This window comes from Typopeltis vanoorti, chromosome 10 (assembly GCF_054136105.1).
Source record: "Typopeltis vanoorti isolate ZY-2024b chromosome 10, IOZ_Tvanoo_1.0, whole genome shotgun sequence".
Classification (NCBI taxonomy): Eukaryota; Metazoa; Arthropoda; class Arachnida; order Uropygi; family Thelyphonidae; genus Typopeltis; species Typopeltis vanoorti.
The window spans coordinates 16,817,698-17,084,478 of record NC_143558.1 but is presented as its reverse complement, the minus strand read 5'-3'; the positions used below and the strand labels follow the sequence as shown (position 1 = coordinate 17,084,478).

Genomic DNA, 266,781 nt, shown 5'->3' with positions numbered 1-266,781 from the left:
TTTTTAAACAAATATTTCATGATCTAAACATGAAATATTTGCACACAATCATCTGTGTTAATTTATCTTATATAAGAAAAACATTTTTTAATCATCAAACTATAATAAGAATAAAATCCTTTGTAATCTCACATATGGAATAGTCCGCATTCTTTATAACGAAATAAATTTCTTTTGTTTGCGATAGAAGTTTTTATGACAAACAATCTATGGGTCAAAGCTGTATAACTGAGAGGAGACCTCCACATAGCCTTTAAAGGAATGCGGAGAACCGACCAGAGATTCTGACCTAATGTCCAATCCTCACCTTCTCGTGGTGCACCCTGTTGGGTATCTACTTGGATACTGAACGAACGAGGATGGGCTGGAAATTTGCGATTTAGCCGACCAATTTGTATTCTTATTGGTTAAACCAAAATAAAAAATGATGGTACAACATGACAAAATTTCATGCCGGGTGGGGCTTCGCCCGGTTAAACAAGGCCCACGTTGTTTTCGCCAGGAAACCAGGGTGAACAGCAAAAAGTCAGCTACTGGAACAAATCTGAAAACAAACCCCAACTCAACATCACCAGAGTTAAAGATCGGTACTATCAACGTAAGAAGCCTGAATGGCAAAGAAATGGAGCTAGCTGAGGAATTAGATAAGTACCAGATCGACATAATAGGGGCGACTGAAACAAAAAAGATCAAAACTGGTAAGATCTTTCTGAGCAATAAATACAAAATGTTATTATTTAAATTAAGGGGATATTAAATCTCACATAGTTTTAAAACCGAATAAGAAACTCAAAGATTGGAATCAGAGAGTTTCTTGCCTAATATAGTAAACTATAAAGTATCGGCGACCACTGGCGTTAGCAAATGCAAGTGATCCTAGCACGTAGTGCAATACCGGAAGTCTCGCAGCAAAGTCGGTAAATTCTGATCGCTATTCTTAGGTATTTTTAATGTAAAAACACATTTCCTAGGAAATGTATGCTGTTATTACATTATGGTAGGGAGGTCACTACACAGACCGGAGTTTCTTATACGGTTTTAAAACTATGTGGGATTTAATATCCCCTTAATTTAAATAATGTTTTCATTGCCGAAATGAAGCTTATTAGCTCTTTATACTTAAGTAACTTAATGGTTACACCTGTTTGGAAACTCGCATCGCAGAGTATATAAGTTCTTTTCGCTATACACTTCGGTATTATGACCTAATACACTTCGGTATTAGGTCATTCTCACTGATGAAGCCTCAAAAAAGGCTGAAATCGGTCTGGGTAGTGACCTCCCTACCATAATGTAATAACAGCATACATTTCCAAGGAAATGTGTTTTTACATTATGGAAACTACCTAAGAATAGCGATCAGAATTTACCGACTTTGCTGCGAGACTTCCGGTATTGCACTACGTGCTAGGGTCACTTGCATTTGCTAACGCCAATGGTCGCCGATACTTTATAGTTTACTATATTCGGCAAGAAAGTCTCTGATTCCAATCTTTGAGTTTCTTATTCGGTTTTAAAACTATGTGGGATTTAATATCCCTTTAATTTAAATAATGTTTTCATTGCCGAAATGAAACTTATTAGCTCTTTATACTTAAGTAACAAAATGTTATATTCAGGCAATGACAATCAAGGAAAAGAAGGAGTAGCCATAGTATTCAACACAAAATGCGAGGCTAATCTTCATGGATAGCAGGCAATCTCAAGTAGAGTAATGTGGGCAAATATGAGAATGGGGAACTGGACAATGAGACTGATTTGTGCCTATGGTCCCATAGAAGGTTTTACTAAGGTAGAAGTGGAGGAATTTTTTGAGGCTTTAGAAAAAGCAACTGACACAGTGAAAAAGGAAAAGTTGGTCCTTGTTGGGGATCTAAATAGTAGAGTAGGAAATGATTGTGAGACATACAAAAATATTTTGGGAAAATTTGGAGAAAAGAGCAAAGCTAATAATAATGGCAAATATCTGTTGGATTTCTGCTCAGGACATGGACTGGTTACTACTAACACCATGCTCCAACATAAAAATGTGCACAAATTCACATGGAGAGAAGAGGCAAAGAATAAGAAAAGTCTCATTGACTATGTTATTGTTGATAGTGATGTTTTCTCCCTGGTGCAGGACACCAGAGTGTACAGAGGATTTGAAATTGGAAGTGGTCACTATTTGGTCTTGAGCAGGATAAAATTGAATTTCATATTGAAAAGAATAACATGTAAGAAAGTTTTAAAGCGAATAAAAGTTGAGCAGCTCTCAGATGTGAACTGTAGACTAAAATACACAAAAATTATTGAAGAAAAAATGAAAGAGTTTGAGAACAGGAATAAAACCTTGGAGATTCAGTGACAAATTCTGAAGAAAACATTGATTGATTCTGCCAGAGAGGCATGTGGTGAGGTTGTCTGTAAGGATAAAAAAATCAGAACTCCCTGGTGGACACAGAAAGTTAAAGAGGCAGTGAAGGAAAAGAAGAAAGGATATGAAAAGTTCCTGTCAAATAAGTCAGCTTGTGCTCTTAGAGAATATAGACAAATGTAAGAATGCTAAATACTGTGTAAAACTAGCTAAACAAGAGTCATGGGAGGACTTTGGCAAGAATATAGAAAATAAATATCAAGATGGTGGCAAAATATTCGGGAGGTTGTTGAAGAAGCTAAAGAATGGAGAAAAGAGTACTGTAAAAGGAATTAGAGATGATAAAGGTGACATGAAAACGGGAGAAAAAGATAACATTGAAGTATTATTATTATTATTATTATTCCTGATACCTCCAAGGAGTCCGAAGACTCATCGCGGGAGGACATCTTCAACTGTCTCTACACCTTATTTCTACTACGAATCAACTCCATCTACCGCCCACCTCCAACACCACCACAACTAGTAATTTTTGTCTGTAAATTGCGTGTGTTCTGAAGGGCCGATTTGTATGTATGCGGGATGAAAAACCCGAGTTTCCGGGAGAAAAAACCCTGCTACCTCCGTATGAGATCGGCTAACTCACCATCGATTGAAATCGACCAGATAAAGATTCCTCCCGTCGCGACGAGAATCGAACTTAGGCCTATTCCAATCGAAGGGCGCAATGTACCGTCGTTCTTCCAATTGCGCTACGGAGGCGCTTATTATGGAGTAATTACTTTGGAAAACTGCTAAATGAAACAAGCAGTGATGACAGCACAGTGATAAAAACACTGACCAGGCATGCAGTCAGGAATACATATCCATACTTGAAGTAGAAAAAGCCATCAAAGGCTTGAAATGTGGGAAGGCAGTAGGAGTAGATGATATTCTACCACATGCCTCTTGGACAGAGGGACGAATTCCAGATGTTTGGAATAAAGCTCTCATAGTACCCATATATAAAAAGGGAAACAAAACTGAATGTGAGAATTACAGAGGTATTTCCCTACTGAGTGTTCCTGGCAAGATCTATGCAAGTATACTTGAGAAACGGTTGAGAAGAATTGTGGAAGAAAAGCTTGGTGAAGAACAAACTGGATTCAGGCCAAATAGAGACTGTCAGGATCAGATCTTCACTTTACGACAAACAGTCGAGAAAGCATTGGAATATAACAAAGATCTGTATTTAAGTTTTGTCGATTTGGAAAAAGCATATGACAAGGTGCCAAGGGAGAAGCTATTCAATACGCTGCAGTTATATGGTGCCAATGGGGCATTATATCAAGCAATACTTAGTCTTTATTTGAGTTGTAAGTCCGCAGTTAGAATTGAAGTACAGGAAGATGGTTTAATGTTAAATCTGGTGTGAGACAAGGATGTACATTATCCCCTCTGTTATTCATTATCTATATGGATCACATTATGAAGGAAAGTGGTATTTAACATGATATCAAAATTGGAGATGTTAATGTCAGCTCTTTGCTTTATTCAGACGATGTTATACTTCTAAATAAATCTGCTACAAGTCTGCAAGATTCTCTGACTAAATTGAATAGCTGTTGTAATAGATATGATATGAAGGTCAGCAATAAAAAGACAAAGACAATGAAAATAGGCAGAATCATTGAACATGTCAACTGTGTTGTGAATGGAGAACCTGAGGAACAAGTAAAACATTTCAGCTACTTAGGCACGATTTTTAGTGAAAATGGTAAATTTAATATAGAAATAGAGAATCAGCAAAGCTGGTATGGTGGGAAATCAATTGAATAAATTCATATGGAATAAGAGAGAAATTAGTCGGAACACTAAATTAGTTGTATACAAGGCAGTGTTCAAACCAGTTTTAACTTATGGATCTGAGAGCTGGGTCAGAAATAAAACACTTGACCAAAGACTAGAGACCACAGATATGAGAGTCCTGAGAAAGATTATAGGCGTGAACAGATGGCATCAATGGCAATATCATATTAAAAACGAGGATATTAGGAAAGAACTTGACATTGTCAGCATCCAGGAATGTGTTAGCAGAGCTAATCTCAGGTGGTATGGTCACTTAAACAGAATGGGCGAGGAAAGATTAGCAAAACAAGTGTTCTCTGCCAGGTTGGCAGCAAAAAGACCCAGAGGAAGACCAAGATATAGGTGGATTGATACGGTACAAAGTGCTTTAGACGATAGAATATAAGATCTGATAATGTTGGAGTTTTGACAAGTAACAGACTGATTTGGATAAAAATTGTAGATAGGAAATTAATAATGATGTAATTTTTTTCATGTAATACTATCATATCCTGTACACCCCTTGAGGGTACATGTCAGGAATTTGATGATGATGATGACAATCTATAAATTATAAATGAATATTATCTAAACACAATAATATTGAAATACATTATATTTCTCTTTTGTTTTTATACTTCAAGTGATAATCAACGGTACCAATCGAGGGTGGCATTATTTTATAGTCCTATTTATTTATATGCGATTACCAAAAGTGAATTCTTATTTGTAAAATGGTAGTAACAGTAACTATAATATTTTATTTCATAAAATCACTTTGTTAGGTTATCGTATGAGTTTTTCGGTTAATATATTTCAAAAAATTAATTTTTTTTTTTAATTTTTTTAAAAAAATAAAAAAGTAAACAAGAAGAACAAGGAGGCTCACATATTTGAGAAAAATTTATGTGGTTAAAAACTCAATACAGCTGCCATCTTCATCGACGCAGAGAAGGCGTTTGACAAAGTATGGCATCAAGGCATTCTCTACAAACTGATAAAATTTAACTTGCCAGTCAAGTTAATAAAAATAATACATTCTTACCTGAAAGACAGATATATGCAGGTCAGAGTCGGCGAAACGGTTTCCACCAGACGCAGGATCTCGGCTGGCGTACCTCAGCGATCTCCTCTGGCACCTCTCCTGTTCTCAATCTATGTAGCGGACATTCCCTCTGAACCCCAAAACAACTTTCACTGCATTATATGCAGATGATACTGCACTGAGATGGCAAGATCACTGAGCCCAAAACTGGCAACTAAAAGGCTCCAAACCAGCATACACATTTTAGAAAAGGGAATGGCAGACTGGAGGATCCAAGTTAACCCCCAGAAACGCTCAACTATATTGTTACAGCTATATATACAGCTATACAGCTCTTAGCAGAGCTGTACCCTATGATGAACAGACAAAGCAAACTGGACACGCAAACAAAATTAACAATTTATAAGATGGTAATTCGACCGGTCATCACTTACTCATTCCCAGCATGGAGCCACACCGCAAATTCAAACATTCTAAAACTTCAGAGATTTCAGAATAAGTGCCTGAGGGTGATTATGGATGCCCCTTGGTTTATAAGAAACACCCAGATCCATAGAGAAGTTAATATCCCTTATATCTCTTCCCTTCTCCTAGGGAAGAGATATAAGGGATATTAACTTCTTCCAAACCTGTTAATCAAGGAAGCCTCGGAATATAATGAAGCAGAAAGATTCAAATATAAAAGACCAAAGTCTATCTGAAGTTCAGCTGAACACAGCTAACTTCACTGCCCTCAATGGGCAAGCATATAGCTCAGAAACACTCCATTCAAAGTTCTTTCATTACAAGACAAAGGGGAATATGAAAAGCAATTTTGCTTCACCCATCTAGCCAGAAATGTTAATGTTAATGTGTATTTGTTTGGATAAAATATTAAAATTATGGTAAAAATTAAAAAAAAAAATTAAACATGAAAAAATAATATTTATTATCGATAAAATTATAGTTCGGTATAATTCAAAATTACTTCAAAATAAAATTCATTCTTTTAATTTTAATTAAAGGAATGGACATTACAATTAAATCCTTTAATTGTAATGTCCAAATATTTAAAGAGACGGAGTAAACACGATAAGCACTACGAACACTCTACTACTGGCGCAAACTGCATATAAACAACAGTGGAACTGCGCAACGGACAGTGCCGCATTACGCTAGTAGCTCGCATCTCACTATGAATTGCATATGTTTGCGCGCGTAGCAAATACAGTACTAGCAATATGACACTGTGGCAAACACAGTGCTGCTAGCGTCCTTCGCCCTCCTAAGTGCCACAAGATGGATTTTTATTATTTTTTTTTATACAAAATAAGAGAATTGTATAGGATTGTTGATAATAAAATTAAATATTACAAGCAAATATAAATAAATTAATAAATATATTTATATATCGAGAAAAATTGGGGTTGCTGCAGTTCCGCAGTGATTATGCACGAGCAGCCCATGATCATAAACATATTATTTCTCTAATGTGCTTATCTTTACCCTTCAAAGGAAGTTGATAACACTGTTTTAGCTCTAACTTTTTAGTAGGCAACTACTTACCAGCTTTAATGATTCTATAGTTCAGTGAATTTCTGGATCATGATAGATGAAATACCTAATTTCTAATTCTCACCAGTGTATTTTTGTATGTATTATGAATGAGTGTCTTATGGTCAATTGTGCAGGGTTAAGAGACTAAACCGCTGATTTTCTTCGGGATAAATTATACTTTTCTGCGTGCCTGATCGATTAACTCTTGATTCGGGTGGAATTGTATAGAAAAAGTTATAATCTGTGACTTCAATGTGTTTTCTTCTCTAGGCTTAGCATTATGGAAGTTACCAATACAGCTGGTCGATCTTGTTAGCAAATGAATCTTGGTCAATTGCCAGGTTACAATTGAATTTTATAGTTCTAATCGTTACTATAAAACTCGTTATCGGTTTTGGTTTGTTTTATGTCATAAATAATCATTAATAATTAGTAATGCTCATTTTTCGTCGTAAAATAGAACTATCTTTTTCGGTGATATAATTTTTCATTTTTGAAGCTCTTATCATTGGATATATTTTTAGCGTTTGCTATTTGATATAAAAGCAAAAATCAGTAACCTCAATTTTAGACAATTGTCAATTTTAGTTTATGTACAAGTTTTTATTTTTAAATTATGGCAATATACATAACAAAAAATACTCTCGTTTTCCCCCCTTATTATTTGTTTATTTAAATTTTGTAGATAATATAAAAGTCTATAAGAGAATAAAATGCGTTAGTAAATTTGTTTTTATTTATATAGAGAGAATTACATAATATTCTATTGTTCATTTCTATTGCAGTTCAGCATATTTATTCTGCTAATGCCTTCTTAGCAGAGGCATATCTTGGATGGTAGGGCAGGGGGGGGAGGCGAAACGAAGCAAGCGTATCAAGATCTAGGAAAATAGCCTTTCACGAATAAAAGAAATGTGTAAGCATTATGTAGCCTTTTTTTTAATGAAGTAAAATTTCGATTTTTTAATTAATTAATTATTTTTTGTTTTATTTTTACTGTGATTCAGAGAGTGGCAAAACTGAATCAGGTACCACTTGAGGGATTAAAAGAAAAGCAAAATTATTTAATAAATTCACAAGCATATCCATAAAATGTGTGTACTATGAAAATAACAATTCGCGGAGAAAGAGAGGGGGCGGAGTTCCATTATTATGCAATGCTTCCATTATATAAATGACAGTTTCCACAAAATTAAAGAGAAAAAAATCGCGGTTCAAACTTAATCTAATCCAGTTTTCATCAATCCTTGATTTATTAGCAGATTATATATGGAAAATAGAGATAGATTATCTGGTATATTACGTGAATCAACACCTTTAATAGGACGCAGAGAGTCTACTTTGTAATCTGTATGAAACTGATTTACTAATTGGTTCCAGAGTAGTTATGTGCTCTAACAAATGACACTCCTATGAAATTAAATTAATACGCTATTTTCAAAACTACATAAAAAAATATGATAAGCTTAAAAAAAATATTCAAAACAGATTTTCATGTTAGAATAATCCCGTCATCAAGTAAATGGTTAAGTGCAGTGACGTAGCTAACCTTTTAGCGCAAGTGGCAAATTCTTAGCTATGCACCTTTTATAGAGTGACAATTTCTATAATTGGTAAAATATTCTGTCACTAGCGCCATTGGCAACTGTCGTGATGCCAAAGCGTTCTATACTCATGTGGTTTGGTTTTAAATTATGGAATAGAGTGCTGTAAATGGGAAAGAGATGCGAAATAATATTTCAATAATAACTTCAATTATTATGCAATATATTAGAAGAGTTTAAAAAAAAAAATCAGCTAACGCCTTTTTATTCCCGTATATACGGGAGTAGGCGAGGCCATTTAGCCCTATCTAACTTTTGGAGACTGAGTGGGCAGTTCAATCTCCACTGGTACCCAATCAGAGACAGATGGCCCAAGGCTATCACTAATTAAGCAGTACGCAGTGAAGAGAGACGGCTCAAATGTGCCGCCATCTCGTGGTCTCTAACCCTAACATTTAATGTATTTAATGTCTGAAATAATGTGGGTTCTACGGTCGATTTTCTTGAGTTTACAGGACGAAAAACCCGAGTTTCCGGGAGGAAAAACCTGCTTGCCCGTGCCAGAGATCGACTAACTCAGGAACCGGTCGAAAAAAGGCTTAGAAAAATTTCCTCTAGTCGCCGACTAGACTCGAAACCAAGACTTCCTTCGTGCGGCCTAGCGCGGTGGTGTGCAAACGCCACATCCACTGAGCTACACAAGCTCTATTTGTTAATTTACAAGTTTAGTACAGGGGAGGCGATAATTATGCATTATCATTACCATCATCGCCATCACTATTAGAGACCTCCAGGGAGTTAAGAACTCATCGAGGGAAGCCATACACCATCCACATCGGCGGTCATACATTTTCTTATCTTATAATTAACGCTAGATGCACTGAACTGACACCATTTCAATGTGCAAACTATTCTACTCACTCACTCAATCGCTGCTCTGTAAGAGAAAAATCAAGCCCACCCCTAGAAAGTTCTTAACTACACATAAACATAACTTCCATGGATGGTCCCCGTTCCATGTAGGAAAACTATTATCAACTAGATATTGGTAATAATAAAACTATTATTACCAATATCTTATAACATTCTATTCAGAAGGTAGCCGACCTCTATCTCATATCACCTCTCTCCTCTCTTTCTTCTGTTTTGCAGTGCACGCACACACACACACACACACACACACACACACACACACACACACACACACACACACACACACACACACACACACACACACACACACATCGTCCTGATAATCTACAATCCAGAATCCAGATTTCATCTTTGTAACTCCTCACTATAGCATTCACAGAAAATTTTTATCCCATCGGAATGCAGGAATCTACATAGATGCACACAGCAATCTTTGCGATCGTATCAGAGCCTTTTAAGGAGGCAAAATGATTTCTTCATTCTTATACATTATGCATTGCTTGGAAAGAAATCAACGGACCACCTGCTACTGTGACCGCAGCAATTCTACGGATATACCTTCTACGTGCGATATCGATCACTGGAAATTTTTGACCCATTCTTCTTTTAGCCATGCAATGAGGTCCTGGATTGTTACGGACGGACGTCCCTTGATATCGCTTGGTGCTCCAGTTCATCCCACAGATATTCAATAGGGTGGAGATCAGGGCCCTGTGGAGGCCATTCAAGCTCGGTGACGTTCATAAGCCAGCCTGGCTGTCCGAGTGGTTAGCTTGTGTCCGCCAGTCACAAGTCAAAGAACCAGTCAAAAGGCTGCAGGTTCGAATCCAGCCGTGAGCATGGACGTTTGTGATTGTTTCTGGAAGTTGTGGTCGGTGATAGATGGCGTTGGTGTAGTTGAGGTCTGTTGGTGAATTGAATGGTGGAGACGGAGAGTTGTAGAAGAGGCGCCCATCCTCGATGAGGTCTTTGGCTCCTTGGAGGTCTCAAATAATAATAATAATATCCACAAACCACGCAGTTACAGAGCAGCCTTATGGCATGGTGCATTGTCTTGATGAAAGAGACAATGGTCGCTTTCATAGAAATGCCACAAAATACGAAGAACTACATTGTCCAGAATGTTCAGATACCTGTTGGAGTTCAATGTTCGTGGCACACACAAACAGTGGTCAGCCAAAACAGGATGATACCATCATACCGCCACCTCTGAATTTTATAATTGGGGTTGACACTCTGGTAAGGGATGTTCACCAGGCATCCGCCACACCCAAACCCGTTCATCTGCTCGGTAGAGAGTTTAGAGTGATTTCTAGCTCTGTAACACAGCTTTCCAAACTTCAACGTCCCACTGAACATGTCATTTGCATCACTGAAGGCGACGCTACATGTGAGGGCTTGCATATTACAGTCCTACCATGAAAACAAATATTGTGAGCCTCGGTGCTGAATGTTTTTGTGCAGATTCGTCTTCCAGTCGATGCCTGTATTCCGCGTTTCATGTACCTCCCTACGAATGGCAGTTTTTCCATATTATTCATAGCACCCGACATTCACGTTCGGTGAGTGTAGTTGGTCGTCCACTGCAGATAGCAGTTGACTCCCTGCTCTTCCATCTCAGTATGGTATCATTGATTGTTGACCTCGGATGACCAGATTTGCAAAATAGATAGGCATTCAACATGGCATCCTATCAAAACGGTTGTTTCAAATTCTGTCAGTTTCCTTCTCTCAGTCATTTCAACTGGACACAGCTGCATTGTCTTGGGAGTATCATATTCCTCTAATTTACAAACATCTTGCCACGTAACGTGATGCGTTAAATGGCACGATGCACCCTGCCCATGGATATGTCCGTTTACTTCTTTCCAAGCAATGTATATATCTACCCTAATGGTTCCCTGTCCTTCCTGGACGTGAAACTGACCGTTCTTCTGAAAAACTTAAAATTTCGATGTACAGAAAACCTACACACACCAATAGATATCTCCATAGTCAGCAGTGATGTAGCTAGAGCTGCGGTCCCTGAGTTTGCCCCCCCTCTCAATACACACCAAAAATACTACAAAAGGTCAAAACGACGTATAGGGAAATAAATTAAAACACTATTTAAGTTAAGAGATATTATATCCCATATTGTTTCTTAGCCGAATAAGAAACTCAAAGAGTTTCATGCCGAAAACAGAAACTATATAAAGTTCGGCGATTCCAAGCGTAAGCAAATACCTGGATAGTGCAGCACCTGGCCCTTGAAGGTAATGCAAGCAGAGGAACTTAAATAAGTTCATGTCGCCGAATTGAAGCCTTTGGCTCTTCATTATAATTAAAACACTATGTTTATTTTTGAAGTAAAACTTTAATTGTAAATGTATTTTTAAATGTATTTTTAAATTTAATTTTAAATGTAATTTAAAATGTATTTTTCTTGCTTTTCTGTTAGCAAAATCGTCGATGATATTGGCGAAGTCTATTTCATAGTAATGTTGGTAATTCTTAATCAAATTTTATTTAGAAAAACTCCTCTCACAACTAGCAACACTTACAGAAATTGCGAGGAAAATTCGCAGTAGTATTGCAATATTTTGAACTGACTTCTCGAGACTGTATTTTACAATTAACTGCAAAAGCTCAAAAAGGTTCAAAGTGCCGCCCGGGGAGGACTTCCCCCTCTGCACCCCCCTAGCTACGCCACTGATAGTCTCATCATTTGCCCCCTCAGAAACTTAAAATTATTTCTAATTTGGGACACAGAGCTCGCTCTCTTCTTGACGACCCAGATGTATTTCTTAAAGAAATCAATTTTCTTAGATCTACTTTCAGACTGAATGGTTATTCTCAAAAAATTAATAAAAAATTCCTTTTTAATCCTCCTAATTGCCATACTAAACAAATGAATAATGTTAAAAGCAATATATCTATACCATACATAAGCTCAGTTTCTCAACAATTATCCAAGGTTCTCAAAAAATATAACATTAGAACTTTATTTAATCCACTTCCTAAGATCCGCTCTCTAGTGAGCCGTCCAAAGCCTAGCCATCACAATCTAAATTATCCCACAATATACAAGATATGGTGTGACTGCGACATTCTTTACTTATCTGAACGGATAAGTCTATAGAATTGCGTATGGAGGAGCACAGAAGGAACATTACTTACAAGAGAACACGTGCCAGTGCTTTATCCGGCCATATCCTTTTTTTGGCCGATTCGGATGATGAAAACCATAGTCATACAATCCTTTGGGATAGATCTAACAACATTTTCCGTTGCCATGACGAATTGGAGAGAAAAATTGCATATTATATATATATATATATATAAATTGTATATATATATATGTGTGTGTGTGTGATTATATGTTTGTCCAAAATATCCGTTATTTTGGACAAACTAACAAATCTGTTGAGCAACGTATAGAAGAGCATAAATGAGACATCTCTTACAAAAGATCACATGCAACTGCGTTATCCAGTCATGTTCTTTTTTCAAATAATCCTAATCATGATCAACAAAGCCACTCCGTTTGCTGGGATAGATCAGAAAATATTTTTCGCTGTGATGATGAGTTTGAGAGAAAAATTATAGAATCAAGGGAAATCCTTCTGAATCCTGTCCACTTAAACAACAATTTGAGTTATAACATCCCAGATAGCCATGCTGCAGTTATTCAATATTGGCGTTCACGTGAGCCTGCATGCACACTTGCAATAAACAATGGCACGCCTGTTAGAACAACTTGAAAAAATACAACGTTTTTTAGGTATCAATTATGTTTGGCGATTTTTTACCTGTATTTTCAAGTTTTTAGCTACTTCAATGTTTATTACTGTTCTATTCCTTTAAGAATACCTGATGAAGGCTATTATAAGCCGAAACTAGTTGTATTATTCTTATTAAATCTTCATAAGTAATCTCGGTTTTTAAGTCATTAAATCTACTTTTAAAAAAAAAAAAAAATATATATATATATATATATATATATATGTTAAAGATACCAAGCTATTTTAAATCTGGTTTTACTCCATTTTCCAAGTAAGCAAACAGACAAATAAGTCAAGTTTGCACCTGCACGTAATGTAAGTCTACCTGATCCTGCAGGTAGTGCAAGACCAAGGTAACTCATGGTAAAAGTAGAATAAGCTCTGATCACTAATCTTAATATTTACCCATAATGCAAAGCACATCTCCTGGAGGAGATGTATGATGCTTTGTATTAAAGGTAAGGGGCCACTACCCAGACCGGTTTCGACCTTTATTGAGGTCTCATCAGTGGGAGCCAGGCTAGAAATACCAAGATTTTAGTAATACAGAGCTTATAAGTATTATACCAGAACAAGTTACCATAAGGTGTTTTAACCTTATTAAATAAAAATCTCAGGAGGAGATATAAATGTAGAAAGTATTTTACCTTGGGTATAATAAATGTTAACGTGCAGGCGCAAACTTGACTTATTTGTCTGTTTGCTTACTTGGGAAATGGAGTAAAACCAGGTTTTAAAATAGCTTGGTATCTTTAACATTTGGTCTTGCACTACCTGCAGGGTCAGCTAGACTTACATTACTTGCAGGCGCAAACTTGACTTATTTGTCTGTTTGCTTACTTGGGAAATAGTTTAAAATAGCTTGGTATTTTAAACCATTTTGATATTTAAAACCAGGTTTAAAATAGCTTGGTATCTTTAACATTTATTATACCCAAGGTAAAATACTTTCTACACACACACACACACACACACACACACATATATATATATATATATATATATAAATTTCTGGTCAAAACGTGATCCACCTTAATCCCCCCCCCCCTACATACCCCACAAATTTACTTCTGCTAGTATTAGGTTCATAACTATGCAAAATTTCATGTTCCTGTTCCTTTCTACTATATACACTGGATGGAAGAGGACTGCACCCTGTAGTGGGTGAAATATACGTGCTGATTATCACATATATTATATATATGTGTGTGTTTGTGTGTGATAATCAGCATTATATATATATATATAATAATAAATTATTACTATATATATTGGAGTAAAACCAGGAAGAGGACTGCACCCTGCAGTGGGTGAAATATACATGCTGATTATCACATATATTATATATATGTGTGTGTTTGTGTGTGATAATCATCATTATATATATATATATATATATATATATATATATATATATATATATATATATATATTCATTTTTTAAATTAACTGACTTAAACCCGAGAATTATAACACAATGACATTTATTTGAAAAAAACGCAACATGTTTCGTCAAAAATGACTTCTTCAGGCGATAAGAACATAGAAAGACAATAAAAGACACTTAAATTAACATTGACACACTCTAAAGCTATACAACTATAAAGCCATAATATTCGACTGTAAATTACAGTTATGAGCTTGAACTACAGTCCGAGTTAAAGTTCTATTGTTGTACACCTGTGCGTGTGTGGAATCACGCGATCTCCAGTATCTAATAGTAGAGTTGAAAGAGTCTGCCAAATTATAGCTAAGATTATTATTCAAATGAAAAGGGTCTAAGGTGATTTCCCTTGACTCTACAATGCGGCGCTCTATTTCATCATGGCTGATGTGTAGGTTTGAAGTCAATGTCCAATCTATTTCATGTTGGTGGCCTTCGTTGTTCGTGTTTATTGAAAGCAGGACATGGCCCGACAGAGCAGTAGCTCTGGTTCTCTTATAGGCAATGTCTCTCTGATGCTCTTCGAGACGTAGTAAGATAGATTTTTCTGTCTGTCCATAGTAAGGCTTTCCGCATTCACAAGTAATCTTGTATACACCTGGGAATTATATATATATATATATATAATAATAAATTATTACTATATATATTCGAGTAAAACCAGGTTTAAAATAGCTTGGTATCTTTAACATATTATATATACATATATACATACATACATACATATATATATATATATATATATATATATATATATATATATATATATATATATATATATATATATATATATATATATATATATATATATATATATATATATATATATATATATATATATATATATATATATATATATATATATAGATATATATCAGCTAAAAAAAAAAATATATATATATATATATATATATATATATATATATAGATATAGATATATATCAGCTAAAAAAAAATATATATATATATATATATATAATAAATCTGCTAATGTCATTTATTTCTCATAGGAGACAATAGGGAGTAAATCTCCACGACTATTAGTTATGAAGAGATAACTGACCTGGGACCATCTGTAATTTTAAACAGCAGTTGGTGACGACAAGCAAATAAGTATCCTCATTTCACCATCCCTTCCCTTAACGGCATATATTATTGTCTATATTTATATACACGTATATAAAAGTATAAAATTATATCGCTGAGATCATATGATTGCAATTAAAATCCTAAGACGAAACTATAAAATCATAAAAACCAAAAGTTTGCATATATTATTATTATTATTATTATTATTATTATTATTATTATTATTATTATTATTATTATTATTATTATTTTAACGGTGTCTCCATGGAGTCAAAAGACTCATCGCAGGAGACCCGACATTGACACACTAACCATTATTTACACAATACCTGTCATACCTCTCCTTAAATTCATTCACCGTTGAAGCATTCACAACCAGTTCTGGCAAAGCATTCCACCCATTCACAACCCTCAAAGTAAAAAATCTAGTCCTAACACCCTTGTTAACCACACTCTTACACAATCTCCGGGGATGGCCCCTCGTTCTCTCACATCCTGCATTGGTCTTAAGAATATCATCAGTATCAATCCTGTAAAATCCCTTTAACAATTTAAATACCTCTATCATATCTCCTCTCCTACGTCTATCAGCTAGTTTTTGGAGCCCACAGATCATCAATCTATCCTCATAGGGAACATCCCACAGACCTGCAACAATCTTTGTAACCCGCCTCTGAATCCTCTCTACCACTTCCGCATCACCAAGAAATCCTGGCGACCAGATCTGTGCACAATAGTCCAAATGAGGCCTTATTAATGCCTTATAGAGTGGAATAATAACTTCCCTATCCCTGCTTGATAGTGTGTTCCTCAACAACTATGTAATTTGATGTGATGTTTTGGCAATCTTAGCAATATGCCCTTTAAACGTAAGTTCTCTGTCCACAATAACTCCCAAGTCTCTTGTCTCATCAACTTCCTGCAGTTCAGTTCCGTTAATATAGTAAACAGCATGCGATGTCATCCTCCCGAAGTGCATCACCTTACAGTTAGCCACGTTGAACTGACAGCCATTTACTTCAGTACATAGCGTCAGCCTATTTAAGTCATCCTGTAAAATATCCACATCATTTGAATTGATTATCGCTCTTCCCAATTTTGCATCATCAGCAAACAAGTGGATATTTCCATTCAAGGTATTTCCAATATCATTGATGTACAAATTAAACAATAGAGGACCAAGAACTGAGCCCTGAGGTACACCACTAGTCACTTGCCTTTTCCTGGACTCAGCTCTTCCGTAAACCACTCTTTGATATCTGTCCGCCAGCCATCCTTTAATCCAAATCACCATCTTCGGATCCAAACCCATTTGCTCTAATTTATGTAACAGAGTTCCATGTGGAATCCTGTCAAAAGCCTTTGCAAAGTCAAGCAGTATCACTGAGTAAGGATTTCCTTTATCCAACTCCACTGTTACTTTATTATAGAACGTAAGCAAATTACTTAGGCAAGACCTACCTTTCACAAAACCATGTTGCCCCGTATAAAGTATCATATTGCTGTCCACCCAGTCCTGAATTCTAATTTTAACTAATTTCTCCAAAATCTTAACCACCACTCCAGATATATTGATTGGTCTATAATTTGCAACATCAGTCTTAGAGCCTCCCTTGTGCAATGGAACTATTTTCCCCTCTTTCCACTCTATTGGCACTTTACCAGAACTGAGGCTTAAATTAAACATCCTGGTTAGAGGAGTTGCTAATTCTCTTGCACATTCTCGTAACACATGGGCCGATATGCCATCTAACCCAATGGCAGTGTTAGCATTAAGGTTCTTTAATATATTAAGCACCTCAATTTCATCTATCTCTATACTCTCATCAGTCAAAGGCACATCTGACACTGCACTATCACTACGAAGATGGTACACTTTTGCGAAATGATCACTAAGCAACTCAATTATTTGATTAGCTTCAGTAATTTCCTTACCATCAACACTTTTTAAAGTAATCATTCCATGGATATTCTTCCTTTTACTAGCCACATAGCGAAAGAACTCTTTGGGATTTCTTTTGGATTCATCAGCTAGCTTCCTCTCATAATTAGCTTTGGCTTTCCTCACCATACAGGTTACTCTCTTTGCCTGTACCTTATATTGCTCATTGGAACGTTTATCACCTTTTTCTTTATATGTCTTCCACAACCTTTTCTTTATCTGCAACTCTTGTTTAATAGTATTAGTCATCCATTTTACTCCTACTTGATTTGTCCTTCTGACTCTGGGAATACAGTCTGATACAGCTTTCTTCAAATACTCCTTGAGAATCTCCCACGCACCATCAACATCTCTCCCCTTGAATTTCTCATGCCATAATACAGCTGAAAGCTGACTTCTCAGCTTGCCATATTCACCAGCCTTGTAATTCCACATATACCTATTCTTAATAGAATATTCAGTACGTCTTTCAATCTCCCAGGTCAAGACCACATGATCGCTTTCCCCAAGTGGAGACATTGTAACTAAATTACTTATTGATATGTTCTCCGATGTTATGACCAGATCTCACACTCTAGAATCTCTTGTCCCTTTCATCACATGCTGTCTCAGGTAATTATCTCTTAACAATTGTATAAACTCCATGTCCTTTGTTCCTTGTGACCATTCCTTCCCTCAATCTATGTCCCCAAAGTTAAAATCCCCCATAATAATTACTTGACCTTTACTCATCGTGCTAATTTGCCAATACATGCTATCTACATTCTCCCTTATTCCCCTTGGATTATAGCAACAACCAATTACATATTTCGCCTTGTTAATCTCTATCTCACACCAAACAGCCTCTAATGAACTGCCCTCTACATACCTGTCACAGTGAGGTACTTCTATCTTTTTTGGTTTTAATGTTTCGTCTACCATTAATAAAACCCCTCCCCCCATTCTGTCATCTCTGTCCTGCCTGAAAATACTGTACCCCTTACATTCAATCCCAATAACTATATCATTCTTGGTTAACCAAGTTTCGCTAATTCCTATAATTTTTGGCCATGTTGTACTAAGTAATGACAAAAATTCTTCATACTTATTCCTAATACTTCGAGCATTGGTATACATAAACTGCAATACTCCCTTCCTCCCATAATATCCTTGTGTGCGAATTACCCCACTCTGTCTACTGTTAACATTCTGCGAACAATTAATCCCAGTTTCACAGCGATTAATGACCTTAGTACTATTTACAGATAACTCTATCACCTGCCTCCCTAGCAAATCCCATTTCCCTGTTTATAACCCTTTACTCTGTCCTTTATCAATAAATGTTCTAAATGCCAAGCTCCTAATCCATTTAAGTGCAAACCATCTCTCTTAAAATACTCCTTCCTTTTATCAAACTCATCCCAGACATTCATAAAATGAATATTCAGTTTCATTTCTTTGCAAAACCTTTTACACAATCTGGACACCATTCCATTTACTATAATTGCTCTTCTATTCATTTCATCACAATCAAATCGTGGTAGCACACTCATGATCTTTCCACTCTCACTCTTTGCATTCATTGCAATCATTAAATTCTTCAAATCCCGTCTTACAGAAAATCTTTCGCTACGTAGATCATTCGTTCCTATAACTGCAATAATCTCACTCACTCTATCTTTCTGCAATTTCACAGCACTAGTTATATCCTTAATCTTTGACCCTGGATAACACGCTTTAATTACTCTACCATCCTTCACACCCTTAATTATAGAATTCCCATACAGCACAACATCTTTTTTGCTTCTTCTTAACTTGACATCGTTTACTCCCACTGATGCTTGTTTTTGTTCCTGAACCTCTCTCACATTCTTTAGTATATCACTCAGCAATATGTGTGTATCTATTTCTGCACTATTTATTCCATGCACATATTCACTTCTGTCATTCTCATACTTTGTCATTCTTAATCCCCCCATACTTCCTATTCCATAAAAAATATTAGAACATATTGGAATTCTAAAGGACAGATTATACAATTTGATCTGATCAAAATTATGAAATATATTACAGTCATTTAAAAATGTCCGTTCATTTGTTTCAGGAGAACTTGCACAACACAGTCTACTCCACATGCTTCTATCCAATACATTGGGATATGGCTGTATAAAACATGTATGTTCCCTATGTGACTGATGGTAGCTAACTGCGAAGTCTTGATGATCACTTAAACTTATATTTGCTAAATTGTCTTAATACATTAAATTGGACTGTATAATGCACATAGAATTTCTTTGAAATCGCTTTTGTTACTCGTAGAAATATATATATATATATATATATATATATATATATATATATATATATCAGCTAACGCCTTTTTATTCCCATATATAGGGAGTAGGCGAGGCCGTTTTAGTCCTATTTAACTTTTTGGAGACTGAGTGGGCAGTTTAATCTTCACTTGTACCCAAACGGAGTTAGCTGGCCCAAGAAATATCACTAATTAAGCGGCACGCAATGAAGAGGGCCGGTTTAATAAGTGCCGCCATTTCGTGGTCCCTAGCCCTCGTATATAATGGGTTCTACCGCGATTTTGTTAAGTTTCCGGGAGAAAAACGCGCTTAGCAACTAACTGGGGAACCGGTCGAATAAACGGCTTAAAAAAATTGCTTCTAGTCGCTGACTAGATTCGAAACCAAGATGTCTTCTTTCGTGCGGTCAAGGGCCCTGGCTTGCAAACGCCACATCCATTGAGTTACACAGGCTCGTTTGTAACTTGTAGTTGAAATGATTAAACAAGGTAAATAACATTTATTTCATATAAAGAAATTAATAGGCAGGATATATTACCTAGAAAATCAAAGACTAATAGTCACTATATCGCTGCTTAATATTACTACTTCTGCATCATGAATCATTAAGATGGGAGGCAATTGTAGTTTATTCAATAGGTTATCGCGATTCTTTCAATAATACATAATCGAAGCAAGACATGAAGGTCGGCGGCTCTCCCAATTTTGGGCCTCTTCAAAATATTTAAAATCAGTTTGATTAGCTTCGTTGAGAGTGGAATGTTTGTTAGAATACTAATGTACTCGCATAAACATTACTGTATGTTTTTAATCGAAAGGAAGGTGGTATTGTTATCTTAGAACACGATCTCCTCCGCCTTTAAATAAGTAGTGTGGTAATTTGACTACAAATGACAATATACAGCCTACACTAAATATGTTTCTCCACTAGCATATCCCAATGCTATCAAACCACTTGCGATTTGGTCAATGAGTGCTTCCGTTGGGCATTCGAGTCTGTGAATCGAGGAACCATCGCAAACGTTTTTTTTTTAAATTTTAAACAGGTCATTAACCGGTCTCGAAAATCATATTTATCTGGACACAAAAATATGATTTTCTTATTCTACACATAGCATATTTCGGTCGGAAAATGCAGTAACCAGATATGATACACTGGCCAAGAGTTGATACGGCTATATTAGGTTAATTCGAGCTAAATCCGTTATGTATGGCCCAAAATATATGCTTATGATATATTAGGAAGTTTCCCCTTACTAGTACACAGCTCAATGAAGAAGTCATGCCACAGCCTGCATCAGACTCTATTCAAGCACTCTAGTTTACACTTCAGTATATATTAGAGTCAGTAATTTTAGCTCAACAAAAATCATCACAAATACTACCACACGAATACTACTATATGGTTTAGTCTATATGAAAAGGCATTATTCATTTGGCATTATTCCTAAGTTCATCTTGTGCATCACAAGAGGAGTAGACATAAAGTTTCCAATGAATATCTTGTTAAAGTCTGTATAAAGCTTTTCTGTGACTACAATGTATGAGCTACCGAGGTAAAGTGGATATTAAGAATATGATATTAAGCTTATGATATATTAGGAAGTTTCCCCTTACTAGTACACAGCTCAATGAAGAAGTCATGCCACAGCCTGCATCAGACTCTATTCAAGCACTCTAGTTTACACTTCAGTATATATTAGAGTCAGTAATTTTAGCTCAACAAAAATCATCACAAATACTACCACACGAATACTACTATATGGTTTAGTCTATATGAAAAGGCATTATTCATTTGGCATTATTCCTAAGTTCATCTTGTGCATCACAAGAGGAGTAGACATAAAGTTTCCAATGAATATCTTGTTAAAGTCTGTATAAAGCTTTTCTGTGACTACAATGTATGAGCTACCGAGGTAAAGTGGATATTAAGTCCAGCATTTTTCAAAGCTGAATGGTTGTAGAAACTGTGAAAGTTTCATAAGTTGACCCGAGAGCTTATGTGAATACAATCCTCGGGCATCCCCGAGTTCCTTTAGTTGGACTACTTAGAAGACATGAGGACTGCCCAAGCGTCCATATATTTGCCTTTTATTAGTCGAGTTGATAAAGGTTTTACTGGCCTGCAAGCTGTATTTCATTTGAACTGGTTGGTTCTCTTCACAGACCACTAAATAAGTAAAGGGTCTGCTCCAAAAACAAAGGGATCCCTCTCTATGTTCACTGGGCATCAGCAGATGTCGTTTGGTCATCCGATGCTCGGTGATGTGCCACATCAGGCCTCCCCATATAGTCCTGTTGTTTGCTTTTCTGGCGGCCTCAACTCTCTGAAGATTAGCCACTCCACACACACCATCCATCCATCTCATTGATGGTCTACCCTTTCCTCTTTTTTCCAGGAACTTTTACCTTCTATTACTGTTCTGAGAAGTCTTTCTTCCATCCTGTCTGTGTCCAAAATATTTTAACTTTCTTTTGTCAATATCCTTAAGGAGCCTTAAAGTTCTACTGATCTTTTCTAACACCCAATCATTTGTACACCTTTCAGTATATGATATCCTCAACAGCCTTCTGCAACACCACATCTCAAAAGCAGATATCCGTTTCTTATCTGACTTTTTTAGGTTCCAAGTCTCGCATCCATAAGTCGCTGTTGGAAAAAACAACTGCATCCAAAATCCTCAACTTTGTTCCCATGGAGATAGAGCGATCCTTCCAGATTTTAGACAGGTCTCTGACTGTTGTTTTAGTTATTCCTAATCTTTTTCTGACATCTTCTGAACAGCAATTCTTCACATTAATAATGGATCTCAGGTACTCAAACTTGCTGACTACCTCAATTCTTTCTACATTAAGGTACATTTGTTTCTCAAGAGCTTCTTTGTTTGTTTTTCCTTTAAGAACCATTATCTTTGTATTGCTAGAATTGAGCTGAAGTCCTCTGTTATTACTGATCTGGTTAATTTTGTCAAGAATTAGTCCTACTTCTTCCATGTCATTACTGTACATCAGATCATTAGATCAAGAGATCCCCCTGATCACTCTAAACTCAACGAGTAACTCGAACGATCAAGTAACTCAGTAGTGGTTCTACTCAGTGCCAGGCTCACCCTACCACCGAGAAGAACCCCTCATATTCCAGGGAAAAGCATTCACTGACACTGCCCTAATGGAGGCCACCCCAGAAATGGCCAATCTCCGGATGATCAAAAACACACTCCTATTCAATGGAAATTGAATACGAGTGTGGTTAGCAAGTAGGCGAAGACGATTTTTTGCTGGCAGAGTGGTGAATGAGAACTGCCAGAATAAGTTGTGTGATTTGTCGCCGAATGATTTCAAGGCTAAATATTACCGCTATTGATAATTAATGTTTTTGAAATGGATCTGCCCCAATGAGACTATGGAGTCCATGGAGGTGCACATATGTAATAATAATTGTTGTATTCTTCTTCTTCTAAGTGGACAAACAATATTTGGCATGGAATCTATACACATTTTGAAAATTACCAAAACTTCACAAAATACTAGCTTTCGGTACGAGTTGAGTAGGATTGCGCTGCTAAAAGACATGAACTCTGCTCAAGCACCCCAATGTTTTCCTTAATTAGTAGTTTATATTAACGGCTTCACTATTTCGACAGCAGTTTCCGATCATTCTTATACAGTATTTGTATTGTTTGTTGTTGTCATGATCCATCGAGTCGTTTGCGACCCCATGAACATACACTCTCCATTCCGATCTGTCCCTGACCATGTCTTTCAAAATCTCGAAGCGCACTCCAGTTTTTAACTCCATCCACCTATCTAATTCTTGGTCTTCCTCTTCTCCTGCTTCCATCAACTTTAGCAAGCATCATCATCTTCTCCAGACTGTCATTTGCTCGCATAACATGTCCAAAGCATGACAATTTTTGCTTAATAATCATAGCTTCAAGGGAGCAATCTGGCTTTATTCTGTCTATCACTGATTTATTGGTTTGCTTTACAGTTCATGGTATTCTTAGTAAGCGTCTCCAAACCTATAATTCAAATGCATCTATCTTCGTTCTTTCATTCTTTCTCAGGGTCCAACTTTTACATCCATACAGTACCGCAGGGAATACCATTGCTTTCACGATTCTGATTTTTGTTGCGAGGCTAATATCTTGATTTTTAAAGATCTTGCTTAAATTTGTTATTGCTTTCTTTCCGAGTAATAATCTTCTTCTAAATTCTTCAGTACAATAACCATCTTTATCAATTCGAGATCCTAGGAACAAAAAATTGTTAACTGCTTCGATTTTCTCCCCATCTACTTCAAAATCATTAAGTTCAATGTTGCCATAACTTTTGTCTTTTTGAGGTTAAGTTTAAGACCATATTTAGCACTTTCTTCTTTAACCTTCATAATAATAATAAAAATAAAAAAAAATCATCTAACGCCTATTTGTTCCCGTATAGGAAGTAAGCGAGGCCGTTTAGCCTATCTAACGTTTGGAGACTGAGTGGGCAGTTCAGTCTCCACTGGTAGTCAATCAGAGAGATAGCTGGCCCAAGGCTATCACTGATTCATCGGTTTGCAGTGAAGAAGGCGGCAAGCTAGTACCGCCATCTCGTGGTCCCTAACCCTAACACAATATTTTTAATGTCTGAAAATATGGGTTCGGCGGTCGATTTTCTTGAGTTTACGAAACGAAAAACCCGAGTTTCCGGGAGAAAAAACCCGCCAGCTCTTGCCAGAGATCGACTAACTCAGGAACCGGTCGAAAAAAGCTTAGAAAAATTTCCTCTAGTCGGTGACTAGATTTGAACCACCAAATCCTTTCTTCATTCGGTCAAGCACCGTGGAGTGCAAACGCCACTTCTACTGAGCTACAAAGGCTGTCATAATAAGTTTCTTCAAATATTCTTTGCATTCTGCTAGCAAGGTGGTATCATCTACATACCTCAAATTATTAATATTTTTTCCCACTAATTTTAATTCCAACTGAAGACTTCTCCAGCCCTGCCATTCTTAAAATGTGTTCGCTGTACAAGTTAAACAGGTACGGAGATAAAATACATCCTTGTCGCACCCCTTTACCTATTGTGAAATACTCAGTTTCTCCAATATCTGTTGGGACAATAGTTTCTTCTTCATAATAAAGATTCCTCAGAAGGATAATGATATGCTCTGGGACTCCCATTGTTCTTAACACATTTCACAGTTTCACATGATCTGCAGAGTCAAAAGCCTTGCTATAGTGAAGGAAACAAAGGTAGACATTCTTTTGATATTCCTGTGCTCTTTCTGTTATCCATCTCACATTGGCGATTTGATCTCTTGTTGCTCTGCCTTTTCGAAATCCTGCCTGTTCATCTGGCATTTCTCTCTTCATGAATGGTTCCAGTCTTTTCTGAATGATCTTAAGTAAGACTTTACTTGCATGAGAAATCAGTGCTATATCTCTGTAATTTTCGCATTCTCTTGCATCGCCTTTCTTCAAGAAAGGCATATAAACTGATTTTTTTCCATTCCCTAGGCCATGTAGTTGTGTTCCAAATTCTCTGACATAGATCTGTTAAAATTTTAACTGCCTCTTCTCCCAGGGCTTTGAGCAGCTCAATTGGTATTCCATCTCCTTCTGGTGCTTTCTTACTGGATATATGTTGCAGTGCCCACCTCACTTCGCTCTCCAGTGGTATTGGCTCCTGTGTATAATCCTACTCTTCAAATTTCTCAGTAATTTTGGAGTCCTTTCTGTAAAGGGCTTCTGTATAATCCTTTCCATCTTTCTTTGACGTATGCAGCTTCTGTAAGATATCCTTTGTGTTTACTTTTCAATACTGTAATCTTGGCACTAAACTTCCCTGTTAGTTCTCTGATCTTTTTGAAAAGATCACTTGTTTTTTCCTTTCTTGTTTTGGTCTTACTATCCAGCACCATATCGTACTTTCTAATTTTTGGCATATTCATGGAATGTTCTTGGCAAGTTAGTTACAGAGGTGGTTTGCCATTGCCTTTCTCTGGAATATTTTTCAACTTTCCAGTCTAGATCCGCACTGTTCTGTGAAAACGTGGGAACCTCTTGAAGGATGTGACTCTTTGCTCTGTAATAGAGATGTATTGCGCATATCTTTACCCTGGAATAATTCCCTCTAAAGAAAATTATCCCTTACCCCTTAGTATTTGTATTAGTTCAATACAAATAGGAGCTGGTGATAGGGACTTATTTTCGTAACTTCTAGATTACTTCTGAAACTTTTGCATGGTTTCAAAAGCAGGCGAGCTTTGGTGAAGATTAATAATATTAATTATTCTTTCTTTTAAGTTGCATAATATATGATTTGAGACAGGTTTATAGGCATGTTAATTTGACATACACTGACGTCTACGCTAATATGCTAGATTCTGTGTTAGTGGTGCACTACTCCTAAACAAATACAATTAATATGGGTTCTAGAGTATATCTGATTAACTGTGTGTTTGCGCCCAGATCGTATGAGAAAGTCAAAAGAGTGAACTGAAAGTTTTGGATACCTGATTTGTGTTGATGATGACAATTCAGTGCATAACGTATATACGAGTACATATATTTAAAACTAGGAATGAAGTGATTATGTCAAACATGGTGTAGAAGAGGTGTAACATATATTCATTTGTTTTGATGTCTAGGTCGGGCGTGGATTTTTCAGTATTAAAATATAAGTAGAAAGGTGAGTCACTAGTAATTATTTTGGTATTTGGATTAAATTGATGATTGATCAAGAGGGTGTACTGTTTACATACCTGAGATCTTGAATTGATCACATGCAACTTGCCGTTTTGTGCATCACTATGTAACTATATTTCGTACTATTCGATTACTTTTTTCATTTATATTTAATTCAATATACATGTGAAATAATAGCTTACGATTTTTTTTTTTTATTCTGTAATTTTATTTTAATAAGTCGGACTGTTTTCACTATCTCAGGATTAGGATGGCGTATATCGGGACCTTACTTCACACTGTTACCATGTCGTTTTAAATTCTTGAGCACCTTAATGAATTTTCAGTCTCATAATTGACAAAATGAACTTAGTAAATACTATTATTTGAATACTTTCTTTAGACTTAATCCCAACTGATATGCGATTAACGTTAACGTGCCTTATGAAGGTAATATGATGTTGCGGATATGGTTTCATTCATTGGTATGCCGAAGGAATTGAAAAAGATAATTCCCATTTCTTGCTATACATACATACATAGTCATTTTATAGTCACCATATGTAATACCTTTTTTCCCCTAATGCATGTTCCTTCTCTGGGGTTTCCTGTCATCAAATTAGTTGTTGGAATTTTCAAATAACGATATTCACCAATATGCGATATTCATCTAAAACGGTGAATATTTTCATTATTCGGTAAAGAAGAATTTGGAAACTGAAACTTATTTCATATTTGATTTTACCCGAACTAAATTGCCTTGAACATTTTTTTTTTTTTTTTTTGTGATCATTAGATGAGTGTGAAAAAAATTATGGAATTAAATTATTTTAAGATGAGACAATATACTTTCTGTGATAACTTGGTGTACTCTGTAAACGTTTGTATTAATTGTATAATGTAAAAGTATGAATTTCCCTCAGAGGGAAATTTAATGTCCTATAGAAGGAATTTGTTGTATTCTTCTTTAGCTAGCTGAACCTCTAAGGTTCACCTAACTGAACCTTAGAGGTTTAGCATGTACCAACTTCTTTCATTCCAGTTTTGGATTCCCATCTTAGCTAAGTCATTTTGGATATTATTCTCCCACTGCATCCACAGTCTACCTCTGGGTAGACTGTGCATGCAGTGGGAGAATAATATCCAAAATTGCTTTCCATCAGGCATTCATCTTAAATGCTTGTTTAGCAATTCTCTCCTCACCCATTCTTTCCACATGTCCAAGCTATCTCAATCTGCTTGCTGTATGTTAGTTTTCTGGGTATGCTCTGGTTAAATATTTTAGGTAGATCCTTGTGTATCATTTTGTTGTTATTAGTATTATTATGTGACACCTCCAAGGAGTCTGAGGACTCATCATTATTTGTATCTCATTTAATGAAAATGTTATTAATCATTATTTGTTGTTTTTTTTATGTTTCATCCCTATATTTTTAAGGAATACTCAGAGTACAAGATTCACATTTGAAAAGTTTTTTTAGTAATTTATAATTCTATTATAATTTTATAATAGATAACAAGATCTTAGAATAGGTGAATTCATTTAACTACCTGGGATGTATGATCACATATGAAAATGAAAAAGATATAAACGTAAAAATTGCAAATATTTAAAAATAACAGATGTAATTATAACTCTATATTTAAACCAAACCTAGTTCAAAAGCAAATCAGACTAAAAGTATACAATACATTAGCCCTACCAGTCTTAATGTATGGAAGTGAAATCTGGACAATAAAACAAAAAGACAAGCAAAGATTAATAACAGCAGATATGAAGTTTATTAGAAAAACTGCAAAGTGTACCCTATTTGATCACAAAAGAAATGAAGAAATTATGAAAGTATTAAACCAAGAACCAGTAATAGAAAAAATTGAAAAATTTAAACATAAATGGATGGAACACATTCAAAGAATGAAAACAGAAAGATTACCAAAACAAGCCTTAAAGTACAAGCCATTAGGGAAAAAAAAGAAAACCAAGAAGTCCTCTTAAATGATTCAACAATGACTTCTAAGGCTGGAACATGCCATGCTAGGCCTAAATCCTTGATACACATGATGATGATTTTAGTAATTGGTGTGAGATAGAGGTGACGTATTTAGTTGGGTGTTGCTATAGACCTGATAGTATGGAGGACAAGCAGAAGGAAATATATATAGGCAAATTAGCCTGGCTAGAAAGAAAGAAGTGATCGTTATGGGTGACTTTAATTATGCTAATATAGACTGGATTCAAGAGACTGCATCTGGGGGAAAAGAAAATTAATTTCTGGAATATTTTGAGAGATAATTACCTTAAGCAATACATAATAGAGGATACACGAGGATCAAGGGTATTGTATTTGATCATCTCATCAGATGAAGTTATTATAAATAGGGTGTCAAATCTTCCACGAGTTGGTGAGAGCGACCATGAGGTGATCACCTGCAGGGTAACCAGTCATTTGAGGATGTCTGTTAGAAAGTTATATATGTGGAATTATAAGGCTGGTAATTATGAAAAGCTCAGGAAACAGCTTGTGACAATAAATTGGAAAAAGGAACTGGATGGAAAGGATATCATTGCTGCCCGGGCTTTACTCAAGAACTATTTGGTGTAGACAATATCAAAATGTATTCCACAAAAGGGTAAATAGAGCAGGCGTGAAAGAGGGTATTATGGAAGAAGCACAAGATAGTGGTTATAACAATCAGTTGCATGAGAAGTATAAAGAGCAGGTGAGGAAGGTGACTCTCTTGATAAGTGCATAGCAAAAGTGCAGTATGAGCAGCAGTTAGCTAATGCAGCTAAAAAAAAATCCTAGGGAATTTTTTTGATATGTAGTCAGTAGAAAAAAAGAATAATTATGGAAGGATGCGATTGATTGGTGAAAATGGAGGAATGATAACTGCTGCAGAGGATATAGTTGAGGTATTTAATGAGCAATTTATACAGATATTTCATTCTTATGAATGTGACATCATGCAGAAGTTAAATGCAGTAGGAAAAGAGGAGACAGCGGAGCTGTTAGTAAGTGAGCAGGAGGTATATGAGGAATTGAATAAACTTGATGCTATTTCACCATGTGTTTTGAGGGAATGTTCTGGGGAGTTAACAATAGCTTTTACATATCTTTTTAACATGAATCTTGCATGGGCCCAAGTTCCAAAGGAGTGGAAAGAGTGGCCTATAATTCAAAGACTAGGACTTTGAATTATAGGCCAGTCTGTGAGTTTTGAGTTGTGGTTAAAGTGCTAGAGAGGTTAGTTAGGACCAAGATTCACAATTGGGTTGACAACAGAAAAATACTCTTTGGTTGCCAGCATAGGCTTGTTAAAGGAAGATTGTGTTGTAGCAATCTTCTGATTTTATCCAGCACCTTTTCTGGGTTGTTATCAAGTTCACATTTGGAAATATTCATACAATTTAGTAAATGCATTGGCGATGCTTCCTCGATGTTGCAGATTTTGGAGATGGGGAAGACTTTTATGCCATTGCTAAACTTGATTGGTCTTGTGTGGCCAGTCTTGAGGCAAGAGATCATAGTAGTGGCACAACAATTAAACTTGCAATTGATGCTAGCTCCTGGTTTTTCTGCTGAATACCAGTGGTGAGTCATGTCCTGGAGAATCGTTCTTTTTTGTTTTCTTTTTGAGGGGTTTTAAAAAGATGAAAAGATTGAAATCTGTGGTATCACTGGCTGCTGCAACCATTTTTGCTACTTCATCTGCAGTTTCATTTCCCTTTAATCCCACATGGGATGGGATCCATTGGAAAATTATTTTGGAAACCTTATGTAGTTTATGTTTTTTACTATGTCTCTAAGTATTCCTTGATGGCTAGTGTAGCAGTTCTTAATAGCTTGAAGGACTGCTAAGGAATCTGTGAAAAATATAAACTCCTTTGGATTTTGTTTATCCAAATGCTGCAGTACTGTGTTAATGGCTATTAATTATGCATGATATGAGTTGCATCCAACACTGTTAGTTGTTTTTAGTTCTATATTTTGAGAGCCATAAATAAGTATGCCACTCCCAAAATTTCCCTTTTGATTTTCAGAGCCATCTGTGTAGATCTTTATTGAGTCAGGTCCATATTCCATTATTTTTGAAAGAGCTAATGATCTGAAGATGTCTGAGTTTTTTAGGCTTTTTTTCTCATGTTTCCCTATTTCAAAGTTGATAACTATATTTTTCATGGCTTGATTTGGAGGAAATGCTGGATAGTTGGCTATTTTATTTGGACAATCCAAGGGAATTTTATTTTCCATGATTTCATGCATTGTTGATTTTTCTTTATTCTGTTTGTTGGCTGTTAATTTTTAAAAAGTTCACTTGTTCTATGATGTGCAAGGTTGGCTCTTTTTTCTACAAATTTAGTAAGATTTTCTTGCCACCTAATTTTTAAAGGAACAAGGTTGGATTCGAATTCTGCTATTTTTCTAGGAGTTGTATTCCTTAGTCAACATATGATTCTAGCTGCATTTTTCTGAATTTTTATAAGCTTGTCTAAACTGGTTTGTGATGTTTGCATCCAGATAAGTGAAGCATATTCCATGTTATAGTCTAATACTATAATATAATATAATATTACAGTATTAGGCTATAAAACTATCATAGAACTCATGTTCATTTTCACATAAAATTTAAGATAACAAGATTACTTTGATCTACAAAGCTACCTTGTTATTCACTTTTGCCAGTGGGAAGTTCATTACACAAGCCCACAACACAAGATGGCCTTACTAAATAAATAAACTTATGCAGATAGTTAGTTTAAGACATCAGATTTTGTGTGCGTGTATGTGTTAAACCTGTTATATTAGTGGATCATGGGTGGGATAAGGGTTATGTAATCTGGAAACTCTGCTCTCATTTGGAATTTTAAAGCCATTTATCATATTACAAACATAGTGTGTTGGTAAACATTACCAAGTGTAAAGAAGAATACAAAATTTTAGAACTCTGAAACTTATTTCATGTTTTTGATATTGCCTGAATTAAAAGTCTTAGACATTTTTTTTAAATAAAAGGGTGATTTAGTCATCACTATTCACAGTCCTAAATTATTTTGGCTTAAAAGTTGCTTGAATATTTGAAAACATCCAAGATTTTGTGATTAATACATTTTATATAAGGCCTATGTAACTCAGCTGAAGTGGTGCTTGCATCCTTTTCTCTAGACCACTTGTAGATAGACTTAAGTTCAAGTCTAGTCATTGACTGGAGGAACTTTTTCTAAGCCTTTCTTCATCTGGTTTCTGAGTTAGTCAATCTCTGGCACTGGCAAGAGGATTTTTTCCTCCTGAAAACTCTGGTTTATCATCCTGTAAACTCAAGAAAATCAGTGGTAGAACGAAAATTGTTTCAGACCATAACATATCCTGTTAGGGTTAGGTACCAAGAGATGGCAGCACTTGTTTGCTTGTCTCGTCATTGGTTGCCACTTATAATTAATGATAGTCATGGGCCAGCTATCTCTGATTGGAAACTGGTGGAGATTGAACTGCCCACTCAGTCTCCAAAAGCTAGATAGATTAAAAGGCCTTCCCTACTTCCATGATGAGGCTAAGGACTCCTTGGAGCTGCCCATAATAATAATAATAATAATAATAAAATATGGGCAGCTCCAAGGAGTCCTTAGCCTCATCAAGGAAGGATCAACATCATGTCAAGAACAACTATTCAACATTCACACAGTATCTATCATACTTCTCCTTGAACTCATTTACAGTCATGGCACCCACAACAGACTCTGGCAGCTTATTCCAATCATTTACCACTCTTCAAGTAAAAAACCTAGCTCTAACACCCTTGCTAACCACACTCTTACCAAGCTTCCATGGATAGCCCCTAGTCCTCCCACTACCAGGCCTATTCTCAAATATATCTTCTGAATTAATCGTATAGAAACCCTTCAGTAATTTGAATGTCTCAATCATATCACCCCTTTTCGCCTATCAACCAATTTCTGCAGCCCACAAATCTTCAACCTGTTCTCATAAGGTTCATTCCATAGTCCTGCTATTATCTTGGTCACTTGTCTATGGATCCTCTCCACCTCCTCCCCATCGAGAAGAAACCCTGGTGCCCATATCTGGGCACAGTAGTCTAGATGGGGGTCTTATCAAGGCTCGATACAGAGGAACAATAACCTGTTTATCTCTGCTCGTTATAAAGTGTTTTTCAGCAGCCAAGTGATTTGATGAGCTGATTTTGCCACTTTTGCGATGTGTTCCCTAAACTTCAACTCCCTATCCACCAACAACACTCCCAAATCCCTGTGATATACTGCTGCTAATCTTTTCACCACAAAATGCAAAACCTTACATTTTTCCACATTAAATTGACATCTATTCTCCTTAGCCCAGTCCTCCAAACTATCCAAATCATCCTGCAAAATTTTGACATCATGAGCATTCACTATTGCTCTACCTAACTTTGCATCATCCGCAAACAGATGCACAGTTCCTCTCAGATCCTTTCCTATATTGTTAATGAACAGATTAAACAGTAGCGGTCCAAGAACAGAACCCTGCGGCACACTGCTAGTCACAGGCCGTCTTTTGGACTCTACTCCTTAATAAACCACTCTCTGATATCTCTCCATCAACCACTCTCCTATCCATCTCACCAACCCTATATCCATTCTCATATGCTGATTACTTATTAGAATTCCATGTGGTATCCTATCAAAGCCTTTAACAAGGCGGTTACCCTTATCCAGTTCAGCCGTCACTGTGTTATAGAACGTGAGCAAGTTACTGATGCATGATCCACCCTTCACAAAACCATGCTGTCCCCCCATAGAGTATCCCATTTTCATCTATTCAATCTTGTATTTTCCTGTTGACTATTTTCTCCACGACCTTGACAACAATTCCTGCTATGCTGATCGGCCGGTAATTTTCAACAGCAGTCTTGGAACCTCCTTTATGCAGTGGAACTATTTTTTCCTCTTTCCACCCCCTTGGGACTAACCCAGACCCGAGACTCAAATTAAACAAAATGGTCAAAGGCACTGACAATTCTTTAGCCGCTTCTTGTACGACATGAGCTGGTATACCATCTAATCCCGCAGATGAATTGACATTCAGGTTTTGTAATAGACTATTCACCTCCACTTCATTCACCACAATTCCCGTATAAGCTGTTTGTTCTTCCATTTCTGCAATGTCATCACATGGATGATATACTCTTGCAAAGTGCTCACTCAGTAATTCTACTATATCAACTCATTCGGTTACCTCCCTACCATCGGCATTCTTTAAAATCAATCTGCCGTATTCATTTTTTCTTTTACTTGCAACATATTGAAAAAACTGTTTGAGATTCTCTTTAGCCTGCATGACTAATGTTCTTTCATAATCCACTTTTGCTTTTCTTACCACGCTTGTTACCCTTCTGGCCTGAGCTTTATACCGTTCATGTGCCTGCAGGTCACCTTTTTTCTTAAATTCTCTCCACAGTTGTTTCTTTTTTCAGCTCAAGCTTAATGGTGTTATTCATCCATTTAATCCCTACTTGATTTATTATTCGAACTCTAGGTATACAGTCAGCCATTGCCTCCTGCAAAAACTTCTTAACCGCCTCCCATGCACTATCAACATCCAGCCCTTGCAGTTTTACATGCCATGGCACTGAACCAATCAAACTCCTAAGCTTGTCATACTTTCCAGCCCAATAATTCCACATGTACCCTTTCTTTTTTGTATATTCCACACCTTTAGCCACCTCCCAAATCAAGACCCTATGATCACTCTCACCAATTGGTGGTAATGTGGTCATATTAGTTACAGCCAAATCCTCAGATGCAATTGCTAGGTCAAGCACTCTCTTCCCCCTAGTATTTTCCATTACATGCTGTCGCAGATAGTTATCCCTTAATAACCGCATAAAATCCAATTCCTTCCTCCTGTGTGTCCTCTCCTCGCTCCAATCAATGCGACCATAGTTGAAATCTCCCATAATAATCACCCTCCTTCCACTCATTTCTTCTATTTGCTTGTGCATACTGTCACCACCATCTTTTCCATCACCTGGTCTATAGCAGCACCCAATTGTATATTTTGTTCTGCTAGCCCCAATCTCACACCAGATGGCCTCAAATGTGCTCTTTTCTCTATCCTGCAATTCAACTTCTATTTTCCTTAGCTGCAGCTCATCAGCTATCATCAACATACTCCTCCCCCCATTTTATTCTTCCTGTCATTCCTGAACACACTACATCCATTACATTCAATCCCACTAGCTATATCATCTTCGGTCAGCCATGTTTCACTAATGCCAATAACCTGTGGTCTGGAAGTGCCAACCAAGTCCAATAATTCTTCCTTCTTGTTCCTAATACTCCTAGCATAACTGTACATGAATTGCAGACCCCCGTTAGCCCCATCCCTACCTTGATGCCTTATACTAACTATCCTATTCTGATTTGTTGTCCTTATTCACTCAGGCATATTATACTCATTCAGACACTCAACTGCCTCCCTAAGGTCTGCATATCTACTCCCCCCCCCTAATAAATCTAGTTTTCCTGATTCTGCACATCCACTTCATTCAACAACAATTTTGTATATTTTGTATATGGTTCAAGTATCCCGAGAGCAAATGAATGAAACATTAATTTATAGCATACTGCTATTATTTATTCTAGTATTAAACAATAAATTAAATGATAACCACAGTAATTAACTTTAATGAAATGAGAGTACAGATATTTCGTACTGAAAATAACAGTACATCATCAGTTTGTAGAAACAAGCAAATCAAAGGAATGGAAATATAAGGTACTTACAGCAGTCAGTGGTTTATCAATTAAAAACTGTTACCACATGCTAGAAATTAATATTCATAAATAATATTATTAAAATTATTAAAACTATTTTTGATTACATAAGATAATATAGTTTTTAAAAGCTATATTAACTATATAGGCATTTGACAGGGTGCCACATGATAAGCTGATATTTAAGTTGCAACACATGGGTCTGGATGTCAGATTGGTCAACTGGATTCAGGATTGGCTGTCTGATAGGTATCAGAGAGTTGTGTATGATGGAGCAGTTTCAAAGAGACAGAAGGTTACAAGTGAGGTCCCACAGGGCTCAGTACTAGCACCTATGTTGTTTAACCTTTATATCAATGACATTGCAACGGGATATGCAGTTGTTTGCAGATGATGCGAAGCTGGGAAGGATTATTAGTAATAGTGCAGATGTGGTAGCCCTGCAAGAGGATTTGAATAAGCTAGATAGATGGGCAAATAAATGGAGGTGTCAGTTTAATGCAGCGAAATGTAAGGTCTTGAGGTTTGGGAAACATCTGGGATGCTGCATACTCTATGGGAGGAGTTATACTGGAGGAAGTTGGGGAGACAAGAGATCTGGGGTTGATGATTGATTGAAACCTGAAGTTTAGGGGACATATTGCAAAGGTGGTGAAGGTAACACAGAGGATTGCTGCAATAATGAGAAGGACACTGACCTGCAGAGATAAGAGGGTTATCATTCTGTTGTATAAGTCTCTGATCAGACCACACTTGGATTATTGTTCTCAGATTTCGTTCCCAGGATTTGAAGGGGATAAATTAACAGTGGAAAAGATACAAAGATGGTCTCAAGACTGTACAAGGATAGTTATGAGAATCAGCTGAGGGAATGTGGACTGCAGAGTTTGGCAGATAGAAGAAGGAGAGGTGATATGATTGAGATTTTTAAACTGTTGAAAGGTGGTTAGCTTTTAAACTGTTGAAAGGGTTGACACTGAGGAGTTCTTTCACTTGGTTGAACAGCGGGAAGGAGTGATGACAAGAGGCCATCCCTGGAAGTTATGAAAGGAAACTGTGAGCAAGAGGGTGAGGAGTGGTTTCTTTGCATGGAGGGTGGTTGAGCCGTGGAATGCATTGCCTGATAGAGTGGTGAGGGCGAGAATGGTCAATGAGTTTAAGGAGTGGTATGATAGACTTTGTGTTTCTTAGGGGGAACCTCCCCTCGATGAGTCTTGACAGACTTTGTTCTTAGGAAGGACCTCCCATGATGAGTCTTTTGACTCCATGGAGGCCTGAATAATAATAATAATAATATTATTATTATTATTCAGGGCTCCAATAATAATAATATAATAATAATAATAATAATATTATTATTATTATTATTATTATTCAGGCCTCCATGGAGTCAAAAGACTCATCGTGGGAGGTCCTTCCTAAGAGCATAAAGTCTGTCAAGACTCATCGAGGGGAGGTACCCCTAAGAAACACAAAGTCTATCATACCACTCCTTAAACTCGTTGACCATTCTCACCCTCACCACTCTATCAGGCAATGCATTCCACAGCTCAACCACCCCTCTTGCTCACAGTTTCCTTTCGTAACTTCCAGGGATGGCCTCTTGTCATCACTCCTTCCCACTGTTCAACCAAGTGAAAGAACTCTCCAGTGTCAACCCTGTAACCACCTTTCAACAGTTTAAAAGTCTCAATCATATCATCTCTCCTTCTTCTATCTGCCAAACTCTGCAGTCCACATTCCCTCAGCTGATTCTCATAACTATCCTTGTACAGTCCTGAGACCATCTTTGTCATCTGTCTTTTCCACAGTTAATTTATCCCCTTCAAATCCTGGGGACCAAATCTGAGAACAATAATCCAAGTGTGGTCTGATCAGAGACTTATACAACGGAATGATAACCTTCTTATCTCTGCAGGTCAGTGTCCTTCTCATAATTGCAGCAATCCTCTGTGTTACCTTAACCACCTTTGCAATATGTCCCCTAAACTTCAGGTTTCTATCAATCATCAACCCCAGATCTCTCGTCTCCCCAACTTCCTCCAGTATAACTCCTCCCATAGAGTATGCAGCATCCCATCGATGTTTCCCAAACCTCAAGACCTTACATTTTGCTGCATTAAAACTGACACCCCCATTCATTTGCCCATCTATCTAGCTTATTCAAATCCTCTTGCAGGGCTACCACATCTGCACTATTACTAATAATCCTTCCCAGCTTCTCATCATCTGCAAACAACTGAATATCCCCTTGCAATCCACTTGCAATGTCATTGATATAAAGGTTAAACAATATAGGTGCTAGTACTGAGCCCTGTGGGACCTCACTTGTAACCTTCTGTCTCCTTGAAACTGCTCCATCATACACAACTCTCTGATACCTATCAGACAGCCAATCCTGAATCCAGTTGACCAATCTGACATCCAGACCCATGTGTTGCAACTTAAATATCAGCTTATCATGTGGCACCCTGTCAAATGCCTTTGCTAAGTCTAAGAAAATTGCAGTATATGCCTTTCCCTCATCTAATGTTCTTGTAACTTTATTATAAAATGCTAGCATATTGCTAAAACAAGAGTGCCCTTTCACAAATCCATGTTGACTCTCACAGATAACATTACCCTCATCTGCCCAGTGCTGTATATGGTCCCTCACTACTTTCTCCAAGATCTTAACAACTACTGATGACACACAGACTGGTCTATAATTAGACACTTGCAGTCTGTTACCACCCTTATGCAATGGCACTATCTTACCTTCCTTCCATTCCCTGGGCACGTTTGCCGAAGCCAGACTTTCATTGAAAAGCCAGGTTAAAGGCACTGTCAGTTCCCTAGCACATTCTCTCAAAACTCGTGGTGAAATACCATCCAGTCCCAAAGCTTTATTGACATCCAGAGTTCTCAGTATCTGAAACACACTCTCCTCCTGTACCTCTAAACCTTGAACCTGCCCTATCCCTCTAGCATTAAAACTGACTCCTCCAGGATGAAATACTCCAATGAAGTGGTTATTGAACAATTCCACTATGTCCTCTGCATCAGTCACTCTATTCCCATTTTTATCCCACAATATCATCTTCCACAGTCATTTCTCCTCCTACTGGCCACGTAGCTAAAAAATTCCCTAGGATTTTCTTTGGATCTTAGGGCCATTCTCCTCTCATATTCCAGTTTCGCTTTCCTTACCACACTAGTCACTCTTCTGGCCTGTGTCTTATATTCTTCACGCATCCTCTCTTCACCTGTCTCCTTATCTCTTCCATAGCCTCTTTTTCACATGCAATTCCTGTTTAATATTGTTTGTCATCCACTTTACTCCAAATTGTGTCCTCTTCTTCACTCGTGGTATACAACTTACCATTGCTGCTAACAAATATTCTTTCACAGTTTCCCACGCGCTAACGATATCCCGGCCTTCCAATTACTCCCTCCATGAAACTTCCCGAAGTTGACGTCTAAGACTGTTATATTCACCTGCATTATAATTCCACATAAGTTCCCGTCCCCTTGATACTCCTGCATGTCTATTCATTTTCCAAGTCAAAACCATATGGTCACTCTCTCCAACTGGTGGGAGAGATGTCATCTCAGTTATTATCAACTCTTCTGATGCTATAACCAAATCTAAAACTCTTGAACCTCTTGTTCCCTCTGTTACATGTTCCCTGAGACATTTGTTCCTCAAGAATTCTAGAAATTCCATTCCACTATTGCTACATGCATCTTCCTCTCTCCAATTTATACTACTGTAGTTAAAATCTCCCATAACAATCATTCTTCTTGCACTTGCCAAACTTAGCTGTCTAAACATCTCCTGGTCCCCATCCTCCGTGCTCCTGGGTCTGTAGCAACACCCCACTAAATATCCTGTCTTGCCTACCTCTACCTCACACCATATGCTCTCAAAATCATTTGTCTCACTTCCTTCCAAAGCCTCCACTCTTAGAGGACATAGGTCATCACTTATCATAAGCAGTACCCCACCACCACCACGCTTTCCCCTCTTATCCTGATGAAAAATGCTATACCCAGCAACTTCTATTCCTGTTATTATATCCCCTTCTGTCAACCACGTCTCAGTGATCCCAATAATTTTTGGCCAGGCTGATGTTATCTGCACGACCAATTCCTCTCCCTTATTCCGGATACTCCTGGCATTAGTATAAAGCATATAAAGCATATATTAAAAACTTGTTTCTACACACTAATGATGTACTGTTATTTTCAGTACGAAATATCTGTACTTTCATTCATTACAGTTAATTACTGTGGTTATCATGTAATTTATTGTTTATAGTCATGCCACAGGTACCTTTAAAGATTAGACTTATTCTAGTATTATTTTCAGGCTCTGGAAATTTCCATAGTCACACATTTCATTCTAGTCCTATTTAATCTTATTTAAAAGGTGCAATTTTTCACTGCAGTCTTCTTAATGCACTTCTAATCCCTAGTCCATTCATCCATGGACTAAAATGTAATAGGTTTCCAACCTTTAGTAGCCCCCCCCCCATTATAAAAGTCTTCTTTCTGTAATACTTTCTCAGTTAACTTTTATTGCTATTGTGATTATCTGCATATTCTAGGAATTTTTGCCTCTTATTGCTTTAAAAGGCCAGATGAAATGGTTTTCAGGTGTATTTGATGTAGGTATGCATCAGAATGTAATTGATTTATTAAAATTTAAAATTATACTAAATTGTAAAAAAAAATATTTTGAAATATGTATTCTGGAGTACCTGAAAAATATGCTGAAAAAAAGTTTCTGGTGGAAGTTTGGTACTAATAAAATCTTATTAAAATTAGTTTTATATGAATATTTTAAGAGAAAATGTTAAAATTTGGTAAACTGAATTAGTGGAAACTTTTTTTTTTTTATGGTATTTGCGTGCTTAAAAGCATTCTCAATTTTGTGGGTTAAACAGTCATCTGTTATCAGTACTAAAAATAACTCATTTCAGTAGTCATACTCCCATAGGGAAGTTGGCCTAATCTCCCCTTTATTAAAGTCTGACTGGTCTGTGTGTTCGTGTGTGTGCATGCTCACTGCTTGTGTGCTTGAAGTCCATTAGGAAAATCGTTTCTTTGATAGCTTAGATCAGATATCCAGATATTTCTCCTTGACTTAACTTCATAATTCTGCTAATGATAGTAACATATTTAGCTAAAATCTGCTGTGAAATAACTTAAGATCTGTTTAATCTTCATCTAATAATAGTCCTTTTTCCTGTATGAAATTTTATGGTAAATATTTATACCACCATTAAGTTAAATGGCATAAAAAGTGTGCTTTTTATCTATTGCCAGTTTTTAAATTTTTGCTTCAACTCGTTGGGGAAGAGATAAATACTGGAATCCTTAGTTTTGTATTCATTTTTTGAATTTGTTACTGTTATATTGAATATAGTTTGTCACCCAGGAGTAATGAATTAATTTCTTTTTAGATTCTTTTTTTTTTCATTCAATATTACTATTAAATATCTCTATAATTTTATTAACATAATATTAGCAAACCTTCCATAACTCTCACCTAAAACAATCATCTCAGAAAGTTTGAGTGGACAGCACCAAAAATTTCATTCTTTAATGTGCAAGCAGAAGCTATGTATTTTTTTTTTTTTTTTTACTTTGCTGAATTTTGACATAAGAAGTAATAGTTTTGTCATAATTTCTTGGCATGCACTGGATACTATAACAGCTCAACACTATTAAGGGTTTATTGCTAATTACCATTGGAATTGCATCCCATTTAACAGCATGATCTGTGTCAGTGATTCTCAATGTGTATTTATTACTAAAAAGACATTCAGCAATGTCACTTTGACACTCTGGTCTTTGAATCATTACATTTCAGCTATCCTGGCAATCTATTTTGGAAGGCTCCATAGAATCTTGTCAAAAATTGACAAATTTTATTCATCATATTGCCTTAAGTATTTCTTTCCTTGCAGGTTATATGCTTGTTTTCTCTAATTCACAGTTGAACTTCTAAAACCTTTTTCTTACTTTGCATCATTATTTAAAGTACTTGATTTAGCTCATAAAGAAATGTTTATTTTACCTTTTCCACAAAACAGTATTTTTCTTTAATGTTATCACAGGACTTTCATTATGTCGAGTCTAAAACAGACTCCATCTTGTCTTTGATTTCTTTGTAAAGTGTCACTTGATTTCAAATTTCTATCCCCTTCTTCAGTATTGTTCCACTAATATGTTTTCCATTCATGGATCTAAAAGTTCCAACTCTACACTTAACTGAGTTAAACTGATATCTCTACATGGTAAATGCTTGGCAAAATCCAGAAAAATTACAGTATATGTGTTCCCATTGTCAACTATTTTATTTTGTTATAAAATTTGACCAGATTATTATTATTATAATATGGGCACCCTCCATGCAGTCCGAAGACTCATCACAGGAGATCCACACTATTATACCTCTCCTTGACCCATTAACAGAAAAAGTGCTCACAGCCGACTCTTGCAACCCATTCCACTCATTCACAACTCTCTAAGCAAAAAATCTAGTCCTCACATCCCTACTAACCACACCTTTATTCAACTTCCAGAGATGATCCCTTGTTCTGGTCTCTCTAGCCAAATGCTGAAACATTTCCCCTTCATCTATCCTATAAAACCCTTTAAGCAACCTAAATGTTTCTATCATATCCCATCTTTATCTCCTATCAACAAACTTCTGCAATCCACACACCCCTCAGTCTATCCTCATAAGGAAAATTCCACAGACCACTTACCATCTTGGTCACTCACTTCTGAATCCTCTTCACTGTTTCCTCATCCCCAAGAAATCCAGGGGACCAGACTTGGGCACAGTAATCCAGATATGGGCATATCAAGGCCTTATAAAGAAGAATAACAACTTCCTTATCTCTACATGCTAATGTGTTCTTCGGCCAAGTAATCTTATGGGCTACCTTAGTAATATGTCCTCTAAACTTTAACTCCCTGTCTACCACTACCCCTATATCTCTAGCTTCATCTATTTCTTGGAGTGCATTTCTATCAATGTGATACACGGCTTGTAATCTATTTATCCCAGAATGCATAACTTTACATTTCTCGACATTAACTTTTGCCCATACTGACAGCCTGTTTAAATCATCCTGCAAGCTCTCCACATTGCCTTGATTAACTATTACTTTACCTAATTTCGCATCATCAGCAAACAACTGAATATTTCCTTTCAGATTATTTCCTATATCATTTATGTACAAATTAATTCTTCACTTATCTTTTGATAAATGTATAATGCTCATCTTAGTAGTCAAGACCAGATCTCTCTTCTCAGATTGACTCTTACTCCTGGCCATTCCTGGCATAATCACATAATCTCTACAGGGTTTTTATCTTCCAGAAAACATGACATCCTTTTTCACTCAGGACATTACTATTTTTTTTTTTTTTTCAAAGTAAGTAGCTGGACAGATCACAAATCCACCCAACCTTTGAATACTGCTTTCACATTTGGAGTTATCACCTCTGTCATAACAGTTTCATCACTTGGATGATATTACCCTTGCAAAATGATTACTCAGTAGCTCAACAATTTCATTTGCTTCTGTTACTTCTCTACCATTTGCACTCATTAAAGTTTTCCTTCCATAGTCATTCTTCCTCCTACTTGCTACATAACGAAAAAACTCTTTGGGATTTCATTTTGCCTGTTCAGCTAATTTTTTTCTCATAATCATATTTTGCCTTTCTTACCTGATCCTTGTACAGGCAAGAAAGGCAAGTTAGCTGGTCATCTTGCTCCTTATATACCCTCCACAACATTTTATTATTATTATTTATTTATTTATTTATTGCAGCTCATGCTTAGTGATACTACTTATCCATCTAATTCCTACCCAATCCCAATTTACCCTTCTGACCTTGGATATAAAGTGTGATATTACTTCCTCTAGATATCCTTTGACTATATCCCCATACACTGTGAACATCCTTCCCTTGCAATTCTGTCATCTAGCTATTATCATTCTCCTCAGTTTGCCTCTATCATAGAAGGGCAGTAGACTCACAAATTTCATCCTGTCACTCTTCTTTTTTGCTTCCTAGGACGATTCTTTGACATCCTCCCTCATGCAATATTTCTCACCTCTCAGGTGGTTGGTTCCACCTCAAACAATTAATTCTTTCACCTTCCCTTTCTGCATTCTGATAGCATTACTAATGTTATTAATTTTTGCACCAGAGAAACAAGATTTTGTAGCACTTGCATGAAGAACTTACCTTATTATAGAATGACTGTAAATAATTATTTGCTTACACTCATTCTCTTGATTATTATAAATTTAGTTTAATCCTTTATCCAAGTTTAAGCAAACAAAGTTTGCAAATATCTTCAGTTGTCCTGAAAATATCTTCAGGACGACTGAAGTAAGGGTCCTGGAGATATTTCAGGCATAAACTTTGTTTGCTTACACTTGGATAAAGGATTAAACTAAATTTATTATAGTCTAACCAAGTGCAAAATAAGCTTCCAATCTCTTGATTATTCTTACAATTTTTTTTTTGGCTTTGAACCTCTTGCTTTTTTCTGTTCTCAATTTGACTAATCTCTTGCTGTTTCTATATCCTTTCAATCTCATGCTTTGCCCTGTGAAAGACTACATGCAAGCGGGCAATTTCTTTATTCAGATCTACATTCTCCTGAATTTCTGCCCCCACACTTTTAGTATTATCACCGATATTTACATTTTCCAGTCTTGTATCAATGCTCTCTGCTCTACTATCATGTGATTTGCTCTCTCAGCATTCACTTTCAAAGCATTTATTATTATTATTATTATTCGTGACACCTCCAAGGAGTCCAAAGACTCATTGCGGAAGGACACCTACTATACAACACTTCGTCTCCACTACTACACCGAACCTCTACTACCAATCACCTACATCAACGCCATCTACTGCCCACAACCACCACCACAGTTAGTATTTTTGTCTGTAAATTGCATGTGTTCTAAAGGGCCGATTTGTCTGTATGTGGGATGAAAAACCCTGCTACCTCCGTATGAGATCGGCAACCTCACCTTCAATTGAAAAAGTCCATATAAAGATTCCTCCCATCATGACGAGAATTGAACTTAGGCCTTTTCTAATCAAAGGGCGCAACGTGCCATTGTTCTTCCAATTGCGCTACAGAGGCAATTTTTGTAGAAGTTTGATTGCAACACCTGATTTGTTTTCTAACATTACACTAGCTCCATCAGAACAAAATGCAATGAAATGATTTTTTATATAGTTATCAGAAAATCCATATGAATTTAAAGTAGCAATTATAGTAGCATGTATATATTTCGTGGTGGTATATTTCCTAGTTCTACAAGATTATTAAACAAGAGGCTTACAAATTTGAGAAAAATTTTACAAAGGGTTTGCACGAGCCCCTTATAGCTCACCACTGGTTATAGTGAATGGTATGATCTATTTGAGGCACGTATTCTAGCTTGTATTTCTGCACTAATGTTATTATCTCGAGTAATCAGTGTTCCAAGATATTGAAGGAAGTAGCACTTTTAAATTTCATGTTATCAGCGGTAAACTTGTCATTTCTACCCTTGATTGTGATTTCTGCATACTTTTAAATATTTATTGTTATCCTAGTTGATTTGAAATCTAGTTTTTCAGCAGTTTTGAGTTTTCTGAATATTATTCTAATGTCGTCAGCATTTTCTCCAGCTAGGCCTATATCATTACTATTATGCTAATATTACCCTTATCTTTTACAGTTTCTTGAAATACATTTTTCTAGAACTAAGTTAAAAAGGATGACTGAAAGAGTTCAGATTTGATTCTATTAGCCAGTACCATGCTTGCTGTCAATGGTGCAAATTTTTGATTAAACATATTATGAGGTATTCCCAGTTCATCTAATACACCCAAAAGCCTTCTCTATGAATGCTATTATATGCTTTTCTAAAATCTATAAATAAAATATGGACCTGCTGATTATATTCCCATTTTTTTTTCCCAAGTATTTGTCTTAGTGTAAAAATCTAGTTTAAGCTTATTGTTTAAGGAAATTAACAATGTATTTGTTAATAAATATAATTATTTACTTATTTTCCTATATTTCTCTGACATTAAATTGGCATCATTAGGGATTAATATGCTTGTATTAGACATATGCACACAGGCACACTTCAGTAACAAAGATGAAAAAAATGGAGAGATACAGGAAGACCTCAAGTCCTATAATTACGCTACACCACCTATTGGTTTCAGTCGGGTGTTCTTGGTTGTTGGGCTGGCTGACTGCAGATGAGGGTTTCTCATATGTGAGGGGTGTCTGATACAACCATATTTATTTAGGTTGGGATAGTTAGTAAGAGCTGCAGTTGATTTGAGGAAAAGCCTCTCAAATGTGAAGTTGCTTTGGAAAATTCGGAATTTGTATGCTTTTATGTGCATGCATGTGTCTAATATAAGTGTATTAATCCCTGATGAGTCTGATTTGGCTTTGGCAAAATACAGGATAATAAGTAAATAATTTTATTTATTAACAAATACGTTGTCATTTCCTTAAACAATATATGATAATGGAAAAATCTAGTTTACTGTCGACCTTTTTCTTCAGCATGAGCATCTTTTTTGCCAGCAAAGGTTGCTCGATTGGTAGAGCCTCTGCTACTAATGGCTCATGCAAAAAAGTTAAGCAAGTTTGAGCACGGTTAGTAGTTGCAAGTGGATCAATTGTTCGATGCTGTTGGCACACTCTCCCTCGATGAGTCTTTGGACTCTCTAGAGATCTCACATAATAATATTAATAAATTTTGTAGCCTGCTGACAGGAACAATATCTCTCTGTAATTTTCACATTCATATTTGTTTCCCTTTTTAAAATGTACTGGGATGATTAGTGATTCTTTCCATTCTGAAGGTATCTCTTCTTTTTTCCATATTAAATTTACCAATTTATGTACTGGTAAATTTGATATGGGTATATCCAGCTAGTGGAAGTTTAAATATTTCTAGGTGACATATATGATAAGTATTCTATTAAAAGTTTCAGCAGGTGGTTCATCACATTTTAGGAGTTTTTTAAAAGTACTCTCTCTCTCTCTCCACCTGTTTGCTGTTTCATCTCTAGCATCTAGTGTTTGTCCATTGCTATTGTTGATTATTGTTGTTTTCATAGGTGGACCTGTTTTTTGGTTTCTAATTTTATGGGAAAAATTTCTGGAGTTATTTAGCATGTTTCTGGATTTTTTTAAATATTTTTTTTCAATCTCTTCATATAAAAATTTTCTTTTCTGTTTGATTATTTTATCAAGGCTTCCTTGCTGCTCTCTTTGTATCTCTGAGCAGCATTCTTTTTCTTTACTGCCAATTCACATTCTTGATTAAACTATTTTTTATACTATATTTTACTTTGAATTCCAATTGCGTTTTATGCTATCCTTGTGATGATTCTAGATTTTTCAATATTTTCATTCTCCTCTGGCTTCTTCCTCATTGATGTTTTATCTAGTAGAGCTACTACTGCCATATGTACTTTAAATATTTAATAAACATTTCATTAGGGTGCTTCATGCTGGTGAATGTGATATCATAACAATGAGTCCAAGAGCTCCTTGGAGGCATCACATAATAATAAACTTAAGTGAGGATCAAATAACGAAAGAGGAACTTGTAGTGAGATTAAGTAGGCAGTTCTGGTGGAGGGCATTATTGCAGAGTGTAATACGTAATCTTGATAAAGTTAATATAGTGATAGTGCTTTATTACATTCCTATGTTTTTTTAAAGAGACATTCCAGAGAGTGATGCTTGACATTCTTGTTTACCAATAGAGTGTTGCAATAAGGAAGTTCCTAAAAGGGTAGAACTAAGATAAAATTGTTTATTGGAGAAAATTCTGACAAGACTAAGATTAGTAATTTGGCATGTAGAAACAAAATTTATTTCACTGTGTGAAGCCTTGAACAAGCTGTATTTGGATCTGCATAGCCATGTTATGAGAAGCAAACTGATAACTAGGCTTAGTATGGTCAAGGCCTCATTCAGTGAAATAACTTTTGTTTCTGCATGCCAAATTACTGGCTGGTAATTTGAAACCTCACTCTCTTGATCACTTTTTTGTAGATGAACAATTTTACTCTAGTTATATACTTTTTTCAGAAACTTCCTTATTGCTAAATTCTTGTGTTCACCAAGCATGTTAAGCATCAACTTCCTGGAATATGTCCTTAAAACATCCTGTATAGTAATGTCATCAAGTCCTGTCACTATTAACTCTATCAAGTTTACATATTTTCTCATATTCCTCTTAACTCTGTAATAATGTCTTCATCCAGGACTGCCTGCTTAGCGCTGCTATTCTTGGCCAAGTGGATAATGGTTCTACTTTCTGGCCAATAGGACATGTGTTCAAATTCCATTGTGATGATGGATGTTATGAATGTCATTTGGTGGAAGATGAAGTTTGTTGTCAGACATTTTATTTCAGTAACTACTCTAGGCCTGAAGTGGCTTGAAAAAAAAATCCATGTGTGTTCTGTAGAATAGATTTTCTGAATTATCTCATGTTAGTTTACCTATAGTATACTAATCCATTGTAAGGTTGCAGCTTTTCATAAATGGAATTCATTAAAAAAAAAAAAAAAAGTTGGTGAGGGTTTGTACCAGATTAAATGATAAAAATCATTACCAAGGCATCAATAAATAACCAAGTCAAGGATACTGTCAATTGCCTAACACTCCTTAAAACATGTGGCAAATTGATCCACTATGAAAAATATTTTTCATAGTGGAGAGGTGCAAGCAAGAAAGTGAGGAGCAGATTTTTTTTTTGCTCATAGAGAAATAATTGACTGGAATGTGTGTTGCCTGAGATTATGGTGAGTTCGGACACAAAAACGAGTAAGGTATGGTTTGAAGATCATTGTGAAGACTGCAGGGGAAGCTTCTGACTCTGGGGGTGTAGTAGTGATAAAGATAATTTATCAGAGTTTGTTAAATTTATTTCACAGTAGCACTATGAAATGCTTAACAGCTCTCTTCTCCAAGTTCTATTTAACCACTGTGAAAGGGAATTTAGAAAGGAGGAGATCTGGAGAATTAGAAGTGAATGAACTTGTGATATTCAGAATGTTGAATAATTTAGATGTCATTAAGTGTGTAGAATTGGATGGAATTTTAAACTTGTGGCAAACATCAATTTGCCACATGTTTTAAGTAGTGTTAGACAATTGACAGTATTCTTGGCTTTGTTATTTATTGATGCCTTGAAACAGTATTAATTGAGTGAAAGTAAAAAATCATGTGACTGTATGATTTTTAGTGGAACTAGAGTGGAACGCAAGCAGACATATTGATTCATAGACCAATTTGCATTTCTCGAGTTATGATTAACCTCCCAAACAGCTAGGACATCTTAGATGTCCAGCTAAATCTGTATATGATTCAGCCCACTTGTTGAAAGAACATGGATAAGAAGTGCAATTTGCCGTAATGCTGTTTAGAAGGTGTGATAAACCCTCATGCCGAAGAGAACACTTAATTGGATTATTTCATGTTCATAGTTACGTCTCAGTTGCCTATAACAAGAAACGCAGTTCCTTGTTCTATCCTTGGTAACTGGATCTTAGTTATATTAGATAGACTAGAAATATAGAAATTATTTATATTTTTGTTTTCTCTTTTTATTGTACAATACAATTTTAATGCCTGGACAAAATAAAGATCCTTGAATAATTTCTTCACTTAAATATTGCCTTATCTTGGAGAACCAATTTCATTTTTAATTTTTTTGTGCTAATTTTTTTCTAATCACTTACTCGACAAAACATTTTCTTGGTTCTCGAAGAAATTAATTCATGATAATTATTTGAAATATTATTTAAAAAAAAGAAAAGAAAACCGGCTGCCGACGTTCCAGATTATATTATTATTTTTTTTGTTCAAAATCATTGAAATCGAATAATACTTCACAGATTTCCTTTAGGATGTACTTGATTCGCTATTAAGAGGCGTAATAATTGAGAGTTTAACGAAATCGTACCAGCCGGGTGCGAACATAAAGGATGTCAGCGAATCTATTCGACTGCAAAAACAGAGGGTGAAAGAGATGATAATAGTGGCAGGAACGAATGATTTGAAAGAGGACAAAATGGAAATGATAGAGGATGTGAGGGAGTTGTTTGAGGTAGCAAAAGAGAAGAGTGAGAGAGTTAGGATGGTGAGTATCTTACCGCGGTATGACAGCGAAGTGTTTAGAAGGAGGGCCATAATTGCCAATGACTTTATGCGTGGGTTATGCATGGAGAGTGGTGTGGAATTTGTGGATGTGTGGAATGAGTTCGATGGGCGAAAGGACTTATATAAGATGGATGGGTTACATTTGAATGGAGTTGGTGTACGGAGACTTGAAAGAGTGTTGATGAATGATGTGGAAGTGGATGTACAGACTCAGGGAAACTAGATTTATTAAGGGGGGGAGTAGATATGCAGACTTTAGGGGGGGCAGTTAAGTGTATGAATGAGTATTATGCCCGGGCGAGTACGACGGACAACAAATCAGAATGGGATAATTAGTATAAGGAATCAAAGTAGGGATGGGACAAATGGGCTTCTGCGATTCATGTACACTAATGCCAGGAGTATTAGGAACAAGAAGGAAGAGTTTTTGGCCATGGTTGGCACTTCCAGGCCACAGGTTGTCGGTATTAGTGAAACATGGCTCACAGAAGATGATAAAGCTAGTGGGATTGAATGCGATGGGTATAGCGTGTTCAGGAGTGACAGGGTGAATAAAAAGGGGGGATGAGTGTTATTGATGATAGCTTATGAGCTTCAGCCAAGGAGTATAGAAGTTGAACTGCAGGATGGGGAAAAAAGCACATTTGAGGCTGTTTGGTGTGAGATACAATCTAGCAGAACAAAATATACAATTGGGTGCTGCTATAGACCGGGTGATGGAGTGGATGGTGGGAATAGTATGCATAAGCAAATAGAAGAAATGAATGGAAGGAGGGTAATTATTATGGGTGATTTCAATTATGGTAATATTGACTGGAAAGAGGAGAGGGCACATGGGAGGAAGGAATTGGATTTTATGCAGTTATTAAGGGACAACTATCTACGGCAACATGTATTGGAAAATACCAGGGGGCAGAGAGTGCTGGACCTAGTAATTGCAACTGAGAATGTGGCTGTAACGAACATGACCTTGTTGCCACCAATTGGTGAGAGTGACCATAAGGTCATGACTTGGGAGGTGGCTAAAGGAGTCGAATTTACAATTAAGACAGGGTATATGTTGAATTACCGGGCTGGTAAGTATGACAAGCTTAGGTGTGTGCTTGGCTCAATGCCATGGCATGTAAAACTGCAAGGGCTGGATGTTGATGGTGCATGGGAGGTGGTCAAGAACTGTTTGCAGGAGGCAATGGTTGAGTGTATACCAAGAGTCCGAATAATAAATCAGGTAGGGGTTAAATGGATGAATAACACTATTAAGCTTGAGCTGCAAAAAAAGAAACAATTGTGGAGGGAATTTAAGGAGAAGGGTGACCATCAGGTGCATGAACAGTATAAAGCTCAGGCCAGGATGGTAACAAGAGTGGTAAGAAAAGCAAAAGCAGATTACGAAAGGAAATTGGCCATGCAGGCTAAAGAGAATCCCAAACAGTTTTTTCAATATGTTGCAAGTAAAAGGAAAAATGCTCATGGTAGAATGATCTTAAAAAATGCTGAGGGTAGGGAGGTAACTGAATCAGTCGATGTTGTGGAATTACTGAGCGAGCACTTTGCAAGAGTATATCATCCAGGTGGTGGCTTTGCGGAAATGGAGGAACCAACAGCTTATACTGGAATTGTGATGAATGAGGTAGAGGTAACTAGTCTATTACAGAACCTCAATGTCAATACATCTGTGGGATTGGATGGTATACCAGCTCGTGTCGTACGTGAAGCGGCCAAAGAATTGTCAGTGCCCTTGACCATTATGTTTAATTTGAGCCTCAGGACTGGGTCAGTCCCAAGGGGGTGGAAAGAGGGGAAAATAGTTCCACTGCACAAAGGTGGTTCCAAGGCTGCTGTTGAAAATTACTGGCCAATCAGCATAACAGGAATCATTATCAAGGTCTTAGAGAAAATAGTCAAGAGGAAAATACAAGATTGGATAGAAGAAAATGGGATACTGTATCGGGGACAGCATGGTTTTGTGAAGGGTAGGTCATGCCTCAGTAACTTGCTCACGTATTATAACACAGTGACGGCTGAACTGGATAAGGGTAATGGGTTTACAGTGATTCTGCTGGACCTTGCTAAGGCCTTTGACAGGATACCACATGGAATTCTAATCAGTAAATTGCAGCATATGGGAATGGACATAGGGTTGGTGAGATGGATAGGAGGGTGGTTGACGGAGAGATATCAGAGAGTGGTTTACTCAGGAGTAGAGTCCACAAGACGGCCTGTGACTAGTGGTGTACCACAAGGATCTGTTCTGGGACCACTGCTGTTTAATTTGTTCATAAATGATATAGGAAAGGATCTGAGAGGAACAGTTCATTTGTTTGCGGATGATGCGAAGTTGGGTAGGGCAATAGTGAATGCAGATGACGTCAAAATTTTGCAGGATGATTTGGATAGATTGGAGGTCTGGGCTAGGGAGAATGGATGTCAATTTAATGTGGCAAAATGTAAGGTTATGCATTTTGGGGTGAAAAGATGGGAGGCAGTTTACTGCATTGGTGGAACCGTGCTCCAGGAAATTGATGAGGCACGAGATTTAGGAGTGTTGGTGGATAAGGAATTGAAATTTAGGGGACACATTGCAAAAGTGGCCAAATCAGCTCATTAAATCACTTGGTTGCTGAAGAATACGTTGACAAGCAGAGACAAGCAGGTTATTGTTCCTCTGTATCGAGCCTTGATAAGACCTCATCTCGACTACTGTGCTCAGATTTGGTCACCTAGGTTTCTTCTTGATGGGGAGGAGGTGGAGAGGATCCAGAGGCGAGTGACCAAGATGATAGCAGGTCTGTGGAATGAACCGTATGAGAACAGGTTGAGGATTTGTGGGTTGCAAAAATTGGTTGATAGGCGGAGGAGGGGAGATATGATTGAGACATTCAAATTACTGAAGGGTTTCTATAAAATTAATTCAGAAGATATTTTTGAGAACAGGGCTGGTTGTGGGAGGACTAGGGGACATCCATGGAAACTGGGCAAAAGTGTGGTTAGTAAAGGTGTTAGAGCTGGGTTCTTTACTTTTAGAGTAGTGAATGAGTGGAATGCGCTCCCTGAGTCTGTGGTGGATGCTGTGACAGTGAATGAGTTTAAGGCGAGGTATGATAGATACTGTATGAATGTCGAATAGTTGTGATGAAAATGATTTGGGGCCTCCCTCGATGAGTCTAATGACTCCCTGGAGTTGCCCGTAATAATAATAATAATTGACTTTGCTTTATAGAGAATGACAGGAAATTCTTTAATCATATCACTACATTTTTTTCTTTATATAGTAATCTATTTATTTATTTAGTTGGAGCAGAAGCTTTCAAAAATGTTGGGTAACATACATTATCTAATCTCCTTGCCATAATGAATCAAGCTTTAAACACTGAAATAATGCCTCAACAATGTAAACAAGGCCTTATTGTTCCTATACCCAAAAACGGCAGTCTTAATAGAATGGATAACTACAAAGGTATTACTTTGCTATCAACCACAGTTAAAATCTACAATAGGATGATACTCAATAGAACCTTGCTTAACACCACTTTTAAGAAAAAACCAAGCTGGGTTTCTAAAAAAATGATGTACAATAGAACAGATACATTGCATCAGAGGAATCACATAGAAGGTTCACGTGATAAAAAACTTACCACTCATTTTAACCTTTATAGACTTCAAAAAAGCCTTTGACTCCATTAATAGAGAAGCAATGTTTAAAATACTCAGCTTCTATGGACTACCCTCAAAACTCATACAAGCAATCACAGCGCTTTATAAAGATTACAATGCTACAGTAATCTTTAAAAGAAACATCTGAATCGTTTCCAGTGACAATAGGAGTCCTGCAAGGTGATGTGCTAGCACCTTATTTGTTTTTAATATGCTTGGACTACATCTTCCGGACCATCAACACAGAAGATCTGTTTTAACATTATAACATCCACCCATACTATGTAAATAACTGATCTTAGTTTTATTGACGATGTTGTACTTATTAATACAGAACCAAAAAATGCACAAAAACATCTCAGTCTACTAGAGGCACAGGCTAAACTTATTGGTCTGCAGATCAACATCCAAAAGTCCAAAGTATTCTCAATAGGTTGTGAAAATTTATACTTCATATCAACAATAAACCCTTAGAAAGAGTAAAGGACTTTTTCTACCTTGGATTGTACATCAGCAATACAGAAAATGATATCAGAAAACGTAAACAGCTGGCTCTAATCTTCTGTAACAAACTCTGCCCCATCTGGGAATCATCATTGGTATCATTACAGACAAAAATAAGACTATGCCATGCAACCAGCAGATCCATTTTCTTGTATGGTTCTCAAACCTGGACAATAAGCACCAAAAAACTACAGATCTAATTAACTCCTTTGGAACTACATGTCTCAGACTGATCCTTGGATACACCTGGATGGACCGCGTCACTAACTCTGCTGTGCTAAATCTGGCTAAGCAAGAACCACTTGTCAGTATAGTCAAAAAACTACAACTCAGATGGCTTGGGCATCAACTCAGCTATCCTTAAGTCCCACTCTTTTTGGAATCCCTCATCCTGTACAAACCAGAAGATGGCAAATGCAGTAGAGGAAGACCATGCAAACAATTTTGGCAATACATATGTGAAACCATCAGTAGGCTGAACTGCAAAACTCCATCTGACATGTAACAGTTAGGTCAAGATAGAGAGACCTGGAAGACCATAATTTGCAATATTTAATTTTTAATATGAATCTCTTTTCCCTTTTCATATTGTGAATAAACTATGTATGTATGTATGTATAGTAATCTATTGTTCTTTGCACTTTCACTTTCTTGGTTTCTTTGTATAATTGGTCATTACAAAATGAAATTAACAGTTATGATTTAAATTTATATGTATATATATTTTCTGCATAATTGAGATATTATGCTCTAGTTTTTAAAGTAAGCAATACTTTTGCTTATATTCTATCATTCAAAATATGTATATGCACATGCATCAAATGTGAAATTTCATTTCCATATTTTTACAATAGAATTGAACTTTATTTCACCTTTGATAGTTTACCTCCCCCCTCCCTGCTGCATCACTATACATAGGTACAGGTTTTATTTAATTCGTTATTTTTGTCTAGTAATTGTTCCACATAACTTTAATTTTTCGATACAGAAACTAGGTAGTGATTATTATAAATGTCAATATGGATCTTTTAAGGCAAGGTAATGCTACAGGATGATGAATTCACTAGATAAGGGAGAGGCATATACAGTGGTATACGTGGATTTTTAAGCAATCTATAAAAGGTTGCTGCATGACAAGTTGGTAACTGAATTGAAATCAGATTGAATAAGAGTAATTAGATAGGTTGTAGAAAGTTTTCTTCACTTGGTTACAAGGTAAATTATATTTGACAGATTGTATTCTTGTTTAATCCTTTATCCAAGTGATAGCAAACAAAGTTTGCTTGTGAAGTATCTTCATGACTAGGCTACTTACATATAGAGGCTGTTGGCTTCACATCAGTTCCCTCATTATCTTGTAATGCAGAAACATGATGGGTAGGTCACTGTCCATACTGGTTTGACCTTTATTTGAGGTATCATCAGTGGGAGCCATAATGCTTTTGGATTACAAAATACTGAGGCATTTGATGAAGTAGAATACTGAGACAACTTTGATATACAAGTAGTGTAGTCATGATGATATTTCGTGCACTATGAGGAGCAGAGTAGTTGATTGGTTCTCTTGCAAGAGGATTGCAATAGACTGAGTTGGCATTTGAGTGCAGCTTCAGTTTAATGTTGCAAATAAGCTATTGAAATTTGGTAGCAAGGTTGGGATTCAGAATATGCAACTAATGGGGAAATTTTGAAAGATACAGAAGAGATGAGAGATCTAGGAGTGATGGTGAATATAGACTTAGTTTAGGTGTTCACATTCCTAAAATTGTAAGAACATCACAACAGATTTTGGGAACAATGAGGATGATTTAAACATGCAGATGTGAAGAGGTTATGGTTCCCTTGTATAAGGGGTTGATCAGGCTACATATAGACTACTGTGTGCAGATTTGGTTTGGTTTCCTGGCTTTCAAGGGGATGAGGAGCCAGAGAAGATTTTCATTAAGTTAGTGTCAGGTCTCTAAAATGTGGGATATGATAATAGATTGAGCGAATGCAACTTGCAGAGCCTTGTGAATAGAAAACTGGAGAGGAGTTTTACCATATTAATAATGAGGGTAGTGCCCAGGGAGAAAAGGATGTCAGCAAGGGAATGAAGAGTAGGTTCTTTGCATGAAGAAGGGTTGGTGAATAGATTCCATTGTCTGAAAGTGTGGTGAATGGTTAAATCACAGTCCTGTGAGTGTGTGAACTTCCTGCAATGTCTTTTCATTCCATTTATCATTATTAAAAATCAGTTAGTAGTTTAAGCTGCTTTTGATGGCAAGTGTATCTAAAGAAAAGTGAACTGTGCAAATTTTATTATATTTGAAGTATGTACAATACATTATCTTTGTAGATTTCGCCAATGGATCGGAAAATGAAAGATGAAAGCTGGCTATTAGTTCGTAAGGATGGAAAAATTCATCCTCTAATGAGAGGCATGATGTTTGTTGGTCGAGAAGAGTGTGATATTATTCTGCAGGTAAGGATGTAATTTCTTAGTTATTTATGTAATATTTAAATTATTTTGCAAATTAATAGCATCAGAAGAGCTTTCCTGAACACTATTTTTTACTTAGAAGTTGAACTTAGGAATGCTGATGAGTTTCAGGTATGATATTGTGAGTCTCTGTTGGTTGGAGAGTATTTTGTGGAATATGATGGATGTCAAGTTTCTTTTGGGAAAGGAAATATAGTGGAAGGGAGATGTACTGGGACAGAGATTACAGTTAGCAATTCAGTCTTAGTTTTTCCCTGTCTTGAAAAATTTGAGCACCTTCAGACCTAGAGAGAAAATGCTTTGGTCTAATTGAACTGCTAAGGTTTCCAGTGGGAATCTGATCCACAGATGATATAACATGAGTTTTCGTTGCATATAAATTAATACATAATTAATAAATATAAATTCATACTAGTGCTTCGTAGTATTAACAACAGACAAGCACAGTGCACTCAGTTAAAGCATTGGAAACAATTCAGATGTAACTGAAATAAAATAATGTCCCAACATGGTACCTGTGGGCCAGATAACTATAAAGTTAATTTGGAGAAGTCCATCTATCTGGTTTCAGAATGACTGTCTCCCAGATCATTGGCAAATTATTACAACCACATTTGTTGAGGTTGGAGGAGTTTCTGTAATCCCTTCATAGTGACACTGATTCCAAAAATAGTCTCTCAAACTTATAGCCACTTCTGTGTAATAGTGGTGTCTTATTCCATTTAATTCTGTGTAACAGAATATCCAAAGAATGAACTGCCAGCTGATTGATTGCAGATATAATTTTTGTGTTCAAGGCAGATCTTAACTGATCTGTGAAAAAGTCTGTCAGGAATGTATTTACATCAACCACACCATCACAACAGTATGGCATCCTCAAAACATTTACTCACTGGATCAGAATTATTTGTTCCAATGATATAGCCCTTTGAAACTGAGCACAAGGAACTTCGTAACACCTTTTTAGCCAATGACTACAGCTCATATATGATTATTATCTGAGACCTCCATGGAGTCGAGGACTCGTCAAGGGAGGCTATTAAAATAAATAAAATACTCCGTGCACCCCCAACCAACATACTGGATTACAGAAAAACTACAGAAAAACTGATATATTAATAGTACATTAGAAAAAAATAGTTAAAGTTCTCTGCAGATATGATCTTCATGCCCCCATTCAAACTATTACTTCAGCTTGTTACCTTTATCTGTTCTCTCAAAGATCAATTTCATCCTCTTACTCATCCTGTAGTGCACAAAGTTCTTTGTGCTTGCAGTTTAACCTATTTGGATAGACAGGTAGATCAGTTAACATCCACCCTGAAGAACACAACAATTAAATCTGCTATCATATGTATGCCAGGTTGGAACTGGCAGACCAAGCCAGTTCCAACCTGGATACTCTGTCACATATGATTAAATGGAACAAGACATCACTATTACATAGAAATAGCTATACACCCTCTGTCCAAAAAGAAACCGAACTTTTGATAGAAAATAAAACAGACCAATTATAATTATTGAAATCATTTATTTCAATCAATATACTCTCCCTCAGCTTCGATACAGTGTTTGGCACGGTCAATTAATTTGTTAAATGAGTTTTTAATATTGGTTTTTGGGATACTGTTGAGGGTCGTGGTTACTGCCGCTTGAACGTTTTTAATGGTGTCGTATTACTTTCCTTTTGTCGGCAAATAAAGTCGGGGGAAGAGAAAGAAGTCACAGGGTGCTAAATCAGATGAATATGGCGAGTGATCCAACACACAAACTTGGTTTTTGTTCAAAAACTGTCTCACAATGTTCAAACAATGAGATAGTGCATTATCATGCAAAAGTGACCAGCTGTGACAAATTCTCATTATCAATTGTGTCAAAACTTCGAGATAAAACTCACCATTGACTGTTTGGCCAGGCGGAACGAATTTTTTGTGGATAATGCCCTTGGAATCGTAGAAACAAATCGGCATTGTCTTTACTTTTGACTTCTCCAAGCGACTTTTTTTCAGATGCCCCTCTTTTGGTGGTCTCTGGTGCTTTGTTTCGGGCTCATACTCAAAACATCACTTTTCATCACCAGTAACTATTGTTCAAGGAAGTTTGAGTCCTTACAAGCGTTTTAATGAGGTCCTTGCAGTGTTCAATTCGATATATTTTTTGGTTGTCGGTCAACTTATGGGGAACAAATCGCAAATTCAATTTACGAAGGCCCAAACTCTTGGCCAAAATGTTGTGCACAGTTGATTTTGGAATCCCCAATTCATCTTCAATCAATCTCACGGACGATTTTGGGTTTTCTTTGATGAAATCGCACACTTTTTGGATGTTAACTTCGCTCAGTCCAGTTTTTGAACAGCTTGGATTTTTGTTGTCCTCAAGCGTCTCATGACCACTTTGAAATTGCTTAAACCACTCATAAATTGGAGTAGAGGATAAGCATTCCTCACCGTATGCTTTTTGAAGCATTTCATGCATTTCATAAAACTTTTACCAAGTTTAACACAAAAGTCGATCGCAGCTCTCTGTTTGAAACTCATTTTCTGACCATTCATCAAAACACACATTTTACTCTTGCCACTATAACTCGGCTTCTAATGAAACAAATGTCATAAACTGTTGACACAACACTAATGAAGGTTGCCGCTTTTGAGAACATAAAGATGCAACAGGTGGCGCCACTAGTTTCTTCTATTTTCGAAAAGTTCCGTTTCTTTTTGGACAGAGGATGTAGGTCTGAGAGACTATTTCTGCAATCAGCTAAGAAGCACTCCCTCAAACTGAACAAATATGTCTGCATTAAGTTGCTGAAGATCTGGGAGGCAGTCATTCTGAGACCAGGAAGTTGGACTTATTCAAATTAACTTTATAGTTATCCTCCCCAGAAGATGCCATATTAGGACATTAGTTTTGCTTCCGTTACATTTAAATTGTTTTCAATGCTTTAGTTGAGTGTCTCGGGCTTGTCACAGTTGTCATTATTTGTATTATTATTTGAAGATGCTGGTTAGAAAACCAGTGAAATATTAGTAAGATTCAATAAATTAATTTTTTCATCTGTTGGTGTTGTTACGTAATACTGTGAACAATCCTAATATGAACGATCAACAACACTTAAACTTTTCAATATGTTGACAGAGTTATTTTCATACGGGTGTTTCTTCAGGATGGGATACAACAGTACAGTGTTGTAATTATTGGTAAATAAAAATTTACAAAATAATTATTTAAAAAAATATAAATAACTAAAGACAATGTTTAAAATTAAACCAACAGTGAAAAAAGAATACTTGAGTGCTGAAGCGAGAAAAAATGGCCAGAATTTCTGTTGAAAAAAAAAAAGTTCTTAATATTTAGGAGAGTCCACTCATTGATTGGATTGTATGGTCTGTCAAAATAACAAGGTATCATTCTATTCAGATTAAGAGTATTTTTTGAGGACTTCTTGGAATTATAACAAGCTTTCAAAATTGAGTGGTTACAGTGCTTAAATTCTTAGTTTTTTCCAGTGGATTTTATGGTCCTTATATGCAACTCCTGATTCATCTTTGAAGAAGGTGATACACATACTGCCCAATGAATTAGAAACTCTTAATACCATGTTGGACCTTCTGTAACCTGAATTACAGCACATATGTGGCTTGGCATAGATTCCACAAGGTGTTGGATTGCATCTACGTCTATAATACCAGATGTTCACCAGATAGTCCTTTAACTGGCTCAGATTTGACAGAAAAGGACTTTGCTCCCAGATCTGCTTTTTTAACATGTCCCATGCATTGTCAGTGGAGTTCAGATCTGGCCTTGTGATGACCAGGGAAAGATGGTGGAAGTCACTGTCATGCTTGCTGAACCACTGCTGATCAATTCTTGTGGATAACAGTAGCATTGTCATCCATGAATCAACTGTCACCTGCTGGATAAAAAGTCAACATTGCAGGATGTACTTTATCAGCAACGATGTTCAAATATTTCTTGGATGACACCCAACCTTCCAGCAATATCAAGGGACCTGTTCCATACCAACAGAACATGCCCCACATCATGACAACACCTCCAGAAGCTTGAGTTGTGTTTATAAGGCAGATTGCCTAATAAACACATATTTGGCTCCTGCCAAATTCTCTGCCTACCACTGATACGAACGAGGTATACCATGATTCATTAGACCACAACTTTTTTTTTCCCCTCATTCTTCCAGTGTTCCGGTGCCACTGTAGATGAGCTTTGCAGTTCTTTGCCGAATGCTAAATGAACACTTTCCAAGAACAAGATATTAATATTCCTATGAAAAGGAATTTATTTTCCGTTTTCACTATTTTACGTATTGATGGTTTCTGTATAGACAAGTGACTGCCAGTACTGATCCTCTTCAGTTCCCCTTGCATAGTTTGGTGAGATATGGGTCGGGGTAGTCATTAAATGCTTCGGTCAATTACTGCACACAGGAAGTTCTGTTTGTCTGTACAATCCTTCTCAGATGACAGTAATCTCATTCCTGACAGGATCACAGTCATGCTTCTTAGATAAGCAAAGTGAGTTATTTTCTCATTGAGTAAACACTCATGATATTTCACCTTTTGAGAAATCAGTCAGCTCTGCTGATTTTAAAATCATGGTTAGTGCCAGAAGGACACCTGCAATAAGCCCTTTATCAGTCGCTATAGACGAAGCCCTTTGGTCAGAAAGACCTGGGTTCAATTCCTGTCCATGACATGAGGAACCTTTATCTGGTCTCTTTCAACCAAAGGCAAGTTAGCGATCCTCATATGGAGGTAGAGAGTTTTTTCCCACCCGGAAACTTGGGTTTTTCGTCCCTCAGAACAGGCAAATGAGCCTCGTAAACATACACAGATTTACAGCCATTAATACTTACAACAATATGTGGAATAGATAGGATCCTCAACGCATGTTGTTACACCCATAATTAACCATGAGTCACATCATGATAGTTGACCTCCTGGATAGGAGATGGCACATGAAGGGAAGGGATGTATATAACTGCAAGGGTAATCTCAAAAGTTGTGTATACTGCACATTTATGCCAATGGGGTGATGTAATAGTTTCCATCATTACATCATTGGTAAACCACTATAATTAAAAAAACATTGTATACTTATTTTCTGCTTCTTGTGGTTTTGTTCTGCAAAAGAAGGCTTCAAAATGGAGAATTTGACTCATATCAAATGTTGTGCATTTTACATAATAGTGCAAGGTCACTTGGTGGATACTGACAGTAGGTGCACTGTTGTGAGGCAACATTGTTAAAAAATAATTAAATTTGTATTAAAAAACTTAATTTATTGAGAAAAAATGTTCTATTTATGTATCAGTTCAGACCTTTGTTTCTGAAATGTAAATACTATATAAATTTGGAAGAAGTGGACTTAGTCTGCCATATTTAACGATTTTTATATTGACCTCATATTCTCAATTTGAAAAAGGTATACACAAAATATCTTCAGCACTATTTCCCATGGTTGAGAAGGATAAAAATGAATGTCAGTTAAAAAAAAAAAAATACACAGACTCTAACAGGAAACCAGAAAGAATAACTAAGTTCACTTCTTGTCTGGGTAATCTACTAAGTAGAACTAAGCTACTTGTGCTGCGAGAGCCTGAACACCTTTAATGCCCATGCAGATTTCATTAGTGTGTATGTGCCCAGCTTGTGTGCTGCTTTAGTCTCTACTTACCCTTAGCCATTAAATATGCACTTTGATCCCTAGTCACAGACTCTAATTGGGAACCACATTACTCTCTTTATATATATGATTAGTCAATGTATGCTTCGATAGCAATGTTTGCTTTCTGATTTACAGTGAATGTTTTGATGTTTGTAGTAGTTCTTGACTTAATTTCAAATAAATCATCATCATGCGTATCAAGGATTTAGGCCTAGCATGGCCTGTTCCAGATTTAGAAGTCATTGTTGAATTGTTTAAGAGGACGTCCTGGTTTTCTTTTTCAAATAAATGACTGATGTTAATAATAAATAAGTAAATTTATTTCAAACAACTGCTCGATTGAAGGCGAGTTAGCTGATCTCATACAGAGGTAGCACAGTTTTTTCTCTCGGAAACTTGGGTTTTTCATCCTGCATACAGACAAATCGGCCTTGAGTACACACACAATTTTCAGACAAAAAATACTTGTGGTGGTGATGGGCAGTAGATGGCTTTGGTGTAGATGATGATAGTAGCAGTTCACTGTATTTGGTGGATTAAGTGGTGGAGATGGAGAGTTGTAGAATAGCTGCTCTCCCTCAATGACTCCTTGGTGTCATGTAATAATAATAAAATTATTTCTATATGAATTTCCTGGATGTGCAGCACACCCTGAATGTACACTACTGATGTTTCTTATGAAGTATCTAATCTTATGAGAAAAAAAAAAAGTATGGATGTCTCATTCCTGACAGGAGCTCTCCAGACTTCAATCTATCTCTAAGTTGAAAGAACCACTCTGTGGGAAATGCAACAACACCATTGATGAGGTTTTTGCTGAAGTGACCAACACATCAACAAAAATGATTTTCTGAAAGAAACACAGCCAAACTTGGTAATGAGCACTGCAGGATTAACAAAATTTCCTTCTTATCACTGTTACTTACTATATCAATTATGAGTTAAATGTACTTCTTTTTTTTTTTTTTTAATCTTAGTAACTCAGTAAAAAAAAATAGTATTAGAGAGAGAAAAAATAATACAATTACATACCTAGATATTATTTGTTTGAATATACTCATATAAACTACAGTATACTTAATATTAAACACAATTTGTTTTTCCATAATTTTAAAACCATGCACTTAATACTTAACAGTTTATTTCTCTGTAATTAAAAACAACACTAATTAATAATAAACACTATTCATATTATGACCTTTTTCTTGACCACTAGTAATAATAAATTAAAGACTTAATTCTGTATGTTAGTCAAGTAAATAATAGTTTAATATCCAAGGTTTCACTGACTGATATCTGTCAGCATTTTCAAAGGATACACTGGTAAGCAATAGAAAGTAACAAAAACTAGAAAACTAACCAACAATTCTAAAAATTATATAAAGTTATCACTGTGCATATTACAATGATATAATACGCGTGTCGCAAGTACAACGTTTTATTTGTTGAGAAATTTATTGTAATTTTCATGAAAGTTCATTTCTTTTTGGTTAAATGATCTGATTAGAGTTTTCCATATATCTGGTACAATTAGGCCTTGATTCTTATTTAAGTTACCTGTTGAACGGGCGACTGTAAGAGCTTCTTTAAATGTTCTGGAATGGTAGTTCTCTTCTATGTAGGGCACATGGTTCATATCCCATTCAATATTATGGTTGGTAGAGGCAAAGTGGGAAGAAAGGCCTGATATATCATGTCTGTTGTTCCTTACATAGCCTGTGTCTTCTTTCTTTCTTGTTTCAAAACTTCTAGATGTCTGATAATAGCATCAACCTGTCGGTATATAGAAAACCTACTAGCACTGGATGCTACCTCCATTTCGACTCGTCTCACCACATATCCCAGAAACTCAGCATTATCCATATGCTCAAAAAATGAGCTATACAGTGTACCACAGCCCCTGGCGACTTACAAGAAGAATTAATGAAAATATCCAGAGATCTATCCCTAAATGGCTACCCTACAAGAATCATCAACAAGATTCTCTTTAGTGACATACTGCAAAGACCACGAGATGAAACCCAATACATCTGTTCTATAACAATTCCATTTGTTAGTACCATATTCAAAAAATTAGCTCTTCTTCTAAAACCATATAATATCAGAGTAACCTTCAAACCTGTTGAGACCATTCAAAAGTTTATAAGATCACCAAAAGATAGCCATCCTTTCTACAAACACTCTTGAGTTTATAGCATACCCTGTTCATGCGGTATTAATTATATTGGACAGACATCTAGAAGTTTTGAAACAAGAAAGAAAGACCACATAGGCTATGTAAGGAACAACAGACATGATATATCAGGCCTTTCTTCCAACTTTGCCTCTACCAACCATAATATTGAATGGGATATGAGCCATGTGCCCTACATAGAAGAGAACTACCATTCCAGAACATTTAAAGAAGCTCTTACAGTCACCCGTTCAACAGGTAACTTAAATAAGAATCAAGGCCTAATCTTACCAGATATATGGAAAACTCTAATCAGATCATTTAACCAAAAAGAAATGAACTTTCATGAAAATTACAATAAATTTCTCAACAAATAAAACGTTGTACTTGCAACACGCGTATTATATCATTGTATCATGCACAGTGATAACTTTATATAATTTTTAGAATTGTCAGTTAGTTTCCTAGTTTTTGTTACTTTCTATTGCTTACCGGTGTATCCTTTGAAAATGCTGACAGATATCAGTCAGTGAAACGTCGGATATTAAACTATTATTTACTTGACTAACATACAGAATTAATTCTTTAATTTATTAATAATAAACATGTTTTCAATTAGTCTTTTTAAAAACTGACATAACTCGTGTCATACGGAAAATAATACATCATCAGTGTGTAGAAACAAGCAATCAAAGAACAGGAATACAAGGCACATACAACATTCACTTTCCCAATTAAAATGGTTGCCATGACCTAGAAATTAATGCTATTAATAAATAATATTAAAACTATTTTTGATATTTACATAAAATGAGAATCTTCCAAAGTTTTTTTTTGGGAGGGGGGAGACAAACAGACAGTCATTCTGATTTAGGTTAGGCCAATATAAAAGGGCTTCACAACTTTCTTCACAATCTACAAAGTCTTGTAGATTGTGTAGATCTTCACAATCTACAAAATTTCTTGTTTGTTATCATCTGCAAAAGATAAACTGTCACCTCTATCTTTAGGTGGTGTTTACCAGATTCCTTGTAAATGTAATTTGACATATTTTGGGCAGAAAGTCCATTCTGTGGAAAAAATAATTAATGAACATGATTATTACATTGTATATATGAAACCCCAAAAGTCTGGTCTGGCACAGCATAGTTTTGACACTATAAACATGGTATCCAGTGGAAGATGAAGCTCATCTTTCCATAGTAGCAGTTTTAAACATGAATGCATTCTTATATGTATCTTATATGCTTGTTCTTTGATTTGCTTATTTCTACACATTGATGATGTACTGTTATTTTCAATACAAAATATCTGTACTTTCATTAAAGTTAGTGATAGTTATTGTGTAATTTTTTTGTTGTGTGCTTATTATAAAAGCAAGCAGTTGTATGGGAATATGCATAAATTAAAATCATTGTGACTCTCCTCATTGCAGCTGCGATCTCATTATTCCAATGCTCATTACAAAAAAAAGTTCGACTGTATAAGACTTATCCAAATGTTGGACAGTAGTGATAAGGCAGACGAAGATTATCTTAAGGCCTGTAAATGTATTATGTTACATAAATGTTTGGTTTACCAACAAGGGTTCAGTAGAACTTTTGAAATCACTCACATGTGTATATTCATGAAGATATATTGCTGCTGTTTTTCCTATCTTGTTTGATTTATACTTGTATAATATCAGAGCTTGTTCACAGATATATCAGCTTGTTAATTCACAGATCCCTGGATGCAACAGTTGAGTATTCGGTATTTGGCAGATGGAAGGAAGGAAGGTAGTTTGCTTATTGGTTTGAAAAAAAATGTAGTTAAGGACTGTCTGTCTGTTTTAATCATTTCTTTGTAATTATCAATCCAGTATGTGTGTGTGGGGGGGAAAGGTGATCGAGTTGGTGATAATAGAAGAACATGAGCAAAAGGTTGTGTTCTATGTTTTACCTGTATCCATTAGATTTCCCCTTTTTAATTTAAATTTACAAAATTTCAAATAGATGAAATTGCACCAACTAGTGTTAAGTGAATGCCTCAATTTCTTTATCATTTATCTTTCATTATAACTTCTAATATGAAATTTTAATTTCTGACTTAACATTCATCTAAAACACAAAAAAATAAAAATTTTCTTAAAAAATGTCCACAAGCAATTATTCAAAGATATTTTTAAGATCCATGTATATAAAATTCTAAACATCCAGTCACCCTCACATTCAAGTCACTGATGCATTTGAGTATGTTGTACTTAAAATTTTCCATCTGAGAACAAAAATATTTCCTACATCAGATTTTCCTAACAACAATACTACAGATTGTTTAATGATATATTATTATTATTACAAATCTGAAATCAAACCCCAACTCAACATCACCAGAGTTAAAGATCGGTACTATCAACATAAGAAGCCTGAATAGCAAAGAAATGGAGCTAGCTGAGGAATTAGATAAGTACCAGATCGACATAATAGGGGTGACTGAAACAAAAAAGACAAAAACTGGTGAGATCTTTCTGAGCAGTAAATACAAAATGTTATATTCGGGCAATGACAATCAAGGAAAAGAAGGAGCAGCCATAGTATTCAACACAAAATACGAGGCTAATCTTCTTGGATGGCAGTCAGTCTCAAGTAGAGTAATGTGGGCAAATATGTGAATGGGGAACTGGACAATGAGACTTATTTGTGCCTATGGTCTCACAGAAGGTTCTACTAAGGTAGAAGAGGAGGAATTTTTTGAGGCTTTAGAAAAAGCAACTGACACAACGAAAAAGGAAAAGTTGGTCCTTGTTGGGGATCTAAATAGCAGAGTAGGAAAAGATTATGAGACATACAAAAATATTTTGGGAAAATTTAGAGAAAAGAGCAAAGCTAAAACTGCAAGGGCTGGATGTTGATGGTGCATGGGAGGTGGTTAAGAACTGTTTGCAGGAGGCAATGGTTGACTGTATACCAAGAGTCCGAATAATAAATCAGGTAGGGGTTAAATGGATGAATAACACTATTAAGCTTGAGCTGCAAAAAAAGAAACAATTGTGGAGGGAATTTAAGGAGAAGGGTGACCATCAGGTGCATGAACAGTATAAAGCTCAGGCCAGGATGGTAACAAGGGTGGTAAGAAAAGCAAAAGCAGATTACGAAAGGAAATTGGCCATGCAGGCTAAAGAGAATCCCAAACAGTTTTTTCAATATGTTGCAAGTAAAAGGAAAAATGCTCATGGTAGAATGATCTTAAAAAATGCTGAGGGTAGGGAGGTAACTGAATCAGTCGATGTTGTGGAATTACTGAGCGAGCACTTTGCAAGAGTATATCATCCAGGTGGTGGCTTTGCGGAAATGGAGGAACCAACAGCTTATACTGGAATTGTGATGAATGAGGTAGAGGTAACTAGTCTATTACAGAACCTCAATGTCAATACATCTGTGGGATTGGATGGTATACCAGCTCGTGTCGTACGTGAAGCGGCCAAAGAATTGTCAGTGCCCTTGACCATTATGTTTAATTTGAGCCTCAGGACTGGGTCAGTCCCAAGGGGGTGGAAAGAGGGGAAAATAGTTCCACTGCACAAAGGTGGTTCCAAGGCTGCTGTTGAAAATTACCGGCCAATCAGCATAACAGGAATCATTATCAAGGTCTTAGAGAAAATAGTCAAGAGGAAAATACAAGATTGGATAGAAGAAAATGGGATACTGTATCGGGGACAGCATGGTTTTGTGAAGGGTAGGTCATGCCTCAGTAACTTGCTCACGTATTATAACACAGTGACGGCTGAACTGGATAAGGGTAATGGGTTTACAGTGATTCTGCTGGACCTTGCTAAGGCCTTTGACATGGAATTCTAATCAGTAAATTGCAGCATATGGGAATGGACATAGGGTTGGTGAGATGGATAGGAGGGTGGTTGACGGAGAGATATCAGAGAGTGGTTTACTCAGGAGTAGAGTCCACTAGACGGCCTGTGACTAGTGGTGTACCACAAGGATCTGTTCTTGGACCACTGCTGTTTAATTTGTTCATAAATGATATAGGAAAGGATCTGAGAGGAACAGTTCATTTGTTTGCGGATGATGCGAAGTTGGGTAGGGCAATAGTGAATGCAGATGACGTCAAAATTTTGCAGGATGATTTGGATAGATTGGAGGTCTGGGCTAGGGAGAATGGATGTCAATTTAATGTGGCAAAATGTAAGGTTATGCATTTTGGGGTGAAAAGATGGGAGGCAGTTTACTGCATTGGTGGAACCGTGCTCCAGGAAATTGATGAGGCACGAGATTTAGGAGTGTTGGTGGATAAGGAATTGAAATTTAGGGGACACATTGCAAAAGTGGCCAAATCAGCTCATCAAATCACTTGGTTGCTGAAGAATACGTTGACAAGCAGAGACAAGCAGGTTATTGTTCCTCTGTATCGAGCCTTGATAAGACCTCATCTCGACTACTGTGCTCAGATTTGGTCACCTAGGTTTCTTCTTGATGGGGAGGAGGTGGAGAGGATCCAGAGGCGAGTGACCAAGATGATAGCAGGTCTGTGGAATGAACCGTATGAGAACAGGTTGAGGAATTGTGGGTTGCAAAAATTGGTTGATAGGCGGAGGAGGGGAGATATGATTGAGACATTCAAATTACTGAAGGGTTTCTATAAAATTAATTCAGAAGATATTTTTGAGAACAGGGCTGGTTGTGGGAGGACTAGGGGACATCCATGGAAACTGGGCAAAAGTGTGGTTAGTAAAGGTGTTAGAGCTGGGTTCTTTACTTTTAGAGTAGTGAATGAGTGGAATGCGCTCCCTGAGTCTGTGGTGGATGCTGTGACAGTGAATGAGTTTAAGGCGAGGTATGATAGATACTGTATGAATGTCGAATAGTTGTGATGAAAATGATTTGGGGCCTCCCTCGATGAGTCTAATGACTCCCTGGAGTTGCCCGTAATAATAATAATAATAATAATGGCAAATATCTGTTGGATTTCTGCTCAGGACATGGACTGGTTATTACTAACACCATGTTCCAACATAAAAATGTGCACAAATTCACATGGAGAGAAGAGGCAAGGAATAAGAAAAGTCTCATTGGCTATGTTATTGTTGATAGTGATGTTTTCTCCCTGGTGCAGGACACTAGAGTGTACAGAGGATTTGAAATTGGAAGTGATCACTATTTAATCTTGAGCAGGATAAAATTAAATTTTATATTGAAAAGAATAATATGTAAGAAAGTTTTAAAGCGAATAAAAATTGAGCAGTTCTCAGATGTGAACTGTAGCCTAAAATACACAAAGATTATTGAAGAAAAAATGAAAGAGTTTGAGAACAGGAATCAAACCTTGGAGATTCAGTGGCAAACTCTGAAGAAAACATTGATTGATTCTGCCAGAGAAGCATGTGGTGAGGTTGTCTGCAAGGATAAAAAAATCAGAACTCCCTAGTGGACACAGGAAGTTAAAGAGGCAGTGAAGGAAAAGAAGAAAGCATATCAAAAGTTCCAGTCAAATAAGTCAGCTTTTGCTCTTAGAGAATACAGAGACAAATGCAAGAATGCTAAACACTGTGTAAAATTAGCTAAACATAAGTCATGGGACTTATGTTTAGCTAATTTGACATGAAAATGGGAAAAAAAGATATCTTTGAAGTATGGAGTAATTACTTTGAAAAACTGCTAAATGAAACATGCAGTGATGACAGCACTGTGGTAAAAAACACTGACCAGGCATGCAGTCAGGAATACATATCCATACTTGAAGTAGAAAAAGACATCAAAGGCTTGAAATGTGGAAAGGCAGCAGGAGTAGATGATATTTGACCAGAAATGCTGAAGTATGGTGGTATAAGAGTCTTTCAGTGGCTGCGCTGCATAGTTCAAAAAGTCTGGACAGATGGACGAATTCCCGATGATTGGAGTAGAGCTCTCATATTACCCATATATAAAAAGGGAAATAAAACTGAATGTGAGAATTACAGAGGTATTTCTCTACTGAGTGTTTCTGGAAAGATCTATGCAAGTATACTTAAGAAACAGTTGAGAAGAATTGTGGAAGAAAAGCTTGGTGAAGAACAAGCTGGATTCCGGCCAAATAGAGGCTGTCAGGATCAGATCATCACTTTACGACAAATAGTTGAGAAAGCATGGGAATATAACAGAGATCTGTATTTAAGTTTAGTCGATTTAGAAAAGGCATATGACAAGGTGCCAAGAGAGAGACGCTATTCAATACGCTACAGTTATATGGTGTCAATGGGGCATTATATCAAGCAATACTTAGTCTTTATTTGAGTTGTAAGTCAGCAGTGAGAATTGAAGGAAGTACAGGAAGATGGTTTAATGTTAAATCTGGTGTGAGACAAGGATGTACATTATCCCCTCTGTTATTGATTATCTATATGGATCACACTATGAAGGAAAGTGGTATTAAACATGATATCAAAATTGGAGATGTTAATGTCAGCTCTTTGCTTTATGCTGATGATGTTATACTTCTAAATAAATCCGCTACAAGTCTGCAAGATTCTCTGACTAAATTGAATAGCTGTTGTAATAAATATGGTATGAAGGTCAGCAGTAAAAAGACAAAGACAATGAAAATAGGCAGAATCAATAAAAATATCAACTGTGTTGTGAACAGAGAACCTGTGGAACAAGTAAAACATTTCAGCTACTTAGACACGATTTTTACTGAAGATGGTAAATTAAATATAGAAATAGACAACAGAATCAGCAAAGCTGGTATGGTGGGAAGTCAATTGAATAAATTCATATGGAATAAGAGAGAAATTAGTCGGAACACTAAATTAGCTGTATACAAGATAGTGTTCAAACCAGTTTTAATTTATGGATCTGAGAGCTGGGTTAGAAGTAGTCCTGAGAAAGATTATAGGCGTGAACACAAGGCATCAATGGTAATATCATATTAAAAACAAGGATATTAGGAAAGAACTTGACATTGTCAACATCCAGGAATGCGTTAGCAGAGCTAATCTCAGGTGGTATGGTCACTTAAACAGAATGGGCGAAGAAACATTAGCAAAAACGTGCGCACGAGACATGCAATCTTTACTATAAGCTTCAATCAATAATTGAAAAAGTTTCCTTAACGGATTTCTTAAGTTTCACAAGAAACTTAATGTTAACTCGCTGTTCGCTCTTGCACTCCAACATTTTCCGACCAAGGGTAAGAAAACGTCTTTATTTGAACATGCATCCACTCGTACTGAGTAAAGCGATGAAGTTGAGCCTTGTCTCATGGTGACAGGTTTGAACATTCTCTATAACCATCTCTTTGTTTCTTCCCTCTCATTCTCCATTCCCAAACTATAGGATTAGTCTCTTTTTTTGTGTGTGTGTGTCGGACCTTGTATATATTTTATACTTTCTATCATGCTCAAGTTTATCTGCTTTAACTATCACACATTTTTCAGCTTATTTCATGCCTGTTATATTTAGCACAGCATTATTTGGGGAAGGGGACAACATCAGGTAACACTGAGTCCAGTCGGTTTGAGAGGAGATAATGATAGATATAGAAGCAGTGGCATTTTTTGCTTCATACTAATGCCAGGAGTATCCGGAATAAAGGAGATGAATTGGTGGCGCTGATAGCATCAGCCTGGCCAAAGATTAGTGGAATCTCTGAGACCTGGTTGATGGAGGATGATATAATAACCTGGAGCTCTACTACTCCCTAACACTAATGCCATAAATTGCCCTACCTATAAATTTGCTAAATATTTGGCATCTGAACTCAACAAGCATATCAGCAAGATATCGTCTTATGCTGCTATACAGAACCTTTAATTAGAGGAAAAGGATCACTTAGTAAGTTTTGATCTATTGTCTCTTTTTCGCTAAGATCCCAGTAAATGATACGCTGCTTTTCATATCCTTACCCTCCCCTGATATTTGCATACTCTTTAAGCACTGCCTTAAAGCAGGATATTTTAGGTGGAATAACCAGCTCTTTACATCTCGAACCCTTTGTGTGCTTTAAATGAATGTCAAAAATATGGTCATGCATGCTGCCTAAGGAATGTTCTGTAAATACTCAAAAAATTTTTACTCTTTGCCTTCATATGCTAAATTCTCTCCAATTCATATTTCCATAAATGAAGTCTGCCATATATATAAATTGTGCTTGTGAAAGATTGTGATATCATATGTTAGTTACATGGTTGTTAAGGATTAGACCCAGCATGTATGACTTACCCAACCAATTGTCTTAAACATTCACAGTACTCCTCTGTCTTCCCAGGTCTATAGCAGCACATAGCCTTAAATATATTGTTTTTATTTTTTCTCTTTAGCAGACAATTTCCCAGGCATTAACAGTTTTCTATACCCCCTCCCCATCCTCTTTTCTATTTTCTGCCTTCCTTTATTAACAAAGTCTCATATGCCAATAATCTTTGGGCAAGCTGATGCTGCAAGCTCATTAATTAATGCTAAATTTAAGGGCCATTTTTTGACCTATACAACACAAGAATTACAGTCTCAAAATAACTTTCAGGATTTTCTGATGTGTACAACATAAGCTTTTGGGTTTTGTTACCCCAGATCCAGACATTCCTCTTTTGTTGTTGAATACTGCTTTGTGAAAAACTTTTCATCATTGTTATTAATTTCTTGCAGTATCCAAAGCTTGCAGATTAGTACCAACCATTTTTTGATTATCTGTTGCGCTGTAAGCAGTAATATTTATAGATCAAGCTCTTTCTCTCTCATACACAAATTAATTTTTGTGGACTTTGAATAGACAACCGTTTTAGTCATTGAATTGTCATCTACTTTTGATTATCTGTTACTTTATCCACTATGCATTATTATCAAGTCTCCAAAAAAAGCTTATGCCACTTGAAAACATTCTTCTAAAATTACTGCTGAAGTTATTTAAGTTAAGGGATATTATATCATATATTGTTTCTTAGCTGAATAAGAAACTCAAAGAGTTTCATGCCGAATATAGAAACCATATAAAGTTCGGCAAATCCAAGCAGAAGCAAATACCTGGATAGTGCAGCACCTGACCCTTGAAGTAGTGCAAGCTGAGGTAACTCATTACTGCTGAAGGATATTTAAACTGCAATATTGCAACTGTATAGCGACGATAAACTAGTGTTTCTGCTTGACCAAAAAAAGACACAAACAGTCAGTGAGTTCAAGGAGTGGTATGATCGACTTTGTGTTTTCTAGGATGGGCCTCCTTTGATGAGTCTTCTGGATGTTTGAATCCTCATCATAATAATATAATAAATTTATCAAGTAATATAAACATTATAAATGACTCTGTTCATGTCTGTATGATTACTAGAATATTGGACATAATCAGCACAATTTGAGAGCACATTAGTTGCTTTTTGTTTATAGCAAGAACCCACCCAGGGGAATAACTGCTTCTGTAACATCTTTACATTCTCTTCAATATATGTATACTAGGGGAGCTACGGCACTCAACTCCCCGTGTTCCAGACTGGTAGGCCGGTTCTCCTTGAATTCTGATTACTCGAATTTTGAAGACTCGACACTCAGGGTAGCTCCTGAGTTTCAAAAAACGTGACATAAAAAGCCTTAGCATTTTATATATATAGGGTAGATATATATATATATATATATATATATATATATATATTTCTTTTTGCAAAAATATTTGTTGTTCTACTCTGTTACGTAGTGTTTTATAATATCCAAAAAGAACAAGTAATCCTTCAGATAATTGAAGGGTAAGATAACTAAAGGTACAGTTACATGATGCTGTACCAGAAGTTATTTGACACATTAACCTAATCAGAGGTTGGTTAGTTGAAGGTTCAGTCATTTCAAGGTCAAATAATTGAGAGATGACTGTATTAAAAATCATGATACCAAAATATTGAAGTTAAACCAGCACCACTAGATTGAAAAGCTAATTTCATTGGTGATCAAAAAGTGAACTGCTCCTCTGTATTGCATATAGGGGAAGGGAAAAAATAAAGAAAGAAAAGAAGAAATCAGCTCTCAAAATAACTAATGCATCTATTATAGATGAAGTAACTCCAACCTGGGCTACTAAATATATAGTTTGTGTATGCTGTGTCAATACAGTGAAAACAATAGGTGACACATTGTTTTTTAGTTTCACAAGTCGAGATCTATGACTATTTTCAGAGACAGTTTGACAAAATTAATGTGAAATCATAATCTAAATCTATCATTTATTCCTGGTACAGTAAGCTGCACATTATCTTGTCACTGCTAAAAGCAGCTTATATAAAAGTAAAAACATTGGTATGGCATTCAAACATCAAACAGTTTGTCAGGCATTCCTTCCTGTTGAACACTCAGAAATCAAAACTTTGTGTTTTTCTTAATGGTGTGAGTTTTTTTTTTTTTTTTTTTTTTTTTTTTTTTTTTTTTATAACCAATGTTTCATAGTCCAATGATTATGTATAACAAGTATACAGTATCTCATCTCAATTTCAGTAGTCCCATGTAATTATATGGGACTACTGAAATTAGTGACTTATATATCAGTTCAAAAGCTGGTACAAGATCTAGAGGGAATCTGCAATTTTTGTATACCAATGCAATAAGCATTCGAAATAAGAGAGAAGAATTTTTGGCATTAGTCAGTACAATCTCACCAAAAGTTGTAGGCATTAGTGAAACTTGGCTGTCAGTAGAAGATGTGGTCACTGGAATTGAATGCGATGGGTACAGTATTTTCAGGGAGGATAGAGAAGATAGAACAGGGGAGGAGTACTGTTGATGATAGCTGATGTGTTGCAGCCAAAGAAAGTAGTATATCAAGATGATAGACATGTGAATGAGAGTTCATTTGAGGTGGTCTGGTGCAAAATAGTGACCAATGCAACCAAATATACAGTTGGATGCTGCTATAGGCCAGGGAGTACAGGGGGAGATATTGAATTCATGCATCAGCAAATTAGTGCAATGAGTGCAGGTTTAGTGATTATTGTGGGGAATTTTAATTATGGTGATACAAATTGAAAGGAGGAAATGGAGTTCATACATCTTCTACGAGATAATTACTTGAAACAGCACATAACTGAAGGGACATGTGATGTGAGAGTGTTGGACCTGGTTATTGGTTCAGAGGATATATGCATAAGTAAGGTGTCCTCGTTACCTCCAATTGGTGAAAGCGATCATGTGGTATTGACTTGGGAGGTTGCAAAATCTGTGGATTTTTCTGTTAAGAAGGGGCATATACGGTACTACAGGTTAGGCAATTATAACAAGCTTCGGAGTGAGCTTGCAACCATCCCATGGCAGAACATATTGCAGGGGAAATATGTTAGCAGTGCATGGGATAAAATCAGCAGGTATCTGAGGAAAGCAATATCAGATTGTGTCCCCATGGTCAGGAAGTCAAACAGGGCAGGCGTTAGATGGATGAGCAGTAGTATCAAGCTTGACCTGCAAAAAAAAGAAAATGTTATGGAGAATTTACAAGGAGAAAGGTGATCAGTACACCCATGAGCAGTACAAGGCTCAAGCTAGGAAGGTTACCAGCGTAGTAAGAAAAGCTTAATCCAATTATGAGAAGACCTTAGCCAAAGAGATCAAGGGTAATCCCAAAGAGTTCTTCCGCTATGTGGCAAGTAAAAGGAAGAATGACTTCGGAAGGATAACTTTAGTGGGTGCTGATGGTATTGAGGTGACAAAATCAGATGTAATAGTCGAGTTACTGAGTGATCACTTTTCAAAAGTCTATCACCTAAATGAGGATATCTCTGTACCTGCAGCAATAACTAATGTGAGAATTGAAGCTAGGAAATCAGAGGTATTTAATATATTGCAAAATTTAAATGCAAACACTGCTGTAGGCTTAGATGGAATATCAGCTCAGGTGTTGCGTGAATGTGCAAATGAATTGTCAACCCCTCTTACTTGGATATTTAATTTAAGGGACCATACCAAAGTTTGAACTCTGGTATGGTCCCTACGGAGTGGAAGTTAGGCAAAGTGGTCCCTTTGCATAAGGGTGTCTCTAAAACTGCAGTAGTTAATTACAGACCAATCACCATCTCAGGAGTAGTGGTAAAAGTATTGGAAAAGTTGGTTAAAGACAAAATTCAAGAATGGGTGGATCAGGATATGATACTCTATAGAGGCCAGCATGGTTTTGTTAAAGGTAGATCCTGCCTTAGCAATCTATTAACTTTTCATAATAGAATGACATCTGAGTTGGACAAAGGAACTGGCTACACAGTGATATTTCTGGATTTTGTTAAGGCTTTTGACAGGATACCCCATGGAACACTGTTACGCAAATTGGAGCAAATGGGAATGGATACTAAATTGGTAATATGGATAGGAGAATGACTCGGGGAGAGATACCAGAAGGTGGTGTATGGAGGAGCCGAGTCCAGGATGAGGCAGGTGACCAGGTGTGCCTCAGGGCTCTGTGCTTGGGCCATTGTTGTTTAATTTGTATATAAATGATATAGGAAATGGCTTACAGGGAGATATTCAGTTGTTTGCTGATGAACGCAAAGTTGGGTAGTGCAATAAAAAATCAAGCTGATGTTAAAACTTTGCAGGATGATTTAAATAAGCTGGTAGAATGGGCAAAAGGTAATGGATGTCAGTTCAATGTGGAAAAGTGTAAAGTCATGCATTTTGGGATTAAAAGATTACTAGCTGTGTACTACATTGATGGAACAGTACTCCAAGAGATTGATGAGGCTAGGGACTTAGGGGTGTTGGTAGATAGGGAGATGAAGTTCAGAGGACACATTGCTAAGGTGCCCAAGATTGCACATAGGATTACTTGGTTGTTTAGGAATACACTGACATCCAGAGATAAAGAGGTTATTATTCCCCTTTATAAAGTTGATACTTCCACATTTGGATTACTGTGCTCAGGTCTGGTCACCTGGATTCCTTGGAGATGAGGAGGCTGTGGAGAGGGTTCAGAGAAGAGTGACTAAGTTGGTAAGTGATGTAAAAAATGTTCCCTACATTGATATGATAGATTGAGAGCTTGTGGATTGCAGAGGTTGGTTGATAGGCAGAGAAGAGGGGATATGATAGAAACATTTAAATTACTGAAAGGTTTTTATAGGATTGGTGCAGGGGAAATGTTTCAGCTGTGTAATAGTGATGGAAGAACAAGAGGTCATCCCTGGAAATTAAAGAAGAGTGTGGTTAACAAGGGTGTCAGAACAAAGTTTTTTGCCTGGATGGTGGTGAATGAGTGAAATTCATTGCCTGACTTAGTTGTGAGCTCTTCGTCTGTAAATGAATTCAAGAAGAGATATGACAGATATTGTTTTGCTAGTTTGGGTCTCCTGCGATGAGTCTACTGACTCCATGGAGATACCCGTAATAATAATAATAAATATGCATTTAATAGAAAAGCAAAACCAAGATTTTTTTTTTTTATTCTTGTTGGAAAAGAATATAATAAAATCTGCATGCATGAGGGATTCTTAATGTTTCATATATATATATACATATATATATATTATTTTTTTGAAGTAATTGTTGTCATCTTAAGTTTTTGAAAGATCAAACTATTTAATATCTTCATGTTATTATCCATATTCCATATTATTTTGTAATTAGTTGCAATTCTCACAGTTCCAATAATGTGTAATGTAATAAATAATTTTTATGAATAAGGTATCAATGATGGTATTTAGATTTAAAAGCAATACATGATTTTTGTTTTATGCTTGCTTTATTTTTCATTATTTAAAGATAAAAATTTTGACTTCACAGTGTACTTGTTTCCTTTGTTCAGTCTTAATTTGATTTCTTTGTTTCATAACTGGTTCCAAAGTTATGTCTAATACTTTTATCTATAATAAGCTGGGTAAGTAGTGGTCAGGTTGCTAGGCAACTTGATGTACACAAGTAGTCCAACAGGATTTATTCATTTACCAGGTGAGCTGTGTTTGTGCAAGGCATTCCTAATAAGGCCCTGTAGATATGGGGCAGTGGGAAAGTGGGTGGTAGCTGAATCATAGAGGTAAGAGGGCACTGTCAAATTCATTATTTATCTTGTCTGGTTTATGACTCACTGTGTATTATGTCATGCTTTTAAAATGTTAGGATATTTTTCTGAGTAAAATTTCTATATATATATATATATATATATACATTGTGCATAGAAAATAATGCACTTTGTACTATTTTAATTTCTTGCCATATAGCTAATCTGTTATATACTATAAAAGGATGTAAATATTACAGATTTCCATTATATTATATGGTTGTCTGATTTTTTCATTATGATAAAAGATTTCTCATTAGTGTTTGCTAAGAATTTCCTGTTCTTTCACAGTTGCATTCTTGTCATTGTTAAATATTTGCTGAGTGTGACTGCAAGAAACTGTTTTTCAGAGAAACATTTTTTCAAACATTCAAACTAAAGAAAATGTTTCATTTTATCCTACAGAATATGTACTACTATATGCTGTTCTTTTGTTTAATGGTTTTTCTGGTATGAACCTTTCAAAAAAAAACTGAGCTATTGCAGTTATCCTATCAGTTCAAGTGATATAAGTAAAAACTCATGGTATATAGAGAGCATGAATAAGCACATATAAAGCAACATAAAATATTTTTTTAAAAAAACCTGAAATGCAAATGCTGACATTAATAAATAAACTATTTGAATTATTATTTTCCCCATGATTTTTTGATGTTGTGATATGAAAGCATGAATTATTTGTACAGCATCAAAGGTGATAATTTAGAAAGAACTTAATCAGGGGAAGATATCAGATTGGAGAGAGAAACATATACAGCTATGCTCAGTGTTTTTTGGGATGGTTTGCAACGGTACAACATACTAGCACTTATTGTTTCAATAAAAAAAGCACTGGTTATACTTAATATTATTATTTGGGGAAGGGCAGAGTGAAAGATGAGTTAGCTAGCTTCATATATGAGGACTTTTTTACAGAAACAGATGTTTCTTTCTTCAAAGCTTGATAGCCATGTGCACTAATGCTTCACTAATAAATTTAAATGGCCAGAAAACAATAGTGCATTAAAAAGGGAAGGAGGCTTTAATTCATAAGTAGACCAACTTTTTAAAAGTTCTTTTTATAATGTGGTTTCCACTCATGAAAGGTTATTTGCAAACCTATAGTTCATTTGCACTGTGGGTGGGCTACGGATTTTTTTTATCAGTTTTATATATTTTTTGTATTTGTTATATTTATTTTTTACAGAGTCCAGAAACTCCACTCTAGAGACTAAACATGGGACTTTTTCAAGTGACTTCAGACCTCCAATAAGCTGAGCAGTGGTCTCATACTGGATGATGAAATTCATATTCCACCTAAACACAGTCACAAACATCCATGTCCACAGTAGGATTCAAATCTGTGACCTGTTTGTTGGAGAGCAGATGCACTAACCAGGCTGACACTTGCAAATTAATAAAATAATTTCATAATTCTTTTATCTCTTCATAGGGATTAGGCAAACCGTTTTAGCCTCTAACTTTTTAAGACTGAGTCCACAGATGTTTATAGAAAAAAAAAAAAAAAGATAAATACTACCATCTGGCATTTACTGCAAATTAAAAATCCTGAATTAACTTAAAACATAATTATATGGGTATCTTATGATTAATAAATATGGTACTATTAATGGCTTAACACAGAAAAAAAATTTTTTTTTCGCATGTGTTTTGATGAAACATCATCAGGTGGCCTAATTTGCAATAATATATGAATTACCCTATCAAACTAGCTAAAATATATCAGCCACAGGATGTAACATCTTGTTAATATTATTAGTTAGCTAGTTTCATATATGAGGACATTTTTACAGAAACAGATGTTACTTGTTAGTTGGAGTGAACAATAATACACACACACACACACATAATGCTATATGTCAGCAAGCATGTTTTTCTTGTATACTTTGTAAAATGTGTGGACTGCATTGTTACATTTCAGCATTTCTTTGATGTCACTTTAAGCTGGTAAAATATTGAATTGTGAAAAAAATTAATTAACTTTTCGGCATTCTTAATTATAACCTAGATTTTGAATCCTCTGAAGGATGTTAGAAACATTTTCTAAGTCATTTCATGAAATTGAGTTGGTCAGTCTTAGATGAAGGTGAAAGGATGTCTTTCTTCCCAAAACTTTGGTTTTCCCTTTTGCAAAGCAGGAATTATTATTATCACACCCTCCATAATTCAGTGATGACATAGATTTAACTGTGTAGCAGTAATCCCAGATTAACCCAATAACCTTAAACTGCATTTTCTAAGGAGAGGTCAGAGATGATGATCTTGACTAACTTGCCAAAAAAATAAAAATAAATAAATAATAATAAACAAAATAAAATAAAAATAACTGATTTATTTATTATTAATAAGAATGGTTTGATATGAAGAAATAAATGTTTCATTAAATGTCATTTTTTGTTACAAAATATTAATCAAAACTGTAATTTAATTTTGGTTATTTTTTTAGAGTGTACTGATCTAGGCTGCTTTTGGTTTGAAATATAAAATCAGCATCATCTTGGGACATTCTTTTTTTACTATAAATAGAAATTCAATTAAAAATAGTTCATGTAATAAAAATATAACTAACACTAACTAGGTTGTAATAATTATTTAATAAACCTACTAGTTTTGCCACTTATAATTATTATAAATAAATAAATCATTAGATATATTCATTATTAATAAGATTGATACGAAGAAATGTTTCAATAAATGTTGTTTTTTTGTTATAAAAGATTAATCACAATTGCCATTTAATTCTGTTTTTTCACGTGTTCATTGTAATTCCATTTATCATTGAAATGATAATAAAATTATAGGATTGTATTATAGGATCATTGTATTATTTCTTATATTATTCATATTTATTTCAATATAATCGTATACTTTGTTCACATAAAGCTCCTGTACAAGTTAAAGTATTAAGTTGTAACTTTTCCTGTATGAAGCATAAATGAAGGTTAATGACCTTTACATGTGACTTGTCACCATTTACTCTGATGATATAAGTGTAGTGCATCATGTCATTTTCTTTTAGAATTAATGGTTAGTCTACTACTCTTTTCTTGTTGTTTTGTCTCTCTTGAGAAGTTCCTGTCTGGCTAGGAATGAAATTGATCTACATTGTAGGGTAAATCAGTTATAATATGTTGTGTGTGGCTGGTATAACCAGTTCACTGGCACTTGTGTAGGTAGCACATGCATGAGTAGCCGACAGGAAGATAAGTGTGCACCTTGCTAGGGTAAGACAAAATATTTGTTAAATGTGTAATCATGATTTTTGGAAAGATACTTGTTTGTGATAGTTATTTAAAATAAAAATTGCATATTCTTATGGGTTTATTAGCAAATTAGATAACACATTTAATATTTCTTATTAAAACAAATCCTTTTTTAGTGCACATTATTGTTGGCAAATGCTGAATGCTGTATTTAAGTTTAACTTAAGAAATAGGAATAATAAGTTGAGAATTATATCATTCTGTTTACCTGTAGTGTATTATTAGGACAAATTTTAACTTCATTTCTTGTCTTGAAAAATAGATACTATATGTAGTTCCATAAGAAATATGTATAATTTCTACTAACACTGCTGACAGATGACATAAGTAAAAAGCTACTAAAAGTTCTAAGAAACTGATATCTGATTTAAATTTGTTTGGAAAATACTAATTCTTCTTTCAGAGTTAAACAGGCAACAACAAAAAAGTGATACTGAGAAGTCAATATTTAACTTTTTGAAGTGCAGAACCATATTTGTCTTGTGAAAAGTACTGTTACATTTAATTAATTTTGTTTCTTTGTTTATATTTTTTTAAATTATAATTTATAACAGCAGCAACAGGGTTTTTTTTTTTTTTTTTTTGAAAACTGTGTATAAAATAAAAATTTTTATTGCAAAGTGAAATGTTTCTCCATATTTAATTTTAGCATCTGCTGTAGATATGTAATTCTTAATTGTCATGTAACGTTTCTAGCAGTTATATAATGCATATCTTGGCCTATGGCCAAATTGCATAAATGCATATTTTGAATATTACTTATAATAATTTCAGTGCAATTACAGTTACTTTTGGAGTTTTTTCATGATTTTTACAGAATTATACAGACTTTCAATATTTTATTGATTTTAGTTGATGTATTCTAATTTATAAAAAAAAAACCTGGAAGACATATATATGATATGGTTTTACATAACTAATAAAAAAACTCCAGGTTTTCTATTTCATTATAACAAAAAATAATTATAATAAATAAAATAAAAATAATTAATAAATGAAAAGTTATTAAATGTTTAAACCGCTTCATGACTTATGGGCCACCCTGTATATAGTGATTCAAAACCAGTTTAAAAAGTTTAAGTTTGAAAGGCAAATTGTTAGTGTGGTGCTTATTGAGATAAGTGAAATATTAGCTTATTAAAATTGTTAATCATTAATATTTATGTATTCTCTCTGGTTTAATAAACTCATGCATTTGATTTGTTGTTGAGATTAACTTATTCTTATATTTATACCTAAATATAAATTGATAATGGTGTTACAATTTTAAAAGAAGGTTTTGTTCGACTTGTTTATCTTTACTTTTCATTCTAAATGTCTTTGAAGTATTCTGTGGATTAAGTCAACATTTTTCTTACAGTCAGCAACTGCTGATAAACGACATGCTGTGATATTTTATGACACTAGTGACAAGGAAATTCGTATTAAAGATTTGAACAGCATTACTGGAGTAAGTTTTTTTTTTTTTTTTTTTTTTTTTTTTTTTTTTTTTTTTTTTTTTTTAATGCATCTGTGTGCAATAGAGCATTTAGTTCTTTTTGAGTTTAATAGTTTTTAACTTAGATTTAGGAAAGATATTATAATTGTTGTTCTGCTATTTTTGGAAGCATGAAATTTTAAACTTTGAACAGGTGTCTTTTCCCAAAGAAAAGGAAGCAGAAAAAATAAAAGTGTAATGGTGAAATTAGTTTTGTAATTGAGTATGTCTTTTTTGGTTAAGTAAATTTGAAAAAATAATTATATTTGTTGATAATCATACATATATACATACTTTTTGTAGATATGATAATCCTACCAATGAATTCAAGATTGTATATTATTTTGAACCTGCATAGGTGATCTGCTTTAGACAACACAAGAAATGTGTTATTTCCTCTAACAACTCTTCATGCAGAAAATCTGCTACTCTCTCTCTCTAACCACTATTTTGCAGTTTTCAGGAATAGTCCTTGTTCCTTATTTTTGTCCCACCATGCAAATCTTTCCAGTGTCCATCTAATAAACATAGTGCAACTTAAATGTCTGTCATATTACTCCCCCCCCCCCTTTTTTTTTTCATCTTCTATCCATCTAGATATTGCATTCCCTCATTTCTCCTTATAACCAACATTCCACAATCCTGATTACCCTCTCTAAAGTTGCTTTATTCCCTTCATATCCTTGTGGCCAGATATGAGCACAGTAATCCATGTGTTCTGATCAAGAGCTAGAGCCATCACTACTACCTTTGCAATATGTCCCCTGAATTTCAAATTTCTATCCACTATCACTCCCAAGATTCTGTGATTTCTAGTATAGTCCCACCCAATAGAATATACGGCTTCTCATTTTTGTATCTTGGATTTCAAAACACCGACTCTTCCTCATTACTTATCTGCTATTTGAGCTTATTCAAATCCTGCAGAAGAGCCATGGTATCGACTATTATTAATAACCTTCCATAGCTTCATAACAATTGCAAACAGTTTAATATCTTCCTACAACTTAAGATGTGAGCATGGGGGTGAGGAGTAGATTTTTGGTGTGGAGAGTGATAAGTGATTGGAATGCACTGCCTGGTGTAAGTGAGTGCAGAAACAGTGAATGCATTTAAATCATGGTATGATGAGCTGTGTGAGTGAGACCTCCCTAAATATGTCTCTTGACTCCTTGGAGGTCTGACTGATAATAATGATGATAATATTTATATGCATATTTAAGGTACATTATTTATAATAAAAAACATATATTCAAACCTACCAGTTTCGCCAGCAAACTGTCTGGCTTTTGCTGGCGAAACTGGTAGGTTTGAATATATGTTTTTTATTGTAAAATACTGGTCTGTATTAATGAAATTGTATTTCTATTATGAAACGACCAAAAATGTATACTTTAAATACATTATTTATAATATACTTACATTACTGAGATAGGCATGTACCAACTAAAAGCATGTTGTTTAGCAGTGCTGTAGTATTCCTCTTTTTTTAATATTTATGTAACTAATATTAATATATATATAACTATATATATAATATAATATATATATAATATATATATAACTATATATATAATATAATATATATAACATAATCAAATATTATGCTTCTAGGACACTTTCTAATAAACAGGACCTTGAACTTTTCATCAAAGAGTGGACACAGCTATTTTAGCAACTTTGATTGTTAAAATAGATAACTAGAATATCTTTTGAATATTGTTATCAACAGAATTGATAATTGCGAAAAAGCATCATTGAAAAAATGATAGAGGTACTGGAGGAATTCACAAATACCATGTCAACAGAATTGCTATTACTAAGTTAAAGAAGATGAGAAACAATCGATAGAACATTATGAAAATTTATGGTATGACCCAAATTTAATAACAGAAAACAATAATGAAGAAATCAGTAGTGGTATAGAACCAATTAGATTAGAAGAACTAAAAGAGGCCATGATACTATCAAAAAAAAAAAAGAACATCAACTGGATTAGATACAGAGCTTTGGAAATATGGTGGAGAATATTTACATTACAGATTCTTAAAATTAATGAGTAACTGTTGGAGGAAATGTGCAGTTCACTCAGATTGGTCAAAAGCTAAGGTTATATCTATATTATAAACAATCATTTCAGAAAAACAAAATAGTTTTCCTACATGGAGGATCATGTATAGACAATATTTATGTGTTAAAAGAAATGATTGAAAAAAAGATGAGTATTTAATTTAGAGACTCATCTGGCCTTTATAGATTATGAGAAAGCTTTTCATAAAATAAACAGAGAAAAATTATAGAATATAATGAAAAAACAAGGATATCCATTACGTTTGATACAAGCTATACAAAGTTTATATAAAGATACAAAAATACAGTTAGTTAATAAATTAACAGAAGAGAATTAATCAAAGTGTTAGACAGGGATGTAGCTTATCTCTAACTCTATTCAATATATATATATATATATATATATATATATATATATATATATATTGATCAGATTAGTAAAATACGGAAAACAACAATAAAACAAGTTATCCAGTTAACCAGAAGAACTGTGATTAATACAATGCTGTATGCAGGTGATCAGATTACATTGCAAAACAATGGAGACAACCTTCAAAAATCAGTTTATGAATTAAACAAAATAAGCCAACAATACAATTAAAAATTTCACAAAAGAAAACAAAAGTCATGGCATTTAAAGGTCAAAATCACATTAGATGAAAAATAGTCATAGAAAATAAAACAATAGAACAGGTGATACTGCTAGCTATTTAGGCTGCATAATAACATATCTAAAAGATAAAGATATAGATGAAAAACTAAAGAAATTTCAGAAAATCTGTGGAACAATTAAAAGGACACTGATTGAAAAAAATGAGACAGGAAATTCAACTGAAATTTTATAAAGTAATAGTTGCTTCTACTCTGTTATATGGTTCAGAAACATGGACTGTTTAAAAAAAAAAAAATGAAAGTATAATACAGGCTGCAGAAATCAGATTTTTAAGAGCAGTTAAAGGGTGCACAAAGTTGGACCATTCAAAAAATGAAGACATCAGAAGAGAACTAGATATTTACAACATAAATGAAAAGACCAAGGAATAAAGTAGAAAGAGCATCTATTTAGGATGGAAAGAAATTGACTACCAAAAGAGGTGGATAAATACAGACCAAAGGAAAAAGTAGAGGAAGACCAGCTACACGATGGAAAGACCAGTGAAGCTGGAACGGGTAATCCTTAAAAAGAAGAAGATAACAGGTGAGATGTATTTTGGACAGTAGTGATCAAGTAAAGGAAGGATAGCTGTAGTATTCACTTCTAAACATGAAGTTGCTTATTGATTGGCATCAGTTTCAAAATAGGAACTTGGTTAGCACTTATTTTTCCTGTTGTCACACAGAAAAAACTAAAAGAGCAGAAGAATTTTAGAATCATTAGCGAGAGCAGTAACATCAAGAAAAATCTGATTATTGTTAGACCTAAACTGCAATGAACTCTATATATGTAGACATAATATTGTTAAACATGTGTTGATTTTCTGTTCAGGAAATGGAGCTGTAGGCTCAAATATATGATTATTATTATTATTATCCAGCCCCCCCCCATGAGTCAAAAGCCTCATCATGGGAGGTCATTTTTAGGAAACACAGTCTATCATACCACTCCTTGAACCCATTGACTGTTCCTGCACTAACTACTTTCTGGCAACGTATTCCACAGTTCAACCACTCCTCACCCTCTTGCTCACAGCCTCCTTTCGTAACTTCCAGGGATGGCACCTTGTCATTATTCCTTCCTATTGTTCGACCAAGCAAAAGAACTCTCTAATGTCTACCCTGTAACTGCCTCTCAACAGTTTAAGTCTCGATCATATCACCTCTCCTTCTTCTATCCACCAAACTCTGCAGTCCACATTCCATCAGTCGATCCTCGTAACTGACATTGTGCAGTCCTGAAACCATCTTTGTTATCCACCTCTGTACCCTTTCCACAGTTAATTTATTCCCTTCAAATCCTGGGGACCAAACCTGAGAACAATAGTCTAAGTGTGGTCTGATCAGGGCCTTATCAAACGGAATGATAACTCTTTTATCTCTGCAGGTCAGTGTCCTTCTCGGTATTGCAGCAATCCTCTGGGTTACCTTCACCACCTTTGCAATATACTCCCTGAATTTCAGTTTTCTATCAATCATCACCCCCCCAGATCTCGTCACCCCTACTTCCTCTAGTATAGCTCCCCCAATCGAGTATGCATCTTCCCATCAGTGGATCCCAAACTTCAAGACTTTACATTTTGCTGCATTAAACCGACACTTCCCATTCATTTCGCATCTGTCTAGTTTGTTCAAATCCTCTTGCAGGGCTACCACATCTGCACTATTACTAATAACCCTTCCCAGCTTCACATCATCCGCAAACAACTGAATATCCCCTTCAATCCATTGACAATGTCATTGAGTTTTCATTTCAGGCAATGTATTCCACAATTCAACCACCCTCCATGCAAAGAAACCACTCCTCACACTCTTGCTCACAGCCTCCTTTCGTAAATTCCAGGGATGGCACCTTGTCATCACTCCTTCCTGCTGTTCGACCAAGCGAAAGAACTCCCCAATGTCTACCCTGTAACTGCCTCTCAACAGTTTAAGTCTCGATCATATCACCTATTAGACAGCCAATCCTGAATCTAGTTCACTAACCCGACATCTAAACCCATGTGCCGCAACTTAAATATCAGCTTATCATGTGGCACCCTGTCAAACGCTTTTGCAAAATCTAAAAAAAATGGCAGTATATGCCTTTCCTTCATCAATTGCTCTTGTCACTTTATTATAAAAGACAATCATATTACTAAAGCAAAGCACCCCTTAACAAATCCATGTTGATTCTCACAAATAACATTACCCTCATCTGCCCAACGCTGTATATAGTCCCTCACTAATTTCTCCAAGACCTTAACAACTACTGATGACATACAAACTGGCCTATAATTAGACACTTCCAGTCTGCTACCATCCTTGTGCAGTGGCACTATCTTACCTTCCTTCCATTCCTTGGGTACTTTTCCCACAGCCAGACTTTTATTGAAGAGTCAGGTCAATGGAGCTGTCAGTTCTTTAGCACATTCTCTAAAAACCTGTGGTGAAATACCATCCAATCCCACAGCTTTGCTGACATCCAGGGTACTCAGTATTTGGAATACACTCTCCTCTTGTACCTATAAACCCTGAACGTGCCCTATCCCTCTAGTATTAAAACTTTCTTCTCCAGGATGAAATACTCCAATAAAATGCTCATTGAACAACTAGACTATGTCCTCTGCATCAGTCACTCTATTCCCATTTTTATCCTGCAATATTATTCTTACACAATCATTTCTCCTCCTACTGGCCACATAGCTAAAAAATTCCCTAGGATTTTCTTTGGATCTTAGTGTCTTTTCTCATATTCCAGTTTTGCCATCCTCGCCATACTGGTCACTCTCCTGGCCTGTGTCTTATATTCTTTGTGTATCTGCCCTCCACCTCTCTCCTTATATCTCTTCCATAATCTCTTTTTCAACTGCAGTTCCTGTTTGATATTGTTTGTCATCCACTTTGCACCAAATTGTGTCTGCTTCTTCACTCATGGAATACAGGTTACTATTGCTGCTAGCAAATATCCTTTCACAATTTCCCAAGCACTAATGATAACTTGGTTTTCCAATTCTGTCCTCCATGGAACTGCCCCAAGCTGATACCTAAGGCTATTATAATCACTTGCCTTATAATTCCACATATGTTCCCTTTTCTTTGATGCACCTGCATGTCTACTCATCTTCCATGTCAAAACCACATGGTCACTGTGAGATGACATCTCTCTCCAACTGGTGGGAGAGATGTCATCTCACTTATTATCAGCTCTTCTGATGCTATGACCAAATCCAAAACTCTTGAACCTCTTGTTCTCTCTATTACATGTTGCCTAAGACATTTGTCCCTCAAGAATTCTAGAAATTCCATCTCCTTATTACTACATGCATTTTTCTCTTCCCAGCTTATACTGCTGTAGTTAAAATCTCCCATAACAATCATTCTTCTTGCACTTGCCAAGCTCAACTGCCTAAACATCTCCTGCTCCCTAGTTTATAACAACTCCCCACTAAATATCCTGTCTTGGCCACTTCTACCTCACATCATATGCTTTCAAAACCATTAGTGTCTCTGCCTTCCAAAGCCTCCATTCTTAGAGGACATAAGTCATCACTTATCATAAGCAGTACTCCACCACCACGTTTTCCTTTCTTATCCTGCCGAAAAATGCTGTACCTTGCCACTTCAATTCCTGTTGTTATATCATCCTCCATCAACCACGTCTCAGAGATCCCAATAATCCTTAGCCAGGCTGACGCTATCAGCACCATCAATTCATCTCCTTTATTTCGGATACTCCTGTCATCAGTATAAAGCATAAATATATCACTTCTATACTTATCATTGTCCTATAATTCTCCTCTCGATCCCACTGGACTCAGTGTTACCTGATGTTGTCTCCCTTCCTCCAAGCACCCATTCCCACAAGAGGCTATCCCTGCTCTCGTCCACCCTGGTAATTCTAGTTTCCTTGCATTGACACACTGACTTGTTCAGAAAACAGCAATCTCTCGAGATGCCTTCTTCCTTCCTCATTGAAATGCAAGCGGTTTCTCTGTCCTCAAACTCCCTCCAAGCATTCACATACTTTGATCCTCTCTTCTGACACATTTTGGATATTATGCTATTCAGTATTACTGCTCTTCTGCTCAACTCGTCACTATCGTACATGGGTAACACACACACACAAGCTTTCTTCTCTGTGTTTTCTTTTGCACAACCTCAAACAAGAATCTCAGATCTCTCGCTGCCAATTTACATTGCCTCGCAAGTCATTCGTGCCCACTATCACAATCATTTCATCCATCCTTTCACCTCTCTTAATTGCCACAGCCACATTTTCTATCATCCCTCCAGGCAAACACACCTCTGGCATCCTAACACCTGAGATCATCGAATCTCCATACATCACACCTCTAACCATTCTGTTCCTTGATTGTTCACATGCATCCCTCACTCTCTCTCTCTCTCTCTCCTCTAAACCTTTTTCTCTGTGTTCCCCTACTTACCTGCTGTCCTGGCATCTCTCTATCCCTGGTTTCAGCACTCCTTCACATTCCTCCTCTCTGACTTTCCATTCTGCCCCTCTATCATTTCCATAACTCTCTCTCACTCCCTCTCTTCTACTGTTTCTGTGCTCTCTTCTATCATTCCCAAACCCCTCTCTCTCTCTCCTACTGCTTCTATTCTCTCCTCTTCTATGATTCCCAAACCCCTCTCTCCAACTGCTTCTATTCCATCTACTCAGGATATGGACTAGTCATTACTAATGGCATATTCCAACATAGCATTTAGGAAGTTAGAGGCAGTGAAGGAAAAGACAAAAGCATATGAAAAATTCCTGGCAAGTAAGTCAGCAGATGTCCTAAAAGAATACTGAGAAAATATAAGACAGTAAAAGCTGTGTGTGTGTGTGTGTGTGTGTGTGTGTGTGTGTGTGTGTGTGTGTGTGTGTGTGTGTGTGTGTGTGTAAAAGAAGCTAAACAAAAGTCATGGGAAGATTTCAGTAAGAATATCATTTTTGGTAAGAAAAGGAATTAGAGATGATACAATTGACATGAAAACTGAAGATAAAGATATCCTAGATGTCTGGAGTAATTACTTTGAAAGATTGCTGAATGAAACAAGTATTGACAACATGGTTGCAGAAAACATTGAAGAGGAATGCAGTCATGAGTACATGAGATAGAAAACTATCAAAAACATGAAATGTGGAAAGGCAGCTGGAGTAATCCTATTTGAGTAGAAATGCTTAAATATTGAGTTTTGCAGTGGCTACATTGCATAATTCGGAAGGCCTGATCAGAGGGTCAAATTCAAGATGATTGGAGAAGAGCTCAGTACTAACTCATCTATAAAAAGGGAAGTAAAAACTGAATATGGTTACAGAGACATTTCTCTACCAAGTGTCCCTGTTAATATTTATTCAAAGTATATTGAGAAAAGTGTAAGAAAAATCATTGAAGATGATTTTTCAAGAAGGACAAACTTAGTTCGACATTTTAATCGTCAATTTTCTTTTTAAGACAAAAGCTGAAAAATCATTGGAATATAACAACAGTCTGTATTTAAGTTTTGCAAATTGACAAAAGGAATATGGCAAGGTGCTGTTCAAAATGCTATAATTATATGGTGTAAATGGGACATTATATCAAGCAATACTTAGTCTCTATTTGAGTTGTAAGTCATCAGTTAGAATTGGAGGAGGTGCAGGAAGATGATTTGATGTAAAATCACATGGGAGACAAGCGAGATGTAAAAGACATGGGAGACACATTATCTTCCCTGTTATTCATCATCTATACAGATCACATTATGAAGGAAAATGGCATTAAACCTTATATCAGAATTGGAAATGTTAATCTCAGCTCTTTTTTATATATATATACACAGATGATGTTATACTTCTAAATAAATAAATCTAAATAAATCCACTACAAGTTAAGGAAAAAACTTATATATGGAGTATAGCACTTTATGGCAGCAAAACATGGACAATGGAAACAGGAGATATTAGAAGACTGGAGGCATTTGAAATGTGATGTTGGAGACGAATGCAAAAGAGAAAATGAACACTGATAAAGACATTAATAACAAGAAGAGACGGATGGATTGGACATATCTTATGACATGAAAGTCTGACAAGAAGAATAATCAAAGGAAAAAGAGAAAGAGGAAGACCAAGGAAAAGATACTTTGATCAAATAAAACAAAGCAGTGGACTTAAAACATACTACAAAATAAAGAGGAAAGCAGACAGAAGAGAAGAATGGAAGGAAATGCTGCTGAGCTACCAGTCATAAGACTGATGCAATAGAAGACATTAAAAAAGAGAAAGGGAATTCTTTTATGTGAATGCCATAAACAAAAGTTGCAACTTATCACACATTTAATACTGTGAGTGGGTTAAGGGTCAGGTAAACCAGGAGACCAAACATAGTCCTTAATTATTAAATTCCATTTCCTTTCTCCTATATATTTCCTAGGTACATCCTCTATAATGATTACTTGTATTGTGCTTTCTGTCTTTCATGGTTGCACGATGATGAGTATTCATTTTTTAAAATTATAGGGACAACTATCATGTTATAGTAAAAAAATTTCTGTTTAATATAAACCGAAATAATCACCTCACATTTGTACCTTCATATCAAGGTCATTATCTGTGAATTCTGCTGGTCAGGCCAGTAGTGTTCAGTTATTTGGTTAGAAATTACTAACAGATAAGATATTGTTCCTCTGTATAGAGCCTTGATAAGACCCCATCTAGACTATTGTGCTCAGATTTGGTCACCTAGGTTTCTTCTTGATGGGGAGGAGGTGGAGAGGATCCAGAGGCGAGTGACCAAGATGATAGCAGGTCTGTGGAATGAACCTTATGAGAACAGGTTGAGGATTTGTGGGTTGCAAAAATTGGTTGATAGGTGGAGGAGGGGAGATATGATTGAGACATTCAAATTACTGAAGGGTTTCTATAAAATTAATTCAGAAGATATTTTTGAGAACAGGGCTGGTTGTGGGAGGACTAGGGGACATCCATGGAAACTGGGCAAAAGTGTGGTTAGTAAAGGTGTTAGAGCTGGGTTCTTTACTTTTAGAGTAGTGAATGAGTGGAATGCGCTCCCTGAGTCTGTGGTGGATGCTGTGACAGTGAATGAGTTTAATAATGATTACTTGTATTGTGCTTTCTGTCTTTCATGGTTGCACGATGATGAGTATTCATTTTTTAAAATTATAGGGACAACTATCATGTTATAGTAAAAAAATTTCTGTTTAATATAAACCGAAATAATCACCTGACATTTGTACCTTCATATCAAGGTCATCATCTGTGAACACTGCTGGTCAGGCCAGTAGTGTTCAGTTATTTGGTTAGAAATTACTAACAGATAAGATATTGTTCCTCTGTATCGAGCCTTGATAAGACCCCATCTAGACTATTGTGCTCAGATTTGGTCACTTAGGTTTCTTCTTGATGGGGAGGAGGTGGAGAGGATCCAGAGGCGAGTGACCAAGATGATAGCAGGTCTGTGGAATGAACCGTATGAGAACAGGTTGAGGATTTGTGGGTTGCAAAAATTGGTTGATAGGTGGAGGAGGGGAGATATGATTGAGACATTCAAATTACTTTCTATTTCTATAAAATTATTTTATAGGGTTTCTATAAAATTAATTCAGAAGATATTTTTGAGAACAGGGCTGGTTGTGGGAGAACTAGGGGACATCCATGGAAACTGGGCAAAAGTGTGGTTAGTAAAGGTGTTAGAGCTTGGTTCTTTACTTTTAGAGTAGTGAATGAGTGGAATGCGTTCCCTGAGTCTGGTGGATGCTGTGACAGTGAATGAGTTTAAGACGAGGTATGATAGATACTGTATGAATGTCAAATAGTTGTGATGAATATGATTTGGGGCCTCCCTCGATGAGTCCAATGACTCCCTGGAGTTGCCCGTAATAATAATAATAATAAATTAGTTTCAAAAACAGTTGATGATGGCCAATACAATGAAATAATGCTTAGTCTTAAAGTGAGGATTTGCTGGCTTGAATGCATTCCATCCATATTTTTGGGATTTTTATGCTACTATTATCGTCTAGATTTGGATTGTTGAGGAACAATAAGTATTTCTTTGGATGGCGCACACACACACACACACACACACGTTCAACCTCTTTTGCATCTCTACACTGTATTAGCAACCAACATATGTTGTCCTGTTAGCTTCTGTTTTACACTAGATAGCTTCTAGTGTAAAATGTGCTCTTTCTTTCCATTCCATTTTCTATTATCCATTAGTAATTTCTGGAAAGTACAATACTCCTTATCTATTGTCCTTTTCCTATGTCAACCCAGTCTCCATAAATACGCATATAATTTTTAGCCAAATTTTGCTGACCATCAATGTCAAAATTTTCACACCCTTCTGATGTTTGTCTCATTAGCATACATAAATTGCAGTATCCTCCTAGACCCACAGATACCTTTTGCATCTTTTAATGACTCACAATTCAGATTTAAGACCTGAAAAACAGCAGTCAGCATTCTTTGCTCTTTCTCATTCTCACACTCACCTCAAGGTGCTTGCACACATGCTTACTTTCATGCCCATCTAATAGTTTTAGTTTCTCTGATTTCTCAATGAACAAAATCTTCTCCATACATGAAGTTGCAAACCTATTCCAATTCAGCCTTTCATCCTTTATATTCACTTCACACATCCATAAACCACATACACCATTCCTCTTGTATAAACTGCTTGGTTAAATATAGATTAAAATATGGATAGAATTCCTTGTCTGTTATATGTTCTAGTTAACTTATGTATATATATGTGTTATTGAAGATATTAGTTGTATTAAAAATATTTGTGAATGATAGTCTCATTTTTTCATGATGCATGTTAATATTTTTTTATTTAAAACTTTCTTTGCAGACATATGTCAATGGCATAAGAATTCCTGAACAGTCCTATGTAAAACTGAAACAACTAGATTGCATTAGATTTGGATATGATATCCTTTTTTTCTAAATACCATTTTACTGTTCTAATAAACTTAATAATTCATAACTAAAGGAAGCAGGAAATGGATGTAGTGCTCTTGGTTTAAATACATTGACCTTTCAGTGTAATTATTAGGGGAAGGAACAGTCTTGTTAAATAACATTCACCAGGCTGAAGGATATTCTTTCTTTTGTGTAATAATTAAAGAGTAGGCTAAATAAATTTGGTAAGAGATGATAGATTTTATATTATCAACAAAATTCATGTGACAAGCTTTACATTCCTGTTTATTAAAATCCTCTGAAAGTTGAATGTAATAGCTTTCAAAATCAAAATTACCACTCTGCCTTATTTAGGAGATGATTTAGGAATTTTTGTTGTAAGTACTGTTTAATTTGAAAGAATGTTTTGGAGAAATGTTTCATAATTTCATAATATGAAATGGTTAGATAAGATATAAATTAAAATTTGCCAGTAGTACCACACTTTCCTGAATCTTATTAGCAGATTAAATGCAAACGTAAGTTACATTCATCCTAAACTTGTTAGTTTAGGATGAATGTAACTTACGTTTGCATTTAATTTATAAACATATAGCCACTCCACTCCACAAGAAGTAAAAAAAATTGTAAGCACATCAGTGCCATGTGTGGACTGTGTTGTGGTTAAGGAACTTAATATGTTTCTGGAATAGTCACAGGTTATAATCCTTAAGGTATCACAAAGATCATCAGCTGTTCTTTTTCACACACTTAAAGAAAATTGGAAGATGGAGTGACAACTTTGGTAGAACAGTATCCTTGAAAATACTTATAAGGCAGAAACAGAATGAAAAGTGGTTGAAATAAGCCTTTGTGAATGAAATCACATGTCAACTGGATTATCCTTTTCTTTTGGAACAGTATTTCAAGATGAAGAATTGAAAATTATGGATGTAATGTTTATTCCAGAAAAGGGTACAGGTGTGAGTCAGCTTAAGAAGAGAAATATATGATTTTGTCTGGAGATTCAGGTATTTTCAAAGATAAAAGGAAGGGAAGTGAGATTATTTTAATAAGAAATAAGACAGAGTTTGGTTTTAGCAGCAGTAACGTATGTAGGGTAGTCATCCACTTGAGAAAGGCAAGGGTGTTAGTGTTTGAGTTATTGTTTATTATGCAGTACCTTGAAACTTGGAATACTAGCTCATTGCAATGTTTGACAAATTATAACAGTTGAAGTGCATTTTCATCAACAAAACAGTGAATTGGATTCAAGGTTGATGAGAGCAGATCAGTTATATATGAAAAAGAGTATGAGCAGAAGTACAGAACTCCAACATGACACTCTAGCAGGAAAGTTTGAAGAGAGCAAACTGGTGACTCACTTTCAAAAGATGAAAGTTAGACCATTTCACTGAAAGAGAAAAATCTCAGATGTTAGTTGGATAAGTAAATCTCTATGCCCAATGAAATAGCCTGAAAAAGATGTTAGTTCCTGAATGAAGAGAAAGAAGTGGACAAGTGTTTTTTTTTTTTTTTTCCAGAAACACTTTGACTAGTGGAATAGCAATCCAATTTCTGTTTTCATTTGAGGCTGTCCCAATTTTGGGAAGTTATGTTTAGCAAAACTCTTCACTTTTTGATAATTTATCACAAAAGAGAAGTTTGTTTTTGTGAATTGTAACCTGCACTCTAAATTTCAATTGTTATTCTAATTTGTTTTGTCTTTATATATCTGCATTGAGAATGGTTACAAAATATGTCAGAAATTTCTACTGTTACTAAATTGCAGTTTGCCCCTACTTAATTTCTTATTCAGTAATTTAATTTTTCTCATTAAAGGTTTGTCTAGCTGAATTGTTATTTAGTAGTTTGCTAAGAATGGAATAACATTTCTGTTTCTTTCTTTTTCTGAAAGAGAACAACAACAATAAAAAAAAAAAAAAACAGTACTTCATACAAACGCTATCATTTTGCATTTTGTTTATCATTTTGATCTGTTTATCAGTTAGCATAACATTTGACACGAGTGACATGTTTATGATTTCCATAATTGAAATCATCTCATTGTTTGTAATACTACTAGCCATATGTTTATATTTCAAAGAAATAAAATGCTAGTTTGTTTTGTTGCGAAATAGAAAAAAAAAATTTCACTAATAAAGTTATATCTGTGTGAATTAACTGAGCACCATGACTGCTTGCATTTGCAGTTTGTCTTGTAACAGAAGCTATTACATTCATAATTATTGTATTTCAATTTTCTATTTTATTATTATTATTATTATTATTCAGGCTTCCATGGAGTCAAAAGACTCATCACGGGAGGTCCTTCCTAGGAAACACAAAGTCTATCAAGACTCATCATTGGAGGTCCCTCCTAGGAAACACAAAGTCTATCATACCACTCCATAAAATCATTGACTGTTCTTGCTCTCACCACTGTATCAGGCAATGCATTCCATGGTTCAACCACCCTCCATGCAAAGAAACCACTTCTCACCTTCTTGCTCACAGTTTCCTTTCATAACTTCCAGGGATGCCCCCTTGTCATCACTTCTTCCTGCTGTTCAACCAAGCAAAAGAACTCCCCAGTGTCAACCCTGTAACAACTTCTCAACAGTTTAAAAGTCTCAATCATATCACCTCTCTTTCTTCTATTCACCAAACTCTGCAGTCCACATTTTCTCAGCCGATCCTCATAACTAACATTGTAAGTCCTGAAACCAGCTTTGTTATCTGCCTCTGTACCCATTCCACAGTTAATTTATCCCCTTCAAATCCTGGGGACCAAATCTGAGAACAGTAGTCTAAGTGTGGTCTGATCAGCGTCTTCTACGACAGAATGATAACTCTTTTATCCCTGCAGGTCAGCAACCTTCTCATTATTGCAGCAATCCTCTGTGTTACCTTCACCACCTTTGCGATATGTCCCCAGAATTTCAGGTTTCAATTAATCATCAGCCTCAGATTTCTTGTCTCTCCCTACTTCCTCCAGTATATCATCATCATCAAATTCCTGCCATGTACCCGCAAGGGGTGTACAGGATATGATAGTACTACATGAAAAATTTACATCATTATTAACTTCCTATCTACAATTTTCATCCAAATCAGTTTATTACTTGTCAAGACTACGATATTATCAGATCTTATATTACTATTGTCTAAGGCACTTTGTACCATATCAATCCACCTATATCTTGGTCTTCCTCTGGGTCGTTTTCCTACCAATCTGGCAGAGAACACTTGTTTTGCTAATCTTTCCTCGCCCACTCTGTTTAAGTGACCATACCACCTGAGATTAGCTCTGTTAATGCATTTCTGGATGCTGACAATATCACGTTCTTTTCTAATATCCTTGTTTTTAATATGATATTGCCATTGATGCCATCTGTTCACGCCTCTAATCTTTCTCAGGACTCTCATATCTAGTCTTTGGTCAAGTGTTTTACTTCTGACCCAGCTCTCAGATCCATAAATTAAAATTGGTTTGAACACTGTCTTTTATACAGCTAATTTAGTGTTCCGACTAATTTCTCTCTTATTCCATATGAATTTATTCAATTGACTTCCTACTATACCAGCTTTATTGATTCTGTTGTCTATTTCTATATTTAATTTACCATCTTCACTAAAAATCGTGCCTAAGAAGCTGAAATGTTTTGCTTGTTCCACAGGTTCTCCGTTCACAACACAGTTGACATTTTCAACGATTCTGCCTATTTCCATTGCTTTTGTCTTGTTATTGCTGACCTTCATACCATATCTATTACAACAGTTATTCAATTTAATCAGAGATTCTTGCAGACTTGTAATGGATTTATTTATTATTATTATTATTATTATTATTATTGTTCCAGGAAACTCCAAGGAGTCGACAGACTCATCGAGGGAGGCCCTAACATCATGTCAAGAACAACTAGTCAACATTCACACAGTATCTATCATACCTTGCCTTGAACTCATTCACGGTCGTAGCACCCACAACAGACTCTGGAAGCTTATTCCACTCATTCACCACTCTCCAAGTAAAAAACGTAGCTCTAACACCCATGTCAACCACGCTCTTGCCCAGCTTCCATGCATAGCCCCTAGTCCTCCCACCACCAGTCATATTTTCAAAAATATCTTCTGGATCAATCTTATAAAAACCCTTCAGTAATTTGAATGTCTCGATCATATCACCCCTCCTTCTACCCTATCGTCCAATTTCTGCAACCCACAAATCCTCAACCTATTCTCATAAGGTTCATTCCACAGACCTGCTATCATCTTGGTCACGCGTCTCTGGACCCTCTCCACTTCCTCCCCATCACAAAGAAACCCTGGTGCCCCTAACTGGGCACAGAAGTCCAGATGGGGTCTTATCAAGGCTCGATACAGAGGAACAACAACTTGTTTGTCTCTGCATGTTAAAGTATTTTTCAGAAGCCAAGTGATTTGGTGAGCTGTTTTAGTCACTTTTGCAATGTGCCCCCTAAACTTCAACTCCCTATCCACCAACACTCCCAAATCCCTGGTCTCATCAATCTCCTGGAGTACGGTTCCACCAATGCGATATACTGCTGCTATTCTTTTCACCCCAAAGTGCATAACCTTACACTTTGCCACATTAAATTGACATCCATTTTTCCTAGCCCAGTCCTCCAAACTATCCAAATCATCCTGTAAAATTTTGACACCCTGTGCACTCACAATTGCTCTACCCAACTTTGCATCATCAGCAAACAAGTGAACACTTTCTCTCAGATCCTTTCCAATATCATTGATGAACAAATTGAAAAGCAGTGGTCCAAGAACAGAGCCCTGCGGCAATCCACTAGTCATAAGATGTCTTTTAGACTCCACTCCTGAATAAACCACTCTCTGGTATCTCTCCTTCAACCACCCTCCTATCCATCTCACCAACCCTATATCTATCCCCATCTGCTCCAGTTTACTGATTAGGGTTCCATGTGGTATCCTATCAAAGGCCTTGGCAAGGTCCAGTAGTTTCACTGTAAACCAATTACCCCTATCCAGTTCAGCCGTCACTGTGTTATAAAACGTGAGCAAGTTACTGAGGCATGATCTACCCTTCACAAAACCATGTGGTCCCCCATACAATATCCCATTTTCATCTATCCAATCCTGTATTCTTTTCTTGACTAATTTCTCTAAGACCTTGACAATGATTCCTGATATGCTAATCGGTCGGTAATTTACAACAGCAGTCTTGGAACCACCTTTATGCAGTGGAACTATTTTCCCCTCTTTCCACCCACTCAGGACTAACCCAGACCCGAGACTCAAATTAAACAAAATGGTCAAGGGTACTGACAATTCTTTAGCTGCTTCTCGTACAACACGAGCTGGTATACCATCCAATCCCACAGATGTATTGACATTGAGGTTATGCAATAGACTACTCACCTCCACTTCATTCACCACAATTCCCATATAATCTACTGGTTTATTCGTTTCTGCAATGTCACCACACCTGGATGATATATTCTTGCAAAGTGCTCACTCAGTAACTCAACTGATTCAGTTACCTCCCTACCATCGGCATTCTTTAAAATCATTCTGACATGTACATTTTTCCTTTTACTTGCTACATATCTAAAAAACTGTTTAGGATTCTCTTTAACCTGCATGGCCAATGTTCTTTTGTAATCCTTTTTTGCTTTTCTTACCACACTCGTCACCCTTCTGGCCTGCGCTTTATACCATTCATGTGCCTGCCGGTCACCTTTCTCCTTAAATTCCCTCCATAGTTGTTTCTTTTTTTGCAGCTCAAGCTTAATGGTGTTATTCATCCATTTAACCCCTACTTGATTTATTATTCGGACTCTAGGTATACAGTCAGCCATTGCTTCATGCAAGTACTTCTTAACTACCTCCCATGCACTATCAACTTCTAGTCCTTGCAGTTGTACATGTCATGGCACTGAACCAATCAAACTCTTAAGCTTGTCATACTTTCCAGCCCAATAATTCCACATGTACCCTGTCTTAATTGAAAATTCTACACCTTTAGCCACCTCCCAAGTCAAGACCCTATGATCACTCTCACCAATTGGTGGCAATATGGTCGTATTTGTTACAGCCAAATCCTCAGATGTAATTACTAGGTCAAGCACTCTCTGACCCCTAGTATTTTCCATTACATGCTGTCGCAGATAGTTATCCCTTAATAATCGCATAAAATCCAATTCCTTCCTCCAGTGTGTCCTCTCCTCGCTCCAATCAATGCGACCATAGTTGAAATCTCCCATAATAATCACCCTCCTTCCACTCATTTCTTCTATTTGCTTGTGCATACTGTCACCACCATCTTTTCCATCACCTGGTCTATAGCAGCACCCAATTGTATATTTAGTTCTGCTAGCCACAATCTCACACCAAATGGCCTCAAATGTGCTCTTTTCTCTATCCTGCGATTCAACTTCTATTCTCCTTGGCTGTAGCTCATCAGCTATCATCAACAATACTCCTCCCCCCATTTTATTCTTCCTGTCATTCCTGAACACACTACATCCATTACATTCAATCCCACTAGCTATATCATCTTCGGTCAGCCATGTTTCACTAATGCCAATAACCTGTGGTCTGGAAGTGCCAACCAAGTCCAATAATTCTTCCTTCTTGTTCCTAATACTCCTAGTATTAGTGTACATGAATTTAAGACCCCCATTAGCCCCAACCCTACATTGATGCCTTATATTAACTATCCCACTCTGATTTGTTGTTCTTATTTCAAGTAACAGTTGGCTTACATCAAGGGTCAGCATTAAGTCCGTTTCTGTTTAATATTGTGATGGAGGTGGTAACAGAGGAGGTGAGAGAAGATGCACCTTGGACAATGTTCTATGCAGATGACATCTTGCTGTGTGTAGATTCAAGAGAAGAAGCAGAAACTAAACTGGAAAGATGGAGAAAAGTACTGGAAGAGAGAGGTATGAGACTGAGCAGAAGTAAGACAGAGTATATGTGTTGCGCAGTGGTCAGTGGTCAGGAGACAGATCTGGAGCTGGAAGGAAATGTCATCAGGAAGGTGAGAGACTTTAGATACTTAGGTTCAACAGTGGAAGAAGATGGAGGAGCTGAGAAGGAAGTGGGAGGCAGGATACAAGCGGGTTGGAGGAACTGGAGGGAGATGGCTGGAGTGTTATGCGATAAGAGGGTGCCGATCAATCTGAAAGGCAAAATTTATAGGACAGTAGTGAGGCCAGCTATGACATATGCTATAGAAACTGTGGCCCTGAGGAAAAATAACATCAGTAGGATGGAAGTAGCAGAGATGAGAATGCTTAGGTGGATGTGCGGTGTGACCAGAAAGGATCATCTGAGAAATGAATATGTCAGGGGAACAGTGAAAGTTACGAACTTAGGAGCGAAAATACAGGAGGCAAGGTTGAGATGGTTTGGTCATGTGATGAGGAGGGAGGACGAATATGTGGGAAGAAGGGTCATGCAGATGGATGTGCAAGGAAGGTGGAAGCGTGGGCAACCAAAGAAGAGATGGAGGGAGCTGGTAGAAGAGGACTTGAAGATGAAGAACTTGGATGTGGTGACAGCCCAAGACAGGAAGGTGTGGAGGAGACTCATAACAAACAGTGACCCCACTTAAGTGGGAGAAGCTGTAGAAGAAGAATAAGATTTGCTCTGGCATATTATATTCATTCTTACATTCAACTGTCTCCCTAAGGACTGTATATCTACTCCCCCCCCCTTAACAAATCTAGTTTCCCTGAATTGGCACATCCACTACATTCAGCAACACTTTCTCAAGTCTTCTTACGCTGTAACCATTCAAATGCAAGCCATCCATCTTTTACAGATCCTTTCGCCCATCAAACTCACTCCACACGTCCTCAAATTCCACACCACTCGTCATACATAACCCACGCATAAAGTCATTTGCAATTATGGCCATCCTTTTAAACATTTCACTGTCATACCGTGGCAAAAGACTAATCATTCTAACTCTCTCACTCTTTCTTTTGCTACCTCAAACAATTCATTCAGGTCTTCTATCATTTCCATTTTATCTCCTTTCAAATCATTCATACCTGCCACAACAATCATTTCTTTCATCCTTTCCTTTTGCTCTCTAATAGACTCAGTTACATCCTTTATGGTCACACCAGGTTGGTACGATTTTGTCAAATCCTCTACTAACCTCGTACTAACGAGTCTCCATACAGCACTCTATCCTTCATTTTGTTCATGTTCACATTCATACGTCTATTTTTCCTGTCATGCCTTTTATTATTGGTTGGTTCATTCAGTCGACTTTTGTTCATGCACTCTAGCTGCTGTTTTGCCCTTTCTATCGCACCATTCAACAACGCGATCTCACTCAATGCATCTATCTCATCTTTTTTATTATCTGAGAAATCATTAATACTATCATTCACACTTTCTATATTCACACTCTCACAATTCTCACGTACAACCTTGCCGTTTCTTGTCATATCCCTATTTTCTTCATTCTGAAGTTTGACAAAAATATCACACTCACGATCCAAAATACATTTCAATTCCTCATTCTCCCTACATTTTCTACACACATTCAATCCTTTATTATCTTCTAACCACATTCTGACTGCACTCTGCAAGGCGTACATTTCACAGCTAGTACACTGACTCATTTCTTTTATACTACCATTCTTTGATAAAGATGGCGAACCATCATTACTGGCCGCCATTTTCCTTCGTACAGGTGCCATACTTATTTGCAACGTGTTTTATCAAATTATAATTTATAACACACCAAAAACACACAAACAGATGCACTAAAATATGCAAGGCAAACAAAACTACACAATATTTAGTAATTTTATCAACGATAACTGAAAATAATACTTATCTTATCAGGAGCTTGCACTAACACTCATTTAGAAGTATAACATCACCCACATAAAGCAAAGAGCTGACATTAACCTCTCCAATTTTGATATCATGTTTAATACCACTTTCCTTCATAATTTGATCCATATAGATAATGAATAAGAGAAGGGATAATGGAGATTCTAGTCTGACACAAGATTTCACATTAAACCATCTTCCTGTACTTCCTTCAATTTTACCTGTGGACTTACAACTCAAATAAAGACTAAGTATTGCTTGATATAATGTCCCCACTGACACTATATAACTGTGTCAATGGGGACACAGTTATATGGTGTCAGTAGCGTATTGAATAGCTTCTCTCTTGGCACCTTGTCATATGCCTTTTCCAAATCGACAAAACTTAAATACAGATCTTTGTTATATTCCCATGCTTTCTCGACTATTTGTCGTAAAGTGAAGATCTGATCCTGACAGCCTCTATTTGACCTGAATCCAGCTTGTTCTTCACCAACCTTTTCTTCCACAATTCTTCTCAATCGTTTCTCAAGTATACTTGCATAAATCTTACCAGGAACACTCAGTAGGGAAATACCTCTGTAATTCTCACATTCAGTTTTATTTCCCCTTTTTATATATGGGTACTATGAGAGCTCTACTCCAGTCATCGGGAATTCGTTCCTCTGTCCAGGCATTCTGAACTATGCAGTGCAGCCACTGTAAGACTTTTATTTATACCACCATACTTCAGCATTTCTGGTCGACTATCATCTACTCCTGCTGCCTTTCTGCATTTTAAGCCTTTGATAGCTTTTTCTACTTCAAGTATGGATGTGTATTCCTGACTGCATGCCTGGTCAGTGTTTTTTTTATCAATGTGCTATCACTGCTTGTTTCATTTAGCAATTTCTCGAAGTAATTACTTTAAACTTCAAGGATATCTTTTTCTCCCATTTTCATCACCTTTATCATCTCTAACTCCTTTTACAGTACTCTTTCCTCCATTTCTAAGCTTCTTTAATATCCTCCAAAATATTTTGCCACCTTCTTGATATTTATTTTCTATGTTCTTGCCAAAGTCCTCCCATGACTTTTGTTTAGCTAGTTTTACACAGTGTTTAGCTTTCTTACATTTGTCTCTGTATTCTCTAAGAGCGCAGGCTGACTTATTTGCCAGGAACTTTTGATATGCTTTCTTCTTTTTCTTCACTGCTTCTTTAACTTTCTGTGTCCACCATGGAGTTCTGATTTTTCTATCCTTGCAGACAACCTCACCACATGCCTCTCTGGCTGAATCAATTAGTGTTTTCTTGAAGGCTTGCCACTGAATCTCCAAGGTTTGATTCCTGTTCTCAAACTCTTTCATTTTTGCTTCAATAATCTTTGTGTATTTTAGTCTACAGTTCACATCTGAGAGCTGCTCAACTTTTATTCGCTTTAAAACTTTCTTACATGTTATTCTTTTCAATATGAAATTCAATTTTATCCTGCTCAAGACTAAATAGTGATCACTTCCAATTTCAAATCCTCTGTACACTCTGGTGTCCTGCACCAGGGAGAAAACATCACTATCAACAATAACATAGTCAATGAGACTTTTCTTATTCCTAGCCTCTTCTCTCCATGTGAATTTGTGCACATTTTTATGTTGGAACATGGTGTTAGTAATAACCAGTCCATGTCCTGAGCAGAAATCCAACAGATATTTGCCATTATTATTAGCTTTGCTCTTTTCTCCAAATTTTCCCAAAATTTCTGTATGTCTCACAATCATTTTCTACTCTGCTATTTAGAACCCCAACAAGGACAAACTTTTTCATTGTGTCAGTTGCTTTTTCTAAAGCCTCAAAAAATTCCTCCACTTCTACCTTAGTAGAACCTTCTGTGGGACCATAGGCACAAATAAGTCTCATTGTCCAGTTCCCCATTCTCATATTTGCCCACTTTACTCTACTTGAGACTGCCTGCCATTCAAGAAGATTAGCCTCATATTTAGTGTTGAATACAATGGCTACTCCTTCTTTTCCTTGATTGTCATTGCCTGAATATAACATTTTGTATTTATTGCTCAGAAAGATCTCACCAATTTTTGTCTTTTTTTGTTTCAGTCACCCCTATTATGTCGATCTGGTACTTATCTAATTCCTCAGCTAGCTCCATTTCTTTGCCATTCAGGCTTCTTATGTTGATAGTAGCTATCTTTAACTCTGGTGATGTTGAGTTGGGGTGTGTTTTCAGATTTGTTCCAGTAGCTGACTTTTTGCTGTTCGCCCTGGTTCCCTGGCAAAAACAACGGGGACCTTGTTTAATCGGGCGATGACCCAGCTGGCATGAAATTTTGTCATGTTGTACCATCATTTTTTTTTTATTTTGGTTTAACCAATTAGAATACAATTTGGTCGGCTAAATCCCAATTGCCAGCCCATCCTTGTTCGTTCAGTATCCAAATAGATACCCAACAGGGTGTCCCATGAGAAAGTGAGAATTGGACATTAGGTCAGAATCCCTGGTCAGTTCTCCGCATTCCTTTAAAGGCTATGTGGATGTCTCCTCTCAGTTATACAGCTTTGACCCTTAAGCACCCCATGTTATAACATGGTGTTAGTAATAACCAGCCCATGTCCTGAGCAGAAATCCAACAGATATTTGCCATTATTATTAGCATTGCTCTTTTCTCTAAATTTTCCCAAAATATTTTTGTATGTCTGACAATCATTTCCTACTCTGCTATTTAGATCCCCAACAAGGACCAACTTTTCCTTTTTCACTGTGAGTTGCTTTCTCTAAAGCATCAAAAAAATTACTTCACAAGACTGGATCACCAAAGGAATACGTTGATAAGAAACCAACCCAAACTCTCTGAAGTCATAAGAAGAGTAAAATATCTGAAGTGGCAATGGGCCTGGACATCTTGCTCGAAGACAAGATCAGCGATGGACAAAAGAAGTAATGGATTGGATTCCACCAGAGGAAAAATGACCATGATGCCTGCCTAAATTACGGTAGATTGATGATATCATCAGATTTGCAGGAGTGACATGAGAAAGGTGAGCCATAGACAGACGGTCTTGAAGTAATCTTGGAAAGGCCTTCATCCAGCAGTGGATTGATAATGGCTGATGATGCTGATGAATTAGCATAGTTATTGTTTATGAAAATAAAATGTGATAGAAGACGTGAAGAGCTAAAACGGATCTTTTAATTTTAAAAGTACTGTCTTTTATAAAATTCAGCTATTATTATATCATTAACAGCTTGTCTTACCATACGTTTTATGCTCCTATTAGGTGCATCATAAATTTAATTATTTCAAAACATATTGCTATTAAAAAACTTAGCAATATTTGAATAAGCAGGTATAGTAATTTGGTGATGGTTCCTTATCTTAAAAATACTGAATGTAAGAAAATAATTGAAATCATTGAAATAGGTATGTCATCCACATGATTAACAAATTGCTCTTACTCTTATGTAGTTTTTGTATTGAAAATGCTTGGAAGATACTATGCTGTGTGTCTGAATTTTTGTATGACAAGGATTTGGTATCTGATAAATGTGAATTATATAAGATAGCTATTTTTTCTTTATTCCTCCCTTAGAGCTACCACTTGATGTGGCATTATGTAAATCATTGTTGGTATCAGTATTAATTTGTTTCGTAAACAATGTATATTTCATCCTTTAAAAATTGTTATGTTTCCCTTGCATTGGTGTAGTCCTTGACTTTAACGTACGTCCAGATGTTTTTCACGTTCAAAGACCAAGAGATTCAATACCTGCTACGTCTTTGCCAATAAAAAATGTTTCAAAAAGCTCCTTAGATAATTTGACACAAAAAATGGTAAGGGAATTTTTATAACTGTATGAGAACTTCATTAACCAAATATTTTATTTCCATATCTTGTTTTATAATATGTAAGATGAAATATAAAAAATGCTCAGTTAGTCTTTATTCATATCAAGAAATCGAGCGATATTTAACTGTAATCGAAAATTATACAGATATATAGCTCTTGATTGCTATTATACTATTGTTAACATTGCTTTTATACTTAAAGATATCTGGAAGTCATTAGGATTTATATGTGAGACATGAATTAAAAAATTGAGATTTGGAGTTTTATAAAAAGTCATTAAAATTTGCATCCAAAAAGGTTACCTGAATTAAATTTGGATAAAAGTATGACTAGAAACTTTCATTCCATTTATTACCCTTGTAATTTCACTTTATATAATTCATTCTTGAATTAAACTCGTCCTTGAACTCTAGGGATTTCTGCATCACCTAATGTCTCCTAATATGTCAGAATTGCTAACCTAAAATCATTAATATCAGGTGATGCAGAAATCCCTAGAGTTCAAGGATGAGCTTAATTCAAGAATGAATTATATAAAGTGAAATTACAAGGGTAATAAATGGAATGAAAGTTTCTAGTCATACTTTTATCCAAATGTTCTAAGGAAATGATATAAGGCAAACTTAAAGATGTTGCACAATAGCGTTCATGTACATTGTTTGATACCATCCATTATCACAGTATTTGAATTTAACCCCTTTTATCCCAGCGTACTTATTTGAGTACAGCACCTAAAATGGCCTAGTGATGACATCTCTTGCATGACAGTCAAACATCGGAGAAAGTTAGTTTTATCAAGCCCTATTCTGCCACATTTTCGCAAATTAAAAGTTAGGTGGCGCTGTAGCCACTTTTTCATTACATATTCTTAAACTGACCTGTCAATTCCAATATGATAATTCAAGTGCTTTATTGTAGTTTTTTAGAATATTTTTTCATTGTGCTGACTTTGTGTGTTACAAAGGTAAGTACTAAATACGTTTTTTTATATATCAGCACCTCTGTTTGATTGCGGGTCGAGAATGCATACAAAATTGACCTGTACTCATTTGTGAATGGTGAGCTTATAAGGAGTCAATATATTTTTTTTTGTTCTAGGTTTAGTATCTCTGAAAAAATGGACCCCGATGAATTTCAGTCAATAAGTCCAGTTCAGTTTTATGGAAAGCATTACAGAACGCTTGGATTAGCTGGATTACTTTTATCTTATGTAAAAAACCATTTATCGTAATAAATTAAATTTGTTATTTCTATTATTTCCTAGCACACGGTAATAATTGTATTTTAATAGGTGATCCACCGAACATTTGCCTGTATTCCATTCCTATTACTGTTACAGACACTGAAGATGTACTATTATTTTTAGTACGAAATATCTGTCTTTTTGCTAATTAAAGATTTCACTGTGGTTTTTACGTGTTACATTATTATTTAATTACTATGCCACAGGTTCCACTAAAAATCAGAACTTTTGTTTTTCTTTCTAAAATTGGATTTGGGAATGTTGGCTATTTTGCCAAGTAGAAAACATTAATATATCACCTCCCCCACCTTCCATCTATTGCTGTGAAGGATATATTGGTGGATAAGAATTTAAAGTTCAAAGGTCACATAGCAAAGGTTGCAAATACAACTCAAAGGATAATTGCTATGTTGAAGCGAACCTTGACATGTAAGGATAAGGAAGTAATTTTGCCTTTTTATAAGGCTTTGATCTGACCACACCTGGATTACTGTGCGCAGATTTGGTCTCCCAAGTTCCAAGGGGATAAAGAAGCTGTGGAAAGGGTGCAAAGAAGAGTTACAAAGATTATATCCAGATTATGGGATTTAGATTATGAGGACAGATTGTGAGTATGTGGATTACAGACTCTGGTTAACAGGAGAAAGAGGGGTGATATGATAGAGGTCTATAAACTTTTGAATGGGTGTTATAGCATTTCAAATGATGAAATTTTTCGTTATATGGAAGGCAGGGAGAGAACATGGGGGCATCCATAGAAGTTAAGGTTGTTCTCAGTCAAGAAAGGGGGAAAAGCTAGGTTTTTCTCCCAGAGAGCAGTGAGTGAGTGGAATAATTTGCCCTTAGGGGTAGTGAGTGCATCTAGTGTAAATGAATATAAGGGAAGGTATGGTAGCTGGGTTGGGTAATTTACTGCCTCCCTCGATGAGTCCTTGACTCCCTGGAGGTCTCAGATAATAATAATAATATGATGCAATTTAGATATGGAATAAAAGCTGTATGCAAAATGGATCAGTAGACTAAAATAATTAAACTTAAGAATGTCTTTTGAACTGTTATGAACTAAATTAATTCTAGAACTGAACAAAATAATCTATATGCAGTTTCTCTGATTTAAAAGGGGAAAAAATTTCATGTGTGTGCCTTCAAATGTTCAGCATTGTCATGAGGTGCTACAAAGAAAGTGAATTATCAACCATTTTCCAGAAAAGACATTAGGTGATGTAGTTTTTATGTAGTGTGTTTTCTTAGCATATTTCATGTAATTTGAGAGAGGAGTGTAGAAGTAATGATTGAGATGGAAGAATGTTAGAAAATTCTTCAATTAATTTTCTTTTATACCATAGTTTGTCATAAGTGTTTCAATCACTGTAAATGTTGTTCCTGTTTTGATGATATAATCCTAAAACAGTCCAGTGTGAATTGACCACCTCCAAATTTTGAATAATTTGTGAAAGTTGAATGTAGTGTAATGATGGAATGAATTGTTAAAACAGTTGTCTTGTAAATTTATATGTAATTCTAAGTTGTTTTTTTTTTTTCAACATACAGAAAAATATAGCATGTTGTTTGCAGAATCTTTTATCAACAACTCATCCAACTAGAGGAATCTGAAACAAGCAAGTTGCATCATGATCTTTCTGATACAGGAAGTGTGTGTTTATGTATGAAATGTACTGATATGGATATAAGATTAGTTCATCTGTGCTAATTTAAAGCTGTTAAGTACATTCAGCTTGGGTACACTGTATAGCTTGTGTGCAGACTTAAATTCATCATTGTTGTTTAATCGAATCCATATCATTGAGAAATAAAATATAATACTATTTAATAACTGCTTGGTACAAAAAAAAGTTTGTAAAAAAATAGAAACATTAGCAGAAGATAAAATTGTTAAGAAAATTAGCACAGTGATAAGATTATTTATGGAATAATAACACTTACATAAGGAAAATATCTGTTTTTAATACATATAGAATTTTGGCTCCATTTCATAGTATTTCAATGCATACATATGAAAAGAAATAAAGCATTAGAATAACACTTGAAATCTCTCTCTCTATATATATATATATATCTATCTATCTGTCTATATGTGTGTGTGATGTTAACTGCAGGAGGATAACCCAATCTTCAACTATTAGAATTCGAAGAAATGAATTTTAAAAATAATTCATTATACACAGGAATTGAGGGTATTACTTTGGATGCCATCCCCAAAATTGGGAAAGTTTAAGATAGTCATTCTTGTTAAGGTCTATGGATATGAGCTTCACAACTTTCTTTATATAATCTTTCAAGTAAAAAATACTTTGTGTAAAACTTTAGTTTTGTTCCATGCTTTATCAACCATGGATGCCTAAACCAGACTTGCAGACTCATGAAGTAGGATAAAATCTTGATGTTCTAGACAAATCTGAGCTGAATGAGCAGTCTACCCATAATAACAAAGACCACATGAGTAAGTAATTCTATAAACTGCAGAATGAGAAAGTGGAGGATTATTTATCTTTCAGAGAGTGTAGGAAGGAATTTAATTTCCAAACTGGATTTCCAAACTTGAAGGTCGGTAAAAGAAAACAAGTAGAACATAGCTTATGAACCAGAATTTTAATAACACCTTATTTCTGACAAGTGTGATGATGATGTGATGTAGCATTGATGGCTTTTCAGTATGAGTTATTTTTCCATATACAGAATAATACAGAGAATTGTAGACTGCCATTAGGTCGTAAGAAGCGGATGTCCAGAAATGGGAGGCACTTGTTTTCTTCAACTTCAAGGGTAAATTTAATTCTAGGGTATGCTGAATTAACTTTCTCTAGAAATTCATGAAGCTTTGACAAGGAAGAGTTCTGGATACTAAATGCATCAGCATATCTATACTAAATAGAAGGCTTTGGAGAAAACATTAAGATTGTGTTGTTCAACTTGTTCCATAACATAGAAGGAACTGCTATGGGATTTCCTATCTGTTTATAAAGCTTATTGTAACGAGAGAAATAACCTACGTTTATGATGCACTCAAATAATTTTACATTATCAGGAGGAAAATCTTTACATAATAATTTAATTATGAGGGTGGTCTGAAAAGTTCTCAGCCTAACAATGAAAAAATGAATTTATAATTTCAATTTTTTTTTTTTTTTTTTTTCAATATGATCTCCCTTAAGACTATATATTTCTTCCAGCAGTGCTCCAGTGCCGTTATCCCATCACTGTAGTGGTTCTCAGTAAGATCTGCAAAATAACCCTCTACAGCTGAAATCACCTCTTGATTCGAAGAAAAACGCTGACGAACGAGGAAGAGTTTTAGTTTTGGGAAGAGATAGAAGTCATTGAGAGCCAAACATGGGGAATAGTGTGGATGGTGGATGTTCCAACAATTCATGGTGCAGATCCCTTAATTTTCCCATCGCCAAAACACTTGTAGGCAGGTGCATTGTCCTGATGAAAGATGATTTTTTTTCTTCTGCAAACGGGGTCTTTTCTCACGATTTTTTCGCCTAGTCTGGTTAAAAGATCAGAATAATATTCCCTGGTTATTGTTTTACTCTTTTCAAGATAATTAATAAACAAAATGCTTTTAGCATCCCAAAACACCGATGCCATGACCTTTCCTGCTGATGGAACCAACTTTGTCTTCTTTGGCGCTGATCAACTGGCTTCTGTCCACTGTTTTTGACTGCTGTTTGGATTCTGGTGTGTAATGGTGAATACAAGTCTCATCCATAGTAATAAATTGATGCACAAAATCAGTTTTATTCTTGTTAAAACCTCCAAGCACTGTTCAAAGATTTTCATGTGAGTGCATTTTTGATCTGCTGTGAGCAAGCGCAGCAACCATCTTACACAAAGCTTTTTCATATGCAATTCTTCCTACAAAATATATTCTACACGTTCTTTTGAAATGCCTATAGTCTCAACAATTTCCCTCACTTTGACTCGCCGGTCATCCAATACCATATCATGCACTTGATCAATGATTTCTGGTGTTGTTACGCTTTTTGGATGTCCTTCACATAGATCATCTTCAAGGCTGGTATGGCCATGTTTAAACTCGGCTGCCCATTTCTTAATTATCGAAAATGAAGGTGAAGAGTGCCCATAAACTTTTATGAACTTTGAATGAATTTCTTTTACAGTTTAACCATTTTTTACAAATTTTATAACCACATGATACTCAATTTTATCCATTTCAAGGGATACAGCAACACTTTTGCTTCAAATAGATGTATAAAATAAACTATTTGATAGAATGATTTGCAATTTCACATGGATGCTTATGAGAGATGTCCAACTTAGAAAAAAATCTTGCCGATAGTGTTGCCATCTCTGGTCGAGGCTGAGAACTTTTCAGACCACACTCGTATATCAGCAAGAGGGATGTTTGTGAATAGTGAAACTACATCAAAACTAATCAAAAGGACTGTTGGCTCTGATGATATTCCTGAAACACTATTCTTGAAATCTGAATTTTTAATAAAAGAAAGAAGAATTTCCATTAAATGAGGAAAGAAGCTTAGACTTTTGAACGTTTATAGGTCACACAACCTATGCAGTTTGTCTTAAAGGAACATTTTCTTTATGAATCTGAGGAAGATCATGGAGCTCTGGTGTGATGAACTCTTAACGTCTTGATAGTGTCTTCATCCTAAGATTGAACTGAATCCAGAAAATTATTAAGTTTATTGATCTATGATTAAGTTGGTTCTCTGGAGATGCATCTCTGTGTATAATGATCCCAAAGTAGAAGATTAAGTTTTCTAAAATAATTATTTTTTATCATGAACTACAATCTCATGTTCTTTGTTAGCTTTCATTATAACTACAGTAATCTACTGATCTTCAAAACAATGACCCTTGCTTGTTAACCCAATTTCTGGTATAGTACCAGGCAATTGTACTTCAATTATCAGGACAAAAAATTGCTTTTCTAATGTAGTCAGATAAATGGTAGAATACTGTGTATTCTTATTGCACTTGAGTGATGATAGAGCTTAAAACCTTTTAAATAGATTGTTGTGAGGAAGTACAGATTTAAACAAGCTATATGCTGTGTGAAAATAAATTCTACTAGAAACAGAATAAGGGATGTTATGAAGGCCTTTATCAATACACAACATAAAGTCCCTGGTGGGATTGTTTTTTTGGAGCTATGGCATAATCTAGCTCTTTGGACAATACAGAGATTTCATTGCTAAATGAAGGACGACTTGAAATATTAATAAGTATCTTTAATGTCAGTATGAACTCTAAGGTATGATGATTCTTGTTTAATAGCGATTGAAATTTTTGAATATGATGCTGTTTAACTGTCATAAAAACTTGAGAAGTCCTCCTAAGTATTATTCCTCGTTACTGTGTATAATGAATTATTATTTTTAAAATTTATTTCTTTGAATGCTAATAGTTATAGATAGAATAAGCCTCCTGCAGTCAATATCATTTATTGTCATGCACACTTGGGTTTCAAGTGTTATTCTAATTTGTTTATCTCTTTTCACATTTATTCATCGACAGTGGCTATGACACAGTGAAACATACATACTGAAATTTTTTATGTATTGAATATTTCCTTTAAAGGAGTGTTATTATTGTAATTAATACTCTTATCATCAGTGCAAAGACAGTAATGGTATTGTATAAGCCTGCATGCAGGTACCACAAAGGAAAGTGAAAATGATCAGCTTAAAAGCTTAGAATGTTAAGATGTGCACTATCTTTGGGAACTGTCTAGTATCCTGGATTGTTTGTAAGAAGCCTTATTATGATTGTTTCCCATAGCTTATGAAGTTCTTATTTTCTTATTCATTCAGGTAGTTCCTTAGTTTTACTATTGGCAGGCTAAGTATTACATAATTATTATTATGGACTACCCAGAGTTCTTACTCAATGAAGGAGGCCAAAACATCATGCCAAACACTATCCAACGTTTGCACAGTATCTATCATTCTTTGCTTTGAACTCATTCATAGTCATGGCACCCACAACAGAGTCTTGCAACCTATTCCACTCATTCACCATTCTCCAAGCAAAAAATCTAGTTCTAACATCCTTGGTAACTATGCTCTTGCTCAGTTTTTAGTGATGGCCACTAGTTCTTCCACCACCAGACCTGTTCTGAAAAATTTCCTCTGTATTAATCTTGTAAAAAAAAAACCTTCAGTAAATTATATGTCTCAATCATATCACCTCCCTTTTCTGCCTCTCAACCAGTTTCTGTAATCTGCAAATCTTCAACCTGTTCTCATTAGGTTCATTCCATAGACACTTGCTACCATCTTGGTCACTTGCCTTTGGATCCTCGCTACCTTTTCCTCATCACCCAGAAACCCAGGTGACTAGGTCTACATGCAGTAGTCAAGTTAGTGTCTTATCAATGCTCTATAAAGAGGAATAATAACCTCCTTGTCTCTGCTTGTCAAAGTATTCTTCAGTAACCAAGTAATCTGATGAGCTGCTGTAGCCACTTTTGCTGTATGCCCTCTAAACTTTAACTCCATATCCACTAACACTCCTTAATCTCTGGCTTCGTCAATTTCCTGGAATGCAGTTCCATCATTCTGGTACACAGCTGGTAATCTTTTACCAGCTGTGAGCTGTGTACAAATTAAACAGTAGCTGCCCGAGAACAGATCCCTGTGGCATGACATCACAGGCCTTCTTAATAAACTACTCTGATATCTCTCCATCAACCACCCTCTTATCCACATCGCCAATCCTATATCCATCCCCATGTGCTGCAGTTTTTTCCAGAAATCCTGCTCTAAAGACCAACATGGAGCTCCTTTTCAAGTCTTCCATTAAGTAAGGACACATACACACACACACCATAATAATGGCTTGGAAGAGCAAAGGTGCTATCTTCTCAGTTAACCAGAGTCTGATAAGAGTTTATTGTATCACTAATGCATAAATTGTATTTTTTTCCCTGAGATTTTAAGTTATATATAAAAAGTAAAAAATTAAAAACTTAATAGTGACTCCAACATCAACTGAAAATGACATGATACAGTGAACAGATTTAAAATCTGTTTATTTTTATGCTAATATTTCACTGTTCTACCAATCTCTCTTGCATCCTCCAGGTTATCAAAGAACTAAGTTGATTAATAGATGAAAAACCAAAAAAAAAATTTGTACATTGGAAGGAAATCTTGGTATGTCCATAGGTGTGATATTGTATTTTATTGGATTGATTTTGTGCAGTTGGTTCAGTTAGAGTTTCACATAACTTAGATGTATGATAACAGTTGTTGTTCAAAGTTGGGATTTTTTTATTTTATTTTAATTACCTATAAGTTTTAAAAACTCTTTCTTACTTAAGCAAGTTAAAGCTCTTCCCCCCCCCCCCTCTCTCTCTCTACCTGAGTCATGCTTGTATGCAAAAACGCAAATTTGAAAAGTTGCTTTAAGGAAGAAACCAAAAATCAGCCTGCATTGAAATGTAGCAATCAGCACTTATGTCTAAGTTTTATAAAATTATTCTCAAGACTAATGCCATGACTGCATATTCAAGTAATCTAGTAATCAAATTGAGATATGAAAAATAAAAGTTTCTTTGAATAAAATGTGAATTAAAAGTTAGTTGTATTAATCATTATGCACTGATTGTGCTGGTTTTTTGGTTTCATTTGGTGTCCTGGTTGGCTGAGGAGATATGCCTGCTCTCCAGCCAGCTGTGTGGGTGTAAACATTTTTAGGCAGTAGATGATTTTTCATCATCTATTGAAAGATAACTTCACTAGTTATTGGAAGCCTGAATGGCTTAAAGAAGTTTGATATTTGTCTTTAGAGCAGGATTTCTAGATTATTTAACCGTTATGCCCATGTTACTAATGTACTAGAAATTTACAACCTTTTGCAGATACAATTTGCATTAAAAAAAAAAAAGAGCTCATACCAAATAATGAAAACATTAATGTGGGTATGAAGTTACTTCTAATTTCGTCTTTTAAATATAAACTCAACATTAACTTATAACAAGTAAAGTCAAAATTTGGTTTGTTTTAAAATTTGAGAATTAGTGGTTATAGCTATATCAATGCTGTATTGATAAAAATATCAAGTTAAATATTGGGTCTTATTTTGCTAAATGCATCTGCTCTATTTTCTTCTGTAGGCTAGTCCTTCAAAAGAACATAACATTTGTATTAAAGAGAGAGTATCAGTTAATAAACCTGTTAGACAAGTTTCCTGTAAAATAGAAGACATTGCTCCTTTACATGATGCTGACTCATTGGAAGACCTTACAAAGGCAGGGACACCGCCTCCACAAAATTCAGTGAACAGCACTACAGACACAAAGTCTACAAACCTTATTCAGCCTCCATCAAAGTGTAAAGGACAGCTGCTAAGTGGAGTAGTTAATGGTAATCCTTCTGTAGTTAAATCAAATAAAGCAAATTGTTCTCTAGAAAATACAGGTGAGGAAATGATTACCAAAAATTATGATAACTTAAATGATTCTCAACTGAAATTAATGATGATCATGTGAAATCATTATTGCTAGTTGCATTATATGATATTGTTCAGGTTCATTATAAAAAGAAACATGTTTATATTCTAATATTTTATTATTATTACATGACACCTTTTATAAACAGTTTTTATAATTTTTTTGTAAAAATTATAAAAACTGTTTAGCTTTTTATATTAAAATATTTAGATAAAATATTTTTATATTTATATTTTTAATTTTATAAAAATAAAATTAATTTTTAATTTTATATTTTTATAAGCTTTATAATTTTTAAAATTTTAATATTGCTTTATGTTAGGATGGCACTAAAAGTTCCTTCGCATACAAATACCCCCCCCCCTGCCGTCGCCATTTATAGCACATGAAGCATCAGTTATCTCTTTTATGATGTATAGATTTTGAGGTTATCTCCATAAAAGTCTAATGTCTGGTTTGAATGATTTGCAGTTTGGACTGATTTGGTGATTTGGGAATATATATATATTATATATATATGTATGTTTTACATAATATATTAATGATGATGATGTGTATTTTAAACAAATACAGCAGATAGTGAATGTTACCAAAAATGCTAATATTCTAAACATTTTATAGATAAAAACTGTATGATTAGTTTATGTATTTGATCAGGTACTCCTTTTAAATATTAAGAGCTAGGCTAACAAAATTTGGTATGAAATTTCATCTTATTATATAATTAAAGTAGCATAGTGGTTTAATTAAGTAATCTAAGATCTCTGGACTTGGCATCGAAAGCTCACAGTTTCAAGATTATCCATTTCAGTTTAAACATCTACAATTCCCAGTCATTTTGCTTTAGTTACAGTGAACCAAGCTCATGGTCATTCTTTCAAAATTTTAGCAGTGAAGTTCAGCACGGACTGCTCTGCTGATGAGCAATCATGAATTGCATTGTAGAAAGTTTTTTCATTGGTTACACATTATATTATACATAACAAGAAATCCTTTATCTCAGAATAAGCAAACAAAGTTTGTGTGGGAATTAATATGGTTGAATTTAATAGGTTGAATTCTGCATTAATTCAACCTTGGTATCTTCCTGGATCTGGCTCCCACAGATGAGACCTCTGTTCATTAAGAGAGGATCACTACCCAAACCAGTCCAGGTAGTGATCCTCTCTTAATGCATAGCATCATGCACATCGAAAAGGAAATATGCTTTGCATTATGGGATACCAACAATTAATGAAAAAGTCATCAGCCTCTATGTACAAGTAGTCTAGTTGTGAAGGTACTTCACACAAACTTTGTATGCCTACACTTGGGTAAAAGATTTAGTCAATCGTTTAGTATACTGATGAGTATATAAAGTGTAGCATAAGAGTATAATTTCTTGACAAGTGTAATTTATGAATTGCACTTAAAAAAATGCATTCTACCCATGGAAGATTGTAAACCTATTGTATATTAGTCCTGTGAATGGACTTTAGCTTAGATAATCTGGAAACCCTGTCCTTGAGAACAGCCAAACACAGAACTCCTTACCCTACTTCAGGCCTCCAATAAGCAGGATAGTGATTTCATATTAGGCAGCGAAACTATCTAACACTTAGTGCTAGATAGTTTCGCAGCCTGATATTTCATATTAGGCAGCAAAATTGGGGGGGACTATATAACTAGAGTTCCTAATAAAGATATTCATGCCACAGTATTGTGGGGGTGCTATCCACTTCTGGCCAGGTCGGCATATGATGGATTATATGATGAGAGGAACTTCAAATATTGTCTACTAAACTTTTTTCCTTAATTTTTAAAAATCAAATTCCTATATATAAACAATTTTTCATTTCTTTTCTCGTATTAAAAACATTAGATGTAGTTTTATATCAAATAAGAAAATTAGTATCCATCTTGATACTATTAAGAAACATCAATCACTTAACTCTTCTTTCATTTTAAGTGATTCCAAAAATATTTTTGTGGTTTGCTTAGTTGTTGTTGTCAAGTCAGTTGAAGAGCTTCTAGATATGACTGTGGGCCTGTAGAACTGCTTTGGCAATCTGTTGAACTTTGATGGAGTAGAGCTTTTCAATAGGGTTATTGTCAATTTCTGTAGAGCAGCAGCAACTACTGGACAAGAATAAATATGGGCAGGTTTTAGTTAGACTCCTGGATAGCTCTTGCATATTTCATAACTTCTGGTACTGTCTGGATGAATTTTGATTCCTTTGCAATGTTCTGTCCTTAGTCTGGTGATGATTGTGGTTATTTCTCTATTTTCATTAATTTTGCTGATTTCAGTCTTCTTCTTCTTGATAGTTTGTTTTACCAGTCATATTTTTCAACAGATTAAATAAAAAATATTTAGATTTAACATCAGTTAGTGATAGTGGGTGTAATTTTTGAGGTAAGTATCTTGCTTCTTTCTCTCTCATTGCTTTCAATATTTACATGGGCTGATAATTTTGTAATGCTTCAAGTGCTGATTTTGAGTCACTGTAGATGGTTATTCCTTCTGTAATGTTTATTAGATTAGAGAGATAGAACTGGAGAGCTGCTTGTATGGCTGTTAATTCACAAGTGAAGTTTGAAGCTATTTTTCCAGCTGTGGTTTTGATTTGCATTTCCTCACCTCCAGGTAGAGTTAGAAAAACCCCTGCTCCTCCTTTGTTGATTGCTTCATCAGATGTTCCATCAGTATAGGCAATGACATGGTGTAGATTATTTAAGTGACGTATAGTGTCGAGTCCTTTTCTCTTATTTTCATGCTGTGAATCCTTTTTTTGAACAAGGTTCTAGGAGATTTAAGTTAATCATTATGTTTTTTGATAGTATAGGGAAAAGAATGACTGTTTACTTATTTCAGTGGACAGGTGCTCTAAATTGATCTGTTTTCTAATTTCATGATCATATTGTAAAGTAGATGATCTCTTTAGTCTAGATTTTCCTGTCCAGGTATTGAAAGTCCTGAGTGAGATGTGATCCTGTTGTTAGCTTCTGATTCTTGTTGCTGCTCTTGATTGTGCACTGTCAAGTTTGTTTAGTGGGGGGGGGGACTATATAACTAGAGTTCCTAATGATGATAATGATGCCTAATATATGATCAGGAAAGTTTTCTTGCTTAGTTACAAAGTAGATTAATTATGCTTGGTTAATCCTTTAACAGGACCAGAAGTTATACTGTTTTCATCCTTTACCCAAATGTAAGTGAACAAAGTTTGCATGTGAAGTATCTTCACATCAATTGTCTTAGTAGTCCATAATACAAAAACATTATGGGAAGGGTAATTATCTATGCCTAGAAAGATACCAAGATTAAATCAATGTAGAGGTCATATTTTCCATCTACAAGTAGTAAAATGGTGTATATATCTTGGATTATTTAATTTAATCATCAGAGACATAAGTATTATTAAATACTTTGGATCAGAGATAGTTGTGGGAAGTTTTTCCACTTACAATGAATATTTATACTTGGCATGTGTAGCTTCAATAAAGATTGAAACCAGTCTGGTTTCAACCGTTATTGACTTATGTGTTTATGCATTATGGGATGCTAAGGTAAATGATTTGAATTCAGCAGCCTCTGAATGGATGCCAAATGATTTATTATTTGAAAGGGCAGTAACTTAAGATCAGATAGTACAAATATAAAATGCAGAAAGATGCAATAAATGTTATAGAATATAATGAGATATATTTTGTACATTAATTACTGCTTAGTCATACAGTTTTTATTTACAAAGACTGTTTAGCTAGTCCAGTTACATTCATTTCCAATTGAAGATGTACAGCAACAATATGGTTGTAGTCTGGTGTTGAAGAACCACTGATTTATACATTAAATCAGCACATTTTTCATTACCAGTTCTTTATCTATTTAATTTTTATCATATGTGTTCTACAGGATTAACATCAGTCATTGTTGTAGGTGCTTTCTCTTCCATTAGCAATGCTTCATTGGCTGTATAATTATTGGATACTACATTTATGGCAAGTGCGATTAGGGATTCTGGCTTTTTAAATTCAGAACTTGTGTGCATTCAATTTCTGAAAATAATGAAAGTTGAATTTCCATATGTGAACTGTAGACTTAAATATTATTAGGAAAAAAAAAAAAAGTAAATGTTTGTTCTACCAGAGGACAAAGTTTAGAGTAGAACGCATTAATGAAGTGGCAGTGGAAAAAAGATAACTTTCAATATAAATTATCAGAGTAGTTGTTTTAAATTTATAGGGAATCTTATCTCATTAGTTCATATTGACTGTGCATAGTTTACTTTTGGGTTTAGTATATTATTTTTTTTGTATATCTCATCATTGTTGTTTGTGCTGTGTATCAATAACAGCAGCAGGTGTAATTCAGTTGGTGATATGTAATTGCCCAGCTTGTCACCACTTAAGAACTACATTTTACATAGTATACTAAAAGATCTTGTGACATGTTTGCCTCCCAGCAGTTAGCATGGACAGATAATGAACAGTGTGATTATGCGAGTGGACTATAAGTGAGGTGAAATGGTGAGATGATTATTGTGATAGGTACAAATGACATGGAGGTAGTGTGAAATGTGTGTTGACAGATCTGAGGTTAATGCTTGAGGTTGCATGGCAGAAGGGTGTGAGAGGGAAGATAGTGAGCATGCTACCCAGCATTTGATAATGCAGAGTTGAGGAGGAGAGCATGCATCAAAAGAGAGGCTTGTATTATGTAGATGCCTGGAATTTTTGAAAGACAACTATCTTAGACAACATATATAGTAGAAGAAATATGAGGTTCAGGAGATTTGAAGCATTCGAGGATCTGATCGTAACTGAGGTGACATCCCTGCCTCTGGTTGGAGAGAGAGAGAGAGAGAGTCACCATGTACTCTTGACTTGAGGATGAATAGATAGGCAGAAGTATCAAGGAAAAAGGAATTTATGTGGAATTATAATAATCTCAGAAATCAGCTTTGGGCAATTCCATGGATGGAAGGACAAGATATTATCAGTGCATGGGAGCTAGTGAAGAAATATTTATTTGAAGCAATGGCAAGTTGTATGCCTCAAGTGAAAGAGAACATGATTGGTGTTTGCATTTTCACACTGTAGAAAAATTAAGTGACTGACAAACAGTATCAAACAGGAACTGATGATGATGAAGAGGTTGTAGAAAAAGTTTAACAATAGGTAGAGAGTGGATGCACGAACAATATAAATCTAAGTCCAGGAAAGTAACTAGCATGGCAATGAAAGCAAAACTTGAATATTGGAAGAAATTAGACACCTGAGATCCAAGGAAAATACATAGAATTATTTTGCTATATGACTAGTAAGAGGAGAAATAGATTGTTAGAAAAAATGGGAGTAGAGTGACTGGTACAGAAGGCATAGTGGAATTGTTTAATGATCACTTTATTTGGGTATTTCATCCTGAAAATGTAAGTTTTGTGTACTGCAGTGATGTGGTGGGTTCAGCGTTTAGAAGTGCATATCCCCTTGCACTCTGTTGACAGGTCATTGATATACAGGTCCCACTACTGAACCCTGTGGTTCAGGATTTATTATAAAAGACAATCAGATTACTAAAGCAAAAGCATCCCTTAACAAACCCATGCTGACTGTCACAGACATTATAACATTATAATGTCTGTGACATTAACATTATATTCATCAGCCCAATGCTATATACCATTTCTCACTAATTTTTTCAAAAATCTTAACAGCTACAGAAGAAATACAAACTGGTCTATAGTTTGACCTGTTCTACCACTATCTTTATGCAATGGCACTATCTTAACCTCCTTCCAATTCTCAGGCACCTTTCCTATGGCTAGACTCTTGCTGAAAAGCCAAATCAATGAAACTGTCTCTTTAAGCACATTCTCTCAAAATGTGACAATTGTTTTGTTGACATCCAGACTATTTAGTATATGAAACACACTCAAGTGTGCCAAGAGGAAAGCTTATCAAAATACTATACTTATATGTGGTAAATGGAATATTATACAAAGATATAGTCTATATTTAAGTTGTGAGTTAGCACTTAGAATTGAAGGTACAATATTATGGTTTGATGTAACATCAGAATACAAGAATGCATGCTATCTCCACTATTATTCATCATCTGCATGGATTATGTTACGAAGAAAAGTGTCATTAAACCTAATATGAAAATTGGACATGTTCAACTTAGCAGTTTACTTTGTTGATTATGTTGTACTCTTAAATAAATCCAGTACAAATCTTCAGGGTTCTTTATGAAATCGAATAACTACTGTAAAAATTTGGTATGAAAATCATCAATAAAAAGCCAGACTCTGAAAATAGTAGGAATGTGGAAAACATTACTTGCCTTTTCAGCAGAGACCATGCAGAATAAGTAAAATATTTTAGTGATTTAGCAACAAGTGTTAGTGAAGGTGGCAAATTAAATATGGAAATCAACAATAGAATAAACATCAAAGAGAGAAATTAGTCAAAACATGAGTTGGTTAAGATGAGGTATGAGATGAAACAGATGTGGAGTGAAATTAAGAGAATTCGAGATGTATGGAAGAGTGACAGTGACGAAAACAAATGATATTAGTATGAAAGAGGTAACGAAAAACCCACAAGTGGCGTTGTTGGGGGATTCCATTATTAGAGGTATGGTAAACAAGAAGATGCACAATGTTTGTTTTCCTGGAGGTAAAATGAATAGAGTGATTGAGGTGTTGGATATGAGGAGTAATTGAGCTAAAGAGTTGGTAGTGTTAATAGAGACAAATGACTTGACTGGGAACAAGGAACACGTAAGATTGGTTATCAGGAGGATGTTGAGAAGGATAAAAGATAATAGTGTGATAGGAAAGATAATCAGTGTGTTGCCCAGGTATGAAAGAGTGATGAAATGAGGCAGAGTGTGAAGATTGTGAATGATATTTTAGCAGAAATGTGTGAGAAGAAAGGCATGCAGTTTGTTAATGTGTGGAATGAGTTTATGGATGAATTTAACTGTATGAAAGCGATGAACTGCATTTGAATGGTTTTGGCATATGTCCTATGCAAAGATTGCTGCTGGAAAGTAGAGAAATGAATGCAGAGAATGAATCTGTTCAAGTAAGAAGTGATGTGAAAGAGCAGATGAGTAAGAAAAGAGAGAGAGAGATTGAAGTGGTGGTTATGAATGAAGAAATGGGTAGCATGAGTATAGAGAATGAGAGAACAAGTGTGCAAGACAAACAGAGAAATGGAGAGGCTCAGGGTGGACAGGGGAACACATCGTGAGAAAGGTTAATGCCCCAAAAGGGTGTGAAAAATGATTGGATAAAATGGTGAGCAAACTTGAATAAAGGATTCAACCAAGTATATAATTTCTTAGTATCTTTAATTTATAGTATAACCAAGTGGTAAATCATCCAACAACTTTATCCAATCCCAAGTATTTTAATAAGGCGTGACACCTTTTGGCTACTTGTATATGAAAATATGACTTCTGCATTACTTCAACCTTAGTATCATCTCTGGGTCTGGTCTGAATAGGTGACCCTTCTCATAATGCATAGCATTATAGCATTATACTTGTCTGTAAAGATATGTGCTTTGCATTATGAAATTATGAGATACTAAGCCAATGATGTGAAGTCATTAGCTTCTATATATGAGTTGCCCCAGTACTGAAAATACTTCAGGCACAAACTTTGTTTGCTTACACTTAGATAAAATATTAAACCAAATATAAAATTTCTAGGTATCTTAAATTTATAGTATAACCAAGTGGAAAAACTTCCAATAATAAGGAGATTCTTGTTTCATTCCTGATTAGGCCACACATGGACCACTGTGCACAGATTTGGTCCCATCCCATGGTTTTCAAAAAGATAGAGATGTTGGAAAGGATCTAAAGCCAACTGACTAAGATAGTTTCTGATCTCTGGAATGTTGAATATTAGTAAAGGTTGAGAAGATGCAATTTACAGAGTCTAGTGGATAAAAGGAAGAGGGGTGATATGATAGAGACAAACAAATTAGTAAGGGGTTGTTATAGGATCAATATTGAAGAGGTTTTTCATAACATGGGAAAATTGGAGGAGAACAAGAGGGCATGAACAAGGGAGTAAGAAGCAGGTTTTTTTTTGCTTGCAGAGTTGTGAATGATTGAAATGCCTTGCCTGAGAATGTAGTGTCTGCAGAGAATTTGAATGTGTTTAGGTGTGTGGTCTGATGAGCTATGTATATGACAAATGGGTCTCCGAGTGAGTTTTTGACTCCATGGGGTCTTGGGGTAATAATTATTTAGGGCATAAAGTATTGAAACCAATTTCAACTTACAGATCTGAGAGATGGGATCAGGTGAACATATGGCATCAGTGTCAGAATTGTATTAAAAATGAAGTTGTTGTATACATTATTAGCATTTCATGACTTATTTTTCACAGTATTAACAACACCACAAACACTTTTATCAACAAAGATGTTTTATTAACGCTTATATTTCGCTGATTTTCAACTCGGCATCATCAGAACACAACACACTTGTAAAAGCGACAGTGAGTGAGTGAAACAATATAATTACAAACGATCTAAAGTCCTATTTTTTTTTTCTTTTTAGGTGCCTTCTAACGAAAAAAAAAAAAACAGCAGTTATCCAGGAGTTTTTCTTAGGATAACCATCTCCCAAATTTTTGGCAAATTAATGCAACCATATTTGTTAAGGTTGGGAGAATTCTTCAAAGCCATTGCTGACTCAAAAAATAATCTTTCAGATCTATAACGACTCCTAAATAGCACATTCGTTTTCCTCCATCTAATACTGTGTGAAGGAGTGTCCAAAGCGTGGTCTGCCAGTCCCGACTTGCCATAGTAATAGTAGCGAATGTATCTTTCATGTTCTTCCAGGCAGATGTTCACTGATCTTCCTGTTTGCCCATAATAGGCCAAGTCACAGTCGCATGGAACTTCATACACTCCTGGGTGTGCTAAAGGGTGAAGTTTATCCTTAGGCGAGCGAATCAGAGTTGCTAGCTTGACATGAGGTTTGAAAGTGGTGCGAAGGCCATGTTTCAACAATACTTTGGCTATCTTTTCTGATGTACCTCTGATATAGGGAATAGAAATGGTCATGTTGTATTCTTGTGTATTAGGGGAGGGCAGAGTAATGGGACTATGTAGTATTTTATCTATTTTGTAGGGATTGTAGCCGTTGGCTAAGAACGTATGGCGCAGGTATTGGAGTTCAGTGGTCAGAGCTGTATCGTTAGAACAAATAGCTCTGACTCTGTGTGTAAGTGTTTTTAAAATGCCGTACTGTTGGACTGGATGATGATGTGATTGTTTATGTAGGTATCTTCCTGTGTGTGTAGGCTTTCTGTAAATAGAAAAAGATAGCGATCCATCTGAAAGGCAGGTGACTAATGTGTCAAGAAATGGTAAACAGTTATTTGATTCTTTTCTACTGTGAAGTGAATTTTGGGGTGTTGGCTGTTTAGGTAGGTGACAAAAGCATCCAAAATGGCTTGTCCGTGGGGCCAGATGGCAAACACATCATCTACATAGCATAACCACACTTGTGGCTTGTATGTAGCTGTGGTAAGTACTTCGTTTTCAAAGTGTTCCATGTAAAAATTTGCTAACAGGGGAGAGAGGGGGGAACTCATAGCAGTACCATTAATCTGTTTGTAGAATTCCCCCCCCCCCATGTAAAGTAACCAGCATTCATGGTAAATTGAAATAATTCAAAAATATCTGGGAGAAATTTAGACTTGATTAAATCAAGAGTGTCTATAAGTGGTACTTTGGTAAATAAGGAGGTGGCATCAAAACTAACCATTATGTCTGAATCTTTTAGAATTAGATTTTTAACCAGTGGTTTGAAATGGATTGAATTTTTTACAAAAGTAGAGGAGTTGCCAGTAAGGGGGGCAAGCAACTTGACTAAATGCCGGGCCAGTTTATGTGGGACTATCTATGCTATCAACTATGGGGTGTAGGGGAATATTAGTTTTGTGAATTTTTGGTAATCCATAAATACGGGGTGGTTTATGTTAAATTACCCCGTATTTACAATCAAAAGAAAGCGGAGAACAGAAAGCAGGCCGAACTTGAAAGTAGATGAAAGAGTTATGCAGTTCTTTTGGGGGTTACAAACTTCGTGCGAGGTCTCAGAGAAGGCATAATAAAAAGGGACAGAGCCAAGCATAGGGAGCTTCCTGGTTCGAGACGTCGCTAGACAGAGAGACGACTTCTAGGCCAGAGAGAGGGTTTCCAGAGGCCGCAGACGGAGCTCCCTGCTTCCTGCAGTTGCCAGAGAGGGGCTTCCTGGTTCCAGTCTAGAGAGCGAGAGAGCGCTTCGAGTTGCCGTAAGGTGAAGTTCCAATTGCCGGAGAAAAGCTTCCAGGCCAGAGAGTGATCCCGGTTGACAGTTGGCAGCAATTATGGTTTCTCAGAGGCGGGAGTTCAAGCTACTTGAGACGGCAGTCGTCCAGGCATTTTCGGCGAGCCAAAGCAGAGGAGAAAAGACGATGTAAATTACCCGAAGCAGCTTCGCTCTGAAGTTTTTCTTTTCGCTGTGGGAGAACAACATTTTGCCAGGGCTGTATGAGTACCACAGGTCGCTGTTTACACCTTGCTATTTTTCCGATAAGATATTACTGAAGCCAAATTTCCTGAAAGAAGCTCAAGATCTGAGATGAAAGAATTGTCATAGAACTTTTAGTGAAAGTCTTTTGACTGAATATGCGATACAGAGCCTTTGTAAGTTACACAGTTTTGTATATTTCCTCTTATATTTGTTATACAAGGACGTTTAAGATTTTTGTTTAATAGTGATAAGAGGTGTCCTTAAGAGAGTCTATTGGCATGTTGGAAATTGATATCAAATTAGTAAAAATAACTCTAACCTCTTTACAAGTAAACTAGGAGTTTAATAAGTTGAATTTGTAAGCAGAGAGTTAATAGGTTTTTGAATTAAAGTGATTAATTAATGTTGAAGTAAAAAGATTCTAATTTATGTTAAAGATTTTATAATTGGATAGAGAAAACAATCTTCCTATTGTTTAATTCATGTATATTCATAGTAATGTAAATAAAATGTGTTTTGATTTTTTTGTTAAAGGAGTGCTGCCTGATTGTTTATTTTTACAATTGCACTGTTCCTAAATAAATGGACTTGTGAGTGGAAAACTAAGTGAGATAGCCGAAGTGTAAAGTTAAGTAAAAGAATAGACCATGACTGTTTATGTAAAGGTTTGAAGGAATTTGTGTGAGAGAGAGAAATCTGCCAGCTGTATTATTGAGTTTTATGCTAATTAAATGATATTAGTGGTGCAGTCTAAATTAAATAAATTTTCCTAGTATCTTAGGCATAAGACTCGTAGTGCGAAGGGTAGATAAACATAGTACGTGATAATGTAAGCAAGAAAGATTCAGAGAGAGAAAGTGCGCACAGCTAAATTAGAATAACAGATATAAAGAATTAGCTAATAAGAATTATGGTATATAAGGTATAGAGAAAAAAATAAAGACACTTAAAATAAAGAGAAATTAACAGCATATGATTACAATGGCGCAGCATTTACAACTAAACACTTTGATGCAGTTTTCTTCCACCAGACGTCAGGCCAGTCAATGGTTGACTAAATTAGTATTACTTTAATTTACCATGTGTATTGTAGTGTAGCTTCTCTCTGTGTGTGTATGTGTGCGTGCGTGCGCACGCATGCATACTCCAGATAATGACCTTGATATGAAGTCAAAATATCAGGTAATTACTATGGTTTATATTAAATTGAAGTTGTTACTCTGACCACTTCAATTCCAACAACTAACACCATAGTTGTCTCCTTAATTTTATTATAATGAATTTGAATTACTATGCAGCTATGGGGTCTTGGGGTAAAGAAAGTATTGGACCAGGTTACATTATTCTTAAATGCAATGCTTGAAGTGGGATTAGGATGAAGCAAAATACCATTCCTAAAAGTCTTAAACCATCCAGCTTGCTTCTGGCATGTAATATATATTTTTTATTTTATCTTTTTTTAATGTTAAGTTGTTTTATTTTTAAATATTCCAACTTTTGACTGTGCTTGATCTTTCAGTTTGAAAAGTTGACCAGTATATTTTTAGAATGCTGTTCATCATTCAGTTTAGTTTCATATATTTTTATGATATGCCCCATCTGTATCATATTATGCTATTATTTAACAGGCCAGTTTAATAGTAGTATGAAAGTTTGATTATATATTCTTAACAGTCATAAAACTTTTGAATGTATAGATTTTTTAATATATTTAATTATAAAATAATATATTCAAAATATATTAATATTTTTTCTGAAAATATTATTTCTGAATTTTTCAGAAATTTCAAAAGAGCATTGTCAAAACTCATCTATTATAAATAAGTCATCTCAAAATTTATCACAACCAAAGGAAGAAATGCAGGTGAAATCTTTGATAAATGAAAATCACAGTGGATCCCCAGAACAATCAGAACTTATTAATGATAATATGAAAGAGAAATCAAATTCAGCATCTTTAGCTACTGCATTTACCATTGCTTTTGATAATAATGTACCTCGAAAAAAGTTAGGAATTAAGGATAGCATAAGTAAATTTGCTCCACGTAAAACAGAAAATGAGCGTATAATACAACGTCCCAAAAAAAATGAAAACCCGAGCAAGAAGGTAGGTATGAGACTACGTAATAGCTATAATGTAAAAGTTTTATGCTGATTATATAATTATTACAAATATTCTTTCATTATGAAATTTCAAATTGTCACATGCAGAGATGTCAGGGATTTTTCTACTGGAAACTTGGATTTTTCATACTGTAAAGCAGTCAGAAGAACATATGTAGCTGATATACAAAGGTGTGCTGAAAAGTTGTGATGATCACCATGAAGGAATTGAGGTAGAACCATGGTAAATTACACATTATTCTACATATTCCCCATGAAGTGTTATGCACTTGTTACAATGCTGCTGCATCATTTGCAATCCTCTAAGGATTGCAAATGATGCAGCAGTCATTTGCACAAACCAGTCCTCAGCTGCTGTTCCTGTTTATCAGAACTTTTCAGTTTCCCTCGTGTATAATACACTGGCTTCATGGCCTTTGGTTGTAATCCTAAATAACGACCCAAACTGTGTAGCAATACCATCTCTTGAATGGTTGGTAGTGCATTGATACTAGAGAGAGATGAAATTTTCATTTCACAAACTTTATATTGTATTATTTACATAGTTTAAGACTATTTTGAGAAAATGAAGTAAATTTCAGTTAACTATGTGTGAAATTTCATAAGATTTTGTACTTTCACTTGATATTTTCACTGAAATTAGATGGGGGGGGGGGGCAACAACTGGTTTTTGACATATGCTGCATATCTTCTACACATACCGGTCACTGAATTAGAAACCTTTATGCAGATGTACGTAGATGTCACTTATTCAGCTTACATGCAAAATACTTGGTCGCATGTTTCACCACATGTTCAAGGCAACTATTTAAGAATGCTTCTGGTTAGTAATCATCAGTAGTGTTGATCACAATGAGAAAACAAATTATCTCTCTGAGTTCAATAAAGGGTTATTGTGAGTGCCTCGCAATAAGCCAATGGCTCCAACCACAATCATGGTTGGAGCCATTGGCTTATTGGCTCCAACAATCGTGGTTGGAGCCACGATTTTGAAACCAGCAGAACTGACTTTCTCAAAAGGTGTGATATTCCGGGTGTTTAATCATTGGAAAAATAACCCACTTTACATGTCTAAGAGGTATAACCATGATTCTAAGAAGTCTGTCAGGAGCGAGATCGCCATCATTTAAGAAGTCTTGTATGGACAAACGGGTCTCCTGATATTGCTGAAAGGTCAGATATCCTTCAAGGAATGCCTGAACACTGTTACTAATCAAGTCCATTTTGCAATGTTGACTTTATATCCAGCAGGTCAGAGCTGTTTCATGGACGATATTGCTGCTGTCTGTCATGCAAGAATTGTTCAGCGAGCATTACAGTGACTTCCACAATCTTCTTCCCTGTCCACAATAAAGCCAAGATCTAAATCCTTTTGAGTATGTATGGGACATGTGAGAAAAACAGATCTGGGAACAAAGTCCTCTTCTATCAAATCTGAGCCTTTAAGTGGCTCAGATTTGATAGAAGAGGAAATTTGACAGATTTCCTGCCTGTTCTTGTTCTCATCTTTTTTCTAATCCTAATATACTAGGCATTCACCAGACGGTGAACAAGAACAGGCAGGAAAATACTGAACTTGGTAATCAAAATATTAACAACAAGGTAAGTCAGTTAATATCTAAGAAAAATGAGGTAATATGGTATGATGACTCAATTTTAAAATTTGCGCTTGCCGAGGGAGTCACCACTTCTAGTTTCCTGGGAGCAAAAATTAAATATATGACAAGTGTAATTGAAAACCAAAAAAGAAATGGTAGTGCTGGTAGGTACTAATAATTTAAGTGGTGACAAACCTAGCATGAGAGAAGATGTGAAAGGTCTCTGTTGGAAGAAGCGAGAAAGAAATGTGAGAGAGTAGAAATTGTAGGATTACTACCTAGATATGATAGTACTGAGTTAAGAAGGAGGGCAATGATAGCAAATGATTTCACACGTAGGCTATGTAGAAGATATGGATGTGAATTTTTAGAAGTGTGGGGTGTGTTTGATGGCAGAAAAGATTTGTATAGCCTGCTCTTGAATTCATTTGGCATCAGAAGCCTGGAAAAATTACTTCTTGGTATGAGACTTAATGCAGAGAGTCAGGGAAACTAGATCATCAAGGGAGGAATGGGAAAAATGTGTGTGAAAGTTCAGCTATGGTATACAAATGTGATAAAGATATAAATGCCTTTGAACATGGTTATGTATGTGGCGTAGGAGTGGAAAAATATGCTTTGGGTTTGGACCTTTTAAGTATGTCTGGGGAGGGAAAAGAGAAAATTCTAGAACAAGACCAAATACATTGCATATCTAATTATGAGAATAGGCTAGGTTGTAATTTATTATGTCTATACACAAATGCCAGGAGCATTAGAAGGGTTGAGTTTGTTGCTTTATTGAATACGATGTGGACTAAGATTGCTGGCATTAGTGAAACCTGGCTATCAGATATGGTAAGCGGGATTGAGTGTAACGGATATACTATATTTAGGAATGACAGAAGAGATAGGAGAGGAGGAGGAGGAGTGCTACTAATGATATCAGATGACTTAAGTCCAGTTAGGGTAGAAATACAAGAAAACGATGGTAACAATGCCCCATGTAGCGATGAGTTTGAGTCTATTTGATGTGAAGTGGAGGTTAACAGAATGAAATATATGGTGGGGTGTTGCTACAGGCCTGGCAGCTCAGTTGTAGGGGATGAAGAAATGCATCGCCAATTTAGCCTTATGGGTACCAAGCGAATGATCATTTATGGGTGACTTTAATTTTCCAAACATTGATTGAGTAGAAGAGAAATCTCATTGGTGGTAAAATAGCTATATTCTTGACAGAGATCCCTTCTGACGCTATGAGCAAATCCAACACTATGACCTCGAGTTCCTTCTTTCACATGCTGCTTGAACAATTCAGTAAATTCCTGTTCTTGATCAGAAAGAACAGGAATTTATTGAATCGTTGCAGGATAACTTTCTCAAGCAGCATGTGAAAGAAGGAACTCGAGGTCATAGCGTTGGATTTGCTCATAGCGTCAGAAGGGATCTCTGTCAAGGATATAGCTATTTTACCACCAATTGGTGACAGTGATCATGCTGTTCTTTCTTGGGATGTATCTACTTGTATTGAAACTCTGATTAAATCAGGCTACATGCTGAATTACCAAGCTGGAAATTATGATCAACTTAGAAGAATATTATCTTTGGTCCTATCAGTTATTGAATGGAAAAAATGTCAGCAATGCATGAGAATCTTCGAAAAAGCGCTTGAATGAGGCAGAATCTCAATGTATCCCTAGTGTTCAAAGAGTAAATAGGTTGGGTGTGAAATGGATGTGCAGCCTCATTAAGCTAGAAATCCACAAGAAGAAGATGACGTGGAAAGAGTATCGTGAGAAAAATAACGAGTATTGTGAGAAAAGCTAAAATGGAGTATGAAAAGAAATTGGCCATGCAAGCTAAAGGCAATCCAAAAGAATTTTATCGTTATGCTGCAAGCAAAAGAAAAAATGAATGAATGTGGAAGAATAACTTTATTGAATGCAGATGGTACACGAGTGTCGGAAGCTAAGGAGATTGTTCAGTTAATGAGTGCTCACTTTGCTAAGACATATCAACCAGGTGTATGTAGTATAGTGCACAGTGCTACTTCTACATTGGATGAAGAGTTAGAGGTTCACAAAAATGAGGTTGAAGAGCTTTTGCATAACCTGGATAAGAATTTGTCAATAAGGACAGATGTAATATCTGCCTGTTTGTTAAAGGAATGTTCAGCTGAATTGGCTTGGCCTTTCACACATTTGTATAACTTGAGTCTCAGCTCAGGAATGGAAGGAATGTAATATAGTTCCATTGCACAAGGGTGGTGCACAAACTGATGTGTCTAACTACCGACCTATTAGTATTTATGGTGTAGTAGTGAAGATTTTAGAGAAGTTAGTAAGAACTCACATACAGAAATGGGTAGACAATCATTCTATACTCTGCAGGGAACAGCATGGGTTTACTAAAGGAAGGTCATGTTTTAGCAATTTGCTCATATTTTATAACAATGTTACGGCCGAGTTGGATAAAGGAAATGGATACACCATGATAATGTTGGATTTTTCTAAGGCATTTGATAGGATACCACATGATAGGCTGTTGCATAAACTGGAGAATATGGGATGAACATAATCTATTGACTTGGATCAGGGGATGGTTAACAGACAGATATCAAAAAGTGGTATACAGTGGGTGTGAATCTGCCAGATTTAAGGTAACCAGTGGTGTACCTCGGGGTTCAGTCCTTGGGCCATTATTATTCAATCTATACATTAATGACTTCAAGCAGGATCTATCATCAGATTTGCAAATGTTTGCTGATTATGTGAAGTTAGGCAGGGCAATCATGGATGCTACTGATTTTCAGCAATTACAAAATGATTTGAATAGACTGGAAATCTGAGAAAACGAAAATGGCTGTCAGTTTAATGTTAGTGAGTGTAAAGTCATGCACTTGGTCATGATTTGAGATCCAGTGGCATATTATATTAGCGGAGTTATGCTACAAGAAACTGAAGAGGCAAGGGATCTTGGTGGATAAGAATTTAAAGTTCAAAGGTCATATAGCAAAAGTTGCAAATACAACTCGGAAGATAATTTCTATCCTGAAGTGAACCTTGAGATGTAAGGATAAGGAAGTAATTTTGCCTCTTTATAAGGCTTTGATAAGACCACACTTGGATTACTGTGCGCAGATTTGGTCTCCTGGGTTCCAAGGGGATAAAGAAGCTGTGGAAAGGGTGCAAAGAAGAGTTACAAAGATTATATCCGGATTATGGGATTTAGATTATGAGGACAGATTGTGAGTATGTGGATTACAGACTCTGGTTAACAGGAGAAAGAGGGGTGATATGATAGAGGTCTATAAACTTTTGAATGGGTGTTATAGCATTTCAAATGATGAAATTTTTCGTTATATGGAAGGTGGGGAGAGAACACGGGGGCATCCATGGAAATTAAGGTTGTTCTCAGTCAAGAAAGGGTTAAGAGCTAGGTTTTTCTCTCAGAGAGCAGTGAGTGAGTGGAATAATTTGCCCTTAGTGGTAGTGAGTACATCTAGTGTAAATGAATTTAAGAGAAGGTATGATAGCTGGGTTGGGTAATTTACAGCCTTCCTCGATGACTCCCTGGAGATCTCAGATAATAATAATAATATTGTAGACATAGATGTAATCCAACATCTTGTGGAATCCATGCCAATCCACATGTGTTCTGTAATTCAGGCTAAAGGAGATCCAACATGGTATTAAATAAAGTTTCTAATGCAGTGACCAGTATGTGTGTATGGATTTTCTACACTTCTTGCGTATTATGACTTTCTAGGTACACTTTGTAAATGTTGTTATATGTATTCTGATCAATTATTTAACTTATTGTGTCCTTATCAAGCATTTCAATTCACACTACTCACTTGACGATGTCAAAAATAAACATAGTTATCAATGCTCTATGTGACAAACTGCGTGATGTAAATCCTGAACTATATGTGGTCAATATTTCTCAATATCTGTTAAAGCAACTGTAGCAGATAAGGAATGCAAAAAAGTCAAAAGCCAACACCAGAAGAAATTAGAAATCTTCCATCATCATTGTGCTATGTGGGACAACTGCAATTACAACTTACAAGATTGTGTCATTGTAAATTTATCATCAGTAGCTCTATCAGAGGAAGCATGTGTGTGTTGAGGTCATAACTTGGCCACTATTACCTATACAAGTTCTGAAAGTGGAAATAACAGCATCCACTGAATCAGGAGTGTGCAACCTGCTCCAGTTATAGCCAATAATATTCATTTGGATGTAGCTAACATCCTAATCAAATCTATACCTTCCAAAAGCAATATTCCACTAAAAGAAATCAGTGTCTTAAAAGAGCTATACAATAACAATATTATGATAATGAATCAAACAGAATATGAAAAAAAAAAATGCTCATTCAATTACAAGATTATTCTACATACTAGAACATGATCCCACTAATATACAAAAGAATAAACTTAATAAATTACTGAAGCAAGTAACTTTTTAGCCTAAAGAAGCTCTTAAAAAACTGAAGCCTTTTCATGTAAAGCCTCCCAGAATATATCATCATCATCACGAACCACGGACGCACTGCCCATTGGTGTCCGATGCCTCCTTCACTATCTTTTTCCACCTTTTTTTGTCCAGTGCACAGTGTTGCAGTTTCTAATCATTTTGTACACCTCCCTGATTTTATACTCTCCATCGTGCTGTTCTGAATCTATATCTACTCCTTGAAATGTTCAATATTGCTGTACTGATGTTACTCATCTTCTTTTAATCATAATCATATCGATCATGTTCTTGGTTTTCCCATCATTTGATTGCCATCCATTTTCTACACTCCTTTTGTTGGAATCCTATGTTTCAAATCAGCATCTCGTGGTCCTCAGCAAATTCTAACATTTTTCCACCTCGTTCATTTCTTTCTCCAAAACCATATTTTCCCATTACATTTTCCCAATCATCATTATCTATTCGACTTTGGGATTGTTTCTATTGTCTCTTTCAGATCTTTATAAAATAAGTCAATATCCTCATCTGTACTGTCAGATGTGAGTGCATGTATGTGGACTTTTTAAATATTAAATGTTTTTTCTTGAAATCTTGCTACTATGATTTGTTCATTGACTGGTTTGTAGCATAACAGTGTCTTTCTAGCTTTTTTGTTAAGAAGGAAACCAACTCCTGCTTTGTGCTTGGTGTCATGCCTGGACCATATGATATCGCACCTCTGCCAGTCCTACTATATCATACCAATATCTCTTTGTTTCCTCACAAAGTAATTCTAGTTTTCCCTGACATCCAAAGTGTCCATACATTCCATGTTCCTACTGATAATAGTTCTCTTAGTTTCTGTTTCCAGGATATATGCAGCACCAAAAATTCACAAACAAAATATACTCCTCTGCTCAATTGTTGATAGTATAAATAGTTCTACATACAAACTTGCCACACATTTGACTCAATTGTTACTCCCCACTTCACATGTAATTCTTCCTCATTTCTAAAAAATTCTGTTCATCTAACAAAATATATTAGAAAAACATATTTTAAAAAGTTCAGATTTAATCATTAGTTTTGATATGACATTCACTAATGTACCAGTGACCAAGATTCTTTATTTGTTCAAGTTAAATCCCCCTCCCCCCCACACACACACCTCATCCCAGAAATATCACAGTACATGTTGGTTATTTCACATGGAAAGGAAAAGTATAAAATGGCTCTCCCATCCAAACAACTGGATGGGAGAGCCATGGGCTTATCTCCCCCCCCCCCCTCCCCGTGCACACACACTCTTTTGGACAATTTCTACATAGACACCTTAGGAAACCAAGTGTTCAACACAGCCATTCTCAAACGAATGGTTTCATTGCACTGTGTGATGGTCTTGCTATTTGGCCACATAGTCCAGATAGTTTGATATGTGCTGAGTATATTTAAATAGCCAACACCCTAAACCACTTCACAATGAAAAAATAATCTAATAACTGTCTACATATCCTAGATACATTAGTCACTCACCATTTATAGAAACTCTACATATAATATTTTTTTTTAATTCAACCCTTTTTTATTATTAAAATTATGATTACATATTTACAACAGGTTTAGTTCTGTTTTTTGTAACAATGAAATTTGTCAGATTTTTCTTCTTTTTTTTTTTCTGTATAATGTATTAACAATAGTTACTGTAATTGGTAATTTATTGTTTCTGCTGTTGAATAATATTGCTTTTTTTTTTACAGCATTTATACATTTAACAATGAATTATATATGTTTACAATTTTCATTTAATGTATTTAAGTGCTGCAACTACTGCACTTGAATGTAATATATGGATTTTTTTTTTCTTCTTCTTTTTTTGTTGATCTTGGTTGAGATGTAATTTCTCAGCTTTCATCCTTGAAGGTTATTTATTAAGCTTATCTGAGGATGACACCAGTTAGTTATTATTTATTGGTTTGTTGGCTGTGTTGGGAAGTAGGCTGATGTTTGATAGGTCTGATATCCACTACAGCTGTAGGTTGAGAAATTCACACACACACACACATACGATAATTTGGAATGTTTTGGTGCATCGCTGAGCTGGAAAGCCTGAAGTAATATATTGTTTCATTAAGTTTGTGAAGTGTGTAGGGTGCATGTTTCTTGTCCTTAAGGATGCATGTACTAAGGCACTTTTCAGGCTATTGTAGTTAGTAAGGTTCCTGTATTCAAAAGGTAATTTATTTAGCATGTTGGGAATGTAGAAGCTTCATGTAGCCTTTCTGTGGTGATTATCGTATTTATACAATAATCACTATTGTATAAATACAATAGTGATTATTGTATTTGTGATATTTATTGGTTTGTTGGCTGTGTTGGGAAGTAGGCTGATGTTTGATAGGTCTGATATCCACTACAGCTGTAGGTTGAGAAATTCACACACACACACACATACGATAATTTGGAATGTTTTGGTGCATCGCTGAGCTGGAAAGCCTGAAGTAATATATTGTTTCATTAAGTTTGTGAAGTGTGTAGGGTGCATGTTTCTTGTCCTTAAGGATGCATGTACTAAGGCACTTTTCAGGCTATTGTAGTTAGTAAGGTTCCTGTATTCAAAAGGTAATTTATTTAGCATGTCGGGAATGTAGAAGCTTCATGTAGCCTTTCTGTGGTGATTATCGTATTTATACAATAATCACTATTGTATAAATACAATAGTGATTATTGTATTTGTGATATAATTAGTTGTCCGAAGTCTTGTTATACAGTATATATTTCTGACTGTCCTGTAGTTGGCATCGAAGTAATATTTTAGCAAAGCTGCATAGTGACATATGTTTTGCTGTCAGTATTTTGTGTTCTGACATTGCAGTGTATGTAAAGTCGATATTGTCTCTTTGTTCTCAAAAGATCAGTTTTATCATTTTTGTACTGTAACGACATTAATCTATTTAGTTTGTAGGGTGCACAGAAAGCATGCGTTGTTATAGCGTATCTTAGTATATTTTGGCATAGTGCTTTGTATATCAGTGTTTTTAGGTGTGTGGGAACTATGTCTTTTAACCTGTAGAGTTTGCCAGTTATTGTTCGGAGTTTATTTTGTAAATGGTTTATGTGGCTATTCCAGTTCATATCTGCATCAAAGTAAATTCCAAGATATTGTATTGTTTCAATTTGAATGATTGTATTGGTTTTACTGTTCCCTGTGTTTTTTATGTTGGAGAGTGGATGTTGGATGGTTATATATTTGTTATCAACTGGTCTAGTCAGTGGATTTCTGAATATCATTAATTTTGTCTTATCTGAGTCTAGGGGTTATGGAGTTTTTGGTGAGCCAGTCTATGAGCAGATTTATGTCATGCTGTATATTTGTTTGGGCTATGTTTGCATTATTATGGATGGATATTATAGCTATATTGTCTGCATATTGGAAGATCTTGCCTTTGAGAGGTAGCTGATTAATATCATGCATATAAATGTTGAATAGAGTTGGGGAGAGTACAGCTCGCTGTGGCACGCCACAGGTAACTGGTAGCTCTCTACTTTGGTTTGACCCAGTATGTGTGATATGCTTTCAATTTTGAAGGTAGTTTTAAACTACCTGTGCAGAGGCCCATCTATTCCAACATGTCTCAGCTTTTCTAATAAGGTTTGATGTGTTAGTGTGTCAAATGCTTTAGTTAAATCGATAAAGACTACCATGGCAATTTTGTTTTTGTCTAAGGCAGTATTTATTACGTCTGTAAAGTCTTCCAAGAGAGATGTTGTTCCCTTATTTTTCTGAAAACCGTATTGTGTTTTAGGGATAATCTGAAAGTTCTCTGTATATGCTGTGAGTTTCTTTAGTACAATCCTCTCCATAATTGGTAATGTTGCTATAGGTGTGTAATTGCTGATTAAATTACATGTGTGTGTAATTTAATCAGCAGTCTTTAGCATACTTGGTATCTGTCCTGTTTTAAATATTTTATTTAGTAATTTTAGTAGGATAGGGCCTAAGCTAGTTGCATGTTGCTTGATATCCTTAGGTCTTATTCCATCAATTCCTGGGCCTTTGTTTGGTTTGATTTGATGTATTATAGAAACAACGTTTGCTTCTTTTATGGTTGGGAACCATAATTTCTGTTTTGATTGTGGTCCAAGTGGAGGATCACGTTTTGTGATTGGGGGAATATTTCTGCGCAGTTCTTGGATGGAGTCTGCAAAGTATTGGTTAAAGTCATTTGCTAGTTGTTGGATAGATTTTGTCTCTTTCATGAAGCTATGTTTTATGGATTTAGATGTGGTATTGGGAGTACAATCTAGCATCTCGTTGATCAGATGCCAGGTTTGTTTCATGTTGTTTTGTGCAGAGGTTAATTTGTGTCTGTAATAGTTTCTTTTTGCATTTCTTATTTGTATTGTAAGGCAATTCCTTGTTATCTTATATTTTGTTTTTAAATCTGCTTTATTTGGATATTGCTTTAATTGTTTCCATACAGCATCCTTTCTTTGTGTTTCTAGGATTAAGTTTTGTGTTACCCAAAGATTTTAGGTTGTTCTTGAACGAATTCTGACTTTCTTTGCAGCTTTCTTTTATATTTCATCCAGTGTGAGTTTAATGTTGTTGTATAGGTTGAGCTTAATGTAGTTGTTATTATTATTATTGAATAATAATAATATTATTATTAATAGATACTTCTAAGGAGTCAGCAACTCATTGAGGCCACATTACCCACACCAGCTGTCGTATTCTTTTCTTGAATTTATTCACACTACTTGCACTCACCACCTCCAAAGACGATCCATTCCAATCACATACCCCACACTATGAGAAAAAGACTCTAGCTCTTACTCCCTTTCTTTCATGCTAACACAGTGATCAGAATACATTACGAAAATATGGATACAACTATTATGCCTATTTTTTAGCGCCAGAGGTCAGGCAAATAGTTTTAACGGTTGATCATTAACTTCAGCATGCCATGTAGATTGTAGTGCAGCTTGTTTCTTTGTATATATAATCCAGAAGATGACCTTAATGTGAAGGTCTAAATGTCGAGTGTATATTTTGGTTTATATTAACTAAACTTTTACTCCAACACAGCAGTTGTATCCATAATTTTCGTAATGTACTCTTACTCCCTTCTTGACTGTATTTATTCTCAACTTCCATGAATGCTCTCTAATCCTCTTCCCACTCTCCTTAAAATAAAAAATTCCATCTATTATCCTGTATGGCCTTTCAGAAGTTTAATTATATCATCCCTCTTTTTTTGCACTCCCTTCATTAGATCAGAATCACCACAGAAACCAGGAGACCAGCCTGCATATATTATTCCAAGCGAGATCATATCAAAGCCGTATAAAGAGGCAAAATGATTTCCTCATCCATACATGTTAAGATTTGTTTCAGCATTGTAATTATCTTCTGAGTTGTATTTGCTACATAGCTATTGAACTTCAATTTCCTATCTACTAAAATCCCAAGATCTCTAGGCTGATCAGTTTCTTCTCGCATAATCATTACATCATATTGCATGATTTTACATTTGATAACCATTTTCATATGCTCACAGTTCCAGCCTATTCAAATTATTATTTGTGTGTTGAGGCATAAGTGCTTGGAGAAACTCATGTTGAGAGGCTTAATAGAGTGAAACAGCACTGAGAAAGGATTAAAAATAATATTTAATTCTTCCAGTATTTCATCTCAGTCACTGACACATCATCAGGAAGAACATATGGACAAAAGACTGGAGTGCTAACTAGGTGGGGCATCCTCTGTGTGCACCTGTTGGCCACCTTGGAGATAAACTGGGTTCTTGAAATGTTAGTGTTTCCCATGTTTTTAAGAAGTTGAATGCATCCATATTTATTTAAATTAGGCTGGTTTCTGTGGGTAGTTGCAGATTCCAAAAATAGTCTTTCTCTTCTAAATTTACTGTGATGAGGCACGGTAGTCTTTTTTCCAATTGATTCTGTGAGCCATATCTAAAGCATGATCCACAAGGCCTGATTGACCATAATCATGACTGAAGATGTACTTTTTTGTGTCCTTTCTTACAGATGTTAGTTGATCGTCCTGTCTGCCCATAGCAGGCCAGCTAGCAGGAACAGGATACTTTATATATTCCAGGCACAGAGAACATATAAGGCTGGCAAGCTTTTGGTGGGGCTTAAAAGCCATGCAGAGATTGTATTTCTTTAAGATGGACTATTTTTTCTGAAATTTAGAATAATAGGGGATGATGATGATAGCATTACTAAAATCTTTCCAAAGAGAAAATCGAGGATTGAGATTAATTAAATATTATTTTTAATCCTTTCTCATTGCTGTTTCCCTCCATTAAGCCTCTAACACAAATATTTAAATCCTTCTGCAGTATTGCATAACAGCCAAACTCTTGATTACCTTGTCTGTCTTTGCATCATCAGCAAATAGCTGTAACTACCTGTCAAGTCCTTCCCAGTGTCATTAATGTAAAACTAGAATAACAATGGACTGATTCTGGTGTTACACCATTGATCACCTTAAATCTTACAAACTCACATTCCCCATATATTAGTTTTTGATATTTGTCCATCAGCCATCCTCTTATCCACACTGATATTTTATAATCCAATTCCATATTCTCTAATTTATGTAATCTATGTAATTTATGTCTTCATGCTATATCAAAACCCATTCACAAAGTATGTATCATGGTGTATCCATTCTCCTTGTTTAATTCAATGGTAATATTGAAGATAATATTATAAGAGTTCATCCCTGCAAGTTTTATAAGGAGGGTGTGAGATTTTTCCTTGCATAATTATCATTGTAAAGAATACAAAATTCTAGCTGTTTAACTCAGGTTCCCATTCTTCCTATGGTAACTTTGAAAAGAGAAATACAGAAACAGTTGGCACATTGTAAACCAAGCAGCTTGTTTTTATTCCAAAAGTTACATTACTGAGGACAGTCATCAAATGAAAGCTGATGTTCATGATAAACTTAACAGAAATTTCAAAGGTGAATGAAAAAAATATATATATATTTCTAACAATTGATATTCTTCTTGATCTTCATGAAAGAGAAAGAGGGAATGGTAAAAAAATAAATAAATAAAGGAACTTGAATTTCAAATGACATAAACAAAATGGGTTGCTTAAGGATCAAAGCTACATAACTGGGAAGAGACCTTCACATAACCTTCTAAAGGATGCAGAAAACCAACCAGTCCTAATCTAATATCCAATCCTTGCCCTCTTGCAGCGCACCCTGTTAGTTGGTAGCTGTCTAGATACTGAAGAAACATGGATGGACTGGCAATTTTGGATTGATTTAGTCGACCAAATTGGATTCTGTGTTGACTTAAAATCAAACAAAATGATGGTATAACATTGAGGAAATTGCATCCTGGCTGGAGCCCAGTTAAACAAGTCCCAGTTGTTTTCAGTTGAGAAGTGTAAACATTAGAATGAAATGGATTCCAACTGAACAGCAGCAAAATTCAAGATGGGCACCACAACATGAAAAATAATAACACAAAAGAAGTGAAACGTGCAAAAGAATTAGAGGAGTACTGTATCAACATAATTGGTATTAATAAAAAGAAGACAAAAATGTGAGGCTCTTCTAAATAATAATTATTATTATTATTTGTCACTTCTAGGAAGTCCAAAGACTCATCGAGGGAGGGCACCTACCCTACAACTCGGTTTCCACCACTGGCAATTCACCAGCTGACCACAACTACACCAACGCCATCTACCGCTGACCACTAACACTAGTTCCACAGACAATCACAAACATCCATGCCCACAGCAGGATTGAAACCCGCAGCCTTTTGGCTGGAGAGCGGATATGCTAACTACTCAGCCAGCCAGGCTGGCTAATCATTATAACATGTTATATTCAGGCAATAATAATCAGACTAAGGAAGAAATAACTATAGTATTATTGCTAAACTTGAAAATAATCTTGAATGGCATGCAGTATCATATAGATTGATGTGGGGAAACATCAAAATAAGGAAATAGACAGTGAAACTTATTTGTACGCATGGTTTCTCAAAGGTTCTACTAAGGAAGAAGCAGAGTTGTTTCTTGAGTGATTAGAGAAGGCAGCTGACAAAAAGAAAATAAAACATGTTGCCTGTTGGAGATCTGAACAGCAGGGGGGAGGGAATGAATCCTAGGCATATAGAAATGTTTTGGGAAAATTTGAAGAAAAGGTCAGAGCTAATAATAATGGTAAGTGCCTGCTGAATTGATATTCAGGAAATAGTGTAAAGATTCACATGGAGAAAGAGAGAAGATGCAAGAAATGCATAAAATCTCTAATATTATTCTTTGATGACAGCAGTATCCAAAGAAGAGACCTTCAAGAAGAGAAGCATTCACAGGATTTGAAATTGAATGTTTACCATTTAGTTTTCAGCAGGATGAAATCGAATATCATTTTGAGAAAAATGGTATGTATATAACTCTTAAAAAAAAAAAATCAAAGTCGAGCAGCTTTCAGAAGTGAATTATACACTCAAATGCACAAATATTATGTGTTCATTTGAGACAAACTAACCTTGGAGGTGTATTGGCAGAATTCGAAGAAAACATTGATTGATTCAGCCTGAGAAGTGTATAGTGACATTATCTACAAGGATAGAAAAATCAGAACTCAGTGGAATCAGGAAGTAAAAGAAGCTGAAAAAAACTTAGAAATAGAGGATGGAATACTGTAAAAGAATTAAAGATGATAAAGGTGACATAAAAACTGCAGATATAGATAATCTTCATGTCTAGAATAATTACTTTGAAAGATTGTTAAAAAGAACACACACTGACAAAACACTGGTAGATAATATTCAATAGGAATGCAGTCATGAATATGTGTCAGTATTTGAGATAGAAAAAACATCAGAAACGTGAAAAAGTAGCTGGAGTAGATAATATTCAGTAGAAACTCAAATATGGAGATATAAACTTTTTAAGTGGTTGTTCTGGATGATTGGTAGAGCTATCACGTAACCATCTGTTTAAAAAAAAAAAAAAGCACAGTAAAATTGAATATAATATTCAGGACTGGGGTAAGGTGATACAGCACCAGGGCAACTCGTTGCAAAGGTGGAGCAAGCTACCAACACTCCTGTATCAGTATCTCCTATAATGCAAAACACATCTCCTTGCGGATATGTCTAATGTTATGCATTAAGGGAAGGGCCACTACCCAGACTAGTTTCGACCTTTATTGAGGTAGAATGGGAGTTCATGTCTCTCATCATTGGCCTTTGGAGAATAAAGCATGCTGAGGATCAGCAGACAGTAAAAGAGGAGTATGATATAAGATAGAGTAGGATAGTAGGAGGTAAAAAGAGGCCTCAGTCAACCTGTTTAGCCTTAATGGCTAATTGGTCTGTAACATATAACTCAATTTATCTGTTCAGAAAAAAAGTTAAAGATAGACTTTTGTCTATAGTTCACATATTATTTTATCTAAAGTAATGATTTACTCCAGTGTTAATGGAGGTTCTTTTTATGTTACTAGATATAATATCCTTATTTTTTTTTTTTTTTTTTTTTTTTTTTTAAGACAAGATGTAAATAATAGTACTTATTTAAATATTTATTTTAAATCTAAAATAACAGGACTTAAGGTCCGGTAAGTAGGAGTGAATAGGAACTTTTTGAGGAACTTGTATACCTGGTACCACTGGGACTTAGAATGGGGAAGAGACTGGCCCGGGAGATGCCGCTCACGAGGAGCTGCACCGCCTCGCAGTAAGCCTTCGCCGCCCGGGTTCTCAGCTCTCCCCCCCCTTGTTTGGAGTAAAGAAACCGTGCCAGCGAAAGCTTTGTGGCTAGGTGAGACAGAGTGGTTAATCTTTTTCCTGGGGTGGGGGGGTGGTGGTGGGTTTTTTTGGGTTCTAAAGAGATATACAGGGCCTGATGCGTCCCTGTATAAGAAAGCATATTGTCGGTGGTTTGCAGTATTGATTCACAAATTTAAAGTCTCCTAGTAAGTGCCTTTCTTGTGCAAGAAATTTGGGTAAGTAGAAAAAGAAACCTTTTCTTATTCTTGCATACATTAAATTTGCGTCTCGTACCTGGGATTTTTTCCGTACTTTCCAGATGTGATATTTTAGTACATTGATTAGGAAGATAGTGAACTTTTGGGTTTTTTGGACTGGTGGCGGGAATTGTAGTCGTACGACCTCTTCTACTGTCAGCATGGGGATTCCCAATGCTATGCTGAGTCTCCGCCAGATGCGTTGGGCTGGTGGGCAAAAATAAAAGAAGTGGTCCACCGTTTCCACGTCCCGGCAGACATCGCAGAATGGGTCGCACGGGTTAGGTACATGCCGGGATTTCACCAGTTTCACCGGGAGCCGCCCGTAGGCTATTCTCCAGGCTAGATCCCGATGAAAAGGCTGTCCCCAGCTATTTTTGATGTTTCTGAAGAGAATTTCATTGTTTGTACTAAGATTGGGTGTATCACGCCTGGAAAGCTGGAAGAAATCCCAGTATACTGCTTTGGGTTTGTGAGTGAGGATTGCTATTCCTCTGTCTCTGAGTGTTGTGATCGATTTCACTACTGTACGGTACCACTTGGGCACCCCCCTTGCGCGGGGTCCAGCATAGTCCGTGATCCCAAAGAGGGGGAGGAAAAGTCCTATAAAATATCTAATTAGTAGGCCAGAAATGTGGTTGGAGTTTAAGGCCTTCCGTACGGTTTTGAACGTGTTTGCTTGTAGCAAGCTTCTGTGATCGGGCAGAGCATAACCCCCTTCTTCCTGTTTGAGTTGTAGGTATTCTTTCTTTACTTCGCGTTTTCTCCCATTCCAGAAGAAATCCAGGAGTTCTTTGGTTAATTTATTTTCTTGTGCCAGTGTGATGCCTGTGATATTGACAGTGTGCATCAGCATTGGGGTGACGATTGTTTTTATTACTGTCGCTCTGCCATAAAAGGAGAAGAAGGTTGGTTTGAACAGCCTTATCCTTTCCCTGCGTGTCTCCTGCAATTTTTGGATTGGTAGTGCTAGGGTGTCTGAAAAGGGCACGCCTAGTATAGTTAGAGGCTGTGTCTGTAGCGTTAAACCGTAGGGAAGTCCAGTGCTATGGAAATTTCCGAAACTTTTGATTTTGGTTTTTTGTGCGTTAACGCGAAGACCACTGACTATGCTGAATTTTTGCAGCGTGTGCAGATAGATATAGATGGACTCAGAGTCTCTGAGTGTAGCCACTACATCGTCTGCATATGCCACTATTTTGCATTGTCTGGAGCCTTGGGGCAGTGGAATACCGTTAATTGCGGGGGTGTTATCAATTCTTTTGATTAGGGGTTCTAATACTAGGGAGAAGAGGAGGGGGCTTAGCGGGCAGCCTTGCCTAACCCCTCTATTTATGCGGATTGGTTCTGTTAGAAACCCATTAATAGATAGTTGGGTCGTGGCTTCCGCATACATGTTTTTAATTGTACGCCGAAGTCTCGAGCCCACGCCTGTTTTTTGTAGAATGTTCTGCAAGTACCTGTGGTTGACGCTGTCAAACGCTTTCTCCAGGTCGGTGGAGAGAAGTGCCAGAGGATATTTTTTCTCTTTGGCCAGTTTGATCAAGTCTCTTAACAAAAAGAGATTGAATTCCATAGATCTACCAGGGATCCCGTAGACCTGTGAGCTTGTTATTATTTTTTCGATACCGCCCTTAAGGCGCGTACAGATAATTTTTGCAAAAATCTTGTAGTCTACGTTGGTTAGGGAGATTGGACGCCAGTTGTTCGACAAAGTCCGATCTCGGTCTTTCTTGGGGATAAAGATGGTGTGGCTCTTAACGAATTCCTCGGGGATGTTTCCCGAAGTGAGGAATTCGTTAAAGATGTTTATTAACGCTGCCAATGCAAATTCCCAGATAGATCTATAGAATTCTATCCCCAGTCCGTCTGGCCCTGGGGTCTTCTTTGTTTTCATCATTCTGCACGTGGCCTTTAATTCGGCTGCAGTTATCGGCCTGTCCTGCAGGGCACTAAGATGATCGGGAAAACGTGTTGCGTCCCACTCACTGAAGTCATCCGTGCCCTGCCGGTCAGAGAAGATACCGATATACTGCTGATGAAAGTGACAGAGTATTTCGTGGGTTGAGCGTAAAATCTGGCCCTTCTCCTCGATCTGGTGAATCGTTTTCTCATCATTAGCCGCCACCCGTTGTTGGTTGTAGAATGCGGCGGAAGGTGTTTCCAAATGTCTGAGATAGAGTCTCGTTCGAAAGTCGAGGTCCTCGACTCTACTCTGCCGCTCTTGCTGCAGTTCTATTTCTACTTGTCTGATGAGATCTCCGCAGGGAACTCCGCTCCGTTCGTTTGTCCGGTACCAGCCGAGTTCCCTGTAGAGATCCCTCAGCCGTTTGCGTTTTTGGTAGGCCCTTTCGCGTCCACATTTTTGGAACAGTTCCCTAGCCTGCCTCTTGAAGGTCAGCCAGTTTTCCCAGTCCCAGTTGGTGTTTGTCCATCTGTCACAGAGGTTATGTAGCTGGTCGCTGAAAAGACTGGGGAAGGTGGGAGGGAGCCTCCAAGGACCTCTGGCTGTTTCCATCACCTCTGGGAGCGTGATTTTTAGAATGACCATCTTGTGGTCGGTTGTCAAGTTATGCACTGCGGTGTGACGTATCCTCTGAACATATTGTTCCAGGTTTTGGGACACGTACACCCTGTCTAGTCTTGTCGATATCTGGCCGCGGCCCCACGTAGTTTCTACTTTGGCGGGGTTATTCCGCCTCCAGATATCGACGAGGTCAAAATTTATACAGCATCGATTTAAAGCGGCAATGCCGCCAGTTCCGTTGTTTGCGTTCCCGCCTACTTTGTCTAGACGTGTGTCTTCCACACAGTTCCAGTCTCCTGCAACTATTAGGTGTTCTACTCCCAGGAGATAGTTTTCAAGGGCAGAGAAGAAACCACTTCTGTGGTATGGATTGTTCGGGGCGTAAACTGCAGCAAGTCGGATGGTACGGCCACCGTACTTCCAGTCCACCGTTACTAGGCGTCCTGCGGCGTCTTTTTGGACGTGGAAGAACCCCCCCGCGATTGGGGGGCGAATTAGTATCCCCACCCCTCGCGAGTGAGCGTCCCCGAAGCACCAGTAGCTGGTGACCGGATAGCTTCTTGAGAAGCTCTCCACGTCCCAATGCTTATAGAAATGGGTTTCTTGTATCAGGAGGATATTAATTTTGTGTGTTAACATTAGCCTCCAGACAGCGCTTTGCGCAAAGGGGTTGCGTAGTCCGTTAGTGTTTAAAGTTGCGATTTTAACTTCCATGGTGGTGTTAGAATGAGGGGGGGGGCGTTATCTGGTGTTTGTTTTATGAAAGCCGGTTCTGGTTCCTCGTCGGAGCTGGTTGCACTTTGAGCATCCGAGACAATGACGAGCCTGTCTGTAGAGTCCCTGTCAGAGTCCATTTCGTGGACTTGGGGTTGTGCCAATTGATCCATTACTGGGGGTAGGCTCTCTAACATTGTAACGTCATTGTTGAGGGGCTTTTCGCCTATTATTCGACGTTGACCTGTGGTCTCTGTGTACTCTGTTTCGTCCTCCGATGACATCATGCTGCTTTGTTTCGCTTTTTTCTTTTCCTGTGATTCCGTTTCTCTTGCGCGCTTTGTTGGGGCGCTGGGTGTGACCTCTTCCTCTTTCCTGCAAGCTTCATGGTTTGCCACATTGATGCTGGTGATGTTCTGTGTGTGGCGACTTGCCTTGGGTATCTTTGGGGCTTTCGTTTCCGTTGCTGCTTCCTTTTCAGCCTGCTGGCCGAGCTCCGGAAAATCGCTCCTTGATATTTTCCCAGGGTTCCCGATGGGCGTTGCCCTAATCGGTGTTATGGTCCCTCCTATTGCTTCTGAGTGTGTCTTGTTCGGACATGTGTCCAATTTGTGGGTCAGAGCCCCACACTTAATACAGGGTTCTGTACAGCTTTCCATTTTATGCTTTGACGATTTGCAATTTCTGCATTGTATTCGAGGGCAATCTGCCCCAAGGTGTTCCTCCGAATTGCATCTAAAGCACCTTTTTTTCACACCTGGGTAGTTCACCATTACCCTCGTTCCCCCCAAAAAAACAAAATTGGGGACTTCTTTTTTCATGTCAATCAGGATTTCAACGTCTCCTGTTTTCCATCCCTTATAGTCGGCGTGCTCAAGTGCTTTAATCTCGTGGATTTCCCCCCATTGACTGAAGAATTTCTTGACTTCAGGTTCATTCTCTAGGTATTCTAGAGGAAACCTAGTTATTTTTAGCGTTTTGCGTAGGCTTCCTACGAGGAATGGTCTGATTGTTTGTCCACAACAAATAAAACCTTCTAGTAATTTCTTTTTTGTTTGGTCGTTTTTGACCACTACTTGAAATCTATTGTTCCCATATGGTATGAATCCGTATATATTTTCAGCCCCTACTGTCTGGATTAGAGCTCCCGCTAACGTCCGCTGATCTACAGGCTTCGTGAGCTCAATACCGAGCGTCTTAGTTCTTGGCAAAAAATGCGACATAGTTACAGAAATTCCTGACTACAATTGTAGAGAGGGGATGTAAGTGAGGGCAAAGTCGAGGAACGCAGGGCGTTCCTCGCGGCAAACAAAACGAGACCAGAAAATGTGGGCAAAACAACAGATAAGGAGAGAAAAAAAAAAAGAAAGGTCTTACCAAAGCTTGGGTTCTACAGAGGAATCTGAGCATGGAGCTCTCTCTTCGGGCCGCAGGAACTGGATCCTCTTTTGGACTGGTAGGCACAGGCTCTTTCTTCTTCGAACTGGAGCTCTCTTTGACGTCTTGGCGGAAAGGTCTCATCAGTGAGTAGCCGCTCCACCTTTGCAACGAGTGTCCTGGTGCTGTATCACCTTACCCCAGTCCTGAAGATACTTTCAGGCGCAAACTTTGTTTGCTCACACTTGGATAAAGGATTAAACTAAATTTATTATACTCTAACCAAGTGAAAAATAAACTTTCAACATCTTTCTCTAAATCCAGAGTAATTTATTAAAAAAGGGTGGCACACCATTTGGCAACTCCTATAGGTAGAGATGACCTGCGAATGCTTCTGCCTGGTATCTCAGCTTGGGCCTGGCTCCCACTGAAGAGACCTCAATAAAGGTCGAAACTAGTCTGGGTAGTGGCCCTTCCCTTAATGCATAACATTAGACATATCCGCAAGGAGATGTGTTTTGCATTATAGGAGATACTGATACAGGAGTGTTGGTAGCTTGCTCCACCTTTGCAACGAGTTGCCCTGGTGCTGTATCACCTTACCCCAGTTCTGAAGATACTTTCAGGCACAAACTTTGTTTGCTCACACTTGGATAAAGGATTAAACTAAATTTATTATACTCTAACCAAGTGAAAAATAAACTTTCAACAGTAAAATTGAATGTTGTATATATCTAGAGCTGTATTATAATTATTGACATCTGACATTCCATCACAAAGAAAGAAGGCTTAATAATACCAATACCCAAAAAACAAGTCTGTACAATCCACACGTAATACAACCCAACTCTCAAATCAAAATAACTGTCGAATCACACTACTTCCTACCACGCTGAAAATCTATGACAGAATGGTTCTAAACTGAGTTGAACCATATGTAACACCTCTTCTATTCAAAAATCGAGCAGATTTCTTGAAAAACAGAAGAACCGGCATGCATACATATCCACTGCCTTAGAAGGTGCAAGAGATAAAAACCTACCCTTAATCTAAACTTCATAGATTTCTCAAAAGTGTTAGATTCATTCAATAGACAAAAGATGTTCAAAATTCTCAGCTATTATGACATACTCTTGAAAATAATCTAAGCAATAGTAGAACTATACCAGAATTATCATGCAAGAATAATGATAATGAAGAGATTACTGAGAGCTTTCCTCTGGAGTTTTTCAGGGAGACTCGTTGGCACAATATCTTTTTTTATTATTTGGGAAGGATTTGACATGCAACATACAGCTATTTGCTGAATGATGCAAAGATAGGTAGGGTAATCAGGAGTGCTACTGATATGCAGTACTTGCTGAATGAGTTAAATAGGCTGGAATTATGGACATATGAAAATGGCTGTCAGTCCAATGTTAGTAAATGTAAAATCATGCACTTTGGTGTGATTAGATATCCAATATCATATTATATTGGTGGATTATGCTACAAGAAACTGATGAGGCTAAGGATCTTGGAGTTTCAGTAGACAGGAAGTTGAAGTTCAGGGGCCATAGAGAAGAAATTGCCTGCCTGGTTTGTGTAGCAGTTGGTATACCTGCTCTTCAGCAGGTTGAAATCCTACTGCAGGCATAGATGTCTATGATTGTCTTTAGGCAGGAGATGAATTTGATTTCCCAGTGTGAGATTGCTGCTCCACTCTCTTGAAAAAATCTCCTGTTTGATCTCTAGAGTAGGATTTCCAGACTATGCAAAAAAAAAATTAAAAAATGTATAAAATTTATAAAAAATAGGGGGAAAGCCCACCCATGGTGCAGATGTACTGTAGGTTTACTAATAATTTTTTGTAGGTGGGAACCACATAAAAAATAAATAAATACAGCTCAGAGAATAATTGAAATGTTGAAATGAACCTTGACATGTAATGATAAGAAAGTAGTTTTGCTTCTTTACAAGACCTTGATAACACCTCTCTCTGACTGTTGCTTGCAGGTGTTGTCTCCTAGTTTCCATGGTGATTCTGATACAGTGGGGAAAGTGCAAAGGAGAGTGTTAAAAATTATAGCAGAATTGTGGAATACTGATTATGAAGACCGATCAAGAATTTGTAGACTGCAAACACTAGCAAATTGGAGAAAGAGGGATTGATTGAGATTTACAAACTTCTGAAAAGTCATACAGGATTTCAATAGATGAAATGTTTCATTTTATGGAGCGTGAAAGGATGCCAGGCATCCTTGTAAGTTGAGAATGAATGCTGTCAAGAATGGGGTGAGGGCTAGATGTTTCTCTCATAGAGTGGTGCGTGATTGGAGTGAATTGTCATTGGATGTTGTGTGTGTGTGTGAATGAATTCAAGAACAGGTATGACAACATAATGCAGATTGTAAGGTCTCTCTTGATGAGTCCCTGACTCCCTGGAGGTCTCTCAATAATAATTAATATATTATCTTAATAATAATTATTATTAAGAGAGCGATAGATATTATTAAGAAAGCCATTAGGAAAAAGAAAACCAGGACATCCTCTTAAACGATTCAACGATGACTTCTAAGGCCGGAACAGGCCATGTTAGGCCTAAATCCTTGATACGTATGATGATGATTAAGAGAGCAATAATATTTTAATAATTGTTATTATTATTATTACCCTTGTTTATGTATCAAGACTCATGGGAAATGGATATGAAATAACTTTTGAAGATTCGGCAGGGCAAACCTACACTAGCAGTCTCTGTTCTGTGATATACAGATTGACCTGAACATTCAGATTGCCCGAAGGTACTTCGATAATTTATGTAAAAATGCAGCACTGATTGTGTTGGCAATCAACAGCAGTAAAACTAAGAACAGAATAGAAAGAAATATTATGCTAAGGATCAGATTTTCATTTTAAGATAGAAAGTTGTCGAATTATAGCAATTTAATGAGGATCTGTATTTAAGTTTTGTAGATCGGAAAAGGTATAGTAAGGTGGCATGAGCTGTTCAAAATGTTACAATTATATGGTATAAACAGAACAGCACATAAAACAATACATAATCTATATCTGTGTTATAATCAGCAGTTAGTATTGAAAGAAGTACAGGTAAAATCAGATAGGAGACGAGAAAATATAAAAAATCTTCTGTGTGAAGTCTGATTTTGTGACCTCAAGTCTGCCTTTTTTTTCCCCCTTCATCCCTTCCAAATAGTTTGAATTTAACTGATTTAAGATCTGTGCTTTCTTTCCCCCTCCCACAGTATAATCTTAAATCTGCTGTTGATGAATATAAATCTTATTGGCTCTTCTTTTAGAGCAGGTTTATATGTATATGTGAAGAACTGACTATGCTGAAGTTGAACCTTTGCTAGGAAGATCATCTTCAGGATGCTAGTTAGAATATTTTTGGATAACCTCTGTGGCTGTGGCGATTCTCTTTTGAACAGAGCTTAATAATTCATCCATTCTGTTATGTATGTTTTGGAGACCTAATTTTTATTTCCTAGGCAAAATTAGACTTTTGAAAAGTCTTCTGAATATGAGTGGGAGTGAGAAGTCTGGAGGAAGATAACTAGCCTTGGACATTTTACAATTCAGCAACATTTCACTGGTCCTCAAAATGCTTCCCCTATAGATTTTGCCAGACTGACTGGCTTATTTTCATTTACTATACTTCAACTATCATATAGTGCTTCCTTTTAGTTTTCTTCGTACAACTGCCTGTGGATATAACAGTATCTGTAAAGGTGTACTTTTATATATTTTTATAAGGTGAACTCCATGGGCAAGGTTTAATCTTTTAAGTAGTGCAGTGCCGAAGATTCTTATTTTCATAATCTTTGTGACTTTTGAAACTATAAATTTCAAAGACAAACATGTTTTGCCATTTGGTTATAAAACAGATATTGGAATTTTAGTCTGTTTAAAATAAATTTATTATTATTAGATAAGTTTTACTAGGAATAATTAAGTATATATGCGTAATTGTTTAAGTTAGAGTGGCTGTAAACGTTGTGCGCTACCGATATTATTAGTGTGGGGTTTTTTTTTTCCTTGCTTAAACTAAATACGAAAACGTTAATATTAGACCTAGTAACCTGCAGAGAAAAAAAAAAAAAAATGGCGGCGGCATTGTCATTCCAGGATTTTAATTTGGATTTCAGTCGGTTCGTTAAGTGTGAGGTCTGTTATATGTATTCCTTCGACTACGTAAACGATTTGTGGATGTTTAGTGCGGATGGAAGAAGGGTGTGTGCGAAATGTGACCTGAACGAGGAATTGATGAATGCGAATATGAAGTTGATGACAGAAAGTGCTAGTACCGATTATGTCGCGAGTGCACGTTTGAAAGAGGATGGCGAAAAAATGTTAAAAAATCAGGAAAAAAGAAAAAGAGCGATTTGACAACCGTAACGGATGTTAAAAGGGACGAAAGTGAGGCGGAAAGAAACGAAATTGAGAGAACGAATGAAAGTAGAAATGGCGTGGTGCAGAAATCGCAAGTAAAAAAAATCGAAAGAATGAATGATAGTGAAAAAAGAATGACTGATGGTGAAAGTTGGACGCATGTTGGAACGAAAGTACTGAACCAAAGAAAGATGAATGACAGTAAAAGTGAGAAGAATTATAGCGAAAGTTGGACGCATGTTAGTCCGAAAGTACGGAAACAAAGAAAGATATGTGAGAGTGAAAGTTGGACGTATGTTGGACCGAAAGTACGGAAACAAAGAAGGATGAATGAGAGGGAAAGTGAGAAGAGGGGGTCGAGAGTTAGAAAGATTTAATGATAGAGTGAATGTGTCGCGAGGTTCAGAAGGTGAATTGGATTGGATGAAGCAAGAAATGAAATTAAGAGAATTCAGGTCAAAATTATTAAAATAAATCATGATGGCATGAAAGAGATAACAAAAGATGAGCGACGGCATTGTATGGCGACTCAATTATTAAAGGTGTGCTAGAGGATAAAATGCACAAGGTATGTTTTCCAGGCGGTAAAATGAGTAGAGTGATTGAGGCATTGAATATGAGGCGGGAACGAGCAAAAGAGTTAATTGTATTAATTGGTACGAATGATTTGAGAGAGAACAAAGAGCATGTCAAAATGAATGTCAGGAGACTGCTTGGAAAGATAAAGGAGAATAGTGTGACAGGAAGGGTGGTCAGTGTGTTGCCTAGGTATGATTGTGGTGAAATGAGGCGGAGAGCAAGGATTATGAATGATATTCTGGCTGAAATGTGTGAGGAGATGGGAGTACAGTTTGTTAATGTGTGGAATGAGTTTGAGGGACGAAGTGAGCTGTATGGGAGCGATGGACTGCATTTGAGTGGTTATGGTGTGAGTCGCTTGGAGAGACTGCTGCTGGAAGGTAGAGAAGTGAATAGAGAGAATGAATCAGATCGAGAGGGGAGTGATGTGGAAGAGCAGGAGAGTAAGACAGGAGAGATTGAAGGAGTGGAAATGAATGTGGAAGTGAGTGGTATGAGTATAGAAAATGAGAGAATCGGTGTGCAAGAGGAGCAGGGAAATGGCGAGGCTCAGGGTGGACAGGGATACACAGCGTGAGAAAGGTGGATGCTCCAAGAGGAGGTGAGAGAATGTGTAGGCAGGAAAGTAATGGGATGATCAGGGATCAAAAGGAAACAGATGGAATTGCAAAAGGTTCTAAAATGAAGAAGCAGAAAGGGAAATGGCCCCAGTCCAGCATGGAGAGATCACATCGAGTGAGTGGTATCAGTGGAACTAGCTGTAGATCCAGAAATGAGTTGTTGTGTTTGTATACCAATGCTAGAAGTATAAGAAACAGGGCAGATGAAATGGTTGAACTAATTGCGTCTGTGCACCCAGAGATTGTCGGAATAAGTGAGACATGGTTAGATGAGGATGACATCCTGACAGGAATAGAGATGGAAAGGTATGATGTGTTTCGTGAGGATAGAAGGGGTAAAAAGGGAGGGGGAGTGCTATTGATGATAGAGAAAGAGTTATGTCCATACAAGGTAGAGATGCAAGAGGGAAATGCGGCCAGTGGTTTTGAGGCAGTATGGTGTGAGATAGAGGTGAATAGAATCAAATACTTGGTGGGATGTTGTTATAGACCTGGTAATGTGGATGGTGGTGATAGTGAAATGTATAGTCAAATAAGCCAAGCAAATAAGAAAAGGGTGATCATTATGGGTGATTTTAATTATGGCAATATAGACTGGAATGAAGAGATAGCAACTGGAAGTAAAGAAATGAGTTTCTTGAGTTTTTGAGGGATAACTGCCTCAGACAGTATGTAACAGAGGGCACAAGAGGATTAAGGGTCTTGGATTTGGTCATCTCATCGGAGGATGTAATTATCAATGAGGTATCAAATCATCCACCAATTGGTGAAAGTGACCATGAGGTGATTACTTGGGTGGTTGCCAGCAGTGCAAGGACCCCTGTGAAAAAAGGGTATATGTGGAACTACAAGGGGGGTGATTATGAAGAACTCAGGAGACGCTTGCAGGTGTAGCATGGAATGAGGAGTTAGCTGGAAAAGAGATCAATGCAGCTTGGGGGATTTTCAAAAAATATTTAGTGGATGCAATGTCTAAATGTATACCACTGGTGAGAAGGTTAAATAAGTTAGGTGTGAGATGGATGAATAAAGAGATTAAGCATGCAATACAGAGAAAAAGGGCATTGTGGAGGCAGCATAAGAGAAGTGGAAGTAACCAATTTCATGAGTTCTACAAAGACCAGGCAAGGAGAGTGACTTGGTTGGTGAGAGTAGCTAAAGAGAGGTATGAACAGCAGTTAGCTAATGAAGCTAAAAAGAATCCTAGGGAGTTCTTTCGATATGTAGCCAGCAAAAGAAAGAATGATTATGGAATAAATGAAATGGTATAAAGACAGCTGTTGCAGAATGTGTGGTGGAGATACTTAATGAGCAGTTCATAAAGATCTTTCAATCTTGTGAATGTGACTTCATGGAGAGATTAAGAGCAGTTGATGATGGGGAGGAGAGACTGACTGTAAGTGAGCAAGAGGTGTTTGGGGAGTTGAGTAAACTAGATGTAAATAAGGCTGTGGGACTTGATAATATATCACCGCGTATTCTGAAGGAATGTGCCAGAGAGTTGACACCTGCCTTGACATATTTTTTTAATACGAGTCTTGCACTTGGTCAAGTCCCTAAAGAGTGGAAGGAGGGCAAGATTGTGCCACTTCATAAAGGAGGTGATCGAACTCAAGCATCAAACTATAGGCCTATCTGTGTGTCAGGTCTGTGTGTTGGAGAAGCTTGTGAGAACTAGGATCCAGAGTTGGGTTGACAACAATGGTATAATCTTTGATGGACAGCATGGATTTGCTAAAGGGAGGTCGTGTTTTAGTAATCTACTTACTTATTACAATAAAGTGACTGCTTCCTTGGACAGAGGAGAAGGATACACAGTAATATACTTGGATTTTGCAAAAGCTTTTGATAGAGTACCTCATGATAAGTTGACAGTCAAACTAGAGCAGATGGGGTTGGATATTAGATTAGTGCATTGGATTGGAGACTGGCTATCTGATAGGTATCAACAAGTTGTGTATGGGGGTGCAATATCCAGGAAAAGGAAAGTCACTAGTGGAGTGCCTCAGGGATCTGTTTTAGGGCCATTACTATTTAACTTGTATATTAATGATATTGGCGAAGATTTGGATGGAGATATTCAGTTGTTTGCAGATGATGCAAAGTTGGGACGAACCATAAAGAGTAGTGAAGATGTTGTGGCCTTGCAAGAAGACTTGAATAAATTGAGTGATTGGGCAAGCAAATGGGGATGCGAGTTCAATGTTGCAAAATGTAAGGTTTTAAAATTTGGAAAACAAAGATGGGATGCAGAATTTATGCTTGGTGAGAATATATTGTTGGAAGTAGAGGAAATAAGAGATCTGGGAGTGATAGTGGATAAGGATCTAAAATTTAGGGGACACATCGCCAAAATTGTGAAGACAACACAAAGACTTCTGGGAATGATGAGGAAGACACTGACGTGTAGAAGTAGGGAGATTCTTGTTCCATTGTATAAGGCTTTGATTAGGCCACACATGGACTATTGTGCCCAGATTTGGTCACCTGGTTTTCAGAAGGATGAAGAGATGTTGGAAAGGGTGCAAAGGCGACTGACTAAGGTAGTTTCTGACCTCTGGAATGTCGAGTATGAGGAAAGATTGAAAAGATGTAATTTGCAGAGTCTACTGGAGAGAAGGAAGAGGGGAGATATGATAGAGACCTACAAGTTGGTAAGGGGTTGTTATAAGATCAATGGTGGAGAAGTTCTACAGAGAATAGTGGGAGATCAGGGGAGAACCAGAGGTTATACCTGGAAACTGTATAAAGAGGGTGTGAGTAGGGGAGTGAGAGGCAGGTTTTTTTCGTGCAGAGTTGTGAATGATTGGAATGCCTTACCTGAGAGTGTGGTGTCCGCAAGGAGTTTGAATGTGTTTAAGACCCGGTATGATGAGATGTGTGTGAGATAAAAGGACCTCCTAGATGAGTCTTTGACTCCATGAGGTCTTGTTTTAATAATAATAATAATAATAATATTCTTTCTTAATCCTCCTCTTTTACCTTTTACGGTGTCGAGGTAAGTATTCTTGCAACTGCAACCATACTTTTAGGATAAGGTGGTTAGCGCTATGCTTCCCCTGTGTGTCCTATGTCTATAGATGCATGTGTTTACAGGCCTGTTTGCCTGTTCTGTGAGACGAAAAAATATGCAATGACTACTAAATATCAGGATTGTCCTTTTTTAACCTTTTTTTTTTTTTTTTTGGTATGTCATAAGATTTGATTTTTTTTAAATTGACATTTCTTGAAAATTAGTATGATGCATCGTTGTAGTTGTGTATCTCATTTACATTTTAGTTAATAATATTTATGTGAATGGGTAGTTAATTTCTTTAAAATATATTTTTTTTAGATTCCATCACCTGATAAAATCCCTCCTCATGCTGAACAACCCAAAAAAGCATCCGAGGAAAGTAAGTATATGTTTGCATAATTGGTGTATGGATGCATTATGCATGGATTGTTTCTGAAGGACTAGTTAAAACATTTAACAAGGACTTCATGAATATCTCTAATGTTAATCCCTGATGTCATTAGGGTAAACAATAAAGAAATTTAAATAATAGATAAGTATGTATACTTAGGAAAATTGTTAACAATGAAGAAATAAGGAGTCATGGAAGAAGTTAAAAGAAGAATTAGGAATGGAATGGTCTGCTTTTGGAAAATCAGAGAGATTTTTAAACAAGTTTAATAGTTCTTTCAGAATCCTCTAATCCAACTGTACAAGTAATGTTTGGAATTGATTTTCTGAAACATCGTGCTTTTGTATGTAATTTTGAGAAAGCCTATTGATGGTACAGTATCCTCGTGTGGAGTAGAATGCTGTCTGGACACAAGACATCAGGTGACAAAGGAAAATTTGAGCAGTCTCCTAAAGTTTTTAAAGACACTGATGATAATGATCAAGTGTTTAATATTGAGACTCTAAAGAAACATGAGAGGGAAAACATTGAGGAAATAAAAGAGAACCTAGTGGAGAATTCAATTAAGTTAGCAAACACTAGTGAAGAAAGGAATAGAATTCTAAAATTCTTTAAATCTGCCTTTGTGTTTTTGCAGAGGATATTGTTTCAGTGTCTTGCACTAATGCAGTAGAACACTCAGTGCAGATTTGTACTCAATCTCCTATTTACATTAAGCAATATCAGACTCCACTGAAATATATGGCGCATTTTCAGAAACTACTGCAGGAATAATTGAGAAGTCAAATTCTCAGTGGAATAGCCATTCATTTAATTGAAAAATCAAATGGAAGCCTAAGGTTTGTCTTAGCATTGAGACTCATCAATAAGGTTACAAAGCCTATTGATTTTCCACTGTGTAAGATTGAGAAATTATTGATCTGTTTGGAAGGAGCATAATATTTTACAAAACTGGATTTAAATTCTGGCTACTTTTAGATCCCTTTGAAGAAAAAAGACAGAAAATACTTTGCATTTACTACTAGATGGCAGAAATATCTGCCATCTAGTAGTAAATAGATATAGATAGCCATCGTAAAATCCTGAGGAATGTTTTAAAGAGATTAGATGAAGCAAATCTATCTTTAAAGTGCTCTAAATGCCAATTTTTCTTAAAAGAAGTTGAATATTTAGGTCATAAAATCAGCAACAAAGGAATTATGCCAACTCAGTCAAATGTAGAAAGCATATTACCAGCCAAACCTCCAAAAACAATTAGGCAAGCTCATAGATTCATTAGCATGTTAAATTTCTATAGAAAATGTATTCCTAATTGTTCACAGCTGTTGAGACTCATAGTGTATTTGAAAGGTGTTAGATTCAGGCAGGGTAAAATCCCAACAAGAAGCATTTGACAACCTAAAAACTGGCATTAACTAGAGCTACAGTTCTCATTTATCCAAATTTGGCGAAATTTTTTATCTTTCTGCTGATGCTTCAAATGATTGCATTGCTGCTGTATTAGAACAGAAAGGAGATTTTAAGCCAGTAGCTTTTATTAGTATGAAATTATCAGGTTCAGACCTTAGAGAAGGAAGCCCTAATAATAATTTTTCCTTTGAGAAAATTTAGATACTTGTTGTTAGAACAATCTATTAAAATAAGATCTGATTCACTATTTGTCATTCCTAAGTACTATGAAGGATAAAAATCAACGTATAATTAGATGGACACTGGAACTGCAGGAATATAATATTGATGTGGCTGATGATGGTAAATTATCTAGGGATAACCATTTGAATCAAGATGAAAATAGGTCTTAAATACATGTTATTCATAAGATGAATAAAGAATTAAGTTCACAGAAAACCAGACAGAATGTTAATCATTTCAGAAAGTATAAGTCATTTGCACTAGGAGATTTGGTATTGTTAGATGATAGTCTAGTATAAAAGGGAAAAATTCTGTTCACCAATTTTTCTCTTGTGAATATTTAGGATTCAACATGTAAGAAACCTTAGTAAGATTGTAAATGTACACTCTGATAGGTTAAAAAGGTACTTTTAGGGAGTAGAAATTTAATTATGTTAGGAAGCAATATGAATAAAATATTGAAAGATGAGGGTTGTTTTCCCCTTTACCGATTATGCATCTCATTCGTAATCAGATAGTAGGAAAGGGAATAGTTGTTTTAAACCTCATAATTCAATTATACAGCAAAGGAGAAAATTAAGAAATTTGGGTAAAACAAAACCTAATCATATAAGAAATTTTAAAAACCCCAAATGACATAATTCAGATAATGTGCATCAGAGTGATAATTATCATTATCATCATCAAATTCCTGACATGTATCCTCAAGGGGTGTACAGGATATGATAGTACTACATGAAAAATTTACATCATTACTAACTTCCTATCTACAATTTTCCTCCAAATCAATCTGTTACCTGTCAACATTGTCAGATCTTATATTTCTATCTTCTAAGGCACTTTTTACCATATCAATCCACCTATATCTTGGTCTTCCCCTGGGTCATTTTCCTGCCAACCTGGCAGGGAACACCTGTTTTGCTAATCTTTCCTCTCCCATTTTGTTTAATTCTGTTCTCCCATTCTGAGTAATAATTATAAATACTAATAATGATTAAATAATGGCAGAATATCATAGATTGGTTAACTTGGAGTTAAATAAACCAGAGGAATGTGAAAATACCTCTAATTTACTTAAGGAAGATAAAGAATCTCAGCCTGTTTCTGATAGTGATGATTTTGTCAATTTATGACATAATTCAAGTAATTTAAATGAAATATTCGAAAAGTAGAGAAATGAAATTTATAAATATAATGAATTGAGAGATGTAAATTCCAAATTATCTCTAGCATTGTATGATTTTGAAACTAGTACCCATTCAGAGATTGTAAATAATGATCAGCAAACACCTTGTTATTATTTAAGATCTAGAAGTAAGCATTAAGAGAATTATAATTTTGTTAGATATAAGATAAATATTTAGAAATTTAAAAAAAAAATTTGAGAGAAAGATGAAACTGATGTAAAATTAATCGTAATTTATAATTATGAATCTTTTATTGTAATTTAAAATTGTAAGTGTTGAGATATTTGTTGTATTTCTAAAGACATTTCCATTACGCTAATGAAGACAACATGTCAGCCATTACTGTGTAACTTCTTACTTGCCATTTACGTGAAGTTCACGTGCTCACCGAGGAGTTTAATGGGTGAATGACAGCTGACAGAGAGAGTGTTTGGTAACTCTCTCTGTCAGCTGGGGAATGAGGAAAACAAGTAGAGAGAGAATGTAAATTTGAAAATGGCAACCAGAGAATTTTGTTCTTAGGAAGTTTATAAGAAAATGTGACAGTTGGAAGAATATTAATAAACGATTATGAAAAGGAATCGTAACACTGTAAATCTTTAAACTGGAAGAGTTGAGACTGTCAACAAGTGTATAGTAAAAATAAAATATTGGAGTTGACGTTCTAATTCAATGTTCAAGGAAACACCAAATGAAAAATTTCATCTTCTGTCTTAAGGACACCAGATCTATTTGTTATTTGACTGGAAAAAGCGACGGAATTATTAAAAACAAACTGTAAAGTGGCTTAACATGAAGAGCTCTACTTAGATATGTTGTTTATAAAGTAATAGAAGAAACTTCTTTCTCTGGTACAAAAATTGGTAATTTGTGCATCAAAGTGAACTGCAAGAGGTAAGAATATTTATACTTAGTAGTAAATTTTATATTTTCGGAAAGGGCCTACCAAGGAAAATGACTCTGGTGATCATTTTGTTGTTGTGAAAACAAGGTATTTAGTCTGGTAGACTTGATTAAGTATATGTTACAATCCAGTAATAGAATGAGTCAGAAAATGAATGACTAATTTTTTAGGCTAAGAAAATCTGTAAAGTATAGGCTTATTTTGAAGGCCTTGGATCCAATTTTGTAGTTATTTATATAATTTTATTTAAATGTATATATTTTTTATTTGGTACTTGAGTCAATAATTTTCTGGATTCTTAAAGAAATAGAGTTAAAAGCATTGCACTAATAAGAATGAATTCTTGTATAATTACTTAACACTCGGTGTAAAACAGTCTCTTTACAGAAATGAAAAATTATAAAAAAAGGTTAGGGCCTTTCCTTGATGAGTTTAAGGACTCCATGGAGTAGTCAATAATAATATTATTTGTTCATCAGCTGAGAGCACACTTAGGAAAGGTTACCTAAACAATGGTATTGATTTTAATTGTACCCAGTGAACCTTACCCCCACATTATTGCTGGTTGCAATTTTCATTGTCTCCTTGAGCAGAATTATCTTACATGAGGTGTGCTGCTAATCTTAATGGTCCTGTGTTAGCTATGCATAGTGATATGGTCATCATGCTTAAAATTGCTCTTCTGGTGATATATATCACTGACATGCTTCCTTTTCCCACATCTGTTCAACTTCTCAGCTATACTGAAGGATCTCTGTAGCTCAGTCAGTAACAGTTATACCTTTTTGGCAAAAAAAAAAAAGTTCAAATCCTTTCTGGGATATGAAAAATCTTTATAAGGACTTTTAAGTTGAATGTGAGTTAGCTAGTCTCATAGAAATGGCAAGGTTTTTTCCCTCTTTTAAAATGTGAGTGTTTTTCATCCAAAACAAGCTAACTAGCCAGAAGAATACACACAAGAAGGAACATAGTATTTTCTATTTATATAAAGAAAAAAGTGGAATTAATATGTACAAAACTTATTCCATTTTAAATGAATCTCTGATATTAAATAACAAACAATAAGATTTTATTAACTGACATGTAAATAAATTACATAATGAAATGAAGAATTTAATATAACTCACTAATATTTCATGAGTATCTCATCACATCATCATCAGAGCATAATATACAACTAGCTGCTTTAGTTGCTTGAAGCAAGAAAGAACTGAACTAAAGTTACAAAGTGGTTCTGTTCTGCTGCTCTCCAGCCAGTTGCTTGAGTGCTATTACGACATGGGAAGAATTAAGTCATTAACAATTGTAAGCAAAACAGCTGAAAGCATCACATCACACACATCTTCCTTATACCCTCTTTTACCTTGCGGTGTCGAGGGTCCATTGATCATCGGACCTCACTCCGTTTACAGGATAAGGTGGTCAGCCTTATGCCCCGGAGTATCCTATGGCCTGTAGTGTTGAGTTCTCAAGCCAGCTTGCCTGCTTTGCGGGATGAAAAACCCCAGAATAAACTGGGGAAAAAACCCTGCTGTCCACACCGAAGACTGGCTAACTTGGCTATGGCTGAGGAAGATCCTTCAGCTCCTCACGTCACCGACGGGAATCGAACCTAGGACACTCCTTCCCCAGGCATATGGTTGCGAAGCGCATAGCCACTAGGCTAACTGCGCAGACCAGCTGAAAGCAAAGGACAACAAAGCTGCTTTCAAGATAAGGTGCCTTGCAAAGAAGAAAGATTTTAGATCCAGAACATCATGCATAGATATGCAATATTTGCAGTAAAATAGTTAATAGAAAAACAAAAGAATATGAGTTTTCAATTTTTATGTGCTTTATAAATTTACAAAAAAAAAGTGTTTGATAGTATAAAATTACAAGATATTCAGAATAAAATACAGGGTGTTTCAAAAAGAATGTCTCAATTTGAAAATTGTATATCTCTGCAACCACAAACCATAAATGAATGTGACTTGTACCATGTGAATGGCCTTGGCTCAGAGTTTGATATGATGACTGCTAGATATGCCATTACTAGCACCCAAATAGCCGCTACACTTAGTTAATGAGAAGATGGCATCTAGTCAACAGAAGGTGTTTTGTAACTGTACCACATTTTCATTATTAAATATAATTATTTGAAATGGGGTCATTCTTTTTGAAACACCCTGTAGTGAAAAGAAAAATAAATGCACAGATGGTAAAGCTTACAGAAATATTTACACAGACAATAACTGTGTAATAAGGTACTGCAATAAGAAAAAATAAATAAATAAAAATAAACGACTACAGCAGTTGGACAAGGTGATTTTTTTAATTCCAAAATGGTCAGTATTGGAATGAAGATTATAATAGAGTTAAGATAAATTAAAAAGGAATAAAAATTGATAATATAGTAAATCTGATCTACTATGCAGATCAGATTTACTATATTTATTTATTTATTATATATTTCAAGAAGTATAACAATAGATTTGCATATCTGTTGATTGTACTTTTGTACAAAATGCATGCAATGAGTCATATATGGTAAAAACTAAGTAGTTAGCTTCCATCACAGGTTACTTCCCCAAACTTAGTGGCTTCAATTCTGATCCTCTTTTCTCTGCCTCTTCTTGAACAACCTTTCTTCATGTGCATTTTCTAAAACTTACTATCAAGGTATATTCATTTCTAGCATTAATAAGCTTCTGTTTCCTATCCATTTTCATTTCTAGCAGTTCCAATGTACTACTTCAAAAGCTGTATTTCTTTGTTTGGAGTTACCAGTAGTATTATATAGTCTATTATGTTTATTTTCCATGTTTGGGTTATAAAATTTTAAATCTGTGATTGGTGTTTTGTTTATATTATGATTCATTTTCTCTCTCTAGGGACACTTGAAGACTTGGAAGATGGGTGGAATATGCCAACAGAAAATGAAGAAAATGTGAATAATATGGAAGGAAAATTAAGTGAAGGTGCTACTTATTTAATCAGAAAAATGTTTAGTGGAGAGGCAAAACATTCCATTCCAGGTGATGTTACTCATAAACCAGCAGAAACTGTGCCAACAACTAACACCACCAGTCAGGTGAATGATAATCTTAACAATAAAGAGAAAACTGAAACTGAAAGCAAAAATAAAAACCAAGTTTCATCACCTACTAAAGAACTGTGTAAAGAAAGTCCAGTAATTCTTAGTGATGATAAAAGCGAAACTGGAACATATACAGTGGAAAGTGAGCTTAATGATTCTGCTGTAGAAGAAGCAAGACAAAAGATTGATGAGGTTTTTGGAGTTCTTCTGCCTTCTGGAAGTGGATCTGAAACTTATCAGCCTGCTATTCAGCGAGAAAAAGAGGTAATTTATAATATTTGTGCACTTTAAATTGTACACCAAGAACTACAGTCAACTCTCTCTATGGTGAACACATAGTTCCCAAAGTAATAATTTATTTATAGTGGACAGTTTTTTTTTTTTTTTTTTTTTCTATTTTGAATTTCGTTTAGCATATCATCTGTGGTGCTTTGGTCAGGATATTTTGATAATATTTTAGGGAATGATTTCATGTAATGCTGTTTACTAGCATGAGAGTTGACGACGGTTGGGAAAGACTGGTTTTTCGTATTAATGGCCACTAGTGCTGTGTTAAATTGAAAAAATTTTGTGATATGCAGTTCATATAATAAAAATATAAATGAAAGATTGTCAGAATGTGAACTTGGAAAAATATTTATTTTTAAAAGCTAATTAACTGATTAATATTCATCTCATGAGGGGGGAGGGTTATTTTGCTCCTGCTATATTTAAAAAAAAAAAATCAATTTTCTACATTAGGTTAGGTGGAATGTTTTTTTTTTCCAGGTTTTCAAAAAAAAAAAAAAAATTGAAAAGCTACAGATTTAATGACATTAAATAAGATTCAGCACTTTTCAATATCCCAGAAAATACAGAATTTGATAAATGTGTACTACAACAGCAGCAGAAACAATAAATAGACAACCTATAGCACTGCAGGAGGAATAATAATCTTGTATTATGTGACTCAAAGAATAGCTTCTAAGCTGTAATTGCTGAGTTTAGAAATTTCTAACAATTTGTGTGTGTGTGTGTGTGTGTGTGTGTGTGTGTGTGTGTGTGTGTGTGTGTGTGTGTGTGTGTGTGTGTGTGTGTGTGTGTGAATGACTCTTAAAGAGTATTAGGTGTAAATACAAAATTAATGACGGAAAATATTATACTATTAAAAAAATCTTTTTACGTGAGATTTTCCGTCATTAATTTTGTATTTATATGTCTACTCACGGTATTCCCCTACTAAGAGTATTAAGTGTATATTAGCAACATTTGCAAATCGTGGTTGGCCACACATACATACAGTTTGTTATCGGAAGTAATTAATGCTCTCTCATTTAATTTGCTGATTTCAGTTATAAGCTGAATCTCTGTTATAAATATTATGATTAGTGATGTTAGTATTCTTTTTTCTAAAAAATTCAGCTGAAACATTTTAAAAAAATGTTGAGTTTAATGACATTGCAGTACATGCAAATTGCAAGAAAATTTAGCGAAAATTATGTAGATTACTACTACAAATAACAAATTTCACTTTGTCATTTGTAGTAATAGTTATAATATACTTTAATCTTGATTATCAGTTTTGAAAGGCTAAATTCTGGCTTTTTATGGCTTGCATATAATTCTAAAATGTACCCCGTGTTCTTCTTTAAAGGGAAAACAGAATATAAAGAAAAAAATAAAGGGATTAATAAATGTTTAAAAATTCAAAAATAAGTGTATGGAGGTAATCAGTAGTTATTGTAAATGAAAAATTTTAAAAACTTTAAAATATAAAAGACAAGTCTCTTGGTATAGTTGGTATTAACGATGCCCCTGGGTGGAAAGACCTAGAAGGTTCAAAAACTGTCCAAGACTCGAGGATCCTTTATCAGGACTTTTCAAGTGAAGCGAGTTAACTTGTCATTTACAGAGGTGGTAGTAGTGTATTTCATCCTGGAAACTCAGGTTTTTCATCTCACAAAACAGGCAAACTGGTCAGTAGAACACAAGCAATTTACAGACATAATGGACAATGCAGCTAAGATTAACTGCCCTTAGGCTTTAAGCAAGTTTCTAACATGCCAAGTAACTTGGCTTTGGTAGGTCATTGAGCCTAACACAAAAAGGAAAGATGAAATATGAGATGTGGATAAAAAAAAAACAATTAAATCTCAATAAAATTCCAACAAAACCAAAATAAAAAAATGATGGTACAACATGACAGAATTTCATGCAGGCTGGACATCGCCCGGTTAAACAAGTTAACCAGACAAACAGCGAAAAGTCAGCTACCGGAACAAATCCTAAAACCCACCTCAACATCACCAGAGTTCAAGATCAGTACTATCAACATAAGAGGCCTGAATGGCAAAGAAATGGAGCTAGCTGAGGAATTAGATAAGTACCAGATCAACATAATAGGGCTGACTGAAACAAAAAAAAGACAAAAACTGGTGAGATCTTTCTGAACAATAAATACAAAATGTTATGTTCAGTGACAATCAAGGAAAAGAAGGAGTAGCCATAGTATTCAACAATAAATATGAGGCTAATCTCCTTGAATGGTAGGCAGCCTCAAGTAGATTGATGTGGACAAATATCAGAATGGGGAACTGGACAATGAGACTTATATGTGCCTATGGTCCCACAGAAGGTTCTACCTTATCCACATGGAATTTTTTTTTTTTATTCACACGGAATGTTTTAGAAAAAGCAACTGACACAATGAAAAACGAAAAGTTGGTCCTTCTTGGGGATTTAAATAGCAGAGTAGGAAATGATTGTCAGACATACAAAAATATTTGGAGAAAATTTGGAGAAAAGAGCAAAGCTAATATTAATGACAAATATCTGTTGGATTTCTGCTCAGGACATGGACGGGTAATTACTAACACCATGTTCCAACATAAAAGTGTGCAGAAATTCACATGGTGAGAAGAGACAAGGATTAAGAAAAGTCTCATTGACTATGTTATTGTTGAGAGTGATGTTTTCTCCCTGGTGCAGGACACCAGAGTGTACAGAGGATTTGAAATTGGAAGTGATCACCATTTAGTCTTGAGCAGGATAAAATTGAAAAGAAGACCATGTAAGAAAGTTTTAAAGTGAATAAAAGTTGAGCAGCTCTCAGATTTGAACTGTAGACTAAAATACAGAAAGATTATTGAAGAAAAAATGAAACGGTTTGAGAACAGGAACCAAACTTGGAGATTCAGTGCCAAGCCCAGAAGAAAACACTGATTGATTCAGCCAGAGTGGCATGTGATGAGGTTGTCTGTAAGGATAGAAAAATCAGAACTCCATGGTGGACACAGGAAGTTAAAGAGGCTGTGAAAGAAAAGAAGAAAGCATATCAAAAGTTCCTGGCAAGTCTGCTTATGCTCTTAGAGAATACAGAGGCAAATGAAAGAAAGCTGAACACTGTTTAAAACTAGCCGAACAAAAGTAATGTGGAGGACTTTTGTAAGAACATAGAAAATAAATATCAAGAACATGGTGGCAAGATATTCTGGAGGTTCTTGAAGAAGCTCAGAAATCGAGGAAAGAATGCTGTAAAAGGAGTTAGAGGTGATAAAGGTGACATGAAAACAGGAGAAATAAATATCCTTGTAGTATCGAGTAATTACTTCGAAAAATTGCTAAATGAAACAAGCAGTGATGACAACACAGTGGTAAAAAAACACTGACCAGTTATGCAGCCAGGAATACAGTTCCATACTTGAGTAGAAAAAGGCATCAAAAGCTTGAAATGTGGAAAGGCAGTGGGAATACATGAACCAGAAATGTTCAATGGGGAACTGGAGAATGGGGAACTGGACAATGAGACTTATTTGTGCCTATGGTCCCACAGAAGGTTCTACTAAGGTAGAAGTGGAGGAATTTTTTGAGGCTTTAGAAAAAGCAACTGACACAATGAAAAATGAAAAGTTGGTCCTTGTTGGGGATCTAAATAGTAGAGTAGGAAATGATTGTGAGACATACAAAAATATTTTGGGAAAATTTGGAGAAAAGAGCAAAGCTAATAATAATGGCAAATATCTGTTGGATTTCTGCTCAGGACACGGACTGGTTATTACTAACACCATGTTCCAACATAAAAATGTGCACAAATTCACATGGAGAGAAGAGACTAGGAATAAGAAAAGTCTCATTGACTATGTTATTGTTGATAGTGATGTTTTCTCCCTGGTGCAGGACACCAGAGTGTACAGAGGATTTGAAATTGGAAGTGATCACTATTTAGTCTTGAGCAGGATAAAATTGAATTTCATATTGAAAAGAATAACATGTAAGAAAGTTTTAAAGCGAATAAAAGTTGAGCAGCTCTCAGATGTGAACTGTAGACTAAAATACAGAAATATTATCGAAAAGAAAATGAAAGAGTTTGAGAACAGGAATCAAGCCTTGGAGATTCAGTGGCAAACTCTGAAGGAAACATTGATTGATTCTGCCAGAGAGGCATGTGGTGAGGTTGTGTGCAAGGATAAAAAAATCAGAACTCCCTGGTGGACACAGGAAGTTAAAGAGGTAGTGAAGGAAAAGAAGAAAGCATATCAAAAGTTCCTGGCAAATAAGTCAGCTTTTACTCTTACAGAATACAGAGACAAATGTAAGAAAGCTAAACAGTGTGTAAAACTAGCTAAACAAAAGTCATGGGAGGACTTTGGCAAGAATATAGAAAATAAATATCAAGAAGGTGGCAAAATATTCTGGAGGTTGTTGAAGAAGCTTAGGAATGGAGGAAAGAGTGCTGTAAAAGGAATTAGAGATGATAAAGGTGAAATGAAAACAGGAGAAAAAGATATCCATGAAGTATGGAGTAATTACTTTGAAAAACTGCTAAATGAAACAAGTAGTGATGACAGCACAGTGATAAAAAACACTGACCAGGCATGCAGTCAGGAATACATATCCATACTTGAAGTAGAAAAAGCCATCAAAGGCTTGAAATGTGGAAAGGCAGCAGGAGTAGATGATATTCGACCAGAAATGCTGAAGTATGGTGGTATAAGAGTCTTACAGTGGCTGCACTGCATAGTTCAGAAAGCCTGGACAGAGGGACGAATTCCCGATGATTGGAGTAGAGCTCTCATAGTACCCATATATAAAAAGGGAAATAAAACTGAATGTGAGAATTACAGAGGTATTTCCCTACTGAGTGTTCCTGGCAAGATCTATGCAAGTATACTTGAGAAACGGTTGAGAAGAATTGTGGAAGAAAAGCTTGGTGAAGAACAAGCTGGATTCAGGCCAAATAGAGGCTGTCAGGATCAGATCTTCACTTTACGACAAATAGTCGAGAAAGCATGGGAATATAACAAAGATCTGTATTTAAGTTTTGTCGATTTGGAAAAGGCATATGACAAGGTGCCAAGAGAGAAGCTATTCAATACGCTGCAGTTATATGGTGCCAATGGGGCATTATATCAAGCAATACTTAGTCTTTATTTGAGTTGTGAGTCAGCAGTTAGAATTGAAGGAAGTACAGGAAGATGGTTTAATGTTAAATCTGGTGTGAGACAAGGATGTACATTATCCCCTCTGTTATTCATTATCTATATGGATCACATTATGAAGGAATGTGGTATTAAACCTGATATCAAAATTGGAGATGTTAATGTCAGCTCTTTGCTTTATGCGGATGATGTTATACTTCTAAATAAATCTGCTACAAGTCTGCAAGATTCTCTGACTAAATTGAATAGCTGTTGTAATAGATATGGTATGAAGGTCAGCAATAAAAAGACAAAGACAATGAAAATAGGCAGAATCATTGAAAATGTCAACTGTGTTGTGAATGGAGAACCAGTGGAACAAGTAAAACATTTCAGCTACTTAGGCACAATTTTTACTGAAGATGGTAAACTAAATATAGAAATAGACAACAGAATCAGCAAAGCTGGTATGGTGGGAAGTCAATTGAATAAATTCATATGGAATAAGAAAGAAATTAGTCGGAACACTAAATTAGCTGTATACAAGACTGTGTTCAAACCAATTTTAACTTATGGATCTGAGAGCTGGGTCAGAAGTAAAACATTTGACCAAAGACTAGAGACCGCAGATATGAGAGTCCTCAGAAAGATTAGAGGCGTGAACAGATGGCATCAATGGCAATATCATATTAAAAATGAGGATATTAGGAAAGAACTTGACATTGTCAGCATCCAGGAATGCGTTAGCAGAGCTAATCTCAGATGGTATGGTCACTTAAATAGAATGGGAGAGGAAAGATTAGCAAAACAAGTGTTCTCTGCCAGGTTGGCAGGAAAACGACCCAGAGGAAGACCAAGATATAGGTGGATTGATACGGTACAAAGTGCCTTAGACGATAGAAATGTAAGATCTGATAATGTTGGAGTCTTGACAAGTAACAGACTGATTTGGAGGAAAATTGTAGATAGGAAGTTAGTGATGATGTAATTTTTCATGTAGTACTGTCATATCCTGTACACCCTTGAGGGTACATGGCAGGAATTTGATGATGATGATGAGAAATGTTCAAGTATGCAGGTATAAAAGTCTTACAATGGTTGCACTGCATAGTTCAGAAGTCCTGGATAGAGGCACGAATTCTAGATGATTGGTGTAGAGTTCTCATAGTACCATGTATAAAAAGGGAAATAAAACTGAATGTGAGAATTACAAAGGTATTTCTCTACTGAGCATTCCTGGTAAGATATATGTAAGTATACTCTAGAAACGGTTGAGTAGGATTGTGGAAGAGAAGTTTGGTGAAGAACAAGCTGGATTCAGAACAAATAGAGGCTATTAGAATCAGATTTTCACTTTATGACAGATAGTTGAGAAATCATGGGAATATAACAAAGATCTGTATTTTAAGTTTTGTCGATTTGGAAAAGGCATATGACAAGGTGCCAAGAGAGAAGCTATTCGAAATTCTACAGTGATATGTTCTCAATGGGGCATTATATCAAGCAATACTTAGTCTTTATTTGAGTTGTAAGTCAGCAGTTAGAATTGAAGGAAGTACAGGAATGTTGTTTAATGTTAAATCTGATGTCAGACAAGGATGTACATTATCCCCTTTGTTATTCATTATCTGTATGAATCACATTGTGAAGGAAAGTGGTATTAAATCTGATATCAAAATTGGAGATGTTAATCTCAGCTCTTTGTTTTATACAGATGATGTTATACTTCTAAATAAATCCTCTACAAGTCTGCAAGATTCCCTGACAAAAGTGAATAACTGTTGTAATAGAAATGGTATGAATGTCAGTTGAATAAATTCTTATGGAATAAGAGAGAAATTAGTCAAAACACTAAATTAGCTGTATACAAGACAGTATTCAAGCTAATTTTAACTTATGGATCTGAGAGTTGGGTCAGAAGTAAAACACTTGACCAAAGACTAGAGACCATAGATATGAGCATCCTGAGAAAGATTAGGGGCATGAGAATATTAGGAAAAAACTTGACACCGTCAGCATCCAGAAATGCATTAGCAGAGCTGATATCAGTGGTATGGTCACTTAAATATAATGGGAGAGGAAAGATTAGTAAAACAAATGTTCTCTGCCAGGTTGGTAGGAAAAAGACCCAGAGGAAGACCAAGATATAGGTGGATTGATACAGTAAGAAGTACCTTAGAAGTTAGAAATATAAGATCTGACAATGTTTGAGTCTTGACAGGTAACAGACTGATTTGGAGGAAAATTGTAGATAGGGATGATGTAATTTTTCATATATTACTATCATATCCTGTACATCCCCTGAGGGTATATATCAGGAATTTGATGATGATGAAAAAATCCCAATCTTAAAAGAAGTTACACAAAAGCAGAAACCACAGTCTTTGAAGCTGAGAAAGCAAAATTAAATTTAATTTAATGATTTACATATTGTTTCAGGCTAATCATTTTAATGATTAGCCTGAAACAATAATTTAAACATTGTAATTTTCACAGTTGCATATTATTTTAAAATACTGGTTTCACATGCTTAAATGCAAACTAGAATTAATTAAATGAATGCTCTTATATATTTTGCTCAATGTAGCATGAGCATCATTAACATGAGAAAACTGAAGAATTGGCTACAACATTTAAAATATGAACACAAATTCCAGAGGACTCTAGTATAGTTATGTAATTAAAAAAAGAAAAAATTATAAACAATTAATGGGAATTACTTCCCTAAATGTAGAGATAGGCATACAGTCTGTTCGATCGAAATTAGTGTAGTGGCATATGGCTTCACACGATTCAAAAAAAATAGACTATCAAATTTAAACCTATTGTACTGCAACATCGTTGTTTGATTCCAGTAAACTCTGTGTCTAGTTGATGGCATGAGAAGCAAGGCCAAAACTTTTTAATTTCAGAAATCTTATATAATCTTGATGTTCTTTGCATTCTGATTTCAGCAGAACTGTCAGTTTGTCCAAAGTAGGAAAGTTTACAGCATCTGGATATCCTTAATAGGTGGTAGAAAAGAAGAAAACTGTCAGGCTGATTTGAAGATTGCATACTGATTATATTTATGGAGAATCCTTGCTATTTGTTCAGAAGTCCCTTTAAAGTATGAGGATGTGAATCCTTTTAACATCAGATTGAAGTCTGGCAGGAAGGATGATAATTATCAATTATTTTCTCTATCATGGTTTCATTATATCCAATGAGTGATAGTGAGTTTTATTGTATTTAATTCTTCTAATAGAAGAGAGTTAGAAGAGCAAATTGTGAATGCTTGGTGCTCAAGGTTTTTGATAATACCTGTCTTTTGTGAAGGATGATGAGAAGCTGCATGATATCCTTCAATCCTTCGCCTGGAATCACTCCACCTACCAGTGAAGGATTGCTTCCTGTAAATGGAAAATTCAATGTTACTAATAGAGTTACAAATTATTATGATATCCAGAAAGGGAAGACTGTGATTAAATTTACGATCAATAGTGAACTTAATGCAACTCTATAAGGAGTTAATTTTGTCCAAAAACTGAAGTACTGTTTCAGAGTGGGACCAGATCGCAAAGACGTCATCTACAAAACATATCCAAATACGAGGTTGAGGAGAAATCGTGTTAAAAATTCAGTGCTTCATCAAATAATCAGCTAAAGCAGGTGATATAGGACTGCCTATCACAGTATCTTTATGTGAAGCCCTATGGCACCATCCTAATCTTAATTAAGCAGACTGTGTGCCTATCCATACGTTTTGGGAAGTAATTGCATTAATTGTTTATAAATTTTTTTTAAATTACATAACTATACCTGTTTCACTGGAACTTTAATAGCTTCTTTTCTACTACTCGCTCAAATATGACTAAGACACAAGAAGAAGTATATTCTTCTTGTGCTCATGTTTTAAATGTTATAGCCAGTTCTTCCGCTTTCTCCTTGAATGATGCTCATGTTATATTGAGTGAAATATATAGGAGTATTTAATAAATTCCAGTTTCCTTTACATGTGTGAAAAAATATTTTAATATGAAAATATGTTTACCGTGCATGTTTCCATCAAATGACTGGTGACAGTTGCATAATTTGCATTTAATGAGTCTCTTATTTCTCACTGATTTGAAAAAAAATCATCATCCTTTCAGGGATTTAGGCCAAGTGGCCTGTTCCGGTCTCATTCCATCTTTTTCTTCATTGTCCATGGCTTCTATATCCTACATCTTGGTGGTATTAGAGTATATTTTTGGGGTAGTCTTGAACTCTCCATTGTTTTGATATGTTCAATCTACTTCTTTCAATATTCATATATTTTGTCCATTACCGAGTCCATTTTTAGTTCTTTACATATTTATTATTATTATTCAGGCCTCCATGGAGTCAAACGACTCATTGTGGGAGGCCCTTCCTAGGAAACATGAAGTCTATCATACCACTCCTTGAACTCATTGACCGTTCTTGCTCTCACTACTATATCAGGCAATGCATGCAAAGGAAACCACTCCTCACCTTCTTGCTCACAGCTTAGCTTTTCAACTTCCAGGGATGGGCCCTTTGTCATCGCTCCTTCTTGCTGTTCCACCAAGCGAAAGAATTCTCCCAGTGTCAACCCTGTTACTACTTCTCAACAGTTTAAAAGTCTCAATCATATCACCTCTCCTTCTATCTACCAAACTGCAGTTCACATTCCCTCAGCTGATCCTCATAACTAACATTGTACAGTCCTGAAACCATTTTTGTTATCTGCCTCTGTACCCTTTCCACTGTTAATTTATCCCCTTCAAATCCTGGGGACCAAATTTGAATTCAGACAAACAATAGTCTGAATGTGGTCTGATCAGGATCTTATAGAATGGAATGATAACTCTTTTATCTCTGAAGGTCAGCATCCTTCTCAGTATTGCAGCAATCCTCTGGGTTACCTTCACCACCTTTGCAATATGTTCCCTGAATTTCAGTTTTCTATCAATCATCACCCCCAGGTCTCTTGTCTCTCCCTACTTCCTTCAATCAAGTATGCAGCCTCCCATCGATGTATCCCAATCTTCAAAACTTTACATTTTGCTGCATTAAACCTATACCCCCATTCATTTGCCCATCTGTCTAATTTATTCAAATCCTCTTGCAGCATACTGCATCTGCACTATTACTAGTAACCCTTCCCAGCTTCACATCATCTGCAAACAATTGATTATCCCCCTGCAGTCTATTGACAGTGTCATTGATATAAAGGTTAAACAATACATGACCCAGTACTGAGCCCTGTGGGACTCCACTTGTAACCTTCTGCCTCTTTTGATACTGCCCCACCATACACAACTCTCTGATACTATCAGACAGCCAATCCTGAATTCAGTTGACTAACCCGACATCTAAACCCATGTGCTGCAACTTAAATATCAGCTTAAATATCATGTCACTCTGTCAAATGCCTTTACAAAATCAAAAAAAAAAAATGGCAGTATATGCCTTTCCCTCATCAACTGCCTCTTATCACTTGACTATAAAAGACAATCATATTACTAAAACAAGAGCGCCCTTAACAAATCCATGTTGCCTCTCACGGATAACATTACCTTCATCTGCCCAATGCTGTATATGGTCTTCCACCCTTATGCAATGGCACTATCTTATCTTCCTTCCATTCCTTGGGTACCTTTCCCATAGCCAAACTTTTATTGAAAAGCCAGGTCATCGGGGCTGTTAGTTCTTTAGCACATTTTCTCAAAACCTGTGGTGAAATACCATCCAGTCCCACAGCTTTACTGACATCCAGGGTACTCAGTATTTGGAACACACTTTCCACTTGTACCTCAAACCTGCCATATCCCTCTAGTATTAAAACTTACTTCTCCAGGATGAAATACTCCAATAAAGTGTTTATTGAACAACATTCTTCCATAATCACTTCTCCTACTGGCCAGATAACTAAAAAAATTCCCTAGGATTATCTTTGATCTTAGTGCCAGTCTCTTCCCATATTCCAGTTTCTCTTCCTTACCATATTAGAAGAGGTTATGGAATATTAGTCATATTCCATAACCTCTTTTTCTCCTGCAGTTCCTGTTTGATATTGTTTGTCATCCAATTTACACCAAATTGTGTCCTCATCTTCACTCGTGAAATACAGCTTACTAGTGCTGCCAACAAATATTCCTTCACAATTTCCCATGCACTAATGATATCTCGGCCTTTTAATTCTGCCCTCCATAGAACTGCCCCAAGTTGACATCTAAGACTTATAATCGCCTGTCTTATAATTCCCTTTTCTTTGAGATATTCCTGCATGTCTGTTCATCTTACAAGTCAAAACCACATGGTCACTCACTCCAACGGGGTGGGGGGGGGAGGAGATGTCATCTCAGGTATTATCAGCTCTTCTGATGTTATGACCAAATTCAAAACTCTTGTTCCCTCTATTACATGTTGCCTAAGGCATTTGTCCCTGAAGAATTGCAGAACGTTATTACTACATGCATTTTCCTCTTTCCATCTTATATTGCTGTAGTTAAAATCTCCCATAACAATAATTTTTCTTGCACTTGCCAAGCTGAACTGCCTAAAACAACTCCTACCCCCCGCCTCCCTCTGTGCTCTTTGGCTTGTAGCAACATCCCACTAAATATCCTTTCTTGCCCATCCTCTACCTCACACCATATGCTTTCAAAACCATTAGTGTCACTGCCTTCCAAAGCCTCCACTCTTAGAGGACATAAGTCATCACTTATCATAAGCAGTATTCCACCACTGTGTTTTCCCTTCCTATCCTGCAAAAAAATGCTGTACCCTGAATGATATAATCACGTAATCACAAGAAAGATATTTATTTAACCAAATATTTCGGTCTGGAAATAGCAGACCATCGTCGGTGGTATTACAAGAACAGTTTAAAAAATATACAAGCTAGAATACTAACAATAGATCGTTGAAATTAGAACATGCCGCGTGATGTTATATCACTAAGTATGAAACGAAATATTTTGAAGTAGAAACATGATTGAATTTGCTATTAAAAAAAAAAAAAAAAAAAAAAAAAAAATTAATGAGTAATCTTGATTAGGCTTTCCCAGATTTTTGATATAGATATGCAGTCATTACGATTCAGGTTGGGATGATGGAGCAAGGCCTCCACGCTTTCCTTGAACAAACGTTCGAACCTGTAACGGGATCTATGTAAGAGGCGCGTCTTGGACCAAAGGATGCTGTGGTCAGTTTCAATCCCGTGTTGAGCCAAACCAGACTTTTCAGGTTTATTGTGAAGAATGGATGATTGATGTTCTTGGATTCTTTTTTCAAGAGAACGTCCAGTCTGTCCAAAGTAAGAGAGATCACAGTTGCAAGGAATTTTTTTTTTTTTTTTTTTTTTTTTTTTTTAATAGCAAATTCAATCATGTTTCTACTTCAAAATATTTCGTTTCATACTTAGTGATATAACATCACGCGGCATGTTCTAATTTCAACGATCTATTGTTAGTATTCTAGCTTGTATATTTTTTAAACTGTTCTTGTAATACCACCGACGATGGTCTGCTATTTCCAGACCGAAATATTTGGTTAAATAAATATCTTTCTTGTGATTACGTGATTATATCATTCAGTCTTATGTCGCAAGTATCCTTAAAACAACAAATGCTGTACCCTGCTACTTCTATTCCTGTTAATATTTCATCTTCCGTCAACCACGTCTCATTGATCCCAATAATCTTTGGCTAGGCTGATGCAATCAACGCCACCAATTTATCTCCTTTATTCCGGATACTCCTGGCATTAGTATAAAGCATAAAAATGTCACTGCTACTATACCTATCATTATCTCCTCCAAACTCCACTGGACTCAGTGATACCTGATGTCATCCTCCTTCTCCCAAGCGCCCATTCCCACAAGAGGCCACCCTTGCTACCATCCACCCTGGGAATCCTAGTTTCCCTGCATTGATGCACTGATTCATTCATAAAAGCGCAATCTCTCCTGATGCCTATGTCCTTCCTCATTCAGATGAAGCGGTCTCTCACAATCGGATCCTTTCTGTCCTCAAATGCCCTTCAAGCGTCCACATATTCCAATCCTCTCTTCTCACACAATTTGGCTATTATGTTATTCATTATTACTGCTCTTCTGCTCAGCTTGACATTATCATACCTGGGTAACACACACTATCTTTCCTCTCTACATTTTCTTTTGTACAACCTTAAGCATGAATCTCAGATCTCTCACCACCCGATTTACACTGCCTCTCAAATCATTCGTGCCCACCATCACAATCATTTCATCCACGCTTTCACCCCGCTTAATTGCTCCTCTGGTATCCTATCTTGCACACCACGGATCATCGAGTCTCCATACATCATACCTCTTACCTCTCTGCTCTCCTACTTACCTGCTGTTCCTGGCATCGTTCTATCCCTGGTTCCAGCACTCCCTCACATTCTTCTCATTCCCTCTCTCTGACTGTTTCTATTATCTCCTCTTCTATCATTCCCTCTCTTCTACTGTTTCTATTCTCTCTGATTCGCCTTATCTCATCTCATTCTCGATACATTCCACCTCCTCTTTCAGCTTATCTATCTCTCGTGCTTGCCATTCATCCTCCCAATCAAGACAATCTCCAAAAACTTGACAATTATTCAAGCCTTCCACACTCCCCACTCTTATTTTTTCATTCATATTCCGCTCGTCATTCTCACCCTTTATCACACTACTCGTCTCCCTAGGTTTTCTGTGCTTTTTTTTTTTTTGTCCCAGAGAGTATACCCTGCTCTCCTTTGAAAGAATTTCATTTGTCCAGTTTCTATTCTTTTTTTTTCTGCAGATTTTATAGTCCATAATTCACTTCCGTACAGTAGAGAATGTCTTGCCAAAACTTTATAAAACTTTTATTCTCGTATGCTTTTGAACTTGGTTAGGTTTGAAAATGCTATTGATCACTCCTGTTATCTTTGTAAAAAGTTTGAAATTTTGATGTCAATGTGAGCTTCTTTTATATATGATACAAGACATCCAAGGTATTTGAAGCAGTTAATTTGTTCTAAAATTTTATTTTCAATTATGATTTTACTTCTGACTGGAGATGGTCCTTTGCAAGCTGTTTTTGTTTTGTCTATTGATATTTGCATTCCAAATTTTTTTTGCACTTATGTTTAAGGCATATACCGATCTTTGGAGTTAATGTAGGCACCTTCGTAATGCAGTTGGAACAATGATGGTATGTTGTGCTCTTCGATTAGAAAAGACCTATGTTTGATTCTTGTCATGATGAGAAGAATCTTTATATGGGTTTTTTCAATTAAAGGTGAGTTAGCCGATCTCATTCAAAAGTAGCAGGGTTTTTTTCTCCTGAAAACTTGGGATTTTCATCCCATATACAGACAAATTGGCCTTGAAAATACACGCAGTAAATAAAAAAAGTTTGCTTTTTTTATTTATAATTTTTATTTCTTCAAATTAGGAATTAATTGACTGCTTTGTTACCTTACCAAAGCTATGGTGGCACTTTTTAGATTTTTTTTTTTCTTTCTGCTTTTCCTGTTTTTTTATACTGAAGATGGTTTAGATATATAGGCACAAAAATTCCCGTTAAAAATTTATTTAATGTAAATCATCTATGAAGTTAAATTGTTCATTCATATTTGGTCTAATGTATTAAAACTAAGAACTTTTATTGTTAAAAACCATAAGATTTAATGATTAATGTAGATGTACAGAGAGAACTGTCACAAATAGCTAACACTCTATCTCTGAATGGATACCCTTCTAACATTTTAAACAAATTGCTTTTTAAAGACAACCTCCCACAACATGGAAAGGAGTCCCAATATGTGTCCACAGCTGTCATTCCATATATTAATTCAGTATACACAAAATTGGCGAGAATGTTAAACGCTCATAACATCAGAGTGGTTTTTAAACCAACTACCACGATCAGACAAGTCCTAAGATTACCCAAAGAGGTACCTTTCTTCAAATTTCCTGGAGTATATGAAATTCCATGTGGCCTTTCTTACATTGGACAGACCTCTAGAAGTTTTGAAATAAGACAGAAGGAACATGTGATGGATGTCAATCACAATAGAATCATCACATCTGGTTTAGCTCATCATTTCTCAACATCAAATCATGTTATAGATTGGAAAAACAGTTCTATGCCTTACATCGAGAATGACTAGAGACACAGAACTTTCAAAGAAGCAGCAGTGGTGCTATTCTTAAAGACATATGGAAATATCTCATCAATTCTCTCAGCTAACAGAATTACAATATGCGAAAAACTACACAACACGTGGTCATGTACCGGATTCTGACTGAAGCATTCAAACGCATGCATGCCATCTAAAAAATCCAAAACCCACTCACACAGACACCTTCATGTTTCTTCCCATCACTATCCTCCACAAAGGTTTGGTATTATTTCAACCCTGGCACATCGAGCCAGATCTTTATTAACAGATGAAACAGAAATTGAATATGAACTCAATTTTCTTAAAAGGTCTTTTGTTAACAATGTATTCTCTCTTAAAAAGATTAATAAATTTCAAAATGCTTCAGAAATTCAACATTAGAACTTGCTTCACTACGTTTCCTAAACTTCGCTCCATACTAAGTAGACCTAAAATGAAACATCTTCCTACTCAGTATCCAGGAGTCTACAAGATTTTATGTGATTTTGGCAAACCATACTACGGCCAGACAGCTAAATCTATCCTTTTACGCATGGAAGAACACCAAAGAGACATTTCCTACAACAGAACCAGGGCAAGCGCTCTCTCTAGCCACGTTCTCTTCTCTATCAACTTGGATGAAGGCTGCTAACACCTTGTAGACTGGCCACAAACTTCTAATATCCATGTGTGCTATGATGAGCTTGAAAGAAGAATAATTGAATCTAGAGAAATATCACTTGATTCATCTCATATTAATAACAGCCTTAGCTACAATATTTCTGATGCACACATTGCCACTGTCCAGTACTGGCGCACTCGTGCCAGCTCACGCACGTAGTCAACTTCAGTTGAAACTCAAGCACGCATTCCTGTTTTAAATGTACTTGTGTGTTTTTTACTAGATCTGTTAATGTATTTTATCATGTCTCTGTTATTTTTTATTTAATTCTTTGCCTGCGATACCTGAAGAAGTTGAATTTCAATGAAACTAGTTGTATCTTAACATTAAGCTTTTCTTTCTCGGTATAGAGTCATTTAAATTCATTTTCTAATATCCATGTGTTCTATATATATATATATATATATATATATATATATATATATATATATAGTTCATATATTTTGCAATGTTTGTAGTCAAATGTTTACCATTTGAATCATCATATGTATTCAATTATATAATAATGATTATATGAAACATTATTTGTTGAGTACTGTTATTATTAATATTTGTTATTTCAAATAGCAATCTAGTGTTCATGGATCAATTCAAAGGATGCTAGGCCTTAAGCAGCAAGGTAAGAATAATTTTCTTATCAGTACTTCAGTTTTAGAATAATATTTTTTAAAAATCTTCTAGTAAAGCTTTATTATTATTATTATTCAGGCCTCCATAGAGTCAAAAGACTCATCGTGGGAGGTTCCTCTTAGGAAACACAAAGTCTGTGATACCACTCCTTAAACTAATTGACTGTTCTCACTCTCACCACTCTATCAGGCAATGCATTCCATTGTTCAACCACCCTCCATGCAAAGAAACCACTCTTCGCCCTCTTGCTCACAGTTTCCTTTCGTAACTTCCAGGGATGGCACCTTGTCATCACTCCTTCACGCTGTTCAGCCAAGCAAAAGAACTCCCCAGTGTCAATCATATCACCTCTCCTTCTATCCACCAAACTCTGCAATCCACATTCCCTCAGCCGATCCTCATAAGTAACATTGTACAGTCCTGAAACCATCTTTGTTATCCGGCTTTGTACCCTTTCCACAGTTAATTTATCTCCTTCAAATCCTGGGGACCAAATCTGTGAACAATAGTCTAAGTGTGGTCTGATCAGAATCTTATACAATGGAATGATAACTCTTTTATCTCTGCTGGTCAGTGTCTTTCTCATTATTGCAGCAATCCTCTGTGTTACCTTCACCACCTTTGCAATATGTCCCCTAAATTTCAGGTTTATATCAATCATCAACCCCAGATCTCTTGTCTCCCCTACTTCCTCCAGTATAGCTCCTCCAATAGAGTATGCAGCGTTCCATCGATGTGTCCCAAACCTCAAGACCTTACATTTTGCTGCATTAAACCGACACACCCAATCATTTGCCCTTATTCAAAAATCTAGCTTATTCAAATCCTCTTCCAGGGCTACCACATCTGCACTGTTACTAATAACCCTTCCCACCTTCACATCATCTGCAAACAACTGACTATCCCCTTGCAATCCACTGACAATATCATTAATATAAAAGATAAACAGTATAGGTCCCAGTACTGAGCCCTGTGGGACTCCACTTGTAACCCTCTGCCTCCTTGAAACTGCCACACCATACACAACTCTCTCTGATACCTATTGGACAGCCAATCCTGAATCCAGTTGACTAACCTGACATCCAGACCCATGTGCTGCAACTTGAATATCAGCTTATCATGTGACACCCTGTCAAATGCTTTTGCTAAATGTAAGAAAACGGCAGTATATGCCTTTCCCTCATCTAATGCTCTTGTAACTTTATTATAAAAGGCTAGCATATTACTAAAACAAGAGCTCCCCTTCACAAATCCATGTTGACTCTCACAAATAACATTACCCTCATCTGCCCAAGTTTTGTTTACCTTTTCCTAAATCATAGTCACTTCCCTGATAGTCCATGTGGCTTTTTTTTTTTTTTTTTTTTTTTTTTTTTTTTTTTTTTTTTTTTTTTTTGACTGAGAGTTGAAAGTATATTAAATTTTCCCAGGGCAGGTTACTAGCCTTTCACTGGGTAAGTCCAGTGGTAGGGTTGCTACTTAATGCCTCTGGACAGGCAGTTGTAACAGCATTTGCTCTCTTAGGATGTTAGGGTTATACTGCCCAACTTCCTAATGTGACAATTTTAAATGAAGTTCATTATAGAAAAACTTTACAGTATAAGAAACTAATAATTTATTCTATACTAGTTAACTATAAGTTAATTATAGTGTTTTGTTAATGCTTGTTTAATGTTATAATCTTGTGATGTTTAGCCATAGAAGGCAGTGAAGTTTGCATAGTTCTCGACTTCCTATTTATGAAACGTGATAATACTCTATGAGTCTGTGGGTGTGGGGAACTATGTTAATACTACCCATAGAAATTGAAATATCAGACATTCATTGAAGCATCATTGAAATATTTGTTACATCTACACTCCAGCATTTTGCAAATGTTGATTGCTTGATTATATATTTCTATTTTACTCATATCAGGTTTTCATATTAGCATTTTGCTTATAGGATTTTTTTCTCCCCTAGACGGAGATGGCTCAGATTCAGATAAAAATGGATTGTGGAAGAGAGGGGAGAAAAGCAATAGTGCTCCACCACGACCTAAACGTAGACTTCCAGTACCTCCTGTACTATCATCATCCATAAGCAATTCAGAAACACTTTCAGGAAGTAACAAGCAACAACTCGCTCATTATGGAACTTATGTCATACGAGGCAAAGGATCTAGTGGTAAACAAGAATATCCTCATTCTGTTTATAACGATTCATCACCTCATGAACAAAATGCTTTCTATGGACAAAGTTCAGCATCGCATGTGATTGCACATACAAATAAGAAAGCCAGTATTTCTCCTTCTAGTCCACTTAATTTAGATGCTTCATATGCAGCTGATGGCCATGATACTTCTATAACATGCACTATGAGTGATTCACTATCTGAAGGCAGTCCTCACTCTAGAACTCCACCAGCAAGTATCCATTGGAGACGCATGCCTTGGAATTCTTCTGGATCTGATCTTGAACTAGATCAAAGTAAATCTGAAACTGGTAGTGTTTTATCGGATATTTCTACTAGTACTGAGCCAAGCTCATTAAGTTATCCCTCAGGAAAAAGCCGATGTGATTCTGGTCCGCAAATGAAATTTAATAGAGCCTTTGCTCTTCGGCGAGCTAGGCTAGGTCTAGATACAGAATCAGGCACTGGAAAAGGTATTGGAAATAAAGATTCTCAGGGAAAAACTGTTAAGAATGATGGTCAGCTACCTCTTCCTACAGTAAGCTTGTCAAGGCAAGATGGAGGAAGATTTAGTCTTCGTCTTCCTAGAAGTACTGCTAAACCTAATAGTGGCAGTAATAAAAGCTCTACAAAAAAAGATATACGATCTTCCTTGAATAGCAGTGTCATTGGAAACAAGGTAAGTTCCTCATATAAGTATCATAGTTTGAGTATTTGGGGTTATATGTTCTCATGTTAGCTTCTTTTTACACCACTTTTGCAAAATACATTATAAATAAGTTATTGCATGCATTATACTAATAGAAATATAATATACACAAGGTAGGCATATGAGGTTTTGTTCAGTTTTCCTTCATTAGTTGAAACACCACATATAAGCTTAAGTTAGTTTCCAATCATTGTTGTTTTTTTCAATGTAGTCCTGTTTGATATATTCATAAGAGGACTTCTGAATCATCTTCAGATCACTATCCCTTAAGCTGCTGCAATTTTTTTAATCATAGAGATTAAAAATAATTCACAGGAAATCATTTATGGGGAGTATGCTGACTATGATATCCTTTTCATTGCTTAAAAACTGATTTCTTCACAAAGATGGTAAAGAAATCAGTTTTACATGTACTACTTTTCTCATTGTTTTCAGTGAATGTCTTCTATTAAACAGCTAAGGTTAGTGAGTTCTGTTGGTATTTCTGGGAAGCAAGTGACAACATATATGTTGTAATATCTAACTTTAATTACTGTCTCACTATCCTATCATTCAAATTGGTGATCATCAGGCACCAATATACAAGTACAGGTAACCCTCGTATAACGCGATTTCGATATAACGCTGTCTACAAATTGTAGTAACTCTTATACAACGCGGTTTTGATATAACGCTGTCTACAAATTGTAATAATCCTTTATCTTTTCATATATTTTTCACTGCACGACATAAAAATTAAATTTTATCTTCGTTAAATTTGCGTCTGCCCATATCGCACATGTAGTTATAAGTAGCGAATTTATATTAGGGGAAATACCCTTTAATATGCATGTACATCAATTGTTTACCATATAAAGTGTTTATTGTTGAAAATTGTCTTCATTTTCTGCCAGGAAGGCGCATTAAAAATCATAAGTGTATTAATCTCAAGCTGAGCACTTTATTTTCTGGTGAGTTACGTACAATATGTAATGCCTTTTTTTTATGTAAAAAATTTTATTTTTATAGTAATGGCCACTTTCAACCATATCCCAAAAGAGTCTTTTGCGATATGGTTGAAAATGAAATTAGTGAATTAATTGATGGGGAAATAGATTTAAATGAGGAAAAACTGGTACAATTAATAGATGACGTAGAACCAAATGGTGGGGAAAGTTCTGCCGAAGATTCTGATTGTGATGAATCCGTTAAAGTATTCAGTTTAAAGAAATTAGTAGAATGATTGGACTTGACAAGAAAGTTAGGAAGTTATTTTACAAATAATGATCCCTCAATTGAGCGCTCAGGAAAATTTACGAGACAATTGGATGTTTGTTTAGCTCCATATTATGAACTTAATAAAAAAATTGCAGCATAGTGGTAAGCAAGGTCTTATTACTGACTTTTTGATAACTAAGCCAGCCAAAGTATGCAATGAGTATTATACAAGTCATATACAAGAGATTCAAGACAGTGATGACGATTAAAATATGCATTTTATTTTATTTTGCCTAAAACATTTATGCATTATGTGCAATGAAGTTTACATACAATTTGTATTTTTATAAGCTTATACTATCTATTTGTTTCATAGTTTATATATTTTCTTAACTTACATGAATTACCTGAATTAAATAAAAATATTTTTTCATTGGATATGTCGTTGTTTATATAATGTAAAAAAAAAAAATGATTTCGGAACCTAACCCTACTTTTTCTATGTGATCTGAGTCTCGCATAACGCGATTTATATAATGCAGCATTTATGTGGAACCTAACATCCACGTTATACAAGGGTTACCTGTATATAGATTCTTGGTTAAAGAGACTGATGCAGGGAAAAAGTGAGGCTTACAGTCCTAATGGAAGCTACCTAGTGGATGCCATTGGGAACTAAGTTTTTTGGGCTGAAGGTCTGAAAATGAGGCTTCCTAAAATATGTAGCAAGTTTTTCATCCGAATTAATATCCTTATCAGTAGGCCAACAGCAAAGTGATCTGTTGATATTCTTTTTTGAAGAGCTGGAAGATATACTCTTGGTGGGAATACTTCTTAGAGAAGGCTTTTCCACAGAACTGAGTAAGGAATGAAAGATGAATGGGAATAGCAGGTTTAGTTAGCAGTTGAAATGGAAGAGGATATTGGGTATTTGTTGCTCGTGTCATTGTAGATTTAGCATAAATAGGGATTATGATAAATACCAGTTGTGCTGAACATTTCTTTGGAAATATCTGTAGAAGCAAGACAGTGCAGAAACTGACCATTCAAGAGACAGTAGCTGAAGAGTATGATAGAAAAGTCGCCAAACTTCACTCTTCTGAAAAGTATTAAGGGTTTTTAGAGGTTTGAATGCACCACCTCCAAATATGAGAGCAGTATTGTATGATTGGGCAAATTTGGGATTTGTGCAGAGTAAGTAAATGAATAGATGAAAAGTAAAATCTTTTGCAAAAAAAAAATCCAGGGATGGTATTGAAGTGGTTATGCCAGAAAAGACTAGGAATAAGTGTCAGTTTGAGAAGCAAGATTTGATCTTGATTGTTAAACCAAGCATCATTAAAGGTAAGGGGGAAAGAATGAAGGTCATTGTAGGTAAAAAATATAAATCTATGTTTTGGAAGTTAGATCATTATCATACCATTGAGGAATGGTATAGAGAGCAGTGTTTAGGTCAGTCATTGTAGATGATCTTGAAGCTTGAAATATTTGACCACTGCAAGATTTGTCACACAAGTAAGGATGAATAGAGAATACTGTCATCAGCAAACCTGGATAAGGTTTGAAGTCATTGAGAAAAATTTTATGTATAAAAGTTATGTTTGCTTAAAGAGCAGTGAATAGGTGGAAAATGTTGCCAGAGGTGATTGTGAGTGTATCAGTGAATGAGTTTAAGGAGAGGTATAATAGGTGTTGTGTGAATAATGAATCTCCTGCAGTGGGTTTTCTGACTCCATGGAGATACCTATATAATAATAAAAGGAAGAGAGTGGGTGGACAAAATATCAAATCCCTGAGAAACACCTAAATTAGAAAATCTGAAGAGAGAACACACTTCACTATTACATTGTGTGAATACTGGATCTCCTGCAATGAGTTTCTGACTCCATGAAGATACCTATGTAATAATAATAAAAGGAAGAGAGTGGGTGGACAAAATATCAAATCCCTGAGAAACACCTAAATTAGAAAATCTGAAGAGAGAACCCACTTCACTATTACATGCAGTGAATGACTTGAAAGAAAATTGGATTTCCAATTTTCTTTCAGGTCATTCAGACTATAAGATGGTGGTTTGCTTAGAAACTCTCAATGACAAATTCCATCAGCCTTAAAAAAATGCTGAGTGTGAAAGCACAACTTTCTCCAAACCTTTCCATCTCATGTGGACGAGATCTGCTGTGGATCTTGATTGGCAGAATCCATATTGATAATCATTGATAAGTTGACATTAGTCCAAGTATCAAAGAAGTTAACTGTTAATGACTCTTTCCATTACTTTAAACAGCAGTAAGGTTAAGAGCAATAAGTTAGCTTGACACTAGGCACTTCTCATTTTTTGAGATTGGCTGTGTATTGGACCTACTTCCATGCTATAGGGTAGATGCTAGCTGAGTATAATATAATATAAAAATGATAAAGAATGGGTACTAATTCAGGAGCACATCTATTGTGTACAGCTAGTGAAATATCATCAGGCCCAGAAGCTGTTTTGACATCTCAGTTGTTCAAGATTCTTCTGATATCTTTCTGATAGATTACAATGATCCAAGTGAAGTATAAATGTGTGAAATTTTCAGTTAAGAGGGAGTATATTTGAAATTACAAGGATGGTAAGTATGACAACCTTAGGAGATTGCTTAGATTGGTACCATGGCATGTGAAACTGCAAGGGCTGAATGCTGATAGAGCATGGGAAGTGGTAAAGGACTGTTTGAATGTCAGGGATAAAATTTGAAAAATGAAAGACAAATATACCACCATCCACATATTTTTGATCCTAGAAGATGATAGATGCACAGTTGCTGCAAAAGTAATTGCCAATACCCTCAGATAGTTGTTGGAAGTTTTTCTACTTGGTTATCCTATAAATTAAAGATACCAAGAAATTATATACTTGGTTTAATCCTTTATCCAAGTGTAAGCGAGCAAAGTTTGTGACTGAACTATTTTCAGGACTGGGGCAACTCATATATAGAAGCTGATGACTTCACTCGTATATGAAATTATGACTTCCGCATTACTTCAACCTTAGTATAAAAGTCTCATCAGTGGGAGCCAGACCCTCTGGGTCTGGCTCCCACTGATGAGACCATAATAAAGGTTGAAACTGGTCTGGGTAGTGATTCTTCCCATAATTCATAGCATTATACATACCCATAAGGATATGTGTTTGCATAATAAAATACTAAGGCAAGTGATGTGAAGTCGTTAGCTTCTATATACGAGTTGCCCCAGTCCTGAAAATAGTTCAGACTCAAACTTTAAACCCAAAAAGATAAAGGAAACCTTTAATTTACAATACTCTCAGAGTTTTTCCAAAATATCTGCAATTCTTTTCTTCTTCTTTGAATTCCTTGTTCTAAAATGCCAAGAGAAAAACATTGTATACTATTCTCTTTGAATGGTCTGTATCTCTACAACAGGCCTTTCAAGAAAACAGCTGAAAACTACTATGCTTCAAAATTGGGCAATTGCTGTAGGACTAGATTACATTTATTATGAGATGATGAAATGTTTGTTGCTATCTTTCGAGGATCTGCTATACTTTTACAACAAAATTTTTTGTAGGAATGAATTTTCAGATTCCTAGCAAATTGCAATTATTATTGCCTTTCCAAAATCTGGTGAGGATCCAACAATTCAACAAATTATTATCCATTGCTATCACTAGTTATTTGTGTGAAATCTTGGAAATAATGATTTAATAATAATTGTTTTTTTCACAACACAATTTGGCCTCTGTATAACACAACACTGTTTAGCATATTTGATCATCTATTTCAACTGGAAGCATCCATCAGAGCTATTGGTAAAAAACACGGAAACAGAGAAAAAACATATCACAGCTTGGAAGTTTGGTATACTTAGATCATAAACAATTTTGTTCTTAGAGGGAATCTTTTCTCTTCATCAGCTTTCTGCCTTATTGGATCTTTCAAATTTGAATATTGAATAATAGGATAAAGAATTACTTTATCCTAATTCTTTAACCAAGAAGAAGAGGGAGTTTCCCAAGGTTTTGTGTTAAGTGCCATGCTATTATCAAAATTAACTTGATAATATTATGTGGGTGAATTCATTTTTTTGCCACTTTCTCAATTTGAACATCATTGAAAGATAATTGCATTAAGTCTCATTAGCCATCTTTCCATATGGGTGCTTGCAAATGAGTTCCAATATTTCTTAAAGCTTTGAAGTTTTTGAATTGGCTTATGAGTAGGCTGACCATACGTACAATTTTGAACGGGACAGTGCCATTTTTTTTCGTATTTCCCGGCCGTCCTGTCGTTTTAATAAAAATGTCAATTTTGTCCCGTTTTTAATGAAAATATAAGTATACTTTCATATTGGTCAATCATAAATTATTATTCATAACTTATAATTGTATATCAATATCATGGATACCAGTAATTTGTATAACCATGGAGTCACATTGTTCGATACTAAATATCGATATTTGCAGTGATTTATTAGAGAAAATTAAAAAAGAAAAAGAAAAAAGTACATGTTGGCAACATTTGCTCGTCTCAGATGCAGTGTCTGTTCTTCTGTAGCGTTAGTTTTTGTTTTGCCTGTATGCTAACCAGTGACTTTGTTATTCAATGCTGGTGGTTTAAATTTCATATTTTTTAAAGCTTTATGTCGATCCTTTTAATGTCAAAGAAGCAATATTGTAGAGTTTATTCTATGTCTTCCAGGAAGTAAAGCACCTGTTGAGAGAATATTTTCCGTTATGAACAGTATGTGGTCAAAGGAGAAATCTAGATTAAATCATGAAACAATAAAGGCTATGTTAGTTGTAAGACAAAATTGTGTGATGGAGTGTGAGAAGTTTTATGTTGAAAGACCCAAATTTGCTCCTTAAGATCACTTCATCGGAGAAATATTCATGGTACTATCTTGGTGAAATACAGTCCCCCCCCCCTCTACGTCTACCTAAATTTTTGTATGGGTTCTGTCACTTAAGAATAATGGTAAGCTCAATATGTTTATGTAATAAAACTTTTTTTATCATCTTACTTTTTCAATAATGCAGAATGTTACATAACACCCATCCCGTTTTTGTCTCAAGGAAATATGGTCAGCCTACTTATGAGAAACTTTGACTGCCATGTCTTGTAATATATTTCAAGGTCACACCTAAGTATGGTAGAGAAATAGTTCTTATATGAAATTTGTGATGGTTCATGGGTAATTTTTCTGTGAACAATAATTTATAGACAGATCTTTGTGGATAACTAAGAGTTATCCACAACGATCTGTCTATGTTTTCTTCTTCTAAGAAGAAGAAAAAAATTTTCTTAACTTTTTTTTTTTTTACCTTCATCTTCTGAAATACAAATAACTGTGCTTTTTAATGTGATATTGCCAAATTTCAAAAGTTGTGTCCGCGCAGTTAGCCTAGTGGCTTTGTGCTTCGCAACCATATGCCTGGGGAAGAAGTGTCCTAGGTTCGATTCCTGTCGACGACATGAGGAGCTTAAGGATCTTTCTCAGCCGTAGCCAAGTTAGCCAGTCTTGGACATAGACAGCAGAATTTTTTCTGGGGGTTTTCATCCCGCAAGCAGACAAACCGGCCCCATGAACACGCACGGATTACAGTCAGGAATACTGACTCAGCCATAGGTCTGATTCATCAGCTATGCCGGTTATGAACCCAGATAAAATTTGGGGGGACTAAGATGGTGCTGTACCATCCGTGAAAGGGACTCGCGGCCACTGTATCATCATACGAAATTTATTATTTATTCAAAAGTTGTTAAAAGAGCTACGATGAAGCTATGTATGAGTGAATTTTCTATAAACATAAAGATATCATCTGTTTTTAATTATTAATATTTGGAAAGGGGATGGTTATTTCTTTGTTTTAATGGTGAATCTGATTTTGTGATGGTAATTATTATTATTATTAAGAGAGACCTCCAAGTAGTCAGATATTCCTTGAGGGAAGCCACATACTATACATTCCAGCTATCATACTTTTGAATTCATTCACCCTGCTTGCACTCACAACATCCAATGGCAATCCATTCAATCACGCACCACCCTCTGAGAGAAAAATCTAGCCCTCACCCCTTTCTTAGTGTCCTTCTCCTCCTTTCCCTACCTTCCATAAATAGAAAAATTCCATCAATTGGAATCCTGTATGACTCTTTCAGAAGTTTGTGGGTCTCAATCATATCATCCTTCTTTCTCCTGTTTGCTAGTGTCTGCAATCTACAAATTCTCAATCTGTTTTCATAATCAATATTCCACAATCCAGATATCATTTTTAACATTCTCCTTTGTACTCTCTCCAATATATCACAATCACAACAGAAACTAGGAGACCAGACCTGCGCACAATAGTCCAAATGAAGTGTTATCAAGACCTTGTAAAGAGGCAAAATAACATCCTTATCTTTACATGTGAACGTTCTTTTCAGCATTGCAATTATATTTTGAGTTGTATTTGCAATCTTTACCACATGTTCCCTGAACTTCAACTTCCTATCTATTAACACTCCAAGATCCCTAGCCTCATCAGTTTCTTCTAGCCTAATCCCACCAATATAATATGACATTGGATATCTAATTAAGCCGAAGTGAATGACTACATTTATTGACATTGAACTGACACCCATTTTCCCATGCCCACAATTCTAGCCTATTCAAATCATTCTGCAAGTACTGCATCTCAGCAGCATTACTGATTACTCTACCTATCTTTGCATCATTAGCAAATAGCTGTATGTCGCTTGTCAAATCCTTCCCAATATCATTAATGTACAGATTGAATAACAGTGGACCAAGCACTCATCCTTGTGGTACACCACTTGTTACTTTAAATATTGCAGACTCATATCCCCCTTATACCACTTTTTGATATGTCATTCAGCCATCCTCTTAGACATGCTAATATTCTATAACCCAAACCCATTTTCTCCAATTTATGCAACAGTCTATCATGGTGTATCCATTCCCCTTGTCTAGTTCAATGGTAACATTGTTATAGAATGTGAGCAAGTTGCTAAAACATAACCTTCTCTTAAACCCATGTTGTTCATTGCAAAGTAGAGATTCACTGTTAACCCATTTCTGAATGCGAGCCCTAACCAATTTTTCCAAAATCTTCACGACCACCCCTGAGATTCAGATTGGTCAATAGTTGGATACATCAGTCTTTGCACCATCCTTGTGACTCATATTAAACAGCTTGGTCAAAGGAATGGCCAGTAATCATTAAGAAAATTAAAGAAGTTATTCAAATCTTTCAAACTGTATTGCAAAATGATAAGAAATTTATATAACATTGCCATATGGACTCTCTCTCTCAGACTGACTTCTAGTATGGCTGCTTCTTCAGAGATTTCTCCATATATATGGTTTGTAATACGTGGATTATTCTTACAAGAAATTATATTCTTGTTTTTATCCCAAGCATGAGCAAATAAAAGTTTGCATGTGGAAAGTCTTACATGGGTAAGACTGGGAGAAGTCAAGACTCCCTCTCATATTTCTGCAGTAAGCAAGAAATGAATTCATCTTTGGTTTTGATTTCCATCTCAAAAAAGTACTTTGTTTCATTGCTTCTGAATCTAACAAAGTAAGTTGCTTGCATGGACAGGAACAGTATCATTTTTGTGTGATATTTAGAAATCACTTATCTGATTGTTTAGCACATTGGACTTTTGCTACACCAACTGCTTGCTTGGTACACAAAACATATCATAGATGCAGTTCACGGTTTAGCTCCTAATTATTACCTGGTTTAAAAATCTAGATTGAATTCTGGATATTTTTACATTTTGCTTCAGATCTGTATGGAAATACAAATTCACCCTAATGATGCTGTTGTCGAGGAGAAAAAAAAAAAATTTAAACGTGTAGATATCTTAAGTAAATTTACTTAATATAGTATCTGTAGTGTCATATAATGTATTGTCCCCATGATATAATTAAGTAAAAAAAATTAGCCAAGTCATATATACAGAAAATCCAATTTCTTCTTGCACACCACACACATTTACAGCAGTGTGGAAAAAGTAGGAATGGGTGGGAGAATCACCAAGTATTAAAATCATTTTTATTGTAATCAATATTATAAAAATGCGCAAATTTTTATTAATATCTTTCTTAATTCATTTACATTATTTTTAATGCCAGCATTATAATTTTTAACAATATAATTAATTGTTTTACTGACAAAATTCAGTTATTGTAGTAATTAATTATTAATTTTAAGAAATAAGATTTCTTAAAATTAATGCAAAATCAGATTTCTTTCTTTATGTGAAAACAATTAACTTTATGTTGTGTAATAATGAAGTATGATGTAATAGATGCTAATTTTGTTTTGTAATTTCTAGTTGGGTCATAGAAGAATGGATAGTGATCCTGGAAAGACTGCCTTTTGGAAAAAAGGAGACTGTATGAGTACGTCAGTCTCAGATTCTGAAAAATCTTCAAGCTTGCCACAGCCTTTTCTTAGATCTTCTTCATTCTGTGGTGCTGATGAACTAGAAGTCAAGGATTTACCGTCCAAAGTATTTCAAAAAAATGGTATTAGAAGGCCAGCTTTTCTAAGGAAAAGTTCTGGTGTTCCAAATAAAACAGCTGATATTCATTCTGAACACTCATCCAAAACACAGACTAATAAGGTATTTCAATATTTTCATTTTGCATTCAAGATAAACCTAAATATCATTTGGAGCTTATATTATTTTAAGTTCTAAATCTGTAGATTTTTATAAGTGGGCTTGTTTTCTATAAGAACTTGCATTTAAAGCAGATTGGTTAAGGAGGAAAGCAACTAAAAAATTAAAACTTATGGTAAAAAAAAAATTATGTAACAGCCTGTTTTTTTTTTGTTTTTTTTTTTTACATATGGAATATTGGCAATGATTTATTCCCTATAATAGGCTATTGTTTAAAAAACTTATGTACCCAATAATGTATTTTTGTAGCATCATTGGCTGCGCTGAAGATGTACTATGGGAAATCCATTCATTTGATCTCTATGGGTTTCTTGACTGTTGAGTTAGTTGACTATAAAACTATTTTATATACATTTTGCATCAGTAAATTTAATCTTATGGCATCTGGTTATTAATAAGGTCATCAGTTATATGCATTACAGGGAAAAAAAAGGTAACTATAAAATAAACAATAATAAAGTCAGAGGACTAAACATTTGTACAAGACAAAATTTACGAACAGTGATATCAAAATGGTATGAAGTTCAGCAATAACAAGACAAAGACAATGAAAATAGCTAGAAGCATTAAAAATGTCAACTGCCTTTTGAATGGAGAACCTATAGAACAAGAAAAACATTTCAGCTACTTAGGCATGATTTTTAGTGAAGATGGTAAACTAAATATGGAAATAGACAAAAGAATCAACAAAACTAGTATGGTAGGAAGTCAACTGAATAAATTTATATGGAATAAGAGAGAAATGAGTCAAAACACTAAATTAGCTGTATACAAGACAGTGTTCAAACCAATTTTAACTTATGGATATGAGAACTGGGTTAGAAATAAAATACTTGACCAAAGATTAGAGGTGAACAGATGGCATCAGTGGCAATGTCATATTAAAAATGAGGATATTAGGAAAGAACTTAATATTATTAGCATCCAGGAATGTGTTAGCGCAGCTAATCTCAGGTGGTATGGTCACTTAAATAGAATGGGAGAGGAAAGATTAACAAAACAAGTATTCTTTGCTAGGTTGGTAGGAAAAAAGACCCAGAGGAAGACCAAGATATAGGTGGATTGATACAGTGAAAAGTGCCTTAGAAGATAGAAGTATAAGATCTAATAATGTTGAAGTCTTGACAGGTAACAGATTGATTTGGAGGAAAATCATAGATAGGAAGTTAGTAATGGTGTAAGTTTTCATGTAGTACTACCATACCTGTACACCCCTTGAGGGTACATATCAGGAATTTGATGATGATGATATAATCCCATCTTTCTTCAAAGTAACTAAACAAAAAGCATGAAAAGACTTTGGAAAAAATATAGAAATATCAGGAAGTTCGCAAATTGTTCTGAGACTATTAAAAAGCTTAGAAATGAATGAAAATGTACTGTAAAAAGGAATCAAACAAAATAAGGATGGTCTAGAGTAATTATTTTGAAGAATTATTAAATGCAATAGCAGCGGTGAAAGAATGGGTATATTTTGGAAGTGGGTAAGTAATGCGGAACAACTGAAGCAGCACAATATTTGAACAAAAATGCTCAAATAGTATAAACATTTTATACTATTTGAGCATTGCACACTATAGATTTATAATCTATAGTGTGCAATGAGGAAATAAAATTCAATGTGAGAATTACAGATTAGTTTCCCTACTGAATTTTCATTTTATATAAGCATACCTGATAAATATGGTAAATATTCAGGTAAACTTCAGTTGACTAGTTATTACTAATACCATGTTCGTATAAGAATGGGTATATTTTGGAAGTGGGTAAGTAATGTGGAACAACTGGAGCAGCACAATATTTGAACAAAAATGCTCAAATAGTATAAACATTTTATACTATTTGAGCATTGCACACTATAGATTTATAATCTATAGTGTGCAATGAGGAAATAAAATTCAATGTGAGAATTACAGATTAGTTTCCCTACTGAATTTTCATTTTATGTAAGCATACCTGATAAATATGGTAAATATTCAGGTAAACTTCAGTTGACTAGTTATTACTAATACCATGTTCGTATATGCACAAATTTATGTGGAGAGAAGATTCGAGAAATAGGAAATGCTCATTGAGTATGTTATTTTCATAACATCTTCCTCCTGATTCAAAACACAAGCATGCAGAGGAATTGAAACTAGAAGTGATCACCATTTAGTTTTCAGCAAAATAAAATTGAATATTATATTGAAAAGTGTGTAAGAAAATTTTAAAACTAGCCAAAGTCATGCAGCTTTCAGAGATAAACTGTAGACTCAAATATGCAAACATCATTCAAGAAAAAAAATGAAAGAATGTGAAAACAAGAACCAAACCTTGGGGATTCACTGGCAGACAAAAAACAAATATTGGTTCAACTAGAGAAGCACATGGTGAGGTTATCTGCAAGGATAGAAAAATCAGAACTTCATGGTGAACTCAGGAAATTAAAGAAGCAGTCAATGAAAAGAAGAAATCACATCAAAAGTTCCTGGCAATAAATCAGCTTGCACTCTGAGAGAATACAGAAAGAAAACATGGTGTAACAGTTGCTAAACAAAGCCATACAGAAGCTTTGGTAAGAACATAGAGAATAAATATCAGGAAGGTGACAAAAATGTTCTGTAAGCTATTGAAAAAGCTTAAAAATGGAGAAAAGAGTGCTTTAAAAGGAATTACAGATAATAAAGGTGACATGAAAAGAAAACTGCAGATATTCTAGTTGTTTCATTTCTCATTCTTTCAAAGTAATTGCTCCTTTCAAAGAATGAGAAATGAAACAAGCAGTGACAGCATGGTGGCAGAAAGCACACAACATGAATGCAATCAGAAATACATATCAATGTTTTAGGTTAAAAAAAATGGTAAAAAACCTGAAACATGGAAAGGCAGCTGGAGTAGATGATACATTGTGTTGGTATTACTGCTACCAAAATATGTCATTTTTTTTCATGTTTTAGTTAACAGTAACAAAGTAGTTTTTATGCAGGTGTGTTTTATACAGGATTGCCTATGTACTGGGCAGCACGTACATAGGCACTGCGACACTGCAGCACCCCCATGGAAAAAATGAAATTTTGTCTGTGTTTATAAATAATAACAATGCTTACAACATTATATAAATGCAATACAACATGTTAAAGGTTAGAGCTTATGTTTTGACATTGATTGAATAGTTCATCATCAAATTCCTGACATGTACCCTCAAAGGATGTACAGGATATGATAGTACTACATGAAAAATTTATTTACATCATTACTAACTTCCTATCTACAATTTTCCTCCAAATCAGTCTATTAGTTGTCAAGACTCCAATATTATCATTATCAGATCTTATATTTCTATCGTCTAAGGCACATTGTACCATATCAATCCACCTATATCTTGGTCTTCCTTTGGGTCGTTTTCCTGCCAACCTGGTAAAGAACACTTGTTTTGCTAATCTTTCCTCACCCATTCTGTTAAAGTGACCATCCCACCTGAGCTTACCTCTGCTAACGCATTCCTGGATGCCGACAATGTCAAGTTTATCCTTGTTTTTAATATGATATTGCCATTGATGCCATCTGTTCATGCCTCTAATGTTTCTCAGGACTCTCATATCTGCGGTCTCTAGTCTTTGGTCAAGTGTTTTACTTCCGGCCTCACTCTCAGATCCAAAAGTTAAAACTAGTTTGAACACTGTCTTGTATACAGCTAATTTAGTTCCGACTAATTTCTCTCTTATTCCATATGAATTTATTCAACTGACTTCCTACCACACCAGCTTTGTTGATTCTGTTGTCTATTTCCATATTTAATTTACCATCTTCACTAAAAATCATGCATAAGTAGCTGAATTGTTTTACTTGTTCCACAGATTCTCCGTTCACAATGCAGTTGACATTTTCAATGATTCTGCCTATTTTCATTGTCTTTGTCTTTTTAATGCTGACCTTCATACCATATCTATTACAACAGTTATGCAATTTAGTCAGGTAATCTTGCAAACTTGTAGCGGATTTATTTAGAGGTATAACATCATCCACATAAAGCAAAGAGCTGTTATTAACATCTCGAATTCTGATATCATGTTTAATACCACTTTCCTTCATAATGCGATCCATATAGATAATGTACATCCTTGTCTCACACCAGATTTAACATTAAACCATCTTCCTGTACATCCTTCAATTCTGACTGCCGACTCACAACTCAAATACAGACTAAGTATTGCCTGATATAATGCCCCATTGACACTATATAACTGTTGCGTATTGAATAGCTTCTCTCTTGGCACCTTGTCATATGCCTTTTCCAGATCGACAAAACTTAAATACAGATCTTTGTTATATTCCCATGCTTTCTCAACTATTTGTCGTAAAGTGAAGATCTGATCCTGACAGCCTCTATTTGGCCTGAATCCAGCTTGTTCTTCACCAAGCTTTTCTTCCACAATTCTTCTCAACTGTTTCTCAAGTATACTTGCATAGATTTTGCCAGGAACACTCAGTAGGGAAATACCTCTGTAATTCTCACATTCAGTTTTATTTCCCTTTTTTATATATGGGTACTATGAGAGCTCTACTCCAATCATCGGGAATTCATCCCTCTGTCCGGGCTTTCTGAACTATGCAGTGCAGCCACTGTAAGACTTTTATACCACCATACTTCAGCATTTCTGGTCAAATATCATCTACTCCTGCTGCCTTTCCACATTTCAAGCCTTTGATGGCTTTTTCTACTTCAAGTATGGATATGTATTCCTGACTGCATGCCTGGTCAGTGTTTTTTACCACTGTGCTGTCATCACTGCTTGTTTCATTTAGCAGTTTTTCAAAGTAATTACTCCATACTTCAAGGATATGTTTTTCTCCTGTTTTCATATCACCTTTATCATCTCTAACTCCTTTGACAGCACTCTTTCCTCCATTCCTAAGCTTTTCAACAACCTCCAGAATATTTTGCCACCTTCTTGATATTTATTTTCTACTTTCTTGCCAAAGTCCTCCCATGACTTTTGTTTAGCTAGTTTTACACAGTGTTTAGCATTCTTGCATTAGTCTCTAAGAGCAAAAGCTGACTTATTTGCCAGGAACTTTTGATATGATTTCTTCTTTTCCTTCACTGCCTCTTTAACTTCCTGTGTCCGCTATAGAGTCCTGCTTTTTCTATCCTTTGCAGACAACCTCACCACATGCCTCTTTGGCTGAATCAATCAGCGTTTTCTTCAAGACTTGCGACTGAATCTCCAAGATTTGGTTCCTGCTCTCAAACTCTTTCATTTTTTCTTCAATAATCTTTGTGTATGTTAGTCTACAGTTCACATCTGAGAGCTGCTCAACTTTTATTCGCTTTAAAACTTTCTTATATGTTATTCTTTTCAATATGAAATTCAATTTTATGAGCACCAGGGTTTCTTCGTGATGGGGAGGAAGCGGAGAGGGTCCAGAGACGAGTGACCAAGATGATAGCAGGTCTGTGGAATGAACCTTATGAGAATAGGTTGAAGATTTGTGGGTTGCAGAAATTGGACGATAGGCAAAGGAGGGGTGATATGATTGAGACATTCAAATTACTTAAGGGTTTTTATAAGATTGATCCAGAAGATATTTTTGAAAATATGACTGGTGGTGGGAGGACTAGGGGCCATGCATGGAAGCTGGGCAAGAGCGTGGTTGACAAGGGTGTTAGAGCTAGGTTTTTTACTTGGAGAGTGGTGAATGAGTGGAATAAGCTTCCAGAGTCTGTTGTGGGTGCTACGACCGTGAATGAGTTCCAGGCAAGATATGATAGCTACTGTGTGAATGTTGAATAGTTATTCCAGACAAGATGTTAGGGCCTCCCTCGATGAGTCTGTCGACTCCTTGGAGTTTCCCGGAACAATAATAATAATAATAATAATAATAATTTTATCCTGCTCAAGATTAAATAGTGATCACTTCCAATTTCAAATCCTCTGTACACTCTGGTGTCCTGCACCAGGGAGAAAACATCACTATCAACAATAACATAGTCAATGAGACTTTTCTTATTCCTTGCCTCTTCTCTCCATGTGAATTTGTACACATTTTTATGTTGGAACATTGTGTTAGTAATAACCAGTCCATGTCCTGTGCAGAAATCCAACAGATATTTGCCATCATTATTAGCTTTGCTCTTTTCTCCAAATTTTCCCAAAATATTTTTGTATGTCTGACAATCATTTCCTATTCTGCTGTTTAGATCCCCAGCAAGGACCAACTTTTCCTTTTTTATCGTGTCAGTTGCTTTTTCTAAAGCATCAAAAAATTCCTCCACTTCTACCTTAGTAGAACCTTCTGTGGGACCATAGGCATAAATAAGTCTCATTGTCTACTTCCCCATTCTCATATTTGCCCACATCACTTTACTTGAGATTGCCTGCCATTCAATAAGATTAGCCTCGTATTTTGTGTTGAATACTATGGCTACCCCTTCTTTTCTTTGATTGTCATTGGCTGAATATAACATTTTGTATTTATTGCTCAGAAAGATCTCACCAGTTTTTGTCTTTTTTGTTTCAGTCACCCCTATTATGTTGATCTGGTACTTATCTAATTCCTCAGCTAGCTCCATTTCTTTGCCATTCAGGCTTCTTATGTTGACAGTACCAATCTTTATCTCTGGTGATGTTGAGTTGGGGTGTATTTTCAGATTTGTTCCAGTAGCTGACTTTTCGCTGTTCACCCTGGTTCCCTGACAAAAACAGCGGGGGCCTTGTTTAACCGGGTGATGCTCCAGCCTGCATGAAATTTTGTCATGTTGTACTATCATTTTTTAATTTGGTTTAACCAATAAGAATTCAATTTGGTCAGCTAAATCCCAAATTGCCAGCACATCCTCGTTCGTTCAGTATCCAGGTAGATACCCAACAGGGTGCACCACGAGAAGGTGAGGATTGGACATTAGGTCAGAAGCCCTGGTTGGTTCTCCGCATTCCTTTAAAGGCTATGTGGAGGTTTTCCTCTCAGTTATACAGGTTTGACCCTTAAGCACCTCGATTGAATAGTTAATAATTGGAATTGTTCGATTAACGCTTCAGTTAATCTAATGCTGATATTCGTTTGTGCTTGTCTTTGCACATTACGTCATTAGATACACTGCTGCTTGGACAGTGTATTATAAGCTTGTGCACGTTATTTTGTGAGATATGAAACGTTTATTATTGGAGCGTGTTCGTGGTGAACTATTTTTTGTAAATCTTAGTTTATTTTGTTGAAATAACATAATTATTTATTTATTATAGATACAAGGCTGAATTATGGCGAGCATTACTGTTGAAAATATGAAAATAATTATATTTTTTTAATTATCATTACATGAAACAAATGCACTGCGATCTAACGCCGATATTCATTTGCGCTTATCATTGCTATTGATACGAAACTTTTATTATTGGTGTTTGTTCGTGGTGAGGATGAAATATTTTAATAAAGCAATTTTTAATATGTAAATTTAATTATTAAAGATTCGTTACTGATTAAGGAAAAAAAAGTTTTTTGAATATGCAGCACCCCCACTTAAAATTTTCACCGGCCTCCACTGCTGAGTTGTTTTGTTTATAACTGAATTTTGTATGGTTTTTTTTTTTTATTTATTTTTTTATTTTATGTACAATAATGTCACTATGGTACCAATATATGGTAGAACAATGGTGGCAAAGACATCATTGTTGGGTGATTTGAATTTACATGATTTTGTATACAGCACACAAAATCATGTGCTGATTTTGTGTATGAAATATATTAGTCATGAAAATGAAAGAATTTATGGAAAGATTGAAACAGATGAATGAGTCTGTATTCAGTTTATGACAGCAAGTGCCAATTAGGTGGCAAGAATAAAGCAAATGTAAGTAGAACAGATAGTAAACGAGATAATGTTGGAATTAATATTGAACATGTTGCAGTGAAAATACAGCAGAATGAAATTCTCCTGTAGAGATGTAAATAAGAAAATAGCATTCTTGAATGTTATCTTTCATAGGACAAAACACAAAATCAGAAAGTTGAGAAGCAGCAAGAGATTAACAGGGCTGAGAAGAGAAAGAAGCATATAGTCCAAGGTAAAAATCAAGGTCATGTCAACAAACAAGAAAAACATGGTAAGGAGAAATCATGTACGGGGACTCAGTAATCAGAGGAGTACTTAACAAAATATGACAAAATCATATTTCCCTGGTACAAAACTTAATGATATTAGTCATGCCATCTGGATGCAAAAAGGTAAAGTGAAAGAACTATCTTGATTGGCAGTAAATATGAGAGGTGAGAGATATTCTATGAAGGAGGATGCGAAGGAGTTGTTGGACAAAGCAAAAACAAAGCGAGAAGCTGAAACTTGTAAGTCTCCTGCCATGATGTGATAGAGGCAAATTGAGAGGCGGGGGGGGGGGGGGGTTGATTGCAAGCAAATCAACATACAGGTAGTGCAGAAGGAATGATATTAGTCATGCCATCTGGATGCAAAAAGGTAAAGTGAAAGAACTATCTTGATTGGCAGTAAATATGAGAGGTGAGAGATATTCTATGAAGGAAGGAGTTGAAAGTTTATTTTCCACTTGGTTAGAGTATAATAAATTTAGTTTAATCCTTTATCCAAGTGTGAGCAAACAAAGTTTGCACCTGAAAGTATCTTCAGGACTGGGTTAAGGTGGTACAGCACCAGGGCAACTCGTTGCAAAGGTGGAGCAAGCTACCAACACTCCTATCCTAGTATCTCCTATAATGCAAAACACATCTCCTTGCGGATATGTCTAATGTTATGCATTAAGGGAAGGGCCACTACCCAGACCGGTTTCGACCTTTATTGAGGTCTCTTCAGTGGGAGCCAGGCCCAAGTCGAGATAGCAGGCAGAAGCATTAGCAGGTCATCTCCACCTATAGGAATTGCCAATTGGTGTGCCACCCTTTTTTTAATAAATTACTCTGGATTTAGAGAAAGATGTTGAAAGTTTATTTTCCACTTGGTTAGAGTATAATAAAGTTATATTATAATAAAGAGTATTTGCCCTGCTATCTTTTACCGCTTCCTCATAGTCTTTTACCACGTTTTCCATCACTGTGAGTACGTGTACTGACTCTTCATCATTAAGTTGCCATATTCTCTTCAAGCATTCATTCCATTCCGCTCGGTCGTAAGTGACTTTCCCAAACTTGAGCCATATTCTAAGACTCTCTAGCTCACCTTCACATTGCAAAGCCACGTCTCCCTTTTCCTGTACAGCTGTGTGGACTTTATTTTTTATCTCGGGTTTATTCCTAAGATAGAATAGGATTCGTTCTGTTACATTCGAATATTCATATCGGGGTTCTTTTCTTTTTACCGGTTTTGTAATGGCGTGAGAAGAACCGGTGTTTGTATCCTGTTTATTTCGTTTCATTTCTCCTTCTTCTTCCGGTGTGATGGGTCGTTTTGTTGTACTGGTGTTGATTTCCATTTCCTCTGTTTCTGTACTGTTATTGTTGCCTTCCGATTCATTGGTGTAAGATTTCATAGTGTTCTGTTTCTTTTTCATCCTAATTCTCCCTTCTGCGTTCCTCCCAGTAGTCGTTGCGGTAACTGGCGGTTGGAGGGCTGGAAACTCTTCTGGTTCAGTTGTTTGTGGTTCGTTTACTGTTTGGCCGGTAGCTCGAGAGTCCTGTGTTGTGAGCTTAGGAATGGCTACTGCCACAGGTGTTATGGACCCTCCTGCTCTTTCTGCAAGGGTCCTATTAGGACAAATATCTATTTTATGGGATGTGTTCCCACATTTATGGCACGGTGAATCACATTGATTCAATGTGTGTTCTGTCGATAAGCAGTTGTGGCATGTGTTGTTTTTCGGGCAGTGAGCGCTAAGGTGACCCAAAGCGGTGCACCGAAAACATTGTTTTCTTACGCCTGGATAATTGACTATTACTCTTGCTGAGCCTAAAAAAATCAAGTTGGGGACCTCGGTTTTCATCTCGATTGAAATGCTCACTTCCCCTGATTTCCACTCTGGGATATCCGCGTCTTGTCCGAATGTTACGTTTCGGACAGTCCCCCACTTGGAGAAAATGGTTTTAATGATTTCCTCCCCTTTCTCTAGATATTCGAGTGGAAACCTGTCAATTTTTATGGATTTTAAAATACTTCCGACTAGGAAGGGTAGGTATTTTTTCCCTTCACATTCTACACCCTTAAGGAGCATTTCTCTTGTTTCTATGTTGTTTGTTACTACTTGGAATCTACCCCCCCCCCGTAAGGGGTAAGCCCATAAACACTTTCTGCTTTGACGACTTTGAGAAGAGCTCTCACAAACGTCGCTTTGTCGATGTTTGGGTCAATTTCGATCACGAGAGTACGAACTCTTGGCAAGAATTTCGACATTGTTTAAAAGCAAATACTTTACCAACGGAATAGCAAATTTCAGTCCCCAAAAGGAAATACCCTAAAACGGACCTGCACCGATTGGAACGAGGCCGCAAAAAATAAAAACCAACAAAAGAAAAACTAGAAGGGTTCTTACCAAACAATACTGGAATAGGAGCTCTCTCTCTCGGGATCTGGTAACTGGCAACTGGAATCCAAAAGAAGACTGGAACATGGAGCTTTCTCTCGGGGCCGCTAAATCTGGAACTTGTCTCATCAGTGGGAGGTCTCTTCAGTGGGAGCCAGGCCCAAGTCGAGATAGCAGGCAGAAGCATTAGCAGGTCATCTCCACCTATAGGAATTGCCAATTGGTGTGCCACCCTTTTTTTAATAAATTACTCTGGATTTAGAGAAAGATGTTGAAAGTTTATTTTCCACTTGGTTAGAGTATAATAAATTTAGTTTAATCCTTTATCCAAGTGTGAGCAAACAAAGTTTGCACCTGAAAGTATCTTCAGGACTGGGTTAAGGTGGTACAGCACCAGGGCAACTCGTTGCAAAGGTGGAGCAAGCTACCAACACTCCTATCCTAGTATCTCCTATAATGCAAAACACTGAAGAGACCTCAATAAAGGTCGAAACCGGTCTGGGTAGTGGCCCTTCCCTTAATGCATAACATTAGACATATCCGCAAGGAGATGTGTTTTGCATTATAGGAGATACTAGGATAGGAGTGTTGGTAGCTTGCTCCACCTTTGCAACGAGTTGCCCTGGTGCTGTACCACCTTAACCCAGTCCTGAAGATACTTTCAGGTGCAAACTTTGTTTGCTCACACTTGGATAAAGGATTAAACTAAATTTATTATACTCTAACCAAGTGGAAAATAAACTTTCAACATCTTTCTCTAAATCCAGAGTAATTTATTAAAAAAAAAGGGTGGCACACTAATTGGCAATTCCTATAGGTGGAGATGACCTGCTAATGCTTCTGCCTGCTATCTCGACTTGGGCCTGGCTCCCACTGAAGAGACCTCAATAAAGGTCGAAACCGGTCTGGGTAGTGGCCCTTCCCTTAATGCATAACATTAGACATATCCGCAAGGAGATGTGTTTTGCATTATAGGAGATACTAGAATAGGAGTGTTGGTAGCTTGCTCCACCTTTGCAACGAGTTGCCCTGGTGCTGTACCACCTTAACCCAGTCCTGAAGATACTTTCAGGTGCAAACTTTGTTTGCTCACACTTGGATGAAGGAAGGAGTTGTTGGACAAAGCAAAAACAAAGCGAGAAGCTAAAACTTATAAGTCTCCTGCCATGATGTGATAGAGGCAAATTGAGAGGGGGGGGTTTGATTGCAAGCAAATCAACATACAGGTAGTGCAGAAGGAATGATGTAGAGTTTGTGGACCTATGGCCTGTTTGATAGAAAGAAGGATTTGTATGAAGCCGACAGCCAGCAACTAAATAGCTTTGGTGTTAGGTATCTAGAGAGAGCTTTGTTCACCATGCATGCTGAACCTCAAATTCAGAAAACTTAGCAATTAGGGTGGATTCAGGTGAATGTGTGAAGGGATCAGATCCCCTGAGGCAAGTGAGTGTGAGAATGACCAACAAGTGCAGAATCTAGTCTCTCGAGTGTCAAAATATTGCGTAGGATAGTCAATTCAGGAAGTAAAGGTAGTTAGGGACCTAAGGGGGATGCTGCAGTTTCTATATACTAATGCCAAAAGTATCAGCAATAAGAGAGAGGAGTTAGTGCAACCTTGCCAAAAGTTATAGGCATTAGTGAGACTAGACTAATAACAGATCTTTTTTTATTTATGTGTTACCCCCACTCCCCAGTTCCTTGACCATCCCATTGGACTGGTTCAGCCCCTCCTATGATGGATTAAGTGTGTATTTTATGACTATAGATCCGTGTGTGTGTCTGTTCTGAGAGACGAAAAACCAGAGTTTTCGGGTGAAAAAAACCTTCTACCTCCATACAAGACCGACTAACTCACCATTAGTCAAAAGAGACAGATAAGATTCCTCATATCATGGACTGGAATCGAACCCAGGTCTTTCTGACCAAAGGGCTTTGTCTAAACCAACTGAGCTATGGAGGCTATACTAACAGCAGATGATGTAGTTACAGGGATAGAATGTGAAGGTTTTAGTGTTTTAAGGAAAGCCAGAGAATATAAGATGGGGGCAGGGTACTGCTGATGATAGCAGATAAATTGCAGCCAAAAAAGAATAGGAAATAGACAGAAGGTTGGCTGTTCATTTGAATAGTCTGGTGTGAGATAAATGTGTAGAAAGGCTTATGTGTTCATCGTACATGCTGTTTAATTTTGACAGTTTATATCAGAACACAGATTTATATGTAAATAATTATTTATTGACTCATTGCTGATATTTCACTGGTGTTATAACCAGCATTTCAGAGCACAAAAACATAGTTTGTCACAGTAAGCGAGACCACAGCAACATGGTGTAACAAAGAAACTAGTTTAACAAAATTGTAGCAACAACACAAAGACTAAAGTTCTAATTAGGTGCCCTCTATCTAAAAAAAAAAAACAGAGAGAAAGCAGGTACTAGTTATGTCTTAAGGTGACTGTCTCCCAAATCCTAGGCAAATTTATACAGCCATAATTGTTGAGATTTGGAGTATGTTTCAAGGCTTCTGTTGCTTCTAAGAACAATCTCTCTGACTTGTAAAAGCTTCTGTGCAGTACTTTTGTTTTCTTCCAGTTGATCCTGTGTGCAGGGGTATCCAAAGCATGGTCTGCTAGGCCCGACTTGCCATAGTGCCATATGTATCTTTTATGTTCACTGATGCGGATGTCCACAGTAAAACCATGTTGTTGTTGTAGTCTTACATACTGTGACAAACTATGTTTTTGTGCTTCGAAGATGCTGGTTATAACATAAGCGAAATATCAGCAATAAGTCAGTAAATAATTATTTACTTATAAGTCTGTTCTGATATATACCATCAAAATTAAACAACATGGTGTGAGATAAAGACAAAATATATGGTTGGATTGGAAGACCTGCATCAGCAAATTAGTATAATGAGTGCAGGTTGAGTGATTATTATGGGAGACTTCAACTATGGAGATATAGATTGAAAAGAAGTGAGATCACATGGCAGGAAGTAAATGGAATTTTTGCACCTACCGAGAGATAATTATTTCAGGCAGCATGTGATGGAGAGCACTCGAGGTATTAGAGTATTGAACCTGGTCATAGGATCAGAAGAGCTATCCATAACCAAGGTGGCCACATTACCTCTGATTGGAGAAAGTGACCATGCGAGCTTGACTTGGGAAATTGTAAAACATGAAGAATATTCTGTCAAGAAGGGATATATGTGGAATTTCAAGGTAATTGATTATGATAAGCTTCAGAAGAAGCTCAAAACTGTTCCATGTCATAAAACCCTGCAAGAAAAGGATTTTAATAGTGCTTGGAAGATAGTTAAGGGACATCTATAGGAAGATATATTAAATTGTATAGCTAAGGTAAGCAGGGTTGATCAGGTAGGAGTTAGATGGATGAGAATATCATTAAGCATGAGCTGCAGAAAAATAAAATGCTATGGAGGATATATAAGGAGAAAGGTGACCAGAAAATTCATGAATACTACAGGGCCAGGCAAGAAAAGTGACCAGTATGGTGAGGAAGGCAAAATCAGATTGCGAGAAGAAACTAGCTGAGCAGGCCAAGGGAAATCCCAAAGAGTTATTTCGCTATGTGGCAAGATGAAGATGACTATGGAAGAATAACCTGAATGAGTGCTGATGGTCACGAGGTGACAGAAGCAGATAAATACAGCTGTGAGTTTAGATGGGATATCAGCTTACCATTTGAGGGAACTTGCACTGCTTCTGAGTAGGCACTTTAAGTCTCAATTCTGGTAGAGTTCCAGGGAAGTGGAAAGAGGGCAAAATAATTCCCTTTCATAAAGGAGGTTTTAAGACTGCAGTTCAAATTATAGACCAATCAGTATCTCAGGAGTAGTGGTAAAAGTACTGGAAAAATTGGTCAAAAAGAGAATTCATAAATGGATGGATAGAAATATGATATTCATATTTCTATCCATATTTCTAGCAACATAGCTTTGTGGAAGGTCAGTCATTCCTTAGTAATCTGCTAACTTTTTATAATGGGGTGACAGCTGAGATGGATAAGGGAAATGATTACACAATGATTCTGCCGGATTTTGCAAAGACGTTTGACTGAGTACCACATGGAACTCTTATACAATTTAGAACAAATGGGGATGGACATGATACTGGTTATATGGAGAAGAGTGTGGCTGCTGGAGAGATATCAAAAAAAGTATATTGAGGAGCAGAATTGAGGCGAAAGCTGGTGATTAGTGATGCAAGGTTCAGTTCTAGAACCACTACTGTTTAATTTGTTCATAAATGATATAAGAAATAACCTGAAAGGAAATATTCAGTTGTTTGCTGATGATGCAAAATTAGTTAGAGTAATAGTGAATCAAGGTGATGTGGAGAGTTTGCAGGATGATTTAAATAGGCTGTCAGTGTGGGCAAAAGTTAATGGGTGTCAGTTTAATATCGAGAAATGTAAAGGTAATCATTTAGGGATAAACAGATTACAAGCCATGTAATACATTGATGGAACTGTACTCCAGGAAATAGATGAAGGTAATGATTTAGAGGTGGTGGGAGACAGAGCTGAAATTGCTGAAATATTGCTAAGGTAGCTCATAAGATTACTTGACTATTGAAGAACACATTAACATGTAGAGATGAAGAAGTTGTTATACCTCTTTATAAGGTCTTGAAATGTCCACATCTGGATTACTGTGCTCAGGTCTGGTCTCCTGGGTTTTTTGGGATGAGGAAGTTGGAGAGGATTAAATAACTTGCTATCGACAGTTGTCCTACAAATTAGTCTTATCTGTCAGACCTTCATTATTGTGATATCTTGTATTTCAGTCTTCTAAAGCACTTCTAACTACTTCAGTCCACCCACATTTGGTCTTTCCCTAGGTCTTGTCCAGTCATCCTGACATCAGAAACCTGTTTTACTAACCTTTCCTCTCTCATTCTATATAAATGACCATACCACTTGAGAGTAGTTCTGATCATACATTCTTGATTGCTACCACTGTCAGTATACTTCCTAATATCTTCATTTTTTAATGAGATTCTGACACTGATGCCATCTGCTCACTTTCGTTCTGAGAAATAATTTTTCTCAGAACTCTCATATCTGTGGTCTTTGATCATTTATTTTACTTCTAATCCAGCTCTGAGATTTATAAGTTTTAAATTGCTCTGAGCACTATTTTGTATATAGATAGTATGCAAACAATGCTTGTATATGAATAATTTCTTTCTAAATTGAATAAATAAATCCACATAAATTTAATAATTTGGCTTCCACAATACCAAATTTACCAATTCTGTTGTCTATTTCCATATTAAATTTGCCATCTTTACCAAATATTGGTCCTAAATAGCTTAAGTACTTTATTTGTTTTATATTCTGCACAATGTTTTCAGTGTTCCAGCTTATTTTCATAGTTCTTTAACTTTTTTTATTGCTAATTTTGATTCTATATTTACTACAACAGTAATTGAATTTAGTTGTGCAATCCTGCAGACTTATACTGGATGTATTGACATGATCTGCATAACGTAAAGAGCTGATATCATTACCTTCAGTTTTGATATTGGGCTTAATGGCACTTTCTTTTATTACGTGATTCACGCAGATGATTAATTATAGTGGAGATAATGTGTATACCCTTGTCTTACGTTAAGCCATTTTCCATCAACCATCTTCCTATACCTTTGCTACTTCTTGAAAACTTTAAATATACACTGTGTATTGCTGAATATAATTATCTAGTTTACACCATATAATTGTAGTGTTTTGAGGTACACGATGTGATAGTATTACATGAAAAATTTACATCATTACCAACTTATGATCAACAATTTTCCTCCAAATTAATCTGCTATCTGTCAAGACTCCATTATCAGATCTTATATTTCTGTCTTCTGAGGCTTTTTACTCTATCAATCCACCTTCATATTGGTCTTCCTCTGAGTCTTTTCCTGCCAACTTGGCAAAGAACACTTGCTTTGCTATCTATCCTCTCCCAAAGTCACCATGTGATCTGAGAAGATTAGTTCTGCTAATGCATTTACATTAACAAATTCAAGCTCTTTCCTAATATCCTCATTTTTACTATGATACTGCCGCTGATAGCATCTGATCACTCCCCTAATCTTTCTCAGAATGCTCATATCTGTATTCTCCAGTGTTTGTTCAAGTGTTTTGTTTCTAACCCAGTTCTTAGATCCATAAGTTAAAATTGGTTTCAACACTGTCTTGTATATAGCTAATTTAGTGTTTTGATTAATTTTTTTTTTACTATAGGTTTTAAATAATTCATCATCATCATCATCATCAAATTCCTGCCATGTACCCACAAGGGGTGTACAGGATATGACAGTACTACATGAAAAAATTACATCATTACTAACTTCCTATCTACAATTTTCCTCCAAATCAGTCTGTTACTTGTCAAGACTCCAACATTATCAGATCTTATATTTCTATCGTCTAAGGCACTTTGTACCGTATCAATCCACCTATATCTTGGTCTTCCTCTGGGTCGTTTTCCTGCCAACCTGGCAGAGAACACTTGTTTTGCTAATCTTTCCTCTTCCATTCTATTTAAGTGACCATACCATCTGAGATTAGCTCTGCTAACGCATTCCTGGATGCTGACAATGTCAAGTTCTTTCCTAATATCCTCATTTTTAATATGATATTGCCATTGATGCCATCTGTTCACGCCTCTAATCTTTCTCAGGACTCTCATATCTGCGGTCTCTAGTCTTTGGTCAAGTGTTTTACTTCTGACCCAGCTCTCAGATCCATAAGTTAAAATTGGTTTGAACACAGTCGTGTATACAGCTAATTTAGTGTTCCGACTAATTTCTTTCTTATTCCATATGAATTTATTCAATTGACTGCCTACTATACCAGCTTTGCTGATTCTGTTGTTTATTTCTATATTTAGTTTACCATCTTCAGTAAAAATTGTGCCTAAGTAGCTGAAATGTTTTACTTGTTCCACAGGTTCTCCATTCACAACACAGTTGACATTTTCAATGATTCTGCCTATTTTCATTGTCTTTGTCTTTTTATTGCTGACCTTCATACCATACCTATTACAACAGCTATTCAATTTAGTCAGAGAATCTTGCAGACTTGTAGCGGATTTATTTAGAAGTATAACATCATCCGCATAAAGCAAAGAGCTGACATTAACATCTCCAATTTTGATATCAGGTTTAATACCACATTCCTTCATAATGTGATCCATATAGATAATGAATAACAGAGGGGATAATGTACATCCTTGTCTCACACCAGATTTAACATTAAACCATCTCCCTGTACTTCCTTCAATTCTAACTGCTGACTCACAACTCAAATAAAGACTAAGTATTGCTTGATATAATGCCCCATTGACACCATATAACTGCAGCGTATTGAATAGCTTCTCTCTTGGCACCTTGTCATATGCTTTTTCCAAATCGACAAAACTTAAATACAGATTTTTGTTATATTCCCATGCTTTCTTGACTATTTGTCGTAAAGTGAAGATCTGATCCTGACAGCCTCTATTTGACCTGAATCCAGCTTGTTCTTCACCAAGCTTTTCTTCCACAATTCTTCTCAACCGTTTCTCAAGTATACTTGCATAGATCTTGCCAGGAACACTCAGTAGGGAAATACCTCTGTAATTCTCACATTCAGTTTTATTTCCCTTTTTATATATGGGTACTATGAGAGCTCGACTCCAATCATCAGGAATTCGTCCCTCTGTCCAGGCTTTCTGAACTATGCAGTGCAGCTACTGTAAGACTCTTATACCGCTATACTTCAGCATTTCTGGTCGAATATTATCTACTCCTGCTGCCTTTCCACATTTCAAGCCTTTGATGGCTTTTTCTACTTCAAGTATGGATATGTATTCCTGACTGCATGCCTGGTCAGTGTTTTTTTATCACTGTGCTGTCATCACTGCTTGTTTCATTTAGCAGTTTTTCAAAGTAATTACTCCATACTTCAAGGATATCTTTTTCTCCTGTTTTCATTTCACCTTTATCATCTCTAATTCCTTTTACAGCACTCTTTCCTCCATTCCTAAGCTTCTTCAACAACCTCCACAATATTTTGCCACCTTCTTGATATTTATTTTCTATATTCTTGCCAAAGTCCTCCCATGACTTTTGTTTAGCTAGTTTTACACACTGTTTAGCTTTCTTACATTTGTCTCTGTATTCTGTAAGAGTAAAAGCTGACTTATTTGCCAGGAACTTTTGATATGCTTTCTTCTTTTCCTTCACTGCCTCTTTAACTTCCTGTGTCCACCAGGGAGTTCTGATTTTTTTATCCTTGCACACAACCTCACCACATGCCTCTCTGGCAGAATCAATCAACGTTTCCTTCAGAGTTTGCCACTGAATCTCCAAGGTTTGATTCCTGTTCTCAAACTCTTTCATTTTCTTTTCAATAATATTTCTGTATTTTAGTCTACAGTTCACATCTGAGAGCTGCTCAACTTTTATTCGCTTTAAAACTTTCTTACATTTTATTCTTTTCAATATGAAATTCAATTTTATCCTGCTCAAGGCTAAATAGTGATCACTTCCAATTTCAAATCCTCTGTGCACTCTGGTGTCCTGCACCAGGGAGAAAACATCACTATCAACAATAACATAGTCAATGAGACTTTTCTTATTCCTAGCCTCTTCTCTCCATGTGAATTTGTGCACATTTTTATGTTGGAACATGGTGTTAGTAATAACCAGTCCATGTCCTGAGCAGAAATCCAACAGATATTTGCCATTATTATTAGCTTTGCTCTTTTCTCCAAATTTTTCCAAAATATTTTTGTATGTCTCACAATCATTTCCTACTCTACTATTTAGATCCCCAACAAGGACCAACTTTTCCTTTTTCATTGTGTCAGTTGCTTTTTCTAAAGCCTCAAAAAATTCCTCCACTTCTACCTTAGTAGAACCTTCTGTGGGACCATAGGCATAAATAAGTCTCATTGTCCAGTTCCCCATTCTCATATTTGCCCACATTACTCTACTTGAGACTGACTGACATTCAAGAAGATTAGCCTCGTATTTTGTGTTGAATACTATGGCTACTCCTTCTTTTCCTTGATTGTCATTGCCTGAATATAACATTTTGTATTTATTGCTCAGAAAGATCTCACCAGTTTTGGTCTTTTTTGTTTCAGTCACCCCCCCCTATTATGTCGATCTGGTACTTATCTAATTCCTCAGCTAGCTCTATTTCTTTGCCATTCAGGCTTCTTACGTTGATAGTACCGATCTTTAACTCTGGTGATGTTGAGTTGGGGTTTGTTTTCAGATTTGTTCCAGTAGCTGACTTTTCGATGTTCGCCCTGGTTCCCTGGCGAAAACAACGGGGGCCTTGTTTAACCGGGCGACCCCCCCCAGCCGGCATGAAATTTTGTCATGTTGTACCATCATTTTTTATTTTGGTTTAACCAATAAGGATACAATTTGGTCGGCTAAATCCCAAATTGCCAGCCCATCCTCGTTCGTTCAGTATCAAAGTAGATACCCAACAGGGTGCACCACGAGAAGGTGAGGATTGGACATTAGGTCAGAAGCCCTGGTCGGTTCTCCGCATTCCTTTAAAGGCTATGTGGAGGTCTCCTCTCAGTTATACAGCTTTGACCCTTAAGCACCCCGTTTTAAATAATTTAAATTTTAAAAAATTTAAATAAATTTTAAATAAGGTAGATGAAAAATCATTTCATCTGCCTTATTTCTGATGTTCCTGGCATTTGTAAATAAACCCATGAATTCACTTTTTAAGTCTATAACCAGTCCTGTCTATACCACTTGTAGGTTGTGAGTTCTCCACACCTACCCATTCCCATTTGCCTTTATCAATACTTACCTTTTCTATCTCTTCTGACTCAGCTACATCCTGTACATCCCAGGCCATCCAATTCTCATACTGACCATCCTTATGCTCCCTGATTCCCACCACCCATGTCCACATCCATTTTGCATTCTTATTCTATCATTATCACTCATACTACTACTATTCTCATTTACAGCCACTTCAATCTCACTATTTCCTCTCTCCTGATCTTTTGCTTTACCTCTTACTTCTTTTGCTCTCACTCATTGCTCCTCCTTGGAGTAACAGTCTGACACACCATATTCATTTAAATGCAAACTGTCTCTTTATCACTTTTGTACATTTCTATCCTCCCCTCAAATGCATCTCACGCATTTGCAGACTGCAATCCCTTCTCTGCATAGCTCTGCCAATAAGCCACCCTGCTCATTTGTTCCAATAACCCCTACAACTCACTCATCTGCTTTCCTTCATCCATTTCTTATTACACTAGAGATATTTTTCATTTCACTTCTCATCCTGATCAACTCATTTTTCAAGTCTTGCATCCTGGAAATTCCACTGTTAGTCTATCATTTGTTTCTTTGCTTTCCTTCACATCCATAGTCTCTCGCTTCCGTTCTGTGATTCATACACTAATTGCTCCTGAAGTTGCTCTCACTTCCTTTCCATGATTCATACGGTCATTTGCTCTGCAATTATGCACTCTTTCATTTTATCAGCCAGTTTTACATTTACCAATAACTTGTAGTGCAACAGAATATCACAGTTTTGACATATCCATACCCTCTCTTGTCTCCTGTTCAGTCTGTCCAAACACTGTTTCCACATTCTGCCATGTATACATGATAACAAACCATTCTCGAAAAGTCCATGCCATTAATACATTTGATTTTCAAACTGTGTAACATGAGGATCTCATTCATACTACTATTTGTCATCATTCATTGCAGGCTTCAAAAACAAAATAATAAAAATAAACATCTGTTTCAAACACACAAAAAACTCCACAGTCACTCACCTAATGCTAAGCTATGAAAAATAAACAAAACTACACCAAAATGCAAATTCAGGTTGCTACTTTACTACTTACTTTATTACTTTAGAACCTCCATAGCTCATTTGGTATTGATGAAACCCTTTGGTCAGAAAGTCCTGGGTTTGATTCCCATCAGTGACATGAGAACCTTTATCTGGTCTCTTTTGACTAAAGATGAGTTAGCCGGTCTCATACAGAGGTAGAAGGTTTTTTCACCTGGAAACTCAGGTTTTTTGTCCCTCCGAACAGGCAAACCAGCCCAGTGAATACACACTTCTATAGCCATAAGACATTCCTAGAATAAGGAATAACCAACCTATTCCATAGGGATTTCGGTTTTGAATGCCTACATGGTAAAGTATGAATCTATGCTTTAGCGTAAATCAGGACTTGACTACAAAAATAAAACCTATTTTCATTAGCAACTTTCAGAAGCCATTCGCTAAGTGGCACTCTACCACTCTGAATATAATGTAATATCTATCTTTACCATCAAATAATTATTAATGCTACCCAGAAACTTAATTTAATAAACCACTATCGCCATGGATGCTCTTACTGTGGATTCTGTCAGTTAATAAGGATCTTGGTTATGTCTTCCACCTTTGAACAAATATTATAGAAAATTGTGAGGTTCTTAAGTGATTGCCTTGATATCTCCAAGGCATTTAAGTTTCTTTTACATGATCTGTCTTCTGACTTCTGCAACTAGGTTGGCAACTTTGTTGTTAATATGTATAATAATAAATGAATCTTTGTCTTAAAATTTGCCACTACAGTCAACTTTCTTAAAGAAATTTCTATGTTTAAAAGTTCGCTAAGCTATACTTAAAGAAATTCACACAGTGAATTTCTTTAAGCATGTCTAATATTATACCTAAGTGGCTTTGATAGGGACTTTTCAGTAGTTTGTTATAGCAGTGTGAGAGGTGATTAATGCTGAGTATTTCAGTGCTTTGTCCTTTCAATCACTCCCTTCCTTCTATACAGGTAGTCCTCGACTTACAACGGGATTCCGTTCTAACGTCTCCGTTGTAAGTCGAGGACTTTTAAATTTTTGATTTGTTTGATTTCTGTTATAATATTTTCATAAATTAGGTTTCTATTTAACTTAAAATGGTTAAAAATGTATAAACTTAAATATTAGTTAACATAAACATAAACAAAAAACTTATTAATGGTGTCTTTAATTAAACAAGTAACTTTCACTCATTTGGACGATATGGTTATTTTCGTGATCAGGAGTAGCTTTTTTAATCAGAAAATTGGTTAATGTTCATATATTTTGCAATAACATCTGACTGCTTCTCAAATTTGCTTTTCGATTTTGGCGAAGCGTTATTCATATGTTATTACGTAAGTTAAATCAGCTTTTGAATCGATAAAACCAATCTTTAATGGCATTAAATGTATGCTCGCCATATTTATCTTCTTGTTGTTTCCTTAAATTGTCTGATAGGCTGCATGCTTTTGTTTGAATCATAAACAAACTGAGAGGAATATTCTTGTTGATTTGATCATCCATCCATATCCATTCATTTCATGAATTGGCCCTTCTCTTTTTTTCGTTAAAATTGTACATTTCATATTAACTGTCCCTTTAGCTGCTTCCATTATTCTTGATTTATTTTTCTTTTATAATTGTTGAAACAGTTGAATGGGATAGTGTTTCTTCTCGTGCTATTTCACCAACTTTTTATCATATGCTTTAATGACCTTCATTTTAACATCTAAACTTAAAGCTTTCCTTGCCTTCTTTTTTATGTTGGTATTTTCATCAGTAGTATTACTTCTCTTACTGGACATGATAGGGATTATTAGCAACTAACGTGCCAAAGGCTGTGATAAGTTAGAAGTGGACGAATCATAGCAACCGCTATTGCGTATTGGTGATAGGCTTTGCTTTTTGACTAATGGTGAAGCTGCAATGTGTATACAAAAGCAATGTGATATATGTATGTATGCCAGCGGCAAAGTTAAATTAGAGAATTTTTAATAATAATTTTGACCATCATAAGTCGAACTACCTATATATTAACAGCATTCTTGACTGCAAATCCAATGCACTATTTTGCTAATGACAGTAAGCTGCATTCATCTTTCTTAGTTTACATATCTTGCATCACACAGCTCAACAAAATTTCCAAAATATCAAGTTCTGATATCTCTAAATTCTCCAAACCATTCTTTATTAGGGTTCTAAATAGCATTGCTAGTAAAACTCAGTCTTATCTTGTTTCTCACAAAGAACTCCTGTTTTCTTCCAGTTTTGTTGTTTACAATCCCCTAATCTCTGGCCAAGGCAAGATTTTTGCTTCTTAGGATAATTCCAACTTGACATAAACATATTTCATATATCTCCTCAGTTCAAGAAATGAAGTTATTTTTTTTCTTTTGTTCAAGGTGTTCTTACTTGTGGGATGGCACCCTTTAAAAGCTCACAAAAATTGCGCAAACGATAGCAATTAGGTTTGTAAATTACTCATCTCTTACCAATTTATTTCACCTGCTTTCACACAGACATTCAGCTTATGCTTTTTTATACACACATCCATGATTACTGTTTATCAGAGTATTGGCATTAGTAATTCTTTATTCTCATCTAACTCTTAAAGCATATTCAATAGCTGTTTAGCACACTTCACAATTCAGCATAAAACTCACAGAACAAATTTTTTCTTCCTGTTTGTTCATTTTTTTACAACTGTTCTTCCTGCTTATTTATTTCATAAAAAAGTACAGTCTGTGGGTTTTCAGATTTAATGTTAATCAGGTTTCTTCTTTTTCTTCTTCTTGACTGCAAATTCCATTGTACTAATGTACTGTAAATTGAACAACATCTCATGTACTTCCCAGTGAATTTTTTTATTAAGTGCCATGTGCTGTTTGTCTGATGTTTTAAGACAAGTGATTATGACACTCATGAAAGCATGAAGGGAATAATTCAAATGGATATGCTTTCCATATTCAGTTACTTTCTCACTAATTTGTTAATTGATAAAAAATTTTACTAGGCTGAAATACACCAAAAACCAATTCCTCCAGTTTTTGTTCTAAATTTGCCCTCTAAAATTCTTCCATTTAACTTGCCTGTGATCCTGAGATTTCCCTGAGTTATTGCAGGCTTGGTTGCCTCTTTTAACATGATTTTTTATTTCTACCTTCCAGTCTATTGTAATTGTGCACTCCTTCCAAGCCAGTGTTTCTTCAAACTGGCTAGGGAGTTAACTTTATTAAGTTCTGATATCTCTAAATTCTCCAAACCATTCTTTATTAGCATTCTAAATAGCATTGCTAGTAAAACTCAGTCCTATTTTTTTTCTCACAGAGAACTCCTGTTTTCTTCCAGTTTTGCTGTTTACAATCCTCTAATCTCTGGCCAAAGCAAGATTTTGCTTCTTAGGATAATTCCAACTTAACATAAACATATTACATACAGCCTCTGTCCAAAAAGAAACCGAACTTTTGATAGAAAATAAAACACAGGCCAATTATATTTATTTCAATCAGTATACTCTCCCTCAGCTTCGATACAGCGTTTGGCATGGTCAATTAATTCGTTGAATGAGTTTTTTATATCGGTTCTTGGGATACTGTTGAGAATTGTGGTTACTGCCTCTTGAACGTTTTCAGTGGTGTTGTATCGCTTTCCTTTCATTGGCAAATGAAGTCGGGAGAAGAGAAAGAAGTCACAGGGTGCTAAATCAGGTGAATTATGCGAGTGATCCAATACACAAACTTCGTTTTTGCTCAATAACTGTCTCGCAATGTTTGAACGATGAGATGGTGCATTATCGTGCAAAAGTGACAAGCTGCCTGCATCATGATATTCATGCCATATGCAACGAATTCTCACTATCAATCACTTCAAAACTTCGAGATAAAACTCACCATTAACTGTTTGGCCAGGTAGAACAAATTCTTTGTGGATAATGCCCTTGGAATCGTAGAAACAAATCAGCATTGTCATTGCTTTTGACTTCTCCAAGCAACTTTTTTTTGGATGCCCCTCTTCTGGTGGTCTCCACTCAGCACTCTGGCGCTTTGTTTCTGGCTCATACTCAAAACACCACGTTTTGTCACCAGCAATGATTATTTCAAGAAAGTTTGAATCCGTACGAGCAGTTATAATGAGGTCCTTGCAGTGTTCAATTCGATACATTTTTTGGTCATCGGTCAACTTGTGGGGAACAAATCATGAATTCAATTTACGAAGGTCCAAACTCTCAGCACAAAATGTTGTGCACAGTTGATTTTAGAATCCCAATTCATCTTTAATCAATCTCATGGACGTTTTTGGGTTTTCTTTGATGAAATCACACACTTTTTGGATTCACCTTCGCTCAGTCCAGTTTTTGGACGGGCCTGGCTTTTTGTCGTCCTCAAGCGTCTCACAACCATTTTGAAATCGCTTAAACCACTCGTAAACTTGAGTACAGGATAAGCATTCATCACCGTATGCTTTTTGAAGCATTTGATGCATTTCGGTAAAACTTTTACCAAGTTTAATACAAAAGTCAATCGCAGCTCTCTGTTTGAAACTCATTTTCCGACCGTTCTTCAAAACACTGTCAGTCTTGGCACTATAACTCTGCTTCTAATGAAACAAATGTCATAAATAGTTGACACAACACTAATGAAAGTTGCCACTTTCGACGACAAAAAGATATGCTAGGTGGCGCCACTAGTTTCTTCTATTTTCTAAAAGTATTAACAACACCACAAACACTTTTATCAACAAGGATGTTTTATTAACGCTAATATTTCGCTGATTTTCAACTCAGCATCATCAGAGCACAACACACATGTAAACGCGACAGTGAGTGAGTGAAACAATATAATTGCAGAAAGACAAAAGATCTAAAGTCCTATTTTTGGCGCCCTCTAACGAAAAAAAAAAAAAAAGGCAGCAGTTATCCAGGAGTTTTTCTTAGGATAACCGTCTCCCAAATTTTTGGCAAATTAATGCAACCATATTTGTTAAGGTTGGGAGAATTCTTCAAAGCCATTGCTGACTCAAAAAATAGTCTTTCAGATCTATAACGACTCCTAAATAGCACATTCCTTTTCCTCCATCTAGTAATCCATAAATATATTTTTTTTGGTAATCCATTATTTAATTTGGTAATCCATTATTTATGGATTACCATAAATTTTGGTAATCCATTATTTATGGATTACCAAAAATCCACAAAACTAATGTTCCCCTACGCCCCATAGTTGATAGCATAGATAGTCCGACATATAAACTGGCCCGGCATTTAGCTAAGTCGCTTGCCCCTCTTACTGGCAACTCCTCTACTTTTGTAAAAAATTCTATCCATTTCAAAACACTGGTTAAAAATCTAATCCTAAAAAATTCAGACATAATGGTTAGTTTCGATGTCACCTCCCTATTTACCAATGTACCACTTATAGACACTCTTGAATTAATCAAGTCTAAATTTCCCCCAGATATTTTTGAATTATTTCAATTTACCATGAATGCAGGTTACTTTACATGGGGGGGGGGGGGAATTCTACAAACAGATTAATGGTACTGCTATGGGTTCCCCCTCCCCCCCCCCGTTAGCAAATTTTTACATGGAACACTTTGAAAACAAAGTACTTACCACAGCTACATACAAGCCACCAGTATGGTTGCGCTATGTAGATGATGTGTTTGCCATCTGGCCCCATGGAGAAGACACTTTGGATGCTTTTGTCACCTACCTAAACAGCCAACACCCTAAAATTCACTTCACAGTAGAAAAAGAATCAAATAACTGTTTACCATTTCTTGACACATTAGTCACCCGCCTTTCAGATGGATCACTATCTTTTTCTATTTACAGGAAGCCTACACACACAGGAAGATACCTACATAAACAATCACATCATCATCCAGTCCAACAGTACGGCATTTTAAAAACACTTACACACAGAGCCAGAGCCATTTGTTCTAACGATACAGCTCTGACCACTGAACTCCAGTACCTGCGCCATACGTTCTTAGCCAACGGCTACAATCCCTACAAAATAGAAAAAATACTACATAGGCCCATTACTCTGCCCCCCCCCTAATACACAAGAATACAACATGACCATTTCTATTCCCTATATCAGAGGTACATCGGAAAAGATAGCCAAAGTATTTTTGAAACATGGCCTTCGCACCACCTTCAAGCCTCATGTCAAGCTGTCAACTCTGATCCGCTCGCCTAAGGATAAACTTCACCCTTTAGCACACCCAGGAGTGTATGAAGTTCCATGTGATTGTGACTTGGCCTATTATGGGCAAACAGGAAGATCAGTGAACATCCGCCTGGAAGAACATGAAAGATACATTCGCTACTATTATTATGGCAAGTCGGGACTGGCAGACCACGCTTTGGACACTCCTTCACACAGGATTAGATGGAGGAAAACGAATGTGCTATTTAGGAGTCGTTATAGATCTGAAAGACTATTTTTTGAGTCAGCAATGGCTTTGAAGAATTCTCCCAACCTTAACAAATATGGTTGCATTAATTTGCCAAAAATTTGGGAGACGGTTATCCTAAGAAAAACTCCTGGATAACTGCTGCCTTTTTTTTTTTTTCCCGTTAGAGGGCGCCAAAAATAGGACTTTAGATCTTTTGTCTTTCTGCAATTATATTGTTTCACTCACTCACTGTCGCGTTTACATGTGTGTTGTGCTCTGATGATGCTGAGTTGAAAATCAGTGAAATATTAGCGTTAATAAAACATCCTTGTTGATAAAAGTGTTTGTGGTGTTGTTAATACCGTGAAAAATAAGTCATGAATAACCAGCAACGCCTAAGCTTATCTGTTAGATTATTTTCTAAAAGTTTGATTTCTTTTTGGACAGGGGGTGTATATTTCCTCAGTTACTGAAAATAACTTGTTACAAGTCATTTTCAGTAACGATATGCTTTTTTTGTCAGTTAGAAATCACCTAGCAAAAATCACTCATTTCTAATAGCAAAATTTAGGAAGTTCAGTAAATGAACTCTAAAATAAATTACCTGGATATGCATCATCTTACACTTTGTTTCGTGTACTGATTGTAGTCCACCTTTATTTATAAGCAGCAAGTTTTTTTCGTGATAATTATTGCAAAAACAAAAATATTTTTTTTATATGGATAATGCTCATGTTTTTAATTTCTTCCTGTTATGAATATCAAAAATCAGTTCTAATTTTGAGAGTTTAACTACTAACAAATTCAAGAAATTTGCTAAAAAATCAGATTATTTTCTGTTTTGTTTTATTTTATTTTATTGGGTTGTTGCAAATGAAATGGCCGTTGAATGACTGTCAGGTTTCTACTGGTTGCTGAAGAAAGCAAGCGCTAAGGTATATGCAAATTTTTTATGTAATGTGACAGCGTCACACGTAGGTGATGCAATTGTAGTGTTTTGTTCAACGAGCATTAAACATTGAATTCTACCGACATTAAGTCAATCATGGAACCCAGTCAGTTGAGGTTGCTATACCTTTACAAGTTCAAATTGGGAAATTCTGCAGCGGCTGCAGTAAAAAAAAATCAGTAAAACATTCGGTGGAGGAACAACTAATGAGAGACCCACTCACCGTTGGTTTGCAAGATTTCGCTCAGGAGATTTGAGGCTTATAAAACGAACCCCGTGGCCATCACCCTTCCTCCATTGATTCGAATGAATTAAAGAATTTAATCGAATCATATCCACGACAAACTGTAAGAGAGATCACCCAGACACTAAATGTACACTTCTCAACTGTTTCACAGCACTTGGCAATAATAGGAAAAGTAAGGAAGCTCGACAAGTGGGTGCCTCATGAACTCACTGATGAAAACAAAGCACGGCGTTTGGAAGTGTGCTCTTCTCTCTTAAGAAGTAAAGAAGAAAAGTTCCTGCAATGAATTGTGACTGTGGATGAGAAGTGGATATTCTACCAATTTTACATGTTTGTCACACTGGTTGGGAGTGAAAGATGCTCCTGGAAGGACTTCAAAGGCACCTCTGCATCCAATGAAGATGTTTATCTTCATTGGATGCAGAGGTGCATCCAATGAAGATAATCATTGAAGATAATCCAATTTACTGTATCGTGGTCTTCTGCTGGTGTTATTCATTACTCATTCCTTCCATGAGGTGAAACAATAAATGCAGCTCGATATTGTACAGATATGCGGCAAATGGATGACAAATTGTGCCTTAAGCAACCAGCACTTGTGAATAGACATGGAGTCCTATTGCTTCAGGATAATGCCCAACATATGGCAGTGTCAACCATACAGCAAATCAGCAATTTGGGATTCAAAATTGTGCCTCATCCTCCATACTCTCCTGACATTTCCCCAACAGATTACCATTTTTTGTCCAAGAAATGCTTTGCCAACGACGCATCGATTTATCGGGCAGTGGAGGACTTCATCACTTCCAGAGACACTGATTTTTACAAATGTGGTATAAATGACCTTGCCACACGTTGGCAACAATGCATTGATGCTGCTGGAGATTACTTTGATTAAACAGGTATTCTTCTTCTTTTTCAATCGACCTTAAAATCAGCCATTTCATTTGCAACAACCCAATATTTTTTGTTGATTTGTTTTCTTCTCAGTGAAATTTTTTCTTATATTATAAACAAAAAATAACTTATTCATATTTACTTTCAGTGTTATTTATTTTGGCTATAGCTGTTTAACTTAATATGGTGTATGTATGGGAAGGGGGGAAACAGTAGGCAGTGGCTCACCAAAAACCTTGTGTTTGTTAACTGGCACTCCTGAAAAAGGTTGGCCACCCCTACTTTATATTATAGTTTCAGTTTCTGTGCATTTTAACAAAGTGTTTTTATTTAAAGCCAAGCGATAGAGCATCTGTGGACAAAGTACCTGAAACTAAGATAAGTCAGAAAAACTCAATCCAACAGCAAAACTCAACTAAACAACTTTCTGTAAGTATTTCAACTTTGTATGATAAATTTGTTTCTATTTATAAGAAATATGAAACTTGCTACTTTTATTATGCAAGTAGGATGAGACTTTTTTTTTTTTTTACTAGCAACAGTAAACAAAGTAGTGATGATGGTGTTTTGAACATTAAAATTTCACTATCAAAACAACAGGAATCATATAATCTTAGCCTTTACAACAAGGGGACCCCTGCCGTGGGCATGGACGTTTGTGATTGTCTGTGGAAAAAATAGTGGTGGGTCAGCAGTAGATGGCGTTGGTGTAGTTGCGATCAATTGGTAGATTGTGAGTGGTGGAAGAAGAGTTGTAGAGTAGATGCCCTCCCTCGATGAGTCTTTGGACTCCCTGGAGGTGACTAATAATAATAATAATATCACAGCAGAGAGCCTCCATGGCCCTGTGTGTATTCATGATGTCCTTTGTTTGGAAAGACTGACCTCCCCCATTTCCCTGTCCACTGTGTTCCTTCTCTCTTATTATCTCCACTCACACCACTCATCTCTCCATTCACAAACTTGCCTACCTTACGCTCTTGCTTCCTCAGGTCTTACATTCACTTTAGGCATTCTCTCTTGCAGCAGCAGTTTCTGTAACTGACTCACGCCAAATCCATTCAAATATAGCCTATCTCTTTTATACAGCTCAAACGTCTGCCCCTCAAACTCATCCCACACATTCACAAAATGAGTTCCTTTCTCCTCACTCAACTCTGCTAGCATACCATTCAAAATCTTTGCTTGCCTTCTCAACTTATCATTATCATATCTGGGCAACACGCTATCTTACATACCACACTGTTATCTTTCACTCTCCTTAACAGCCTTATGACATCTCTCCTTACATTCTTGTTATCAGTCAGATCATTCATGCCAACTACTGCTACTAACTCTTTTGCTCATGTACTCCTCTTATCCAATGCTTCAACTACCCTGCTCATTCTCCTTCCTTGAAAACAGACCTTGTGCACCTTTTCATTCACTACACCTCTTATCATTGAATCTCCATACATTGCCACTCTCAAATCATTCGATATTTCTTTCAAACCTTTCATCCCATTCTTCCTCACATTCCCATTCAAATCTGTAATCTTCCTAAGTTCATTCCTCTTACATTTAATATCTTCCTTCATCTTTGCCAACTCCGCTTTCATATCTTGAATTAGTTTTTCGATGCTATTTATGAAAATCGCATTTTCACTACCTTGCATGTTCGCTGTCTTATCGCTAACCACTGTTAACTCACCACCAGCTCTCATACCGCTTATCTCCACTAATTCACCATCATCTACACATGCTATCTTACCAATCAACATCACTAACTCATCGTCACTTTTACCTGATGTCATACTGTTACCACTCAAGCATTTAAGCACAATATGTCATTTATCCCATTCGAAAGTGAAGTACATCATCTCTTGCTCACAACTATTTAAACCAGCTATTTAATTTTTACTTTGCTCTGACTTCCCAACTTATTGTTTTCAAAGTAATAATAATAATGAAATTTATTTATTCAGAAAAATTTAAGGTTTTTAAGTTTAGTAAAAACGTTTTCTTTTCTTTTTTTTAACATGTGCGCACATGTATGTACAGTATCTTTAAAAATGTTATATTGTAATAGTAGTTTATTATTAATAAATGTTGACATTCAGTGTGACCATGGTATTGGGATCAAGCATTCTGTTCATCAGGATTAACTTGTTTAGTACTTTTAATGCCGTCCTGATTTATTTCACAATAGTTATAACCTTCCATTTCCATTTAAATTATAGGCAAGCTGCCTACTGATTTCAAACGCCTCCGAGAACTTTTTACCATCTCACATCTGGAATGTATTGGTAGTGCTGGACTAGAAGACTTCACTCCAGGATTGATGTTATTGCAGTCTTATGATTTAGAGATTGGTGGATTTTCCCAACAGTCTGCAGATGCATTTTCCTTAGCATCCAGGAAGGGAAATGATAACAGAAATTCAACAGTTATCATGGATCAAGAAGATTATAACAGAAAAATGCAAGATCTCCTTTGTGACAGTTCCATGTACCAAATTATAGATCGAGATCCCACTATGTTTCAAAGGAAAAAAGTCTGAAAATTACTGAATAAAGTGACTTCCTGGCCAAAAGAAACCATCAAAAAAAATAAAACCACTTTGTGTTAAACTACCCCGTATGTATGGATTACCAAAAAATCCGCAAACCTAATATCCCCCTATGCCCCATAGTCAATAGCATAGATAGTCTCGCAAATAAACTGGCCCAACAGTTAGCCAAGTCTCTTGTCCCCTTACTGGAAACTCCTCTACTTTTGTAAAAAAAAAAAAAATGCAGTCCACTTCAAAACACTAGTTGAAAATCACATCCTTAAAAATTCAGACATAATGGTTAGTTTTGATGTCAGCTCTTTATTTACCAATGTACCACTGACAGACACCCTTGATTTGATCAAGTTTAAATTTCCCCCTGATAACTTTGAATTATTCAAATTTACTATGTTACTTTACATGGGGAGGACAAATCTACAAACAGATTAATGGTACTGCTATGAGTTACCCCTCTCACCCCCTTTAGCAAACTTTTACATGGAACATTTTGAAAACGAAGTACTTACCACAGCTACATCCAAGCCACTAGTGTGATTACGCTGTGTAGATGATGTATTTGCCATCTGGCACCATGGACAAGACACTTTGGATGCATTTGTCACCCACTTAAACAGCTAATGCCCCAAAATCCATTTCACAGTAGAAAAAGAATCAAATAACTGTGTACCATTTCTTGACACATTAGTCACCTGCCTTTCAGATGCCCATCACTATCTTTTTCCATTTACAGAAAACCAACACACAGGAAGATATCTACATAAACAATCACACATCATCCAGTCCAACAGTATGGCATTTTAAAAACACTTCCACATAGAGCCATTTGTTCTAATGATACAGCTCTGTCCACAGAACTCAAATAAAAAATAGATGAAATACTCCATAGCCCCATTACCCCTCCCTCCCCTAATACACAGGAACACAACATTACCATTTCTATTCCATATGTCAGAGGTACATCAGAAAAGATTGCCAAAGTACTAATGAAAAATGGCCTTCGCACCACATTCAAACCTTATGTTAAACTAGACTCTAATCCACTCACCTAAGGATAAATTCACCCTCTGGCACACCCTGGAGTGTATGAAGTTCCCTGTGACTTGGCTTAATATGGGCAAACAGAAAGATCAATTAACATCCACCTGGAAGAACATAAAAAATATATTCGCTACTATTACTGTGGCAAGTTGGGACTAGCAGACCATGCGTTGGACACTCCTTCACACAGGATTAGGTGGAAGAAAGCAAATATGCTATTTAGAAGTCGTTCTAGATCTGAAAGATTATTTTTGATTCATCCATGGCCTTGAAGAATTTGCCTAACCTAAACAAATATGGTTGCATTAATTTACCAAAAATTTGGGAGACTGTTATCGTAAGAGCAACTCCCACATAGCTGTAATGTTTTTTTTTACATCAGAGGGTGCCAAAATAGGACTTTAGATCTTTTGTCCATTATAATTGTATTGTTTCACTTGCTCACTGTTGCGTATACTAGCTGTGTTGTGCTCTGATGATGCTGATTTGAAATTCAGTGAAATATAAGCAGTTAATAAAACATCTTTTGATAAAATTGTTTGGTGTTGTTAATACTGTTAAAAATAAGTCACGAGTATCCTCCAGGAAGTGAGTTTTATCATTTTTGTCATTGCTCTTGAAGTTTGCTGATGTTTTGCAGAACGGTATGTACTTTACCAAAATGTTTGCGTTGCACGTTAGCAAAACAACAGTGATGATGAAAATCAGAATTTCATTGTCCAGTGTTCTAAATTATTTCAAATCCTGTTCTCTCATAGTCAGTTTTAATTGCTCTTCCTTCTCACATGCTAAGTAATGGTAATATTCAGCATCCAAGTTTCTTCCTGCAAGTTTCTGTTATGCTTTCTGTAGATTTCCTAATTTTGAACAAAGATGAACAACCAACTGCTTCCTGGGCATACAAAGTACTACAATTTGGCCTGCTTCATCAGAAGAATGAAGCAATACTGATTACAAGACAAAAAGAACTCTATTGGGAAGGGTGCTGCCACCATCCAGGAAATTCAGGATTAGTGGGCTGGGCAGTTGGGTGAATACCATAGAGTCCAAGTCCCTAATGCAATCACATCAGCTGCGAACAATCAAAGTTTCAAATGAAAACAAATGTTGGGGGGGGGGGGGGTGAAGTAAAAAATGCAGGCTACCCATACTGTTCTCAGAGAATTATTGATTAGTTAGTCGAATCTTCTTAGATGGAGTACACGTAAGTTAGATATAACACATTTACTTAGTGAAATATAGCAAATTAAATAGGGAAATAGATGATAGATCAGAAAAACTAGTGTTGTGGATTGCTTGCCTGTTGAGTAAATTTATATGGAATGAGAGAAATTAGCATTACTTAAGCTAATTCAGACAGACAGCCTTCCAACCATTTTTAGCCTAGATGAGAGTTAGGGAATAAAACATTTTGAAGGGGGGAAAAATGCGAAAATGTCAGTGACAGGATCATGTTAAAAATGTGGATATTAGTAGGAGACTTGATATTTGTTAGCATCATTGAATGTACCATCAGAACTAATGTGGTAGGGACACTAAAACAGAAGAATTGGGGAGAAAAAGTTAGCAAAAGAGGTTCCAGGAAAAAGGCCCAGAGGGAGACCAAAATATAAGATTGAACATTATTAGACGTCCAAAAAATTAGATTAAATTAATGCCAAGACATTCTGTTCATGTTTATTCCTTTATCCAAGTGTATGGAAATAAAGTTTGCAGTGAAGTATCTTCACAACTAGGCTACTTGTACAGATATAGAAGCTAATGTCTTCACATTAATTGCCTTAGTATCCCATAATGCAAAGCATACATCCTTTGGATGTGTATAATGCTATGCATTGTGAGAAGGGTCACTACCCAAACTAGTTTCTACCTTTATTGGGGTCTCTGTAGGAGCCAGACTCAGAAGTGATACCAAGGTTTGAAGTAATGCAGAAGTTATTTCCTATATGTAATTTCTGCATTACTCTCCAATCCAGAGTACTTTAAAAGTACTCTGGATTGGAGAGTACTCTGGTAATTAATGTGAAGACATTAGCTTCTATATCTGTACAAGTTGCCTAGTTGTGAAGATACTTCACATGCAAACTATTTCCATACACTTGGATAAAGGATTAAACATTATAGAATATCTTAGCATTAATTTAATCTAATTTTTTGGGCCTCTAATAATGTTCGATCTTATATTTTGGTCTCCCTCTGGATTAGAGATAGCCGTTGAAAGTTTCTTGTCTTGGTTATAATAAGGTGATAATATATTTAATATCTTAATCTCTTTTAATAATAAGGTGATATACCTTTTCACTGCATGTATGACTTCTGCATTACTTCAACCTTGGTATCTCTTCTGGGTCTGGCTCTCACTGAGATGACATCAATAAAGGTCAAAACCAGTCTAGGTAGTAGCCCTTCCCAAATTAGATTAATTTGGCAGATTATTATTAATAATACAGTTATAATAATGTAAACTTAATTATGTAATATCATATATCCTGTACATCCCTAGTCGGTATATATAGGAAATTAATGGTAAATTACAGTTATGGGGAAGTTTACTTCAGTGCAGAGATATCTTGGAAACTAAGTCTGTTTGGATTTTTTTTGAGTTTTAAACTGCATTATTGGAATACATTAATTTTATTATTGGCATTTGTTGTTAGTATTCATTTATAATTCTATTCAGAATGTGTCATTCTTTAAGTAGACATAATTTTTAATTAGCTAAACTAAGTACTGATATAAATGAAGTACTAATTTTATTATTAATTTTCATAGGCCTTGGATAGTCTAGTAATATCTGCTATTCATCAGTTGTCTGTAAAACTAAGACGAGAAGCACATTCATTATTGGAAAAAGAGAGGTAATGCTCTTAAAAACTTTCAGAATACAGAAAATAGTTATTTTTTTAGCATTTGGCTAAGAAGAATACATGCATATTGCACCAGACACACACACACACACACACACACACACACACACAAAAAAAAAAAGATGTACAAGACAATAAAATGCATAAAAGATTATAAAAGAATACAATAGTGTGAAGTGACACTGTAGTCATATATACATATAAAAATATACAAATAAGTATAAAATTAAAATTGAATGTCTAACTTCGACAACCAATCAACAGCATCTGTAGAAATGGTTATGAAGTCAGTTACAGGTCCCATGTAGGCTCTATGAGAATAGTCAAACATGATATGTTGTATGGTTTGGTTATCCTCACCACAGTCACAAGATGAGTTTGGTCTTATTCCCCATGTAAACAAGGAAGCTCCACACCTACCATGGTTGGTGTGAATCCTATTTAGGGAAGTCCATATTTTTTGAGGTGGGTTGAACCCTGATGGAGGGCTGTTTGAGTTAAAGACAGTTGGCTAGATTACTGAGGCTTGAGCAGTCCATTCCGTCTGCCTTGCTATTGTTGCATCATAGCCCTCAGTGACAAGTCGTTGGGCCATTATAATAAGCAATGTCTTGACTTAAGTCTCTGTGATATAAAGCTGTCAATATCAGATTATATAGGAAGCAGTGGATTCCAGCTAATTTTGTTATATTCGTGATTCAGGTTATCTTGGCGTCATAGTTGTGGCAGTTATATGTGGCTCAGAACTGGTAGCCAATATGATGGAGTAGTCTTTATTGTTCCAGAAATTATACACATTGTCTGATTCAGTATGGTATTAATTAATTTAACATGTGCACTGTTCAGCCAGACAGCTGAGCAGTATTCAGCAGTTGAGTAAATGAGGCCCAGAGCAGATGTCCTTAATGTGGGAGCACAATCCCCTCAAGTTGTTCTGGCAAGTTTATGCAGTATGTTATTTCTAGTCCTGAGTTTGGTAGCAATATTGGAGAGATGTCTATTATACTACAAATAAGATAAAATACTTGTTTTAAACGGGAAATAAAAATACTCTATTCAAAATTCCTTATACACAAGAATAATAAGTGGATGAAATGAACTTATATGCTACTTTCATGTGTCAGTGCTATAATTCTCCTGTATATTTAAAAAACTAATTAGCATAAGTAGAGTATTTTATAAACCTATTTTTTTTTATTATAAAAACTTGTATTTCTTCATATGTAAAGCATTCAGTTTGTATTCAGAAATGAAAAAATTGATTCATTATTTAATTATCATTGTAATAAAAAGTGCAGCAACATCTAAACAGGATTGATTTGATCAAATTCAATTCAAGGATAAAAGATTTGATTTGAGACTCTTAAGCATCATGAGAAGAGTTTGTCTGATAGATATAAAGGAATGCCATTGTACAGGACAGTGGACATGAAGAGAACAAGAAGCCATCCCTGGAAGCTGTATAAAAGTGATCAAGAGAAGGAGAAACAGATTCTTTCTATGGAAGATGGTGAGTGAGTGAATGAATGTGTGGAGAAAATTGAAGATGGAGATTAAAGAACTTAATGACACATGGCATAGAGACATCCTGAAATAATTCAGATGAATGTAACAATAAAACTTGTATTTGCAATAAATGTTTCATTTTCCCATTTTTGAATGAAGGACATAGCTTCATATAAAGAAAATGCTAAAACCAACAATCATAACTTAGACTTTAAGTGTGACTGCACTGGTTTTAACATTTTGTTTATAAGAAATTGTGCCCTTGCATAATGTTTATTAGAGGGCAGAATTTTCATCCTAATATCAAAGCCATCTTCTTCTTTGCAGTAATTGGCTACATTGAGTCAAAATGAACAGAGTGATAGAATAATTTCGATTTTGTGTTTGGAAGCTCACTTTGTGTCTGTTTGTGAAGTCTTTCCTTTAAGTGTTTTGCTTTCCTTTTTATTAAAGACACACTTCACTTTAAATACAGCTTTCTTCCCCCCCCCCCCACATGCGCACACACAGTTGGCCATAAATATAGTTTGTATTGTCAGCAGTTATCTAACAGTAGACGTTAAGAAAACCTGGACTCTTTCAATTTGTAATGTTGGAGTATATTAATCATGTTAATATCTTTCAACATCATAAAGTGAAAAGTCTTTTCTCTCTCAGCTAAAACATTGCTCCCCACTTTGGTGGGAGGACTAAGCTTAATCAGTCACTCAATATCCCATAGTTCAAATAGCTAGGTGGCAGTCTTTGTAAGTTCCAGAATATTTTTCTAGAATTGGTGGACATAGGAATACTTGTAGGAAATGTGGCATTTTAGGATTCTGTTTCTATGAGTTGATCTGTCATTTTCATCTGACAGCCAAGTTGATAGGATATCCAGAGTGAGTGTCCTCTTTTCCTGCTTATGTACCACACTGTTGTATGACTCATTTTTTTTTAACCTGAAGTCCTGCAGTTTATCCCCACTGGTCTCAGTGAGCACAATTGTAAAACAATTGTGCTCAATGAGACCAGTGAGCACAATTTTAGCAGAAAAATGCAATATATGTTATCACACTGATTCCTCTTGTTGCTGTTATTGTCTAAAAAAACTCAAAGAGGTCTAAGGATTAATATTGCCACTTATATCTGAAAAATACTATTGTTAACTGTAAGTTTATCTGACCTCGTGACCTTGGTGAAATGGTTGATTAAATTTGTCAGATTATTGGGTCACTCTTGGGATATACAGCAATCCCTCGATTAATGCGTTCTTTAAAACAGGTGTATTAAAAGAAAACACACTAATCGAATATAATAACCTATGGAAAAAAGTATAATTCGTTCCTCAGGTTTCTTTTTTGACCCTTAATTTTTTTTATAAAAGAATTAAAGTATGTCTCAGGGCCCCTAGTTAAAGGAAAACCATGAAGCTGAAAGACAATAAAACATATTCAGAATATAAATTTATTATTCTGCTTCTTAACAAAGAATTGGGCTAACGTAATTTGCCAGGTTCTATTTCTTTTTTTATACAACTGACGGTATGGCCCTGTTGCCCCTTCTGCAAATTTTACTGGTTCTCTCTTAACCAGGATCAGTCTCTAAACATTGCTGCTTAAAAACTTTGATTGTACCAAAACTATTTTCAAATTGTTTCAGTGAAACCTCTTTGGACTTGTCAGTGATTAAATTTCCTTCATATTCTTCAGGATCTTCCTGCTGTGCATCTAAATTTAGCAGGTCAGAATCACTCAACTTCTCAGAATGAGATTTAATTAACTTAGATTCATTTGAAAAGACTCAAAAATCATTTGCACAATGTGGAAGAATGTGCTTCCAAACGGCTCGCATATTGCTAGCAGTAATTTCATTCGACTTGGTGACTTTATAACCAGGCTGAGATTTCTCTGATTTAGCCAGAAAAGTCTTGGAAAGCATTTGCTTCCAATGAAAGGGCGGATTCATCAACATTAAATATTTGTTGATCACAATAGTTCCCTTCTTACACAATTTTCTTCAAAATTTTTTTATATCTCCTTATCTGCACTTGCAGCTTTGCCTGTGATTAGAACATTATGTAGGCTATTTCTCTTTTTGAAATGCTCAAATCACCCAGCACTAATGCGGAATTCTTCTTCTTTTCCATCATTGATAGCCCTTTCTTTCCAGGTTACAAAGAGACAAGGCTTTTGATTTAATAAGGCCAGTGTTTAGCAGGATCTGTTTTTGGTTACAATCTTTGATCCATGTAAAAAGAAGTCTCTCTAATTCAGTCATTATAATACTTTGATTTTCAGTGCATGCATGATGAACTTAAAGCAGAAAACCTTACCTTTCTCTTTGTATTCAGGAGTTGATTCACCTATTTTTGTGTTCTTGTCCTATCTGGACTCGGCTTGTTCATTTTTCTTTATTATTTCAAGGTTTTTCTTCCAATCAGATTATTTTTCGAATCATTTTCACACTTCTGTTTTTTGCTCACTAATTCTTTTACTCATGATTAAAGGTTAGGAAAATAATTTAAAATAAACAGGTATGGAAAACAATTGCACGAGATATGATCAGCAAAATGCTATGTAAAGCAGATGACATAAATTTTGGCGGTAAATTTGGAACATAGCGTACATGGAAATAGTGTAGTATGTCATTAAAAAATAACTGTAAAATGTTTCGAATTGGTAACTAAATTATTTCATCCTGGTGAGTGATTTTTTAAAATAGTTAGCCATAAAAAATGTATAGATCAAAAATTTTTAAAATCTGTAACATTTATTTTTAAGATGTATATAGGCGCACTAATTGAATTTGGGTATCGAAAAAAAAAAAAAAAAAAAGACCAACTAATCGGAGGCGCATTAATCGAGGGATTGCTGTAGTGTGTTTGTTTTCTTAAGGGAGATAACAGTCTTAGTGTAATTAATGAATATTGCGGATTTTTTTTTTCTTAATTTCATTGAATAAATGAAAATGAATGAATATAAAAGAAAGGAAAAATTTTGATTATGTTTAAAGTTACTTGTATTCAAAAAAAAATTAAAAGGATCGTTGAGATGGCTGAACCTGTATATTAAAAACCATCTCATTTTATTTACTCTCTCTTAAAACCACTCCTTATCTATCATTCCAAGAGTCAAATAACATTGAAGAAAGTGATTATCTTGACTTCTAGTGATTTTTAAGCACAGTAATTAAAAGGTGAAAATGACCCATGAAATTTTTCAAGATTGGTTTGAGTTATTTTACACCAACAGCACAGTAATATCTTCAGACTAAGAACTTGGGGAAGAAGGTTCTTCTGTTTTGATAATGCATCAATTCATAGCTTAGTATTCCTTGAATATTTCCCAGGATTCACAGAAGTGAAACCCCCCACCAAACATCATCTCATTAATTCAATCAGTTGATCAGCATATCATTGCAAGCTTCAAGACAAAGTACCATAAGCTCACACTCATTGTCTTGTGGCAACCAATGGGGAATACAAGCTGGAAGGTTGTAACATCAGAGATGTTGTGGATGACATTGGCAAAGAATGGGAGAGAATTGTGAGAATTGTGAGCCAGAAATCATCAATAGCATGTAGCTCCATGTTGTGTTAATGTTTGAATGGCTTCAAGATGTGCCATGTCTTCAGTTTTTATTATTATTATTTTATTTTTTTATTTTTTCTAGTGGATTTGAACTTCTCAAAACTTGTCCAAGGACATGGAGGGACTGGTCCACTCTTAATTCCAAGAGCTCTTTGAAGAAGAAATTTTCAACATCATTCATTTGAAGCCGCATCAGAACCTTGATACAGAGACTATAAAAGAACTTGTGATACAAAATATGAAGGAAATTGTCATTGTCTTCATATAATCCTGACCATAACAGAGCATTCAAGGCTTGTTTAGAAATTAATTCTCATATTGAGACGTGTATTTATCAAGGGCGTATATTTCGTACGTGCTTGGTATGTGGTACACACCCACGGAATAGCAATATCACCTATATTATATTTTTGCATTTATTCCTGTTAAAGACTTCCCTAATTGTTTCCTGTCTTCACACTTCCTAAAATTAAACATGATATACTAATGCTTCATGAAGAGAACACTTTTCTGTGCATAAACATTGCATCACATTTGTGTTAATAGCCCAGTTGTGTGGTCACAAATACGGACACCTTTGATCCCCTTGTATAGCTGGTGCAGTGGATCAAATTCCAGTGGTTTTAAACCACCCAGAAGGAAAAGCAGGGTATGCGCTGAGACATTAGCATCCAAAAATCAGTGGCTGCAATTGGTTATTGTGTAAACCAGTCCAATTGAACATTATCATTTGTAATGAGTTCCTGTTTTTGTTTTCTAAGTTTCATCTGTTTTGCATGTGTGAAATGACATGTTTAGGACACCTTCTTCTTCTTCTGCAGCTTCTCCCACTTAAGTGGGGTCACTGTTTGTTATGAGTCTCCTCCACACCTTCCTGTCTTGGGCTGTCACCACATCCAAGTTCTTCATCTTAAAGTCCTCTTCCCAGCTCCCTCCATCTCTTCTTTGGCCGCCCACGCTTCCGCCTTCCTTGCACATCCATCTGCATGACCCTTCTTCCCACATATTCGTCCTCCCTCCTCATCACATGACCAAACCATCTCAACCTTGCCTCCTGTATTTTCGCTCCTAAGTTCGTAACTTTCACTGTTCCCCTGACATAGTCATTTCTCAGATGATCCTTTCTGGTCACACCGCACATCCACCTAAGCATTCTCATCTCTGCTACTTCCATCCTGCTGATGTTATTTTTCCTCAGGGCCACAGTTTCTATAGCATATGTCATAGCTGGCCTCACTACTGTCCTATAAATTTTGCCTTTCAGATTGATCGGCACCCTCTTATCACATAACACTCCAGCAATCTCCCTCCAGTTCCTCCAACCTGCTTGTATCCTGCATCCCACTTCCTTCTCAACTCCTCCATCTTCTTCCACTGTCGAACCTAAGTATCTAAAGTCTCTCACCTTCCTGATGACATTTCCTTCCAGCTCCAGGTCTGTCACCTGGCCACCGCCCACTGCGCAACGCATATACTCTGTCTTACTTCTGCTCAGTCTCATACCTCTCTCTTCCAGTACTTTTCTCCATCTTTCCAGTTTAGTTTCCGCTTCTTCTCTTGTATCTACACACAGCAAGATGTCATCTGCATACAACATTGTCCAAGGTGCATCTTCTCTCACCTCCTCTGTTACCACCTCCATCACAATATTAAACAGAAACGGACTTAATGCTGACCCTTGATGCAAGCCAACTGTTACTTGAAAACTTTCTGTCTGTCCCAAACAGGTCCGAACACTTGTCTTCACATTTCTGTACATTTCCTGCACCAACCTGACATATTTCTCCGGCACCTTCTCCCTCAGACACCTCCAGACTTCTTGCCTTGGCACTCTATCGTATGCTTTCTCCAGATCAATAAATACCAGATGTAGCTCCCTTTGTTTCTCTCGATATTTTTCCATCATCTGTCGTAACCCAAAGATAGCATCTGTTGTTGATCTACCAGGCATGAAGCCAAATTGTTCCTTTGCATTCTCCACCTCCTCCCTCAATCTACCATCAAGAACCCTTTCTAGGATCTTCATTGTGTGGGACATCAACTTTATTCCTCTGTAATTTTTACAGTCTTGTGCATCCCCTTTACCCTTGTAGATGGGAACAAGAGTACTCTCCCTCCATTCCTCGGGTATATTTTCCTGTTGGCAAACTTTCATGAACAGGTCCCACAGCAGGTCAATTCCCTCTTCCCCCAGTGCCTTCCATGCCTCCACTGGAATTCTGTTGGGGCCCACCGCTTTTCCATTCCTCATCCTCTTCATGGCGTCCGTCACTTCCATTCTACTGATGTTCTGCACCATCCCCTCAGAAGGCTGCCCATCTCCTCTGTGAGTCCTTGCATTTTCCTCATTCAGAAGTCCCTCAAAGTATATTTTCCATCTGTTTCTTATGTCCTCATCACTCCATAATACTCTTCCTTCAGCATCTTTGATCTGCCTCACATGTAAGATGTCCTTAGCTGCTTTATTTCTACATTTCGCTAGTTGGTAAATTTTTCTCTGTCCTTCCTTTGTTTCTAATTGATCATACAGATCTTGATATGCCATGGCCTTCGCCTGTGCCACAACTCTCTTGGCTTCTTGCTTTCTCTCTTTGTACACCTCTCTGTCCTCTTCCACTCTTGACTCATCCCACTTCTGCTTTGCCTTCCTCTTAGCTGTCACTGCCACTTGTACATCATTAATCCACCACCAACCCTCCTTCTGCTCTCTAATCTTTCCAGATGTCTCACCAAGCACCTCGATTGCACAGCTCAGGATTACTTTTGAATTATGTTTCCACCAATCTTGTACACTTTCCAGTCCATCCGAAATCCTCTCTAACACTCTCTCCCTAAAACGATTCCTCACACTCTCTTCTTTTAAGCGAAACCACTTAATTGTCTTCATCCCATGGCAACCAGAAGTTCTTATCTTCGATCTTAATTTAAAGTCTGCGCACAGCAGTCGGTGTTGTTGTGCTACTTGATCTGTTGGAATTACCTTACAATTTGTCACAACCTTAAGATGTTTTCTTCTAGTCAAAATGTAGTCAATTTGTGAGCTGTTGTTACCACTTCTAAATGTTATCAAATGTTCTTCCCTCTTGAAGAAAAACGAGTTCACAATTGCCAGATCAAACGTGTTTAGGACACCAATATAGACATATTTTTAATATATAACTTTATATAAATAATTTATAATTTTTTTTTTTTTTTTTGCCCATATTTTCAATAGGGAAACAGTGTTGAAAATCTACTGAATGTCCCGTTTTTTTTGCCAGAGATTTCATGGATTGTATAATTATAGTCAAAGGAGGTTGAAACTTGTGTATAAATAAGTAAAACAAGTTATTTAAGCCTTTTTCTTTGGTTCAATCTGGAAAAATAATAATTTCTCAGGTGATTACTTTTTCCGATTTATATGGCTGTTTTTAAAAAGCATATAGAATTCAAATTATCTGTGTTTCACTCTAGTATTTGCCAATGATAATGTAATCCCACCACAAAGTGTAAACCCTTTGTTCTTTTCATATAAACAGTGAATGGGAAGCATAGCTATTGTTCGTTTGAACCTTTATGCTTTCCATATTTAAAATTATATTAATTGATAACTTAAAGTATTCAAAGTTATCCTACAATTAATTGGTCCAATGGGACCAATTAAGATGAGCGCTGCTGTGCTTTGCACTCTTAAAACTTTCATACATTAATAAAAATGCAACCATACAGCCAAATCAATGTGAATTTTGTAGCGTAGGTTGCATAAGCCACACAACACCACACCCAACCTAAATGGGCATGCAACACCACTGGTATTTATCCTGAATGAGATGCCAAAACTGAAACAGATAAAATTTGATTCTTTCATTAAGAATATAACTTACTCCTCCCCACTTCAGAATAATGTCAAAATCTATCACCTGCACATCACACATCCAAAATTTCTGTTTGTTGCATACTGATGACAGCATAACAAGAGCTGGAAAGAGTTCCCTGACTTTCAAAGTCGGGTTCCCTAACTTTGGCAGTCTGTTTTTCTTTTAGAACAGGGAAAAACATTTTTTTCATTTAAATGTTTTGTTATAATTTTTTGTTTTTATTACTATGTAATGTAGTGATGGCCAATCTTGACACATTTAGGGGCAAAGGTGGCTGTGGAAGGAGGGCAAGATTGTGCCGCTTCATAAGGAAGGTGATAGAACTCGAGGATCAAAATATAGGCCTATGTGTGTGTGTCAGGTGTTGTGGTTAAGTTGTTGGAGAAGCTTGTGAGAACTAGGATCCAGAATTGGGTTGACAACAATGGTATTATCTTTGATGGACAGCATGGATTTGCTAAAGGGAGGTCATGTTTTAGTAATCTACTTACTTATTACAATACAGTGACTGCTTCCTTGGACAGAGGAGAAGGATACACAGTAATATACTTAGATTTTGCAAAGACTTTTGATAGATTACCTCAATAAGTTGATAGTCAAACTAGAGCGGATGGGATTGGATATTAGATTAGTGCGTTGAATTGGAGACTGGCTATCTGATAGGTATCAACAAGTTTTGTATGGGGGAGCGATATCCAGGAAAAGGAAAGTCACTAGTGGTGTGCCTCAGGGGTCTGTTTTAGGGCCATTACTGTTTAACTTGTATATTAATGATATTAACGAAGATTTGGATGGGATATTCAGTTGTTTGCAGATGATACAAGTTAGGACGAACCATGAAGAGTAGAGATGTTGTGGCCTTACAAGAAGACTTGAATAAATTGAGTGATTGGGCACGGGAATGGAGATGTGAGTTCTATGTTGCAGAATGTAAGGTTTTAAAATTTGGGAAACAAAGATGGGATGCAGAATTTATGCTTGGTGAGGATATATTGTCAGAAGTGGAAGAAATAAGAGATCTTGGGGTGATAGTGGATAAGGATCTGAAATTTAGGGGACACGTTGCCAAAATTGTGAGGACAACGCAAAGGCTTCTGTGCTTCTGGGAATGATGCAGAGGATAGGGAGATTCTTGTTTCATTGTATAAGGCTTTGATTAGGCCACACATGGACTACTGTGCCCAGATTTGGTTACCTGGTTTTCAGAAGGATGAAGAGATGTTGGAAAGGATCCAGTAGCGACTAACTAAGGTAGTTTCTAACCTCTGGAATGTTGAATATGAGGAAAGATCGAGAAGATGCAATTTGCAAAGTCTGGTAGATAGGAGGAATTGAGATGAAGATTTGATCTCATAGAGACCTACAAGTTAGTAAGAGGTTGTTATAGGATCAGTGTTGGAAAGGTTTTACAGAGAATAGTGGGAGATCAAGGGAGAACCAGAGGTCATCCCTGGAAACTGTATAAAGAGGGTGTGAGTAGGGGAGTGAGAAGCAGGTTGTTTCTTGCAGAATTGTGAATGATTGGAATGCCTTGCCTAAGAGTGTGGTGTCTGCAGAGAATTTGAGTGTGTTTAAAGCATGGTATGATAAGCTGTGTGTATGATAAAAGGACCTCCTAGATGAGTCTTTGATTCTGTGGGGTCTTGCATAATAATAAAACTAATAATAATTTTCTCATAAAAACTTGTGGCAGAAGTGTGTGCATGTCAAACTAGAAGATCATTCTATAAGCTTTTATAGGCAGATAAATATGTATCTATTTATTATTTGCCAAAATGTGCAAAACATATATTCATGCTATAAACACAACTATGCTTGTGAACATGCTATGCAGGCTTAATCATATGGGACACACCTTACACATGCTGAACATATAATTTTTTATATAAAAACACTTCTATTGTAATGACATATTGCATATACTTAAGTTGATAGTGCATATACATAAAGACACTCCTTTCTGCCAACTTTTATGTTTTAAAAAAATTTAAATAATAGATTATTATTTTTACGGCTATTTTGCCTGCTTTTGTTTAGGAGTGCCCCAGTTTTAATGTCATTGGTTTTTTACTCAAGAATTCTTAGGACATTGCAGTTGTATTTTAGAGACAAATATATGTAGCATAATAGAAGAAAATTCACACATACCTTTTCTTGGATGTTGTTGCCTGTCTTCTTTCTGTGGTGTGCATACTTCTGCTGTTATGGTGTTGAAGGGTGGGGAGGCTTAGGTAGTGTGGGAGAATTAATTTGAAAAAACCCGGTTTTTTGTATAATATATACATATTATTTTTAAGGGTGGGCGGATCGCGTTTTTTGTAGGGTGGGAAAAAGATGAAAAAGGGGCTGAAAATAGCAACTGTTTTTTAGAGGAAGGGGAAGGGTTTATGGGAAAAGGGGTTGAGGGTTGACGGGGTGCGAACTGTTTTGACTGTATAGGTCGTCGTCTGAACTCATGGAGGAAGTGGATGCTATGTCGTGTCAGCTTGGTGTTTCTGCCTTTGTGTTATCGCCTATTGATCGGAGTTGTGACCTAATTTTTATGTTGTGAAGCTTCCAACACTCAGAGATTATGTAGGGTCGGTGGACGTTGATTGAGTTCTCGTCACATTTTATGGCTATCATTTCCGATATTCTAAGCATTGTTTTGTTGTCTTTTCTGTCTATTGTGATGGCCTTGTCAATTTGTGGGGTATGTTTTTGTTCAAGGACGTGAACTACTATTTCTGTTTTCCCTGTACATTGTATTCTAATTTTCTTTTTGATGTTGCATTTTTTAATGTTTAAATGTTCTGGAATAGGAATGTTACAGTCATGAAAGTGTTCTTGTAGTCTTGCCCATAAAGACCTGCAAAAATTCTATTTAATAATAATATATATTTCTTTACAAGTCTCCTTGCAAGCCACCATCTGGCGTGTAGAGACATTACGTTCCCATGGCTAACATAATGGATGGGCAACCTGAGATCTCTAAGGGCCAGATGGTGGCTTGCAAGGAGACTTGTAAAGAGAAATTCTATTATTTACATTTTTTTAAAACACAAAAGTTGGCAGAAAGGAGTTAATTATATTTTCTTATCTGAGCAGGTGTTCCCAAAAACAGACATTTTATATTTAAATACTTTAAATGTTTTTCCTTTTTTTTTTCATGTAATTTATAGTTGTATTTATTTTATCTTGAAAAAGGAAAGGTCACAGAAGTATTATTATTCATATTCTCTATTAGAATACCATCTGTATACTGTATCATTATAATTTCAACTTAAAACAACATTTAGATAATTTTATAGAGTTAAAAACTGATCCTATTGCTTGCCAATTGTGAAATTTGCTTAGTATGAGGGGTTTTTTTTAGTTCCATTTAATCACAGTAAGCAGACATCCACTCTATTTGCATTCATGGCAAAGTAATCTTAATATTTGGTTATTGCAAATTGTAATATACAGCGATCACATTTATATACGAAGGCTGTTCAATAAGTAATAAGACTAATTTTACTGTCGCGAAACCACTCATCACAATATTAATTTCTGTGGAATAAAGAAATGTTGCTGTCTGTATTAACAAAAGAGGTTGATAGATGGCTTATACGGGCTGATGTGCCAGAGTGTCACGTGACTAAACGCACGCTTGTTTCGGCGCGCCTACGAGCCGCGACCAGTCATCGAAATGGAAGCGTCCTTGGAACAGCATTATGCCTTTAAATTTTGTGTGCGTTTGCAAAAATTGGCATCGGACACTTTTAACATGATACGCGAAGCTTTCCACGATGAAGCAATGTCGAGGGCAAGTGTTTTTCGCTGGCATAAAACTTTTAAGGAAGGAAGGCAAAATGTGGAAGATCTTGAACGTGAGGGAAGACCTTCAACGTCCATCACAGAGACAATGATCAACGCAGCAACAATTATCATCAAGGAGGATCGCAGAATTATAGTATGCCAGCTGCATGTTGTCCTAAATATTTCTATGGGAAGTGTTCACTCAATCATAACTGAACATTTGGGACTGAAACATGTTTGCACCCGATGGATTCCCAAACTCTTGACGGCGGAGCAAATGCAGCATCGAGTGGATGTGTGCACAGAATGCAAAGAAAAACTGGAACAAGAAGGTGACAATTTCTTAAATCGCATCATTACAGCAGATGAAGCTTGGTTGTACCACTATGACCCTACAATGAAACAACAAAGCAGTGAATGGAAGCATCCATCTTCGCCTACCCCCAAGAAAGCAAAAACTGTAAAATCGGCTAGTAAAGTTATGACCATAATGTTTTTTGACAGATATTTGCCATTATTATTAGCTTTGCTCTTTTCTCCAAATTTTCCCAAAATATTTTTGTATGTCTCACAATCATTTCCTACTCTGCTAGTTGGGGATCTAAATAGCAGAGTAGGAAATGATTGTGAGACATACAAAAATATTTTGGGAAAATTTGGAGAAAAGAGCAAAGCTAATAATAATGGCAAATATCTGTTGGATTTCTGCTCAGGACATGGACTGGTTATTACTAACACCATGTTCCAACATAAAAATGTGCACAAATTCACATGGAGAGAAAAGGCTAGGAATAAGAAAAGTCTCATTGACTATGTTATTGTTGATAGTGATGTTTTCTCCCTGGTGCAGAACACCAGAGTGTACAGAGGATTTGAAATTGGAAGTGATCACTATTTAGTCTTGAGCAGGATAAAATTGAATTTCATATTGAAAAGAATAACATATAAGAAAGTTTTAAAGCGAATAAAAGTTGAGCAGCTCTCAGATGTGAACTGTAGACTAAAATACACAAAGATTATTTGAAGAAAAAATGAAATAGTTTGAGAACAGGAATCAAACCTTGGAGATTCAGTGGCAAACTCTGAAGAAAACATTGATTGATTCTGCCAGAGAGGCATGTGGTGAGGTTGTGTGCAAGGATAAAAAAAATCAGAACTCCCTGGTGGACACAGGAAGTTAAAGAGGCAGTGAAGGAAAAGAAGAAAAAAAAAAAAAAAATCAGCTAACACCTTTTTATTCCCGTATACGGGAGTAGGCGAGGCCATTTAGCCCTATCTAACTTTTGGAGACTGAGTGGGCAGTTCAATCTCCACTGGTACCCAATCAGAGACAGATGGCCCAAGGCTATCACTAATTAAGCGGTACGCAGTGAAGAGAGACGGCTCAAATGTGCCGCCATCTCGTGGTCCCTAATCCTACCACAATATATTTAATGTCTGAAATAATGTGGGTTCTACGGTCGATTTTCTTGAGTTTACAGGAGGAAAAACCTGCTTGCCCGTGCCAGAGATCGACTAACTCGGGAACCGGTCGAAAAAAGGCTTAAAAAAATTTCCTCTAGTCGCCGACTAGACTCAAAACCAAGCCTTCCTTCGTGCGGCCAAGCGCGGTGGTGTGCAAACGCCACATCCACTGAGCTACACAGGCTCTGGAAAAGAAGAAAGCATATCAAAAGTTCCTGGCAAATAAGTCAGCTTTTACTCTTACAAAATACAGAGACAAATGTAAGAAATCTAAACAGTGTGTAAAACTAGCTAAACAAAAGTCATGGGAGGACTTTGGCAAGAATATAGAAAATAAATATCAAGAAGGTGGCAAAATATTCTGGAGGTTGTTGAAGAAGCTTAGGAATGGAGGAAAGAGTGCTGTAAAAGGAGTTAGAGATGATACAGGTGACATGAAAACTGGAATAAAAGATATCCTTGAAGTATGGAGTAATTACTTTGAAAAACTGCTAAATGAAGCAAGCAGTGATGACAGCACAGTGGTAAAAAACACTGACCAGGCATGCAGGCAGGAATACATATCCATACTTGAAGTAGAAAAAGCCATCAAAGGCTTGAAATGTGGAAAGGCAGCTGGAGTAGATGATATTCGACCAGAAATGCTGAAGTATGGTGGTATAAAAGTCTTACACTGGCTGCACTGCATAGTTCAGAAAGCCTGGACAGAGGGACGAAATCCTGATGATTGGAGTAGAGCTCTCATAGTACCCATATATAAAAAGGGAAATAAAACTGAATGTGAGAATTACAGAGGTATTTCCCTACTGAGTGTTCCTTGCAAAATCTATGCAAGTATACTTGAGAAATGGTTGAGAAGAATTGTGGAAGAAAAGCTTGGTGAAGAACAAGCTGGATTCAGGCCAAACAGAGGCTGTCAGGATCAGATCTTCACTTTACGACAAATAGTCGAGAAAGCATGGGAATATAACAGAGATCTGTATTTAAGTTTTGTCGATTTGGAAAAGGCATATGATAAGGTGCCAAGAGAGAAGCTATTCAATACGCTGCAGTTATATGGTGTCAATGGGGCATTATATCAAGCAATACTTAGTCTTTATTTGAGTTGTAAGTCAGCAGTTAGAATTGAAGGAAGTACAGGAAGATGGTTTAATGTTAAATCTGGTGTGAGACAAGGATGTACATTATCCCCTCTGTTATTCATTATCTATATGGATCACATTATGAAGGAAAGTGGTATTAAACATGATATCAAAATTGGAGATGTTAATGTCAGCTCTTTGCTTTATGCGGATGATGGTATACTTCTAAATAAATCCGCTACAAGTCTGCAAGATTCTCTGACTAAATTGAATAGCTGTTGTAATAGATATGGTATGAAGGTCAGCAATAAAAAGACAGAGACAATGAAAATAGGCAGAATCATTGAAAATGTCAACTGTGTTGTGAATGGAGAACCTGTGGAACAAGTAAAACATTTCAGCTACTTAGGCACGATTTTTACTGAAGATGGTAAATTAAATATGGAAATAGACAACAGAATCAGCAAAGCTGGTATGGTGGGAAGTCAATTGAATAAATTCATATGGAATAAGAGAGAAATTAGTCGGAACACTAAATTAGCTGTATACAAGACAGTATTCAAACCAGTTTTAACTTATGGATCTGAGAGCTGGGTCGGAAGTAAAACACTTGACCAAAGACTAAAGACCGCAGATATGAGAGTCCTGAGAAAGATTAGAGGTATGAACAGATGGCATCAATGGCAATATCATATTAAAAATGAGGATATTAGGAAAGACCTTGACATTGTCTGCATCCAGGAATGCGTTAGCAGAGCTAATCTCAGGTGGTATGGTCATTTAAACAGAATGGGCGAGGAAAGATTAGCAAAACAAGTGTTCTCTGCCAGGTTGGCAGAAAAACGACCCAGAGGAAGACCAAGATATAGGTGGATTGATATAGTACAAAGTGCCTTAGACCATAGAAATATAAGATCTGATAATGTTGGAGTCTTGACAAGTAACAGACTGATTTGGAGGAAAATTGTAGATAGGAAGTTAGTAATGGTATAATTTTTTCATGTAGTACTATCATATCCTGTACACCCCTTTTGGGTACATGGCAGGAATTTGATGTTGATGATGATTGATGTTTTTTGACTACGAAGGCATTGTTTACCAACACACTGTAGAATCCAGGAATACTGTAAATGGCTCATACTATGCGAATGTTTTACAGACAAGTCCATTGCTGAAGAATGGCTTCTTATTGCACCATGATAATGCAAGGCCACATATTGCTGGTGGTGTAGTGGACGTTTTGCAGAAGAACAACATAGATATCCTACCACATCCTCCATACATTCCTGATCTCGCACCATGCGATTCTGGCTGTTTCCTCAGCTCAAGAAACCACTAAGAGGCCGCCATTTCGAAAGCAACAAAGCATGTATAAAAGCTGCGGAGGCGGTTTTGAAAGAACTCTCAAAAAACGGACTTTCACATGTGTTTAAGAAGTGGACGCAACGTTTGGACAAATGCATCGCATCTCACGGTAGTTACTTTGAAAAAGACCATGTAAATGATGACGATTAAAGGTAATCTGTTTTCTGTATAAATATAGTCTTATAACTTATTGAACAGCCTCTGTATTATATGAAAAATCAAAATCCCAGTCAAAATATTAAAATTTCACAAGCTATGCTAAAATCAGATAGTTTATATGTGAATATCATTGACATTTAGAATATAAACATTAACTTATTATTAGTGCTTATATACTTTTTTTTCATAATGCTACATATATAAACAAGAATGAGGATATATAATTTTGCATGTTTGCAGAGAAAAGTATTCAGAAAACAGCGACAGTAGATTAATGATAGAAGAAGTTCTTCCTCAGGTAATGGAGAAAAAACCAACAGATAATCATACAGAAGCAAATTTGACCAAGGATCTTTCCACCATCCTGAAGAATCTCAAAAGAGTAGAGCAGTCACTGGAAGGTATAAGTTAAAATTTCTTTCTAAAAATTTCTAGAATGTTGCACTCTGAAAGTTAGCAAACTAAATATTTTCAGACCTTTTCTGTGTTCATTTGCATTTATATGCTATTACAAACTACTACTACTTGGATCACTAAGATTGTCTTGATACGAATTTTTAGTTTATCATAGAGACTATACCGCAAGGTAATATATAATACCTCGACACCGCAAGGTAAAAGAGGGTATAAAGAAGATGAGATGAGATGACATAGAGAATATAAATAGATTGGTCTCGACTTTATTATAATATTATTTTCATTCAGATAGAAGATGTTAGTCTTTAAAAATACCTGAAAACAAATGGACCTGTTTTCTGTTTTTCTCACTTCACAATTATCACACATTTGAACATGAATATTTCTATGGTTTTGCAGATCTTCATTTAATTTCTGGCATGGAGACCACATGTTTCTAAACATAAACAGATTTATTTTATTAAATAAACAACATAATCCAACAAGTTTTAAGTTGTCAGACTTATATTATCAGGGATACAATAACATTAATTACACATGACAGATGTCATAAGAACTGCAACAATAGTTCATAAAAAAAGAGTGAGAGCAAAAAAACCTTGTATGAACTAGTGTGCAGGTGTTTGAACAACGCTAATAGTTATCACATTCTGTGACATGAGACATGTCGCATCCCAGCTCAACAGTTGTTAAATTATTGATGAATGCAGACCAAATTTTTGTAAGATTAAACCTTGGTTTTTATTGTATTATGTCGGGATATAGAGCATTTTTGATTCCTCTTTGAATTTTCTTATAATCGTATGAATTTTCCATACCATTATTCCTATTATGACCTTTTTTCTTGACCACTTGTATTAATAAATTAAAGACTTAATTCGGTATGTTAATCAAGTAAATAATAATTGTTTAATATCCGACATGTTTCACTGACTAATATGTCAGCATTTTCAGGGATACACTGGTAAGCAATGGAAAGTAACAAAAACTAGGAAACTAACCGACCGTCATCATCATCATCAAATTCCTGCCATGTACCCTCATGGGGTGTACAGGATATGTTAGTACTACATGAAAAATTTACATCATTACTATCTACAATTTTCCTCCAAATCAGTCTGTTACTTGTCAAGACTTCAACATTATCAGATCTTATATTTCTATTGTCTAAGGCACTTTGTACAGTATCAATCCACCTATATCTTGGTCTTTCTCTGGGTCGTTTTCCTGCCAACCTTGCAGAGAACACTTGTTTTGCTAATCTTTCCTTGCCCATTCTGTTTAAGCAACTATACCACCTGAGATTAGCTCTGCTAACGCATTCCGGATGCTGACAATGTCAAGTTCTTTCCTAATATCCTTATTTTTAATATGATGTTGCCATTGAGGCCATCTGTTCATGCCTCTAATCTTTCTCAGGACTCTCATATCTGCGGTCTTTAGTCTTTGGTCAAGTGTTTTACTTCTGACCCAGCTCTCAGATCCATAAGTTAAAACTGGTTTGAATACTGTCTTGTATACAGCTAATTTAGTGTTCCAACTAATTTCTCTCTTATTCCATATGAATTTATTCAATTGACTTCCCACCATACCAGCTTTGCTGATTCTGTTGTCTATTTCTATATTTAATTTACCATCTTCACTAATAATCGTTCCTAAGTAGCTGAAATGTTTTACTTGTTCCACAGGTTCTCCTTTCACAATACAGTTGACATTTTCAATGATTCTGCCTATTTTTATTGTCTTTGTCTTTTTATTGCTGACCTTCATACCATATCTATTACAACAGTTATTCAATTTAGTCAGGGAATCTTGCAAACTTGTAGCGGATTTATTTAGAAGTATAACATCGTCTGCATAAATCAGAGAGCTGACAACCGACAATTCTAAAAATTATATAAAGTTATCACTGTGCATGATACAATACACGTGTTGTAAGTACGTTTTATATGTCGAGATATTTATTGTAATTTTCATGAAAGTTCCTTTCTTTTGGGTTAAATGATATAATTAGAGTTTTCCATATCTGGTAGGATTAGGTCTTGATTCTTATTTAAGTTACCTGTTGAACGGGCGACTGTAGCAGCTTCTTTGAATGTTCTGGAATGATAGTTCTCTTCTATGTAGAGCATATGACTCATATCCCATTCAATATTATGGTTGGTAGAGGGGAAGTGGGAAGAAAGGCCTGATATATCTTGTCTATTCCTTACATAGCCTATGTGTTCTTTCTTTCTTGTTTCAAAACTTCTAGATGTGTGTCCGATGTAATTGATGCCACATGAACCGGGTATGCTGTAAATCCAGGGTATTTGGAGAAAGGATGGCTATCTTTCGGGGATCTTATAAACTTTTGAATGCTCTCAATAGGTTTGAAGGTTACTCTGATATTATATGGTTGTAGAAGAAGAGTTAATTTTTTGGATATGGTACTAACAAATGGAATTGTTATAGAGCTGATGTATTGGGTTTCATTTCGTTGTCTTTGTAGTATGTCATTAAAGAGAATCTTGTTGATGAGTCTTGTAGGATAGCCATTTAGGGATAGATATCTGGATATTTTCATTAATTCTTCTTGTAAGTTGCCAGGGTCTGTGGTACACTGTATAGCTCTTTTTTTAAGCATATGGATAATGCTGAATTTCTGGGATATATGGCGAGACAAGTTGAAATGGAGGTGGTGTCCAGCGTTGGTAGGTTTTCTATATACCAACAGGTTGATGCTATTGTCAGTTTGTTTCTTAATAAGAACGTCTAGGAATGGAAGTTTATTATCTTTTTCTAATTCCAATGTGAACTTGATAGTGTTGTGGAAGCAATTGATTTTGTTTAGATAATCCATTAGTTCTTCTTTTTTGTGATTCCAAATGATGAAGATTTTGTCAACATGCCTAAACCATGTGGTTGGTTTAGTGGTAATTTGGAATAAAATTTGAGTTTTCAAATTTTCTGAGAATAGGTCGGCACAAGAAGGAGAGAGAGGGCTACCCATAGCTAATCCAGTAAGTTGTTTGTAGTAGGTTTTTTGCCATGTAAAATAATTCAAAGTTAAACAATGCTTGAACAACTTTGTGATGTTTGGTGGGAACAAGTTTTCTAAGATGACTTCTGAAACTGGAATATTTGTGAATAGAGATGTGACATCCAGGCTAGCCATAATATTATCTTCAGAGATACAGGTGTTTTTTAATTTCTCCAAGAAATGTTGGGAGTTCTTGATATAAGAATCTGTGTTGTGAATGTGTTCTTGTAACATTTTGGCTAGATATTTTGATAGTTTGTAAGTAGAAGAATGGATACCATCTACTATTGGACATAGTGGTGTACCTTCTTTATGGATTTTGGGAACACCATAGTCTTGGAGTTAACAGATGCATAGATTTTAGTTTTTTGATTAAGTTCACAGGTCATATCACGTAATAGTTCATTGGTATCAAGATGGTTTTTGCGAGTAGGATCTGTGTTAAGAACATCATAGACAGATGTGTCTGATAATAGATTATTGATATTTTCTTCATATTCCTTAGTATTTAAGATGACAGTGTTGTTGCCCTTATCTGCTCTCAGTATAATGATTTCTTTGTTGTTCTTTAATTTGAGTAGTACTTTTCTTTCCATAGTGCTAGAGTTGGTGTGAGAATATCTAGAGGGAGCGGAGAGGATTAAGCTGCTTTTTAATTGTAGGTCATTGGCTATTGTGTGTGGAAATAATGAGAAGGCTTTCTCTAAGTTGCAGATAAAGTCCATTTTTGGAATAAGAATTGGTTTTAAGGCGAAATTGAATCTTTTTTGAGAATAGAAATTTCTGGTTTTGTTAAGATGTGATTAGATTGGTTCACAATGACTTGGTTGTCTGGTAGGGAAGGTTTAGAGTTGATGTAATTATCATATAGTGCATTAAATTTTATAATTTGTGTCTTTTTACTTTGAAAGTTTTTGTATAACTTTTGTGAATCATGTTGTCCAAAAGTTGCCAAGTTTCCTCATCTAGGATATTAGAAAAGTCTGTGAATAAGTCATTGAGAGTCTATTTGGTTGAGTATGAATCTCGAATGACAAATTCTTTCTCCAAGTAGAGCAAATGCTGTATTGTGGTAAATGATATTAGCTTTTTTTGACTTAAAAAGTTGTTTTGGGCGAAGAAATTTTGTAATAACGTTGTTGTCTTAAAAGTTTATAAGATCCCCGAAAGATAGCCATCCTTTCTACAAATATCCTGGAATTTACAGCAATCAATTCATGCGGCATCAATTACATCGGACAGACATCTAGAAGTTTTGAAACAAGAAAGAAAGAACAGACAAGATATATCAGACCTTTCTTCCCACTTCGCCTCTACCAACCATAATATTGAATAGGATATGAGTCATATGCTCTACATAGAAGAGAACTATCATTCCAGAACATTCAAAGAAGCTGCTACAGTAACCCGTTCAACAGGTAACTTAAATAAGAATCAAGGCCTAATCCTACCAGATATATGGAAAACTCTAATTAGATCATTTAACCAAAAAGAAATTAACTTTCATAAAAATTACTATAAATATCTCAACAAATAAAATGTTGTACTTGCAGCATGCGTATTGTATCACGCACAGTGATAACTTTATATAATTTTTAGAATTGTCGGTTAGTTTTCTAGTTTTTGTTACTTTCCATTGCTTACCAGTGTATCCCTGAAAATGCTGACAGATATTAGTCAGTGAAACATGTCAGATATTAAACAATTATTTACTTGACTAACATACTGAATTAAGTCTTTAATTTATTAATATGGTATTCCTGTTTTTTGTCAAACTGCTTGGTAGCCTGTTCTGTTGTGTGGAAGGCTAATCTTGATCTAAGTCCTGTCTAGTATAGCAAACAAATCTCACAAAACCAATGAATTTTGTATTCTCCTGGTTTCTTTATGGTAGGATGTGGGGGTTTTGGTGAATGTAAGAATCTTGAAATCTTGTAATGAGAAAAATGCTATGTTAATATTGTAATCTTGAAATCTTGTAATGAGAAAAATTCCATGTTAATATTGTAATTATGAAGCAACATTGAAACCTTTTTCATATAGGGTAATGTAATTGCATTTTTGAAATTTTCTTTATTTGAAGAGGTGTATCAAGAATTTTGTTAATTGTCTTCAGTTCATACCCATTGAGGGAGGGAGAGAGAGAATATGCCTAAAGTAATGCAGTTCTTCATTTTTAACCCTACGCCAAGTTTGATGTGTATTCATTTAGTGTGCAATGCTTGTACATTAGTTAATACAACAGGGTTTTTTTTGGTCACTCCATTCATATTTACTAGTTGGAAGTTTTTATAACATCTGTTGTGCATAATCAATTTTTTTTAGTCTTTTTTACACAAGTTTTGTACCCCTGATGACTTAGTCTTGTCAGTTATATTGTTTATTTTAATACAGGTTACCCTCGTATAACGCATTACTTATACAACACGGTTTCGATATAACGCGGTCTACAATTTCTAGTAACCCTTTATTTTTTTATTTTTTTTTCTCATATTTTTCACCGTGGGACTTAAAAATCAAATTTTATCTTCGTTAAATTTGTGTCTGTCCGTATCGCGCAAGTAGTTATAAGTATCGAATTTAGTTTTATTGTATCACTGAATAAGATACTGTACAGAGGCTTTTGCAGTCTGTGTCATTCTCAACAAATAGTGCAATTAGAGACAGATGGAATAAAAACGGTGCTAACTAATAAATCACATGTCCCCACTCACAGAAACTATGCTGTATAGACTTAGGCAAAACCATATGTTGCACCGAAACACGGTATCTTACTAAAAATATTGTCATATTTTTCAATTATGAAATAAGTGTTTGTTTTATTGCATTTAAAATTCTCAATGTCTTTATTACAGATCACAAAGGCTAACTTAAAATAAAAGACTACCAAGAATTGAAACATGCCATATAATGAATGTGTGAGTTCGCCTGCCAAGAAGCCATAAAATTCAACCAAAGGTTGAAACGTTTGTGTGAGTTGAGCCAGTTAGTAATGAGAAGTTCCATCGGAACAATAAATGACACCCTGTTGTGAATGTATTAAAACTAATAGTGAATGTTGTTATGACAATTTCAGATGTTATGGTATTCGATTGAAGAGAATTAGCATTTCAACTCAACACTTGTCGGTTGCTTTTGTCTTTGGGTCACGCGATCTTTTGTTAATACTGCACCAATCACATGCACATCTTTATGGCTGCTGTCTTGTGTAAAACAAAATTCAGCTTGTACATATTGTACCAATTAAAAAAAAACTTGAATAATTTATAAGCGTATAAAAGGATATCACATGTAAATCGTTGACATGCCAGCAAAATTCTCAGATGTGCCATCTCTGGCACAAGTTCCATAGGTTCACCATCTAGGGCTTACTGTATAAAGTGTTTATTGTTGAAAATTGTCTTCGTTTTCTGTCAGGAAAGCGCATTTAAAACCATGTGTGTTATTCTCAAGCTGAGCAGTTTATTTTCTGGTGTTAGTTACATTCATATGTAATGCTTTTTTTTATGTAAAAGTTTGTTTTTATTGTAATGGCCACTAAAACTGCAACGAAAGGGAAAAAACCAACATTAAAGAGGAAATTCATTTCTCTCGAAGAAAAAATTAAAATCTTGGATCGGTTGAAAATTGGAGATAAACCAGGAGTTGTTGCAAGGACTCTGTAACCGATCCGCGAATCCTCGTGCGATGAAAGGGCTCGACAAGTCCACCCTACCTATTTATTGGCTGGCCAACAAAAAGGCATGGGTTACAGATAGCATGTTTGAAAATTGGTTTTTCAAGTGTTTTGTACCCGATGTAGAAAGTTGCACAAAGAAAAAGAATATGGACTTCAAAATTCTACTAATTTTAGATAACGCACCAGGCCACCGAAATTCAGATGGCTTAAACAAATTTAAGCCATCTTAAATTTGTTTAAGATGGCCAAAGAATAATATCAACATTTAAATCATATTATATTTGGCGAACATTCCAATTAATTTTGGAAAAAATGGAATCTAATCCAAACATAACACTGCCTCAAGCGTGGAAAGAGTTTTCAGTATTGAATTGTGTAAAAATTATTTCTCTATCCATTAAGTAATTACAACCCTCTATGCTGAATGCTTGCTGGAACAAAATTTCGTACCTCCAGTGGATGCCGAGCTGCGTTGTATAATAAATGTCGCACATTTTTGGTTGAGATGGCTTTTGCGATATGGTTGAAAACGAAATTAGTGAATTAATTGATGGAGGAACTGGTACAATTAATAGATGTCGTCAAAGCAAATGGCAGGGAAAATTCTGCCGAAGATTCTGATTGGGATGAATCCATTAAAGAATTCAGTTTAAAGAAATTAGCAGAAGGATTGGACTTGGCAAGAAAGATAGAAAGTTATTTTACTGATAATGATCCTTCAGTGGAGCGCTCGGGAAAATTCACGAGACAATTGGATATTTGTTTAGCACCATATTATGAACTTAATAAAAAATTGCAGCATAGTGGAAAGCAAAGTCTTATTACTCAGTTCTAGATGACTAAACCAACCGAAGTATGCAATGAGAATTATACAAATGATGTCAAAGAGATTTCAAGTGGTGACGACCTCCGGCCACTTAAAGAACATCTACATAATGTAATTTCTGAGGACAGTGATGAAGATTAAAATATGTACTTTATTTTATCGTGTCTAAAACATTTATGCTTATGTGCAATGAAATTTATGTACAATTTGTAATTTTTATAATTTTATACTATGTATTTGTCTCATAGTTTGTTTTCTTAACTTACATGAATTACCTGAAATAAATAAAAATATTGTTTTTGTTGGATATGTCATTGTTGTTGTTTATATAATTTAAAAAAAAAAAAACGATTTCGGAACCTAACCCTACTTTTTCTATGGAACCTAATATTCGCGTTATACGAGGGTTACCTGTAATTCATTTAAAAATTTTATGGAATTTACAACCGTGTTAAAAAAACTTTTTTTATTATCTTGACGTTTCGATCTTCATATCAAGATCATCACCTGGAGCATACATAAATATTCAAGACAAGCTGAGTTACATTATTAACTGTAAGCTAGAAAAACAATGATTTGATCACATGTTATTCTACTGGCATGACCTCTAGTGAAAAAAAAAAAAATTATAAATTACATCAAGCTAAATTCTATTTATGATGACAGGATTAACCCCCCCCCCCCCAACTGGCCACGACGTTGAGCTAAATCTATATGTTTGGGATTTTAAGACCATCATTATTGTTCAGATTGGGGTGGTTGATAATGATCTCGCAGGCTTCCTTAAATTTCCGTTCATACCATGTTTTAGTGCGATGTAGACAGCTAGTACTTTTCCAGACAATTCTGTGTAAGGTATTCAGTGCATGATCCAAATGGCCAGCTTCACCATAATTATTATATTTAATGTGTCGTTTATGTTCTTTTTGTCTGATAGGAATTGTGTGTCCTGTTTCTCCTATATATGGTATGTTGCAAGTACAATAAATACAGTATACTCCAGGATGGGCTAGTGGAGGGAGTGGGTGTTATGGTTTGTCTTTGTTTTTTTATTGAGGTTTTGTAGAGAATTTTGTTAATAGTGTTTTGGCTGTATCCGTTTTTTTGGAAAGTATTGCTGATAATTTTAAATTTGTCTTTCAGTGCCTGTTCACTGGAACAGATTGTCTGAGCCCTGTTTTTTAGAGTGTTGATGACACCTAGTTTTTGTGTTGGGTGGTGGTAGGAGTTTATGTGTATATATTGTCCCATATGTTGGCTTCCGGTAAACAGTGAAGGAAAGATTGCCAGAGGGAAGGCGTGTGACAAGTGTATCTAGAAACGGAAGTGTGTTAAGTTTTGCAATCTCAATTGTGAACTGTATACATTTATGTTGTTTGTTTAGGTGGCTAAGGAAGGTGTCTAATGTCTGGCGGCCATGAGACCAGATCACGAAAACATCGTCAACGTATCTAGGTCAGACTTTAGGTTTTAGAGTGGAGGACCCTAAAGCAAGTTGCTCAAAATGTTCCATGTAAAAGTTAGCAATGGGGGGGGGGGATAATGGCAAGCCCATGGCTGTGCCTTCTTTTTGTAGGTAGAATGCGTTTTGCCATACAAAATGACCAGAACGTAATACATGCGCAAAGAGCGCCGTGATATCTGGAGGGAATTTGTTCTGTAGGAGAAAGATTGTATCATTGATTGGGACATTCATAAAGAGGGCAGAGACGTCAAAACCGACTAATAAATCATCTTTTTGTAATGTAATGTCTTTGATGATGATTATGAAGTGTTGTGTGTTTTTGATATAGGAGGGGGAATGACCTAGTCTGGAAAAGCTAGTGCTTTTCCAGACAATTCTGTGTAAGGTATTCAGGGCATGATCCGAAACAGGAAGCACAATTCCTATCAGACAAAAAGAACATAAACGACACATTAAATATAATAATTATGGTGAAGCTGGCCTTTCAGATCATGCCCTGTGAATACCTTACACAGAATTGTCTGGTAAAGCACTAGCTGTCTGCATCGCACTAAAACATGGTATGAACGGAAATTTAAGGAAGCCTGTGAGATCATTATTAACCACCCCAATCTGAACAATAGTGATGGTCTTAAAATCCCAAACATATGGAAGGCATATATTCGACCCTCGGAACCTTCCCTGACTAAGAGTAACTATAAACAGGACTGTAGAAAATTCAGTATCTTAAATAACAATTGTAATACTAAAAATAGGACATCATTGTTTCTGAAAGAAAAACCATCTGTAAGAAAGAATGTTTAATCCTGTCATCATAAATAGAATTTAGCTTGGTGTAATTTATAATTTTTTTTTTCCACTAGAGGTCATGTCAGTAGAATAACGTGATCAAATCATTGTTTCTCTAGCTTACAGTTAGTAATGTAATTCAGCTTATCTTGTATATTTATGTATGCTCCAGATGATCTTGATATGAAGATCGAAACGTTGGGATAATAAAAAAGTTTTTTAACATGGTTGTAAATTCCAAAAAATTTTTAAATGAATGCTGATCACCGTGTAACACTAAAAGAAAGGTTTATTTTAATAAAACTGTTCTGTTTAGAAACATGCTGTCTCCTTACTGGAAATTTAATGAAAATATCCCACATTTGGCTGTGCATATGTTTGATTTAGATAACATGTTAAAATGTAGGATAATTAAGTCCTGTAGGAAAAATAACTTTCTGGAAGATATCTCTTGGTTGTGTAGAAGAACATTTGATACTAAAATAGCACTAAGCATCATTGATGGCAAATCTGATTTATATTTCTGCTTTGGCAAATTCCTTTTGACATTCTTGATTCTTTAGCTGGACTTACTTAAGAATTTTAATTATGGTTGAATATTCTCCAAACAGAAGCATAGTTATGCCATGCCCACTATAAATTCAATCGCAACATTTGTTGGAATTCTTAGAAATGATAGATGATGAATGAATAAAATCTCAACTCATTCATGAAGCAACCAATTAAGTAAAATCAAAAAGCTGTTAATTATCTGATGTTATTATCTACAGTAATAAACAGTGCAGTAGCAGCTAATATATAAACAGTTGCCAAAGTTGGGAGCTTTCTTTAATTTTCTTTTGCTTTCAAAAACACAGTATTTTTTAATATTATTGTCATTTTTTCAGTATAAAATAGCTGTGTTTATTTGCTTATAGCTTAAAAAAGTGAGCCATCCAGAATAACTCACATTTTTGTATCATTATTGTTCTTAGATTAAAAAATAAATAAACAGATTCAGAAAATTTTTAAATTTAATTTATTCCTTTCTTTCAGAAATTTATGCTACTATTCCACAGAATATGATATATAATGAATGTTGTATATTAGATACTGTGGTTATATACCATAATGATATACCTAAATTTACTATGTTTTTGTTCTCAGCAGTGCTCAGAATAAAAGTTTATTCTTGCCACAGATTATACGTAGTTACTTAATGGTTACTTCTATTTAATATACATCTGGAACTTTCCAACTCTCTGAAAATACAGTATATCTAGTTACTTCTTTTTGAATAACACCCATTGTTAGCATACCGTGAACTTTCTGAGCACCACCTTCAGTTGCAGCAGTATGTACATGTAATTAATTACTACTCCTTTTGCCAATGTTAACATTAGCAAAATAAATTATAGAATCCTTCCCAGCATTCTATAATTTATGAAGCATGATGCATTCAAGAATTTTGAATGATTTTATTAATAGAAGAATGATTAGTGTATTTTACAAAAAAGTAATTTTAATAGATTTGTGGAAAGAAGGAATTTACTTTGTTTTGTTTGGAAATTAAATATAATTAGAATATAAATTCAGAAGACCTTCAGGTAAAGACATGAGTGCAAAGATCATAAAATAAGGTATAGTTTGCAATAACGGTTTTGTATAGTGACACTATTCATTATCATAACAGTTGAACCTAGTTTTTTTTTTTGTTTTGTTTGTTTTTACATATGCTGCAGACACTCAAGCTACTATATCACATTAGTATCCTATGTAGTCAGTTACTGTTAAAAAAAAAAAAAAAAAAAGAGTTATTTTTGAAGCTGCAAACTCTTTCATCAAGCAGTCTTAAAATTAGATTGATTTAATGATGAAATTACTGCATATACTACTGCAGAGCATATGCTTATTTCTAGATTAGGCTTAGAGGACTTACTTTTTTAATTGCTTACACAGAGTATACACTATATTGCCAAAAAGTGCCTGGACAGCAACTGTTTATTTGCTGTCAATACGAGGTTGGGCCTCCTTTCACTGCTGTTATAGCCATTACCCTTCAGGGTAAGCTCTCCATTAAGTTCTGATAAACTGGTGCTGGAATTCATTTCCATTCCTCCTGTAGTATGCTGAAGATATGGAGGTCTTCTGCCTCCATATCTTCAAACCATGGAGCTAGGACCCTTGCTTAGTGAGCAGGTGTGTTATCATGCTGATACAGGAAAAGGCATATTCCAAACTGTTGCCACAGTGTGGGAAGAACAGAATTCTTCCCACAGTGTGGGAAGAACAGAAGAACAAAATGTCACCAGCATTTAAAGATCCAGACACAGAAATTAATGGGCCCAGTCCAAACCAGGAAAAACAGACCCAGACCATTATGCTATCACCTCCAAATTTCCAGAATCTATGAAAACAGTTTCTTGGATTTAAAACTGACCAGTGATCATGTCTTCAAGTAGTGTGATACTGAGGTTATTGAGTTCTGTATGCTGCCAGTTGCCTTCTATGACTCTGAAGTCTCAATATCACAAACATTTGGTTTTCTCTATTTTCCTGTAACATGGAATTTTGAAACTGTTATCATATTGGATAAGCCATTAATTCAGACCACATCTATGTGAATAGCGTGAGTACTATATATTTAGTTGTTCTGTTGAGTTTAAATTAAGTGCAGGTTTGAAAGTCAGTTGACACTAAACTACTGATTATAATATATAGCCTATTAGTAAAAACTAGTCAAGTATATGAAAGATCAATTACTCTGTTCTTTCTTACATTGCTCTAATTAGAGTAATTATGTATTTTGATATTTAGTAAATATATATATATATATATTATTACAAGTAATTTCCTAAATGTTATTTGTTTCCTTACAGTATTGTCTTCCTTAGTTTATTCAAATCCAACTGAGAAAAACAAGAATTCTCCAGAATCACAAAACTTTTTCATTGTTGATGTTTAAAGACTTCAATTGTGAATACATGTAAAGCCATCAAAGAAATATATTTTTTATTTAAATAGAATTTAGCTCTCACCGAAGGTGCTTAAAGCAGCAGAAAACACTTGTGCCAGATTTGAGATATCCTGTTTATAAATAAAATAATATATATATTTAGGAATGTGGCATACTGTTTTAGTAATCTGTACTTTTGTAAATATTTCTTATAAAATTATAGCTTCCAGTTTTTTAAGATTTGTCTTTTTATAATTCATTAATTTACATTTTTGTCATCTACAAATTTTTGTTCCTTATTAAAATCACTTAATTATTTGTAGATAATTTTTCTAATAAACTTGTATAGAATGTGCAAGAAGACAAATCATTTGTAAAGTTTTTAACACGCCTTCTTGATGAATTGCTGCAATGAGACGATTTCATTCTACTCGTTTTTTCCTCTTTATGTTTTTATTAATAAGGATAGTATAAGAACAATCACATAATGTATTTTTAATTATTTATATAGAATTGCATTGCAGCCTTTATTGCAAAAGATGTGCAAATGTATAATCTGTAGCTTTTCTGATTGTCACATCTAGCATTTTGGTCTTTTAAGACTTTTCCTCTTCCATTCTGTTTGAGAGATCACACAACATTAGATTGGCTCTCTCTACTTCTTGAATGCTAACAGTGTCATGTTCCTTTCTAATATTTTCAGTTTTAATATGATTCTACCATTGATGCCATCTATTCATTCCCATATTTTTTTTCAGAACTCATGTCTGTTTTGCTTCTAACTCCTCTCTCTCAGATCCATAACATAAAATTAGTTTGAACACTGTCTTGTGTTCTGCTAGCTTCTCTCTTATTCCACTATAAATTTATTCATCATAGCAGCTATGTTTATTCTATTATCTATTTCCAAATTGGATTTTCTATCTTCACAAAAATCATTATGCCTAAATAGCTAAGTATTTTACGTTTTATGCTGATATTTTTCAAGTTTCTCTCTATTTTCATAGGTTCATCTTTTTTTGTTGTTGTTGTTGCTGATTTTCATACAGAACTTGTTACAGCAGTTTATTCAATTTAGAATCCTGAAGACAACTTTTACTGGATTTTTAGGAATAGAACATCATGTACATAAACTGCTGAGTTTAACATTAGGTTTAGCACCACTTTCATTTTTTATTTTTATCATGTTATCCATATAGACCAAGAATATGAGCAGAGATAACATGCATTATACTTAATTTTACATCAGGCCATCTTCCTGTACCTGCTTCAATTCTGACAGCTGGTTTATAACTTAAGTATAGGCTGTATAACATTCCATTTCTTCCATATAATTGGAATGTTTTGAACAGCTTTTCTGTTGGCACCTGTTCCAGATTTCCAAAATTTAAATTCATATCCTTATGTTCTCATGATTTCTGAGCTGTGTGGCTTAAAGGAAAATTCTTATCTTAGCATCCTGTATTTCTTCTTATCTATGTTTCTTCCACAATTTTTCTTACCTCTTTGCAAGTATATTTTCATAAATCTTACCTGGAACACTTAGCATTGATATGTATTCCTTACTGCATTTTTAAGTATTCTCTACTGACTATTTTTGCCACTACTTCATTTAACAGTCTTACAAAAGAATGTCTTTATCTTCATATCTCTGTATGATAGTCTCTAACTCACCTTTAGTCAGAAATCCCTTATAAAGGTTGTTTACATCCATCCAACATGGGATTAGAATCCAAGCTTTTCCGGTCAGAGAACATTATCATTACTGACTGAGCTATGGAGATTCTGCACCCAATGTCTTCTATTGTTAAAAATGATATTCAACATCCTTTCTTTCGTTTCTAAGTATGAATGACAAAAATATAATTTTTGTACAAATCAACATTTCCTGATACGTATCCTCAAGGGGAGGGATATAGAATGCTGTGATAGTATACATAATTATGTTTGCATTATTTAACATCATGTTGGTTTTCTTCCAAATTAATCTGCGATTTGTCAGACTTGTTAAGTCTTGTGCAATAAACGCATTTTGCAGTTCTCCTCTATGAAACAAAAGATGAAAAAGTTTTTTTTTCCCTTTTGTTTAAGGCTAAAAGTTTTTTTAAATCAGATTGTTAAGAATTCTGATAGCATTTGTGCATTTGCTTGTTTTGCATCTTTTAATAGAAAAATATCTACTAGTTACCAATTTTTGATACGAGTGCTTCCGCATATATACATATATATAATATCCTACATTTTGTCAAGGAGTAATTCAGAGTGGAATGTAATGAAAAATTTGTAATGTTTTTAGACTGGTTGTAAATCATAGTTTGTTTATAGACATTTGCTACAAGTGTTTTAAGCTTTAATATTTACATAAAAACTAACATACCAAAGCATTCATTTTTCTAAGAGTTGTATGAATAGGACAAGTTGCTTTGATGACTTCACTGATATTTGCAATATAATTTAATACAAATCTGTAAATTTTTGTAGTTATTACTGATTAAGTAGGATTTTTTTTCCAGTTTGTAATATATCTTAGTTCAAAATATCATTTTCACCAACCTTATAAGGTGGTAGTTTTATTGTATACAACACAGGAATGTAAAGTTATTTTAACATCTCATGAATTTCTTGTATAATAATTGTTGATTCAGATTTATCTGCAGCTGAAGTTTGTGCTCATTTTTATTTTTGTAAGTATTGTTTGTCTATAATGATATATCGACAAATCACTCATTTGTATTTTCATTTGCAATTGGATTCTGTCTGATCCAGTTTTTGTAATTATTATTTGTTTCGTAATTTTTTTTTTTTTTTTTTTTCTAAGTGTAAAATACTATAATGCATTTTGCTATACTGGACACTCATTTGTTTTGTAATTATTCTTTCTAGTGTTTTGTTCTGTGCATTGCTCAATAACAAAAAAAAATGTATATTTTATATTTATACTTAAACTTCAGACTTCCTAAATGACATTTGCTGTAATGAGCATATAACCATCATCAACAATACACGGAATTTAGCATTCTAAGTCAGATTTTAATCAGTAAGATTTTATGCTAAACCTGCTTTACACCAAGGGTATGTTAAAAATGTTAACAGTGTGCACAGGAGATGTTAGTTGTTATTGGTTATATGTTCATAAGCATAAACTATATTGTTCCTTCTTCCTGTGGTCACTGTTGACGGCGTTGCACAAATGAATAAAGGAGATATGAAATTCTGCATCAATCTTTGTAAGGTGATGTAAAGTTATATTGTAACTTTCATATTTCATTCACAGCTTTAAGAATGTTTTAGGATATGTTGCATGTAAGTGTTCCACAGTATAGATGCCTCACTGAGCAGTGTCCTTTTGTTCAACATGTGCCTATCTAGTTTTATGTTTGAAATAAAAAAATCAAACTTTTATTCCTTTAAAGTATCACTGTCTGAGTTATTTGGTATTGACCATGGAACGTATCCCGAGAACAGTACTCTTAATGATATTAATAAGGTCATTTTTGTTTGGATTACTGCTTGAAATTATATATATCATTTTTTGGTTATATAAGTTTAATAAGTTCCCATTGGAAAATGGAGATAATTGCCATTGATTCTGATAATACAAAACATGGTTAGTTTGATTTATATACTTCTATATACCAGTAATGTATGCATAATGTGCACACTATATTATTTACATATGCATTATTACTATGAACTATGGATTCAAATACACAAATATGTTACAATTGAGTTCTTTTTCAAACTCAGGGTTAATTTTTAAGGGAGGGGAGACTTAGAAGCATGTGAAATTGTCTAATGATTTAAAAAAAAAAACTTCATAATGGAGAGAAGAAAAAAAGTAGTTTGTGAAAAGAAGAAATTGTATAGAATCATAGTTTTATCTACACATACTGGCTATTGAATTGGACACCTTTATGCAGACGTGTATATGCAGAATACTTGATCACATGTGTAACCACATGTTCTAGGCAACTATTTAAGAATGCTGCTGGTCAGTAATCATCAATAGTGTTGATCACAATGGGGGGAAAAAAATGGATCGTTCGGCATTAGATAAAGGGCTTATTGTGGTATGTCTGTCTGGCTTGAGCCATGATTTTGAAAATAGCAAAGCTGACTGACTGGTTTCTCAAAAAGTGAGATATCCTGGGTGTTTAATCAGTGGGAAAATAACCCACATTGCTTGTTTAAGAGGTTTAACTGTGGTCCTAAGACAGCCTGTCAGGAACAAGATCGCCATCATCTGAGAAGGCTTGTGGACAAGCAGAACTTCCTGTGTGCAGCAAGTGACTGAAATCTTCAATGAAGGCTGTTTTGACTCATATCTCACTATGTGCAGGGAATTGAATAGGATCAGTACATGCAGTCACATATGGAAACCAGTGATTTTTGTGAAGAACCAGAAAATTCGTATACAGTGTTTTCAGGAACACCGGACACTGGAAATAAAAGTCGTGGTCCAACAACAAAGCTTTTCTGTCAAATCTGAGCCAGTTAAAGGACTGTCTGGTGAATGCATTGGTATGTTGTAGACATAAATGCAGGCCAACACCTTATGAAATTTATGCCAAACCACATGTGCTATAATTCAGGCTAAAGGAAGTCCAACACGGTATTAAATACACGTGTCTAATATTGAAAATTAATCAATACAAGATTAATTAATCTTGTGAAAACGCCTCAGTAATTTGAATGTCTCAATCGTATCATCCCTTTTCCTCCTATCAGCCGATTTCTATAACCCACAAACTTCAACCTGTTCGCGTAAGATTCATTCCATAGGCCAGCTACCATCTTGGTCACTCACCTCTGATTTTCCTCTAATGAGATGTATTGTACTCTCATTTCTACTGAATCCTGCTTGGTTCTCTGAAAGCATACCTTCCATTTTCCTGTCAGTCCTACAGAGCAAGATATTTTTAGGAATATATTGCTTGGATGACTGTTAAAATATGTAATTGCTACATATTTTACTGTTTCCTTTTTTTAGGAATAAGAATCGGAACAAATGTGCACTAATCTTTAGGCCATGTCTTGACAAATTTTGAGCAGGGCATCTATGATAGCCCCCCCCCCCCACACACACACACGCTTGCAGTAGTTCTGAAGTTATTCCATCTGTGCATGACAATTTTCCATCTTCAAAGA

At 35.8% G+C, this 266,781-nt stretch overlaps 1 protein-coding gene across 1 annotated transcript; it reads left to right on the top strand.

Annotated features, from left to right (window-relative positions):
* Positions 1-26,555: 26,555 nt before the first annotated feature.
* LOC150102194 (uncharacterized) lies at positions 26,556-265,045 on the top strand. The gene is made up of 16 exons (XM_090399106.1): positions 26,556-26,575; positions 55,939-56,064; positions 82,544-82,633; positions 94,234-94,312; positions 106,856-106,962; positions 116,347-116,650; positions 128,995-129,320; positions 158,949-159,009; positions 165,618-166,087; positions 182,609-182,660; positions 184,634-185,523; positions 195,102-195,392; positions 225,599-225,691; positions 231,624-231,709; positions 248,741-248,901; positions 261,557-265,045. The coding sequence occupies exons 2-16, from the start codon at positions 55,948-55,950 to the stop codon at positions 261,640-261,642; spliced, it is 3,213 nt and encodes a 1,070-aa protein (XP_090255232.1). The 5' UTR covers positions 26,556-26,575; positions 55,939-55,947; the 3' UTR covers positions 261,643-265,045.
* The last annotated feature ends 1,736 nt before the right edge of the window (positions 265,046-266,781 follow it).

Bases quoted from the DNA above. Each gene is read 5' to 3' on its own strand.
- LOC150102194 (XM_090399106.1), top strand. From the start codon at position 55,948: ATGGATCGGAAAATGAAAGATGAAAGCTGGCTATTAGTTCGTAAGGAT. The intron at 182,661-184,633 runs GTAAGAATAATT...TTTCTCCCCTAG, and splicing joins GCTAGGCCTTAAGCAGCAAG to ACGGAGATGGCTCAGATTCA. The intron at 225,692-231,623 runs GTAAGTATTTCA...TAATTTTCATAG, and splicing joins ACTCAACTAAACAACTTTCT to GCCTTGGATAGTCTAGTAAT.